Source organism: Mytilus galloprovincialis, chromosome 9 (assembly GCF_965363235.1).
Source record: "Mytilus galloprovincialis chromosome 9, xbMytGall1.hap1.1, whole genome shotgun sequence".
Classification (NCBI taxonomy): Eukaryota; Metazoa; Mollusca; class Bivalvia; order Mytilida; family Mytilidae; genus Mytilus; species Mytilus galloprovincialis.
The window spans coordinates 20,531,641-20,819,450 of NC_134846.1; the positions used below are offsets into that span (position 1 = coordinate 20,531,641).

The window sequence follows — 287,810 nt, forward strand, 5'->3', positions numbered from 1 at the left end:
TTCATGTGTTTCAACTACAAAAATTTTGTAGTATATAATGACTACTAACTTTATGTAAAAGAGGGGCGAATGATACCAGAGAGACAGTCAAACTCATAGATAAAAAATAAACTGACAACGCCATGGCTAGAAAATATATAGACAAACACAACATCGAAAACAAAAGACTAAATGAATAATTATTGATGGAAGGTAAATTCAATGAGACAACAACGGAATATATCTACCGAAAATAACCACAAGACATCAAAAAGTAACGGTTCAGTATTACCTGGAAGACACCTGTATCTTAAGGTTTATTCTAATTAAACCTACATATATGTACATAGCTAATAATAATGGTGCTGTATACGGTGCAGGAAATGTTTTCCCTTCCGGAGCACCTGATTTCACTCCCGGTTTTTAGTGGAGTTCGTGTTGTTTCTCATTTATTATGTATATCTGTTGATGTAAATGTCCTTTGGTTTTTTGAGTCTTTGTTTAAGGTGCATAGTATTTCTATCTGAGATTTCACAGGTTACATGTATAATTATGTTTTGTTTCATTTCAATTTTAGGTTGTTATTATATACAAACAGCTACCGTAAACAAAATTCATCGTGGACAATTTAATTTGTCTGAAAACTCAGTATTTTCATGTTCCCATAGGTGTCCTTCTCTTACTCAAGGAAGCTTCATATTTATGAACGTAAGTCTACGAAACTGCATTAAAGGTCAACCTGCATAAATAATTGTAAATATAAAGATGAATTTCTCAAACTATGCCAGGGCAATTATAAAATGTCTAATTTGTACTTAAAAAATATTAGTTTTTAATACAGTCATGGAACAAGAGTGAGGTCTCACTCAAAAAATGTCCTATCATTTCAACTAAAATCGATATTTTTAAAAAATATCGCCAAGTAACTTTACTGTATGAACGATTTTTGTAAAAAAGATACCAAAAGATGTAAAATGTATATTAATATGGATACGTCGATAAAGATCAGAGTATGTTTTTTTCATATTTTTTGTATATTTTACATTTTAAATTGGAATTCAGTTGGATCCAGAAATTAAATTGAACTTTCAGTATTCTATTTGTAGAATTAAAATTATGATTAAGCTTTTTAAAATTAAATACAGATTAGAAGTCCGACAATGACAATCCAATAAAAATGAAAATTCAGATAATAAAAAAACCCAAAAATAATAATTCGGAAATTATGTATTATAAATCTACTACCAGAAGTTGGGATATCAAAATTGTACCTGAAGATAACTTATTACATGTATTAAGAGACGAACAAATAGAACTATTTTGATTTCCTTCAAAATGAAATAAGCACAGTTTCAAAATTGGAAGGTTGTAACAACATTTTAGTGTATTCCGAAACAACAATTTCATCCCATAATAATGAATAAGTGGTTTGAAATTTGATCTTGATGACATTGTGTGAAATTATTCAAAACAATTAAGAAAACTTAAAACAAAACAAAATTGTCCATATATTTTATATATATATATACATATATATATATATATATATATATTCATTCACATAATTATGTTACATTCTTTTGCTAAAAATGTTATAACTTTGATATTGTCATCAACAGCAACATATAGGTTGTTGAAGTAAACGAGTCATTAGCAAACAAGCCCCATGTATTCAGGACGTTAACGTATAGGCAAATGATACGATAGTAGGCAGGTTCGTCCAACATACTCAAATAATGTGGCTGATATGGAGGGCTTATAATTACGACTGCTCTGGAAATTTGATAAACGACCACATAAACAAAAAATCAAAGGTTCTTAAACAAATTTAGTACATGAAAATACACTCATCAAAGATACCAGGATTAAATTTTGTAATAACGCATACAAAAGATTCACCAGTGACGCCCGAATCCAATAAAGTTAAAAGGGCAAAATAAAGTAAATACACGATTCACGATTTTCCTTTTTAACTTGACCTGACTTCTAAGTTAATTAATACTAAGCACAAAAAAAGTTACTTAGCACTTTAACGAGATTTGTTTTCTCAATATTTGGTGAATAGGCCAAAAAACACAGCAATTTTTATTTAACAGCAGCAATCGATTGATTACAGTTTGGCGAATTTCAAAACTTCCATCATCGATATATATATAGTTATCAAAAGTACCAGGATTATAATTTAGTACGCCAGACGCGCGTTTCGTCTACATAAGACTCATCAGTGACGCTCAAATCGAAATATTTATAAAGCCAAACTAGTACAAAGTATAATATACATTTACATGTTCATCCGAATTTCCAGTCGTGAACACTAACTTTTATGTAATTATTTAGAATGTAGATTGTCTGTGTGTGCCAAAAGGGAAATATACTACGATTAACAAAAGCTCGCGATTATCAGTCAAACTTTGCAAAAATGTGTGTCCTGGAAATAAAAAAGACTTCTGTGGAGGAAAACGATCAAGCAACGTTACTTTGTTCAGTGGATATATGATCCAAGTGGGTAAGTTAAAGATAACAAGAGAGTGAACCGTGGAAAGATAACGTTTAAATGTTTTTCAAACAGGTTGTCTGTAAAATATTTCCTACATTTGAGACGTTTGCAATCCCTGTTCTGTACATATAAACTGATGTGTCAAGGAGTGTTACTTGGATAATTTACAGGTTTATTTTCAATCTATGAGTTTGACTGTCCCTCATGTATCTTTCGCCCCTCTTTTACTGGTATATGTAACCAGTAAAACTGTACGAAAATAATAATTAATCACGAATTAAAATATGATACTTTATTATAGGAAGAATGACTTGACCATGAATTAACCACAAGAGATTTAGTTTCCTTACATTTTTCTCGGTGGGCATATTGCATTTGCATTAAACTGTATAATAAACTGTAGCGAACTTTCACCTAACTTGACATTTCTGAGATGTACAAAAGTCATGTTGTTGTTTAATATGACCATATTCAACAAGTTCTTCATCACAAGTGCGCATCAATTTAATTAGGTTTGGTAAGGAACTTAATGATATCAAGACTGGTCATTACGACATTTAAGTTTTGATATGGGAATGAATTAATAGGCGATCTTTTTAAAATCATTTCGATAGCGAATCACTTCTTACTGATTGTAATACTGATCCTCAAACAGTGGTTACATGTACGTCGTTTCTGTTGCGATTCGTTGACTTAGCAAAGGAACACCATCGCTGTTGCGGAGATTATCATAGATAGATATATTTTTTAGTGTTCATATACCAACATTACCTTCAAACTCTCATGCAAAGTATCAGTTTTTGCAATCATCCTAAAAGTTTAAAAATTTGTTTTGTTGTTAGATAAGACTGCTTCAGTACTAGTACCGTTAGTTTTTTTTTTATCTAGCTGACCAGTCAAGTGACCAGTTCAAAAATGACATTGGAAAGACTTGTGGTACAACTAGAAAAGGAAAACTCATTTATGATTTCTGCTTTAAAAGGAACAAGGCTGTATGCGCAGACATCAACACGATCAATGAAACAGGTGAGTCAATTTAATCATGATAAGAGTCGGGGTTACCTGTGAAATATGACAAAATCTGCATATATTATTATTAGAATGCATTTCAGCAAATTTTAACCTCTGTTGATAAAAAAAAACATTTCGGTCCTGAGTGGGTTTCTTTTTAAAGAAGTTTAGTTTTTGCCATCATTTTTAAATTTAAAAAAGAAACATTATCATCAGGTAACGTTTTTTTTTTTTGTTTTTTTTAAATAAAAGAATTATTCAATTAGAAATGTTATCATTTGACGGATATTCTACATAGGCGAGGGTCTGAATGGAAATTACAGAGTAAAGGGAATGATGGGCAAAATGTGTAAAATGAGTAAAGGGCTAAAGAATAAAGAATATAACAATTTGGACAGTAAAAATGTGAATAATGGGGGACTAAATTATAAAGAATCGAGCATTACAGGCAAGATTAATATTAGTACAGGAAAAAGCATACAATATTAAAAAAGAAAAAGAAATGAAGGACACCAATTCACACCCTCAAAGTTAGCTTGTTATCTCATCAGCTACTTATATCTCATTTATCTGACTGGTTGATTATTTTTCAAAAGAGAAGACATTATGTTTGTTATGAAATCGAAAGTTTGTTAAGCTCTAGACTCATCGTTTTAAAAATGAAGGAACCAATTTTAATTCAAATTTCAAATATTAACTGCACATAGTCTTTCAGTTATAAAAAAAAAAATTTTTGGGAAACAATAGTGATGCTATTTTCTATTTTTTACGCAACGTCCCATAACCAACGAGACACGAAGGGAGACTCAATACCGAGAAGAATTCTGTGCAAATGCAAGAAACTGCTAAAAAATGTTTCCACATGATAACACGAAATCATCTAAATGAAATTGATTTTTTAAGAAGCAAATTACGTTTTCTTGGTTACGATGCAATTTTTACCAGATGCTGACTATTTGTAAATCTCTGTTATTCAGTGTTCTATGTTGAACTAAGTTGGACAATGTAATTGATGAAATACAAACACAAAAACTGTTCGTTTTTTTATTGTTTGTTTTTTTGATAATTTGTTCTTTTCCGAAAAAAATTAAAACAACACTTTATAAATGTCATAGTATACGCCGTGTGGTTGGTTCTTGTTTTTGACTAATCAATATATAAGTTTTCAACTAACTAATATTTAAGAAGGGAACTTTATTCAGTTAATCATGTACGATTAGATGAGAAACTATGTATATAGTGAAGTTTTTTTATATTTGTGTTGTTTTATTTCTTTAATACAATATAATTTAAATTCTACCATTTAGACGAGTGAAAAAGATATTTCTCTACGCGAGACGTAAAGTTTTCAAAACAAAACCATGCAAGACTAGCCGAGTGTTCAAATATTAAATATTTTACTGTCGATAGTGAAGAGATATCGTATTTGACGATATTTGGTGGAAGAAATTGATCTGCTGATAGTCAGACGAAATCTAAACAAATGAGTCTTTCTTCATTGATCTGCCAAAGAATATGTTCTTTCTTCGTTATGTCATTAGATGTGGTCATCTTTTTGTGGCATCGGAATAGAAAGTCAAAAGAGGACAGGGACATATTAGTTTAATTTTTACCAATGTATAAATCAGTACAAATTAAACGAACCACAGGTTGATCTAATACCAAAAACCAACAGGTTAGGAAAAAAATTAGGATGAGAGAAATGTATATTACAGTGAAATTGGTTTATTCAAATTCAAGAACAGTATGAACACTTTTCAGTCTCTGTTAAAGACAAATATGTATGAGCGCCTAATAATAACAAAAAGACAACTTTGTAATACATTACATACAGAACGTAAGAAAAATATATCCTATTGCTATGCATAAACTTGTTAAGCTTCTAATTACTGACAGCTTAACTGACAAACATATGTTTTAAATTGTGCTTTACAGTAATTAATTAGTGGCGAATATAATCCATCGTAGAATATACATTTGTATATTGCACTGGTAAACATATCCTTTACAAAACAATTATATTATGTGGTAGCAGCACTTTATATTCGTATACTATACATCAAATTACAGAGTTCCAAAGTCTGCTTCCTCAATCTACCTCGGATATACAAAAGAACAGATATAAACCTGGACGTTTCCCTTTAACAAAAAACGTTTATCCAATGGATGTGAAATATACAGTTATGTTATGCTATTTTGTTTGTGGTTCTTTCTTAAATATCCGTTTGTTTTTATTGTGATTAAGATTATACCACAATGTTGACCGTTGTACCTTTATTTTTGACGTTTTAGCATTTTTTGTATGCTTGTTTTGTTCTCGCATCTTTGTCAATATAATGAAATTTGATGCGTCTGTCATGCAATTCAGAGGTTCATCTAGCTTTAAAACCACGTTCAGTCCACCATTTTCTACATACGAAAATGCCTGTATTATGTCAGGAATATGACAGTAGTTATCCATTCGTTTAATGCGTATGACCTTTTGATTTTGCTATTTGATCAGGTTCCTTTCCGTTTTTGAATTTTCCTCGGAGTTCTGTATTTTTAATGATTTCACATTTTATATACATATCCTTTTTTTCTCTTCATCGATTATGTTATTGCCAAATGCGACTAAGTCAGTAAAATCACGGATGAAACCAGACGCATAGGAACTACTTTCGCTTTATGAGCACTTGCTTCCGTTTCCACGTTTTGTTGGGGTTAGTGTTTCTCAGGTAACAGTTTTCGATGTAGTAATTTGTTTATGTTGTTTGTTGTTTTGACTTATTTTCTTTTAAACAATGGCGTTGTCTATTTTATTATCCAATGTTATCAATTTTAGAATCGTGTATTGGCTCTGAGTATTCTTGGTTCGATTCCCAGATGGCGTGTATAAATGAAGATAGAGTTCTTTCATCAACCATAGGAACACATACTTGTACGAACGATAGTGTTTGGAATGGGAAGCATTCCGCAGAGGTTATTACATGGGAAAATTGTGAGTATGAATAAATTTGAGACATGTGTCAACTAATTGACCGTCACCAATATGTTTAAACTTTGTTTTGATTTTATTTGCAATAAACTCATGTAAACCTAACATGTACTGCTCATTTAGTTTTTTTAAGAACAATTCTTGAGTTCTTACACAATTATATATTTTGTCTGCAACAAGACGTCACCAGATCTCATTCATTAGTGTGAAACTTTGCCATTGTGATGTCATTTATCAAAGATATTCGGCCCTGCGTACAATAATGACATTATTGAAATTGATGAAATCATTTCCCATCATTCATGTCATTATTTGCTTTTGAATTGAGTGGGTGTCGGAAAAGTTAAAAGACTGTTCGAATTTAGATTATTGAAAATTTATATGTGAACTCGTTTGTCTTTGTTACAAATTAATTATACATTTACTATCCTAACAGCTACCACTTTCAAATTGATAATCAAATATATATATATACATGTATATATATTGTGTCTAAGAATAGCAACAATCAACATTCAATCTATTTAGGCGTGGTTCTACTTGTGAAAATAAACTGATAGAGTTACAGAATTGAAATTATATAAATGTCTTTGAATATAACTTAAGGTAGATTCATGGTATACCGCCATCTTGGATTGTACTATCGCAGTACACAATAAGTCTAGTTATCTGCCAAAATCTGCAAATTTGCAGACCGAATCCAATTTTATTGGTTAAACTGTTTATTTACATGAAGAAAACTTGCTGATTTATATTATCCAAAATATTTAAACAAATACCAACATTTATGTTTTAGAATATTTTTTTCAACGAAGCTATTTAAGGGGAGATAACTCTTTAAGTAAAAAAAATAAACTGGATTGATAGGAAAATTTTTAATTTTTATTTGTAGCAAGATAACATTTTCGGTGACACCATTTTTTGCTTTTTATTTTCTAAAAACATATTATAAAACCGGTATTCTCACAATTTATTTCAAAATTCTATATCATAGATTTCTTGTTATGCACAAAAATGTGTTTTTGCATGACCATTCTAAGCAAATTTAGGCAATTTTCAACGACTCATAGCTTGAAAAATAGCACGGTGACCCATCCTTTTATTATATTTTTGGAAAGAGCATACCAACATCTTCATTTTAGCAAAGTATAAAAAAAAATCGATATCGGGAAAGTTATACTTATATTCCACCTTAAACAAGCTGATTGATTCATAAAAAAACGTTCTATTAGTTTCTAATTAGAAATACGCAATATTTCGCTTGACAAACTAGATTCATGAGGCGTGTGCATCTGTCAAGATGAAATCGGATGCATAACAACAACCGTTTTTGTAGCTTAAACTACACTAAGTTTGGGTAAGAGTTTAACATATCAATTGATGTTCTATACAAAACCAATTATATATTTTAATAGCTTTAACTACGCAAGATTGAAGGACAGTTTAACATATTTATTGATGTTCTATAAATTGTATGAATATCAAGATTACTGTTTTGATTTGTTTTTTTAAATCGTTTTTCGCTTCTCTCATTGAATCCATCAGATTCAAAGTTGGTAACTGGTGCATCCAAAATCTCATGACATACACTTAACCCTCTAGACATCCTTTTCACTAATGATAGGTGGATAATAAATCTATACTTTCATAAGTACCTATTAATGACAACAGTTTTAAATCAAAAATTCAACAGAGAGAAAACAATAGGTCCTACGACCATTAAGAAAGCGAAAGAAAAATACTCAACTCTTCTATGTTAAGAGTAAAAAGATAAAATTGATATAATACACGAGAAGTTTCACCATAAAAGGCCGACCAATACGCAGCAATCAAAATAAGGCATGTAAACCTAAGAAGATGTCAAATCACACCGTAATATTGCAATCAGAAAAAAAACCTTAATTCTAGACGAATTATAGAGCGTTAATCAGATATATATTAATATACTGCAAACACTTTTCAATGGTCAATACGATATTCAATAACATATTTACGCTACCAGATAAAAATTAAACCAATTTGTGTATTTTGAGTGATTCCCATGACTGATACATTACATTGTCCAAATACAAATTGTCAACAAAAAATTTAAAAAAATAAAAGGAAAAGAAAAATTAATCTCAAACTGTAAAGACATTCACACTTTCTTATTAAGTTTAACAGTGTAAATTAATCATCAGCACATGTACGTATTTTTGTATGTCTTCTACAAATTTGAAAGTCTGAATTTATCGGTGCTCAAAATATCAAGCTTTCTAACAATGTCTAATGTCACTGCAGTATAGAATAGATTACGACCACATATAATTGGTATGGTTTTGTTTGTAGGTTAGGTACTGGACTTCAGTAACTGATATCAAAATTAAAGATACTAGTATATATATTTAGCTTATTTTTCAGTTAACGAATTGTCCAATCCCGAACTTTGTTTAAGAGTAGAGGTATGGGGAACTACAAAGATACAATATAGATTAAAAGCTGGGGATTGTAGTGAAAATCTACAACCTATATGTGGTAAGATTATCTAGTTAAACTAAAGTCTTATGAGACAATGGAAATGCATACATTTAACAACTTTTTATTCGGGCTTCGGTTGTGTATCTTTTGTAGACTTCCACCGTACTCAAATTTATGTTAGATTGTTTTTCCTTGTAGCCTTGACGTGGTCAGTTTATTTTCGCTCAATGAGTTTGACTATCCATCTTGTATCTTTTGCCCCCCCCCTTTTTTTTTATATCTATGAAAAGGCTATACATACTTCGGCTGTTATCTTATCTTTAGGAGGGTTGTTGTCTCGCTGACACGATGCCCATTTCCATTCTCAATTTTATAATTGATTTGATTTTTTTCTAAAATAAAATGTGTCCACACCAAGCAAAAGAAAAATGTTTTTTTTTTATATTGATTAAGATAATAACACAACAATGACTGCTGTAACCTCTTTTTTTTTTACATTTTTACATATGGTATAAAAAAGAAGATGTGGTATAATTGCAAATGAGACAACTCTCCACAAGAGACCAAAACGGCAAACAAATTAACAACTATAGGTCACCGTACGGCTTCAATAATGAGCAAAGCCCATACCGCAATGTCAGCTATATAAGTCTTTTTATTTTGTTCATATATTGTTGTCAATATAATGAAATTATATACGACTGTCATGCAACCAGATTTAATCTACCATTTTTAACATACGAAAATCCATGTATCTAGTCAGGAACATGACAGTTATTGTCCATTCGTTTGAATGTGTTTGAGCTTTTGATTTTGCAATCTGATTAGGAACCGTTTTGAATTTCCTCGGAGTTCAGTATTTTTGCGATTTTACTTTTTACACACCGAAGTTGAGTGTAAAGAGTCAAATCATTTACTAACTCTTTACCATTTCAGTAAACCTCACAAACGCGTATGTTTCATCTCATTTTAACATTATTTATTTAGAAGTGGAAAAAATGGCCTTACTTTTACTGTGGCTATTCATTTAATTGGTTCACAAAATAACTGGATTTAGTATATTTGTGAACAAAGTATAAAATAGTAAAACAATTACCCCCCTCTCTGTCAAATAATGTGTTGTGTCGTATCGTTTTTAGTCCAAATAATTAGGAAATTGCCTCATATTACTATCTTTGTTAAATGTATATTCTCGACTTATATACTGAATTTGATAGACTGTGTTGTTTTTCGTTGATTGGATATGTTCGTTGTTGTTCTATGGTTTGCATGTTGTATCGACTAATATAGTGCTTGTTTGTGCGTTTCGCTGGTCTGAATGGTCTTGCGTATGTTTGTGCTGTATTCATGTCACGTTGTGTTAAAGCGATATTTTTTAAACATTGTTATAACATGTGCAACATGGGATGTTTTGCATGCCATTAAACCAAGTTCAACCAATGTTTTTTTTAAATGTCAAGTACCAAGTCACAAATGTGGCAGTTGTTATCCAATTGTTCGTTTTTATTTGTGTTAGTGTTTGTTTTTGTTGCATTTTGGTGTTCCTGTTGTTCCTTTATTTTTCTCTTTTTTGGTTGGTAGTCCGGATTTGTTTTCTGTCAAACGATTTTCGAATTTCGAACACCGATATACTACTGTTGCCTTTATTTGAGATGTCTCATTAGCAGTCATAACTAATTTTCTTATATATATATATGTATTATCGAGATTTTTGGCGAATGGACAAACATGATATTAATAATTGCAAATTTAGAAAAATCTAAAGTAAAAGCTGTACAAATCTATCTTATAAGACATCATGAAATCGAATCGAAAGATGATCATTTCATGTAGTTCAATAAAACACACGTCTCTATATGCAAAATATTATATGACAAGTTCTTGTCGGTCGGAACAGTATATTATCTATCCAACATATGGTACAAAAAAATGTACATGCATTTATTAAAGTCTTTCAGCACTGCTGTCTTTATGAAATTGTGATTTAGGACCTCCAGATCAAGTATTATTTCTAGTTAATCCTGCACAATGACGATCACTAAGACGCTTGATGCACGTTAAGAGTGTAGGGATGCAGACGATCCCCTCTATCTGGTAAATGACGTCATAAAAGCGCATAATTGACAAGTTTTTTCCGGTGACGGACAAACTCGAAAGTGGTCTGTTGTTTTACATTATCATTTCGGGGCCTTTAATAGCTGACTATGCGGTATTACATTCAAAGAGAAATTAAAAGACACTTTATTGACACTATAGTTTATATAGTGTACTACATATCATCATTATCCTTAAAAGCAATTATAATATTACATATTTGTAGTGCTAAAAGACGAAGCTAGCAATACACGCACATGTAAGTTTTGAATAAACACAGTTACTGTAATGACTGCTATTTTCCATCAACAAATAATTTAGATAGTGATTTAAGATATTGCAATCGATTTACGTCACAATGTATATACAAATAAAATATGTATATGGAAAAAATATTGAATCCATAAAATTTGTGTAAACCTCACTTATTATCTTATTTAATTTTTAATATACAATATGTTTTGTTTTGTTTTGAAACGCTTAAGACACATTTACATGCATAACAAGAGGTAAAATGTGTTATGGTTGCTAAAGAACAATGGTAACATGATCAATATAATTGAGAGTATAAATTCCACATTTTCACTAATTGCGTTATAAAAAGTTCCTAACTTTGATATTGTAAAATGAATGAAGCCCGTCCATTTTTTCGACACACGAATACCTGTGGTAATATTCTGATATATGCTTGTTTCATATATTTAACAAAAACATATTCGCACCCAAATAGAAATATTTTGTAGTGAAATGCATTTCCAACTAACTAGCAGCAGAAATGTCACCATCTTTCATTTCAAGGAGTCTCATACATACTTCATGTTTCTATTTGGATTTTAAGGTTGCAGCATCGCAGCTACGTAATATTTTACGACCTTATTTTAATAGACGACGTGAAAAAAAGTAAAAAGAGAAGCATTTGTTGTTATCCTATTCAATCGCTCATATTTATTTGCGCATTTTGAATTGTCATTCTAAAATGGACATAATGTTTCAATTGTGTATCATTAATAATAATTAATAACATTAATCTTTTGTGTATTCTAGATGATATTTTGTATGGGTCAATTGGTGGAATTGTAGGATTTTTAGCTGTATTAGCAATAGTCGTTATAGTAGTCATATTACGACAGTAAGTATCAATTTATAAATGTTTGGTTTAAATTTTATCACAATGTCATAATATATATCAATTTTATTCAAATCAAATCTAATGCCATTACACTACATATGTGTAAAGCATCTGACACAACATAAAAAAATAAAAACAATCAGTTTTACCAAGAGCATAAATCTTCATAATATACATCATAAAAGTAAATGTTTCAAGAATCCCCTGATCTCATTTATATAGACTGTTCGAGAAAGGATTCGTGGGTTTTTAACTGAACCTGAGATCTTGGGTTGAGTATATAATGTAATAGCATCATTTATTTCGATTAAATTTGTTAAGTGTATATTATCATTTATAAAAATTTCAAAAAAAAGACTTTCTTTTGATATTGTTACTATCACAATATAAGAAATTAAATTCTTCAATTGTCCTTATGCCATAACAACAATACCCTTCCCTATTCACGAATGTATTCTACCGAATAAGACTAATAACCGGATTTGAATAACATAGGCAACACGACGGATGCCTCATGTGGAGCAGGATCTGCTTACCCTTCCGGAGCACATGAGATCACTCCCAGTTTTTGATGGGGTTCGTGTTGCTTAGGCTTTGGTTTTCAATGTTGTGTCTTCTGTACTATTGTTTGTCTCTTTATTTTTAGCCATGGCGTTGTCAGTTTGTTTTCAATCTATGAGTTTGACTGTCCCTCTGGTACTGTTTGTCCCTCTTTTTTTGGTCTCTTCACGACAGTTGTCTTTTTGGCAATCATACCAAATCTTCTTTTTGATATTTCATGTTAGTGTTTTTAGGTTGAAAGTGTTAATTTGATGTCTGTTCTTGTATCTTCAGTGTAAATGTAATCTTCAATATTCTCCAAATTCGGACATTCGGACATCTAACCCTCGTCAATAAACTATTTTATCAAATTCTTTTCTAAGGCAAAGAATATATCCTTGAGCATTGTATACTGATATTTTATTCTTCCAATCTATTTATTTTGCACATTGCTAAATAAAAATACTCAATAAAGATTCACGAGATCATTTGATTTTGCTTATGACGTATGTATGGTAAATCGCTTGCATGTGTACTGATTTATAATTTAGTCTGGAGAACATCATTGGTTTAATATTTATTGTGATTGGCTATGGACTAGCTTTCAATAACTGCAAGTACTCTCTTGGGTCGTTTTGTTAGTTGCTTTGTGTCTGGTACCGATCCTTTTGGTTGAACCAATTGAAACTGCTTTTCACAGTTTCTTTTTATGTCGTCCTGTTACACTACTATCCCGAATTTGGAGAGGTTTGAGTGCTCACACATATGGCTTCAAGATTTAATTTCGCCACATTTTGTATATGACTGTCCCAATTTATTAACCTTTAGTTTAGTGGTTGTTATTTACTTTGTCTATCATTGTTATTTGCTAAATGTTTTTCAATATATAAGGCCGGTAGTTTTCTAATTTAAATAGTTCACATTTTCCTGTCGGGGTCTTTTATAGCTAACAATACGGTATGGTTTTTTTCTCATTGTTGAAGGCGGTACATTTGCCTGTAACATCTTATATCTACTTCATGCATTCCTTACTGGATAGTTGTTTAATTGGCTAGCATACCAAGTCTTTTTTTTGTATTGGTATATGTTTCACCAGACAAAGTTCAAAGAAAAGGGGGGAAGAAGAACCTAAGTATTTCTAGTAATTCAACATTTACATTATATAAGCAGAAACGACCTTGATAATCAAAAGTTTCGATTGCACACACTTTAAAACACTTTTGGAAGAACGTGTCCTGTTTTTAAATTGCTGAGCTATATACAGTTTTATATTATAAACAACAGGTAAATGTAAATTCAGTGGCATTCGGTTTACGATGTGAAATCTTATCTTATTCTTTTAATGATATAAAGAAAATAAGTCTTTCAATTTTATATCTTGATGATTCATTTCTTCTAATATTAAATGTACCTGATATCATCCCCAACCTCAATATTTTTCAGTCATTAGTTTTAGACAAATGTATCTAGTGCTATGTGAACTGATTTAGCATTTTCTAATTTCTGCCATGACATTGTTGTTTTATCTCGGTTTATGAGTTTTTAGAGAAGAGAAACCAAAGGAACATGTATTCAAACTCATAAGTAAAAAACAAACTGACAACGCCATGGCAAAAAGAACAACAAAAAAGACAAGGCAAACCACACTATACAAAACACAATCCAGAAAACTAAAGACTAAACAATTCAATACTTTTTTTAAAACAAATTAGCGATCGTATATTTTCTTTTGTTTTCAGCAAATCAAAGATATCAAAGACTTTACAGAAACGACCTGGGTACTATTCAGAACCAACTGTGCCGAATTTTCCTAAAGAGACACATTCATTGGTTAACGTCACCGAAGAGGGTGTTTATAACCACTTAGGTGATACGCACGAGAAGTTTACCACAAAAAGTTCAGGCCCTGTGTATGACGTTTTTGGTCATGTGGATGTTTTATATGACGTTAGCATAACAAATAACAGGAATCAGGAAAACATTGGGGATCTCTATGACTCCTCGCGTGCTGTCGAAGTGTATGATACGATACACGGCCGGGAAATCAAAACACGTTTAGAATCAGACACATATAATATAGTCAGCACACGGTGATTAAGATGAATAATTATTAAAGGAACTTTAAACAATTGTCTTTAGAATTTTATTTGCTAAATATCTTACCTCGAGAAAAGGCTTAAAGGAACTTAAAGAATGTTAAAGGGTTGTCATATCCGTTTTTGACGATTTAGATTGTATAATTAGTTATCAAAGGTACCCGGATTATCTAGTCATAAACACACAATCACATATTAATGATAATATAATTGGTTTGTTTCATGTGGTCAAACGGCGTATAAAACTTCTATGACAAAGTAAGACGTGATAATAACATGAATAAGTTAACTATCCCCCAAAGACCAAATGACGTACATTAAAGCAACCATAGGTCACAATACGGCCTTTTATAATTAGCAAACCCACTCGATCTTTGTTAAAAGCAAGAACCACAAGTCAAGTTATTACTTTTGAATGTTTCTTCCACCAGAGTTTAACAAACCCAGTTAGATATCTTGTACTCCAAAAAATATAATTATTACAATCATTTCCTGTAAATACTGTCATTAAGCCTTAGATAAACTCGATGTGAAAGCCCTAGAAAAGATGGCTTGAAATACGTGCGTCTGCAACTTAACGTTAAGTCTGGTACCTTAAATTATGGCAAATTCATTTACTTACCATCAATTTAAGTTATATCACACGTCGTACTTCTTACACTCCAAATACACAAACAAATAAGATAAGTGTATATAGTACACAATTAGTCACCGGGCTTCCTTTTTGAAAAAAATTTGGCAAAATATGACATTTTGACTGAGTGTGAACTTGCATGTCGGGGTGATGCTGCATGTCTGGTGAAGGGGATGTTCACCCTACTTAACATGTTCCGCAAATTCTTGTATGACCCTAGATTGGTATCAGCCTTATCGATTAGCAAGACTTGAAACCTCTAGAACTACTTTCGTCTTAAAGTATAGTAATGTTTGTGGTCATTAAAACCATAGCACACCATAAAATTCATAAAGTAACCCCCATAAAAGGAGCTAAAAACCGAAATGAAAACATCAAAGACTGATGTTATTCTGACACAAGAGAAATATCAACAGACTAGGGTAATACGTTGGAAACATTTATTTAATGGACGGAAAACTCGGGAAAACAATTGATTGATAATGATTTATGTAATGATAATACATGCATATGAGATACAGTGCTTATTTTAGCATTTCAACTTGTCGGTTAAACCTAAGATTGTGTTGATGAGGCGTATCAAGCGATAACAGAGAAAAAGGCTGTCCTAAGTCAAGTGCGCCTGGCTTTTCTTTTTCTAGTATTATTTTTAATTTTAGTTCATTTATATATTTAGAAGTTTAGTTTGACATTCATTTTTACTGAACTAGTACACAATTTTTTTTAGATGCCAGTTAATGACCACCTCCGGGTAAAGGATTCAACTAGGTCCAACTACTGACCTCAGCATGGGGCCTTTGCTCACACATAATTTCAAGATAAAACAGTCGTCTAAGAAAGACTAGATGACTTGTGTAAAAAGTAAAATCACAAAAATACTGACCTCCGAGGAAAATTCAAAACGGATAATCCCTAATCAAATGGCAAAACAAAAAGCACAAACATCAAACAAATCGATAACAACTGTTATAATCCTGACTTGGTACAGGCTTTTTTTTAATAATATGTAGAAAATGATGGATTGAACTGCAAAATTTGATCTGTAAAACTTGAACTGCAAAATTTGAACTGTAAGACTTGAACTGAAAACAATTGAAACAAAAGAGAAGCGCGAAACAGCAATGAACCACGTCACCTTACGACAACCACTCAACAATCGGCTTCTAATTTAGGACAGGTGCAGAAGTTCTAGTAACAGTCACTGTTAATATAAAATTTGAATTATGTGACTTTGCAAGATTATTTTAATTTTCTGTTTGGATTCTGCTTCGTATGAACACAAACAATAAATCGACTTATGGGGTGAATACTAACTATTGATTAGAATACCGACTGTCGGATGACATATCAATCAATCTAATTCACCAAATGCGTATTCAATCAAAAGGTCTAGGATTTTAATTAAATCAACTTCGATATTGTTGTTATAATCAGTGTAAATCTTTGCCAGCTTGTTTTTGCATTACCTATATTTCTGAAGGCTATCTTCCACGCTAGAAATATTTTTTCGCGCCCGCTATTAGGTTGTTTAGGTATCCCGTATAAGTACAAGAGATTTTAAATGTCCTATTCTTAAGTCATATACAAAGAAAGACGGAAGATACCGAAAATAATTTTAAATTTCAAGTCGAAGTTTAACTGACACCGCAAATGTATAACAGAAAATACATACAAAAAACAAGAAACAAAGCTAATGAAACGAACCCGACCAAAATCGCAGATTATCATAAGGCATCGAAAATGAGGCTAAATGCGGCGGATACTCATGATATGTTGTGACTTCTGTTTTCAAAACTACATAAACTATCGTTTTTCAAAGAGTTTATCTTCAGTTGAATACACTTGCCAAGAAGTATTACAAAAGATAAAAATCTGCAGTAATACTATTTACTGAGTATTTAAGTGCATGATCTCAACAATACAGTCATCTCTTTGTTGTTCAACGTAGGGCATAACATGTATCTGTAATGTATTATTGGACTTAACTAAAATATCTTGACGATCTATATATCTGTTTATTAACATGATTTAAATAAAGGGAGTGAACAGATTTTTTTTATATTGATAAGGTAACGGATCTTCAAATATCTCTACAAGAAGGATTTCAGTTTGAGTACGAAAACAGAATAAGTCAATCTATATTTGTAAAGATAAAAGAAAACTGTGTTGTACAAATAATGACTGAGGCAATTGTACGTATTTGCAGCCAAATTGTTTATTAACTGACAAAAAATCCCAATAACTAATCGGGATGATTCGGGTTCTCTAAAACGAGACTTAAAGAATTAAATTAAATTTTAGGAGACCCACACGTAGCCTCTGGCTGTTGGCAATCCTCTTTAAAAAATAAAGAGTTAAATCAAAACTATATAATAGTAACACTTTCAATTCTAAGGTTAAGACACGATGTTAGGTCTTTTATTAACAATAAAAAAATGGACATTGTTCCGAAAACATACAGAAGATTGAGTGTATCATGAGGTAAATATACCTGTGAAGTTTTATCAAACAATCTCTCTCAGCCAATGAATATATTGTATGTATATATTCAGCCCCAAGGTTGGCGCCTACAAAAAATATCTAGCTCATAGGAAACCTTTCAGACGATCTTACAGATACAACTAAATAAACCTTTTTCATTATGTAGTATGATTTTGTAATTTTGAAAACTATCCGTTAAAACATAGATGTATTAACTTATGGTTAAATCCCTGTCATCCTTTTGTTTAGAGAATCAAGCTGTCAATATGGATTATTACGGAAAAGTTATGATTTTTGTTATGGTTTTGTTTTTTGTGTTAACGCATATGTGTTGAGCAAATTCATATGATGAATATTAAAATGACCCTTTCAATCTTACTGCGATTAAGACATGAAGTCCTAAAATAATTTGCCAGTAGGAATTGAAATATTATATTTATTATTTTATTGATTTATAAATCTATGAATTGATATTTTAGAAAAGTAAGTAAGAAATTTCGTACGAACCTTAAACAATATACTTAGGTATAATGTATTACATACTTTAACATTTCCTGAGTGATGTTGTACAACAAATAACTTTTCCGCATAAGAAAGATGTTATTAAGTTTCAATGGACGCATATACATGCAACTTCCTCGTTTTATTTCTAAAATAAACGTGTCATCCTGAGATGTCCGCAAAGTTCTCAATGATTCGTGCGGCGACATTGGTTATTATTATTTCATACTCAGTTAGAGCAACATGTAAGTTATTTTTACACAACTAAAATCGACTCTTATATATATATATAATACGATCATAATCAGCATCTTGTTTACATATATGATGTGTTTGTGTAATACGAAATCAGAAATAACACTAGGTTTATCATTTACAATGCCAGTCACTTGTTTCGTACACAAAATACTTTACTGTGGCTTGAAGTTAATGGAAACAACAGCAAGGTTCTTGAACAGCCGGTTTGTAAATTTTTACACCGTAATACATACATGTAACGACGATATACTAGATTATTCTTCTTGGTTGATTTCCACAAAGCATAACAAAATGAAAACCTAATTTGGAATGTAGTCCCTCTAAACTCATGAAACTATACGAAAACAATTTCATGCCAAACATTTAGTACGTGCTCTAATCGTTTTTAACCTGTCCCGAAGGGACAAGTGAGCTTATGCCATCACTTGGCGTCCGTCGTCGTCCGTCGTCCGTCGTCTGTCGTCGTCTGTCGTCGTAAACTATTTCAAGAATCTTCTCCTCTGAAACTACTGGGCCAAATACTTTCAAACTTTAACTGAATGTTCCTTAGGATATCTAATTTATAAATTGTATCCAAAGTTTTGATCTATCAACAAACATGGTCGCCATTGCTAAAAATAGAACATAGGGGTCAAATATAGTTTTTGGCTTATAACTCAAAAACCAAAGCATTAAGAGCAAATCTGACAGGAGTAATATTGTTTATCAGGTCAAGATCTATCTGCCCTGAAATTTTCAGATGAATCAGACAACCCGTTGTTGGGTTGCTGCCCCTGAATTGGTAATTTTAAGGAAATTTTGCTGTTTTTGGTTATTATCTTGAATATTATTATAGATAGAGATAAACTGTAAACAGGAATAATGTTCAGCAAAGTAAGATTTACAAATAAGTCAACATGACGGAAATGGTCAGTTGACCCCTTTAGGAGTAATGGCCTTTATAGTCAATTTTTAACCATTTTTCGTAAATCTTAGTAATCTTTTACAAAAATCTTCTCCTTTGAAACTACTGGGCCAAATACTTCCAAACTTTAATTGAATGTTCCTTAGGGTATCTAGTTTGTAAATTGTATCCGAAGTTATGATCTATCATCAAACATGGTCGCCATTGCTAAAAATAGAACATAGGGGTCAAATGCAGTTTTTGGCTTATAACTCAAAAACCAAAGCATTTAGAGCAAATCTGACGTGGGTAATATTGTTTATTAGGTCAAGATCTATCTGCCCTGAAATTTTCAGATGAATCAGACAACCTGTTGTTGGGTTGCTGCCCCTGAATTGATAATTTTAAGGAAATTTTGCTGTTTTTGTTTATTATCTTGAATATAATTATAGATAGAAATAAACTGTAAACAGCAATAATGTTCAGCAAAGTAAGATCTTCAATTAAGTCAAATTGACCAAAATTGTCAATTGACCACTAAAGGAGTTATTGCTCTTTAAAGACTTTTTTCACAATTTGTTCATCATGTTGACTTACTTTAAAAAATCTTCTCCTTTGAAACTGCTGTATCAATTTCAGCCAAACTTAGGCTAAATGAGTTTCAGAGTATCTAGTATAAATTTTATATTTTATTTCCTTGTATGTCAAGAAACATAGCTCCTATGGCTAAAATAGAACATAGGAGAAAATGATTATTTTTTTTGGCTTTTGAAGAAAATAGGACGATCCAAAAAACATTTAAATAAATTGAAAAGCCAAAATAATCATTGATGAGAGATTTAACCAAAAGAATTAAGGTGAGCGATTCCGGCTCTTGAGAGCCTCTTGTTTTTATGTATGGTTAATTTCCATCATCAAATTATTGAAAATACGTATAAATATTCTAAAACACATAAAACATGTAAAAGGTGCTTAATCTTCTGCATGTATTAGCTCACTCATATAATTATTGCTTTCTTTGTAAGAAAAAAAGCTTCCGACCCAATTTCCTATATTCATTGAAATGTCGTCTTTGCATATTCAATTAAATAAAAACAATATTTTTAGAAGTATGATTTTGAACTGTATTGCCATATTTTCAGGATATTGTGCACAACATTTAATTTATAAATTGTAGCTTTTGCATTTTCAACGAACGTCGCTGAGTTTGAAAATGCTAAAACACTGTGTTCTTCAGACTACCAAGTTGCAGGTAAAGATTGTTTTAACAGCTGTCAACCAAAAAATTGTGGAAGAATAGACTTAAAGGGGCATACAATCAACCGCTCAATGGTTAATGACACAACGCAAATTGTATGGATTAACGCATACGTAGTCTGTTCACCAGTTATGGAATATAAAGGTAAATAGTATTACCAACAATGTAGTGACTTAATTACGAGACACGTAATTTATCTATTTCTTGTGATTTAAAAAAAATAGGAAATAGAGTTTAATCAACAAATGTACCTGTAACGTTTCATATTTCCGATACACTAAAGAAGAGTTATTTGAAATAAAGTTGTTAAACAAGCTCAATGTATACTTAGTCGCACGGCAAAACGTTAAACATAATAATCCCAATAAAAATAAGCAATAAAAATACCAAGCTTTTAATTTAAAGCTACCAAACAACGGCGGACGTATGTGCAACTGTATGTTTTAGATTAATAAAAACATAGAAATACACCCCATAAGATGTATAAATGCTATACCCTATGAAAGAACCATTTATCCCTTTTTATGATACATTACCTGGAATGGTCTAATGCAGTGAAATGGAATAAAAACGATCTGTATATTTGTTCCAATAACTTAGCTAGGTGTGGTCTTAGTTTTGCGTCAATAATCAATTTGCAAATTCCCGTAACTGACTCTGGGACATACTGTTTATTTGACAACGATTTTTTAGCAAGGTACCAGATACAAGAAATAAGAAAATCATTATATGTGTAACCTTTAGGATAATTAATTTTCTATTTAATGATGTACTCACTAGGTGAAAATTGAAATAGTAAAGAATTTAAAATTGATACTATAAGGCAGTAGACCATTAATTAAGGAAGAAAATCAGCTACAAATATTGATAGTTCACGGAGCTCCTCTTCGAGATATTTCATTTTTAAAATATGGCAGAAAAAAGATAACTCGGACTTTAACGTTATATTTGTATTGGAATTATTTTGGTTTCAAATCAAAGAAAAAAATGAAGAATCTGCTTAAATTTTGACAAACGACCTTTTATTAGCTATTTACTTATAAAAACTTAATGTTTGTACGTACACAGGCAAATTTCATTCACATCATTTTCACGTGAATTTAAATTCATGTGAATCTCACGTGAAATTCACATTAATTTCACCTCAAACGAGCTTATACGTGAAACTCACGTGAAAACAGTTTTTGTGAGTTTCACGTGAATCTCATGAAAAAACTGATGTGAAATTCACATGAAAATCACGTAAATTGTTTTTATATGAAATTCACATGATTTTTTAAAATAGAGTATTTCAAATAACATCTAAATTTTCAAATTGAATTAAAATCATGAAAAATATCATTTTTTGTTGTTGTAAATTTCACGTGCAATTCATGTGAAAAATTCACATCAGATTCGTGTGAATCTCAATTCACGTGAAATTCACATGAAAATTTTCACGTGAGTTTCATGTATAAACTCGTTTGCCTGTGTAATGGGGCAAAAATATTTTACATTGAATTGTATGGAAAAGAAGCCAAGAAGTCTGAACACCTGACAAAATTGCCAAAACTCAGCTAAGTACATCCTTAACATGTTTTATAACTTTTAATTTTTGAAAAGCATAAAAAAAACGTAGTAATTTTAGCAAAAAGGAGTAGGTCCGGTAAGGGCCGAATTTGGCCTCAAATTTCAGGTTCATCTAACGAAAGATTTTGCACACTTTTTAAACACTTAAGTGTCTATTTCAATTGATTCAATTAGTGTATGTGAAAGATTTTAACTGATTCAGTCATAAAAAAGCCCAGATTCAAGCTTAAATATGAAAAATCTATCAAATATGCCAAAAAAAAAAACAAACCGTCACTTTATAGATGGTTTTTGTCAAAAATGAAAGTGGCCGCATCTGTGTTCATCCTCAACCTTTATGTATGTTATGTATTATCATCAAATACAACTTGCATTTCAATATTATGAATGAACACGAATGCGGCCACTTTCATTTAAGACGGAAACCGTCTAAAATTTAAATAAAATGCTAAAATTGTGAAGATTTCAGTAATTTAGCATGACTTAATGATGCTAGTACCCGATATATGTGCATTGTATTGTCAAAAACAGCCCATATTTATGTAGCAGCAGCATTCTACTTTCCAGTAAATAGCTTAAAGATTACATTTTCACAATTTTGTAAAACTGCTATATTTTGGGGCAAAAAAAGGGTCTTACTGAACCTACTCCTTTGTCTGAATCGCTTTTTTTTTTTTATCGTTTTCAACATATCATGCTTTGCATGGCAGAAACCCATTTTGTCCAGTAAAGAATCCGTCTACAATTGACAAAAAAAAAGATTTTTGTAAAATGTGTTTACTAATAGGATCAAATCGTTAAAAGAAATTGAAGAGCAATAATAAACGATGACATGGCTTTGGATTACACATGTTTTTGTCGTTGTATCAATACAAAAAATGTAGCTTAGATTTATTTAACTTTTTATTCTGTAGTTATTATAACTAAATATAATATTGCCAAAAGTAAGGCTAGCTATTGATTACTTGAGAAGAGATGATTATATCAGATGTTAAATTAACTATCAAAACATTGAGTTGATTGGTTAATAAGTCATTATAGACATTATTCTTTCCTTTCAAAAAATAGTAAACAAATTCAATACCAGTCATATTTATATCTAGCTATGATGATGATAGTGCTTAATCCTTGTACTTGAATTATTTAAAAAATTTCTAGCAATAAATTGTTCTATTGATATTGATCATTAAAAAGTGAAGTTATTGTTTCCGCCCTAGTTTCTTATCAAGTTATATAAAAAAAAATTTAAATTGTTATCCAGTTTTTTTACTTATCGTCTATTTAAATATGATTATATATCTAAGGTTTAGATAGAAAATTTCTTCTGAGACTACAATTATAGCATTCGTATTAAAGATTGAGCCAACTACTTAATTTCTACAACAAAAACATGAAATAGCAGTTCAATTTCATCCAAAGTATAAAGGGACGTTTCCAATTCAATGGACATGTGAAGTAAGAAGCAAGTGTTTATGCAAAAGTTTTTCTAAACAACATTAAAAATCCAATTCATGTTTTTCTTGAACTTATTTGTAATATGTGTTTTTCATATCTTTAAGCAAACTAAACGGAGAATCACAAAAAATGAAACAGGGTCAAATGATTAAAAATTTGATAGATTCGGAAAAGTGTATATTGTATATTTCTAGTTTATTAAATCATAAATATATATTTGTACATTTAGATGTTGTTTTTGTTAAAGTCGATGATTGTTTAATGCTGATATTTAAAGACATCCAAATGTAAAAAAAATCATATTTCAAATATAAATATCATTTTCAGCTCAAAAACCGTTTTACTAAATGGAATCGTATTATGTTTCCCAAATTTCGATCCTGACCTGGACTCTGTTAAGTCATGTTTGATTACCATAAAATAAAAATAAAAACTTTATCCTATAGTGATACACCAGCTTAATAAGTTCGCGTTACAACAAGTAAACAAAATCGAATCCTTTATATAATGAGATGATCTAAGGTAGCTAAGAAAAATAAATGGTACTGATCAACAATAAAAAAAATAAATTGTATTTCAATATCCCTTTTAAAATAGACTTAAGGAAACACTCTTTACTATTGAAATCAAATCAAATCTGTTTATATTGCTTTTGATAAAAAAAAAACAAAAAAAAACAAAAAAAAAAACCCACACCTTCTTAACAACGAAAACAAATCGGAGGCCATTTTACATGCTGTTTTCTAATTTTGGTTTTAAAATATCATTGGTATGTTTTAGGTTGTTATAAAGTAAATGTATCAAATGAAACCATCCACAAGCTGAACCAACAGCAGAATGACAAAGATAATGATGTACTGAAATGTTCAAGGTTTTGTAAAAGTAAAGGTTATGCACAAAGAGGATATGTTGTTTTACTTCAGGTAAATATTTGTTTTCCTACATTTCAAAACCTAGGAATCGTATTGTAATAAAAGTCCTTCAACCATTCAAAAATATTTTTTTTTGTATATATCTTTTTTCTGATAATCGAAAAAATAGTAAATTCAGGAATCCCATGTACTTAATACGTAAAATTTTGGAAATGAGTCAGATGTTCGGACTTGGTTATTTTCCAACGATACAAGATAAATATTTGGCCCCATAATAACAATTTTTCTTTTCATAAAAAACTTTAATAGCTCATTAAAGGTCTTTTTCCGAAATTTTAGCAGATTCTTTATTTCTTTTCTTTCAATTTGAGACCCAAATAAAACCAATGCAAAATGTAAGGTAAAAATCCGAGTCAGCCTATTCTAAAAATTGAATACCCTAAAAGGAGCTCCATACCCTCTCAATATTTTAGCTTATTTTGTTCCTAAACAGAAGCTCTTTCAACTTATAGTTTTAAAATTAATTTCTTGATTTTTAAAATTTGATTTATGTACATCCGTAAGTAACTCGAGAAAAAATGTTTTTTTTTTGTGAATTTATTCATTCTCCTATTCTAAATATCAACATTTCTAAAAAAAACAAAACCCGATAGTTTATAAATGTATATCTGAATATTTATTTTCTTTGGCATTTCAATAGTTTTTCATACGATATCAAGACATATCAAGGTATCAACAGTCCGGAAAAAAGTTCTCCTAACACTTTTAGACAAAAGCAGTGCTACCCAAGAATAGTTTTGTAAATTCTTATCTTATACACATATGAACAGGTCTGATAAAGACTGTTTACCTTAAATTGATTTTGATATATGTAGCTCCATCTACATCATACCTTAATAATTTTAATTGTGTTTTAAAAGAAATTATTAAAACCGGATCTTTCAGGCAAAGATGATTTTCGCTATTTATAAAACTAACGGCCTCATTTATGTACAAAAAATGAACAAAAACACATATGTAACACATAAACAAACGACAACCACTGAATTACAGGCTCATGACATGGGACAGGTACATACATCCAAACTGTGGCGGGGTTTAACATGCTAGCGGGATACCAACCCTGCCCTAATCTGGAACAATTGTGTGACATAACAACATTAAAACGAACTATAAAAATCAGCTGAAAAGGGTTTAACTCATCAGATGGATACAAATACAAATACATGTACTACACAAAGTGAATGTGGCCGGGTACTTGTATATCCCAATAACAAAAGGACACTAAGTACCGATGTGAGAGTACTTTCAAAAACAATTTTTAAAGCCCTTATGTTTTTGATCTGTGTTAAACATTTTTTTTTATTTATTCACATAGTTATGTTATTTTGATCATTTATTCATTTCATATAGTTTAATTTGTTGCATTAGTCTGTCCGTCTGTCTGTCTGTCTGAGGTATGTCCTACTGCCTGCCTGTTTGTGTGCTTATCTCTCTGTATTCCTTTTTTTGTGTGTCTCTTTGTCCGCCTATCTGTATGTCTCTTTTTCATGTTATTTCGAAAAGACTGTGAAATTATTACTGTCATTCCTTTCAATTAAGTATACATTATTCCATTGTTAATTAATATTAAATTATGAAAAAACGTGGATGCTGTCATGGTAACATGACAAGATTATGTATATGAGCTGATAGCTAAAATTAGGGCATACATCTATATAATATTACTTAACCACATACGTATCATATTATAGGATTGTATTGCAGCAGATACATTTGTGTAAGTAAATAGTCCCGGGACAATAAAAGTGCCACTGTGCAACCTAAGTATTTTACCTGTGATATTGCTCTAGGATATGTAGAAGTATCTTCATGAAAAGATTCAATTACTAGCATTTGCAACAATAGTCATGGAAATATTAAAATAATTGGTTGCATGATGTATTGTTGTTAAATACAACTTTGAGTAGTCTTGGCTATATCGTGATAACAAGTTTGTAATAGTGGAGGCAGCCTTGTGCCTGGACAGAACCAGTTATATTCCACAAATACTGTCAATCTTAGTCAATTGAGATCCAAACCAACAATATCTTTTACTTGAGAGTCCACAACGCGCAATATTGTTTATTTCTGTTTTTAAGGGAGGTAGGTTTCATATAGAATATGTTTTTCTTTTACTTCGACGCCACATAAAAAGGATACAAAACACTTCGAATATTATATCAAGTTGGAGAATTATTCTAAATACAAAAACTCTGATGGAATAAAACTACTTTGGTTATAGAAAAGGTAAGATTTTGATAGGAAACTGAAATCATCACTTTTACATATCCTACGTTGAATGGAGTTTTCAACGGACCTGCATTGTCAATTCAAACATGGGAAATATTTAGTAAACAAGCCATGGATGCTAGTGATTAAGAATATTTATATTTATAGCAGAAAAAAATAAAGTTAAAAGCAATGAGTATGAAAGATTTCTTTTAATCTTCATTTTTAAGTCTGTAAGAGGTAAATATTTTCACACATTATGTATTCAATGGATTCAATAAGAAACGTCTACTATAAAAGATTTGCACTTTAGTTTTTTCAACATAAGTGCATTTTAAATCATATGATATCAACTTATAAAAAACTGTAATAATTGAAATCAAGAAGTGATGAAAAGTGTATTAGTTCTGAATGTAAAATCCCTGAACTTGCTTGACAAAAGTACAAATAAATAGAACAATAAATTCATTAAATGTTTTATAGGGTAATAAATGCTATTGTGCAAGGATATTATTAGCCGAATGGACAAGTAAAGGACAAGTGGATGAAGTGTCTACTAATGAATGTTCAAAAGATTGCCCTGGTGATGTAATCGATCGTTGTGGAGGTAAACATCTTCAGATTGTGACTGCATATGGATTCAAGGGGAATAAAAACGGAGGTAGAGTATATGGTTATAGTGACACCGTTTACTAAATGTTATTCATTAAAGTACTGTTTCCACTCTTCTAAGACAAGGAGAGATACGGATTTTTCATAATCAGTTAGAATTTAAGTTTGTCTGAATTCTGTTTTTGTTTTCTTTTGTAAAATCGAAATTATGTTTTGCTGATGAACATAACCTCAACAATAAATACAGTTGGCATTACTTATTCTTTTTCCTTCTTGCCTAGATAAAGTTAATCGTACTGTTGAAATAGGCGCGAAGTGTATCGTTCAACATGACAAATCGAAGTCGACCGTCTCGAAACTTTGATTGACCCATTGTATCTTCTATACTAGAATTTTTGTTAAATACACAAAAAAACTGTATATTAAATACTAGGTACTCGGTCGTAGATTTGATCTTGTTTTAGCATATTAAGTATATATTTCAAACACAATTCAAATTGAACTAGAAGTATTTTGCAGGAAAACAAATAATTCTTATACATTTAATGCGCTTAGGAAAATATGGCCATTCACAGAAAACAGGAAGGCGTCACTCTGGTTTGCTTCAGATTAATAGATAAGTCACATAGACAGGCATATGTCGTCATTGCTTAAAATGTACCGAAAAAGGTAAAAATTCGAAATACCGAGGAAAATTCTAAACGGAAAGTCCCTACTCAAATGGCAAAATCAAATGATAAAACACATCAAACAAATGGACAACAACTATCATATTCAGTATCTTTGTTTTCTGCATTCCACACAAAATAGTTTACCAGGAATTGATAACTGAAAGGAAAATTTGTCAACTAAAACTTATTAAATAAGTATTGATATTTGTGATTATAATGTGACATTTAAACAGTGTATATCATCAAATATGTTTGATTACTAATAAACGTAATCTGTTTAGCGATGAAAAATATGACGACTGTACGACCAAAATATTGATTAATAGTGTCTTACCTACTGCAATGCTAACAAACGTTAAGCCATGGTGACAAATCAAATTAAACAATCTTTAAATGACATTTATTGAACCATTTTAAATTGTATTTTAGCATTGTATAGACAAGCCTTAAATGATGTCTTCTATTCGCACAACGATGGATGTCTGCCTTTCACACTTCTTTATTGAAACGATACGCTGTTGAGTCTTTCATGGTCCTCTTTAAGGATCATATGACTCGTTTATGTTTTGTCATTAAATATCGTGATTGAGAAAAATAATTTGTTTTAGTCTTATTACTATGTTAATTGATTAACGTTTGGTAACCTTTTAGAGGCAGATACACATCTTGGAAATAAATGTTTTTACACAACCCCTAACAGAAGAGAGCCATCACAACTAATTTCTGGAAACTGTTTCCAGAAACTGAAGTTTAGGTGTCAGACGGTTGATATTTTAGGTATATTTAATCCTTAGATTAAAATCTCTAGATTAAATCAATAGTATGAGGAAATGAACATTGTGTACTGATCATGATGTATGTAAACGGTATGCTATCAAATATATTTGAGAAAATAAACAGACAACTTACAAAGTAAACAGCAAAAATATGTTTTTTTAACAAGCATTTATAGTTAAAAGTATAATTTCACACCGTAAGGTCTAAGATAAAGCCAAAAAATCATGTTGCACCATCTCACGATGCATGAATTCAATGGTATCAACAGCTGATTAATATGAACAACTTCAATTTATAAAAATCAACATTTGTAAAGTTTAATATCAAAACGAAAAATGTATGTCATATTACAGCAGAACATTACTATTAATCAATTTGTTAACGTTGTTTAAAGAGGCACTAGCTGTCAAATTCACGGTCACCGATTTGACTCAAATTATCATATTTGATTTATAACAATGTAAAACATTTATCCGAATTATCAAAAGTCTAAAATAAACAGTTTATAGAGCATGGCGTAGATAATATATAGGTTCGTTTCGTGTGTATTTTAGTCCAGACGCTATCTAATTAACTATCGATTTGACCTCAGATGACCATATAAGCGCTGTAAACATAAATAAAGATATGAATAGATTAAACCAACACTTGCAAGGTCGGTTTGATTTGATTTTATAGATTAAAAGTAGATGTTTTTCATTGTTTTTAACCGTATAAAAATGATTTTATGTGCATCGAATTAGTAATTAAATGATTTACCGTAGTTTCACTATCATTGTTGACATTCTTTTTCTTTAAATAACCAGTACACGTACATTGCATGCGTTATCAATCTCTAGCTAGGGGTTAAATTTAAATTCACATGAATACGGATTTAAAGAGGTCGACTCATTCACTTGCAAGTGAATAACTAATTATCAATGTTTCTTAGCGTAATTTTAAAAAAAATTGAACCTTTTTAGCTGCAAAAAGCGAATTGTTATTTCACTATTTCACTTTCATTATTGATTGAACAGAAAAAAATCAAACTTAAAATTTTTTATATATCTCGTAGCTAGTGCCCCTTTAACATTTATTCAATAGAGAAATGATTAAATAACTGCGAATGATTTCTCCAATTTATTTTTACAAATGAACAAATACATTTCACTAATTATATAAAATTATGAAATTATTTTTAGGTTCAGGTAGATCGAAAAATGTGTCAACCAAACGATGTTATCAAATACTTTTAAATTGGTACGATGCACAACAAGCCTGTCTAGAACGAAGAAGCTATCTACCAACTTACACACCATCAACAGACATATGTGTTACAGAAAAAGACGTTGATGAGGAGAACAATTGGCACAATGCTTTCGTAAAAGAAAAAATTGTTTGGGAGACGGGTAAGAAAGTCAAGGAATTAATAATTGATATTAAAAAGTGATGAAATGTACTCAATCTGAATAAATGTGAGCACAGTGTTTTAGGTATCTAATTCACTCACTTTTTATTTTAACAAACAAGATGTATGAATGTATTTTTCATTAAGGAAAACTTTCATTCAGTGGGTCTTGTCAATGATTTATATCAAATTTGGTAACCAGATGCGGTATAATGATTTTCTGGACTAAACATTGAAAAATATTAACTGATCTCTCTAATATTTGTTAAAAATTATAACATACTATAAGAAAAAAAATGGAAACATATTTATATTATAAACACATTGTTTTTATGTTTTTTTATTGATATGCTGCTGGTTTATAAATTTTTGCTGTACTTTTACCAAATAATATAGCACGTTGTGAAAACAAAATGTAAATGATTCTGTTATGACTATTTTATTTATTATCATGTATGTTTGTTCACGCATCGTTGTAAATATAACGGATTTTGTTGCGACTGACATACAAGTGAGAGGTTTAGCGCTATAAAACCATGTTTTTAATCAACCATTTTCTAAATTTGAAAATGCCTGTACCAAGTAAGGAATATGACAGTTGTTGTGTTTTGTCATTTAATTTTGCCGTTTGATTAGGGACTTTCCGATTGAAATCCTCGGAGTTCATTTTTATTAATGATTTTACTTTTTATGCTTATGTCGCTGTTCAATGGTAATTTTGTCATTAAGAACACTATTTTTTGTTGATGTTTACCGAAACTACGTATTAGTATTCGTTGACCCTTTATACACGTTATATAGTTATCATTATTTAAATATTCAACATCACAATTGTGTGACAGAACCCCTTTTTCTGTAAATTGACTTTGATTCTATAGTGTCTAAATAATTTTGTGAGGAGACGAACATGACATATCGGACATGCTTTGACTTTATTCCCTTACTACTTTTGTTTGGAATCATAATGAGTCTGATTTTTTTTTATTATGAGATAAACAATAAGTTTACATGGACCTGTTTAGGGAATAAAACGTCTGATTTGGAAACCTTTACTATAACCTCCAGATAGAACAGGCTATTGAATATAAAGTACTAACTTTAAATTTGGCAAATTTGGTAAAAATATAAGAGGTGGCAATTCTAACCTTTCATACCTTTAGTTTCATTGATAACAAATAGTATGACACTAAGTCGTCTAGTGTCCAGTTAGTGATCATTTAGGTTACTGTACTTATTCATGCATGTGTTTATTTAATCAATGCACACATGCATAAAAAAGTAAACGGTTTGAAGGTAAATCAAATCGGAAAGTCCATAATCACATGACAACATCAAATGACAAAACACATCAAAAACGAATCGACAACTGTCATATTCCTGACTTGGTACAGGCATTTTCAAATGAAGAAAATGGTGGATTAAACCTGGTTCTATAGCACTAAACCTCTCACTTTGTACGACAGTCTCATCAAATTCCGTTATATTTACAATGATGCGTGAATTAGACAGATATAATAAATAAAATAGTCAAAATATAAGTACAGCAGTCATCACCGTGTAACAATTCTAAAAGAAACAATTTCGCGTGTCTGACGTCAGAAAATGTTTACGTCACATATTTTTGTCGTTCAATGTTTATAGAAAAATAAATGACAGATGTTTCCAAGTAAATTTTTCCAAACGTTTTGCTATAATTTCAAAAATACATCGTTCTGGATTGGTATAGATTTCGGATCCTTCTGTAGTGTATTTAAGGCAAAACAATGTTTGTGCTTAAAGAGTCTACATAATGAATGACTGAACAAAAAATGTACCCTTTTACAATATCTATTGTTTCACAAATGATAACTGAATACAAAGTAAAATAATTTCTTAAAAAAAATGCAAAATAAAGTCATTCCGCTTCACAGTGGGTAAGGTTGTCCTGCGTGAAACGTTCTGTGCTAGTGATTTGTTCCTAACTAGTGCTGGTGATCAGTAAATATATGTAAACAAAGACGAAACTGATGATTTTTTTTACGTTTTCTCCCAAACAAAATGAAAGGATCAGTTGAGATGTTTTGATTTTTTTTCAAATGGGTTCATACATTATAATAGACAAACAGTGTAAAATGTGACCCTCTAATATGTCTAAACTGTTTCAGTAAGGACGTGTTCACATTGACCTAAACGCAGTGTTGTGTTAGTGTAACTCACACGTAAACTAAACACAAGTACGTTCCCATTGATAAAACTCAATGTTTACATGTAGTTTAAATCATGTTTTGTCTACACGCAGTCGATAGTCATTGTAGGCCTTGTGTAGGTTAAGTGTTCACAAAACTAGGCATTTAGAATATGAATTTTACCATGTATATTTAAGGAAGAAACGATTTCTAAATAAAATTGATATTGATAACAATTATTAATATAGATCTTTACAGAAATATTTGTCTAAACTTGATATATTTATTTGCTATAAAAAATACGTAGCTTTATTAACACCTTATCAAGACTCAAAGCATCACCAGTGTTGAACACATAATTCCTTTGGAAAGGTCTCCCCGAATCGACTGGACGTAAAATTAAATATTTGCCACTAGTATTTACTCTAACAACGATTAACTCATAAATCCATTACCAAAAAAAGTGGGAGGTAAATTGTATTGTTTGTCTAGTATCTCAAATCCATTAAAATACACTTAAAAAACAACAACATTACCCCTTCCCTTTGCCAAATACATGGAAAAGTAATACCATTTGAAATATACAGAAAAGATATAAATGTAGTGATTCTTAAACTTCAAAAAGGGGTGGGGTATGTTATGTTTCTTAGTCAGAATTGTTCGCGCGAACGGTTTTATTCAGTTTTTTTTCGATGCTAGCAATCAAATAATTTTTCTTCTATATTTAACATTATAATGTATGGTAAAACTCTGCATTTAGAACATTTTTTATTATCAAATTGGGAATCAGAATATTTTTCAAAGAAAAAAAAAACATTCCCCTCCTTTTTTGAAGTCAAATGGTTGTACCCTAACTGCAAGAAAAGTTGTCCGAAAAATTGCATTCTGTTCTATGTAATGAACATTTAAATGACATATAGTTTACAAATGTGAACAAATATTTTATACAGTCACGTAATTAAACAAGGTGTATAGATGTGAACACATTTAATGTGAAACCAGCGTACATTACAGTAAACTAATTGTAAACATGTTTACTGTACACGGCGTTTGGTGTGAATACGGCTTAAGCGTAACACAAAAGTTCTCATATTTAAAAATCTCGAACTAAAATAATATATATAATATGTTCCTGGAGTTCGGTTCCCAAATCCACACAACAAATACAATGTTAACTCATCAAAATTATTTTGGGAAAACCCTGCGGAATTTATTGAAATTATGCATTTTCTCAGTTAGACATGTCCTGATTCTGTGCTGGTGGGTCCTTATACGATGCTGGTGATTATTTGTAAAAATTTTGTCCTATTTAAAACAAACGTAACAGATTCAATTAAATTGGGCAGATTATTGTTTTCAATCGGATTTGAAAATCCTATTTGTTCTTTTGTCCTACCATTCGGCCGTTTAATAAGCGTTTTCAAATGATTGTTACTTCTATAACGTAAAAGACATAAAAATATATTCACAAAATATGCTAACTAACATTTAAAAGGTGCTTCAGGGTAAGCGACATTTATAACGACAAAAAACGTTTTACTGGTTTATTTCAATTAATTATACGAGGTAAGCTGATCAACTACTGGTGCCTCTATTTCTTCCTTAATATATACAATATCTCCAATACATTTCGACTAGATAAAAAAAAACCAAGATGTGACAATTGCAAATCAAAGAATGACCTTCAACAACCAGCAAAAAACATAATGAATGCTAGCTATCAAAATGTTAACGATTAAAAATAAAGAGGTTCAGCCTTATTTAAACATTACAAATTCAACTTTGAAAAAAACAAATATGACAGATTGCAATCATCACTTATTGCGCTCCGCATACCCTCCCCGCCTCAACACAACCATCCATTTCTGCTTTCCTTCTTTATTGGTACAGTTGTGTAATAACACAACACTAAAACATTGAGAATGGAAATGGGGAATATGTCAAGGAGACAACCAAAACAAAGCACACAAAATAATAACACAAAGACACAGATTATTGAACCACAAGTACTCGTAGCTACTGAAAGTTAGTTGGAAGCCGCATTTTTAACTAATAGTCAAACCATGTTCAATTACACTAAAATCCCAAGCGGAACTCATCACACAAATGTCGCAAAATTTTTTGGTTAAGTAGAATTTTAAAACTGAGCAGTGAATCTTGTGCTCACAAAAGAAATTGTCATAAATTGTATACATCAGACATAATAAAGGGCATGTGGAAGTAGTTTTTATTTTATTGTTACCGATGTATAGAACATTTTAAGTTAAATTACTATGATGAATGAAGAATCCACGGTCGGTCCATAATTCTATCATAATTTTGTGTGTCAAGTTGTTTAGAAAAACAAAACTGCAAAACCTTACAATACAAGAGAGTTGTTAATAATGAAATCATTATCGATCAATTTTAGATGTATGCATAGTATTTATCTCAGATTTGAAATTATTTTTATTTATTTGGTTTTTTTGGGGAAGGGGGGGGGGGGGGCTAAAAAAGGTAGAATAAACAGAAAAGTATGTACTGTATTGGGCAAATTTGTTAAAAAACAATTTCCATGATGCCTGGGCTACCCTGACTTTATTATCTGAACTCACATCTTTCAATCTGTTTAATTGAGTTGTCATGAAAATAACACGGACTAGACCTTCATTTATCCTGAATGTACTGCGTATTGCTGTTCGTTTGTTTATTCTACATTGACTAAAGGAGGGCTGAGATCTCACAAAACATGTTTGAATCCGACGCATTTTTGTGCCTGTCCAAAGTTAGGAACCTCTAGCCTTTGTTAGTCTTGTATGTTTTTTTAAATTTTTATTTTTATGTTAAGGATTTCAGTGTGACGTCCATTAAACTAGTACTTATGTTGTTGAGGGACCAACAGGAGGTCACCTTCGGGTGCGGGATCCCGCTGTCTTAAAGGCCCATTGGTGCCCGTCGGCTGATTTCTGCTATTTGGTCGAGTTGTTGTCGAATATCGAATAAGTTGGGAAATATATATCCCATATGTAGGTGAAGTTGGTATATTGCTACTAAGGTGGGGGAAATTTATAATTTCAAAATTCAAATCGTCTCGTTTGTTATAGATTCTGGTACTGAGATGACTGTGTAAGTCAACTTCGAGGTATAAGTCTAAAAATGAGACGGAGGAAGCCGTGTCTGTTGCTTTAATCTCTAGTTCTGTGGGATATATTAATGGAACCCAATCAGAAAAGTTCGGATTGTTTATGGAAAGAACATCATCAATATATCTGAAAGTGAAATTAAATAATCTGGCTTCTTTGATCCTCTTGTTTTTGACAAGTGTCTGGAGGAACTCTTATTCATATGAAAATAAGAAGAGGTCGGCAAGAAGAGGCGCACAGTTTGTTCCCATAGGAATGCCGACAATTTGTTGGAAAAGTCTACCTCCAAACTCAACAAATATGTTGTCGATAAGAAACTCCAGCATACTGATCACTTGTTCTTCTGTGTAGCATGTTTTATCGTTTTGTTTGTCACTATTAACGAAATATGCCTTATGAAATCCCAAAGTAATAAATTTATAGCGTATGCTACCATTTTTATGTTGAAAGGCATTGTGGATTATTTCTTTTAGGCGATTTTTCAATTTCACATGGGGAATGGTGGTATACAGGGTTGAAAAATCAACAGTTTTGATGGAACTAATTTCAGAAAAAGACCAAGATTTAAAATTGTCTAGAAGTTCTTTAGAATTTTTAAGAATCCACATATGGTTAATAAAAAAGTTATCAAAGGTACCAGGATTATAATTTTGTACGCCAGACGCGCGTTTCGTCTACATAAGACTCATCAGTGACGCTCATATCCAAATATTTATAAAGCCAAACAAGTACAAAGTTGAAGAGCATTGAGGATTCAAAATTCCAAAAAATGGTGCCAAATACGGCTAAGGTAATCTATGCCTGGGATAAGAAAATCCTTAGTTTTTCGTAAAATTCAAAGTTTTGTAAACAGGAAATTTATAAAAATGACCACATTATTGATATTCATGTCAACACCGAAATGTTGACTACTGGGCTGGTGATACTCTCGGGGACGAAACGTCCACCAGCAGTGGCATCGACCCAGTGGTGTAAAAAGTTATCAAAGGTACCAGGATTATAATGTTGTACGCCAGACGCGCGTTTCGTCTACATAAGACTCATCAGTGACGCTCATATCCAAATATTTATAAAGCCAAACAAGTACAAAGTTGAAGAGCATTGAGGATCCAAAATTCCAAAAAGTTGTGCCAAATACGGCTAAGGTAATCTATGCCTGGGATAAGAAAATCCTTAGTTTTTCGTAAAATTCAAAGTTTTGTAAACAGGAAATTTATAAAAATGACCACATTATTGATATTCATGTCAACACCGAAATGTTGACTACTGGGCTGGTGATACCCTCGGGGACGAAACGTCCACCAGCAGTGGCATCGACCCAGTGGTGTAAAAAGTTATCAAAGGTACCAGGATTATAATTTTGTACGCCAGACGCGCGTATTTAATACCACTAATACAAGAAGTCTGCATGTTGAGCTATATTTACGAATGATGTCCTTATACCGATGATAAAATTTAGTAAATGTTTTGACTAGTTTGTGATATCGAAAACCCTGGTGTAATAATTTTTCAGTAATACATACATTTCTCTCGTTAAAATCTAAAACATTGTTACATACACAAGCGAATCGTACAAGTTGAGATATATAAACACCGTAAGATGGTGACAAGGGAACGTCACCATCTAAAAATGGATAATTAACGATAGGAAATGAAAAATCATATAGAATATTATCAAAGTAATTGTTTGTAATTGAAAACGTGCATTATGTCTCACATGTTTGATAAGTCATAACATTCATTTATAACATATGAGCACCAAAAATCAGGGGTGAGTACTAAAAATTAGCTAAATATTAAAATTCTAAATGGTCCGGAATGAAAAAAATACTTGCGTGGTTTTAATCTGAAAGGATTTCAAGGATTTTAAATCCTTTCCTCTGACAACAAACGTAATTAATGTTTTACAATAGTCCTAGCAAAATTGATTACTATCAATGTCAATTATTTTATACTTTTTAGTAGGGATATATAAGTCACTACTTATATTTTGTATAGCAATATGTTCATAATCTTGAAAAAGAGATTCATTTGATATATAAAATGTCCATCCGTAAATACTTGACATTTGTGTTTATTGATATTATATTGAAGCTATTTTCAGAAAAAAGTTCACAAACAGGAATGTTTGATTATCATAAAATTTCAATTTTTTCTTCTTCTTCTTTTTTCTTTCTTTTATTAGTTCAACCATATAGCATCTAAGTATTTATACTATGATATGGTTTTTAAAAGTGTATTCATTGTGATGACCACCTATACTACACGTTTTGATTAATTCACATAATACACCCTGTTCATACGCATACAATCGGTTTGCTTTCACAAAAATTACGGATAAAAATGGCAATGAATCCGGAGACAAAACACTTGAGGTAGGTACATGTAGTTTGACATCCGTATTCAACTATTAGATAATATATGTGATGACGCAAATTCGTATTCTTATCCAGAGTATCAGTGAATATGCTTTCTATTTACTATTTCTTGCGCAAAAACACCACGTTCAGGCATAAATATTAATTTCACTCGCGAATAGAATTTTTTTCTTTTCTGATCTAAATTCTGGACGCGTTATTAAGAGCTTGACATGTAATTTTCAATCTCGATCATCATTGCTTACGGTATTCTGACCTCTAGCTCTTCCCTTTTGTTTTCTTTTTTGAGTAACTGTCCTTTTATAACATTTGACATTTTCGAAATGCCAAGGATTTGTTCATTCGAGCGTCACAGGTGATTCTTTGTAGACCTAACTCGCGTCTGGCGTACAACATGTTAATCCTAGTCTCTTTTCATATCTACATGTCTTTTTATATAAATTGGTTCTTTTGAGAGTATGTGTATGTATTCATTGATTATATGAAAGAAACTCCAATATAAAGATACATATAAAATAAATGCATCCAGATTATAAAGCAAACTGAGTGCTTAAATTCATATTGTAATTGGTTTATGCAATGTGCACCATACTTCAAGTTTGTACAAACTGGGATTTGCAATAGATTAACGAAAATATGATGTACAATCCAATGTAACAAATGAAATAGTCGATCTTTAAAATGTTTCTTAAAATAGCAGCTGTATATACATACATTTCTATTCACAACTATCCAACATAACTTTCAACTGACTTGTCCAATGGGTACACACTATTTCATATTTGAAATAAAGGTAGTTTAACTTCATAATTATCTTCTTTTATCCACAGTCAATTATTTCGATTCATAGTGCAATAAATATTCAGCAACAATCTTTCGGTAACCAGTCAGCGGTCTTAGGTTCACGTATTGCTTTTATTTTAGAGAAAGCAACTTGTTTTAACAGAATTATCACGTGTGTGTGTAACGGTTAAATATAACAAGGATTATATCTAAATAAATGAATAAAGGCAACAGTAGTATACCGCTGTGTTATATTTGAAGCATTACCGTAATGAATATCATTGACCACATATACAGTTTATTCTAAATGAAGTTTTTCAGTATTCAATGGTCCAATAATTTCCGAAAACCATGAAATTGATCAATGATTAATATAATCATCATATTCAACATATAATTAAACCATTAACAAAAAACAGACTTGTAATGTTATGGAAATTGGATTGCTTTCGTTGTAATCACGATTAAAATTTCATGAGAAGCATTATTGTTTTATATTCAATGTATAAAATTAAAAGTAATCTAAATAATAAAGTGTAGGTTATTAAAAATTTGACAAATATTTGACCTGAAGTGTAAACGCACTTTTACTAAGTGCATGTACAGGTAGATATATAAAATGTGAAGTAAACGCCCCTCAATTACTCAAAAACGTACATAAAGTAAACACGTGTTTACCCGGCTAGACATTAAAAATATTTTAACTGCATTTAAGATAATAAATAAACGCATGTCTACTAAGAAATGCAGATCTTTGAGTAAATAGATGAAAAATGTGTACGCGGCGTTAACGTGCATGTACGTTACATTATTTTATTCTGAGCCCAAGTGTACAAACACGTGTTATAGCATTTTAATAACTAAAGACTTCAAGTTTTAACCTCCGTGTTGCACCAGCGCTAGTTCTTTTAAATTTATATACTATCTGGTTGGCCTCGTTTTTACTGCAATGTACTGGTGTACTGAACATTTTCAATAATACTTTACTGCTAAATGTGTTATTCAAAGGCCTGAAAAAGTCTGAGCCTAAATCTATAATTTTAATACACAAAATAATGTAAAATACTGGTGGATTTCGACAAGGATTATGCCAGGTATCGGTTAGACGTGGAAACAAAAACTATTTTCAAATAGGTGAAAGGTGTGGTGTTGTGTTTTTACATTTCATTTTTTAACTATTTATTGAATATATGTTGTCCCCGAAGATAAAAACCCTCCGCATCACTAACGACTTCGTAATGCAATATACCTAGGGATGGCAAATCATTTGCCAAAATTAACTTGAAAGGTTACTGTGTTGCATTTGTGACTAGAAATCAGTAAATTAGACAATGAAAGCTAAATGGCACTAAACACACTGAGAAAACAATGTAATTCAATGAGTTTTTTTTTAATATATAATGACGATGTGATATGATTGTCATAAGGACAACTGACTAAAGTTCAAACGTAATGGTCTATAAGCACCTATAGAAAGTGTGGCCATCAAAAATGAAAAAAATACCTGGATGATTCTAGAAAAAAAAACGGCAAATAAGTATGATGTAACAACTCTGTCTAAACTGTGGTGAAGGTTGTGACTATTTATTATATTTTTAAAGTTTCACTTTTTATCCGTTAATTGTGTTTTTTCCCTTTAAACTTTTGTTACTGATTAAATATTATCACCATATTTTCTTACAATTGTCTTTACAGAAAAAAAACCTAGATTTAGCTATAAATGTTTAGCGGTAGAGTTGAGAAAGGATAAACATTATACATTGGTGGCTGTTAACTGCACAGACAAATATAAGGCATTATGTGAATTGAAATCAACAACAGGTATTTAAAAAAAAACAAAAACAAACAATACACGTGTTTCAGTTTAGTACAATGGTATTTACAACGGCAAATTAAATGATTTCAAAAATTTTCGTTTCATATGATGTTAGTCATAACACTTTAGCAATATACTCTTACCTATGCATATTTCATGTTCTAATATAGTTAAACATAATTCATAGTAAACTTGAACAGTATCCCTGTTCTTATCGACACCTTTTACATTTTATTTGTTGATGCATCGAGGTATGGTTCGATGATCAAACATCGTCGTTTTATAAAAAAAACAACATTATATTACAGAGCCTACAACTCATTTGAATGCACAACAAGAAACTACTAACCCAAATGATACTACTGGAATAACAACGGGTAGATATACACTAACTTCCATTATTTTAATTACAATATTTTTTTAATTATTTCAAAACCAGAGGGGTTTTGGTAATATGTTCTGACTAAGTTCACACCAGGCCGTCTTTAATTTTTAAATTGACAGGAATTAAAAACAACCCGACTTAAATATTTATAGTTCGGTGTCTTGGTGTGGTCACGTTTCTCCAACATCTTGTATTTTTATGTACAGGTAAGGAATTTCTTGTTGGAGAAACGTGATTTTTTTACACAAGGGATTAACTCATTTTACATGTAATTAAAGTTACAGTAAATCCCGCTAAAATGAACTTTTTAATGATATATTAATAATATTAAATGAAAAAGTCAAAATTAAAAAGGTATATAACGTTATTGTATCAAAGAGCATATATAACATAAATAATACAAACAACAGAAACATTTTTTTTTATAATCAATATTAGAACTTACAGACAAATACTTTAGAAAATCTTGAAACGCTGTATTTTAACCAACTAAACTATTTAATAAAAAATAATAATACCAAATGAAGGTCAAAATTAGAATATATATATTTATTGTATAGAAGAGCACTAATATCATAAGAACAGAATCATTTATAAACAATGTATATAATCACTACTACACAAATATTCAACCAGGTATGTACACTTAAATAAATCAGACACAAAAGCTATATTTTTCAATACAACAAGTCATGTAATTAAATCATAAATTTGAACAGGAAAATGCATTAAATTAGAGTTATATAAAATTTTGAAATTGAACACATCAAACAATTAATAAACGACATGATTGTTATAATGAATGTACTTTTCAAAATATATTGAGTATATTTACAAATTGTCCATTCTACATGTATACACTTAATACTACTGTCGAATTTCCATGTTGAGGAGGAAGGTTGCTTGGTCAGCGTAGTTCTGGACCTTGGATAAAGCGTTCCTTCAGTGTTGCTAGTCTATCGTTGATATTTCTGTATTTCAAAGATGTTGGTCGCTGAGTCCCGCCTGCTGCTACTTGGATCTGGTTGGCTTCTATGTTGGCTTCTATGTTGGCTTGTGTCTTCTTAAGGATTTCAATCAGGATGAAGATGTTTGGGTGTGCATGGTTGAAGTGCTTCTTGATTTTACTGTGCCATCCCTCTAAATAGTTGTTGGTGCCTGGTCCTTCGTTGCTAAGATGGTTCCAGTGTTGGTGGTTGTATCCTCCTACCCAGTACTCTGTGATATAGTCGGCGGAAGCGGTTGTGTTGATAGCGATCTCTCCGGCGTCTTCTAATGCTGTAAACTAAACATCCTCAACTAGCTGTGATTGGACAAGTGGTAATACTGCTGCAAGTCTTACTAGTAATCGTAGGTCTTCGTTGTCTTTGTAAGCGGTGGCGAGTCCAATATTCTGTGTCTTCCTTCATATGCATTGAGTAAAGTGGAAGAAACATCATCTTAGTGTGATGTTGTTGAATACTCGTTGGACGGAATTCCGTATAGCTATCTCAAAGTCAGTAAAGAATATATGTGGTGCTAGTTGGAGGTGGTGTTGTTGACATGCAGTCTTTAGCAAGTTGAATAATCGGTCATACGTCTGTTCACTTTTCTTCGGTAGAACACTAAAGAAGAGTGGATACATGACTTCGTCAACCTTTGCGTGCAGTGTGTACAGTTGTACACTGGGTGGGAGATGTGTAGAAGGTGCCATCTTCATAAATGACGTCTGCTGCTACAAGGTTGGTGAGATTCTGAGTGGTGGTAAAGATCAGGATATTTTCTGCCTTGCCATCGTCTGCGAATAGGAACTTTTCCCCCGCCGAGGTCCGTGTCCATTTTCATTCAAGGTTAACATCTATACGGGTGATTGGTAACAATTGTGTTTCTTTACTGCGGGCACTGTAAAGTGACATGCGTTTCTCGTAGTATGTAGGCAGTTCAGCGATGACATCATCATGATCTGGATTGACTTACAAATACTCTAAGCTTCGTAACTTTGCCCTTTCCTCCTCGTAAATATTTGGTATTGGTATAGTTTCTTTCACACAGCTTTCTTTCATTATATTCAACACTGCCTCAGCTTTTACCATGATAGTACTTGCTGGGTGAGAATAGTGGTTTGCATTCTTGGTGACTGTGTCGTAATGCGTGTTAATTGTAGCTGGACATAACGGTACGATGCATTTCCAATAACGCATGTCACCTCTTGTAGTCTTTACCATGTACTTGTAACCATTCTGCTCTAGTCGAACATAATTAATGGCAAGCATAGCGTTGGCCATACTGTAGTATTTTGTAAGTAAACGTGTTGTCGATTTGAAAAACTATGAATGAATGAAAGCTTACTGCAAACTGAGCACATATAAAGCCGAACTGAATTTTGTTCACATTGTTTGGTATAGCTTTGAACAAGTACTCTCACTTTATAAAGAGAAGTGTTCAGTTTGTTTGGCTTGGCTTTGCCACAATAATGGTACAAAATTAAATTAATTATTTTATAATTAAAGTATTTATATAGTATTAATTAAGTGTCATGTTTAATTATTATAAATCATTATTCATAAATATTTTTATGATCATAATTGACTTATTTCTACAACAAATTGATAAACAAAATATCATCTTTTAGTTTTCAAGATATAAATTCTTTTCAAATGGATAAATATATTAATAAAAGATAAAAATCGACAAAAAGAATACGATTTTTATTTTTTACTCAATTCCATTAATATATTTATTTTGCTGAATTTGCTTATTATTTTACATTTATTATCAAAAATAATATAAATTTAATTTATATATTATAAATCATCAGCTGGTTTCACTATTTTCACTACTACACCAAAACAACAATTTTAATTTTTATATAAACACCAAGCCCATCTATTGTTTGAAACTTGTTGGATAAACGTGAGTTGGATTTTTCAAATGTTGGAGAATCGTGACTAAACAGGTGTCGTATAAATATAATTAATTTCACCTTTTGGACGTTGTTACAGAATATACTGAAATAGATGTATGGATCGTGGAAAATAAATTTCAACGACCAGTCACTATATGGAAAACATGTTATAGTAATATTCTAAGGGAGTTTTGCTGCATTAAAAAAAAGTAACACAATAAGACCCCGAAACTGTATTCCAAAACAGTGTAATGAGTAAAAGCACTCCGAAGTCATTAAAGCTTAAGTTTAACTTTCACTCGATTTATTAAAACCGTAAGATTTATTCGTGAGAGGGCTGATAGCTACATACATGGACACATTTTTGGTTTTAAAATTGGAAAGTTCTATAAAATAAATCAAAACACGCTTTCATCTGCAACTATTATTGAAATTTATTGCTTGCTTTGACCGACATTTTTAACCGTTTTAAGGTGGTATGGGTGTCTTCCTCCATCTTGGATTGTAAAAAACAGAGAATCAAAGGTCCAGATTTTCCATCAAGTTAGCAAAATTTGATGCAGGAATGCAGATGTTAAATGTACATTTTCATTTAAAAGTACTAATTTATAAGAATATAACTTCTAAATATTGATATTTTTGCAAATGTTAATTATTTATGGTTGTTTTTATTTTTTTTTTAAATTGGCATTTTAAGGGGAGGTAACTCTAACAAAGTGCATTTTCTGAAGGATTCTGTATGGAATTTTCCTATTTTGTATTTTAGCCGGAAAAAATGTACGGTGACCCTATCTTTTCTTTTGATATTCTCAAAGCAGTGTCTGAAAGCTATCTTTTCCTGAAGTATTTAACAATTCTATCATTTTGTTTAGTTTCTAATCACAAAATGGTGTTTTTTTCCTGTATAATCCATACAAAATGTGTCATTTTGTCCCGTCCTGTAGCTTGAGAAAATGCGCGGTGACCTATCATTTTTATTATCTTTTTCAACATGTATCAATAGATACAACATTTTGGCAAAGTATGAACAAATTCTATCATTTTTATTTTAGACTCCCATACCACCTTAAATAATGTTCAGTGCAATTGTTTCATGCATTTTAAACATAATTTGCTTAACATTAATTGTTGCATCGCGGTTGAACTCAAATTTATCTTGAAACATTTAATTATAATAAATAAGAAAAAATGTTAAATTACCCAATTAAAAACATTCACTAACAAAGCAAATGCAAATGCTCAAAAGAATCTGTCCAAATTGGACAGTAAGAAAAGAACGCGATATTGATTGATTGATTAATTATTTGTGTTTTATTGCCACTTTTAAGCGTCACTTTTTCGTGGCGTTCATTTTTTATAGGTGGAGAAAACCTGAGTGCCCGGAGAAAACCAACGACCATTTATAAGAAAACTGACATTCCTAGTCAGTTAATATTGGAGTCAAGTTCACCCCGAGTTATTGAACATATGGGTCAAATCTATTTTGCGGTAAATGACGACATAAGTCGGCACCTGATTTCGGAAATGAGAATTAAGTATTTTAATATCTGTAAATACATTCAAAATTTTAAGCAGACCATGTTTAAGTTTATAAGTTTAAGTTCTTGTACCATTTTTTTTTTTAATTTTCAGGTGGAAATTCGATTTTGAAATAACAAAAATTCCTAAACAAAAAAAACCTCCAGTTTTTGCTTTTAATCCTACATGGTTGAAATGAAAAATAGCACTCTGTAAAAATTAGACCAATAATTATATATCACGGTACAGTGTTTCCAATAGTATTATATATGGAAAATGCATTGCCTTGTATCATTTCGTTTGTTGACTTGTATATCAAGCTTTTGTCAATATATAATAGCTCTTAGTACACGTGTAGTATAACAAATGGCATGCATGTAGCACACAGTTTTAATTAGTACAATTAAAGCACGTGGATTTAAATAAATGTTGATACTAATCCATGTTTTTTTCAATCGACATGAGAAGGTGAAAGGGCGATTTGCGTTTTTTTAAACTTATTTAATGCTGAACGAAATTTAAATTCTTGTTATTTGATCCAGAACAATAAAAAGAAAATTAGTTTTTTTAAGATATGTGTTTATATGCGTGGGTATCCCATCATAGTTATGACTATTTACCACTATCAATCCTCAGCATAACACTATCAATCCTCAGCCATTACCTAAAAAAAAACTATTTCATTGTTTGTTGTATTTTGTTGTATTAGGTTTTTTATTTGTTTTATTTGTTTTTATTTTGTGTTTGGTTTTTGGTTTTAAGGGGATATCCTTATTGGTACCAAAACTCGTTGATTGAATAGTATAGTTCTGTGTTTGTGTAATTAAGTTCCCCTATAACATCATGAAACTCTTCAAAGGCAAACATTCTATATCTTAAAACTGTATATTTCATTATCATTCTAATAAGGTAATTTTATTTTAAGTAACTACTTCCGCCTACATTGCATTGATTTTTTAAAATATTATTCCTATGTTTTTGGTGACAGTATCCAGCGTACTTAGATTTTCAAAACAGGAAGAAACAAAGACGACACCAAGTATCCCGGCAGGTATGTCATACGTAAAAAGCACCAAAACTCGTTGATTGAATAGTATAGTTCTGTGTTTGTGTAATTAAGTTCCCCTATAACATCATGAAACTCTTCAAAGGCAGACATTCTATATCTTAAAACTGTATATTGCATTATCATTCTAATAAGGTAATTTTATTTTAACTAACTACTTCCGCCTACATTGCATTGATTTTAAAAAATATTATTCCTATGTTTTTGGTGACAGTATCCAGCGTACTTAGATTTTCAAAACAGGAAGACACAAAGACGACACCAAGTATCCCGGCAGGTATGTCATACGTAAAAAGCATACAGTATGAACAGTTATCAAAGTGCTCTGATACAGAAAATGAACAGAGGTAAAACGGAGAGGGTAGTTAGCTGTCTTAAAATTTTACAATGAGTCCGTTGAGTGTTTTCACAGCGACAAAAACTATGAAGAGAAATCTAAATGACAACATATAGTCTTCAAAAGGCTACTGTCGCCATTTATATTGTCTTTTGATTGTTTTTGTGTAAAATGCCGTTTGGGGATCTGGCAATCATACGTACAATGTGCTTTGACGTAAAATATGGATGCAATCATTACGTAGAACGTTTTCTAATTTGCTAAAAGACTCAATGTTATTACATGCATACAATACACTTCGTAGCAAATATCTACATCAATTGTCAAACAAAATAAAATTGCGCTTTTGAAACTCATCTTTTTTCGCCAAAACCTTTTTCATGTAGAAGTTATCGCTCTTATATCAAACTGATAGAAGCTAAGCATATACCAGTTTTAAAATAAAACCACGTGTTTGTCAATCAGCACAAGAAAAGTTTATTTCTAACACCAGTTTTGTTTGAAAATAAACGTAATATGCCTTTTTGTTTTGAAGCTTAGGTTCATTAAATCTTAATCATCAATAAAACATTTAACTGTTTCTTCCCATTATTTACTCATGTGTAAATATTTTTTATATACTTTTGAAAGTCAACATTTGTTGAAACTAGTTTGAGGAAGGGCCGGCAAAAAAAACTATAAAGTTTTAAAGACAGTTTAATTTTAGCTGTTTCGAATTTTGTTAACAAAAGTTGTGATTGTGATTAAAAGGCTATGGGTGGACCCATTTAAGTGATTCACAGCAGTTTTAATACATTTTTTGTTTTGAAAGACATTGCTACGAAAAGTGTGGAACGAAAGAATGCCATATTCACTGTAAAATGCTTGTAATTTTAAGATGCTTGTAATTTCAATTTCATTAATGAAAAGCCAGCGAAGTTCTTATTGACACTAGATTGTTACATTAATATAAAGGACTGGTAAATGCATATTAACTGGCAGAATGATGAGAGTTGTTCATCAGTTTAATTACGTGTATAAATTTTCTGTTAATTTGTCTTACCATTTGTTAAACAGTTATTGCATCAATGATTTGCAATATCTTTTTGCTGTGACTGTTTTTTGTTTGTTTATAAATACAACATTTACTTTGTATTGTGCGATATTCATTTTTTTATTCCTGTCTTTCATATTTACTTTATATGTGCTTTTCTGTATAAAGTATATTGTGCAATGTTGTTTTTCTTTGTTGATATAGTTGTTTTATAGTGATTGAGATTTAATTACAATGATGAGTGTTGTACCCCCATTTTTGACATTATTACTATCATACCGCTTTGCTTTGCTCACATACTGTTGTCTATATATTGAATACTATTCAGCTGACACACAGGTGAGAATTTTAGCTAGCTTTAATCTATCATCCACTATTTTTACATAAGGTAATGCTGGTACCAAATCAAGAATATGACAGTTGTTTTCGATCATATTGATGAATAAGATCTACATTTTGAATAAGATAATTTTCGTTTCCTATTTTTCCTGGAGTACGTTTCTTTTGTTATTTTACTTTTTCTCACGTGTGTATGTAATAGATTCTTAAGATCTGCAAATCCCTTCAAAATATCCAAAAAGGACCACAAAAGCTACGGTTCCGTAGCCAGCGGACCCGATACATATTTTCAATATTATTCAAATTTCTATATTCTTCGTATGGTAAAACTCGTTTATACTACTGTTACCTTTATTTACGGCATACAAATGGGTAGTCGAGTTAATTCTGATGTCTTTTAAGTCTATATTTTTAATTGTTTGTTTTACGACAAACAACATGTTAGAAACATCCTTGCACAACGTCATTATTATTTTGACCAGGCGAGTAAATGAGCCAAACATAAACAGTGACTTATTTCGGATACTCTTATTATAAGTCAAATGTTTTAGAATAACTCATTATTTATTTACTTGCTTGATAATATATCTTGCTTTAAAAAAGGAGACTTTGAGTTTGGGCCTTTCTTGTCTTTTTTTAATTGGCGGTGGTGGTGGTGGTGGTTTGGGGGTGGGGAAGGTTTGTGAAGATGTTTTATGAAATTTTCTTTCAACTTAGTTTTCCTTGTTCTTATCTATATAAACTTAAAATGAGAACAAAATTTACAAACACACCAAGAGTATTTCCTGAGCTGACACATATACTATCAGAAAATAAGTTTCGATATGGGTTTTATTGGTTCAATTCTTTTTTAATGTAATATATAATATACTCATGGGTTTTATTAGTTCAATATTTTTTTAATGCAATTTGCAATATGTATATAGGTGTCATTCGGTTTTATGCTTTTTTGTAAAATTGTTTCTTTTAAGATTGTAACATAGTGATGACTGCTGTACCCATATTTTGACTATTTTATTTATTATGTCTTTTGTTCACGCATCGTTGTAAATATAACAGCATTTGATGAGACTGTCGTACAAGTGTGAGATTTAGCGCTATAAAACCAGGTTCAATCCACCATTTTCTACATTTAAAAATGAATGTACTAAGTCAGTAATATGACAATTGTTTGTCCATTCGTTTGATGTGTTTGTCATTTGATTTTTCCATGTGATTAGGAACTTCCCGATTGAATTTTTTTCGGAGTTCAGTATTTTTGTGATTTTACTTGTTATCGAGAGAAATGATCGTGAAAGAATATCTAGCGGTGGTCAAGTATTGCGAGACGATCGGGAAAGCTCTGGTACTGGATCGTGAAAGACATCTAATCAAGAAGAAATATAAAAGGTAATTAAAAACCAATTGTTCAGAGAACAATTGAAGGTCTTTCCACCAATAAGGATCTATTTTGATATGAAAATATTAAAATTCAGTTGAAAATGTCAGTTCCTATGGCTTAATGATGTATAAATATGAATTTTGAGCAAAGGTCAAAATCTAGAACGTCAAATTTACTAATGACCTTGACCTATATTTCAAGGTCATAAACCAGGGACCCCAAATAAAAAGTCCCTAGGTCTGTAATATGTATAGTTAATGAGTTATATCACTTTACGTTTAATTCTTAATATAGGAGGGGCAAAAACTCCCATTTTATGTCTACACACCCTTTTAACCAAAATATATAAGTTACGACATGTCGCAACTAACAATTTAGTAAAAATAATTTGTCGGTATCTTATAAGGTTAATGACAATTAGTGAAAATAGGCCAAAATCAAAATTTAGAATATGACCTTGACCTTTGACCTTTACCTAATTTTCATTTTTTTGGACCAATGATCTCAAAACAAAAGACCCTAGGTCTCTATTACTTATGGTTTTCCAGTTTAAAATACATTTCAAAATTTCAAATACAAAAGGGGAACTAACTCTCATATGGAGTCTCTATACGGCTTCGGTCAAAATAAAACAGAACATCCTGAGAATGTAACGAGCAATTTGGTAAAATAAATTTGTCGTAATCTTTTATGGTTGCGAAGGAGTAGTGGCCACAAGAAAAACAGTGTTTGGGGAGATAACTCTTACAACGTAAAGTATTTGGTTACGCAGTGGTCAGTTTTAAAAGTGCATACGCTTTACGATATCATATTCCAAATATCTAAGCGACATCTTTTGAAACATCAATACTATGCAAGAAAAGAATTAGGCGGAAGAATAAAAAAAATAATAATAATAATAATTAAAAACCAATTGTTCAGAGAACAATTGAAGGTCTTTCCATCAAAACAATGTATTTTAATATGAAAAGTTGTGAAACTAAGTTTAAAATGTCATTTCAATCGTCAAATGATAGCTCCTAGTAAGCTGATTCCAAAAATATATTGTTTCCATACATTTTTTTTAAATAAGGGAGATAATTTGTTACTTCCGGTTTGAAAAATGTTACTTCCGATTATATTTGAATATTTACTTGACACTGATTCCAAAAATATCTGGTTCTATATACTTTTATATTAATAAAGTACAAAAAAATAGCTATTTGCGGTTTACAAAAGGTCACTTCCGGTTGTTTTTTACAAGGTTAAATGGTTTGATACCTTTTTCTAAAAGTTGTATATCTTTATCATGTATACATATAGAATAAAAGCAAAGGTCAAAATCTAGAACGTCAAATTAAGCTATGACCTTGAGATCAATTTCAAGGTCATAAACCAAGGACCTCAAATCAAAAGACCAGAGGTCTTTATTATATTTAGTTAATGAGTTATATCACCAAACGCGTATTTTCAAATACAAGAGGGGAGAAAACTCCCTTTTACATTCAACGTACGCTTGCAATCAAAATTTACATCTTACGACATGTCGCAACTAACAATTTAGTAAAAATAATTTGTTGATATCTTATACATTCTTTGGATATAAGTGAAAATAAGCCAAATTCAAATATTAGAATATGACCTTGGCCTTTGACCTTGGCCTAATTTTCATTTTTGGGACCAAGGACCTCAAATCAAAAGATCCTAGGTCTCTATCACTTATGATTTATAAGATAGAAATTCATATCACTTATATCAGATGCATAAGGGGAAATAACTCTCATATGGAGCGGTCATATCGCTTCGGTCAAAATAGGACAAATCATGCGAAGGATATAACGAGCAATTTTGTAAAATAAATTTGTCATAATCTTTTACGGTTGCGAAGGAGATGCGCTAACAAGGAAAACAGTGTTAGGGGAGATAACTCCTACAAAGAAAAGTATTCGTTTACGCAGGGTAAATTTCAAAAGCGCATAAACTGTTCGATATCATATACCAAATATCTAAGCGACATATTGCGAAACAAATGTTTATCGCAAGAACAAAATTAGGCGGAAGAAAAAAAAAAAAAAAAATAATCAGAAGAAAAACAATAGGTCTTTCCACAGAAAAGTGGAAAGACCTAATAATCAGAAGAAATCCAATAGGTCTTTCCACGGAAAGGTGGAAAGACCTAATTAAATAATATAATTTGATTGATTACACAGACAAATTTACAACAAATTTATACTGCCTATCAAAATGGTTTAACAGTATGATCAGTTTGTGAGAAAATCAAGTTTTTAAAAGGCAGATTGCTCCTCGATATTTCAATGGCACGAAAATTGTAAACAAACATGTTTTCTTTACAAATTCGAATGAAATAAACTATTTTCTCCGCAAAAGGGTATTTTATTTGAATGACTTAAATGGTTTTCATAGTTTGTATTGAATAAACATAATCTGAAACTTGGTAAAATGAAATATTTACACAAAATACATATTTCGGATCGTCAAAGATCACATACCGTTTTATGAAGATCGTGAAAAGGATCGTGAAAGATATGATGCTACGAAGACGTTCAAATTATTCTTCAAATATATAATAAATGATATTGAAACTTTTGTTTAAATATGGACCTCGCAGAAGGGCCAAAATGAACTGTTACGCAACAGGACAATCCATATTATCGCTCACTCAAGATATAAGTGGGGTAACAGTAGATTTTATTTATTAAAGGACAAATAATGCAAACAAATAATTATTTGTGCATTTGTGAACATGTTATTTGTATCATAGTTGGCTGATTGCAGGATAAAGGTTTTTTTTTATTGTAATATGAACTACTTACTTTTCAGGAGTAAGAGGATAGCTATATTTTGTATATTGGTTCCTATAATCTACATGTCCGTCAAACAGGATTCACCTTACCTCCACTGTGCCTCATTTTATGGATGAAAGTAAAATTTTGTGGTCAAGTCCGTATCTCGGATTCGTTTAGCTGTAGGGTAACTTTGTGTTGTTATGATTGTAAGATGTACATTTTCGACTCCTGCAAGGTTTCAAATAACATTGACCTCATTGTCATGCATCACTTGGCATTGTTCGTTTTATGTTTTTTTTGCCTTTTGCGTATATACATCTATGATTTACGGTATTCACGGTATTTGGTGTATGGTGTACATGTTTGTCTGCATGTTTTATATATGAAGTCAATTGTATTTGATATATTGAATGTCTATGTCAGGCTGTCGGTAAGGGTTCATATACTTTCGACCTTATGTTCCGAATTAAGTGGCCAAACATAAGTTTTACATTTGTCAGTTTCTTAGGTACTGTAAGCATCGGAATAACTATTTTTGGTGTACAGGATATTTGTAGAGATCTGTTTGGCATGATTTATCTGACCTTGACCTCTTTTAATGAATCTTTGACAATGTTAAGCGTATTTAACCCTTCTAGTAAAACCCTTGATATTACAGACGTTCCACAAATATACTTTCATACGTAATCTATGCGAGACATTTCAAGATTTTGGCTCTGGTATTTTTTCGTCTGTTATATGTAGTTATCTCATTTGAAATCAATCCACATCTGCTACGTTGTATATAGAGAAACTTATAACTTAAGAAAGAACTGTTGCACAAAATGTTGGTTATAGTTCAATCTCAAATGCTTCATGAAAGATGCTGATTTTGCTATAAGTTTTTGGTTGATGGTTAACTTTTTGGTTTATACGTTGCATACCCACATTATTGGCTATATTTTAATTTAAAATATATCATGATAAATTGAAATGTGACCATTACAGCTACAAAATCGTTTTTTTTTTAATTAATTCCATAGACATGCATCATGTGCATTGCGCCTTTTGTGTTTTTTCATAAAAGACTGCATATTTTCTTTATCATATTGCATAGTTATGTTGAGGAAATTGAATCATTTTGACAGACATATTTTTTTTTCGGATTTGATCCGCGTTTCGAAAATTCCGTCATTTTATCACAGATTCTGCGGTAAAATTTGCATTTAATTACATTCACGATCCGGTACCAGAACTTTCACGATCGTTCGCAATACTTGACCACCGTTAGATATTCTTTCACGATCATTTCTCTCGATGAACCGAATGACACATTTATACTTCTTAAATTGTTATCTATTATAAATTAAATTACTTGACTAATAATTTTGGTTCATTATGAATAATTAGGGATGTCAAAAGATTTGAAATTTAATACTCGGATACTCGTTCATGATACTCGAGTACTCGCGAGTACTCGGGTGAATCTTAAACGTCTATTGAAAAATTTAGATTTTAGGTGGGATGCAGTGTTTTTCTTATTACTATCATACACATATTTACGAAAAACAAACGTATTAAAAACATAGCTTGATCCTCTGTTGGTTTTTTTATATAAATAAAGAGTAATTAAATTAATTTAAATGTACATCTCATACCAATCACGTTTACCTAGAAGTCTTGATTAACAAACAAAGGTAAGTTTTTACGGCTTGTGATGAGTTAATTATTAATCCATGAAAGTGTTGATCCGTCTACAAACACCGGTAAAAATGTCTCTTATCAGTAGCGTAGGGTTCACCACAGTCAGGTCACTTTGATTTTGTTCTTGTTAAGAAATATGATCTGGTCAACAATTTCAGACGAAAGACTAGTAATGTTTGGCTTTCTATTTTTTGATACAAGTAGTGACCATGAAAACATTGCCTCGAAAGGAAAGGACGTTGCTGGTATTACTATAACTGATAGTATCCTCAGAACAAACATATTTATGTTGTAAATTGATTTTATTTAGTATTACTAAGGGGACATTTCAACGGAACTAAAGTGAGTGGAAATATGAAGAGTAATATCTCAAGATGTATAACAGGCAAACGAGTATCCGAGTACTAAAACTGCACTCGAGTACTTGGCCTTAAGAGCGAGTACCCGAGTACTCGAGTACTCGTTGCCATCCCTTTGAATAATACAATATTGGTATGCAAATTATTTCGAGGTGTTATTACAGATGCTGTCATATTTGGATCAATTGGTGGATTTACAGGATTATTATTTGTTGTTGCAATCGTCATTGTGTTCATCAAGTAAGACATATTTCAATGAACTATATACAAGCATATTATCACACATTGAAAATTAAATAGCATGTACAAACACTGTGAAATATGTCATTGTCAGTAGAATAAATTAAAGGCGCGTCATTCAAGCAAGGTGTACAGCAATTGACTTGTAAAGTGCAAATAATATCAAATGAGTGTCTTATGTACTAAGTACTAACAATGAGTAAGATAAAAGTTTGGAAAAAGAGAAAAACGCGCGTCGGACGTAGCATAACTATCAACCTGGTTACTTAAATAAGTTTATAAAGCGTCAACTCTTTTACTACGATTTTATATTGATACTGTAAAAGCACAAATTTTCGTGGGGGATTTAATTTCGTTTATTTCGTGGATAAGAATTATCCACGAAATTAAAACCCCAACGAAAATTTAACTGTAGATTTACATTATTTTATGATCTGACTAAATCTTGTTGACATTATATAATTGATGAACATAAATGCAGACAATGAAATTAATAGGTTAATTGATTAGACATCGATATTCAAAGGTTTTCTTTAAGTCAGATGATAATCCTAATCCTTTGTTTGTACAGTAATTAATAATCACCAAGAACTGTCAATCAATGTCATTTAACAGTCTAATGCATCTGTAATGCCCTCAAGTTGTAATACATTTATTACACAATCATTGTCCTTGGATAAAACATCAAAGGTGTGTAACGGCCAATTAACGTGTGCAGGTTTCAACACTTGATTAGTGCTCACTGTTACTATGAAATGCAAATATTGATTTTTCCCAATGGCAAAAGTTCACATCAGTTTTATTGAGTATTGTCAATTATAAAGTGACATTTGTATAATTTTTTTCTAAACTTAAAAACCACGAAAATTAATCCCCACGAACTTACTTTTGTATACAAAACCACGAAATTTTAACCCCACGAAAATTAATGTTTATACAGTATTGTACAGTAATTAATAATCACCAAGAACTGTCAATCAATGTCATTTAACAGTCTAATGCATCTGTAATGCCCTCAAGTTGTAATACATTTATTACACAATCATTGTCCTTGGATAAAACATCAAAGGTGTGTAACGGCCAATTAACGTGTGCAGGTTTCAACACTTGATTAGTGCTCACTGTTACTATGAAATGCAAATATTGATTTTTCCCAATGGCAAAAGTTCACATCAGTTTTATTGAGTATTGTCAATTATAAAGTGACATTTGTATAATTTTTTTCTAAACTTAAAAACCACGAAAATTAATCCCCACGAACTTACTTTTGTATACAAAACCACGAAATTTTAACCCCACGAAAATTAATGTTTATACAGTATTTCAGTTTCTTTCTTTTTTAAATTATTTTGTAACATTGTTTTCAGGCGATCGTCGATTTTAAAGATGATCGAGGAAAGTACTCAACAAAGCAATTTGCCATTGTATGAAAATGATATTGGATTACAGCAACAAGTCTATCAGGATCTTAATCCATTCAGAGAAGACATTAATTCACCATATGATGTTATGCATACAAATAATTCGCCATTGCATGAACATGATATCGGATTGGAGAACCAAGTCTATCAGGATCTGACTCCAGACAGAGAAGACAACAATTCCCCGTATGATGAACTCCACATAAAAAATACGTTATAGGAATCAACACATGAAATCCTGAGGATATGCTGAAGAAATTAACGATACATTAGAACTTAAAAAATTGTTGTGACTTTATTCTATTATTGAACCCGTTCATTATTGAACTATAATTTACATGGAACGGGGACCGCCTTGGGACTTCTGGTTCATGTTAGGCATTTGTTTTGAAGTGTATAGATTACATTTAAATCAATCAACATTGTTACAGAAAATCCGCCTACCCTTTCAAATAAATCTACATTCAGTTACAGAACTAGTGTAATGATAACACTACACCATTTTATGTAAAAATTATACATTTATTTTAAGAACTACATTTCGTGGTTACTGGACTGGTTGCCGTAACTGGGATCCTATTTCTGTCTGACTATTTTGTTTCCAAGACTTAAAACTGCACTTTTAAAATAAAGATATACATCTCAGTAGTTATTGTGCAATGTTTCAATAAGTTTGATCGAACAGTTACGGAATTATTGATCCTTATCTATAACATCTCAAATATCATAAAATTGATCGGATAACATCATATTAAAATCATGGAGAAAATATGCTTTAAATCAGCAAAGCTTTTTTATTTCAAGAGATATTTACATTCTGTAAATTGCATAATGTAGATAAATTTAATCTTTGTATGGAAAATATGGTTTAAACGAAAAGTAAATTAATAACAAGTATTTTTTAATTAAAAACAAATATTTCCTTTTTTTTGTTTTTAAAGAATAACATATGCAAAAAGACATACCCCATAACGAGGGTATAAAATATGAGACAAAGTATTTAAAAGGTCTGCTAAGTTCAATTAAAATACAATGTAAGAGGCTAGATGCAAAGAAGTTCTCACTTGTAGCTTAAACCAGTTAAGCATGTTAAGACGGCACCTTCTATAGTTTAACAGATGTGGAGGGAAATCCTGACCGCTTAATGCTACGGGGCGTTGTTGTACGTTTGACTGCTCTAAATATCCCACTAGTTCATACTTGTGTTCGTGTGGACACTCAATCTGTTGGTGGCTTAGATCCATTTACTTTGGTCCTAATAAGTTCACCAACCTGAATATGGATAACAAAGACCAGTGAATAATGCAGAAACTATTAAAAATGAAACTTGGGGTAAAAGCATTAGTGAAAATAAAATTTAAACAGTGAATCTGTTAAAACAGCACCTAAATGTTTCCTAAACCAGAAGCTGTTCTTTACAAGTTGAAAAAAATACCTTTTTAAAATTTCATAAATTTAAATTTCATTTTAATTTAAAATGTTAAATATTCAAATTTTAGAAATAATTACACCATTGTTTTCCTTATTAAATTTTGAAGTCTCTAGCCAAATGTTATTCATGAAACTTGAATAAGTGCTCATTTGTAATTTTTAAGAATGTTATATTTGAAATTGCGGTGCACTCGATAAACCTTAAATGTTTTTTTTACTCTCATTCCTTATGAGAGATAAACCCCAGAGGGAATTAGGCAGTAATAGGAGAGGATAAAATGTCGTATAAAACTGGCAATTATTAGCTGCTGTAACTGTATCATCTTAGTTGTCCGCACTGAAATCGAATATATCTGTAAACATATTTGATTTGTATCCAAAGTATGAAACAACACAATCATTTATTACGATATCCCTTTGTTCTATTTGTACATTAAGAATACATTCATGGTCTTCATACATTTGATAACACAAAACGCATGTTACGGTATTCACGGAAAATATATAAAGTAATCATAGCGCACGTATGAAGTATGAAACATTTTCACAACGGGACCGTGTAAGTCAACACTAGGGGAGACATATTGATTATGGTAATTTGGTTAAGATCTATGATGACGATGATGATGTTGCTGATGATGATCGCTTTGGCATGTTTGACCTATAAAGGTTTATTCTTACACATTTTGACTTGGATGGAGTGCTGTCTCCAAGGCATGATTCATACAACATCTTCTTAGTTCTAAAAAAAAAACCCATTTGTAAGCATTCATTCCTCCCTCTTCCCCCTCCCAAAGTTGTTGATATTCCTTTTAGACATTACCCGGCCACGTATACTTGTATTTTTGTCCATCTGATGAGTTAAGCCTTTTTCAACTGATTTTTATAGTTCGTTCTTATGTTGTACTGTTATACCACTGTCCCAGGTTAAGGGGAGGGTTGGGATCCCGCTAACATGTTTAACCCCGCCACATTATTTATGTATGTGCCTGTCCCAAGTCAGGAGCCTGTAATTCAGTGGTTGTCGTTTGTTTATGTGTTACATATTTGTTTTGTTCATTTTTTTACATAAATAAGGCCGTTAGTTTTCTCGTTTGAATTGTTTTACATTGTCTTATCGGGGCCTATCATAGCTGACTATGCGGTATGGGCTTTGCTCATTGTTGAAGGTCGTACGGTGACCTATAGTTGTTAATGTCTGTGTCACTTTGGTCTTTTGTGGACAGTTGTCTCATTGGCAATCGTACCACATCTTTTTGTTTTATATCATGTATATTTGCATCCCTTTAATAACAGAATTGTTCTTGTATTTTCATGAATGATAGAATATTGCCAAACTCCATATGGATCAGTGCACATTCCATGTTATTGAATTGTTTATAACACTTATAATTACAGTTCTTTGATTATAATTCTATATGAACAAAACAATCATTGTATTGTTCTAGATTTCGATATTTCTGTCTAATAGAATAAGTTTTACATGTTTTATAGGAATAAACTCACCAGGATTACAATTTTATATTTACGCCAGACTCGCCTTTCGTCTACAAAAGACTCATCAGTGATGCTCGAATAAAAATATGTTTAAAAGGCTAAATACAGAAAACTCATTACGTTGGACGAGACAACGTTTCGTTCCTCATTGTTGATTTCCCTATCTTAGACAGTGATGTTCCTTTTTACCCTGCCTCCTGTGTGTAAATTTACCAACTGGTTCGCCTTGCCCTTGTATGTAGTGACGTCGTATGATTCAGTGAATGTAATTCATATGTAAGTGGTAAGATATTAAGTCAGAGATGTTGGTACCACCACTTACATCACACTTTTATTTTATTTGTTCAAAGATACAAATATTTGGTTTTGAACTTTGACTGAATCCTTAAAAATTTTTCTCCAAACGAGATACAACACTTTTTGTTACGATGGTGTTTCAAACATTTGAAATCCGAAGATGTATAAGTACCGAAACCGTTGAAGAGCTATACTTAAAAAATGCATAAAATAAACAGCCAAATTCATCTGAAGCCAACTTTGCCTGAGGGAGTTGAAACCTTAGTTTCTTAATAATTTCAAAATTTATAAACGAACTATTTTAGTAAAGTTTGTTAAATCATGTCAGTTCCGAAGTACTGACTACTGAGCTGATGATACCATCGGGGACTGACAGTCCACCAGCAGAGGTATCGACCCAGTAAAAAATTGAAAACAACACGTTTAGTAATTTCTTGCGTCAGGAGCGCTTTTCTGGATATGGCTTCATCAGGAGCCAAAAATTTGAAATCAGAAGATGTATAAGTAGATGTATAATTGATAACTTAAAGTCACGATGTTCTCAGTGTCGAGATTCACTAGGTTATTGAGAGTCGGAAAAATCAGTGTCGGACTAATGGAGTGGTAAGATTGCAGTTGGGAATTCCAAGTTTAATGTCGATAATTCAAAGATTAACGTTGACAATTCCAAGATTATTGTTAATAATTCCAAGAAAAAAGTTGGGAAATTCCAAAATTAAAGTTATAAATTCCAAGATTAAGTTGAAAATTTCAAAACTAAAGTAGATATTTCCAAAATTAATGTTTGATAAAACAAGATTAAAGTTGGAAATTACAAGATTAAAGTTGATATTTCCAAGTGTAATGATGATAATTCCACGATTAAAGTCGACAATTTAAAGAGAAAAAATAAACAAAAGCCCTAATACGCTTCCGTATTTTTAGATAGTATATAATGAAAGGCAACAGTAGTATACTGCTGTTCCATAGTCATACATAGAAAGTACTCTCTTTTACTGGCAGTTAGTTCAAAGACAAGAAAAGTTTATAAACAAATCATGCATCCCAAACTCAACTGAAGCAGTTAAAGAGCTTTATGACAAAAAAAAAAAAAAAAACCAACATCAACATAAGATACGTCTACGGTCAACTTTACCTGATGGAGTTGAAACCTTAACAAAGTTGCTTAAAATTAATAAATTCATAAACAGCCTATTTCAGATTTTTTTATATAAATCATGTAACTAATAAAATATACTGACTACTAAGCGGATAATACACTCAGGGACTGAAGTCCACAAGCAGCGGTATCGACTATGTGCTGTTAAAAATTAGAACAACACTTTATTTACTTCATACGGAAGAGTAAAACGCACTTAAAAAAATAATCTCAAACAATTCCATAATAGCAAGTGCACATATTCAACAAGTATAGATTCATTTATGAAGGCTTTTTGAGTATTGATTGAATTTAAAGGAGCAATAACAAAAACATAGAAAAATCCTCTCTCTGTGTTTCATTCATGCTAACGCTGATCATTGACTTCTAGTTATCGATATGATACAAAGCGGTTTAGAACTTCGTCTATATGACTAAATGTATTTGATCATTTACCTATCTAAACATGAATAAATGTCTGAAAACCAGAGACTTCAAATAGTTGTTGTGCGGAAAGTTAGATAACTTCCGCACTCGGAATATAACTTAAACGAAGGATGTAAATGATACTCATAAAATCTGTTAGGAAATTTACAAAAAACTTGATTTTGTATGACATCTGTAGGTTGCACTTTGTAAATACAGCTGTTTCTTAAACCACGCCTCTTTTTGTGAGATTTAGAATATTCATAGAAAATTGATTTTGTTTACATACTGGTTCCCAGTTATGCTCTCTGTGTTCCATCTCATAGATACATAACTTAGGAATGTTACCAGTAAATATACATGTGCATATTATTTACATTGAAATCTGCGGTAACCCTTCATTCGAGGTAGGGGTAGTTAAGAAAATTAGTGTTAGTTTAAACTCTGAAAAGTTCAGGGCATAAAAACGTTGAAAATATGCCGAACAGCCCTATATTTTGACCTTTGAAAAAAATTGTAGTGCATATGAACTTTCAATCCTAGGATAAGATTTTTTTCAAAACTTCATAGTAAAAGTGATACAGTTTTAGCCGTAGGAGGAGTTCCTATGGAAAATTGCATTGTAGTAACGATCGAAATGAAATTTTCTATAGTGAATAAAATTATGCAATTTGAAACAGAAATACTACTACATAAATCCGTGTTGGTGTCCGTGTAACTTAAAATGACTTGTGCACTAACGTTTTCAGTCGTTTTCCCTCGTAAATATGTAGGACAGATATTTCTGTCAAAATTGTTATTCTAAAAGGTTATCAATTCAAAAAAGATCATTAAATATTGTTTTTATTGGTATAATTTTGATTTTGTTATCAGTAAATTAAAAGCAAACTAAATATTACTAGTATGTTATATACATATACACATTCATGGATCTACAATCTGTCGATACCTGTAACTTGGCATTGCACAAGGTCTTGATTTTCTCTGGCTGTTTATGACGTCTTTACACTAAATCCATTGGATGTTGGATGTGTGCGGATTGATAGTTCAGTCTTAGAGGCATGATTTGTTTTAATAATTGTTAGTGGCTTTGAACTAGCAGTCAGATAACTACGAGTACTCTCAGATCTGTTCCTACTGTCTTTTTTTGTCGGGATGTACAAGTACCCGGCCACGTCCACTTGTATTTTTGTCCATCTGATGAGTTAAGCCTTTTTCAACTGATTTTTATAGTTCGTTCTTATGTTGTACTGTTATACCACTGTCCCAGGTTAGGGAAGGGTTGGGATCCCGGAAACATGTTTAACCCCGCCACATTATTTAAGCTTGTGCCTGTCCCAATTCAGGAGCCTGTAATTCAGTGGTTGTCGTTTGTTTATGTGTTACATATTTGTTTTTCGTTCATTTTTGAATATAAATAAGGCCGTTAGTTTTCTCGTTTGAATTGTTTTACATTGTTTTATCGGGGCCTTTTATAGCTGACTATGCGGTATGGGCTTTGTTCATTGTTCATTGTTGAAGGCCGTACGGTGTCCTATAGTTGTTAATGTCTGTGTCATTTTGGTCTCTTGTGGACAGTTGTCTCATTGGCAATCATACCACATCTTCTTTTTTATATTTAGAAATTCCGAAACATCTGATCATGCACGAACATAACGTATTAATTGGGATATATGTACGCAATTCGAAGGGAATAAAGGTTCTTTTTAATGCTGGAAATTGAAAGTTTACACCCGTCATTGTGTGAGGTAACCGTATCAGTCATTCTCTTTACAAATCTTATTCAAATATTTGTATTTAAAGTACGTAAAATAATGAAAATCGCACTTAATTAATTTGATGAGTCTAAATCAAAATATTTAAAAGCGAACGATGTATAACGTGTATAAGTACCGCAATTTATAAACTTGACATAAAAATAATAGAAAAACCCACTAGAAGGTCCATTTTTGCCGAAGTAGTTGCCACCTTACATGTAAGTTTGTTCCTTATAACGTAATATGAATTAATGAACGGAATTTAGAAAATATGTGTTATAAAGCACGTACGTTCACAAAAAATAATAATGATTATGCATGAATATACATTTGTGTTCAATTTGTATTTTAACAAGACACTTATTTATAAATATAATGTATGACATACTTTCTTATTTCCTGTCAGAGTGATGTTGCACAACTTATAATTGTTTCGCAGAAGTAGGATGTGATTTATAATAAGTGAGCGCATATTAACTTCCTCGTTTTATTTCTTATATGAAAATGTCCGCCTGAGATGGCCTCAATGATTCGTGCGGAGACATTTGTTATTGTTATTTTATACTCAGTTAAAATAAAATGTAAGTATAAATAAACTATTTAGTATTTCTTTCCCGACTGAAAACGTCGCTTTGTATATGTTACGATTATAATCAGCATCTTGTTTACATATATGATGTGTTTGTGTAATACAAAATCAGAAATTACACCAGGTTTATCATTTACAATGCCAGTCACTTGTTCCGTACGCAAAAGACTTTACTGTGGCTAGAAATTAATGAAAACAGCAGCAAGGTTCTTAAGCAGCCGGTAGGTAAATATTTACACATTAAAACATATGACGACGGCATACTAAAGTATTTTTCTTGGTCAATTTTTACAAAATGACAAGATTAAAGCACATAACAAACTAAAACCTAATTTGAAATGTAGTCCCTCTAAACTTTTCGAAAACAATTGCATGCCAAATAATTAGTACGTGCTTTAGTTTGTTTCTTTTTAAGGTTAATTTCCATTATCAAGTTATTGAAAATACGTATAAATAATCTAAAACACATAAAATGCAAGTAATACATTGTGTACTAGCTCTCTTTTTTAATCATTGTTTTCTTTGTAAGAAAAAAAATCTGTTGGCTTTTCCCCTAATATCCTATATTCATTAAAACGTTGTCTTTGCATATTCAATTAAACAAACAAATTAAAAGTCTATTTTGAACTTAATTGCCATTTCAGGATATTGTGCACAACATTCTTCATATTTTAATTCAAAAATTGTAGCTACCGGTATTGCATTTTCAACGGACGTCTTTGAGTTTGAGAAGGCTAAAACACTGTGTTCTTCCGACTACCAAGTTGCAGGTAAAGATTTCTTTAACAGCTGTCAACCTAAAAATTGTGGAAAAATAGACTTAAAGGGACATGAAATAAACTGCTCAATGGTAGATGACACAACGCAAATTGTATGGATTGGCGCATACGTGGTACGTTCACCAGTTATGGAATATAAAGGTAAATACGATTACTAACATTGTAGTGAATTAATTACGCGTTATTTATATTTTTCTTGCAATTTTAACAACAGGAAACAGAGTTTACCTGTAACGTTTCATAATTCCTATACACTAAGGAAGAGTTATTTGAAATAAACTTGTAAAACAAGCTGAACGTATATAATCGCACGTAAATGACTCAACTTAGCACCAATAAAAAACTCAATAAAGATACCAAGCTTTTAATTTAAAACTAACAAACACGCGTTTTGTCTACATAATACTCATATGCAAAAATATACTTTATTAAAAACAAAGAAATATACCCTTAAGATGTATAAATACTATACCCTCTGAAAGAACCAGTTATCCCTGTTAATATACATTAACTGGAATGGTCCAATGCAGTGAAATAGACAAAAAAAAAAAACCCGATCTTTATATTTGGTCTAATAACTTAGCTAAGTGTGGTCTTATTTTTGCGTCATTAGTCTATTTGCCAATTTCCGTAACTGACTCTGTAGGTATATATTTATTTTTAGTTGTCTCCTTTTAAAGGGACATACTTTTTATTTGACAACGAACTTTTACCAATGTACCAGATACATGAAATAATTCTGCATTATAGGTGTAACCTTTAAGTTAATTTATTTTCTATTTTACATGTTTAATAACTTTTAATTTTTTGATAAGCATAAAATATAAAGCCGTAGTAATTTCAGCAAAAAAATTGTCGCTCTCCACATATCATGATTTACATCAGTGTACTATTCTACCCAAACATCAGGCGATGTTCGATCCATGGCCTAACCCACCAACGTTGGGCGTTTCGCTGGTTCTTATATTGTTCACGGGCTCAAGTCAACTCTAACAGGACCAAAATTTTCTCTTGTTGTAGTCCGCCAAGGCGCCTATTCAGCAGGGCGAATCATAGTTGTCGTCTTGTTTAAATGGTAGACGGTACGATTTTCCAAACATTCATTCCCGTAGAATTTTGCTCTTCTAAATACAACGAAAACATGTTGCACGACGAACCTACCACTGTCGTACGACAGACAATCAATGTTGTGCGATCATCGTTCGAAATTTGTTATTCGTGAGACAATTGTGAGACTATATCACGAGTGTCTTGTGACAGTCGTGAGATTGTCGTTCGACAGCCATGCGACGATTGTTTGATTAAAATCTATTATATTGATACCCACGACAATGTGTTTATCGCACGACAGTCGCACGACGAATGTAAGACACCTTCACAACAGCTACCAGACAGTGTCCGATAAAAAAACGTAGAGCAAAAAAGGTGCATGTCCAATTTTCGTCCCAAGACACACGCCAGCGCCACGATGCTCAAAATATCGTGCGACTGTCGTGTGATTGTCTTACGACGACCACAGATGACTAACGATTTGACCAAATTTCATGTCGTGGCGCTGTATAGATGTGTCGTAGGTTCGTTGTGGCCAGGCCTTAAGTATCTATTTAAATATGACCCTATATCCAAGACGATTTCTTCTTGGACTACAATTATAACATTTGTATTAAAGATCGAGCCAACAATTTAATTAGGGCCCGCCTTTAGGCGGGTCGCCTTATAGTGATCAGTCTGTCCGTCCGTCCGTCCGTCCGTAACACTTTAACTTTGTGTCCGCTCCATATCTAGAGAACCATTATGATTTCATACTTTATACTTTACATGTTTATTAACCACCACCAGAGGGCGTGTCATGATGTATGTACAACTTCCTAGGTCAAAGGTCAAGGTAAAAAAACTTTAGATTCAGTTGACCACCCTGTGTACTGTGGTGAAGATCGTGTCCGCTCTATATCTTGAGAACCGTTATGATTTCAAAGTTTATACTTGACATTCATTTTAACCAACACCAGAGGGTGTGTCATGATGTATGTACAACTTCCTAGGTCAAAGGTCAAGGTCAAAAACTTTGGTTTCAGTTGACAACCCCGTGTCCTGTGGTGAAGATCGTGTCCGCTCCATATCTAGATAACCATTATGATTTTATACTTAATACTTAACATGTGTATTAACCAACACCAGAGGGTGTGTCATGATGTATGTAAAACTTCCTAGGTCAAAGGTCAAGGTCAAAAACTTTGGTTTCAGTTGACAACCCCGTGTCCTGTGGTGAAGATCGTGTCCGCTCCATATCTAGATAACCGTTATGATTTCAAAGTTTATACTTGACATCCATTTTAACCACCACCAGAGGGCGTGTCATGATGTATGTACAACTTCCTAGGTCAAAGGTCAAGGTAAAAAAAACTTTGGTTTCAGTTGACAACCCCGTGTCCTGTGGTGAAGATCGTGTCCGCTCTATATCTTGAGAACCGTTATGATTTCAAAGTTTATACTTGACATCCATTTTAACCAACACCAGAGGGTGTGTCATGATGTATGTACAACTTCCTAGGTCAAAGTCAAAAACTTTGGTTTCAGTTGACAACCCCGTGTCCTGTGGTGAAGATCGTGTCCGCTCCATATCTAGATAACCGTTATGATTTTATACTTAATACTTAACATGTTTATTAACCAACACCAGAGGGTGTGTCATAATGTATGTAAAACTTCCTAGGCCAAAAGTCAAGGTCAAAAACTTTGGTTTCAGTTGACAACCCCGTGTCCTGTGGTGAAGATCGTGTCCGCTCCATATCTAGATAACCGTTATGATTTCAAAGTTTATACTTGACATCCATTTTAACCACCACCAGAGGGCGTGTCATGATGTATGTACAACTTCCTAGGTCAAAGGTCAAGGTAAAAAAACTTTGATTTCAGTTGACAACCCCGTGTCCTGTGGTGAAGATCATGTCCGCTCTATATCTTGAGAACCGTTATGATTTCAAATATTATACTTGACATCCATTTTAACCAACACCAGAGGGTGTGTCATGATGTATGTACAACTTCCTAGGTCAAAGGTCTGTCTGTTTGATGTAATAACTTCAAATAATGCTTCATATCAGATTATCCATACAACTTATTTACCCCACGCTATTGACAGCGGGGCCCACAGAGATGGCTCCCATCTCAATGGTATCTAGTTTATACAACACATACATGAAAAAGCAAGAATCAGTTCAATTTCATCCAAAGTATAAAGGAACGTTTCCTATTCAATGGAAATGTGAGCTCAGAAACAAGTGTTTATGCAAACGTTTTTCTAAAGAAAAACCAATTGATGTGTTTCTTGCAGTTATTTGTAATATGTGTTTTTCATATCATGAAGCAAACTAAACGGAGAATCACGAAAAAATGAAACAGGATCAAATGATTAAAAATTTGATAGATTCGGAAAAGTGCTATTGTATATTTCTAGTTTATAAAATCCTAAATATTGTTTTTGTTTAAGTCGATGATTGTTTAATGCTGTTATTTAAAGACACATCCAAATGTAGAAAAAAATATATTTTAAATATAAATTTCATTTTCAGCTCAAAAACTGTTTTACTAAATGGAATCGTATTATGGTTCCAAAATTTCGATCTTGACCTGGACTCTGTTAAGTCATGTTTGGTTACCGTAAACTAAATATAACGCTACACCAGCTTAAAAAGTTCGGGTTACAACAAGTAAACAAAAGCGAATCCTTTATAATGAGATGATCTAGGTATCTTAGAAAAAATAAATGGTACTGATAAACAATTAAAAAAAAAACGAAATTGTATGTAAATATCACTAAATGGACTTAAGGAATTCGAAACATTCTTTACTATTGAAATCAAATCAAATCTGTTTATTATGCTTTTGAACAAAAACACACCTTTCATTCAACGAAAACGAATCGGAGGCCATTTTACATGTTGTTATTTTGAATTTTGGTTTAAAAATACCATTGGAATGTTTTAGGTTGTTATAAAGTAAAAGTACCAACTAAAACCATCCACAAGCTGAACCAACAGCAGAATGATACATATAATGATGTACTGAAATGTTCAAGGTTTTGTAAAAGTAAAGGTTGTGTACAAAGAGGATATGATATTTTACTTCAGGTAAATATTTTGTTCCTACATTTCAAAACCTACGAATCATATTGTAATGAAAGTCTTCCGATAATTAGTATATATTTCCGAATTGATATTCCCGGGCTTGTTTTTCTAGCATGATTTCATTGATAGAGGATTGCTACAAGGATCGAAGCTATAAAAAAAATATTTCCAAATTGTAAAGTTGAAATCATCTTTTCGTAAATTTTACGGACGCCATCACGAGTTGTTCCTTATTTCGTAACTACAATACCCTTCCCTTTTCACGAGTGTGACCTACGGAATTAGACCCGATTTGTAATAACATAAGCAACACGACGGAGCACACTACAAACTGCTCAGGGTCTGAATTGACCAGTTTTTGTGCTCGACCTGTGAAACTGAGCACACATTGTCTCGACTGTACTTAATTGTACTTAAGTGTACTCGACTAGGTCTCGACTTTACGTAATAAGTCTGATTCAATACTTAATTATCTTTGTGTAATCTGAAATGGTCTTGACAAGGCTGTCTCGACCTGTCTTGACTAGTATCGACCTGTCTCGATTAGTCTTGACCTTTAAATTAGTTTTGACTGGTGTAAATCAGCCCATCTAACTAACTTAAATATTGATCTTACAAAATTCAAGCTTATTAGGTAGTTTGATTTATTGCTGTGAAATGAATGAATTTAATTTTACAATAGGTAAAAATAAAAATTATTATAAAAATTCAGATAGGCATCTTTATTTTGTTTATAACTTTTCCAAATCAACTTGGATTTTCATCACACTATGCAGTTATCTTAGATATATATTAAGCTTACTGAATCCCATGTCATTCAGTTTTTTTGTTGTATTGCTGCAAAATTTAAGAATTAAAGTAATCTTGGTAAAAAAGCTAGGATTTGCAATTCGGACAAAATAGAGATTGTACACTTTAATCTTTTAAACATCTTTTTCAAATCAACTTGGATTTTCATCAAATTGTGCAGCTATCTTAGATATAAATTAAGCTTACTGAATCGCAGGTCATTTTGATTTTTGTTGTATTGCTGTCAAATTCAGAGAATTAAATTAATCTAGGTAAAAAAAGCGAGAATTTGTAGTTCGAACAAAATAGAGATAGTACACTTTAAATTTTTAATAACTTTTTCAAATCAACTTGGATTTTCATCAAACTATACAGCTACCTTGGTGATGTATTAATTTTACTGAATCTCAGGTTGTTATGAAGTTTGGTGTATTGCTGTTATATTTAAGAAATAATTTAATCTAGGTAAAAAAAGCTAGGATTTGCAGTTTTGCCAAAATAGAGATAATACACTTTTTTTTTTCAAATCCTTTTCAATTCAACTTAGATTTTTATCAAACTCTACCTATCTTTTAAATATATTGATCTTACTGAATCATAGGTAGTTATTTAGTTTGGTGTATTTCTGTCAAATTTAAGAATTTAATTAATCTAGGTTAAAAAAGCTACGATATTAGAAATATATCTTTTCTCATTATTTGGGAAAAAGTATATATAAAATAGTTATATAATTCCTTCAAAAATTAATGTTTTATTCCTTTTGATATATATTATATAAATATATCAAAAAGGGATGAAACACTAAAGAAATTATCAAAATAGTTCTTCAGATTTGTGGTGATTTATAAAGCAATACCTTCTGCTTGGGGCAAACTTATTAAAAGATCACATCTACCAGAGAGTTTTAAATTATAAATAACATTTATTCAAAGTTACAACAAACTCTTAAATCTAAATCGCAAGGCTTTTTTAATTCACTAGATAAGTAATACACGAGTTTAAGAAAAGTAGGGTTTCTTTCTACCTGTAAAACTCATGTGTACTGATCATGCTGATGTAATTAAACCATTTATAGTGCCATGTCATTAAATTTGACAAAAAAACCCACTTTTCTTTTTTTTTAAAGGTTATCAAGGATTGTTATGAAAGTTCATGAAATTAAATTTTTGTTTTCACAAAAAAGGTGTATATTTTTTTAAAGCTGAGTTGAAAAAGTTATGAAATTTTGAAAAAAGACACCGTTTTTTTTTTGTTAATACAAAAAATTAATATCATTTGATATTTGAGGAAAGATATATTTCTAATATCGTAGCTTTTTGACCTGGATAAATTAAATTCTTAAATGTGACAGAAATACACCAAACTAAATAGCAACATATGATTCAGTAAGATCCATATATTGCAAAGATAGTGGTAGAGTTTGAAGAAAATTTAAGATGATTTTAAAAAGATATGAAAACATTAAAGCGTACTATCTCTATTTTGTCAAAACTGCAAAACCTAGCTTTTTTTTACCTAGATTAAATTAATTCTTAAATTTGACAGAAATACACCAAACTTCATAACAACCTGGGATTCAGTAAGAGTAATACATCTCCAAGGTCGCTGTATAGTTGAAGAAAATCCAAGTTGATTTGAAAAAGTTTTTAAAAAATTATAGTGTACTATCTCTATTTTGTTCGAACTGCAAATTCTAGCTTTTTTTTACCTAGATTAATTTAATTCTTAAATATGACAGATATATAACAAAAAATAAAACAACCTGGGATTTAGTTAGCTTTATGTATATCTAAGATAGCTTTATAGTTTGATGACAATCCAAGTTGATTTGAAAAAGTTCTTAAAAAAAGCAAAGTGTACTATCTCTATTTTGTCCGAATTGCAAATCCTAGCTTTTTTTTACCACGATTTCTTCAATTCTTAAATTTGACAGCAATACAACAATACACAAAATGACCTAGGATTCAGTCAGCTTAATATTTATACTTAAAGGGAAATCACACTATTGTTTATACGCATCCCTCTCGGCGCCGCCATAGTGTCGTAACTGTATTATGACGTCGCCGTTTTCGATTCCGCCGTAAAGGTTGCTAATTTATTAAAAAGCGAACGCTCGAAGGGATGTTCCACTAAAGCAGGAGAAATGATAATGGACATATCATATTTTTTACAACTGATATGTTGTACTAGCGAGTTTCTAGATTGTATTGGGGTATACTGCAGAATAAAAGGCCAAAAAAAAATAGAATGATGAGGTGTTTAAATATAAAGAATAAAAAATATTGGAAACACAAAATAAACATTAACAAATGAATGACCCACTATCCAGACCATTATGATAAAAAGGATCTACCAATACAAAACACATAATCATCATGCATAATCAACACTAAGAACGTTAGAATTTCATCCTCTCCGACCATTTTCTCGATAACGAAGTCGGTGACATATAATTTTTTTTTAATTTTCTGATGTATATGTTTAATATCTAATTGAATTCTAAATTTCCAAAAATATTATGGACTCATCTTGACCTTAAGTGCAAAAATGAAAATGCTACGCGAAATGGACAAAATGTATGGCAAAAAAATAGCCGAAAGTGGTCATGAAATGGCACAACTTTAGCAGCGTATCGCCGCGATGCGGTATGTAGGGTTCAGCGTATATTTTTTTTTGGGGGGGGGGTACATATAGACCAAGAGTACCAGCATGTTAGCGTATAGCTATCGGAATCCGTAGTTTTCTGTTCAAAAGAGGGTTGTAAATAAGAACAATGAGTTTCAACTTACAGTTTTCTCATATCACATGCATGCAACGTCATAACTATTATAGTCTTCTATTCTACATGTATAAATAATTCATCAAACATCTCATTTCATATAAGTATTTATCCGGCTCAGCCTGTCGGGTTTTTACAAAGCAGAGTCAAATTCATATGTTCAAGTTCTGAATATGCATTAAACTTGCCACTGGACGTAAATGTGTGAAGTCCTATTTTAATTCGTTATTTATTTCACATGTGACGACAGAAATGATCTAAGTGTCGTCCATCTTTCCCAAATAGTCCTTTGATATCTAACGCCTCTGAACCCTGAACAGTTGGGGCAAAATTTCTGACATAATATAGGTTTCTGACACAAAATAAAAGTAGTCAAAGGTATTAAAAATCTATTGTGCAATACTGTGCAATTGGAGATTTCTTTTTGAGATATTTCGAAAAATTTGCAAACGCCACCTCTTGGAGTAATTACCACCAAACTCAATCCCAGCCTTCCCTGTGTGGTATGGAACCTTGTAGTACAATTTTAGATAGATCCATAACACAAGTTATTGTAAAATAGTAATTTTAGTAAAATGCTTGTTTGTGGCCCCTAATTCCTGAACGTTTTGAGCAATTATATGTACCCCTTTAATCAATTTCAGCCTTTCATTTGTGATATGGAACCTTGTGGTACAATTTCAGAAAGATTCATTACATCTCAATGTCATATTAAAAATTTATGAAAATCAAAAAGGTATTGACATCAATAGATATAAACAATTTATCAAAGTTATATGAAAATTGATGAAAGCGATATTGAGTTATAATTGTCCGAAAACTGGAAAATCCCCCTTTTTTAATGGAAAACTCGCAAACGTAAAATCAAAATTTATAAAAAAAAAAAGAAAGAAGAGGAGCTCAGGTCAATAGATATAATCAATTTCTTTAAAGTTTTTTGCCAATTGGTTAAAGCGTTTTTTAGTTAATGTCCGATATGTTGACGACGGACGGACGGACAGATGTATACCATAATACGTCCCATAACCGGGCGTATAATAATTCAACACGTACTATACATTTGGCTTTACCAGTCTCCAACAAGAGAAATATTTCACACACACACACACACACACACACACACACACACACACACACACACACACACACACACACACACACACACACACACACACACACACACACACACACACACACACACACATGTATTTATGTAGAGATATACACATGTCTCACAGAGTACTGCTAAACTGTAACAAACACATTAATGGTCCGTCTGGTGAAAGTATATTCCACTCATATAGACAAATGTTTAGTGCTGATGTTCATGTAATATTATCCACTGAAAGTTTTGCAAAAGTCAAGAAAACAATCATTATGGTAATAAAAGTTCAGATGTAGGTTCGAGTTTAGATCACTCAATGTGATCACTGTCGACAGTGATAAAGGGATATTGTCGGAGACCGTGACTGAAAAGGACATCCAGTTTTTTGACTTTATTCTTTGGTTCTTTAATCAAAAATAGCCAACATAATATATTAGAGAGTGCTTAAATATTGGCACACAAATTCATTTAATTATTTTCAAATTAACTATCATTAATGAGGGGTTGGGGGTTTGGGGGGGGGGGGGGGTCAGAGGGGTCCTGATCCCGAAATCCCGGGTTTAAATACATGAAATCCCGAGGTCCAGAATTAAAAAAAAATCATGAAATCCCGAACATCGAAAAAAGAAATCCCGGATCCCGAAATGGTCAATCCCGAAATCCCGAGCTTAAAAACACTTGATCCCGACGTCCCGAAAAAGGTCCTGCCCCCCTCATTAATCAGTATTGGCAAAAATAGGTGCATTTACCACAATGAATATACATTCAAACAAAAAGAGGTGCACCAACAGAAAATAGAAACCACATTCTTACTCTTAATTTCATCGGATCTCAAAATCTAAACTCTTACCAGAATTTTTACTCTATCTAACAGTATAACTCAAGAAGTTTCTAAGTGTAACTCTAACTAAAACTAGAAATCTTACTGGAAAATATATTCGAAATCAAAATAAAACTGGAACTCAAACTTAATTTGTGTCGATTATGGAGCGTTGTGTAATAACAGATTTGTTAGCCAATTTAAAATTTCTTCCGAAAACGGTGTCATTGAGGGCTTTTTTTTTTAAGTGCCGAGTTTGTGGCTTTTTAAACACGGCATTTTGGGTTTTATCTTCCCGGTGCAATGGACAAGTTAGTGAATTTATTCTGTTTGTAGTCTAAATGGAACGTGTTACTTTTCAGCCCAGATACCCTCAATCTTCCGAAGTGGAAGATTCCAAATCTGCAAGCCGTAAATTAATTCTTTAATACGGCATGAGGCACACAATAGTTTTTCCTATACAACTAATGCAATTAAAAAATTTAGGTGACTCTAACTTTGACAATTACTTTTTAATAAACTGTTACTGTATGTTCAATAATGAATAATCAGGGAAAAAATCCTTAAAAAAATATTATTATATAAAAAAAAAAGAATATAATTTTAACCCAATAGTTCCAAGCATTACAAGAAATGCTGCTATGCTAGCAACGTCGTTCAGATAACGTTAAAAAAAGTTACAATTCCCGCCAAAAATTGATAGTAAGATTATTTCCACTGTAGCGGATTTAAAACATCGGTGACCCCCTTTTTTATTAATGCTTTTAAAATCTCCCCTGAAGCTGCAACTAATGCAGAAGTTTGAAGGAAAAAACATTAGCAGATTTTTTTTATTTCAAGAAAAATCTATAATAAACGGCAATTAAAAATGGCGGGAAATGTAACAAGGCCTTAAAAAATAAGGAAACTGAGAAAAATAAATGTGTTTAAGATAATAGTTACAATTGACTGTTTTAGTTAAACCAGTTAAACATCGTTTTTCAATAATTTTGCCTTCTTTTAGCATTTTTGAGCGCTATTTCTATATTACGGTATAACGCAATTCTTTACTTTTTGATGACGTCATATCTCGAAAATAACATCGGTGATCCCAATTTTTTTTTCGCCTAAAATATTGAAATAAGTATGATCTGTCTAAATGCAAAATTTCAATGAATTATTATTAGTAGTTTAAATAGTGTGATTTCCCTTTAAGATGCTGCATAGTTTGATAAAATCAAAGTTGATTTGAAAAAGTTATTTGAAAAATTAAGGATGCCTATCTGAATTTATATAATAATTTTTATTTTTACCTATTGTAAAATTAAATTCTTTCATTTCACACCAACAAATCAAACTTCCTAATAAGCTTGAATTTTGTAAGACCAATATTAAATTTAGTTATATCGGCTGATTTACACCAGTGAAAACTAGATTTGAGGTCAAGACTAGTTGCGACAGGTCGAGACTGGTTGAAACTGAGTCGAGACTAGTCAAGACAGGTCGAGACAGGTCGAGCCTTGGTCAAGACCATTTCAGACTACACAAAGATCATCAGGTCCTGAATCAGACTAATTAAGTAAAGTCAAGACCTAGTCGAGTACACTTAAGTACAGTTAAGTACAGTCGCGATAATGTCGAGAATAGTCGAGTAAAATATGTGCTCGGTTTTACTGGTCGAGCACAATAACTGGTCAATTCAGACTCTGAGCAGTTTGTAGTGGCACCTGATATCACGCCTAGGATTTGGTGGGGTTCGTGTTGCTGAGACTTTTGTTTTTTATGTTGTGTCTTTTGTACTATTATTTGTATGTTTGTCTTTTAATTTTTAGCAATGGCGTTGTTAGTATATGTTCAATCAATGAGTTTGACTGTTCCTCTGTTATCTTGTGTCCCTTCTTTTAAAAAGTAGTTGTTTTTGTATATATGTTTTTGCTGATAACAATCGAAAAAAAGGTTAACAAAGGATGTACTTTATATATGAATTTTTGCGAAATGTGTCAGGTGTTCGGACTTGTTTTTTCCCAAAGATACAAGATAATTATTGGGTCCCATAACAATAATTATTTGGTCTCATAACAATAATTTTACCTTTCATAAAAGACTCTGATAACTCATTCAAGGTCTTTTCTTTTCTTTCGATTTGAGACCCAAAATAAAACCAATACAAATGTAAGGTAAGAGTCCGAGTCAGACCTAATATAAAGCTTAACTTATTATTAGTCGATTTTTAAATATTTCACTTTCAATGTCATCAACATTTTTATGGTTAATATTATAATGCTTTGTATGAGATGTCGCTTATCATGTCATATGTATGATCAAGAAAAAAGTTTAAAAAGAAATAGTTAAATGGAATAAATAAATAGGAAAAATACCACGTGTGTTTAATATAATTAGATTCGGTGAAGTTAAATAGCATAACACCATTCATTTTTCACTTTCTGTCAGCCAAGAAAACCACTAACCCCAGAACAATTTACCAGATGAGTTATGTCGCTTTCTACGACAAACACCATAGTTACTTGCGCCAGTAGATACGAGGGCAAATCTACTGATATAGTTTTATCATTATTGTAGACCATTGCGATCGATGCATTAAAAGTGTCTCATTGTACCTTGATTATAAAAACTTTTGTGACTTGAATACTAATGTTCTGTTGAATGCATTTCTAAAAAGTTATTATAATTAGACGTCATTTTGAATATTAAAAAGAGATATACAAAATAGAATTAACTTTTAATTTTGTGATTTGTAAAGAATGTAATGCGTTTCGCGTAAATCAGGTAAAGAATGTATCCGGTCCTAATGGAGAAAATGTTGTCACCCATGTGATGAACGTATAAAGCCAATACACGACACATATCGCTTCAATGAATACAAATCTATTGACATACGTTATACTTAAAATCATAAGAATTCAAAATGTAACCTTTTAGATAAGTGTGTATAAACATATCTACGTATATGAGCTATTGATGTAATAAAAATAATAAATCAACATAGTGTAAAAGAAACAATATCATCAAGTCGCTTATGTCGCATCTAATGTTTGGAGTGTATTTGGTATTAATTTGTTTCCCAGCATATACCAGTGGTAAGATCCGTATTTTTATATTCATACTTAATTATGTTATCTATTTATGATATTTAGTTCATTATCAACTTTTGACATTTAGTTTCCATATCAAACTCATCATTTCCTGTTTCAATACACCTAATCGCTATTTATTCCATTCCGGATAAGTTCTAAAATTACACAACTTTTTCATCCAGTTGAAGCTATCTGGGACCCTGTTTAAACATTCACCATGCATGATACTTTTGAATGAGACCTGTTTAAACTACCGTAAATTCTTCAAACAAAATATTTTTTTACTTTAATTTTAATTTCGAAAAAAGTGGATCATACTTTATCAAAGTTTCTTGATGATCACTTTCTAAAGTTTTTTCTCCCTCAGCTCACTACTGATGACCTCCATTGTTCGGTCGGTGACCCAAACAGGAAGTTGTATAAATGACTGTTTTTCCCGGAATGGACAAAATAGCGATCAGGTGTATTGTAATATAGACCCTAAGTTGGAATGGCGGATCCAGAAATGTTCATAAGTGGGGGCCCACTGACCGCCTTAGAGGGGGGCCCGCTCCTTTCATGCTTCAGTGATTATCAATATAATCAACACAATTTGTTCCAGAAAAGGGGGAAGGGCTCTCATATTATCTGAGGTTCTTTTTAAATGACTCAAGTATTCAAGAAAACCCACTCTTTGACAAAAAATGTTAAAAGTTTTAATCTAATTTCTATCAAATGCTCCTAGTAAATCATGGTTGTTCCAAAGGACTTCATACTGGAACGACAATGACCGACGGGACTGTCAGTTCATCCAGAGTGGTATCTATGTTTATGGAAGCCTTTTGACTCTAACAAATGACTAAGCCAAACCATCAGGATTTTATTATGTATACTTAGGGACGACATCAAAAGATCAATGTAAGATAAAAAACTTAATTCAAATAGTTTGGGGTGGGGGGTTGAACTGCTGCAAGATTTGGTTATCCGACATTGATTTTTACATATATCCATATGGGTCAATCAATTTTTCCCAAATTAAGTTAATAGGGGGGTAGGGGGGTCAGTGAAAAAACTATTTGAATTAAGTTTTTTATCCTTCATTGAACTTTTGATGTCGTCCCTTATCATTATTAACATCAATCTCCATTTTTTCCCAAGATTCCCATATCGACACGAGGAGTCATTCGAGGATTTGATGGAGCTTATTCGTTAGAAAATTGATATGCAATGACTCTTTATCGTTTATTTCAGGTGAAAAACAAGAAATTCCCACTAAAATGTCCGTTTAATTTCAAACTAACATTCTATTTAAATACAGAGTTTAGCCGCATATTATATTATTATATATGTCATGGTTGCTTCCGGGAATTTAGTTAAAGTATATGCATTAACGCTAAAAAGCAATCTAGAAGTTTCTTTTTTAAATAAATAGCTGTGGCATGTGGTGTAAAGACAGTTGGTGGCACGAATTTAGGAGGAGGGACATACACGAACTGGGATAACACTACAACTGGTAAATGAGATTCATTATTATATAGTTGTTTTGTGATGTTCTGCTTCATTTTCTGACTGTATATGAACTGTAATTTAAATATATCATATTGTCCATCTTGGTATGTAAAAATGTGGACAATAAAACAACTACTTTACAAACAAGCAACAGAATTGGTAAAGAAGTTATTCCATTTATGTTAAACATAAACATTAAAATTCCTTACCATTTCTTCCGGGTTTATAAAGAAGACGACGATTAAAAAACACAAAGTAATCAAATTATTTCCAGCACCAGCGTGATGAGGCACAAACTTGACCTCTAGATTTTTCTGTATAAATACACTTACATTCCAGCTCCTTGTTCTAACAGGGGTGATCTGAGCCGGATCATCCCTACCAGATCACCCCTGTTTGATTTTCTTTGTTATGTATGCTTTCCTTTGTTCTGTAACATTTTGACGGGAATGTCAAATCCCCTATAAAACATATAATTAATTATACGGAAAAGACTATCTATCAAAATTCACTTAGAAAAAATCCAGTGTATATGCTGGGATTTGAACTCAAGACTGTTAGCAAATTAAGCCACGACACGTACCACTACACCATGATGACTAGATACAAATTAATAGTAATTTGACATACTTAAAGGAAGCAAGATCTTTTTATAAGTGGGACGAGTTGTCAGACCTTTATTCAGTGGGGTCTAAAACTTTTTCATTAATAAGTGAGTTTTCAGACTGATTGTTCAATTTGATTTTACACTTTTTCAAAAGTGGGGCGAAACGGTAAACAAGAGTGGGGCGATTTTTTTATAAAGTGGCAATATAGTGTGGGCCGATTGGCAAGTGGGGCGAGTTGACATTGTTTGATATCTACTCATCGTGTTTGGGGGTCATAAAGGCTATACATCATATAGTAGTGTTGTGTTTCAGTTATGGGCGTTTATACTAATGGCTACAAACCTTGAACTATCTGTATATAGTCACTAAATCAGTCACTTAACTTCGTTGTCTTCGAAGTACCAAGATATTAGCACGTCTTGTTGGATTGAACTCTAGCATCGAACGGGGGTTTCCGGTCTTGCTCATTGTGACGTAGTTGTACCTCCGTGATCGGAGCACCTTGATATTGGACTTTACCACACTCCACTCCATTTTCTTTGGGAAAGTTTTATATTATTAATTGAAACCTGATCCTAAATTTTGATCCTAAATTTGTAGCAATAAAGTTGATAAATAATCTGATTTATGAAATGATTGTTTCAGTAGTTAATGCTAATGAAAATCCATCAGTGGTTAAAATACTATTTCAGCAAATACTTCAACTGTAACTCAACATTTATTCACTTTATACATCAACTTCACGCCAACTATATTCCGAGTCAAGGACTCAATATAAAATTCAGTAGTCGTCGACTCCTGTTCCAGATAAAATCCTTGACTATTGAAAACCAGAAAAAATCCCGGTGATTTTCATTAGAACAAGAAAATTAGATATAAAAATATACGAAAAATCACTCTTAGGACAGAGTAAATATAAAAAGTTTCTTCATCTAACGAAATAAACATATATATGTACACAAATAAAGTCAGTTCCTCATCTCTACTCCCTCTTTCCATATATTTTTTGTGTATTGGAAAATGTAGTTTCGAAGACTTGCTCCACTGGAATGTTTAATAATTTGGAGATTTCCTCTACTACAAAGTTGACTATATATGGATTTGGGATTTGATTTTCTTTATATTTAATATACGGAACATCTGATTCCAAAACTAGACGATCAATTTCATTTTCTTTAATAATTTCGCGAATATTTGGATAACGATTGCCAAAAATAAAGGGGGTGATGTCAAAAACTAAATTGATGAAATGTCCTGAATCTGTTAAATACATTTCTTAAGATAAAGTGAAGCAATGCCTGTGGATCTTCTGTTCTTTTGACCAGCAGTTTACAAGAGAGGTAAGTAAAGTAAGATGAAGGGCATCATTTCCACGGCAATGTATGACGACTGGTAGACTATTTTTTTACGGCGAGTTGTAGTTGCTTCTCAAGATACTCAATCTGTTTAGATAAATTAACGTTTCTATCTGAAGTCTCAAGTCCTCACTCTTCAATGGCCACAGTCCTGGAGGACTTGACAAGGTACTCTAAATTTGTCAGATGTCTATGTAGATTTGACGATGAGGATAAATTAACAGTGCGTGAGTGGATACCGAAACTGAAATGGACGAATGGTGTTTTGCGCAATTTTGTTCTTTGTGACGAAGTTTGCCAGGATGAAGGAAAACAGAATTAGCCATCATAAACATCATGCACGTTTTGTAGTAGTACCGAGTTCCAAAGTCGGACAGCTCATGGAAACCAGAACAACCGGTACGAACCAAGAGCGTGTCCAAATGGAAATGGGAGTCAGCAATTGAAATTGGTCCGGAAAGTTTGATTGCTAAAGGTCCTAATGAAATTCCTGCTTCAGATTTATATTCGTCAAAGGTTTTAATCCAAATTGAATGTTGTTGGTCGGACTGTAAGTTTGAGATGACAATAACCAAAACTTTCCAGTGGATTAAGGAATGAAGGCTGTAGACAGACTTCGATTTTAATTTCTTTCCTTGAAGAGCCGGATAATCTAGAGACAGTTCTTGTTCTGTGAAATTTTTATTTGTTTTCACCTCTGCCATTATTTCAATTACATGTTTCATTAATCCTTAAGGGTACTCAACGTTATTCACCACTGCCAATTCCCTAAATAATCCGTTCATAAGTTGAACCCAACTTTCCCCGTACTCATCTTCATCCAACAGAAATTTTTCCTCAGCTGTATGGTGTTCCTTGCCATGGTAATCTAGTCTTCGTTCTTGCTTGCTGCAGCTCCAGCATGCCGTCTGCGGACTAAAGTACCAAGGAAGGTGTTTATCCAATGCATGTCTGGCTGGGTGTCTGGCCTTCAATGGACACAGTATACATTACGGAGCCTTCGGATCTTTCATTTCATCCAGCACTTCCATCTCCTCCCCCATGATCACAACTGTCCTATTCCCTTCTAACTCAATCTCCTCCCTTACATCATATTCCAACTCACGTTCAATGGACGCAAATCTACTTATAAAGCTGCAAATAAACAATTACCACATTAAATAATATTTTTACACAGTTACAACCAACACAAAATATTTACACACACAATTTTCAATTAATCGTCAAACATCGTAACATAATTATCCAGATATCACGGACGATTCCTCATACAACCGACATACTCGCTTTCTTCTGAATCCTCTACTCCATAGAGAAAGGTTTCATCTAAATCTCTTTCACTAAATGAGTCGTTTAAATCTTATACAACCCTATAATGATGTTCACACTCCTTTTTACCAGCACTGCCGGTTACGCAAAAGGGGCGAGAACTAATAGCTTCAGCATCAACAACAGGGCTATGAATACTCCCTGGGGTATCTATAACCTGGTTATTCACATCAGCATCTTGGACAGGACTTACATTAGTGATCTGACCATAATTTCCAGAACTACCGGAGCATATCATGGTCAGATCATTGTCTGGAATTTCGTCTGGGAATAACACCGAGAGATCGTGGCCAATATCTGGATCTTTTATCATAATATCTAAATCCTCATTCTCCTAAGGAACACCTAGTGAATGTCTAGCATATTTAAGTCATTTTGGTAAAACTCTGTCCTCACAGGGTTTCAATTTATCATGGTGTACAACGAGAGCTTTCTTGCGCTTTTGGATTATGTACAAAACAGGAGATATGACTTTGATGACTAGATATGGCCCCTGTCAAGGTGATCTTAGCTTTTGACTCTCCCCTACTTTAGTATCGGAATCTATTCTATAAACAGCATATCCGACATCATAGTATATTCTCCCTGACAATTGAGTGTACCTCTTCCATAACTTGCTTTAGATCTTTAATATATTCCGATGGTTGCTTATTGTTACCACTAGCGTGTGAGGTGCCCATTAGCAAATCCACAGGATGCTGAACTTATCGTCCAAATATTAGCATGTTAGGGGAATACCCTGTATTTCTGTTTTCAGTTGATCTAATGGCTCCTGCTAACAACTGTAAGTTTTGATCCCAGTCTCTGTGCTTCCCTTTTAAAAAACAACGAATACATTGAATGATGGTTCTGTTGTATCTTTCTACCTGACATTTGCAGCAAGGACGATATGAGGTGGTTCTTGTTTTATGGAATTTCAAGAAGACTACAGAGTTCACGAAAAAGATTTCCATCTAGATTTTTACCCTGATCTGAATGTATCATGGACGGACACCCAACTCTTGATATAAAATTATCTGTTAATGCTGTAGCAACAGGTTGAGCATTCTGTTTAGGTAAAGCATAAAATTCGACTCATTTTGTGAACTGGTATATTACAACAAGTATACATTTGTTTCCTTTTGAACTTTCTCTAAGTAACTAAAAAGTCTATATGAATTCGTTCCATAGGGGAACCAGCATGGAACTGTCCAAGAGCTCCTTTTGCTTTTCTATTCGGCTTCTTATTGATGTTACATACCTCGCAAGGTCTAAGATGAATCAATGCATCTTGTGTCATACCATGCCACTTGTTGTAAGTTTTCTGCTGTCCAAAATGTCCAGCTATTTTTGTATCGTGACAATTTACCAAGACCTCTTGTTTCATTGATTAAGGCCATGACAAGTACTTTTTTAGTTGGTCTTCTCCATAAATACGGTTTCCTCTTTTTCAAACTTCTTCTCTAAGAATTCCATCAGATCTTTCATTTCCCGTCTTTCTATTTGTAACAAATCCATATGTTCCTTTTGCTCTTCAAGTTTTTCCAGTTTATCTTGCTCAACATTGATCAGTAATTTTTCCTTCTCCTGTTGACTGAACTCCTGCAGGGCTAATGACTCCAATGCGTACTTCTGTTTTGTTTCTTCTATCAAATTAGCATACTCATTCTTTTCTTCTGTTTCCTCCTGCCAATGTATCTTGCAATTCTTTTATTTTATGTTTAATTCATGTTGTATGGTTGTCTTTTTTTTTGTTCCAATTAACAACCGTGTGTCAAAATTTTTTTTGAACTTTTTTCATTTACTGTTCAGCATCTTCATTTTGATTGACAGGTCTTGTTTTCAACTTCTCAATTAGTTTTTTCTGGTCGGCACTTTCATCAACTTCTTTTGTTTTTTCAAAAATAATTCGACCTGCTGCTACAAGAGGGTCTCACATGGTATTCGGAAGACCTTGAATTAACTTCAAATCCTCAAGTGTTAATTTTCCCTTAACTGTCCTTGCATCAATAATAAGTTTAGCTCTTGCCTCCCCAATATCCTTAATTGTAATTAGTTCCTCTTCACTTGCCGTGTTTATATTCACTTCTTTTGACATGATTGCTCTATCTGTATGATGTCAATATCCGGCTTAGTTTACTCGCGATATATGGATGCAAATTGTTTAAGGTGTGTATCGATAATCTAGAACTACAAATGTAATATTGACCAGATCTCCCGGTATAAAATATTACACCTGTGCAGCAATAATAAATTAAAGGACAAAGGTAATATTGACCAGATCTCCCGGTATAAAATATTACACCTGTGCAGCAATAATATAGGACAAATGTAATATTGACCAGATCTCCCAGTATAAAATATTACACCTGTGCAGCAATAATAAAGGACAAATGTAATATAGACCAGATCTCCCGGTTTAACATATTACACCTGTGCAGCAATAATATAGGACAAATGTAAATATTAACCAGATCTACCGGTATAAAATATTACACCTGTACAGCAATAATATAGGACAAATGTAATATTGACCAGATCTCCCGGTATAAAATATTACACCTGTGCAGCAATAATAAAGGACAAAGGTAATATTGACCAGATCTCCCGGTTTAACATATTACACCTGTGAAGCAATAATATAGGACAAATGTAAATATAATAATCAGATCTACCGATATAAAATATTACACCTGTGTCACAACAATATTCAAAAATGGCTCTGTGGGCGTTTTTTTATTTTTTATCATTTATGTTACTGTTTAATGCACTTGTAATTTCAATCCAGATCACCCGGAAAATGAAAAAGTACCAAATTAAATGCAGTTAACAAAAATGTATTTTTGTACACACAAGTATAATTCAATCCACACCAACCGGAAAATTGATTTATATTAATGTACTGCCAGTTAAACTTACTGTATGCTATAAAAACACATATTAACTTGAAAAAATTTAAGTGTGACTGAGCAAAATTGAAATGAACGCTTTATTTCAATATTATTATTTTTTACAAGTTACAACTTCTTCTCCCTGTAATTACAAAACACACAAGTACAACACATGTAATAAACAGTAAGTATATGTTCATTCAGCGTTCACATCTGACACCAATGTTGTGTTTCGGTTATGGGCGTTTAAATTATGGTAGGCACTTAAAGTTAACCATCGAGGGACGTTAACTACCGAGGGTAGTAATGAATATTCATCTTTACCGGATGATTGACAGCGATGTAAATAAAAACATGAGAGTGATTACCGTGTGTCAACGTCATATCAAATTAATTCAATTTAATTGTTAGAAATACTGTTTTCTGCTGAAAATTAAAAAATAAATAAAATTGAATTGAATGGAATGGAATTTAGCTATGTACAATACAGTAAATATTAGCAATTAAAATTCGACGGTAGACAAGCATATTTTGCCTATTGATTCTTTTTTGCATGCCTATTTGGTTATATTATAATGCACTAATTGTTTTTGATACTGTTTTTAAATGTTTAAATAAGACCTATATGTGAACCATTTATGCACTTTTAATATAAAGATCAGATTCACACAGGATCATACAGTTCGACCTAACTATTTTATGTACGAGAGCTATTACTAATGTAACGGTGATGCTGAGATAATCTCCCTTTGCTAGAATATGAGATGACGCAAACTGAACTATATATCACTGTGCAAGAACGGAATAGCAAAGTGAATATATATATCAAACTGTATTGGGATGATTTGGTAAACGTTTATCCAACTTACTGGATATTTTATGGAAGATTTTGCCATTTGTATAGAGGAATTATACCTTTTCAAATGAACATGGGAGAATAATACACTAATTATAGAATTTTTGGCTAGGTTAACAAACTGATTTTGTGATATATACATCAAAATCATAGTCTTTGAATGTAAATTTATTGCGTGCAAATGTTAAATATTTAATGCGATGAGTGTCATTATAGCCTGAAATGAGATTTTCATTACAACGATTAAGAAAAAATCTGATTAATTCAAACGCAATATTTCAACATGCGAGTCTTAATTATTGTCGCAATAATAAAAACCTCGCATTAATTTCTGAATTTTCAGACATCTGTACCGTGAGCGTACCGTGATCTGTTAAAGGTTTTTTATGGTTAATTCCGGTGTCACTTTGTCTCTTTTAGAGAGTTGTCTCATTGGCAATCTTGCCATATCTTCTTTTTTTATATAATAAAACAAAAACCACTTTACTTCATAAATTAAAATGCATCCTAGTCGTGATGGAGACAGAGTCAAATGAACAAATGGACTAGATGAAACTGAACGAAAAAAGAAAGAAAACACCAATTTGATCTGATACGAGAAAAGATTATATTTGCTTCGGATTTTTCCATTTGCGCCAATCTGCACTTAATTAGCGCCTATTTTTTTTATTTCTTTGCGCCAAATTTATTTTCTTCATTTCACAAATTAACAGGTAAACACAAGTCATGAGGCATATAAGATGTATAAAATTTATTTATAATAATAACAAAAATATTCCTTCTGGCCTTTTGCCACCTGCCACTTGCTCACACGTGACGGGGAGGAGGAGGGGGATTGAAAGCAGGATAAGTTTATTGCAAAAGTTTTAAAACTGCGTACATCACACTTGAAGTAGCACTTTATAAAATAAGATTGTAACAGTTTGACATAAAAAGCACATTTGCATATGCAAAAATCTTTTTTAACTGAGTATTGTCATGCAACACTTCTGTTGAACTGCAACCTTGTAATATCTTCCCTACAATAAAGCATCCCCTTTTTTATTAAATTTTTTTTTCATGTTATGGTACATTTGCTGCCACGTTGAGAGATCTGATTATCATTTTTACAAGTTAATGCCTGTTTTTTTTCTTTATGGCATCGGTTCCATATATGAAAGTAAATTTTCGGGTACCAGAAGTGTGATTAAATGATGATACCCATGAGCTCAACATGTGTCTATATACACATTTACTTATATTGTAGCGTGTGTTCATTGAACTGCTGCGTTTGGTTAAAAAAAGTTTAATTTTATCATCTAAATTTATCAGACCTAACCTTTCGAATCAATTTGGCGCAAATTAAAAAATGTCAATGTGCGCAAATGAAAAAAAATATGCTTTTTCAAAATTGGCGTAATTGTCATACGTACATTCACCAATCACATATTACTGGTTAGATTAAAAAATAATATATGATTTAGATTAAGAAGTACTTTAAGAAATTGATTGATTGTTGTTTGCCATCAGTACAGCCGCAAATATTTCAGACAAGTTCAGGGAGAAAACTAAATAATGAATACAATAGGGAATGTTACTGGTCAAATAAATGTCATCGGTCATTCAGAGTGAAGTATAGATACGAAATTTTGGACTGTCGATTGAAAATAGTTTGTTTTGATAACAACCGCCGGTAGGTATAGACAAAAACGGTTGATAGACGGTATATAGGAGCACTAAATTCTATGTTAACCACCGACAGTAGGTATAAAGAAATACTATTGAAAGACGGTATATAAAGGAGCACTATATTTGACGTTAACCACCGACGGTAGGTATAAAGAAATACTGTTAATAGACGGAGCACTATATTGTATGTTAACCACCGACGGTAGGTAAATTCAGATACTTCTGACAGACGGTATATATGAGCACTATATACGGACCATATAATACGTTATATTGACCATCGACGGTAGGTATAAATGAAAACTGTTGATAGACGGTTTATAGGAGCACTTTATTGTATGTTAACAACCGACAGTATGTATAGACACATAATGTTAATAGACAGCACTATATTCTACGTTAACCACCGACGGTAGGTATAGACAAATACTTTTGATATACTGTATATAGGAGTACTGTATTGTTTGTTAAAACCGATGGTAGGTATAAACAGGTACTGTTGATATACGGTATATAGGAGTACTATATGTCATGTTAACCACCGACGGTAGGTATAGACTAAATACTGTTGATAGACAGTATATAGGAGGACTATATTGCATGTTAACCACCGACGATAGGTATAGACAAATACTGTTGATATACGGTATATAGGTGCACTGTATTGCATGTTAACCACCGACGGTGGGTATAGAAACAGGTTAGAAACATAGTGTTGATAGACGGTATATAGGAGCACTATATTGCATATTAACCACCGATGGTAGGTTTAGAAAAATACTGATAATAGACGGTATATAGGTGCACCGTATTATAGGTTAACCACCGACGGTAGGTAGAGAAAAAAAGTATTGATAGACGGTATATAGGAGTACTGTAATGCTTGTTAACCACCGATGGTAGGTATAGACAGGTACTGTTGATATACGGTATATAGGAGTACTGTATGGCATGTTAACCACCGACGGTAGGTACAGACAAATACTGTTGATAGACGATATATAGGAGTACTGTATGGCATGTTAACTACTAACGGTAGGTATAGACAAATACTGTTGATAGACGGTATATAGGAACACTATATTGTATGTTAACTACCGACATTAGGTATAGACAAATACTGGTGATAGACGGTATATAGGAGCACTACATTGTACGTTAACTACCAACAGTAGGTATAGACTAAAACTCTTGTTAAACGGTATATAGGAGCACTATATTGTATGTTAACCACCGACGGAAGGTATAAACAAATACTGTTGATAGACGGTATATAGGAGCACTATATTGTATGTTAACTACCAACAGTAGGTATAGACTAAAACTCTTGATAGACGGTATAAATAATAGCACTATATCGTATGTTAATCATCGACGGTAGGTATAGACAAATACTGTTGATAGACGGTATATGGGACAATATCCCTAATGCGCCTTGAAATGAGGAACTCAAAAGTCAAATACAAATACTGGTGATAGACGGTATATAGGAGCACTATATTGTATGTTAATCACCGACGGTAGGTATAGACAACTGTCAATAGACTGTGTAATGGAGCACTGTATTGTATGTTAACCACCGACGGTAGGTACAGACAAATACTGTTGATATACGGTGTATAGGAGCACTATTCTGTATGTTTACTACCGACAGTAGGTATAGACAAATACTGTTGATATACGGTAAATAGGAGTACTGTATTGCATGTTAACCACCGACGGTAGGTATAGAAACAGGTTTATAGGAGCAACTACCGACAGTAGGTATAGACAGATACTGTTGATAGACGGTATATGGGAGCACTATATTGTATGTTAACCACCGACGGTAGGTATAGACAAATACTGTTGATAGACGGTTTATGGGAGCACTATATTGTATGTTGACCACCGACAGTAGGTATAGTCAAATACTGTTGATAAACGGTATATAGGAGCACTATATTGTATGTTAACTACCGACAGTAGGTATAGACAAATACTGTTGATAGCCGGTATATAGGAGCACTGTATTGTATGTTAACCACCGAAGGTAGGTATAGACAAATACTGTTGATAGACGGTATATGGGAGCACTGTATTGTATGTTAACCACCGAAGGTAGGTATAGACAAATACTGTTGATAGACGGTATATGGGAGCACTATATTGTATGTTAACTACCGACAGTAGGTATAGACAAATACTGTTGATAGCCGGTATATAGGAGCACTGTATTGTATGTTAACCACCGAAGGTAGGTATAGACAAATACTGTTGATAGACGGTATATGGGAGCACTATATTGTATGTTAACTACCGACAGTAGGTATAGACAAATACTGTTGATAGCCGGTATATAGGAGCACTGTATTGTATGTTAACCACCGAAGGTAGGTATAGACAAATACTGTTGATAAACGGTATATAGGAGCACTATATTGTATGTTAACTACCGACAGTAGGTATAGACAAATACTGTTGATAGCCGGTATATAGGAGCACTGTATTGTATGTTAACCACGGAAGGTAGGTATAGACAAATACTGTTGATAGACGGTATATGGGAGCACTATATTGTATGTTAACTACCGACAGTAGGTATAGACAAATACTGTTGATAGCCGGTATATAGGAGCACTGTATTGTTATTGGTTGCTGTCTTTGATATTGATTTTACGTTTATCGTTTCAGCATTAATCGGGCTATTAGTTTTCGTTTTTCGTCACATCTAGTCAGGAATGGGTTTTAATAGCATTTTACATGAATAAATATGTGTAACTCATGGCTGATTCACATTCGTTTGTCTTTGGTGGATAAGTTTCCCATTGGCAATATTACCACATATCTTTTGAATTTTCATTGCATTATCTAAACATGTAAAATTCGTATATAGAAAATATATACGTATAGATAATATATATATAATATAAAAAAGTAGATGTTGTATGATTGCCAATGAGACAACAGTAGTGTTTGTGGGACAGAATGACCCCAATTAAGGTGGACGTCGGACGCTGACGCCATATTTGAAAGTTGGCGCAGACGCCGACGCCATATTTGGGCCTTAAAGCGGACGCCATAGTCGACCCTGAAATCAAGACGCAAACTTCGGGTTGGACCATGTTACTCGGACATCGAGACGCCGACGCCATATTTGGGCTTAAATCCTGGACGCTATATCTTAATGTTTGACCATGCTACCCTCCAGGGTGAATACTTTTAGTGACCCTAGAAAGAGTTTTTCAAGACTTGAGACCTGCTATACATCCATGTAGGTGTTTTAAGATTTATTTTTTTTTCTCCTGTTTTTTTTTCTTTCTTTTTTCATTATTTTTTTTTTGTATCATTATTTTTCATTTAACCAAATAGAGCTACGAGTTTACTGTCATTCTGAATCGTCTCAGTGGATGAAAAGTTGTTGATAATGTCCTTCATCTCCAGTCCCGACATCTCAATTTGACGTAATAAATGCAATACAGGCCACATGTATCTGAATCATCGGGTTGGATTTGATTGCAAACCACACAGTATTTCGGTCCATTGACGATGAGTACATTTCTGAAATAGCGTTGGTACTTTTCCGGTAATCGTCCTAAGGAGTCGAAAAATTCTGATGGACCCGATGCGGGGAAATGAAATGCAACCCAATGACTCCCCTTTTGATCACAGTTGTCCGTATTGACCACAAACCTTCTAAGCCTGTCGCTCATATATCTAGGCAAGTCTTCTGCACAGCAAACGGTCACGGGCAATCCACTCAAAGCATCCTCTACATCTTTCCCGGTCATCCTTAAGGGCAATGCCGTTTTTATTCCCACAACCTTGCTGACGTTGGGCTTCTAATCCACGTAGGTGAGCAAACACTAAGTACTCCGCAATCCTGACAGGCGATGAGATCTTTCCGTGTTTCAGCATCCTCTGACGAACTATGTGTTGTCTCGTCGGCAATATCTTCGTCTGATGAGACCGAACTATCGTCTTCAAAAGTATTCGAGAGACGGTCGTCATCCCTTTGTCCGTCTGGTGTCTCTCCTTGACCGACCTGCAAGACCTCTGTGTGCAATCTGGAGGCTTCTGGGGTTCTAGCTTTTAGGTCAACAAGAAAGTACCCGAAAGGTGTCCTCTTTGCCTCTTCAAATTTCCGGAGAAAGAAGTCCCCTCGAGAAGGATACATCTGTCGGCCAAGAGTCACGATGGGCTGTCGATCAATGCGGTTATTAAAGAGAATGAGATAATGACAGTTTCGTCTCTGGGTGGGGTCTTTGCCAAAGTATAAATTCTGATTAAAAACGACGACCGATAAATTCCTATGGTGACACCCTTCCGTAAACAAATCATTTATTCTGGAGTCTTTGTCCGATGTCGACATGAGGTCATCTAATAGGATCATGTTTCGAATGTTGGGATCGAAAAAATCGTCCCTTTCGAGATCAAAAGGAATTCCACGAATGAATTCAACGCGTGGAAGCACTGTATGTTCGTTGTATTTCCTCGTAATGAGGTTGCCACCTTTTATACAACCAAACGATCCTGTCTGGACTAGGACTTCACAGTTTTTTTATGTGTTGAAACAAATAAAATAAAATAAGTTATATCGCAGGAGGTTGGACCGGACACAATCATGGTGAAAGGGTGTCTAAACACGAAAGCCTTCTGCTGCTGCTTTTGCTGCTGCTGCTTCTTTTTCTGCTGCTGCTGTTGCTGCTTTTGCTGCTGCTGGGTAACACCTGGGTGGTATAGTGGCTCATCGGAAGAATGCTTACTTCTTATATGTCTTTGAAGATCGTGCGGCCACACATACACTTTACAGCAAATATTGCAATTAAACATACTCGTAATTTCCTAAATGACAGTGAGTAGTTTCCTCTTATAGATTTACTTCACTTCCTTCGAAAATATAGCAAGAGAAATACATGGTCATCTTTTAGACGACATATTTGAAGATGATCGTATCTCAAAACAAATTCGATGTGATACAATTCATTCCTGGTTACCGTGAAATAGACTGGTTTCCCAAACGTCACGTTCGTGATATCTTCATTTAATCGTATCGACTGGAGAATATGGAGAGATTTTCCCTAACGTACGACTGGTGCACGAAATCGAAACAGAAGTACATACGTCTCGTTTAGGCTTCTAATTCCGGTATGAACGACACCTTCAATGCACATTCCCACGATCCATCCAACGTATAGCGTTTTGCAAGGCGCACTTTGAAATTGCCACGTACGTTATTTTCAAACGATGGATGAAAGCGAGTTTTCGCTATTAATAAATAAACAAAACTCGCCGATATCATTCTTTATTTATTTTTTCGTCCATTATTCTCTATTCTGTAAACCCAATCCAAACTCCTTGTATATAAATATTGATTGATTAAATATATTATCCGTGTATTTTTGAAGATAAAAACCAACTACGACCCTGGAATTTTCAAATATATAGTTAAGATTATGTTAAATGAGAAACAATTTTAAATGACCAGACGTGGTTTTAGTTAATCATTTGGGTTGAAATCCTAATCATATGATAGTAATTATATGTGGTTGAAATGAGTTGGAATGCAATACTACTCAATGTTTACGGTTCTCATGCTTATCTAAAAGATAAAGATAATTATTTAATGTCACAGACTATATTTTTATAATTGGTGTCCGTTAATTAGAACCAAATAAAAAAGTGTACACCTGTAAACATGTTATTGAAAGAAAGTGTATAAAGAACAGACTCTATTTTAAAAGAGTAAAATCCATTTTATTCCTTTTTATAATCTTTTTCAATGTTTACTATAAATGAATGCAGATTTCATAAAGAAACACACATTTTTACAATATTCCATGTTTTTATTCTCATAATTGATAAAACTTACATTAAATGTTTGGGAAATTCCCCAAAATATATGAAAGTTTTAAAATATTTGTGGTAAAAATGTATATATGACAACTATTTATTCGGGAAATGTCCCGAAATCATTTTCAACATTAAATTTTATGACATATATATTGGCAAAGTGTTTGAACAAACAGATCTGAAACACATTTCGGGAAATATCCCGACAAAAATAAACTTATTACAAAATGTATAACACAGCTGTCTTTAAATATTTTCGGGATTTATCCCGAAAAATCAAATGTATATGCTAGGTCTCATGACTAATAATTTCTTTCAACATTTCGGGAAAAATTCCGAAATCATTTTCAACATTAAATTTTATGACATATATGTTGGCAAAGCGTTTGAACAAACAGATCTGAAACACATTTCGGGAAATATCCTGACAAAAATAAACTAATTACAAAATGCATAACACAGATGTTTTCAAATATTTTCGGGATTTATCCCGAAAAATCCAATGTATATGCTAGGTCTCATGACTAATAATTTCTTTTCACATTTCGGGAAAAATCCCGAAATATAAATCTAATGTCAGGCACACACTTGGTGCATAGATTTTTTTTACCCATTTCGGGAAAAATCCCGAAAAAAATCTACAAGCAAAAATTACGCATTTTGATTTATTAAACATATTGAGAAAAATCCCGAAAAAAAAATCTTTGAGATTTTACAACACAGAATTTTTTTATGTAAACTTGTTTCTAACATTTATTGAAATATTCATAAAACATATGTCTCACTTAAAAATTTTTTTTGGGATATTATGTATAACCATACTTTTCATTACAGTTCAGAAAAAGCATTTTCTAAGAAATACAAAGGTTGCTCTATATTGCATCACATTTGCAACATGCTAAATTTGACAAAGTGCATATAACAGGTTAATCATACAAAATAAAATTCCATTAGTCTGATTAGAATAACTTGTTTTAAAAATTATTTCTGAATTAAAAAGACTAAGATTGCATATATATGCAATTACTATGCTCTAGTTAACTAATAAGCTCACATATAGAACAACAATCATGACAATGTTTACTAAATAGTGGTTGCATTTAAGGAGCTAAAAGGCACCAACAAGATTTACAGGATGTATACCTATACAAATAAAATGATATTGCAATATTACATTTATACCATGTATACCAAAAGAACAGTTTGAAAGATATCAGGAAGTCTGCAGTCCTTTAAACTATATTTGTCATTCTTTTTCTTTCATTTATCTTCAAATCTGTGTCTTTTAAGACTCGCACCAATTTGTCCTCCAAGATTTCTTTGTATCCTACAAAGAAAAGTCAATTCAAGTTCAATATTCTAAAGTCCTTCGGGGATATTAATATTCATGATTTTTTTCCCCCGACATATTTTGTTCTGTCTTATAATCATGATAATAGATGAATTTGTTATCACAGGTCCTTTCATAGCTTACTGTATGTCATTTGTTTTCTTCAATAAGTGAAGCCTTAATACTCTGATGATGTTTAAATTTTGTTCTTATAATTATTATGCTGGTGTTTTCATTTTTTGATATATATATGTGTGTGTGTTATTTTACCAATTTTTACCTACAAACAAATGGGGCATTAATCGGCTCTGACAACCAAAAAATTAAAAAATTGATGTTTAACAAAAAATTAAATAGGGAATGTATCAATGGATCACAGATGATGCCCACGCTTGCATATCATATAAAGTTATAAAAGGACATAACTGAAGAACAGTAAAAGTGACTCTACCGAAAACACTTGATCTGATTTAGTGGTAATAGGTATTGTGTATAAGTTTCATAAAATTTAGTTTATGCAAACTTAATTTAGAGAAAAGAAACACAAATCCAGCAATTTTTCCATTTTCAAAGGGACATAACTCTAAAAAATTTAATGACAACCTCAAAAGTCAAACTTGATCTGTATTTTGTGGTAATAAATATTGTGTACAATTATTCATACATGTCATAGCATTTGGTTGAGGCAAGCTAATTAAAGTAAGTGAATGGAAATGAAAATTTCAACAATCATTCAATTTGTGAAGGGGCATAATTCTAGAACGGTTAAAGTGACCCCCTTAAAATTCAAACTTGATCTGTATTTTGTGGTAACAAGCATTGTGTACAAGTTTAATTGCATTTAGTTGAGGCAAATCAAAGTTAGAGAACGGAAACTATAAATATAAGCATATTTTTCATTTGTAAAGGGGCATAACTACAGAACAGTTAAGTGACACCACCCCCTTAATACATACTTGATCTGTATTTTGTGGTAATAAGCATTGCTGTGTATTGATTTCATAGCATTTGGTTCAGAGGCAAACTTATAAAAGTTAGAAAATAGAAACAAAATTCAGCACTTTTGTTTGTTTGTAAAGGGGCATTACTCTAGAACAGTTAAAGTACATGGTGCCACAAAATCATCCCATTATTGCACAAATGTAGTTATTTGTGAACATGGATGCTAATAAACAATTGGCCAGCTAATGAGTGATTGCAATATGTATATAATATATATATATATAAATGCAACATTCAAATGTCATATAAAAAAGATGTGGTATAATTCATTACTGCCAATGAGACATTTACTCTCCACAAGAGCCCAAATGACACATAAATTAACAACTAAGCCTGCTTTACTTATGATTGAAAATTTTTCGCCTTTTTTTTTAATAATATCACATAAACTTGATCCATGAAAATGAAGGCATGGTCAGTTTAACCAGTCAGGCAAATACAGATTACAATCACTTCATATACCAATCAAGTGGCCTTATTGCTACATAAGTGTCTAAGAGACAGAGGATTTTATTTGTGAAACAGCACATTTTGTTAAAAAATAACATATTTTTGCACAATTACAAACTTTCAAACTTACCGTTCACATCTTCCCATTATAATTTAGACTAAAAAAGACCTTGAACTTCACAGAGAACTCAGAATCAAAGACCTTTCTCTTCCTATTTGTCTAGGCTAACTGCATGTCCTACAGATATGTCAATCTGAAATAAGAACAGAATGGCATAAATCTTCATGCTGAAAATGTTCAATGTGGATTTATTATTATTCATGGGATACCAATTTTCGTGGTTTTCATTGAAACAGCTGAGTCACGAATTTAAATGATAAACGAATTATAAATTTGCCATCGAGTTGTATACAGACTATGAAAAAACCAAACAAAACAAATACAAAATTTCTTTAATCCACGAAAATTGATACATGTGACCACAAAATTTAAATGAATCCACAGCATTATCCTTAGCATTTTTTTTTTACACATGAACTACTTAAAGGCACATTTATTTAATTTAAAATTGTGATATGCACTAATGGATAGATAGATATTAGATTAATTTCTATGAAATTCTGTCTATGAAATCAGGACAGAGTTAGGATTTTCACCTAAATAGGTGGATATTGGATCAATTTCTATGAATTTATGTCTAGAAAAAGAACAAAGTTGAAAATAGATAAAATATATCATTCATTACGAATAATCAATCGAATTCTTAAGCAGAAAACTTCAAACAATATTCAGGAAATACTGGAATCTTATCAAAAAAGATTCTACAATAGGTGACAAATTCAATAAAAACCTATCAATAGGATTCAAAAGAAATACCCAAGTCAAAGTGAACTGCAGTTCTTTAGCAGTTAATTAGCATTCACAGTTTCCACTAATGACAGCAGTTATTTGGCAGTTTATTAGCATTCACAGTTACCAAATATAAGGCAATGATTAATTTGCATAAAGGCATTCCAATAGCATTCCATAGCTGTTTCTTAGCAGTTTATTTAGCCTTCACAGTTCTTTGGCAGTTATTTTTAACGAAAAATTTAAATGAGATCTGAATATTCATGAGAACTGCTATAATAACAGCTATCAAATAATGAATATTCATGAGAACTGCTATAATAACAGCTGTCAATAATGAATATTCATGCCAACTGCTAAGTTTTACATCCTAATATGGTTTTATAAACTGCTAATAACTGCTGTGGAATGCTATCAGATCTGCCAAAAGTTGCAATAGTAATACAAAGGCGACACATGAATACTGGTAATCAATATACAGTGTACAAGATATGAAAGCAAATATTATTAAAATTCTAATATTTTACTGTAAGTCTTATGCGAAATTTCAAAAAGTTGTACTTAAACTTATATTTGTAATTAGAGTAGTAACTATCAAATCTAATAACAGACTTAATTTTAAGGGAATGTAAAAAAAAAAAAAGAGTAGCACTTACTTTAGCTGGTCTTAGACCCTTTATTAATTATATAAGTGGCCGTAATGATATAGGAACAATTAAAAATGCACTTTAATTATCAAACTTTTAAAAAAGCAACTTATTTAAGAGCTATTACTGCTAAGAGGCTTATCACTACCTTGACTAAGTGATTTTCAAATAAGAAGTTATTTCATTGTTATCATTATTTTATTACCAAACATGCCAAATGTACTGTTTTTATTCTATTAAATGTGGACCAAAAGACAACAGTTATATCCTCTTTCTCTTTTGGAATTTTAAACAAATAAATTCTTGATACATGTAATATATATATTATGTTTGTTTTTTCTGAAACAAACTAAAGTAAAATTATATATTATAAATTAATTTCATTAAATTGATTGTTTGGACAATTTTAACCAATCAGCTATTTGCAGTCTAGGTTTACCTATGAATTCCCTCCCCCTTTTTTCAACTCTCGAATATGATTAGATTTGTTTTTTTAACAAAATAATAGATTAAAATAATCATATCTATTTTTTTCAAATAACATCTTGAACTGTAAGTCATGTAAGTATATATATGCTAGTATTCTAATACAATCCTGTCAACATCAGATATTCTATTTAAGTAAACAAATATCCCCCCTTTTTGTGGGCTTTCTGTATGATTTCTGTTTCCCCCAACAAAGTTATGTCAGAATATACACAATCATTAACTGTAACTTTCAACTTACTGTACTGCAGGTGTGTAAAAGTATTCAATTCATCCAAAATTAAGCTTATAAATGACAAAAATACAGTTTTTCACTAGCAAGTATTTCCACACAACATGGAGCCAAAATGCACATTTGAAAATGATCAAATTATCTTCAAATAAATGTTTAACTTCAAGCTGAAAACATAGCCAGATCCAAGCATTTTTATAACAAAGATTAATAGGTCAACTGCTATCGAACTGCTGTCATAACTGTTGTCCTGACTGCTAAGAGAAATGCTAAGATGAATGCTAAGACGAATGCTAAGTCGAATGCTAAGATGAATGCTAAGACGAATGCTAAGCCGAATGCTAAGAAATGGTGAAATGTGGCAGTTTTTCAAACTGCTATTAGATTGAATGCTTAGAACAGCTAAAGGACTGCTAAAATTATGAAGAACTGGCAAATAACAGCTAACCAGGTGCTCCGCAGGGCGCAGCTTTATACGACCGCAGAGGTCGAACCCTGAACAGTTGGGGCAAGTATGGACAAAACATTCAAGCGTGATACAGCTCTGAATTTGGATTGTGATCAAATTTTTGACATTACATGGTTTTTTTTTACACAAAACAAATGTCAAGATTTTACAAATCAATTAAAGATTTCTTCTTCAAACTTTTTATATCTAAAATTAAATAGTTGACACAGCATAGGTTTCTGACACAGAATGAATGTGGTCTAATGAACTTAAAAGTTTTTTTTTGCCTTTGAGCAATTCACTATGCTGTTGAATATTAATCCTCTCAAAAAAATGTTTGAAGAAATTTTCTTTTTATTTATGAAATCTGAAATGAGAAAAATTTAAACCCCCCCCCCCCTTTTTTTTCACATCCCCGTTTCCCTTTTTCCAAAACTGATATCAATTCAAATTTCTAATGGAGTTTGCAACAATAACTACTCTTTTAAATACATCATAAAATATTAAAATGTAAAATAAAGTGCTTGTTATCACTGAATGGTAAAGATTGGTTGGTAGTAAAAGTGAATATACATTGTTTATTGTATAAAACAATAAAAAAAACTTCATCAGCAACATTTTATATTGGCAAATTTCCAATGAAGTTATTTACATAAAGTTATTGGCAAATAAAAATAGAAAATGACATCATAGTCATGTCTGGCAAATGTCCAACATACATTATCTAAAAACATTTTAGATAAGATAAGGAAATAAGATGTAAAAAAAACTGCTTGTTATCACTGAATGGTAAAGATTATTTTAATTTATCAGTTGGTAGTAAAAAGTGAATATACATTGTATATTGTATATAACAAAGATTTAAGTTGATTCTGGACAAAGAAAGATAACTCCAATTAAAAAAAAAATCTTGCTATTGCACAATATTTTGCAATTAGATATTTCTTGCTTACTATTCTGGACAAAGAAAGATAACTCTAATTAAAAAAAAATTTGCTATTTCACAATATTGTGCAATTAGATATTTCTTGCCATTGTGCAATACTGTGCAATTGAAAAGACTTGCTATTGCACAATACTTAATATAATAATTTTAGATCCTGATTTGGACCAACTTGAAAACTGGGCCCATAATAAAAAATCTAAGTACATTTTTGGATTCAGCATATCAAAGAACCCCAAGATTTCAATTTTTGTTAAAATCAGACTAAGTTTAATTTTGGACCCTTTGGACTTTAGTGTAGATCAATTTGAAAACAGGACCAAAAATGAAGAATCTACATACACAGTTAGATTTGGTATATCAAAGAACCCCATTTATTCAATTTTTGATGAAATCAAACAAAGTTTAATTTTGGACCCCGATTTGGACCAACTTGAAAACTGGGCCCATAATCAAGAATCTAAGTACATTTTTAGATTCAGCATATCAAAGAACCTAACTGATTCATTTTTTGTCAAAATCAAACTAAGTTTAATTTTGGACCCTTTGGACCTTAATGTAGACCAATTTGAAAACGGGACCAAAAGTTAAGAATCTACATACACAGTCATGACAGTTAGATTCGGCATATCAAAGAACCCCAATTATTCAATTTTGATGAAATCAAACAAAGTTTAATTTTGGACCCTTTGGCCCTATTATTCTGTTGGGACCAAAACTCCCAAAATCAATACCAACCTTCCTTTTATGGTCATAAACCTTGTGTTTAAATTTCATAGATTTCTATTTACTTATACTAAGGTTATGGTGCGAAAACCAAGAAAAATGCTTATTTGGGTCCCTTTTTGGCCCCTAATTCCTAAACTGTTGGGACCTAAACTCCCAAAATCAATACCAACCTTCCTTTTGTAGTCATTAACATTGTGTTTAAATTTCATTGATTTCTATTTACTTAAACTAAAGTTATTGTGCGAAAACCAAGAATAATGCTTATTTGGGCCCTTTTTTGGCCCCTAATTCCTAAACTGTTGAAACCAAAACTCCCAAAATCAATCCCAACCGTTTTTTTTGTGGTCATAAACCTTGTGTCAAAATTTCATAGATTTCTATTAACTTAAACTAAAGTTATAGTGCGAAAACCAAGAAAATGCTTATTTGGGCCCTTTTTGGCCCCTAATTCCTAAAATGTTGGGACCAAAACTCCCAAAATCAATACCAACCTTCCTTTTGTGGTCATAAACCTTGTGTTAAAATTTCATAGATTTCCATTCACTTTTACTAAAGTAATTTTTCAAATTTTGCGTTCGTATAAAAAACAACTAATAATAGCAGTTCAGTTTGACTTGGGTAGAAACATTGGTGAATTAGTTAAACAGCTATAAAAGAATTTATGTGAACTAAAGAGTTCCTTCTAACATTTAACTGTGCAAAACTAATTAATGACATTAATGTAAACAACACATGTAAACTTACTTAACTTTGTTACGTGTTGTTTTCTGCTGTTTTATAATAATTATTGTGTCATATATGTAAAATATGTTTTGATTGCCATAGCATGTATATATGCTTTTTGCAAATAAATAAATTCATTCATTCATTTCAACACATGTAAACTGTAATTCTGATGAAGACACTTCTTTACTATGAAAAACTTAAATTAGCAGGGGCCCAATCACCAATGGCCCCTATAATTGGTGTGGGCTACTTAAATTTCTGCTTTTCTATATTTGACCATTGGAAGAAAAATGAAATATAATACTTCCATAAAAAAAAAAATCAAAAATCAAAAAACCAAAGAAAAAATATTTGGTAATATATATTCTTTCAAGGGCAATAACAGCTTTGACGGATCAATTGGCAATTTAAAATAATACAAGTCCTATTCCCAGATCTTACTTTGCTGAACATATTTATCACTTAAAAAAAATTAAAATTCCTTCTTTCTATTATTATCTGCAAAAAACAAAAAAATCCTATAAAGGATCAATTAACTATTTTGGTCATGATGTAAGCTTATTTGAAGATCTTTAACTTAGCTGAACATAAATAAATGTCTCTACATCTATCATACTTCCTGTATGAAACTTGAAATTCTGCTAAAATTTCGTCTTTCAAGGGCAATAACTCATATAAGGATCCACACTACTATTTTGCTGTTTTAAATTTATCTTTATGATATCTATTATTGTTTTCAATATGACAATCATTGTTAACAAGAACATATATATAACATGTATAAATTGTGGGAACTTGCTATTGCAGGAGCAATAACTTCAAATAGCCAAGGGTTTTCAAGATTGGTCTTAATTTTAAAGGCAGATTAATCTTGAAATGCTACATTAAATATTAAAGTTATTGTTTTTTACCAAACTATGCAGTGTTTCTTAATTAAAGGACAAGATAACAAGAGACTCTCAAAGAGCCTGAATCGCTCATCTGTATTTCAGAGAAGATTTTTAAATTTTATATATATATAATTAGCAAACTTGATCAACAAATTGTGTAAAATTGACTTTAAAGGGCAATAACTCCTTAAGGGGCCAATTAACAAAACTGCATTTGACCATGCCCCAGTATGTTCTATTTTTAGCCATGGCGTCCATGTTTGTCAATGGATCAAAACTTCGGATACAATTTATAAACTAGATACCCTTAGGAACATTTAGTTAAAGTTTAAAGGTACATGTATTTGGCCCAGTAGTTTCAGAGGAGAAGATTTTTTAAATAGTTTACGACGACAGATGACATAGGACGCCAAGTGATGGCTTAAGCTCACATTGGGCCCTTCGGGCCTCACTGAGCTAAAAATTACAAAATATATACTAGATACCCTAAGGATCATTTAGCCAAAGTTTGGTTAACATTAATTAATTACAGTAGTTTCAGAAGAGAAGATCTATGAAAAACTGTACACCAGACATTAATGGATGATTCAACAATTAATGCCAAGGGATGGCAAAAACCATCATATGAAAAACTTAAATTAGCAGGGGCCCAATCACCAATGGCCCTATAATTGGTGTGGGCTACTTAAATTTCTGCTTTTCTATATTTGACCATTGGAAGAAAAATGAAATATAATACTTCCATTAAAAAAAAATCAAAAATCAAAAAACTGAAGAAAAAATATTTGGTAATATATATTCTTTCAAGGACAATAACAGCTTTGAAGGATCAATTGGCAATTAAAATAATACAAGTCCTATTCCCAGATCTTACTTTGCTGAACATATTTATCACTTAAAAAAAAATTAAAATTCCTTCTTTCTATTATTATCTGCAAAAAAACATAACTTTTGGTAAAATAATTTCTTACGGACAAAAAATCCTATAAAGGATCAATTAACTATTTTGGTCATGATGTAAGCTTATTCGAAGATCTTTAACTTAGCTGAACATAAATAAATGCCTCTACATCTATCATACTTCCTGCATGAAACTTGAAATTCTGCTAAAATTTCGTCTTGCAAGGGCAATAACTCATATAAGGACCCACACTACTATTTTGCTGTTTTAAATTTATCTTTATGATATCTATAATTGTTTACAATATGACAATCATTGTTAACAAGAACATATATATAACATGTATAAATTGTGGGAACTTGCTATTGCAGGAGCAATAACTTCAAATAGCCAAGGGTTTTCAAGATTGGTCTTAATTTTAAAGGCAGATTAATCTTGAAATGCTACGTTAAATATTAAAGTTATTGTTTTTTACCAAACTATGCAGTGTTTCTTAATTAAAGGACAAGATAACAAGAGATTCTCAAAGAGCCTGAATCGCTCATCTGTATTTCAGAGAAGATTTTTAAATGTTATATATAATTAGCAAACTTGATCAAAATTGTGTAAAATTGACTTTAAAGGGCAATAACTCCTTAAGGGGCCAATTAACAAAACTGCATTTGACTAGTATGTTCTATTTTTAGCCATGGCGTCCATGTTTGTCAATGGATCAAAACTTCGGATACAATTTATAAACTAGATACCCTTAGGAACATTTAGTTAAAGTTTGAAGGTACATGTTTTTGGCCCAGTAGTTTCAGAGGAGAAGATTTTTTTAAATAGTTTACAACGACAGACGACATAGGACGCCAAGTGATGCCGTAAGCTCACATCGGGCCCTTCGGGCCTCACTAAGCTAAAAATTACAAAATATATACTAGATACCCTAAGGATCATTTAGCCAAAGTTTGGTTAACATTAATTAATTACAGTAGTTTCAGAAGAGAAGATCTATGAAAAACTGTACACCAGACATTAATGGATGATTCAACAATTAATGCCAAGTGATGACAAAAGCTCACGTGGCCTCTTAGGTCAGGTGAGCTAAATAGAAAATAAAACTTTTGACAAACAAACAAAAAATCATAATTCAGGGGCATTATTTAAACAAGTAACATTTAAAACTGCCTATATAAGTTATGTTGAAAACCAGGCTATTTTCAATACTACTTATATATTAGGTAACTTTTCTAAATATTATTTTTATAGGTGTCCAAAAATGCAGATTTTACTAGCTTTAACAAATTTTCACAGTCATCTGGTTATTTTCCCCATGAAATATAAATTTCTTCTGAAACCCTTATTAACTTGCTGATGCACTTAATTATCACTTATCTTTCATATGGATACTTCTATTTAGATTGGTTTCTTCAGGGACTATTAAATTATCATTTTCCTCCAAAATCTTGAAGGTAGACTGGTACAAATAGAAAGTTAACATACTTGTGAATTAATTAAGATTTCAAGTTATTTATAACTGCTAACCCAAATCAACTACATGTGTTTCTTAAATAAGTGTTATTACTAAAAAAAATTAAAATGTATAAAATAACTTATTCAAGTAATGTTTTTGTCATTATAAACCTTTATCTCCATACTCCTCTCCAATCTAATAAATTCTTTATTTTATCATATAAAATTATATAAAAACTCATTCAAACTACATTTAATCTATGCTTCTATTCAAATTTAAAATAACTCTATTAACATGATTAAGTAATCTTATTATTTTCAAAAACAAAAATTACTTATATATATATATATAAATAAGTAACGTGAAAAAGTACTTGTTTAAGTAACGCCCCTGAATGTTTATAATTTTTCAATTTCAGGTTCTAAGTTTTGTATTTTATGTATGAATCATAGATATATATATGTCTTTCTCAGTTTTTCTCTTGATTATCAAAGTTTTTAATTTTGTAAATTATTTGGCCTTTCATTTTTTTTTATTGGAGATCGAGTTACTTATGAGTCTTTTGCAGACAAACTCCTGTCTGACCTAATCACACTTATCAGAGTATTTGTCATTTATGTGTTTATATGGCTTGATTTATTAAGGTCTAGATAGGGGTTCTGTATACATGTATCTTTATTCTTTAAGACATGTATATTAAATTGTTTTTCTTTAATCTCTATTTTTATATTTCATTTCAGCACCCTGTTAAATTTTCTAATATTTATTTAGTTTTAGTTTTCTTTCTTTTCCCTATTATTTTTTTTTTACCTTTATTCTGTACATTTTGCCTGTTATTCTCTAATTTGTAAACCCCATCTAAACACTCATCCATGTCAAATATACTTTCAAGTGGTACATACTTGTACAAAATTCTTGAATTTTAAATTGTAGGAAATTATCAACTGGTGAAATTCAGAATCTTATTCTTAATACTTTGCATTTAAATCAATAACAATAATGTGTCCATAGTGAACAGATTACCCACTAGCACTATCATTTTTATATGTTTAGAGGACCATGAAATTGGGGGCAAAACTCTAATTGGATAATAAAATAAGAAAGATCATATCATAGGAAACATGTACTAAGTTTCAAGTTTATTGGACTTCAACTTCATCAAAAACTTGAAGCCGGACAGACAGATGGAGGAACAGACTCATACTCATGACTCACTAGAAAGCATAATGCCCAAAGGTGGGACATAAAACATCTATAGGCAAATATCCTTAGGTGACACGATTATTAAATTTATCACTAATGCATATATATATATATATTTTTTTTAATTGATATATATTAGAATTTCTTAAAATTATAAAACATCCTTAATTTCTGTATGCCTGTGGCAAATCCAAAATTTTTTTAAAGGGACCCGTACAAATCATGCTTCAGTGATTTGATCCCTAAATAGATTAATCAAACAAAATTTTATCAAAAAGGGAATGCCCGGGCCCATTTGCCCCATCCCACTTAATCCTCCTCAAAATAAAACTTTAAGGAGACCATACATGTAAACAAAACAAAAAAAATATACAATTATCATAATTATAATTCGCATTAAGTATGAAATTATTACTTACAATAAAATTTTCAAAATTCTATTCCTGTATGTCATCATGGTCATTGTGAAATACAATACTAACATCCTTCTAATTATTTCACTTTTATTTACACTAATTATAAGACCTATTCCCATTATACTTAATTAAGTCCATTGGATCAATGACATTGAATGCGGTGAGAGTACATACATGATATATATGTATAACATTTACTGGTGTTTTTATATTTCAGTACAATACACACAACATGTACAAGTAAATGTGGCCTGTTTTTATCCAAAGATCTAGGAAGACATAAAATGAATTTCTCTTTTATTTCATTGGTTACTATATGGATTCATATTGATGTCATGACCTCATTACTTGGACATCATAAAATGTGTAGAGCAAAATAAAATGTAGTTTGAAATTCATCAAGAATACACATCTTATAACTATCTTCAATTTATTACAATATATTGTTTTTGTGGTGATTTTGTAAAGAACCATGCAGTGAAAGAAAACAGTTCAAAGAAGAAAATGGCAAGTTATTTTAAAAATTACACTTTTAAGTTTAGATACAGTAATATAATATAAAAAGATAATGTCAACAATTCTCTATCAAATATTTCTTTAAAAGTTCAACAACAGTGGGTTTGAAGTTTAACAGTAACACATCATTCCCTAATTAATGCATATTATGACTATATATATATATACAAATGTATGTAATGTCTTGAAATAACTGGCTCAGGATAGTTTGAAGTGAATATTTTGACATATATATGTACATGTACAAATCTAAATTAAAAACTACTTTCAAACCTATGATTACGTTGGATTAAAACAGCAATTTATACGTGTGCATGTAAAACAAATTTCGTTGAAGAAGGGTCTAAATACAGCACAAACAACGTTTTCCAAAAGACCAAAAAAGTGAAAAAGTATATTTTAACAAAACGCATTTGACTAATAGGTGGTATATATATATACATTCCATGTTCATGCCTTATATATCATGTACTGTATTACAACGTTAAATAAAAACTCAGGAGGAAAGGTAACAGGGAGACCCGGCCACCGAAAGCTTTATTTTTGAAAAGCCCAGGTGGTCAAGTGATGTAGCCCGTCCGATAAAGTGCAGGCGATTTGGTGTTACAATATCTCAGTAGCATGAGTTTGAATTTCTCTGAGAGCTAAAAAAAAAACAATTTGCGAAAGCAAATTAACAGATCTAACATTGTTGAGTTGATGTTTAGAAAAGTTTATATATATATGTACATGTGCTTGATTTATATATATATATATACATGTGCATGATTTAAATTATATTGTGTATGTTTTTTTAATACATCGTGTTCTTTACTAAAAAAAAATTGTATCGTACGTAACTACATGTATATTGCTGATCAATGAAGTCTGTTTAGTTTCTCTCTATCTTTATGATTTTATATAGCTCTTGCTTCAAGTTCACACACAAAAGAGTATTTTTCTGATCATTTTTGCATTTCAAAGTTTCTCTCTATCTATTATTATAGTTTTCAAGATAATAAGCAAAATTGGACGAAAAAAAATGACCTTTATTGTCCCTACTCCTTTGAATCTCTTTCATATATATTCCATGTACATGTATTTGGACCAGTAGTTTCAGATTACAAAAATTTACGAAAAATTCTTTAAATAAAATATAACTCCTTCAGGGGTCAATTGACCATTTTGGTCATGTTGCCCTACTTGTAGATCTTACTTTGCTGAACCTTATTGCCATTATTGCTGTTTATAATTTATCTCTATCCATAATAATATTCAAGGTATTATCAATGTTATTTTAGTAAATCAGCTGATTATGTGCTTACCAGCTGCACATGGTCAATCAATTAAAAGCAATAAATTTCTTCAGTTTAAGTGACCACAAATAATTGCTCCCAATCAAGCATTAAATTTCTCTGACCCTAAAATGTTGTGGAACAGTATCATTATATTAACAGCTTTATTCTGTTAAGCTCCTGTACATTTAGCATGTCAGTTAATACATCAGATTGAATTATGCTGGCTGAAATTGAAGTTTTCAGAATAAACATAATGTTGGAAGAAAATATTTTAGAATATTTAGGAACTTTTCTACAAAATCTCCACAGATCGATACATGACAAAAACTATAAAAAAAATCCCTTGAAAACACATAGAGAATTAAAATATAATAAAAATGTGTCAAAAACTAGTGCAAAGAATAAATAAGGTAGCTTTGTTACTTTAATAATAGTTGTTTCCAGATTATTAGGGTTGGTGATATGATGATATATTTCACTCCATTCATCTAATTTTCATAATATTAATTTTTATGTTTGTATATTCAATAACAGATTTTGATACATGTTTGTCAAAAATTAACCCCTAGGGTCGAAATACATATAGGGGCCAGTTAGTCCTAACTAGACTGTATTAGTATACTCATATATATATTGGTCTGACCGTACACATATGGTCCCACCACACGAATATAGGTGTAAGGTTCAAATACTCATATGGTCTGGAACATATACAAGAGGGTTTGGATGGGGTTAAATGATTAAAGAATAATGCCCTTAAAAAATTAAGATTAGAGAATAAAGGGCAAAAAAAATGAATATTAGAGAAAAAAGGGGTTAATTTTTTGAAGATTAGAGAAAAAAGGGGTGAAAATTAAATGTTTACAGAATAACAGACCCCCCCCATCCAGACCCTCATACAATATGAAGTTTTTGATATAGACTGAGGTTTTAGTAATAATAACATTATGCAACTACAACATGTACTAAGACTATAATATGAAAAAATCAGGATGAAATTTGAAAAAGGCCAGGACAGGAGTTTGGAGAATTAACAAAAATGATTAAAATAGGGGATGAGACACTTTGCCAAAAAAAAAAAGCAGGATGACTATTAAGATCTATTTATTTAAGAATTGAAAGCTTTTTTTTGTAAATTTATTGGGGTGTAAAAGCGTTGACCGAAGTACATTTTGTATGAAGCGCGGAAGCGCTTCATACTAAAAATGTGCGCACGGTCAACGCTTTTACAACCCTATAAAGTTACAAAAAAAAAGCATTCAATACTTATAATTACATTTTTACCTATATGATCATGAAAACACGCCTTTTATCAAGTTTTTATTTCATTTACCTGTGCACTTTATTGTGTGACTTCGTGTCATCATGAATGAAAAGTTTTATTGTGTGATACAACTGCTTAAGGAATAACACGTGATGTACAGTTAGCCAATCAGAATAACGTATTATAGTGAAACATACATTTAATGTAATTATATGTATGTAAAAAAGGGCAGGATAAACTAATGAACTAGACAGTTCACTTAGTACACTCTTCTGGTAGGGTTGCTGTCTTTTTTACACATTCCCCATTTCCATTCTCAATTTCATTATACAAAAAAGGCAGAGTGAAAAATACATAACAACTAATAGAATGCAGGACAACATTTTTCATCCTACCCCCCCTCCCCCCTCCCCCCTCCCTTAAAAACCAAATGGTAGGTCCGTTATCTATACCTATCACCTTGGAACCTGTGTTTTTATTTTACTTTCAACATGTTTTAACTTTTTAATTTGACGTTTAGCGGTGGCAAATCTAGAAATTTTCATAAGAGGGGGGCCCACTGTCTGCCTAAAAGGGGGGGGGGGGGCGATTCCGTCACGCTTCAGTGATTCCCTATATAACCAATCAAATATTTTCTGAAAAAGGGGGCACCCTGCCCCCCCCCCCCCCTAAATCCGCCTCTGTTCAGTCTTACAAGACTCAGGTGCCTCGTGCAATGTATTCTGCTAATTTAAATTGATGTGCATCGTGATTTTCAAATGCTTATTTTGCGTGCTCAGTATTTTTCAAATAAAATTCAAACACTTAAATTGGCAGGGATCGTCAAGAAATACTTTTTTAAAAGCTGTAAACCAATTATATCATAAATGTGTATACTAAATCGGGAATATCAAGTACACAATGTAAAACATAAAGTTAATATATACAAGAAGCAGGGGCGGATCCAGCCATTTTGAAAAGGGGGGGGGTCCCAACCCAGGACATAGGTGGGAGGATGTTCCAACTATATGTCCCCATTCAAATGCATTGATCGGCAAAAAAAATGGGGGTTCCAACCCCTGGAATAGGATCCGCCCATGAGAAGACTGTGACTCAGTCAGAAAAAGGTTCACAACAAAGTTTTTATTTTTTGTGCAACATTCATGAAATTATGTCTTATTTCACGTTTTTTACGTGCAAGCACCCCCCTTACCACCCACTGCACACTTAGTGACCTACCTTTTATCCTAGTCCAAATAATGACGTCTTGAAAGGCTAAATATTTTTTTTTCTTTGATGGCGTCAAAGAAAAAAATTATGATAGCCTTTCAGTAAGGCGTCAAAGAAAAAAATTATAATTTAGCCTTTCAAGACGTCATAATTATTTGGACTGTATCCTTATCTTATCCCATCCCCCCCCCCCCCCCCCCCAAAAAAAAAAAAAGGACAAAACGAAACACCCAGTCCTTCTTTAAACGTAAATAATGCTCTCACACTTGTTTTAACTAAATGTTTACCATATAGGACCATATATTGAAATCACTTCAACAACAGGCTGCTGTCGTACCGACAAGCAAAGCTCTGCATCTTCAAGTTCAAGGTCTTACCTGAACTGGTTCCCAGATTGCATAGCTACATTGGATAACAGACGTTCTTCTGTCTGGACTGTTGACTGTTGTAGAAGTTGAACTTTACCAGTTTGAAGGTGAGGATGTTTGTTCTATCCACAGACCTGTTACCCGTCACCTACTCTGTAAATTCCACCCTTTTCAGACGAGCCACTTCGGTTTAACTTTTGGGAATCCTCAGGTTACCTGACAGTGACACTGACAGGTATGGGGAAAATCTGGATTCATCATTCAGAATATTTTTTTGTCATTTGTTTGACCACAATAATGTCAACTGGTCAATGCTTATTAGATAGAGCAATTATTTATCTTACACAGTTAAAAAAAAAAACAATTTAAAATTCAGAAATAAAGTTATTCATTTATAAATCAATCTACCAAATACATGAAATATGTAGACCCATTCAAGTGCACCTTTGGCTTTGGGTCCAGGGTTTTCTTGACTTTTGATTGTATTCAAATTAAGTTGTGTAGGACTCTTTGTAAACAACAAATGATTATGCTGGCATGAACATATCATACTTGTATAATTAGTGACTTAATCACAATGAAAATCTGTAATAGATCAAACTAAAGTAAAAGTCTCTATTTTTTTTACATAAATCTAAGCTTTACTTGCATACAATCCCTATTTTCTATTCGTCCAGATCAGGCCATGCAAAAATGATTGTTGGTTTCCCCTATCCCTGCCTGGAATGAAGATGTAAAAAAAGGAAGAATTGTTATACATGTAGGACTAAATTTAAAGAAGACATTATCTGATTATTGTTTAATAAACTGAATGTGACTTTTTTCCTTTGTAATACTGCATGGTTATTTCAAGCATTTCTGTTAAGTTTTATCATAACCAGAGTTCAATAGTTTGAGAAAAATCTAGCATAATGAAAGACGACATCTACAGCGATTCAAGCAAAATTTCTTTGACAAATCCAAACCAAGCCGCATCAAGATAAAATATGGTGTGGGACCAATAAATGATCAAATATTTATCTTGTCTGCCTACAAACAGTTGAATATGATACTTAGGATGATTTCAATAAGTCCTTACGTCAAAATTAAATTTGCGCAGCATTCCAGAGAGGGACATAAAAGGCTTCTCTTTTAAAGAATAATTTGTCGTTACAGCATTAAAAATAATTTCATTAACTTATAAACATATATTTATTTAAGTATTTCCTAGGAAAATGTTCTATCATAGCAGAAAATAAGAAATAAGGAGAAAAAGCACCCCCGTCCAGCCCCCCCCCCCCCCCCCCCAAAAAAAAAACCAAACAAAAAACAAGTAAAATAATTCTCATAAAATGTGTTTTGGAGACTCAATCTAGATGTTTTGACATACTGGCAACGTATGCATGGAACTAAAGTCTTGATGATTCTCGTAAAATAATGTCCGATCTTGCAATGAAGTTAAAATTTATTTATACTGCTTATTTCACAAAATCTTATAGTAAAACTAAAAATTATGACAAAGGGTCATTGTCGTTTGTCATTTGTTTCATTTCAAATTGTCTAAAGGAGAAATGACGAACATTTCCCCTGATCTCACTGAAGATAATTACCTAATTTATGTATATCAACACTTTGGTTAGCTTGCTTTCTTTGTTTGTTTATTTTGTTTAATTATTTTTTGATAATGTCCAATTGAATTTAAATATCATATATATACAGGTTTACATACCTATATGAAGATGTCAATCTTAATTACAAAGCTTGAATAAACATTTAAACAAACAAAGCAAGGAGGCCAACCAAAGTTGTACCCTACATGCATTAGGAAATTAGCTGTAAGGCAAAACATAATAATAAAATTAATACTCAGCGAATGTGAAATAAAATCAAAATTGTCGGTGGTAAAAACTAAATATAGTTATAAATTTAACTTAAGACAAAAAGAATTTCTCCAAGAATAATATCCAACAATAAATCTCTCCCTTTCATTTAGCTTCAACTATGACCTGAAAGATTGAAAACAAATTTTGATTTTTAATACCAGCAACAACCTTTGTTTAAATTTCCAAAATGAGCAATTTAGATTTATAATATTTTATCCTGTTGGAGAAATCTTACTTTGTAGTTTTCAAAGGAAAATTATTTCTAAAATAATTTTTGAATTAAAAACTTTTTTGTATTTTATATTTACTGTCTCGTTTATTCAAAACACTTGAGATAGTAATAACAGGGATTATATTTTATGATAGATTTATAACATTTTAGAATAAAAAACTTTAATTCATATATTATTCTATAATTTTAATTTCCTTATATCTTAAACAGTCAGGGGACTAAATACTGAAATAAGTGATTTTTAAATCACTTATTTGAGTAGCAAATTTGAAGTTTTGTCATAAATTGTGATTTTGAAGTTTTACCAAAATTTTAAACTGTGACATAGGTTTAAATAATATCTTTTCATTAATAAACTTGGAAAAAATGAACTTTTTGCTTCTTTTATGTAGCAAGTTTTATGCCTTTGATGATAATCATTTATCTGCAAATTCTATTTTAGTTGAAAAAATGCTATAATAATGGCTTTAATTTACATAATGAACTGATACTTTCTTAACAGATTTTTCCCAGCAGTGGGAGTATTTTTCCTGTGAAGTTCATAGTTTCATCTTTCAGATTATGTAATAAAATTCTACTGTTCGTGATAAAAATTTCACTGTTAGGGGACAGTTGAAATTAGTGGGGGTTATTAAAATAATGATACTTAAATAAGTGATTTTTGGGAAGGAAATTGAGGTATGATACTTAAACAAGTGATCTTAATGTCATTATCCTAGATTCAGTACAAGGTCATCACCTGAAATGACCTGGTCATCCTAGACAAAACAGATGTTTGTTCTGATAATTTTAGAAACATAATTAGTCCCTGGATCATTAGTATTCTATATTTAAAACTATAATAAAATTAAATCACTTCTTTTAGTGATTAATTTGTACTACTTAAATAGGTGATTATTAAAGAAAGACAACTCTTACTTCCAATCTTTATTGAAACAATGTTACTTTAATCAGTGATTTAGAAAATCACTCATTTATAAAGTAAGTCCCCTGACTGTTAAATATTCAGAAATAATGAATCACAAACTTGATGCAACAATTAAGTTTGTCTGAGTCAGGAAAAATAATGGTATAAAGACGTTCGTTCATGATTTTGTGTGTCCGTCTGTCAACAGTAGCGACCATAAGTTCATTTATATGGCAGACTTCTAAAATTGACACGGAAAAAAAATCACACTTCTAGTCTGATATAGTCAAATACTCTGTAAGTTAGCCAGTGTCATCTTTCATTTTTAGCTCACCTGGCCTACAAGGCCAAGTGAGCTTTTCTCATCACTTGGCGTCCGTCGTCCGTCGTCGTCTTTAACTTTTACAAAAATCTTCTCCTCTGAAACTACTGGGCCAAATTAAACCAAACTTGGCCACAATCATCATTGGGGTATCAAGTTTAAAAAATGTGTCCGGTGGCCCTGCCAACCATCCAAGATGGCCGCCATGGCTAAAAATAGAACATAGGGGTAAAATGCAGTTTTTGGCTTATAACTCAAAAACCAAAGCATTTAGAGCAAATCTGACATGGGGTAAAATTGTTAAACAGGTGAAGATCTATCTGCCCTGAAATTTTCAGATGAATCGGATAACCCGTTGTTGGGTTGCTGCCCCTGAATTAGTAATTTTAAGGAAATTTTGCTGTTTTTGGTTATTATCTTGAATATTATTATAGATAGAGATAAACTGTAAACAGCAATAATGTTCAGCAAAGTAAGATCTACAAATAAGTCAACATGTTCGAAATGGTCAGTTGACCACTTTAGGAGTTATTGCCCTTTATAGTCAATTTTTAACCATTTTTCGTAAATCTTAGTAATCTTTTAGAAAAATCTTCTCCTCTGAAACTACTGTGCCATTAATTTAACCAAACTTGGCCATAATCATCATTGGGGTATCTAGTTAAAAAAAGTGTCCGGTGACCCGGCCAACCAACCAAGATGGCTGCCATGGCTAAAAATAGAACATAGGGTTAAAATGCAGTTTTTGGCTTATAACTCAAAACCAAAACATTAAGAGCAAATCTGACAGGAAGTAAAATTGTTGATCAGGTCACGATGTATCTGCCCTGGAATTTTCAGATGAATCGGACATTTCGTTGTTGGGTTGCTGTCCCTGAAATGGTAATTTTAAGAAAATTTTGCTGTTTTTGGTTATTATCTTGAATATTATTATAGATAGAGATAAACTGTAAACAGCAATAATGTTCAGCAAAGTAAGATCTACAAATAAGTCAACATGACCAAAATGGTCAGTTGACCACTTTAGGAGTTATTGCCCTTTATAGTCAATTTTTAACCATTTTTCATAAATCTTAGTAATCTTTTAGAAAAATCTTCTCCTCTGAAACTACTGGGCCAAATTTAACCAAACTTAGCCATAATCATCATTGGGGTATCTAGTTAAAAAAATGTGTCCGGTAACTCGGCCAACAAACCAAGATGGATGCCATGGCTAAAAATAGAACATGGGGGTAAAATGCAGTTTTTGGCTTATAACTCAAAAACCAAAGCATTAAGAGCAAATCTGACAGGAAGTAAAATTGTTGATCAGGTCACAATCTATCTGCCCTGGAATTTTCAGATGAATGGGATAATCGGTTGTTAGGTTGCTGCCCCTGAATTGGTAATTTAGAGGAAATTTTGCTGTTTTTTTGTTATTATCTTGAATATTATTATAGATAGAGATAAACTGTAAACAACAATAATGTACAGCAAAGTAAGAACTAAAAATAAGTCAGTATGACCAAAATAGTCAATTGACCCCCTAAGGAGTTATTGCCCTTCATAGTCAATTTTTAACAATTTTCTTAAAATTTGAAGATTTTCAATAACATTTTTCACAGAAAGTACTGTTATAGATAGAGATAATTGTAAGCAGCAAGAATGTTTAGTAAAGTAAGATCTATAAACACATCACCATCACCAAAACAGAATTTTGTCATGAATCCATCTGTGTCCATTGTTTAATATTCACATAGACCAAGGTGAGCGACACAGGCTCTTTAGAGCCTCTAGTTTGTATTTTCAATAATTATTCTAATGAGAGGACAAAAACAGATTTTCATAACAAAAGCAGCGTGAAAGGTTATTTCAAACAATTTTTCATTCCAACGGATGGTGTTTCTGAAGGTAAATATTATGCGGCAACAACATCATAAGATCTGATACTGATACATGCATTTAATCTCTTGTATTACCGGATGATAAAGTAGGTGAATATATTTGCTATTCTTGGAAATTTAAATGTGAGTTTCAAAAGTCCAATTTGCGATTTTTTTTCAAATAGTGGGCCAGCAAGAAAAGTTTGTACTATGACGTCAGATGCAATGTTCTAAAGAAAGACAACTCTTTTCTTCAAAACAAACGAGAAAAAAAAACATGAAAATTACTCGTAACTTTTTTGAAAGGTCGGTGACACACACTTTTTTTTGCTTTATTTTGAAGATTACATACACATGGCACTTTCCTTCGTGAAATTTTGTATGGATAAATCACTGGCAGAAATTTTTTAATACCGGAAACGTTTTTCATTTTTCATTTTTATTTTTGGGGGGGATGAAATAAATCATATTTTTAAAGATCAAAACAATACGAGTTTTAAATTTTTGAACCTGTTTTGATAGATACAAATCTCACTGTTTAACGTGAAACAAGAACTATGCTTGTAGGTTTGATATAAAGGATTTTTTTGAGAGTTTAGATAACAAGCAAATATTATGTTAATATTCAGGAAACGTGAAACTGAGGTTGCTATAGTGACAAAAATAAGTCGGTGACCCCCAATTTGTTTCATCACATTTTGTTCCTCAAATCATGAAATACCTTCACACAAAATTTTAAGGAAAAATCACTGGTAGAAATGAATAGGTTGTTTGGTCTTTAAGTAATAATACCTAATTTGTTTACTATCAACCACCTTGACACTTTTTTACAGAAAATGTAAATATTTTAATTTGTCAGATGCTGTGAAAAAGTGTCCTTCAATTGGACATTCTTTTATGATAAGTACTATTAAATTCTGTCCTACAAGGTTGACATTCAATAAGAGGACTTTTTCACAGTGAAAGCTAAGTGTCCTTTAAAGGGAGATAATAAAAATGTCACTGATCTTTAATTCTGCTAAGTTTTTTTTTACCTATTCTGCATCAAGCAAATGAAAGATCTAGTCGATGAATCATGACTTATTGGGAGCTGTCAACAAGCACCAAATCTAAAGAAACTTCTGACCCGAGCAAAATTCAGTACACAGAACGAAGGTGGCAGAAATACAAAAATGGGGGGATCCCAGATGTGGAACATGCTAAATGCTAGAAGTAAAACTCTGAAATCAGGCACCGCAATTACACCGAAAAATATTATTTATTGTGCAACCTGTCCCACTTGTAATCAAAACTACATACAGGTCAAACCATTTGATAGAGGAAGAGTTCACAAACAGCTGTCTGGACAAAGGTCCCTTCAATTAGAAACTCTCCATGTTCTGAACACTTTGACCAATGTAGAAAGGGAAAATTTAAACTATATCCCTTTCAGGTCAGGTGAGCTTTTCTTATCACTTGGCGTCTGTCGTCCATTGTTGTGCTACACCTGAATTGGAAATTTTAGCGAAATTTTGCCGTTTTTGGTTATTATCTTCAATATTATTATGGAAATAGATAAACTGTAAACAGCAATAATGTTCAGCAAAGTAGGATCTACAAAAAAGTCAACATGACCAAAATGGTCAGTTGACCCCTTATTGAGTTATTGCCCTTTATAGTCAATTTTTGTCAAGTTTTTTTTTACAAATATCTTCTCTGAAACTACTAAGACAAATTTAACCAAACTTGTCCTCAATTATCATTAGGGTATCTAGTTTAAAAAATGTGTTAAATGATGCCATCCGGCGAACCAAGATGGCCAACATGGCAAAAAATTGTAACAAGGGTAAAATGCAGTTTTTTGCTAAAATCTCAGAAACCAAAGCATTTTAAGCAAATCTGACGCAGTTAAATTTGTTTCGTTAGGTCTAGGTCTATCTGCCCTGAAATTTCCGTAACAAACATGCAAAATGTTGTTGGGTTGCTGCCCCTGAATTGGTAATTTTAAGGAAATGTTGCAGCTTTTGGTTATTATCTTGAATATTATTATAAATAGAGATAAACTTTAAACAGCAATAATGTAGAGCTAAGTTAGACCTACAAATAAGTCAACATGATGAAAATGGTCAATCGACCCCCTTAAGGAGTTATTGCCCTTTATAGTCAATTTTTAACAATTTTCATAAATTTTGTAAATCTTGTAAAATTTTACAATATAGTTTAATAGTTTAACTACTGGGATAGATTCATAGGTTCATTAGATAGAGATAATTGTAAGCACTAAGAATGTTCAGTAAAGTAAGATCTACAAACACATCACCAGCATCAAAACACAATTTTGTCATGAATCCATCACTCTGCTGTGTCCTTCGTTTATGATATGCACATAGACCAAGGTGAGCAACACAGGCTCTTTAGAGCCTCTAGTTTCAGATGTGGACCTAAGATAAAATTCCACTTGAAGCCAAGGAACGCTATTTTATTTAACTGTATAAGCTGACTTTTAATAGGAAGTGAAATTCGGTCTGTGAATAAGATTCCGTAATATATACAAACTACCACATGACGTTACTATTAGGTAACATCACAAGTTGTTACTAGTAACGATAATAATTCTGTCTGATGAACTGTAAGGGATGCAGTGAAAGCGCTAACAGAAACAGTGTTCGATTTATAATGTGATTTTTTTTGTGTTTTTTATTTTTATGTTCTTTGAAAATTTCTTCATACATTGTTGGTCATCAAAAATGTGTGTCATTAATATTTACATGTACTTGGGACCTTTTGAATGTTCAACACTGTTCTATTTGCTTAAAAGTAATCTGAAGCAATTTCTAGACAACCTTCGATCATCAGGGTAAAAAGCCTTGTGACCTAAATATTGATTAATCAGTTAAGCTAATTCTTTTTTTTTTCATTAATAAAAAAATTCTACAGATGATTAAGTAATTATATATACTTAGTAACTTATATTTATTTCAAGCAAACTATAAGAATGTTTATAAAATTTAAAAAAATCACAGAATCTTAATTAATAAAAAAAAAAATTGCATTATTTGTTAAACATGTTAAAGGGACAGTATGGACTCAGTTCATCATTATGATAGGAGCACATGTCCTGTGCATGCTGTGTATATAGTATAATAGATTTATTATGTCTTGTCTATCTTAAGTTTGGTTAAACTGCCTACTGGGAAAACATTATTACATGTTTACATTCCCAATTACTACTATAATTAAGTCAATTATGTGTGAAAAATTTCAATTTCATGGGTTTTAATCTCGGTTTTAATCCCCCAGGATGTGAAATATTAGAATTTGTGTATATAAATGAAGAGATATGAAAATTTTATCCTCAGTACTGACTAGGTCCCAGTTTCTTAATTAAAGACAATAGAAATATTAAATTAGGGTAATAAAATCCCCCTCCCCCCCCCCCCCCAAAAAAAAATGAACATTGAGAAGTTCTCACTCTGATACATATTTCAATGATCAATTTAATCATCTTTTATAAATTAGATGTGAGGACATGCATGGATAGTTTTAAAACTCTTTCTTAACTTGGAAAAAGCACCTGGTTCCCTTAAAAACACAACATTTCAGGGGGAGGATGCAGAGCCTCTACATATTTACTCTTCTCCTGGATACTGATTTGTGAACATGTAAAAATAAGGCAGATAAATCACTCATGTGACCTCAACAACGATAGCGACAAATGTATAATTTTATTTACTTTTTTCAATTTCTCATTGATGTGTTGTAAATTTTCTGTTAGAAACTCACACGACTCTCTATCTAAACTAGTGTGACAGTAACACAAGACTGTTTTATCTTAATTTTGCATATTTTTTTTCTAGGTGTACAACTGTGCAAGTATTGAACATCAGCTTGAAATGCAATGTGACCTAAACAACAGTATAATAATGGACAGATGTAAGTAATGATAAAATAGTCAATGATATGGGAAATGTATGAAATTGTAAGAAAAAGTTGACTGGCATATTGTTTTACACCTGTCCCTCCGTCGGTCAGTTAACTATATATAGGTCAAAGTACAGCCTTCAGCAATGATCATACTGCATAGTCATATATAAAAAAGGCCCTGAAATTACAATTGTAAAATAATTCCAAACTAATGACCTTAATATTAATATACAAGTAAAATAACTAAAAAAAAATATGCAACACAGCAACAAACAACAACCACTGATTGTCCAGGTTCCTGACTTGGGACAGGCACAGAAGATAGCAGGATTAAACATGTTAGTGGGATCCAAGCCCTAATAAAATCATATTTTAGTTATTCTCCTCAAGAAAATCTAATATAATGTAATTAACATCAACCATTGTCAACACTTTTAAATGTTGTACTTAACTTTATATATAAAGAAGATGTGGTATGATTGTCAATGCGACAACTTTCCACAAGAGACCAAATGACACAGAAATTAAAATCTAAAGGTCACTGTACCATCTTCAACAATGAGCAAAGCCCATACTGCATAGTCAGCTATAAAAGGCCCCAAAATGACAAATGTAAAACAAGAAAACTAACGACCTAATTTATGTACAAAAAATGAAGAAAAAAAAATATGTAACACTTCAACAATTGACAACCACTGCATTACAGGCTCCTGACTTGGAACAGGCACATACATTACATTGTACCTTAATATTTTAATTCGCATATTGGTATACAATCTGTAGTATGTTTTTTCTTTTTTTCTTAAAAGTTATATGCAAGTGGGGGCATAATCTGTGTCCCATGGACCCAATCATGACATTTATTTATTCAGAGAATTTTGAAAGGAATAAATAATGAATAATTTTTAATAATTTTTTTTCATCTTTTAGAAAAGTCGTCTCCTGAAACAACTGAAACGAATCTACCTAAATTTGGCCACACTCATCATTAGGGTATGTATACATAGTTTTAAATGTGTTTGATGACCCTGCCAACCTACATGGCAGACATGGCTAAAAATAGAAAATAGGAGGAAAATGCAGTGTTTACTTATATCTCTGAAACTAAAGCAAAAGTATAACAGTTGCATTATTTCATGCATCAATTGTAAATGAGAATATCAGGTGAGCGATAAAGGCCCATTGGAGTCTCAACTTTCTATAGCCATTATTGTTATAGCTGGTCAGTGGTCATAAATTTATGAAAATAAGTCAATTATTTAACCTCAGAGCACTACCAACAGATTCTTATCCAGTGTATTTGATCATGTTGATGAATAAATTTTATTACAACTCGTTAACAGGGCAAGATATGGAAATTTATTTTTCTTCTGGTTTTATAATATTAAGAAAAAACAAAGGAAAATGATATTTTGATAAACATTAAACATGTTGTTGTGGTTTTGTGCTCTCTTGAACCATCAGATTATTACTGTACTGCAATAAAAAAAAAAAAAACATTAAAAAATATCAGGGATTTACGGGAACTTGAAGTAATTGAAAACTTGTTCAAATCCCAAACTGCACAATAACTTTACTTTGTATCAACCATTAAAGTGTTGTGAAATGTTTACACAATGCTTGTTAACACCAAACACTGATCAAGTCACTTTCGTCATTCTCATATTATCATGAATATGTTACTTTTTTAATAAGAAAAAGGATATATATTAGAGATGTATTTACAAGCAGGGACATCTGTGTCCCATGGACACATTCTTGTTTTATTTATTACATATTTTAGTGTATTAAAGTAATTATACTGCTTCCACCTTTCAATATTCTAACAAAGCTCTATCTCATTTATGGATAAATAAATGATACTACTCATGACCTCAACAGATAATTTTTTTTCAGGTTCTCTGGTCGTAAGAACCTGTTGGCCACACACATGAAGATTTTCATTGATCCTGCTTTCAGCTAAATATCAGAAAAATTAAGAACAAAGGAAAATATGCTGAAACTGTACAGTCACCGGTCAGGATTATTTCAGAAGTGAAATTAATTTACTGGTTAATTCCTTTGATTTGTAATTTTAAACAACACACAGAGACTTTGCATTATTGTTTTACAAGAGAGACACCAAAAGATGCGGTCAACATTTATCATTTTTATCAAAATACGCCCAGGACAAACCATGGATACACTTAACTTGAAATATGGTGCTCTCATACCACAATTGCCTGGAAGTAAAAGAAATAAAGAACCATTCATGTCAGCAATCAGGGGATAAGATGAAAGAATGCAGAATAAGGTACTGTAATATTCAGTCTTGATAAGAGTCCTGCTTCTCTATATATACATATGCTTTTTGTTATGCCCCGTCGTAGCGGAGGGGGCATTAAGTTTTATCCTTGTATGTTTGTACATAATATTAGATATAAGAAGATGTGGTATGACTTCCAATGAGACAACTCTCCATCCAAGTCACAATTTGTAAAAGAAAAACAATCATAGGTCAAAGTACAGTCTTCAACACAGAGCCTTGGATCACACCAAACAGTAAGCTATTATTAATTTAAGGACCCAAAACATTACTATTGTGAAACCTGCTGTCAAACATGAAAACCAACGGTCTAATCTATATAAAAAAAAGAGAAAAGACAAACACTTATAGTGCATGATTTTCTCACTGTGTTGAAGACCCATTGGTGGACTTCGGTTGTTGTCTGCACTTTGGTCAGGTTGTTGACATATTTCCCCCAATTCCATTCTCAATTTTATGAAGAAGTTATTGAACTTTATTCTTGAAAAAGAGACGGAGGTATCATGTTCACATGGCACATCTGTTTATTTGTTTTAGTTCACTATAAACCTAAGTTTGCTTAACCAAATGTACTGAAATTTAAACACAATGCTTATTACCACAAAAATCAGATCAAGTACTCATTTGGGTACTGTGTGTCACTTTTAGCATTCTTGATTTATGACCCTTTAAAATGTTATATGCAAGCAGGGGCATAATCTGTGTCCCATGGACCAATTCATCATTTATTTATTCAGAAAACTCTAAAAGGAATAAAAAATCCATAATGTTCATACAGATAAAACATATTGTTTTAAGGATTTTAATCTGTTTATTAAGTCACATGCAAACTCAATATTGCTCCCCTTTTAAATCTCGATCAGAGTTTGTAAACAGAAAAAAGTAACATAAAAGAATGCAGGTTGCCAGGAACATTCAAATTGGAGAAAGGGAAAAGAACACAACTCTACGCTAAATAATTTTGAAAACTTATTGGCTATACTATCTTTATTTATAAAAATGTCAAAAACATTATGTACATTATGATCATGTTGATTGTGTGAAACGTCACACAAGGCAATCAAAATGGTCAGGGGGGAAAAGAAGTTTTATTATAAATGTCAAATGGTTATAGTCTCAACCTATCAACATAATCAAAATTGCTGATTTCACAGTTAATATTTACTTTTAGCATGTTCAGCAGAATAGAACGTTTTTGTTATATTTTATTAAATGTTAATTTACTTTGGTCTTATAGGCAGGAGTGAAAGGAAGAGAAAGCTAGGCATCAGTAAAGAAACAGATCAATTTATAATATGTAATAATTCCATCTGAATATAACAAACATTGCACATGCTATGAAGATTTATTCACATGTATACTATGATTTGTAGTTATATTTTATTGTATATGTATTTGTAATATTAAAAGTACATGTATTTTACTTTAGAACAGTATTTTAATTTTTATATTTTGCTGTGGAGAATATCAAAGAAATTTAGAAAAAACATAATTAAAGATATAGTTTCTTCCATGTTTACTGTGACAAAAAAAAATGTGCAAATTAGGAAAATTGAATGAGGCTACATCATTGAATATTTTTGAGTTTGAGTTTTTTTTTCATTCCTATTTTAAAATTTCATTGGCATTTGAAATAATGAGTTGAAACTAGTTTTTATCAATTATTTTGTTCTCAAGATGTACAACAGTAGAGAAGGTTAAGGTTTTGTGTACACTAGTTTACTATGATGTAATGGTCAAATAAACTTGAAACTTTGTACTTTCAAGTGTTCATTTAAGTCAGTGTTTTTTAAACAATTACAAATAAGTTACTGAACATGGAAATCTGATTGTGGAAGCAGCTAGAGTATAATGTGTTATGGACACATATATATATATCTCAATCCCATAGAGCATGGCCCTCCTCACCAGCCTCTCAGTAATGGCATATTGACTTTGAAAATTTCCTTTGTTTAGACTGAAATATTTGTGATAAGTCCAGTTTAAGGAGAACCACTAAAAGTAGGTCAGGGATAATTTATATGCAGTTGAATAACCTTTTGGACAATGCATGTGCTTAGGGATTTTAATAATCCTGAACGCTAAATCATGGTTTTATAACTGACAATCTTTTGCAGTTTTCTGTTTATATGTTAAAGTTTATGCTTAGGCCAGTTTAATATCGACCACTTTTAAATAGGATTTAGAGAATGCATAGGCCCCCCTTTTTGTGGGACAAATTTGGTTGATATTATATTTAGGGAATTACTGAAGCATGACAAAAGGGATGCAGTATAGAGTAACCTTATTATTTCTAAGAAATTACTTTTTTTTTAAAGAAATGAAAAGTATGGTTATAAACATATTTTTTATGAATTAAAATTTTAACAAATGTTGGAAACAAATTTATGTAAAAACTTTTATAATGTATCAAAATTATGTGTTGTAAAATCTGAATGATTTTTTTTTTCTGGATTTTCCTCAATATGTTTAAAAAACCAAAATGCATAATTTTTTCTTGTAGATTTTATTTCGGGATTTTTCCCGAAATGGGTAAAAAAAATCTATGTAACAAGTGTGTGTCTGATATTAGATTTATATTTTCGGGATTTTTCCCGAAATGTGAAAAGAAATTATTAGTCATGAGGTCTAGCATATACATTTGAATTTTCGGGATAAATCCCGAAATATTTGAAGACATCTGTGTCATACATGTTGTACTTAGTTTATTTTTGTCGGGATATTTCCCGAAATGCGTTTCAGATCTGTTTGTTAAAATGCTCTGCCAACATATATGTAATAAATAATAATGTTGAGAATGATTTCGGGACATTTCCCGAATAATTTGTTGTCACATACATATTTGCTACAAAAATTTTGAAACTTTCATATATTTTGGGAAATTTCCCGAACAATAAATGTAAATTTTATCAATTATAAGAATAAAAACATGGAATGTTGTAAAAAATGTGTGTTTCTTTATGAAATCTTCATTCAATTTATAGTAAACATTGAAAAAGATTATAAAAAGGAATAAAATGGATTTTACTCTTTTAAAATAGAGTCTGTTAAAGATACTTATTTTTAATCACCAGATGTGCTTTATCTCTTAATCTAATTATTTGAGATGTCATGTTAAACAGGACCATAGGATATTAATTAAGTGGTTCAAATAAGTCGGAAAGCTACGGACGCCCATATGACCTCCCACAAATATAATTTGAATTCGAAATCACGAATTTAAATCGTTATTACGAATTTTATAATTCGTTATAACAGGTTAAATTTGTGAGAACGAATTGTTGGAAATCGTTATATCAGATTTTGTAATTCGTTACGAATTATTACGAATTAAATTCGTTATCACAATTTTTTGTAATGTGTGATACCGAATTAAAATCGTTATAACGAATTGTATAAATGGTTATTACGGATTAAATTCGTGATAACGAATTTGTGGAATTTGTTATCACATTTTTTTTTTATGTAATTTGTGATTCCAGATTAAAAACATTTTCTCCTAAATTTGAACTACCTCACCTGGCACACAGGGTTAAGTGGGCTTTTTTTCTCTTTACTGAAACCTTTTGGTCAAAGTTAAACAAACTTGACCACGAGCAATTTAGTTTTAACGATTTCTATTTTAAAAATTAGCAAAATTGATTGGACACTTAATTTGGTTGTTTGTTGGTTTTGTTTTGTTTTTGTAAATTAGCGCTGAATGGGCACAAGTTCAGAACGGTAAAAGTGACGTCACCCAATTTCAAACTTGATCATCAGACTCAGTGTTTTGTGTTAATAAACATTGTGTATTAATTCAATAACATTTGGTTGAGGCAAACTAAATGTAGAGAGCGGAAATTACAGAATAAGCACTACGTCTTTGACCATTTGTAAAGGGGCATAACTCACGAACTATAAAAGAGACGCCCTTCAATTTCAAATTTTATCTGTGTGTTTTAGTAATTGGCATAGTGTATAAGTTGAATTTATAACATTTGGTTGAGGCAAACGGAAACCATTTCTGGGAACGTACCCGACAAACGGACTGGACTGACGGACAAGGGCTAGACTAAACTTCTCCCACGCCTAGCGGCGGGGGCATAAAAAATGTGTTTGATACCCATAATTCGTGACAGTAACATTTGTATTCCTTTTTCTTAATTTAAAGTCTTCTTAGACAGGCGATTTCCTTCGTGTGTATCGCCAATTAATATATTTTACACAGAAGCAAAAGAATTAGTTTCGGCAACATGGTTAATCGAAGTGTAAAATCTAAGATTTTCATCCCTAGGTTTACATTTCGATAAACCATGTTGGCGAAACTATTTCCGTTGCATCTGTGTAAAATGTATCCAGGTACACACACTAATGATATTCACCGCTTAAAAAAACTTTGGTAGAAAATAAAAAATAAAAATATTTCGGTCAAGAAATATGAGAATTAGACAAGTTTTCCCCCGGAGAGTTTCGGTGTGTAAACTGGGTCGCTGGCTAATAAACCCACCCGTTTACACGACAAAAATTTCTAGGTATAGTGTAAAATGCGTTAAAACTAAATTGATTGCGGTCAAGTTTGTTTCACTTTGTCAAAAAGGTTTTAATGATTTTTGTAAAAGTAATAAACAGCGATGGGTGCAGAGTGAGGAAGAAAGCTCTCTTAATTCTGTGTGCCATGTGAGCTAAAAATCTGTGATAATGAATTTTAATCTGAAATTACCAATTACAATAAAAACTGTGATAACGAATTCCACAAATTCGTTATCACAAATTTATTCAGTTTAAACAAATTCTACAATTCGTTATAACGATAAAATCGTTATAACGAATTTATCGTTATCACAAATTACAAAAAATTGTGATAAGGAATTTAATTCTTAATAACGAATTACAAGATCTGTTATAACGATTTTCACCAATTCATTATCACAAATTTAATCTGTTAAAACGAATTATAAAATTCGAGATAACAATTTAAATTCGTGATTTCGAATTCAAATAATTTTATACTTTTGGGAGGTCCTAAATGGGCTTCCGTAGAAAGCAATACTACTGAATGTTTCACGATTGTCATGTTAATAAGATAAGAAATCCAAAAATTAAAAAGATAAAGACAAATATTTTATGTATTGATATCAAACATTTTAATCCAATTCTTTTTACACGGGAATAGTTCCGCCTACTGCATTGAGTGACAGTTTTTCTGATTAATATAAATAGTATATCTTGGAGAATTCTTAGTTGTTATAAACATGTATAAGCAGTTAATTATTTAAGAGGTAGAAGATTCTTTTCAGAATTGTCACAGACTTATTACCTAGGGGTTGGGTAAGCGTTTATCAAAGACAAATTCTCGTCCATTTTCGAGAATATACCGTCCACTTTTAAGGGTATGACGTCACTTTAAAGGGTAGTCTGATGCAACATTAAGGTATAGCGTCCAAGTTTAAAGCCCAAATATGGCGTCGGTGTCTCGATGTCCGAATCATACGGTCCAACCTCAAATTCGCGTCCCGATTTCATAGTCGGCAATGGTGTCCGCGTTAAGGCCCAAATATGGCGTCGGCGTTCACACCCAGGTCCAAATATAGCGTTAGCGTCCGACGTCCACCTTTATGGGTTCATTCTGTCCCACAAACACTACTGACAACTCTCCACAAGAGACCAAAATGGCACAGAAATTAACAACTATAGGTCACCGTACGGCCTTCAACAATGAGCACAGCCCATACCGCATAGTCACCTATAACAAGTCCCGAAATGACAATGTGAAACAATTTAAACGAAAAAACTAACGACCTAATTTATATACAAAAAATGAACGAAAAACAAATATGTAACATATAAACAAACGACAACCACTGAATTACAGTCTCCTAACTTGGGACAGGCACAAACATAGAGAATGTGGCGAGGTTAAACATGTTAGCGGGATCCCAAACCTCCAATAATCTGGGACTATGGTGTAACAGTACAACATAAGAACGAACTATAAAAATCAGTTGAAAAAGGCTTACTCATCAGATGGAAAAAAATACAAATATATAAGATCAATACAATACATACAGACCATATATATATCGAAACCAATATATACTAAGCATTCAGCCAATCAAGCAAAATGCATCTTAGAACCAAAGATCATTTTCACACTGTATATGGGTTAGAGATCTTAAAACAGAGTTTTTTTGGACACTGTATATGGGTCAGAGATACAGTTTGTATACAGACTGTATCTAAAAATTAGACCCATAGATAAAGCATACAGAAAATGCATACAGACTGTATATAAGAGCCACAGGCAGTGAAACACTTTATCTTGCAGTAACAGGCAAAACATACAGACTTTTATTTCAACTTGGAACAACTTACAATGCATACATACTGTGTCTCTGATCCATAGACAGTGTTAACCGACTAAATCTAAGATATACCGACAATAGAAGTATCTTAGACTCATAGTCAAAGCATATAAACAATGTATAAAGACTAAGAACGACGTACAATACATAAACTTAATTTAATTTACAACAAAGAAAATGCATACAGACTGTATCTGGGAAGCACAGACAATGCATTGACTGTGTGTAATCAAAGAACCTTTGTGAGCACGCTCACATACTTCACAGCCCGACATTGTCACCAAGCAAACAAAATTTCAACATATTATTTAGTTCAAACACGCATGAAATTCTGTTGTGTAATTTCAGAAGATATGCAGAAGTATATTTAGGCCGAAATTCTAAGTTCAGAAGGCATAGTTCCTAATTCCTAACAAGAGTACACACGTTGAAATTTCTCTCCTTATTTATGTTGATAGACCTAAATATAAAGTTTTACTACAATTATCACATAAACTTATTAATAACATGACCAAAGAAAATGAGATCAAGGTCATATGACCAAAATGAGGAATACATTTACACCTTACAATCATTCAATACACATCAGGTCAAGGTCAGATGACACTTGGCACAAAAACTAAACACTGAACAATGAACCTCGAAAATGAGGTCAAGGTCAAATGAGACTTGCGAGGCTGACATCATAAGATATTTCCAGACACCAAATAAAGTTGACATATTGCATATAGTATGAGAAAAAACGAACAAAACTCAAAAGCTTAACTTTGACCATTGAACCAAGGAAATGAGGTCAAGATCAGATGACACCTTCCAGTTGGATATGTACACCTTACAATCCTTCCATACACCAAATATACAAGACATATTTCATAAAGTATCTGAGATATAGACTTGACCACCAAAACCTTAACCCTTTTCACTGATCCATGAAATGATGGCGAGGTCAAGTGAAAACTGTCTGATGGGCATGCTGACCAAGGTACGCAAATACTAAACATAGTTACCCATAATATGAGAGAAATTACCAAAACTCTTAACTTTTTTTCAAGTAGTCACTGAACCATGAAAATGAGTTCAAGGACAATGGACATGTGACAGACGGAAACTTCCAAACTTAAGGCATCTGTATTTAAAGTATGGAGCATCCAGGTCGTTCGCCGTCTAAAATATAAAGCTTTTAAGAAGTGAACTAACACTGTCGCCGCCGCCGCCGGATCACCATTCCTATGTCGAGCTTTCTGCGACAAAAGTCGCAGGCTCGACAAAAACAAGAATGTGTCCATCGTACACCGTTCCCCACTTTAATCATGATTTTCTGCCAATATGCACATTTACATAGAATGTCCTAACTATCTAAAAAATTCATGAAACTCTGTTGTGCTCTTTAGACAGATTTTATGACAAACTGTTGTAGGAGTATATAGAAAATCAATGAATTGATAATTTCATAATTTCCTCATTATCTACAAAGATTTATAAAACTCTGTTATGTGGTTTCAGAGGAGTTGCAATAACGAGAACAGGACTGATGGATCAAAAACATTGTACCATAAAGAACTTTGTTTGGTTTGGTATAATAAAGGGTCTGCTAAATAATGTAAGGCTGAGATAAATTAGTCATTTGGTCACACCAGTTTTTTGGCGAGGTTCGTTTTGTTCAGTCTGTGATGTTCTTTGTTGTGTTTTGCATTCTGTTGTTTGTTTTTTAATCTTTCTCTTTTTTTTCCGTGGTTTTGTCAGTTTATTATTGACTTATGTGTTTGAGTAAGCCTTTAGTATCTTTCGCCTCTCTCTTCAGTCAATTTGATTATGTGGGACATACAGATTTAGACCCAAACTTGTCTCTGATTGTTTCGTGATTATTGCAGATGTAAATCATACTATAAAATTGAGTATGAAAATGGGGAATGTGTCAAGGAGACAACAACACGACCATAGAGCAGACAACAGCCGAAGGCCACCGATAGATCTTCAATGTAGCGAGAAACTCCCGCACACGGAGGTGTCCGTCAGCTGGCCCCTAAACAAATATGTATACTAGTTCAGTGATAATAGACGTCATACTAAGCTCCGAATTATACACAAGAAACTAAAGTTATAAATCATACAAGACTAACAAAGGTCAGAGGCTCCTAACTTGGGACAGGCGCAAAATTGCGGCGGGATTAAACATGTTTTTTGAGATCTCAACCCTCCCCTATACCTGTAGCCAATGTAGAAAAAACAAACGCGAAACAATACGCACAGTAAAACTCAGTTTAAGAGAAGTCCGAGTCCGATCTCAGAATATGAAACAAAAGAAAATAAACAAAATGACAATAATACATAAATAACAATAGACTACTAGCAGTTATTGACATGCCAGAACCAGACCTTAATTAAACTGATTGAAAGATTATGTCTTCATCATATGAATATCAGGCACAATCCCTCCTGTTAGGGGTTTAGTATTATACCGTCATGAAATATACAACCCTCTTATTTACAATATCATTTGATCAACACCTATTTACAAGGGTCTATTTGATATGATTTTTCTCATTGTTGAAGGCTGTATGGTTGCATATAACTGCTTACATCCACTTTATTTGAACTTGAGTGGATACATGTAGGCGTCTCATTGGCAATCATACCACATCTCCGTATTTTTACAGTATTGTATCAGTACTGTTACCTAATAACAGGACAAAACAAGACAGCAATTTGACAAAACTAAAGACATACATACTTGATTTTCTTTCTCTAAAGATATAAACAAAATTTTCATAGTTCGTATCTGAACATGTACACAGCCATGGGAATTTTAAGGGACTATATTTCAGTGTGCATATATTTAGTAGCTAATCTAGCTACTTCCTGTTTATCAGACCGGTACCTTAGAAAAGAATTGTGACAATATATCCAATCTTTTCAAAAACCAAAGAGTAACGTCACTAGGAGCAGCAGTTAGTTGTCATAGATACTCTAGATAGAAAGATAATCTGCCACTTTTATAAAAGGGACTACACATAGTTTTTGAAAGGGTATAATCGGTTTGTGCCGAAATTACTTTCTTTAGTCCAGAAACTCATTTGTGCTAAATGGTAATCTCCACCCACATTTAGGACTGGCAGTTATTTGTAGTTTTTATCAACAGCTTGCACCTTTTCTAAATTATATTTGCTTCTTTTAAGACTGACCAAAACTGTTTTTTTACCATTGTGGTTTGATTAAGGTAGTGTATATCAAACAGCTGTTGGAAATATTTTGGACAACCCTCTTATTTACAATATCATTTGATCAACACCTAGTGGTCTTTGGTGGTATCTCGCATAACATTAATACGGTCTTTTTTAAAAGGCAACTTGAAATTATTGGTCCCATATTTATGTGCTATAGCAAATGTATGGGCTGCTGATCTGCATATATGATAGCAATATATTCTTATGTTTTCAATGACCCCTTATTTCTTCACTCCACTTTATAAGATAGAAATAAATGTTATTTCATATTTTATTGGTTTTTTTAAAGGTATCATAATTTAGACATAAAGACAAAACTAAGCACAGTGAAAAAAGTCTACTCTGTCCTGTAAAGTTTGAGATGTTTTTGTTGTTCAATCTTTGTCACTTGTATGGAAACACTAAATCTTGATAACCTACAACAGAAATATTATCACTTTTATTTCAATTCAATTGTTGCAGTTATCATGCATGTAATAGAGAAAATGATAAATTAGACCAGATCTCCACATTAATAATATCAAAACTAGAGGCTTCAATGAGCCTGTGTCACTCACATGATACTTTTATTTACAATTGATGCATGATACAGAAATTGTCCATACCAACCGTCAGTGTTTACCATACAATACAGTACTTCTATACACTGTCTGTATACAGTATTTGTTGGATTTTGTCCATACCTATCGTCGATGTTTGACATAAAATACAATACTCCTATATACCGTATATCAACAGTATTTGTCTATACCTACCGTCGGTGGTTAACATACAATACAGTCCTCCTATATACCGTCTATCAACAGTATTTGTCTATACCTACCGTCAGTGGTTAACATACGATATAGTACTCCTTTGCACCGTCCATCAACAGTATTTGTCTATACCTACCGTCGGTGGTTAACATGCAATAAAGTGCTCCTATATACCGTCTATCAACAGTATTTGTCTATACCTACCGTCGGTGGTTAACATACAATATAGTGCTCCCATAAACCGTCTATCAACAGTATTTGTCTATACCTACTGTCGGTAGTTAACATACAATATAGTGCTCCTATATACCATCTATCAACAGTATTTGTCTATACCTACCGTCGGTGGTTAACATACAATATAGTGCTCCTATATACCGTCTATCAAGAGTTTTAGTCGATACCTACTGTTGGTAGTTAACATACAATATAGTGCTCCTATATACCGTCTATCAACAGTATTTGTCTATACCTACTGTCGGTAGTTAACATTCAATATAGTGCTCCTATATACTGTCTATCAACAGTATTTGTCTATACCTACTGTCGGTAGTTAACATACAATATAGTGCTCCTATATACCGTCTATCAACAGTATTTGTCTATACCTACCGTCAGTGGTTAACATACAATATAGTGCTCCTATATACCGTCTATCAACAGTATATGTCTATACCTACCGTCGGTGGTTAACATACAATATAGTGCTCCCATAAACCGTCTATCAACAGTATTTGTCTATACCTACCGTCGGTGGTTAACATACAATATAGTGCTCCTATATACCGTCTATCAACAGTATTTGTCTATACCTACTGTCGGTAGTTAACATACAATATAGTGCTCCTATATACCGTCTATCAACAGTATTTGTCTGTGACCTACCGTCGGTAGTTAACATACAATATAGTGCTCCTATATACCGTCTATCAACAGTATTTGTCTATACCTACCGTCGGTGGTTAACACACAATAGAGTGCTCCTATATACCGTCTATCAACAGTATTTGTCTATACCTACCGTCGGTGGTTAACATACAATATAGTGCTCCCATAAACCGTCTATGAACAGTATTTGTCTATACCTACTGTCGGTAGTTAACATACAATATAGTGCTCCTATATACCATCTATCAACAGTATATGTATATACCTACCGTCGGTGGTTAACATACAATATAGTGCTCCCATATACCGTCTATCAACAGTATTTGTCTATATCTACCGTCGGTAGTAAACATACAATATAGTGCTCCTATATACCGTGTATCAACAGTATGTGTCTATACCTACTGTTGGTAGTTAACATACAATATAGTGCTCCTATATACTGTCTATCAACAGTATTTGTATATACCTACCGTCGGTAGTTAACATACAATATAGTGCTCCTATATACCATCTATCAACAGAATTTGTCTATTCATGCCGTCGGTGGTTAACATACAATATAGTGCTCCTATATACCGTTTATCAACAGTATTTGTCTATACCTACTGTCGGTAGTTAACATACAATATAGTGCTCCTATATACCGTTTATCAACAGTATTTGTCTATACCTACCGTCGGTGGTTAACATACAATATAGTGCTCTTTGATACCGTCTATCAACAGTATTTGTCTATACCTACTGTCGGTAGTTGTTCCTATATACCGTCTATCACCAGTATTTGTCTATACCTACCGTCGGTGGTTAACATAAGATATAGTGCTCCTATATACCGTCTATCAACAGTATTTGTCTATACCTACTGTCGGAAGTTAACATACAATATAGTGCTCCTATATACCGTTTATCAACAGTATTTGTCTATACCTACCGTCGGTGGTTAACATACAATATAGTGCTCCCATATACCGTCTATCAACAGTATCTGTCTATACCTACTGTCGGTAGTTGCTCCTATATACCGTCTATCACCAGTATTTGTCTATACCTACCGTCGGTGGTTAACATAAGATATAGTGCTCCTATATACCGTCTATCAACAGTATTTGGCTATACCTACCGTCAGTGGTTAACATACAATATAGTGCTCCCATATACCGTCTATCAACAGTATTTGTCTATACCTACCGTCGGTAGTTAACATGCAATATAGTGCTCCTATATACTGTCTATCAACAGTATTTGTCTATATCTACCGTCGGTAGTAAACATACAATATAGTGCTCCTATATACCGTCTATCAACAGTATTTGGCTATACCTACCGTCAGTGGTTAACATAGAATATAGTGCTCCTATATACTGTCTATCACCAGTATTTGTCTATACCTACCGTCGGTGGTTAACATGGAATATAGTGCTCCTATATACCGTCTATCAACAGTATTTGTTTATACCTACTGTCGGAGGTTAACATAGAATATAGTGCTCCTATATACCAAGAGGGATAACGGATCTGCATCTAGAATTTATCATGCTGCCCTTTTTTTGGATTTTTAAAATTCTTGTTATCCCTCAATTTTTACATTCATCCCAAATAATACAACAGTAGTCAATTAGGGGTAGAACACCAATTGTATTATGTTTTCTTGCAGTTATATAAAAAAAAATGTATTTAAGAAAGATGGTATATTCTGGATGATATATTAGCACAACCTTGGTCAATTTGATTTCTCCAGTTACTTAGTGGGCTGTCAATTTTGAAACTAATATTTTTTCACATGAAGAATTTTGTAATACTTTAATTTATTATCAAGTTTGGTTGAAAAGTCTGAATAGTTTCTGCTTTGTTCCAGTAATCAAACATTTTGTTTCATTTGCATCTATGAACATGTTATTCATTTTACACCACTCTTCAACCCTGTATAAATCTTCTTGAACATCATCATTTATATTTTCTAGATGTTTCCCCCTGATTTATGAATAGTGGTGTCATCAGCATATACAACGATATAGGTCTGTTTCACAATTTTTAATGCATAAGGGAAGGTCATTTATAAATAGCACAAACAATAGAGGACAAGGTATAGAACATTGGGGAACACCAAATTTTACATGTTGTTGTTCAGAGTTAACATTACAAATGTATACCTTTTGTTATTCAGGTACGACTTAAAAAAACTAACAGTAGTCACTAAATCCATACATGTCGAGCTTTAAACAAAGAAAGTCATATTCTACCAAATCAAAAACTTTTTTTTAAATCTTAATAAAATTGCTAGGTTTAAATTACCATCTTTCATTTCTTGCAACCATGTGTCAATGATATTAAATAAATGTCAAGCTCAATCCAGTGTATATTCCAAGTTATGGACAAATGATAATGCTATTAAAAATACCAAATCATAACCAGTGCTTTTCTCTTTTTCTATTTACAGTATATGACTAGGTAATAATGATTACTTTTTTCAACTATTTTCATACTTTTTTGTTTCCTCTGCTTTTGTATCAAGGGCATAATTGTTTATGGCAAACTAAGCATCTGCATAATCAAACTATTCCTAACTATACTCTACCTCAAATTCTGGAAACTGCAGAATTTTTGTCATAGCAGTCTTATGGTAGCTGAACTATTTCTATTTTTTGTAAATCTGGATTAATAAGTCTTTTGTCACATTCTGGGGCTATAGAAAAAAAACATTACAGAATTATCAAAATTATGTGTGTATAATGTTTGTGTACAGTCATTCAACTAAAAAAGGACAAAAATTATTTTTTTGTGTATAAATAAATAATTGTGATTTTAATGTCTTAATATTATAAAAAAACTTCAAAAGATTAAATTTAAATTATAATCTAAACATGAAAGAGCACATATAAATCAACCTTTTACTCAGATTTATATCTAAAACCAGTTATAACTAGCTATAATATCTTTGACTTCACAAATATCATCATCTAATTTTACAAATCAGTATTTATTTGGTGGCACTTCCTGCACACTAAGTATGTTATGCCTTAGGTTTAATTTTGATGCAATTACATTTCAGAAAGTACATGTCTTGAACTGTTTTAATGAATAAATTACAGTTTTAAACTCAGTTTAGGCTGACCTGAGGTCAATAGTCTTAAACAATGTCATCAAACTATCAGTTTTACTGTAATATATTGATATTGTGACATTTATGGGAAAGGGCAATGGAAAGTTTATAGCTGAGACTACTATAACACTATGTGTTATACTAGTAGTCTCAGTTTAGAACTATGTTAATGTTAATTATATACATGACATAATAATTAAATCATTTAAAAAACTATTCCAAAGATTTCTCTCAAATCATGTTTACATTTTTTTAGAGAAGAGTCTGTCTGAAATATATTCAGGGACTCTAGTCCAAATAATTATGACTTCTTAAAAAGCTATATTATGGGGAAAAAGGGGGGGGGGTCTATTATGTTTTTTTCATACAGGAGGAAGACGTCAAAGCAAAAAAAAAAAACCCAACAAAACAAAATAAAATAATAGCCTGTCAAGACGTCCTTATATCATAATAATTTGGTCTAATTTTGGGATAATACATTTAACTTCCTTTGATGTCGGGGAGGGGAACAGTTTTGACGATTAATTATTCTTGAAACTAACAATTATTATTTCTTATTGTTACTTTGTTAAGCGAGCGCGATGTGCGGTTCTCGAGTTATTTAAAAAAAAGGGGGGGGTTGTTACTATATCAAATTTACCCAGTTTGGAGACAATAAATATTTAAAATCTAACCATAAACTCCAATGTTCCTGCTTTTTTTAGCAGAACAAACACGATGGCATTCTCGTCTCTGTTATAATCAATAGTTAACTCATTTCTTCTTCCAGGTTATTTCTTAATCAATTATGATTATCAGCTGTCTATCTATTTACCATGTTTATGTTAAACTGGTCCGTAATTCCATCGTAGTGTATCGATAAGTGAACACAACAGGGATCCAGTTTATTAAACGTCTGTAAACCGAGGTATATAATATACAAGGTTCCTGAGTCAGTAACCGTAACTATCACCGTGCTTTGTGCGCATGCGCAAGAAACAACAAGGATAAAACAGGGTACATAGTTCCGTAATTTCGTATATTTTTCTTATCTTCATACTAAAGAGCTCCAAAAGTAGGCGTGCTTAGGTGCACTGGGCGGGTCTAAAAACCGACTCTCGGTGGTTAACGTCTCTCGATGGTTAACTTTAAGTGCCTACCTTAAATTATACCCATGGCTACATTTTGGACTTTACCACAGTAGTAAATAAAGTATATTGTAATGGTTGTGTTGCGTTCTAAACTAGATTTTATGACTTGCAAATGGTTTTTCGTCTAATCTAAAACAGCTGGGATGTAAAATAGTTATACTACTCGGACTTGGTGTGTCATTGTGGGATAACTATTAAAGCCACTTCCTATCGGAATGGGGTATTTAATCCCTTGCAGTTAGACTGTCACGATCTCTACACGTTAATTCTTAAACCCTTGCATTAATTCTCGAAGGGCTCTAGAGGTGATCTGGTGCAAAGCAAAATTTCTGTCCCTTTCTAACATTCTCTCATTTTCAGTGGCAGTCCAAATTTCCGACGGTTTCTGTGTTTTAAGAACCTTTCCATGATAAGTTAAAACTGTTTGTTTTCGTCCTGATTATACATGAACTACTAATGGGGTGTTTTGTTCTCTTAAATGGTAAGATTTTAGCCCTTGATTTTGATTATTTGTTTTAAAAACGTCAATGCGTAGTTTTACTCCATATACTGATTTGTCTTTCCGTGCATCAGCAACTACGAATTCTTAGTTTTTAGACACATAACTTCATCTGGGTTTGCAATACAGTGTGGCACAATTTCAGTGTCATCTATTTTCCACCTTGTGCGCCGGAAACTAATATATATTTAGAATTTTAGGCAGGTACTAGTATACAAAATATTCGTCATTTTCAATTGATAACATTTGGTGAAAGTTAACTTAAAGTGAAGGAGAGAGGATAACATCCGATTTTTAAAAAATAGAAACAGCCAACCACAATGACAAAAAAGAAGAAGAAGAAAACCCCAAGAAAACAAGATGTGTCAAAGCGACACGAATGGCCCGTCCCAAAAAGTTAAAAAATCTGCAATTTAAATAACACATGTGGACACAAACATGATGGTAGTATCGCATATCAAAAATCTGCAGAAAATCTGGAGGCGTATATATATCTTAATAATCATTGAATAAACAATGTCCTACTGATAATACAAATATATATCTATATATGCGTGAAAACATTTCAAATATACAAGCATCTAAATCCAGGGGGAGGGGTCTTTACCTAAATTAATTTAAGCTGCCTTACTGAACGGTATACGAGCTTCGAATGACAATATATCTTAAATTACTCAAACAAGACAACCTATTCGCGCTTTAAAAATCCCGTGCTATTTACATAAAAAATATCATACTCAATATATTTATGCAATGCGATAAATATTGACCAATCCGAAATATCATATATTTAAAACACAAACCTGTTTATCTAATATAAACACCAACAGATGACCACTATGCGGACACTCAATCACATATATATATATATTTAGTTATCTCAGTATAAATTGTTGCGATTATCTTTATAGGAGCTGGATATTTAGCAAAAGCCTACATTCTAGATTGCTGTGGGCTTTTGAGTGGATTCAACGTGGAAATAGCTGGACTGGGCACAATATACCTTCAAATATGGCGTCAGTTCGTGTCAACATATAAACTGGTTCACTCTTCACAATATACTTTCAGTACTGGTGAGAGAACAATAAATTATTAAAAAATATTTAAAAAAAAGATAAGAAGGGGTTTAGGTTTTCTATATGAAGTGACAGGCGACACATGTTTTGCATAAGAGAAAGTTTGAAATAATCGACAAAATTCAAGACGCAGATATGAAAGCTACTTTATTAAAAGCATTGTTTTCATTTTAAAGAAAACACTCTTTTTTGAAGATGTTGAATATGGAAATACAAGCAGTTCATTATATAATTCTTTATTAAAGCACAAATTACACCCATAAGAGGGCCAGTTATTGTACAGATTCCTGTTTTTTGTATGAATGAGTTAGTTGTTTGTTGTTTTTATCTCAAAGACGACAAAACACATAACAATAGCGTTCATAAAAAAATGAGGAGGAGAATATGTTTTATGTGCAAACAAAATGTTTGGTCAAGAAAAAAGTGTGAATGTTACAACGACTTTAAATACAAACCAGTGAATATTAGAGGCAATTATATAATAATTGAGTTTAAACAGTTTTAGCTAAAACACCTTAAAGGGGATAACATTTTGTTTTTAAATCCAAATACAAAAACATATGAAAATACGTGCACGAGGGATGGGAGTATAACCTTCTTGTATCTATTTCGATTCTTACTTGTTCTATCCTTGTCTTTAGTCATATTAAACTGTATATATCAATCAATCTTTTTTTTTTGATGGTAGAATCCTATGTGTGGTATATGTTCCTGTATACATTTACCTAATAATTATATAGATGAAATGAAAATATGTATATGGTAATTTTATTTTTTCAGCTGATGCACTCACAGTTCACTATCTACCAATAGATGGCTCAGATCAACCAACTATACTAGAGAACGACATGCTAGGATGGTAAGATTCACTATTAAAAAAATAATAAGCTTCACTTTATGATAGGATTTGAACCTTAACTCTACGATATGATGTTAAGCTTTCATATATGATAGGACAATAAGCTTTTCTATATTATAGGATGGTAAGTAAGCTTTACTAAATGATGGGACAGTAAACTTCACTATCTGATAGTATGTCAAGCGTCACTATCTGATAGAATGTTAAGCTTCACTATCTGATAGGATGTCAAGCGTCACTATCTGAAAGGATGGTAAGCGTAATTGTCTGATAGGATGTCAAGCTTCACTATCTGATAGGATGTCAAGCGTCACTATCTGATAGGATGTCAAGCGTCATTGTCTGATAGGATGTCAAGCGTCACTATCTGATAGGATGACAAACTTCACTATCTGATAGGATGTCAAGCGTCACTATCTGATAGAATGTCAAGCTTCACTATCTGATAGGATGTCAAGCGTCACTATCTGATAGAATGGTAAGCGTCATTGTCTAATAGGATGTCAAGCGTCACTATCTGATAGGATTGTAAGCGTCATTGTCTGATAGGATGTCAGGTGTCACTATCTGATAGGATTGTAAGCGTCATTGTCTAATAGAATGTCAAGCGTCACTATCTGATAGAATGTCAAGCGTCACTATCTGATAGGATGGCAAACTTCACTATCTGATAGAATGATAAACTTCACTATCTGATAGGATGTCAAGCGTCACTATATGATAGGCTGTCAAGCGTCACTTTTTGATAGGATGTCAAGCGTCACTATCTGATAGGATGTCAAGCGCCACTATCTGAATGGATGGTAAACTTCACTATCTGATAGGATGTAAACTTCACTATCTGATAGGATGTCAAGTGTCACTATCTGAAAGGATAACAAGCGTCATTTTCTGATAGGATGTAAGCGTTATTGTCTGATAGGATGGTAAGCGTCATTTTCTGGTAGGATGTCGAGCGTCACTATCTGATAAGATGGTAAGCGTCATTGTCTGATAGGATGCCAAGAGTCACTATCTGATAGGATGGTAAGCGTAATTGTCTGATAGGATGGTAAGCGTCATTATCTGATAGGATGGTATGTATTACTATCTGATAGGATGGTACGCTTCATTATCTGATAGGATGGTAAGCTTCACTATCTGATAGGATGGTATGTATTACTATCTGATAGGATGGTAAGCTTCACTATATGATAGGGTGTCAAGCGTCACTATCTGTCAGGATGATAAGCTTCACTATCTGATAGGATGGTATGCTTTACTATCTGATAGGATGGTAAGCTTTACTATCTGATAGGATGGTAAGCGTCACTATCTGACAGGATGATAAGCTTCACTATCTGATAGGATGGTAAGCTTCATTATCTGATAGGATTGTAAGCTTCATTATCTGATAGGATGGTAAGCCTCGCTAGATTATTGAATGGTGAATTTTTCTTCATGATAGGGAGGTAGGCCTAAACAATTCTGTGGTCTATGCTTGGAGCTAGAAATATTATTTGAATGTATTATTGTTGTTTCTGACTACCCAATATTGGTTTTGTTCATTGTTAAAGGCCTTACTGTGACATATATAGGCGGTTTTCAATAAAAGCGTAAATTTCAGACCTAAAAAAAATGGAAAATCAACTTGTCTAAATTTTAATTTCAAGAGTTATTTTGAATAACTCTATAATAGACCTGTTTGTAAACAAAAAGTGCAATCTTAAATATTCTTTAAAATGATATTATTTTCATAATTTGTGTACTGTTTCGTAGGGGACTTTTGTCCCCTACGAAACTTCTTCTAAACACACATATTTTTTGCAATTTCAAATGTTTCCTATAGACATTCCAGTTTGTTAACATTAAATACTAGAAAAATATCATTTTTTTTCTGAATTACAAAATCATTTTATCGATAAAGATCAGACAGTACTTCACATATGAAGGTTCAACTCATGTTACGTAGTGGACATTTTGATGCGTTTCGTAGTGGACAAAACCGTTTCGTAGTGGACAAAAAGTTTCGTAGTTGACATCAACCCTATTATATGTTAATAAAAACATAATAAAAATTACATGAAACTAACCCTTGTTATTTGTTTTGCACGAATATAATTGAAAAAAGATTTAAAAAAAGACTCCATGGTAGTGGTAGTGTCCACTACGAAACGTTTTTCTCCCATACTTGTTTCGTAGGGGACCGTTTCCTAAAGGACGTATTCGCATGCTTTATTTTTTCCACACAATCCCTATATTGCAATAGTAACAAGACTGATTGTATTCATCAAAGCATTTATCAAGCTGTACACTGATATTTTTTTCATAATTTTAAAACCAGATACTGAGATTTGATCCGTTTCATAGGGGACATTATCAAAAATACGGTATCACTCTGGTCCATTTGATGTGCTCAATTTTTCTTACCAACAATTTAATTGCCGTTATAAAAGCATCACTTCTTTTGTAAGACCCTAATGTTTATATCTCTTGCAAACAAAATTACATTGATTTTATAAAACTGTTTATTGGCAAATTTTAATGACTTCGTTTCGTAGTGGACAATTTGTGAGGAACACACCTTCTGAAATTAAAAAAAACCTATATTGAAAGCTGTTTATTAGAATATGTTGGCTCTGAACATACTTTTGAATTATTAAAGAAATTATGTAAAGTAAAAAAAACATTAATTTCTTCATTTTTTTACGATATTTTAGAGTATGAATGTTGAACAGGCGGTCTAGGGACATGCCATTTTGGTTGTTTTGGACCATTCAGGAGTCAATATCTTATCAATCCATCTAAAAAATAAACTGTTTCTTTGCTTAAAAATGTTAAATCTAATTCAATGTACTGACTACACAAAAAATTACTTGCAAAGATCAAACACATTTTTTTAAAGTGGCTAGGACAAGAAAATACGTTTTTATTGAAAAACGCCCATATTGGTTATAGGAAAGGCATCGGATGAATAGTTGTCTCACTGGCAATCATTTCACATCTTCATATTTTTATATTTTAGAAATATTTTGTAAAAACTAGTACAAGAAATATGTGGAAAAAATAATGATAAATATTTTCCAAGGAGAAACATCCAGCGAGAAAAAGTAACACATTTATGTATTGTGAAAGATCTTTGATCTGAGATCACGTCAGAAGTCAGAAAGGGGCTCCTTAAACCTTAAAAATTAAACAAGTAAACGTTATCATTTTAGCTATTAAGAATATTGCATGCTGATTTACATATTGGATGTTTCTATTATTAAAGGTATACTAGTGGAACGGACATGGTACCATACGACAATGGAGCAGGAGCCGTATATCAAAATTACCGAGTAGATGCCGGTTCAGCATCTGGTCCAACGCCCTTTAATTCTGGGTCTCTTTTAAGTGGAAGATCATATGCCATCAATTTTGTAACCGCTGTTAGTGAGTATATATATTTATTGTTTGTAATATCGACAATACCCCCAAGATCGTGTAGGACCCGCCAGTCTTTAATTTTCAGGCTTTTTGACAGGACAGTTTTCATCAAAGCTACCTGAAAATTTAATCATTTATGGTAAATAATACTAAAGAATGTACAGTCTTAAACAATAAACTGTTTGAAAACTATAAATGATAAAAAATGATCCACGTGTCGCACTTTGCTTTACTAGATATGACTTTCAATGAAAAAAAAAAGAATAAAAAATATATATACACCAGTACTTTAAATTATTTAATCCTTGTTGCTGGAATCCGACATTTTTGTGTACTTTCTGATGACATTATGAAATTATCTGAGCATACACGGGGCGCTTTACTTTCTGCAAATTCTGGGCTTCTATTACATGAAATACGCAGAGGACCATACAAGAGGCGCAAAGCTTCCATTTCATTTGATAAAACTGTAACGTGATCAATTTCCAATGTTAGTTCAAGGTCTTTGAAACCGGCCCGTTGAAACTATCAATCATTTTATTTATTTTACAAATTTTATATACCATGTGTCTAACTCATTAACATATTTAAACAAACTCATCCCTCGGATTCGTTTGTTTAACTATGTTAACTCTAAATAAATATGTTTAAACTAACCATGGTAGCCCCCCCCCCCCCACCCCAAATGGTATATATAGTACTTAAGGGGCAAAATTATCACGTAAAATAAGACGGGTACATGATTGTTATATTATAAAGACACCCTATTCTAACACCGAACCAAGCGGTATTTGACTTTAGTTATAAATGCCTGGTGAGAAGCAGCATATGCCAATTTTCAAGTCTGTTTATATATGACCCGGCGATGGAAGACACCCGAAGTCTCCTGGACATGTAGATCAATTAAACATGATCTGTTACCAATGTTTCTTCATCTCTTGATCTTTCAATCAATTTAATAACAAAAGGCAGAACGCAGAACGCAAAATAAAAAAGTTCAATTAGAAAATACTAGATAAAACTTTATTGACAATGATTGAAGAATGCTGTCATTGATACATGATAGGTTGAACGAATTACTTAAAATTGAGAAAGGAAATGGGTAATGTGTCAAAGCGACAACAACCCGACCATAGAGCAGACAACAGCCGAATGCCACCAATGGGTCTTCAATGTAGCGAGAATTCCCGCACCCGTAGGTGTCCTTCAGCTGGCCCCTAAAAAATATGTATACTAGTACAGTGATAATGGACGTCATACTAAACTCCGAATTATACACAAGAAACTAAAATTAAAAATCATACAAGACTAACAAAGACCAGAGGCTCCTGACTTGGGACAGGCGCAAAATTGCGGCGAGTTTATCATATTTATGAGCTCTCAACTCCCCCTATACCTCTAGCCAATGTAGAAAGTAAACGAATAACAATACGCACATTAAAATTCAGTTCAAGAGAAGTCCGAGTCCGATGTGTTAGCCTACATTGTACGTTTTGACAAGAATGTCTGTCATGGCAACATCGTTGTCATGTTCATATTACATATCCACAATATTTCTACATATCAATAGAAAAAGACATATTACTTTGTGTAAATATCAGCGAAATGAGACTGTTACATAATAATTATCCTCCCATATTTCAGATTCAGCACCGTATTTTACGAACGGGGGTACAAAGGTTTCATTTTTGGACACAAAAACTGTATCATTAGGAATAACATTATACCAGATGAGTGTTACAGACGACAACAAAGATGATACCGCTTTAACAGTTGAAATGACAAACGCGGCAGACACTACATTTATAAGTGACCTAAGACGTAAGTTGTGTAATCGATTTAATTCACATCTATTACTACAGAAGTGAAATGTATTTTACTCCATTGGTTACTTTTATATTTTACGAATGGACACACATGATATGGTCTGAAACTGTGGACACATTTATCAACATGAAATACAGTTAAAAAAAAGCTGGTCAACCTACAATACATTCTTAAACAATAGATATCTATGTCGGCATACAATACAGTCTTAAACAATAGACAGCTGGCTAACATACAATACAGTCTTAAACAATAGACAGCTGGCTAACATACAATACAGTCTAAAACAATAGACAGCTGGCTAACATACAATACAGTATTAAACAATAGACAGCTGGCTAACGTACAATACAGTCTTAAACAATATACAGCTGGCTAACATACAATACAGTCTTAAACAATAGACAGCTGGCTAACATACAATATTATACAGTCTTAAACAAAAGACAGCTGGCTAACATACAATACAGTATTAAACAATAGACAGCTGGCTAACATACAATACAGTCTTAAACAATAGACAGCTGGCTAACATACAATACAGTATTAAACAATAGACAGCTGGCCAACGTACAACACAGTCTTAAACAATAGACAGCTGGCTAACATACAATACAGTCTTAAACAATAGACAGCTGGCTAACATACAATACAGTCTTAAACAATAGACAGCTGGCTAATATACAATACAGTATTAAACAATAGACAGCTGGCTAACGTACAATACAGTCTTAAACAATAGACAGCTGGCTAACATACAATACAGTCTTAAACAATAGACAGCTGGCTAACATACAATACAGTCTTAAACAATAGACAGCTGGCTTATATAAAATACAGTCTTAAACAATAGAAAGCTGGCTAACATACAATACAGTCTTAAACAATAGACAGCTGGCTAACATACAATACAGTCTTAAACAATAGACAGCTGGCTAATATACAATACAGTCTTAAACAATAGACAGCTGGCTAACATACAATACAGTCTTAAACAATAGACAGCTGGCTAACATACAATACAGTCTTAAACAATATATATCTAGGTCAGCATACAATACAATCTTAAACAATAGACAATAGCCTGTTGTTTTCACGAAATAATTAGCATCTAAGTAACTCTGGACAACACAAGCTACATTTGAGAAAAATGACTGAAAAGATTTATGTCTGCGACCTATTTGGATCGTCGTAATTCAGGTTACAATTATCGGTTGAACACCAGGGAATATACGGGGAAAAGATTTGTATTTGATACTTGGTGCTTCATTAGTTTTCTCCAAATTTTCAATGTTTCTTATAAACTTTTTTTTTAAGATTTCAAGATATTTATTATAACTAAAACATGCCCTGGAATAAAAAAAGGAAAAAAAAAAGAAAGACTATGAATGATCATCTATGCTTAGATTAGTGAATTCTCAAATCGCATTACACTGACAATGTTACTTCAATGTCTTTGTTTAGATCGGATTAAGTCATCAGCAGCAGACTGGAAAGTTGGAGAGTATACACTAGAATACAGCGTGAAGGACCAGTGTTTGAATGAGGGTACTACATATGTAATAGTTGGTGTTAACAATACGGTTGGTAACTTAGCCATAGCAAATGGAAGATTTTATGGTATAATTAAAAGTTAATTGATTATTTACAAATAAGATATTATGGTTTAAAATAGTAGATCTCGGGAAAGGTTGATAAGTCTTTTAATAGTAATACATATGTAACAGTCACTTTCAGCAATGTATTTGAATAAGCCTTCAACAATGTTCAATTAATACAGAATTTGAAAATTCTGGGTTTAGCACAAGATAGGAAATGATGAAAGTTATTGACACCGTGAAACGTTGCATTGCTTTTGAAGTGTTGATTCTCGAATTTGGTCATATCTTTTAAATGTAACTACTAGACTACGAAGCTCAATACAATCGAATCCTCGTTTTGCAATGATACGATATTGAGCTTTCGATCTTGTGTTTTACGCTTAAAACTGTCAATGTCATTGTCATAGGCTAGGCGGGCCAAAAGGGGGTGGGCTGAGGTGTTCGGGCTTCCCCTTTCGTGGGATAATTTGGTTAATTATACATGAAGGGAAACATCGAAGCGTGACTGGAGCGACTCCCCCTTTAAGGCAAGTCAACGAGCCCCCTTACAAAAGTTATGAATCCTCCAATAATTGTAATGTTTTTGTTAAGAACGAATAAAGTCGGGTACAACCAACTCGAAATGTTCTGTACAGTCAAATGTGTGTTTGTATTTTTATTAAATTGCTAGATTTATAGAGACATTTATTTAGCCCTAAAAAATGTAGAAGAACAAGAAAAAATACGATGGCTGTTACAAAATAATGATAAATTGCATGTAGCATTTCTAAAATGAAATTATACTATTACAAAAGAAACGTCATAAGTATTTATTGAAACGTTTCAAGGCACCAGAGATAAGGAATACTGTGATATCTTATAACATAAAAGAAAATAACAATGACGAAACCCAAATTATGTCGCTAACGGTGACAGATAAACAGACCTACAGGTGTAACCTTGGAACAGTCAGTCCGAATGATGGGATATTTATCATCAAACAACCAACTGAAACTGATCGTGAGTTGTTTAAAATTTAAAAACAGAATGTTTATTAAGGTGGTAACTTACACTACAAGGAGATAAAGATCAAGAACAATTTTCTCAAAATCAGACTATAATTGTTAGCATGATAGTTGAAGAAAACAAAAATGAATTGTTTTAAAAAGGAATAACATGATTAGAAATACAGAGGATGGTGCTCAGAAAATGACTAAAGATTCACTTATTAAATAAAATATTGCTGGACCAATTCGTGATAGCGCCAGTTAGGATTAAAATATCTATCTAGGTACAGCATTTGAGATCTCGTCGTTGAATATCTATCTAGGTACAGCATTTGAGATCTCGTCATTGAATATCTATTTAGATACAGCATTTGAGATCTCGTCATTGAATATCTATCTAGGTACAGCATTTGAGATCTTGTCATTGAATATCCATCTAGGTACACCGTTTGAGATTTTGTCATTGAATATCTATCCAGGGACACCGTTTGAGATCTCGTTATTGAATGTCTAGCTAGGTAAAACATTTGAGATCTCGTCATTGAATATCTATCTAGGTACAGCATTTGAGATCTCGTCATTGAATATCTATCTAGGTACACCGTTTTAGATCTCGTCATTGAATTTCTATCTAGGAACACCGTTTGAGATCTCGCGATGGAATAACTATCTAGGGACACCGTGTGTGATCCGTTATTGAATGTTTATCTAGGTTAAACATTCGAGATCTCGTCATTGAATGTCTATCTAGGTACATCGTTTGAGATCTCGTCATTGAATATTTATCAAGGTACAACATTTGAGATCTCGTCATTGAATATCTATCTAGGTACAGCATTTGAGATCTCGTAATTGAGTATCTATCTAGGTACAGCATTTGATATCTAGTCATTGAATAACTATCTAGGTACACTGTTTGAGATCTCGTCGTTGAATATCTATCTAGGTACACTGTTTGAGATCTCGTTATTGAATGTCTAGCTAGGTAGAACATTAGAGATCTCGTCATTAAATATCTATCTAGGTACATCATTTGAGATCTCGTCATTGAATATCTATCTAGGTACACCGTTTGAGATCTCGTCATTGAATATCTATCTAGATACACCGTTTGAGTTCTCGACATTGAATATCTCTCTAGGGACAGCATTTGAGATCTCGTCATTGAATATCCATCTAGTTACAGCATTTGAGATCTCGTCATTCAATATCTATCTAGGTACATCGTTTGAGATCTCGTTATTGAATATCTATCTAGGGACACCGTTTGAGATCTCGTTATTGAATGTCTAGCTATGTACAACATTCGAGATCTCGTTATTGTATATCTATCTATATACATGTATGTACAGCATTTGACATTAAACACATCACAATAAACGGTAGTGACATTTTATGTTGAAAAGGTAATTTCATAATCTGTGACATAATTTTTGATATATAACGCCTTTCATATATTGCTTTTCATGCCACGTTAGAAACGTCAATAATACTTTTACTATGATTTCAGCTTTTAATCTTTATCTGAAGGGAGGTTCAATGAAAGATATTGACTATGATGCCAAACCTCAGTATACAGTTACTGCAGTGTGTACAGATGACTACGGACTAGCAACAGAAAAAATATTTTATGTCAATGTTGAGAAAAATATTGAACCCGTCATAGATGTTTTGCCAAGTAAGTATTGTTGAAGTTTTATTTTTTTTTTACTATTCACACGTATTACTATCGATGGTGTGAACATACCAAACCTTTACAGTGAAAGTTAATCAACATAGCAAATACACCTTATCGCTAATCCCGGCTGACCCGGCCGCTTGAACTTTTGACGTCAACAACAATCACTTTATCATTGTGGCGTCGGATATTTTGTTTTATGGCGTCAAAATTTTATGGGAACCTGTGTGATATCCAGTAATGGCGGACAAATAGTGATAAGGTGTATATTCAATCAATCGTATTTACATAACAAAGTTAATAAGCCAAAAGCAACAATTAATCAATGTAGGATTTGTTTTATCGATCGCATGAACACCAAAACTAACAAAGTATATATCACTAGTTAATCGATATAGGATATATTCTATCAATTGTGTGATCCATACCAATACCAAAACAAACAAAGTATTATATATCACTTGTAAATATGAAAAAATGTTAAATTACCAAATTAAAAACATTTATTTTCAAAGCAAATGCAAATGATTAAAAGAATCTGACCAAATTAGAAAGTTGGAAAAGAACGCGATATTGTTTGATTGATTGATTAATTGTTGGTGATTTAACGCCACTTTTAAGCGCATTTTTTTCGTGGAGATCAGTTTTTATAGGTGGAGGAAACCTCAATGCCGGGGAGAAAACCACCGAACTTTTATAGGAAAACTGTCAATCCTAGTCAACTAAGATTGGAGTCGAGTGCACCCCGAGTTATTGAACACACGAATCAATTTTTGTTGCAGTAAATGATGACAAAAGTCGGCACCTAATTTTGGAAATGAGAATTAAGTATATTAATATCTGCAGAGACATTCAAAGTTTTAAGCAGGCGTTTTAAAGTTTAAAGTTTAAGTTTTAATACAACTTTTTAAAAATGTTTGGGTGTAAATACCAATTAGAAATAACAAAAGTTCCAACCATAAATTCCAGTTTTTGCCTTTAATCCATGGTTAAAATAGCACTCTGTAAAAATTAGACCAATAATTATATACCTCGGTACAGTGTATCTAATAGTATTATATATTGGAAATGCAGTGCCTTGTACGTGTTGTATCGTTTCTTTTGTTGACTAGTTTATCAAGCTTCTGTCAATATATATAGCTCATAGTATAACTCATGGCATGAATGTAGCACTCAGTCAAATGTTTTAAATTAACTCGTTATTTATTTACTTGCTTGATTTTATATACTGAGTGCCAATGAAAACGCAACACTTTGTTTTTCAAAAATAAAATTTATATTAGAAATGATAATCTTTCAAAATAAATTGTTCTTGAAAATTAACAATTTTAACAATAGAATGATATCAAACAAAAATGTTTCCTTGTCATCTTTCAGGCGCAATAGGTAAACGAAACATCCAATTTCGAATCATCAACTCACAGTCATAATAAAAAATGTTCCAACCCCGTGGTGCAGCGCAATCTCGACAACGCCGTGGAATTGATCATCCCGGGCGTTTAATGTAATCCCGAGGAATGTTTCTCCACTTGTCCCGCAAAGAAAACTCAAGCTGACTTTATGATATTGGTGGTGGTTTTCATCGTCTAAACCATGTCAAATCTGATGCAAAATTTGCTCGATCGGACTAAAATCCGACGAAAAGCATGACTTTTGGCCAAGGCGGGTGCTAAATGTCTATGTAACCACCACTGACGGTTATTTGATACATAATGCATGATTTTTGGTCTACAGAACTCAATATTTACGCCAAACGGCCGTTCAGATAACACTAAGGAAAGACTGCGGTGCTCTTTAACAATTTCTGCGCAAATGGTGCTTTACTGAAACTGCTTCAAAGGTTCTACCGTGACCACCATTGAACTCTCGTGACCTTTGGACAGCCATCAGAGTCGATATCGGATATGTTAAAGACCAAACGTATCGGTCTTGCTGAGCGTTTCTTTGCGTTTTGTACCCCGGGATGTGACTTATCATTAAATTATCCATTTTGGTTGAATTTGTGGATGATTGGTGTTATTGTAGACGCTACAACTTCAGTCTTCTCGTAATTGTATGCTGTGAAAGGCTTCATTGGATCATGCCCAAAACTGTTGTCAGAAAGTCCTGGCATTTACTCAGATGTTTATTGCAGTTTCTTAACAATAAGGGCGGGAAAATTCATGACATTAGCCAAGCTTTAAATGACAAAATCGTGAAAATGGTGCGTATGTTGAAAAGCGGTGAACTCGGTTTATGTCCGTTCAAAATAACCCTTACTTCGCATTTGTTCCAAAAATCACTCAACCGTAAAATCGTCGACAATTGTCTTAAAAGTCATTTTCAACCAACTATATAAAGTTCTAATATAAATAAAATAAAAACTTTAAGATTTTTTTCAAAAACAAAAGTGTTGCGTTTTCATTGGCACTCAGTATATCTTGCATTTAAAAAGTGACTTTAAGTTTGGACCTCTCTTGGCAGTGGTGGTTTGGGGGTGGGGAGGGTTTGTGAAGGTGTTTCATTAAATTTTCTTTTAACTAAGTTTTCCATGTTCTTATCCATATAAACTTAAAATGAAAACAAGATTTACAAACACATCAAAAGTATTTCCTGAACTGACACATATACTATCAGAAAATAAGTTTCGATATGAGTTTAATTGGTTCAATTCTTTTTTTAATGCTAACGTAATATAATCATGGGTGTCATTCGGTTTTGTGCTTTTTTTTGTAAAATTGATTGTTAAAAGATTGTAACACAGTGATGACTGCTGTACCAATATTTTGACTATTTTATTTATTATGCCTTTTGTTCACGCATTGTTGTAAATATAACGGAAATTAATGAGACTGTTGTACAAGTGAGAAGTTTAGCGCTATAAAACCAGGTTCAATCCATCATTTTCTACATTTGAAAATGCCTGTACCAAGTCCGGAGTATGACAGCTGTTGTTCATTCGTTTAATGTGCTTGTCATTTGATTTTGTCATGTGTTTATGGAATTTCCGATTGAATATCCTCGAAGTTCAGTATTTGTGTGATTTTACTTTTTTTTCGAGAGAAATTATTGTGAAAGAATATCTAGCGGTGGTCAAGTATTTGCGAGACGATTGTGATTTTCAAAGCACTTGTACCTAATCGTGAAAGAAATCTAATCAAGAATATGAAAGGTCATTAAACAATATAGTTTAACTAATTACACAGACAAATTAATACTCCTATCAAAATGGTTTAACATTATGATCAGTTTGTGAAAAAATCCAGTTTTAAAATTACATATAATTTACAAAACTAACAAAAGGCTTCTCCACATTTCAATGGCATCAAAATTGTAAACAAACTTTTTTACAAATTCGAATCAAATAAACTATTTTCTCCGCAATTTTTTTTAATGAATTAAATGGTTCTCATAGTTTTATTGTATAAACATAATCTGAAACGTGGTGAAAATGAAATATTATCACAAAATACATATTTCGGATCGTCAAAGATCACATACCGTTTTATGAAGATCGTGAAAGATATGATGGTACGTAGACGTTTAAATTATTCCTCAAATATATGATAATTAATATTGAAACTTTTGTTTAAATATGGACCTCGAAGAAGAGACAAAATGAACTGTTACGCAAAAGGACAATCCATATTATCACTTACTCAAGATATAAGTGGGTTAACAGTAGATTTTATGTATACAAGGACAAATAATGACAATATTTGAGCGTATTTGACACTCTAGTAAAACCCTTGATATTACAGACGTTCAACAAAGGAGTAGGTTCAGTAAGACCCCTTTTTGGCCCCAAAATATAGCAGTTTTAGAAAATTGTGAAAATATAATCGTTAAGCTTTATTTTGGAAAGTAAAATGCTTCTGCTAAAAAAATATGAGCTGTTTTTGACAATACAATGCACAAATATCGCGTTCTAGCTTAAAATGTTTAGCATTTTGTTTAATTTTTAGACGGTTTCCGTCTAAATGAAAATGGCCGCATTCGTGTTCATTCATAATATTGAAATGTAAGTTGTATTTGATGATAATACAAAATATATATAAAGGTTGCGGATGAACACGGATGCGGAAACTTTCATTTTTGACAAAAACTATCTGAAAAGTGACGTTTTTTGGCATATTTGATAAATTTTTCATATTTAAGCTTGAATCAGAGCGTTTTAAATGATTAAATCGGTTAAAATCTTTCACAGAAACTAATCGAATCAATTGAATTAGACACTTAAGTGTTTAAAAAAAGTCCAAAACTTTCGTTAGATGAACCTGAAATTTGAGACCAAAATCGGCCCTTACCGGACCTACTCCTTTACTATCATAAGTAAACTAGACGTGATATTTCAACATTTGCGTTTTGGTATTCTTCCTTCTGTAATATGTAGTTATCTCATTAGAAATCAATCCACATCTGCTTCGTTGTATAGACATTTGTAGAGATACTTATAACTTAAGAAAGTAATGTTGCACAAAATGTTGGTGATCATTCAATCTCAAATTGTTTATGAAAGATGCTGTTTTTGCTATAAGTTTTTGGTTGATGGTAAACATTTTGGTTAACATATTGCATACCCATATTATTGAATGTCTGTCTGACTTGTACTAGACCAAATCTCAGAACTGATTTTTTTTACACTGATTTAAACTTTTCTTTTTTAGTTATCTTTTTAACCTTCGATGTGAAATGTTAAATTTAAGAAAAAATGATCGCTTCAATATTCGTTCTTTTCACAATAGTTACAGGTATATCAAGTGGTAAAAGAAATATTGATTTCTGATTATTAAGTCTGGTCACGCATCATCTTTAACGATTAAAATAATTGGTTGCCTGATCAAGTTTGATGAAAAATCCACAAGATTTCCATAAACAAATGAACGGTTTCAATGGGAAAACATACCTGGATTTTACTGTTCTATCGGACACACCAAAGATTTAATTCAAAATATATCATGAATAATTGAAATATGACCATTACAGCTTTTTTTTTTTTAAATTAATTCAATAGACATGCATCATGTGCATTGCGCCTTTTGTGTTTTTTCATAAAAGACTGCATATTTTCTTTATCATATTGCATAGTTATGTTGAGGCAATTGAATCATTTTGACAGACATATTTTTTTCGGATTTGATCCGCGTTTCGAAAATTCCGTCATTTTATCACAGATTCTGCGGTAAAATTTGCATTTAATTACATTCACGATCGTTCGCAATACTTGACCACCGTTAGATATTCTTTCACGATCATTTCTCTCGATGAACCGAATGACACATTTATACTTCTTTATTTGTTATCTATTATAAATTAAATTACTTGACTAATAATTTAGGTTCATTATGAATAATACAATATTGGTATGCACATTATTTCGAGGTATAATTACAGATGATGTCATATTTGGATCAGTTGGTGGAGTTATAGGATTATTATTTGTTGTTGCACTCGTCATTGTGTTCATCAAGTAAGACATATTTCAATAAACTATATACAAGCATTTTATCATACATTGAAAATTAAATAGCATGTACAAACATTGTAAAATATGCATAAACCATTGCCAGTAGATAAAATTAAAGGCGCGTCATTTTAGCAAGGTGTACAGCAATTATCTTGTAAAGTACAAATAATATCAAATGAGTGTCTTATGTACTAAGTACTAACAATGAGTAAGATAAAAGTTTGGAAAAAGAGAAAAACGCGCGTCGGACGTAGCATAACTATCAACCTGGTTACTTAAATAAGTTTATAAAGCGTCGGAAGACTCAACTCTTTTACTACGATTTTATATTGATATTTCAGTTTCTTTCTTTTTTAAATTATTTTGTAACATTGTTTTCAGGCGACCGTCGATTTTAAAGATAATCCTGGAAAGTACTCAACAAAGCAATTCGAAATTGTATGAAAATGATATTGGATTATAGCAACAAGTCTATCAGGATCTTAATCCATTCAGAGAAGACATTAATTCACCATATGATGTTATGCATACAAATAATTCGCCTTTGCATGAACATGATATCGGATTGGAGAACCAAGTCTATCAGGATCTGACTCCAGACAGAGAAGACAACAATACCCCGTATGATGAACTCCACATAAAAAATACGTTATAGGAATCAACACATGAAATCCCGAGGATATACTGAAGAAATTAACGATACAATAGAACTTAAAAAATTGTTGTGACTTTATTCTATTATTGAACCCGTTCATTATTTCAGTGATTGAACTATAATTTACATGGAACGGGGACCGCCTTGGGACTTCTGGTTCATGTTAGGCATTTGTTTTGAAGTGTCCAGATTACATTCAAATCAATCAACATTGTTACAGAAAATCCGCCTACCCTTTCAAATAAATCTACATTCAGTTGCAGGACTAGTGTAATGATAACACTACACAATTTTATGTAAAAATTATACATTTATTTTAAGAACTACATTCGTGGTTACTGGACTGGTTGCCGTAACTGGGATCCTATTTCTGTCAGACTATTTTGTTTCCAAGACTTAAAACTGCACTTTTAGAATAAAGATATACATCTCAGTAGTTATTGTGCAATGTTTCAATAAGTTTGATCGAATAGTTACGGAATTATTGATCCTTATCTATAACATCTCAAATATCATAAAATTGATCGGATAACATCAGAAAATCATGGAGAAAATATGCTTAAAATCAGCAAAGCTTTTTTTATTTCAAGAGATATTTACATTTTGTTAATTGCATAAGGTAGATAAATTTAATCTTTGTATGGAAAATATGGTTTAAACAAAAATTTGCCGAAAAGTAAATTAATAACAAGTATTTTTGAATTAAAAACAAATATGTCCTATTTTTTTGTTTTTAAAGAATAACATATGCAAAAAGACATACCCCATAACGAGGGTATAACATATGAGACAAAGTATTTAAAAAGTCTGCTAAGTTCAATTAAAAGACAATGTAAGAGGTTAGATGCAAAGAAGTTCTCACCTATAGCTTAAACCAGTTAAGACGGCACCTCCTATAGTTTAACAGATGTGGAGGGAAATCCTGGATCTTCCTGACCGCTTAATGCTACTGGGCGTTGTTGTACGTTTGACTGCTCTAAATATCCCACTAGTTCATACTTGTGTTCTTGTGGACACTCAAACTGTTGGTGGCTGAGATCCATTTACTTTGGTCCTAATAAGTTCACCAACCTGAATATGGGTAACAAAGACAAGTGAATAATGCAGAAACTATTAAAAATGAAACTTAGGGTGAAAGCATTAATGAAAATAAAATTTAAACAGTGAATCTGTTAATAACAGCACCTAAATGTTTCCTTAACCAGAAGCTATTCTTTACAAGTTGAAAAAAATACCTTTTTAAAATTTCATTTTAATTTAAAATGTTAAATATTCAAATTTTAGAAATAATTACACCATTGTTTTCCTAATTAAATTTTGAAGTCTGTAGCCAAATGTTATTCATGAAACTTTAATAATAAGCTTACAATGATTATTGCATATTGAAGTGTTCAAATCATGCTCTCGGACATTTTAGACATTTTGTGATTGTGTTATATAAATTTGAACATTAAACCCTTTCTTGAATTGAATTGATTGAATAAGGAGGAACTGATATCAGTGTGTTTATATATTAATTATATAACATCAAAATACGAATTACATTTGTTTCGTATCAATGTGTGTTACAATCAGTTATAGACTATTTACTTGAGTTTAGATCTGAGAGTTAAAATTGCTTGCACAAAAACAAAGATATGTACATCTACAATGCTTTTGATTTGAAAGAAAAAAAGATTACCTGACAAACTACAAGGGACATCAATAAAACAATACACGAAAGAAAAAGGTACACGAACCTTGCACATTAAAATATATGAAAAAAGATGATATTCAAGTTGTACCGTTCGGGTAGACAATAACCGCCTCTTGTAAGGCAGCCGCTGTGTTGATAAAAATTTTGGTGAACGAAGAAGGAAAGTCGGGGCCTGCGACATAGTGTCATACGTGAACATCTTTTATCTATTTAATTTAAATGTATAAAAGGTGAAATGATTTGATCGATTTATTGATCTCCGAACATTTCATATCGATGAATTTTGATATTATAGTATAAATATATTTTTATAGATAAAAACAATTTATAACTTTTGGATTAAATTCATTGAATTAATATAAGATGTCAAATTCCTGATGCACAACAAAAGAATTTGAATTGACTGCATGCTTGTTATCTCTCCATTAGTGCTCATTTGTAATTTTTGAGAGTGTTATATTTGAAATTAAAACGACTGCGGTGCACTCGATAAACCTAAAATGTTTTTTTTTTACTCTCATTACTTATGAGAGATAAACCCCAGAGGGAATTAGGCAGTAATAGGAGAGGATAAATAAATGTCGTATAAAACTGGCAATTATTAGCTGCTGTAACTGTATCATCTTAGTTGTCCGCACTGAAATCGGATATATCTGTAAACATATTTGATTTGTATCCAAAGTATGAAACAACACAATCATTTATTACGATATCCCTTTGTTCTATTTGTACATTAAGAATATACATTCATAGGCTTCATACATTTGATAACACAAAACGCATGTTACGGTATTCACGGAAAATATATAAAGTAATCATAGCGCACGTATGAAGTATGAAACATTTTCACAACGGGACCGTGTAAGTCAACACTAGGGGAGACATATTGATTATGGTAATTTGGTTAAGATCTATGATGACGATGATGATGTTGCTGATGATGATCGCTTTGGCATGTTTGACCTATAAAGGTTTATTCTTACACAGTTTGACTTGGATGGAGTGCTGTCTCCAAGGCATGATTCATATAACATCTTCTTAGTTTCTCCCTCTTCCCCCTCCCAAAGTTGTTGATATTCCTTTTAGGCATTCTTTGCATCCCTTTAATAACAGAATTGTTCTTGTATTTTCATGAATGATAGAATATTGCCAAACTTCATAAGCATCAGTGCACATTCCATGTTATTGAATTGTTTATAACACTTATAATTACAGTTCTTTGATTATAATTCTATATGAACAAAACAATCATTGTATTTTTCTAGATTTCGATATTTCTGTCTAACAGAATAAGTTTTACATGTTTTATAGGAATAAACTCACCATAGGTACCAGGATTACAATTTTATATTGACGCCAGACTCGCCTTTCGTCTACAAAAGACTCATCAGTGATGCTCGAATAAAAATATGTTTAAAAGGCTAAATAAAGAAAACTCTTTACGTTGGATGAGATAATGTTTCGTTCCTCATTGTTGACTTCCCTATCTTAGACAGTGATGTTCCTTTTCACCCTGCCTCCTGTGTGTAAATTTACCAACTGGTTCGCCTTGCCCTTGTATGTAGTGACGTCGTATGATTCAGTGAATGTAATTCATATGTAAGTGGTAAGATATTAAGTCAGAGATGTTTGTACCACCACTAACATCATACTTTTATTTTATTTGTTCAAAGATACAAATATTTGGTTTTGAACTTTGACTGAATCTTTAAAATTTTTACTCCAAACGAGATACATGTACAACACTTTTTGTTACGATGGTGTTTCAAACATTTGAAATCCGAAGATGTATAAGTACCGAAACCGTTGAAGAGCTATACTTAAAAAATGCCTAAAATAAACAGCCAAATTCATCTAAAGCCAACTTTGCCTGATGGAGTTGAAACCTTCGTTTCTTAATAAATTCAAAATTTATAAACGAACTATTTTCGTAAAGTTTGTTAAATCATGTCAGTACTGACTACTGAGCTGATGATACCATCGGGGACTGATAGTCCACCAGCAGAGGTATCGACCCCAGGAGCGCTTTTCTGGATATGGCTTCATCAAGAACCAAAAATTTGACATCAGAAGATTTATAAGTAGATGTATAATTGATAACTTAAAGTCACGATGTTCTCAGTGTCGAGATTCACTAGGTTAATGAGAGTCAGAAAAATCAGTGTCGGACTAATGGAGTGGAAAGATTGAAGTTGGAATTTTCAAGTTTAATGTCAATAATACGAAGATCAATATTGATGATTCCAAGATTATTGTTGATAATTCCGAGATAAAAGTTAGGAAATTCCCAGAGTAAAGTTATAGATTCCAAGATTAAGTTGGAAATTTCAATATGGAAGTAGATAATTTCAAAATTAATGTTTGATAATTCAAGATTGAAGTTGGAAATTACAAGATAAATGTTGATATTTCCAAGTGTAATGTTGATAATTCCAAGATTAAAGTTGGAAATTCCAATATTAAAGTCGACAATTTAAAGAGAAAATATAAACAAAGGATGGCCCTAATACGCGTCCGTTTTTTTAATTTTTTGTTTGTTTTGCAGAAATGATAAAAACAAAACGAATGAAAACATATTGTAAAGGTGTCCTTTGTTGACTTACAAACGTACTTGAGAATGTTGACGTTCATTATGTACCCTCTGCATATTTTTTGTATTACTTTTGCTTGTTATGGCTTTACAAAGATTCTCTATAATCATCCAAATCAGTTGGCGACAGACTTTTAAGATTTCATTAATATTTTGTAATGAAATAGACTGTTCAAAGAAAATGTTTAAATGTTCATTTTGTATATCAATATCCTTCTATACCAGTTTACCGTTGATACCAAATCATAATTTGCCAAATGATTTTCTTGTTTGCCTGAAATGAAACACAAACCTTTCAATTGATAATTATATTTCCAATAAATGATCAGTGACCTGAAAATTGATAACGGTCGTCATTCTAATGTATAAGAACGCAAACAATGTTTTTTTAGAGTCATTTCAAGTCAATACAATTAAGGTATTTTTTGTATTATATTATAAAAGGCAACAGTAGTATATCGCTGTTTCATAGTCATCTATAGTAAGTACTGGCATTTACTCAGCACGTTCAAAGACAATAACAGCTACTTAACAAATCATGCATCTCAAACTAAACTGAACAAGTTGAAGAGCTTTATGAAAAAAACTTATCAACATATGATACGTCTAAAGTCAACTTTACCTGATGGATTTATAAACTTATCGTAGTTGCTTCAAATTAATAAATTTATAAACACCCTATTTCCGATTTTTTTATAAATCATGTCACTAACAAAAAATACTGACTACTAAGCGGATGATACACTAAGGGACTGAGGTCCACGAGCAGCGGTATCGACTCTGTGCTGTTATAAATTCGAACAACACTTTATTATTTTCATGCGGAAAAGTAAAAAGAACTTAATTTTTTTTTTATCTCAAACAATTCCATAATAGCAAGTGCACATCTTCAACATGTATAGATTCATTTATAAAGGCTTTTAAATCTTGATTGAAATATAAAGGAGCAAATAACAAAAACATAGAACAATCCTTTCTCGGTTTCATTTATTCTAACGCTGATCATTGACTTCTAGTTATCGATATAATACAAAGCGGTTTAGAACTTCGTCTATACGACTACATGTTTTTCATCATTTACCTAGTATCTAAACATAAATAAATATCTGAAAACCAGAGGACTTTAAATAGTTGTTGCACGGGAAAGTTAGATAATTTTCGCACTCGGAATATAACTTAAACGAAGGATGTAAATGATAATCATAAAATCTGTAAGGAAATATACAAAAAACTTGATTTTGTATTAAATCTGTAAGGTCACTTCCAAAACACTTGTTATTGTAACGAACAAAATGAAATTTTCTATAGTGAATATAATTCTGCAATTTGAAACAGAAATACTGCTACATAAATCCGTGTTTGTGTTCGTGTAACTTAAAATGACTAGTGCAGTAACGTTTTCAGTCGTTTTTCCTCGTAAATATGTAGGACAGATATTTGTGTCAAAAGCGTTATTTAGAAATTCCGAAACCTCTGATCATGCACAAACATAACGTATTAATTGGGATATATGTACGCAATTCGAAGGGAATAGAGGTGCTTTTTAATGCTGAAAATGGGACGTTTACACCCGTCATTGTGTGAGGTAACCGTATCAGTCATTCTCTTTACAAATCTTATTCAAATATTTCTATTTAAAGTACTAAAAACAATGAAAATCGCACTTAATAAATTTTATGAGTCTTTATCAAAATATTTAAAAGTGAACGATGTTTAACATGTATAAGTACTGCAATTTATATATATGACATAAAAATGATAGAAAAACCCAATATAAGGTCCATTTTTGCCGAAGAAGTTGCAACATTGGTTCTTTATAATGTAATATGAATTTATGAACGGACATTTAGAAAAGATATGTTATAAAGCACGTACGTACACAAAAAATACTAATGATTATGCATGTATATACGTTTGTGTTCAATTTTTATTTTAACAAGACACTTATTTATAAATATAATGTATTACATGCTTTCTTACTTCCTGTCGGAGTGATGTTGCACAACTTATAATTGTTTCGCAGAAGTAGGATGTGATTTATTATAAGTGAGCGCATATGAACTTCCTCGTTTTATTTCTTATATTGAACATGTCCGCCTGAGATGGCCGCAATGATTCGTGCGGAGACATTAGTAATTGTTATTTTATACTCAGTTAAAATAAAATGTAAGTATAAATAAATAATCAGTATTTTTTTCCCGACTGAAATCGACGCTTTGTATATGTTACGATCATAATCATCATCTTTTCCACATATATAATGTATTTGTGTAATACGAAATAACAAAATACACTAGTTGTATCATTTACAACGCCAGTCACTTGTTTCGTACGAAAAAGTCTTCACTATGGTCTGAGGTTAATGAAAACAACAGCAAGTTTCTTGAACCGCCGATACGTAATTATTTAAGAGTCTTAAATAGTCGGTATATACATACACCATAAAACATGTAACAACGACATACTACAGTATTCGTCTTGGTCGATTTTGAAATAAATCATGACCAGGTGCTTTAAAAGCACATAACAAGCTAAAACCTAATTTGAAATGTAGTCTCTCTAAACTATACGAAAACAATTGCATTCCAAAAATTCAGTACGTGCTTTAGTTTGTGTCTTTGTTGGGGTAATTTCCATCATCAAGCTATTGAAAATATGTATAGATAATCTAAAACACATAAAATGAATGAACTACATTGTGTACTAGCTCACTTATTTAATCATTGTTTTCTTTGTAAGAAAAAATCTGTTAAAAATCAGGGCTTTCACTCCTATATCCTATATTCATTAAAATATCGTCTTTGCATATTCAATTAAAAAAAAATCAAAAGTATGATTTTGAACTTAAAAGCCATTTCAGGATTTTGTGCACAACATTCTTCATAATTAATTTATAAATTGTAGCTACCGGTATTGCATTTTCAACGGACGTCGCTGAGTTTGAGTATGCTAAAACACTGTGTTCTTCCGACTACCAAGTTGCAGGTAAAGATTTTTTTAACAGCTGTCAACCTAAAAATTGTGGAAAAATAGACCTAAAGGGACATGAAATTAACTTCTCAATGGTAGATGACACAGCGCAAATTGTATGGATTAGCGCATACGTGATACGTTCACCAGTAATAGAATATAAAGGTAAATACGATTATCAACATTGTAGTGAATTAATTACGGGACGCGTAATTTAAATTTTTCTTGCAATTTAAAAAACAGGATAAAGAGTTTACCAGTAACGTTTCATAATGCATATACCCTCAGCAAGAGTTATTTGAAATACATTTGTTAAACAAGCTGAACGTATTCAGTCGCACGGTTAAAAACTCAACTTTATAACACCAATAAGAAAAACTCAATAAAGATATTAAGCTTTTAATTTAAAACTACCAAACACTCGTTTTGTCTACATAATACTCATCTGCAACTGAGATGTATAAATACTATACCCTCCGAAAGAAACATTTATCCCTCTTTAATAGACATTAACTGGAATTGTCCAATGCAGTGAAATGAACAAAAAAATATCTTTATATTTGTTCCAATAACTTACTTAAGTGTGGTCTTATTTTTGCGTCAATAGTCTATTTGCCATTTCCCGTAGTTGACTCTGTAGGTAGATATTTATTTTCAGTTGTCTCCTTTTAAAGGGACTAACTTTTTATTTGACAACGAACTTTTAACAAAGTACCAGATACATGACATAATTCTGCATTATATGTGTAACCTTTAACCCAAAGGATGTACTTAGGTGAAATTCAAAAACAAAAAAAAAAGAATTTGAAATTGATACTTGAAGTCAGAAGACCATTAGTTAAGTAACAACATTAGCTAAAAAAATATTGATAGTTCATGGAGGTCCTTTTCGAGATATTTGATTTTTAAAATATGTCAGGAAAAAGCTAACGCAGACTTTGACGTTATATTTGAATAGGAATTATTTGGGTCTCAATTCAAAAGAAAAAAATGAAGAATCTGCTTAAATTTTGACAAATGACCTTTTATTAGCTATTAAGTCTTATATGAAAAGATAAATAGGTGTTGTGGGGCAAAATATTTTACATTGAATTGTATGGAAAAGAAGCCAAAAGTCTAAACATCTGACACAAATTTCAAAACCTCAACTAAGTACATGCTTAACATGTTTAATAATTTTGATAAGCATAAAAAGCGTAGTAATTTCAGAAAAAATGGTCTAAAACGTTTTTTTATCGCTTTCAACATAGCATGCTTTGCATGGCAGAAACACAATTTGTCCAGTATAGAATCAGTCTACAATTGACAAAAGAAGATTTTTGTAAAATGTGTTTACTAATAAGATCAAATCATTAAAAGAAATTGAAGAGCATTGATGAACCTAAACATGTAAAACATACATTTTCAATTTAAATATCAAAACAGCAAATGGTTTTTGTTCTATTGGTATTGATCACTTTAACAGTGACGTTATTGTTTCCGACATAGTTTCTTATCAAGTTATATAAAATAGTTTTTTTTCACTTATTATCTATTTAAAAATGACCCTATATCCTAGGTTTAGAAAGAAGATTTCTTCTGAGATTACAATTATAACATTCGCATTAAAGCCAACTATTTAATTTATACAACAAATACATGAAATAGCAAAGTCAGTTCAATTTCATCCAAAGTATAAAGAGACGTTTCCAATTCAATGAAAATGTGAGCTAAGTAGCAAGTGTTTATGCAAACGTTTTTCTAAAAAAAACATTGAAAATACAACTCATGTTTTTCTTGCAGTAATTTTTAATATGTGTTTTTCATATCTTGAAGCAAATTAAACGGACAATCACAAAAAATGAAACAGGGTCAAATGATTAAAAAATTGATAGATTCGGAAAAAAGTGTATATTGTATATTTCTAGTTTATAAAATCAAAAATATTTATTTGTACATTTGGATTTTATTTTTGTTTAAGTCGATGATTGTTTAATGCTGATATTTAAAGACATCCAAATGTAGAAAAAACTATATTTTAAATATAAATTTCATTTTCAGCTCAAAAACCGTTTTACTAAATGGAATCCTATTACATTTCCCAAATTTCGATCCTGACATGTTTGATTACAATAAAAATAAATATAACTATATCCTACTGTGCTACACCGGCTTAATAAGTTCGGGTCGAAACAAGTAAACAAACGCGAATCCTTTATATTATGAGATGATCTAAGGTATCTGTAAAATAAATGGTATTGATAATAAATTTAAAAAAAAACGAAAGTGTATGTTAATATCACTTAATAGACATAAGGAAACACTCTATACGATTGAAATCAAATCAATTCTGTTTATATGGCTTTTGATAAAAAAAACAAAAAAAAACACCATCCATTCAACGAAAACAAATCGGAGGCCATTTTACATGTTGTTTTCTTATTTTGATTTAAAAATATCATTGGCATGTTTAAGGTTGTTATAAAGTAAATAGACCAACTCAAACCATCCACAAGCTGGACCAACAGCAGAATGACAAAGATAATGATGTACTGAAATGTTCAAGGTTTTGTAAAAGTACAGGTTATGCACAAAAAGGATACGATATTTTACTACAGGTAAATATTTTTTCCCTACGTTTCAAAACTTAGGAATCATATTGTAATGAAAGTCCTTCAACAATAAGTATAAATTTCCAAATTGATACGATGTTCCCGGGCTTGTATTTTCTCTCATGATTTTCTTGATGGAGGATTGCGACAAGGATCGAAGCTATTAAACAAAGCGTTCAAAACTGTGAAGTTGAAATCATCCCTTCGTATATTTTACGGACGCCATCACGAGTTGTTCCTTATGTCGTGACTACCTACAATACCCTTCCCTTTTCACGAAAGTGACCTATCGAATTAGACTCTTAACCGGATTTATAATAACATAAGCAACACGACGGAGCACCTGATCTCACATCTAGTTTTTGGTGGGCTCGTGTTGCTTAGTCTTTAGTGTTCTATGTTGTGTCTTTTGTACTATTATTTGTATGTTTGTCTTTTTTGTTTTTAGCCATGCCGTTGTCAGTTTATTTTCAACCAATTGTCTGTCCCTCTGATATTTTTTGTCCTTCTCTTTTAAAAAGTAATTGTTTTTTTGTGTATATATAATTTTTCTGATAAAAATCGAATAAATAGTTAACAAAGGATGTACTTTATAGGTGAAGTTTTGCGAAATGTGTCAGTTGTTCGGATTTAGTTTTTTTCCAACGATACCATATAATTTTTGGGTCCCATAACAATAATTATTTGGTCCCATAACAAAAATGTTACTCTACATAAAAGACTCTAATGAATCATATAAAGTCTATTTCCAAAATTTAAGCAGATTCTCGATTTGAGACCCAAATAAAACCAATTCAAATGTAAGGTAAGAGTCCGAGTCAGACCTTTCCCGCTATATTTTAAAACTGAAATACTTCGAACAGGAGCTCAATATCCTGTCAATATTTTTAGCTTGTTTTGTTCCTTACCAGAAGCTCTTTCAACTTATAGTATTAAATTTAATTTCTTGAATTTTGAAATTTCATTTAACTACATCATGTACATTCTGAAGTAACTTTTAGAAAAAAGAAGTTTTTTGTGTAATTTTTCAATGTTTAATTCTAAATACATATAACTACGTTTCTGAAATAGACGCTAGATTATAAATGTTTATCTGAGCATTGCTTTTATTGGACATTTCAACAGTTGTTCACACGATATCAAGATTTATCAAGGTATCAACGGTCCGTGAAAAAAGTTCTCCTAACGCTTTTAGACATACGTGGTTTTACCCAAGAATAGTTTTAAACACATCTGAATAGTTCTTATAAAGACTGTTTTCCTTTAAACAGATTTCGATACATGTAGGTCTCCATCTACATCGTACCTTAATTGTTTTTTTAAAAGAAATTAAAAAATCTTATTGAAAAGGGATATTTCAGGCAAAGATGAATTTAGCTATTTGCTATAATATAAAAAAAGAAGATGTGGTAATATTGCTAATGAGACAAATCTCTATCTACTATCCGCAAGAGACTACATGACACAAAAATAACAACTATAGATCACCGATCGGCCTTTAGTAATGAGAAAAGCCCATACCGCATAGTAAGCAATTAAAAGGCCCCTAAATGACAATGTTAAATAATTCACATGAGAAAACTAACGGCCTAATTTATGTACAAAAAAATTAACGAAAACAAATATGTAACACATAAAAAGCGACAACCACTGATTTACAGGCTCCTGACTTGGGACAGGCACAAACATGCAGTCTGTGGCGGGGTTTATCGTGTTAGCGGGATCCCAACACTGCCCTTACCTTGGACAGTGGTGTAACAGTACAACATATGAACGAACTATACAAATAAGTTGAAAAGGGTTTACCACATCAGATGAATACAAATACAAATACTACACAAAGTGAACATGGCCGGGTACTTATATATCTAAACAACAAAAAGACATTAAGTTCAGATCTGAGAGTACTCGCAGTTTCTGACTGCTAGTTCAAATCCACTAAAAACTATTTTAAAAAACATGCATCTAACACTAAATCATCAATCAATACACATCCAATGAATTTAGTTTAAAGACGTCATAGAAAAACATGACCTTATTCAATGCGAAGTTATAGGAATCGACGGATTGTAGATACATGAATGTGTATGTACATATAAAATTAATACTTCGTTTGCTTTTAATTCTCTGATATCCAAATAATTGTTATACCAATAAAGACAATATAATTTCAATGATCTAATTATAGTGTTGAATGTGTAAGCTTTAGGAATAAGTTTATTTCAAGGATTGATAAGTTTACTAGGATCATTTCTAAATTTGCGTAAAAATGACGATGTGCTATCCCGTTTGAAATAAGTTTTTTACAAGTTCAACAAAACTTCAAAACCAAATCTTTATATCTATGGAAGAATTTAGTAAAGGTTTTAAGTAATTTGTGGTAACATAATCCCTGGCTTAATTATTTACGAGTTATACATAGATTACGTTCGTTAAAATCAAAATCGTCAATGCAGACACTGGCATAGAGAACAAGTTGTGAAATATAAACACCGTTAGATAGTGGCATAGGAACATCACTAACCAAGAAGGGAAAATCAACAATAGAAAAATCGTCCCTTGTGTCGTAAATTTTAATGTGGATTTTCCCGTGTAAAACCGAAATATCTAAAACCAGGAGAGGACAGCTTTTACTGTTTAATTTGATTAGTTTAAAGAAAGTTCCTTTGGGTAGATTTCAGCAGTATATGTAGACAATTCTTGATTATCTAACCAAAAATACAATCAATATTAAGGTAAGTGTTGTTGAATTTATCAATAAAATGCAATTAAGACGTGTCTGTACTGAGTTTGGTCATACACAATGATTCATAACGGTACAGAAACAAGTATTTTATATATGGAGCACAATAAGTGCCCATAGGAATATATACAACCTGTCGACAAACTTGGTTGACGAAACATACATAAATATTATCAAGAAAATTTACAGTTATTATCATCTCATCACAACTCCAGTAAGTATATCTAGCATATTTACCTTTCGCGTTAGAGAAGAATGATTTAAATGAGTTGTAGCAAATATATTCCATTCAGATTTACTAAACAACCATTTAATTAAATAGAAAAACTGGTCTTTGTTAAGATTGTGTGGAAGTGTAGTGTAAACAGTAAACATGTCAAAACAGTCGACAGAATCAAAAGTACCGTTAAAAGCACGTATTTTATCTAAATAATCCAAAGAACTTTTTTTCATTCCAAAAATAATTAATTTCACTATTTTCGTATATTTTATTACAATAGTTTATGATAAGCTCTTTGGTAGTAGTTAAGGAACTTGCTAATAGCACTGAAAGGTTAGTTGTAGAACACTTACTAACCGCCGAGATGAAACGATATTTAAATGTGTTTTGTGTAGTTCAGGTAACCGATACATACATTATCGTTTTTTACTACAGATAATGATACTGTACCTAAACATGTGAAACAACTCCACCATCTTTTTTTAGCTTACCAATATTCAAATATCGTAAATCGATTAAGAAGTGACATATCAAGGAACTAGTTACAGCATAAATGCATTTTAAATAATATGATACCGACTTATAAAAAACTATGATAATTGGAATCAAGCAGTGATGAAAAGTTTATTAGTTCTGAATGTAAAATCCCTGAACTTGCTTGACAAAAATAAAATTAAATGTTTAATAGGGTTATAAATGCTACTGTGCAAAGAAATCATTAGGCACATGGGTGAGTAAAGGAGAAGTGGATGAAGTGTCTACTAATGAATGTTCATTAGATTGTCATGGTGATGAAATCGATCGCTGTGGAGGTACTAATCTTCAGATTGTGGCTGCATATGAATTCAAGGGGGATAAAAACGAAGGTACAGTTAATGGTTATAAGTGACACCGTTTACAAAATGTTATTCATCAACGTACTGTTTACCCCTCTACTAACAGTAAAGATTAGGATTTTTCGTAATCAGTTTGAATTCAAGTTTTACATGTTTTATGAATTCTGTTTTTTTTTTTTGTAAAATCAAAATTATGTCTTGCTGATAAAAAACAAATCAAAAATAAATACAGTTTGCATTGATTCTGTTTCCTTCTCAAGATAAATGTAATCGTACGGTTGACATAAGCGTTAAGTGTATCGTTTACCATAATAAATCGAAGTCAACAATTTCGAAACTTTGTTTGACCGGTTGTATCTTCTATGAGGGGCGAAAAGGGGTATCTGCATGGAAGAACGCGAAATAAAACTGCCATTCCAAGATGAATGAACAATTAAAATTGCCTTGTACACACAACAGGGAGGAGTGACGCTGCTTTGCTTCGGAGAAAAAGTAAAGTCACATAGACAGTAATGTTTCTTTGTTCCTTAAAATGTACCGAAAGACATCGTTGTTGGCTCCATTCCACACTAAAAAAGTTTATCATCAATCTTTAATTGAAAAGAAGATTGGTCAGCTCAAACTTATGAATTAAATATCATCAAATTCAACCGTTATGTCATGGTGTCAAATAAAATTAGACAATCTTTGAATGATGCACTAGCAGAAACATTTATTGAAAAAAATCAAATTGTATTTTACATAAGCCTAAAATATTTTTTTTCTATTCGCAAAACAATGGATGTCTGCCTTAAAAACTTCCTTAGAAACGATCCGCTGTTAAGACTTGTATTGTGATACTATTTCAACTGATACTTTTCGTAAACTTTTAGATGAAGATAGACACCTTGGGAAAAAATGTTTTTACACAGCCCCAAACAGAAGAGCGCCATCAACACTAATTCCTGGCAACTGTCTCCAGATATTGAAGTTTAAGTGTCAGACGGTTGATATTTCCGGTATATTAAATCCTTTGATTAAAATCTCTAGATTAATTCAATAGTATAAGGAAATAAACATTTTGTACTGATTATGATGTATGTAAACTGTATGCTATCAAGTATATTTCAAAAAAACCAGACAACTTACAAACTAAACAGCAAAAATATGTTGTGTTTTATTAACAAGCATTAATTAAATATATAATTTCATTACGTAAAATCTAAGATAAAGCCAACAAATCATGTTGAAGCATCTCACGATGCATGAATTTAATTGTACCGACAGCTGATTAATATGAACAACTTGAACTAATAAAAATCAACATTTGTAAAGACTTTAATATCCAAACGAAAAAAGTATGCCATATCATAGCAGAACCTGCAGTGTACTTCTATTAATCAAATTGGAAACGTTGTTTAAAATTTTATTGAATAGCGAAAAGATAAAATAACTAAGAATGATTTCGCCAATTGTTTTTTTTTTTACAATGAACAAATTCATTTCACTAAAATTATCAAATTATTTTTTGGTTCAGGTGGATCGAAAAATGTGTTAACCAAACGATGTTATCAAATACTTTTAAATTGGTACGATGCACAACAGACGTGTCTACAAGAAAAAAGTTATCTACCAACTTACACACCATCAAGCCACATATGTCTTTCAGAAGAAGACGTTGATGAAGAGAACAATTGGCACAATGCTTTCGTAAAAGAAAGAATTGATTGGGAGACAGGTAAGAATGTCTAGGATTTAATAATTGATATTAAAAAGTGATCAAATGCACCCAATCTGAATAAAAGTGAGCACAAATAGATATCTAGTTCATTTGCTTTTTTTAACAAACAAGATGGATGAAGGCATTTTTGATTTAGAAAAAAACTTTCATTCAGTAGGTCTTGTCAACGATTTTTATCAAATTATGTATGCAGATGATGTATGATGATTTTTTGGGACTAAGAATTAAAAAATATTAACTTATCTCAATATTTATTGAACATTTACAACATGAATTAATAAAAAAAAAGGAATCATTTGTATCTCACAATCATCAAATTTCTGAAAGAAACACATAGCGTTTAGGTTTTTATTGATATGCTGATGGTTTATAACTTTTTGTCATACAATTACCAAATATAAAATGGCACGTTGTGAAAAAAAATGCGCAAACGGAATACAACGCGATTCTGTTAGGCTTATGTCGCTCTTTATTGGTAATTTTGTCATTCAAACAAGTTCTGATTTAATCAATACAGATGATATGATCATTTTTCATTTCCTATCGTTAATCATCCAATTTTAGATGGTGACGTTCCCTTGTCATCATCTTATGGTGTTTATTTATCTCAACTTAAAAGATTCGCTCGTGTATGTAACAACGTACACGATTTTAGCGAGATAATTTTGGGTATTACTGAAAAATTATTACACCAGGTTTTTCTATATCACAAACTAGTCAAAACAACTAAATTTTATCATTGGTACAAGGACATCATTCGTGAATATAATTTAACATGCAGACATCTCGTACGTTCAGGTATTTCACATCCAATTTTTTATTGTTATATTCTTTACAAAGCACAAAAATGTCGGCATTCACCTCAATAGCTAACAAACCCTTTAAACAGACTTACCAAGAAGGGATAGAGCTAGGATACTATTGTCAGGTCGTTTAATATTGCATATTTTGGCTTGAACATTGATTAACGTATAGGGTCTTTGCCTCTGAAATAAACACATTTATTATAATACCAGTTGTTGGCATGATACGGGATATTGTCTTATCGTATATTTTATGATGGTTTAATATTATACCCCTAAAAGGAAGGAGTGTACTTTATATTTATATAGTGAAGACATAATCTTTCAATCAGCTTAATTGATGTATTGATCAAGCACGTCAGTGCTAGTTGCCCTTTGTTAATTAATTTGTCATTGTCTTTTTTTTTAATTTTCTTGTCTACCTATTCATACGTCTTTTAAACTGAGTTTTACTGTGTGTATTGTTGTGTATTTGTTTTTCTCCATTGGTAAAAGGTTGAGATTTAAAAAAAAAACATGTTTAACCCCGCCGCATGTTTGAGCCTGTTTTTTTGTGTATATTTCGGAGTTAAGGTAGCACAATAAAAAGATTTTATACCTCCAATGCCCTACTTTTAAAATGCTGTAACTTTCTTTATAATGTTTGAAAATTTATGAAAATGGTAATTATGGATGGCTAATAGATTACTTTCAATGTTAGTATTATACAACACTTATGTATTAAATTATAATGTTAACAGTGTCTTCAAACTTTTACAAGAAAGTTCCACTTTCGATTGAAGTTTGCCTTTTCATTGATACCCCGAGAGGGTTGATTTTATTATATGTTGTTCCAAGAGCCACTATCTGCAAAAAAGTGTCTCAGATTTTGGATAAAATGTATAGATCAAATTTTACAACTAATCAAACATTATCTACGTTTATGTGGTAAGGGTGTTTACACTAATTAGAGATTTATGAGAGAATGGAATACGATAGGGATAATTTGAGACACCCTTTTGTAGCTCCTGTTGTTTGGATTAAGATTATGTTAAAGTTTCCTGTATAGCTATAGAGATGATCGAGCTAAATTCATTCAAGTGAACTGACCTAGATTTTGCCATTTATTGCATAATAATTAATTACATAAGGATTGCATAATAAAAATATTGCATTCATTTAAAAGATTAATCTTTTATCTATTCATATATACCTCCTTTATTAATTTATATGCAGTCTTAAGAAAGTAACAGCATTTTAAAGGTTGAGGATTAGAAATAAAAAAATCTTTGTATCGTGCTACCTTAAATAGGACTTCCATGATCACTGAACTAGTATCATTTTGTTTAGGGATCAGCTGAAGCTTGTGAAGGCGTATGGGTAACTACCGAATACCTTTACACTATGACTACCAGCTCAACTATGTTAACATAGTGTCAGAAAACCCCTGGTAGTTAAACACGGTTAAACCACCACCCACCGAAATATATAAGAGGGACAGTCAAAGTCATAGATCGAAAATAAACTGACAACGCGTAAAGAATATTAGACCAACGTGATTTCAACTTTTCTTTATCAACCTTATATGTCTAAGCAGTAACATACCCTCTGCTCCATATCCAGCTGATAGGGTGACGCTTAAATGCTTCCGTTCACGCTTGTTCATGCTATAAGAAATACAACAAAATGTTGTTGCCCTTTCATAAAAACTGCTCTTTAAAAAAAAAAAACTACTCCAGCGTGGATATGAAGAACGACTGAAATCGACACTATATCAGATTTGCGGCGTATAAGTTTACCGATACGGAGTGTCAGTCTTTTTATTTATTTTGTCACGGCCTTACATCTTAATATTTAACTAGTTAAATGTAATGAATATGTTCAACTCTCGGTTTTTCCGTGAAACGCAGGCATTGTTATTGTCATTGCCTTTACACATGCTTATGTGCTATTATTTGTCCGTTTGTCTTTTTCTTTTTTAGCAATGGCGTTGTCAGTTTATTTTCGATCTATGGGTTTGACTGTTCCTTAAGTATCTTTCGATCCTCCTTTATCTACCATTTATGAAACATATATCAATAATCTTTTGTCATAAATACAAAGCCATTTGGTCTTAATTACATAAGCACGACGCACTATTTACTTACCTAAGTTAAAATTACATTCTCTCTATAATCGAAAGAAGAATAGATCCTCTAGAAAACTTACATTTTTGTATCGTTGCTATTGACTTGGACAACATATTTCATTGTTCATCAATTCAGTCGATCATACCTCCATACAACTTCTCTCATACCTATGCCAAAACAATTGCAACTAATAGTTGGGTGCAGACCTAGTAAAACATCCAAAATGTAGAATCACAAAAAATACTGAACTCTGAGAAAAATTCAAAGCGGAAAGTCCCTAATCAAATGGCAAAATTAAAAGCTCAAAGACATCGAACGAATGGATAACAACTGTAAACGGCTTTTGTAGCCATGGCGTTGTTAAAATATTTTTGAATTGTGAATGTCTCTCTTGTATCGTTCTTCTCCTTTTAAAACGCTTGCTCCATTTCATCATAAATTGAAAAACCATGATAATGTCTGAAGGGAATAAGCAACCTATCACTATATTCTGATTATTCTTAATTAAGGTAAATGTTCGCTTACCTGATACCTCGTGTAAGCAGTAGAAAACCAAATTAAGACCCCTCGCCCTAAATTTCATAATATCTTTTTATAGACGAATCGATACATAGATTTCAACATTTGTCAAGTTGTAAATAGGTGGTTCATTTGATAATCAATGAGAAGGTTTATACTGTCAAGTTGAATGCTTGTGGTATAATCTATTGAATTGAATTGTACTTTTTCGTTGACTTATTTGTACTAAGACTTTAAATATAGAGTGCAGTTCCTAGTGATGGCAAATGAAATTGCAAAGTCAACTTGAAAGGTATTTTTTTACTCGATTGAAATTGTTAACAGAAATCAGACAATTACCCAATTAAAGCTGAGTTGTATTCCTACGAAGAAACCAATAAAATATATGTTGTCGAGTCAATTTCATGACATGTTTAGAACTGTTGATTCTAGAAAAAGAAACCAAGGAAAATTAGTATGCTGACATCAAATGATTCGATTAACTGCATAGATCGACACAACGGTTCATATGTTTTTGGTTAATTTATTGTGTTAGGTCCTTCTTACTGCAAACCGCACACATTTCTTTATTCATATGTAATTCTGATTGGTCATTAAAAAAACAATTATTCATGATATTGTTTTTACTGATAAAAACTTTGGTTATAGATAAAACATTGATTGCACATTGTTTCTCGATTTGTTTTTACAGAGAATAAACCCAGATTTAACCATAAATGTTTGGCAATAGAGTTGAGAAAGGACGGGAACTTTACATTTTTGGCTCTTAACTGCACAGACAAATATAAGGCCTTTTGTGTCAGGAAAGCAATAACTGGTATGTAAACAAACCAATAAACGTGCTTCACTTTAGTACATGCACATTCACAAGGAGAAAACAATTTGATTCAAAATTTGCATCTAATGATTGGATTGATTTGATAAGTAACAGTGTTTGACAACATGTAATAAACCTATTTTCATTTTATGTTGTAAAGGGAATAATACTTAACCAGAGAATAATAAAAAAAGAAAAAAAAAAAGAATGGAATTGGGGAATATGTAAGAGACAACTAACAACCCGTCCAAAGGGGATCAAGTAACAGCTGAAAGCCACCGATATGTCTTCAACGCACAGTACAACTCAGTTTAAAAAGAAGACCGGGTCCGATGTCAGTATAGGAAACAAAAGAAACTAGTAAGCTTAATTACAATGATACATACATTAAGTTCCAGACCTAAATTAAACTGATTGAAAGATTATATCTTTGACTTGAACCGATCCTATTTTCTATACCAAACTTCTAACAATTTATTATCCCTGCATGATCGTGTGTTTTTGTTTGATACTGACCATTGTATTTATTAACATTATAAAGAAAAAATTATAATTCAGAAACAACAACTAACTCGAATGCACAGCCAGAAACTACTAACACAAAGTATGCTGCTAAAATAACAACTCATTCGAATGCACAGCAAGAAACTACTGACACAAAATATGCTGCTAAAATAACAACGGGTAAATATTATAATACATTTGTTATGGTTACAATTAGATCATTGACGTTTCAATAATGAATCCATGCATACGATTTCATTTTGAAAGGCAAATCTGTTGCATTATATAGAGCACTGTTTGTCTCGTACAGATACTTACAAGTCATTGATTTCAAAGTCAACACCAGGAGATATACAAAGTCCACCGCTGTAGATTTAAAATTAAGCGGAACTTAAAAGTTCAGCGTTAGAGGTGTAAATGAAATTTACAAACATTTTTAACCCCGTCACATTATTTATATACCTGTTCAAAGCTAGGAGCCTGACATTCAGTGGTTGTTGCTGATTCATGTCATTGTGATTTTTTTCGTAAATTGTATTGTTATAAATCAGACCATTAGTTTTCTCTTTCTTTTCGGACCTTTTATAACTGACTATTCGGTGTCGGAGATTTCATTGTTGAAGGTCGTGCGGTCACCTATAAGTAATAATATGTTCGTCTTTTAACTCTGCTTAATATTTCATTTATACCATTGTCTATTCATATCTTCTCCCACTAGTGTCTTAGAACCAATTTGTTTATTAGTAGTACACTAGTCCTGCAAGTAGCACACGCTTGATGGTGCCATGTAAGCACGCGATTTTACATCAATTATACTATTTATTTCCAGTTGCAATTGACTTGGAAATGCAGTTTGTTTCGCTTTTTTTCTTACCATGTTTATTGATGATTTTTTTTAATTCCTTGGATCGAGCATAAACAAGAAAAAGAAATGTTGATGCTTTTTGCATTTGCATGATTATGTGGAATCCTTTAATTTGATTTTGTAACTTTTGTGTAATATAACACTGGATGGGAAAAAGAAACGATTGTACTTTTTATAAAATAAAAGAGGAAAATAGCTTTGGATAAAATCATAAAATTAACAGTCACTAAACAGCATTCGAGGTCTGAATATATATATTTGCTTTCTATAACTTTAACCAAGAGGGCCTGCAATAAGTAGAAAACCAATTTTGGGTACTTAATAGAGGTCATGGGCTTTATATGACGGAAATGGATTTTTTCATACATCGTAAGGTGGGTGTGTATGTGTGTGTGTGTGTTGTTTGCGTTTTTCAAATTTGCATGTTTGAGAGTAAAGTTTGTCTGTAACACTATACTTGTAGATAATTGTCCTGTTAGTGTGACAGTTCAAATCTAATTTTACGGAAACTCTTCAATAGCAATATATTTATTTAGATTTTAATTTCCTGTTGTATCAAAAATTTAATAGTATCATTTTATACTATTTACGTCCACCTTAATCATCACATTGAAAATTGTCAAAGATTTTTTAAATATTTAATTCAGGTTTAGTGACAGTGTCCAGCAACAAACTACCAAGAGCAGTAGACATGCAGAATCCATCCAGTAACAATTCGAAAGGTACGTGTTCCTAATATAAACACACAATTTAAACAAATATTAACATGCACTAATGAATCTAGCAAACGAAACAAAAGTTTTTAAAGAGGCTGTGTCGCTCAACTTCGTCTATGTGCAAAGGACAATCTCAACATTGTTGATATAAATATACTTCATGACACAAATCTCTTTTTTGTTGATATTGGATTACTGATTTTTTAGTTTGTTTCTCTTTATCTTCTCTAGTTTTGCTAAAAAAACATTGCTATATACCCCATATCTTTAATTCACATAGTAACATGAACAGTATGAGTTTAAAGTTTCCTTGGTCATGCTACATCATAACTACTTTCAAAATCAAGATCTTACAACATTCGAATTTCATTTGTTTTGATTGGATGTAAATGATACCATGTACATTTGTACGTACGATCGGCAGCGAAAGTATTATAGGTTGTGTAGCAGTACAAGTACGTACACACAAATCTTAACCATACAGACAATTACAAGTGCAGACGGCTTCACTTCTATTATATGTACAATGTGAAAAAATGTATTGTGGTAGGAGCAATGTTTTAGTCGCTGAAATCTCAAATAGTTGTAATAAAATTCTTCGATCCTTTTTTTTTTTTTTAAATCTCATAGGGATATACTTTAGACGTTTTAGTGCGGGTATTTCATCTCTGAACTAAGTATCTTATACCTGTCAAAATAGACACGAGACATTATAGTCATTTACACAAGCATTACATGTATACTTGTATTTGTAAATCTAATCTTATACTACTGATCTTAACCTTTTTTGCCTTTTTGCATTTATTATCCATTTGAAAAATCATTAAGTATAAATTTGAGAATGGAAATGGGGAATATCTCAAAGACACAAAAACCCGACCAAAGAGCAAATAACAGCCGAAGGCCACCAATGGATCTTCAATGCAGCGAGCAAATCCCGCACCGGAGATGGGGGCCAGGTGGCCCCTTCCCGAAAATGTGTACTAGTACAGTGAAAAGGACGTTATACAAAGTGTTGGCATACTTTTGCTACATACTGTATAACTTGAATATTAAGTACGTGTTGCTGGCATTATAAGAGTGCTTGTTTATTTGTTTATTTGTTTATTTTTTAGTTGAACTGTACATTGCTGTTCCATTAACAGTAGCAGTTTTGATTGTATCTGTTATAGTCACAATGATCTGTATAAAAAGAAGGTGAGTTTTTACTGGTTTTTATTCATTGTCCGGGTTCGGCGAAATCATTATATGTGTAAAGTATAATAATGTTAGGCGAGCGGGCAATCGGCTTGGCGTTATGTCGGTCTGGTAAAAGTGGGTACCTTATTTGTGTTATCGAATCCACATGCATTTTTAATCTTCACGTATTTCATTGAAATTTTACTAGAAAACTGCACATCTGTTGAAATGCGGACTTGCTATTATGGAATATTTTGAGGAAATTTTTCACAAATTTCCAGAGGGTACAAGTTTTATGTTATCAACTGCTTCTACTTCTCATGAACTTACTCATTTATTGAAATTGTGAGCCAGTTTTTACGGAATTTTATGAGGAATTCATATATTTCATATCTTAAATATTTGAATGTAAAGTGTAGAGAATGGATTACTTTTAAGATCAATTTTTGCTACACGGCCATTTAAATCGTAGATCTACTTGTGTTTATTAAAGCCTTGAATGGCAATGCAGATCGAACTCACTGTCCCAGAAGGGAATGAATAGCGATAAGGTGTATGCAAACTAATGTGAACAATACATTAAGAAACCAAGATGATAATAACAACAATAAAATATTATGCATTCACATTAAGTGTAAAAAAAAACTATGTTAAGTTTTTTCTAGTATGCATCAGGTTATTAACTTCAGTTTGTTTTATAATAATTATTTGTCATTTTGCAGACGAAAGCGAAAAACAAATGAAAACGAAAACGAACAGAATATGTCTGCAGTATACTATTCGACAGTACCTGATGAAGTAACACTTAAAAAAGATTCCGATTTACCTCTCGCTGATGACAATGGAGCATGTCTAGTAAATGAAACAGATGTGTATAATCACTTGGGTGACACAGATCAGCAAAATCATTCGGATGTAACTGGTCCCGTCTATGACCATACCGGTTTACAAGATAACGACCAGTATGATATTTCTGTGATTTCCGAGAAGCGGACAAATAAAGATGGCGACGATTTTAATCATTACGATTTAATGCAAGTTAGCGCCGATATCAATTCTGTCTACGATGAAACTAGTTCAGCAAGGAAGACAAATGGAGATAAATCGATTGATTTTGTCGATATATATGATGATGCAAAACAGACGGACAATGACTATAACATTACAGATACTCAAAAACAACATGAACAACGTGAGCATGTTCATGAACCAACGTATGATCAATCCGGATCATGTGAAAATCTTCGTGAACCAACGTACGATCAGTCAGGACCGAGTGAACACCTTACCGACCCCATGTATGATCAATCTGGTCCTTTAGAAGCTGATATTTACGAAAAATGTGAAACAAAGCAAAGAAGCACGGACGAGCAATGAAATAACAAATATTCCTCGCGATATTATTATTATCGACTGACTCTTTAAAACAGACGCTGTAGGGTGCCAAGATTCAATTTGAACTATGAATTTGTAGAAAATGATGGGATATTTGTATGATTGATTGCTATTTGTTGATATAAAGTTGAGTGTGTCCTTGACTGTGAAAGTTATGAAGAATGACACTGCATGTGTTTTGTTAAACATACTAATTTGACAGCACGAGTTATCTGATTATAATGTTATGTTTTGGGCGCTTTAAGTTATAATTTTATATGTTTCTTTTGTGTATGTAATATGATGTCATAACTTGACAAATTTTGATTGAACTGAATCTAATTGCTAGTACATTTGTGTGACAATTCCTTATTAAGTAATGTATGATGATCATTGTCATTGTCTTTCGTTTTTTTTTTATTACCTATTCTAACATCGGACTCCGTTTGAAATGGATTTTGCTATGCGTATTAATCTGTATTTGTATTATCCATGTTGGCTAGGGTTATAGTGGGAGGACTGAGATCTCCCAAAACATGTTAAACCCGAATGCATGGTTTTGCCTGTCCGAAGTCGGAATTCCCTCTTGCCATTGACAGTCTTGAATGTGTAATTTTTAAATTTTGGTTCGTCTATATGTTTCTGGGTTAGGTGTGGTGTGCTTTCCTCTAAAAATGTATACTTTTTTATGGGCCAGCTAAAGTCCACCTTCGGGTAAGTTATTTTCTTGCTCTTTTGAAGACCCATTTATAACCTTTAGCTTTTTCTGTTCTTTGTTCGGGTTGCTGTGTCTTTGACACATTGTTTATTTACATTCTCAATTTTATTCTTTACATTTCAGATCCGTAGGTAAGGTTGAATACCCACAGTCAGTCAATCAGTATCTTTTAGTTCAAATTGTTTAGTGACAATACGAACAAATTAAACCAATTGAACAAACTTACTAATACAATTGATTCATTTATAGTATTCCGATCCCTCTTTGATGGGAAATCATTCTTATTCATGGGGTACACATTTTCGGGGATTTCGTTAGTACAGGTGAGCCACGATTTAAAAAAATAAACAAATTACAAATATTATAACAGGTTGAATGTTGGCTCTTGCAACACCAATACATTAAATATCCACGAAGAAGCAAGTTCTTTGGTAAACGTAAATGCAAAATGTTCACAAACCATGAAAATTGATGCCAACGAAAATAAATGAGTCCACAGTTAGTGATATGTTATTGACCCGTTTTGTAAAAGAATCAATAGTAAAAGATCTGAAGAAATCTACTTATTTTTGAAATGCTTAATACTAATTGATTGTTATTTTTGTCATTTATTAATACATGTATTTAGTAACATTTATTCAATACAAGAAATCGTAATATTCAGTCGTGAAAAAAAAATGATCAACCCGTTTGCTTGAAAAGAACAAAATAGTTATTATTGTACTGGTTCCTTGCTCGGTTGTTCGGCCGTTTTCATGTTATATGTTTTACTCATCAGAAACAATTTCCGGATTGTATGGGAATATTAGCTATCCTGCAGAACCTTAATGCATCTCCTGTCTTGAATTTAAAGGCAAAACCAAATAATTATGTAAACATATGTTAGATGAGAGGAGAATTCGTATCCGGAACTCATAACATGCAACAACTTAGTGAAAATCAATGTAACATCTGTTGTTAAGTTGGTAGCCATTTTGTAATATGTAATATCTTTATTCTTAAAATTCATACAATAAAAATTTATGATTACCTAAATAAATTTTGAAAAAATGTTTAAATTCTTCCATATGTTATGCATGTACGACATTAAAACCTTGGCCAGATGTATCACGCTCCTTGGTGATTTAAATAGCGATAAACTAACGAAATATTAAAAGATGCACACTCACTAGACCGGTTAGATATATGTTTAAATAATAAATTAGTAAAATAAGTATTGGTTTCATTTTCAAATGTTGTCTATTAAAGTATCAGTTAGCTTTTGTATTTACATAACAATACGTCGACAGTCTTGTCGGGAGTTTTCAACAAAAAATGGCCGTTTCGTTGTTTGGAAAGTTTATGATATTTGGGATTATTTGCAAAGGTAATGTTTGTTTTTTCTCCTTTTTTGCTCCGTTTTTGTTTTGGTAATTAGACATTTTATATAAAAATTAAGAGATGGGATATGATTGCCAAAGACACAACCAGGGTACAAACGTGACGTGGATTCGGGATTTATATGTCATTGTCCGGCATTCATTAACGAAGGGGAAAACATTCCATATAGCTATACAAGCCTTTGAAATGATGCAAATATGAATCAATTCAATATGTTAACTAACAACATAATGTATAGCAATACAATTTAAGATAAACAAGTATGAAACAACTGCAACCCCTGAATGACAGCTTGTAGGCGTGGGATAGCCACATAAAGAACGTGGCGGGCTCGAAAGAGAAACGAAAGATACCAAAGAGACTGTCAAACTCATAAATCGAAAACAAACTGACAACGCCATGGCCAAAAATGAAAAAGATAAACAGACAACCAATAGAACACATTGTGAAACGGTTATTTCATAACGGTCAACCAACTCGTGATGAAGTCCGTAAAATCATGCCTTTTGAGCACTCAATCCTCCCACAGCACAACATATAAGAACAAACAAACTGGAAAAAAATAGTTGCAAAGGTTCAACTCAACAGAGCAATATGAAGCACAAAAACAACTAACATTAAAAAAAAATAATGACGCAAAGAACTGATATACGAGATCATGCAATTACTAAAAGCTAGCAATTCTAATGTACAGTTACTGATATATGAGTAATGGACAATACGACTTTTTATCATTTATTCACCGCTATTGTTCGTCATTTGTTTTTTGCTGCCGGTGTTTGTGTTTGCTATTTATGAAATACTTATATTGCCAAGTTAATTTCGTTTAGTGTATTTGTTTTATATTCATCTGAGGTTAACAAAGGGACGATTAAAATCTGAAACAAAATTTAATGTCTTTTAATCCCAACATATGTTCAAAAACCTTGTCAGTGGAACTTTGTAATATCGTAACGCGGTAATTTGAGATTAATATTCCCATAGGCTCCACTAAGTTCATGATTGTATTAAGCTATAATATAGATTGATTGTAATACACTTTTTGCATTTGACTTTAACGACTGAGGTTTCTTGAAAAAGTAACGGTAAAAAAACGGACTCCGTCTAGTGAAGTAATAACTTATAGGATTTTAACGAAACTATGGTTTGATTTACAAAAAAGCAAAACAACAGAAAAACAATCCAAAATATACGAACTATTTATAACTTGGTATAAACATTTTGTATAATTATCAATGAGTATTTAGAAAGTAGGCAACGTTTATTTGATCTTACATTTGTTTTTTTATACTGATGGTTTGCTGTCTTACTTACATAAACATCTCTTTATTCAAAATAAATATACGTTTTATGTTTGTCACGATGTTCGACAATCATTTAATTTTATCCAATGAATGATTTCGAAATTTATTTTTATTTTCAACTTCCCCCTCTCTAACTATTTTAACTTTTCACATTGTGATTATGGATTGTAATATGAGTGTATCCTCTAATAAGGACTTCAGCTAATGTTCCATAGTTCAAACTTTGATATATTTCCGCTATTTCCGTATACTTATACTAAGAATACGGAAAATGTACGTGTTTACTTCCTCAATATGAGACCAATGAGTCCAAAGTTGTTTCTTCCTGATTTGTTTTGAAAATTTAAGGTCGATAGGCACGATAAAGTAAATATATTTGTTTGAAGCCAATTGATAATTTATATTAATCCCTTTCCACTTTGCGGGTGCGAGTGCTGCCTCGTAGCGGCAATAGCCTGCTTTTTTATGATTCTACAAGGGTGTCTTTTACATGCAAGAGATATGGCTCTCTCTTAACACGAGACATCCATTTATCGTCCCCTTCCGGCAGACTATCATCGTTTCTCAAGACCATACTCGCAAATGGTGCCAAGGGAGAGCAGAACATTCAGTCCCTGAAATTTCTTCCCCAAGTATGCAAGTGTAAATAACAAGATTATATCATGTATATGACTGTATAAGGAATAAAATTTTTCAAATTCTCAAATATCTCTGATTGGCAACCACTGTTCTATATGTATTACTTTTAAAGATGTTCTAACAAAATATGATTTTCAAAACAAAAGGGAGAAAACATTTAATAATGAACTGTTTGTAGGATTGAATGCATTACAAGTGAATATGAATTCTGACATCACGGCAGCTATCGGTGATACAGATGTTGAACTCACATGCCAGTTCACAACAGAAAACGACGATTTTGTCAATCTGATTTATTTAACAGCAAGAAATAAAACAACAGACAGCTTTTACCGAATAGTAACATTTTATCCACCACATCGAAACAAAGACGCATCTTTAAGCACTGGCGGAGAGTATCTCACTGGCCGTGTTTCACTTACGAACCCATCAGATTCTCTAAGCGTCGCCATCATGTCTTACAAGAATCCAGTACAATGTGAAGATGACACGGACTATAGATGTGATATACATTATGATAATAATGGACAATTAAATACCATGCAATCTGATCCCACAACGGTAACTATTACAAGTAGGTATATTTTAAACGTGTATATCTTAAGGTAGTATGTATACTTGGAGACCTCAATAACGCAACATAATTATATTATGCTTTATATGTAACCAGACATTTGGATATTTTTTGTTGTTGCGCTAACGTGCAGTCGCAAGTATTACAGGAAAATATCGGGTAAAAATTTTGAAGGATAACAACTATCCAAACCATCAAGAAATATATTGCATGTTAAGATTCCGTACTTGGCAGATGAGTAATTATTGAACTACTTTTTGAACTCATATTTTGTATATAATTGCTTGCATCTCTATTACATCCTTGTTCGTAAAAGAAAAATGCATCAATTGTATCACATACATATATTCTGTTGATCGTTAGACAGATCATTTTCCGTTTCAAAATAGAATTTAGAATTGAAAGGGTTGTTTATATGGCAAATAAAAATTGTATATGTCATCGTTAGATTTTTTCAAGATTTATTATTATAGGCAATCAGTATAGATGATGATATGTGCAAATTGCCCTTATAATGTATTTCTAAATTGCTTAAGTTACCAGTTTACTGTTTAAAAGGATGCGTATGTATTACGATAGATATACTTGATTTCGACAATCAGTGGTAACTTAGACTAGTTTGTTATTTTATTTTAAGTTTAACAAAAATGTAACTAGCTATTTGAAATACATTTAATTTTATAAGAATATGTATGTGCAACTGGTACACGTGTTTTAATGTGGAAAGATAAACAGAAAAACTACAGTTTATTAATCTTAAACAACAACCAAGTTGAACATAATAAAACGAAAACACGTAGCAAAGAAAATCTTCGTTATATCAAAACGATGCCGAAGAAATCATCCAAAACCACAGTCTGTCATTTCCCTGTATGAAGTAGACCCAACTATATCAGGAAAGATACAGAAAAAACATGATGGCCACATTTGTCAAAATAGAGATATACAATATGTGTACACCAATAATAAACAGACAAAATATTTGTCATACGGAAAAGGTATAATGGAAAAATCTATTTTCAAATACCAGATACTGATGCAGACTATTCTAAAATTTTGTGAACTCAACCACAACTTCAAGGATCGTTTTATAATGAAAATAATTCATTGCAATAAAGATTATTAGGAAAGAGTTCTTTTCCTTTTAATAATGATAAAGTGAACATATATAAATGGGGTGCAATTTCTGGGAGGTAATATATTAATTAGTAGAAATGTATAAATATGTTAATAGGTCAAACATGATCATCTTTTGATAAAATGTTTGTACAAACTGTGTATTGATCTTTTTTATCTCGTAATATTAAATACTGTTCTACATATGGTTTACAGCTCATTGAAAAAAAAGTTATGATATCTATTTTTAAACCCAAGCAGGACGTCTATACCCGAATGAGTTGGTTGAGGACCCCCCCCCCCCTTTTTTTACCCCTTTTACCCTTTTCGTGTTCATATACTCCTCATTTTTGTTCTGTTGGTTATATGTCGTTGCAAAATTATCCTATACATTAACAATATTGTATTGTACTCTTGCACAACTGTCTCAGGGTAGGGGCGGGGGGAGGGGGGAAGTTTGTTTTCCCGCTAACATGTTTTTCTGCTTCACATTCTGTATGTGTGTGCCTGTCCCAAGTCAGAAGCCTGTAGTTCAGTTATTGTTGTTTGTTGCTGTGTTGCATATTTGTTTTTTCGTTCCTTTTTTGTACATTATCAGGCCGTTAGTTTTTTTTCTTTCGGGTCCTTTTATAGCTGACTACATGGTATGGTCTTAGCACAGTGTTAACAGCAATACGGTGACCTTAAGAAGTCAATTTCTGTGCCATTTTGGTCTCTTGTGAAGAGTTGTCTTATTGGCAATCATACCATACCTTCTTGATTATATATTTTATAGTTTCAATCGACTTCTACACCCCTTTCTTCAAATGTAGGTCCACCATCAAGGCCAGACAGTGTGACAATGTATCCTTCCACTAGTATAGTCCACGATGACTATGTTTCGTTCATCTGTGAGGGTGATGTAGGTAACCCAGCCGGCAAATTCGTTTGGAGAAAACATCTTTGCTGGGAATGTGAACATAACCCCGTTGTTTACAGCGACACCGTGACTGTATCCACGAAGATACAAGACAGTTGCAGTTTCCATGGTACCAGTAACTTGACAATACAACTTACAGAGGATGATAACGGTGCAACAATAAGCTGTGCAGAACAGTCATACCAGGTAGAGATTATGATGAGGAACACTTCACCATTAAACATACATTGTAAGTATTAGATCACGTCAAAGCTTAAGGATTGTTCTGTAAGCATGTGTTTTCTCAACTTATTGTTCAAACGTTCCAGTTAGAGTCAAATATAAACTTAGGTAAATTAAATGTTTTGGATTTTTTGTCAAATGGTTGGATTCCTTGGTGTTTTTTTCTACGTTACAAGGTTACATATTTGACCCATATTACCCATTTTTCTTTTAAGCTCATAACAGGTCATTCACCAAAGTTAAAGTAGATTCTAGATTTCTTATCTTTCGATTTGAGACCCAAGTAATACCAATGCAAATATAAGGTAAAAATCCGATGAAAGAACACCAATTGGAAAAAAACTATTTCCATGATACGTTTGCTATTTCTAACAGAATTCCTTCAAACTTCTTCCGATTTTTCAACAATTTTAAACATGAAATTATGCATCTATCATTTTTTATATCTGTCTTAATTATTTGGGTAACCCGTTTGTCATGGCAAAACATGAATTGTGCCATCTCAATGGCAAACGCGTAATCGGATGACGTATCACACATTTTGTAAAATTAATCATGATAAAATGGTAAATTTGTTTGCAGTACCGGGCAGGGTTAAAAAGCACACAATACTTCATTGCATGCAACCTTTATAGCAGGTTCATGCATTTAGATATCATAAATCGTCTAAGACCGCTACCAACTTTAATATTTTAATAAGTGTTCAGCATCGAAAGCACTTTTTTTTTACAGTCTGTTTATAGTTAGTTATTGTTTCAAGCTTTCTTCTTGACTTAATTTACATATTTGATAAACAGTTGTAGTTTTCTGTAACAGTTGTTGAAATTGTGTACTATTTGTTCTGGGAAATACACGTCTCCCAGTCCTGTTTATGATGTTGCTGTATGAAAAGTACAAGAACATGGCAGAATAATGGATTCTTTACTTTTATATGTAATTCCAGATAAAGTAAGAAACGTTGTGATATCAAAAGACCCGGATGTTGAGACTCATATTAGAGACCCAATGAACCAAATCAACTTAACATGTGTCGCCGAGGGTAACCCTGCACCCTTTTATAACTGGTATAAAGAACCAGATTTGGAGACCGTTTTGTCATCTGGAGATACTTTCATCATCAAGGAAATGTTTACAAACAAAAGTGGTATTTATAGATGCAAGGCCTACCACTATATCAAAGGGGCTATGTATAGTGAGGAACAAATGGTCAACGTAACAATTGGTGAGTACAAATCCATTACATTAGCAAAACTATATCAATCTGTACATTATGTTTTATAACATTTATTGAGTTGCTGAATTTGTTTTAATCCTACTTGTGCAATGCTATCTATTATGCTAAAGCAATATCATTGGAGAGTTTTTGTTTTTTTTTGGTCGACTGCATTTCCGGTTTGATATACATGCACGTATCTATATATATTAATATGTTGAACACTAAGCAATTTTCGCGGATACTTCTATGATAACTCTTTCTGTTCGATTTCATCTTCATAAAATTCTAATGATTTTCAAAATTTATATTTTTATTCATATATTAAAGTCATATGAAACTTCAAATTAAAAAAATAAATAAATATGCATAAGTTTTTTATAGCTAGTTTATATTATAAAAATTATGTTTCATATACATTGTTCTAAAGAAATTTCTATAATTTGTCTAAATGTAGAAGAAATTGACCTTTTTTAATTGTTTGCTTTCAGTAAACAATTCGCCAATATGTTTTCCGTATGCAGTAAACTTAGTGGGACCTCTCTTGTAAAAATCCGGTTGATCGTAATACGCATTGATCTGTCGATGAAATAAACTATAATCTTATTGTACATGTTATACATTTTGTACACATCCTCAATTTCAATGATTTTTTGTTGATTGTTTACTAAGGTGACAACTTCGGTAAACTATTGCTTCAAAACACGACAATTAATTAGCTGCCTGTCATATTTCCACATCATTACAGACCGAGAGAATTTTTTGATTACGAGTTCACGATATGAATGCATGAAAAAATTATAAAATCGTGCACAGAGGACTAAGTTTGTGATATATACATGTACATGCATTGGTCCAAGAATTGGATAAACATTATTTTTCAACAGTCACTCGTTTCATGTCAGGAATATGACAGTTCTTGTCCATTTGTTTTTGATGCGTTTTGTTATTTGATTTTGCCATGTGATTTATGGACTTTCCGAATTGATTTTCCTATGAGTTCAGTATTTTTGTGATTTGACTTTTTTCATATGACTTGAAAATCCAAGTTTCAGATAAACATGGATTGTTCTATGTTATTCGTGTAAATTTCGCTACAATTGACGGTGTTAAGACACAGTAATCGTGACTTTGTATCACACATATTAATCTGTAACAATTAAAACTTTCTTTTCAGTTGAAGACCCGAATAAGATGCCATCATGGGGAGATCCTAACACTAAAAGTGGAAGTACAGGTAAAAACCTTGTCTAACTTGAAACTCATCTGATTAAAATACGCTGACTTCGGTGGCCGAGTGGACGAAGTAGTCTAACTACTGTACATGTATAACTAGCCTTTTAACGCTGAGTTTTTTTTTAGTTCGAATCCCGTATGGGACTCTAATCTTAATTGACAAGAATTATCTACCGAAGATATGTGGTTCTCTCTGGGAACGTTGGATTTTTCCGTCAATCAAAACTGACCACCACGAAAAAGCACAATAACAAAATAGTGCTGAGAGTGACGATAAACACTGATCAATCAAATACGTCATTAAAGAGGGTACATTTAAATGTACCCCCTTTTGAATTAAAAAATTTACCGATTTAAATATCATTCTTTGCATAATGGCTATAAACAAAGTGATATAATCAAGAAAGCAAGTCAATACCACTGCCAAGAGAAATGAATCTACAACACAATTTATTTTCGTCAAAATAAGATTAGAAAAAAGTATAAATCCTACCCGAAAGTTTTTTTATTTATTTTGATGTGCTTGGTAAAAAAATACAAACCGTTTTGATGCATTTGTACGAATATTTAATGCCACAATCGCTCTACGGAGAGACTAATTTCAGTGGACGAATGTGAATAAGGTTTATAAATATCAAATTTCTTTTTTTGGGGGATCAAAATGTGTGATTAATATGTCTATTATACATATCACGATACAGTATCATTTTTTCTTTACAATTTGATAAAGTCACGTGAACGATGATTTAAAGATTTGTAACTTAAGAAAGCAGTGAAGGTTTAGACGGAGGCATACGTTTTGGATTTCTATACATAGCTTTGCACTTGTCAGACCATTAATTTTTAAACATGAACTGAATTTTATTTACCTTTTCAACAAAATAACAGATATAGAGACTTCAAATACATGTATCTATACATCAAATGAGAAAACGGACAATGTCAAATACCTTTAGAAATACAAACGATATTTAATTACCGTAACGATTTATACTACACATTACAATTTGTCACATTTGCTTTCCAAGTATTGCCTCTACATGTAGATACAAGTATTGTAATAGAAAAATGCAGTTTATTCTATTTCATATAGTTTATTAGTTAATGTATGTAAGTTCTACTTTGTAAACTATTTTATATAAAATTATTGTTTATCTGTTCTATACATTTTCAAAGCGTAGGATATTTCAAATATGTCAAATAAGTATACTTTGATAAATTATTGAACGTATCTGTGCAATAAAACTTCGGCTGTTGCCAAATGGACCTTCGATTATATGTCTGGCAAAGTTTAATAAAACATCTTAAAAGTTCGGACAACGGTCAACCTACGTCAGCAACTTTATTTGTGTTAAGCTATAAAGCACAAACTAGTTCCATAGTTACTTTTAATTAAGATCTAAATTGATATTTATAATGTTATTTTATACTATGTGATATGTGTTTATCATGTTTACGATGTAAATGTTTTATATTATAGTTAGGGAAATGTTACTTTTTATTATAATTACAAGTACTGCACGACAAATAATATCTACATTCGTACTATATCGCAGTTAGTTTTGTTTATCATGAATGCCAACTCCCCCACCCCCTCCCCCCCCCCCCCCAACAAACACGCAATTTTTAATCAAGCTGAAAGCGCATTAATTAATCGATCAGATTCCTTGTATCTGTCAATTGGAAACCAATACAATACAAAAAAAAAAAAAACCATCGAGGGGACTTTTCATGATTGTGTATGCGTTAATTGAGCGTGTGTCATAATTGAAAATTATTGAAAAATGTGGACTGTGCACACGCTATATACATGACATGGATATTATTTGACAATATCCATCTGGTTTATTTTAAAGTTCGACGAATCTGTGTATGTCATGGTCTTTATTCACATCATATCCGTCTGTTATAAATTCTGAACAACTTGCCACTGAACAAATGTCTCAGACGTACTCTCGAGTTTCATTAATGTTGTGTAAATGCAATTAACAGAGATTATTCACCAACACTTCTTCCCCTCCTCCTAAAAACAAAACAAAAAACAAAAAAACAAAACAAAAACAATGTATGCCATCAGCTTGTGTCTGACCACTGTTGAGGTCCCTGATTTTGGACAATGTACAATGTAACCCTAACCCGAAATTATAATGACATTTTGGGGTTGACAAGTATGTTAAAAGGGTGTAAAACAGCATTCAATAGAAATAACTTATTGATAAGGTTCTTACACTAGGATACTAGTACTCAAGAAGATGTAAAATTAAAGTTAATACATAAAACATATCTCTCCCCATCCCCTCGCTAAGGAAATCAAGTAACACTATTGTTATTCAAAGTGGCGTACAAAATATTTGCCGTGTCCTTAGTCAGAAATCTGATGTTCAGTTGTTGTCGTCTGTTTATGTGGTTCATAAGTGTTTCTCGTTTTTCGTTTCTATATAGATTGAACCGTTGGTTTTCCCGTTTGAATGGTTTTGCACTAGTATTTTTTTAGGGCCCTTTTTAGCTTGCTATTCGGTTTGAGCCAATGCTCTGTTTTGAAGACCGTACCTTGACAAATAATGGTTTACTTTTATAAATTGTTATTTGGATGGAGAGTTGTCTCATTGCCACTCATACCACATCTTCCTATATCTATATACAATTGCATAAAATAAAGTCAACAGTTGTTATATTAGTTCCAATACTTCTGAACATAAGGGGTTGCCGTGGTTATATAACTATGGTTTACCCTAGACATCTCCTCTCCCGTCAGTTCAACCAGTGGTCATGTTTGTTGTCAGTTTATCTGTGGAGGACACACGTGATCAGGTGGTAAGATGATATTTAATCAGATGCATTGTGTGGGGAGATTGTCATACGCTTTGTAGTTTAAGATTTCTAAGTTTACCAGAAGAAAAAAAGTTTGAAATTTCTGATGGTGGCCTGGTATTTGCCACTGTCCAACATACACCCGTATTTTCTAATGGCATTCACTCACACCTCTCTTACTCTCCATTTTGTCGCATCTTGCACAACCATCTTACTGTTTAATTTGATTTTTTGTCTTTGATATACATGATATACCCGTCACTGGACAAGAAGCTATCTAATATTCGTTATTTATTGTTTTATATCTTCCAGTGATAATTGTGTTAATACTGTCTTTACTAGTAGTGATAGCCGTTGTCGTTCTCAGCTATATTTACTATCGCATTAAAAAGTAAGTACACACATGTCGTCCGTCATAAGAGGGTAAGCTATTTTTTTTTATTTTTTTTAGTTAACATGAGTTATTGACATGACTAAGAGATGATTACAAATTATGGACTTTTTTTTTTTTAATTATTCAATATTCTCTACTTTCACAAATTCACGAAAAGAATGACCAGAAACTTGAATATCAAGTTGTTATTGACTAAAAGGCATTTTTACATTATTAAGATAAAAACAATCAATGCATGCAATCTCGTTTTCATAAAGAGTGTTACCTAGTTGGATTATTTATAAAGTCATTTGTATATTTTGTAATGGAAGATAATAATTTAAGTTAATGAATACAAACTGAAGTTATCTGCTCTCTGGTCGGATTGTTGTCTCTTTGACATGCATGTATTTTACATTTCCATTCTCAATTTTATTCACGACTCGATTTTCACCCAAGGATGAGATAATATGTGACAAAGTTAGTCCCCGGCTCCCAAGATGTAAAACTAATCACAAGAAAGAAACCAAAAGATTGATTTATGGTACAAACAACAAAGGAAAACACACAAAAGATGACAAAAAGCAACAAACGACACATTAAAAAAATCTAACAAAAAACAACGACCTGATTTATGATAAAAACAATAAACAAAAACCAAATAGATATACATGTAGCACACAGAAACTAATGAATTTCGGGGTAAACGATGTCAGTAACGTTCACAATCATAATTTAACATACCAGGCATACATATAGTTTATTATGTCAAATGGGCGTTTCGTCTACTTAAGATTTATATGTCATAATGACCGTTAGTTTTTTGTTTGAATTATTTTATATTTGTCATTTCGGGGCCTTTAAAAGATGACTATGCGGTATGGGCTTTGATAATTGTTAAAGGGACTTGAACATTGACCATCAGTTGTTAATTTGTGTGCCATTTTGTCTCTTGTGGAGAGTTGTCTCGATGCATAGCACGTCTTCTTATTTCTATATCAACAATTTGCCTCGAATTGAAACATTTTGAGAGCAAATCAATTACAAAAGCAAAGAGCGTAGACCATCATTGATTTCAAAAGTTGTCCCAAATAATGCTTAGGGCATATAATGATATAGTTATATGTATATCTGGTTATAGAAAGCCAAAAGCAACATTAATATTGACATATCTTTTTAATACTTTTGTTTCAGCAAAGAATCGTCAGACTTAAAAGAAGTGTTGTCCAAACTCAAATGTCAGCAAGTATTTTCTAGAATAAAATGTCCTCAATCGTTCCCAAGAATCAAATGCCCACAGTCGTTCCCCAGAGTCACGTGTCCACAGTTCTTAAGAAGAAGAGGTAGTGATTCAAAGGTTGGTAGCGGTGAGAGTTGGGCTGAATCTGATCGAAGTTCTATCCACACTGATCACAACATAGACCTGTCTCCAGATTATTCTACAGTTATTGATGAAAACGAGACTATAGATACCAGACCTAAGGCACACCCTAGAAAGAATCATTACGATGACGTAGTATTGCAATTGGATGAGAAATCAAGTCAGCAGAGAAATGGAACAGTTCCGACTTCCGGTGAACACCTTGACGACGACATAGTGAAATCAGCTGATGATTCAAAACTGTACACAAATGCAAAACTGGTAGACCAAAACAAATTAACGTGAGTGACTGTCAGATTTATGATTTGCAACTTAATAACGTTGCATTGAAAATTATAAATTTCAGAATTTTTATACATTTTGTATATGTACATTCTATCTAGAATATATGATAAATTCCCAGAAATAATCCAACATGTACAAGATTTAAAAAATTAATTAAAACCACGAAAGTAATTTATCGTTTTTCATGCCGCACACATTAAAAGGAAACACAGTTTGATCAGTTTCGTTCGACATGTAGTAATGAATATGGCAATGAATTTCTTTTCGCAGGACTGTTCAGAACATTTGGACTTTTGTAGGGTCACAAAGTGACAGTCTGATTTGAAAGATTGGTTGAAATACATATATTTAAACGATGCAAAAATGACGTATAGCAAACATAATTATGTATGCAAACAAAATGTTATAGTAGATTTTGAAATCGCATGACTGGATAAGATTAGTTGCAATCTTGAGGTTTTTTAGTCTTAGAGTATTTTTCACCTAACTAACTTTGCACTGTTTATTAATTCACACGATTTTAGTATCTTGATCGGCTCTTTTATTTAAGGTGGTACCTAACACTACAGGGAGATAACTCTGTAAATTCAGCTTAACGTTTTAATTACGTTATGTTGTAAAAGGAATATTAAGCTTCTCAATGATCAAAATTGGTGTTTGTCAAACTGCTATATACATTTGTAACCAGTGTAATTTTTCTAACATAACGGTTGGTTCAAAATTTTTGAAATTTTTATATTTTTGTTAAAGAGTCAAAGTGAATACTTTAACAAAATTTTATGAAAATTAAACGAGCCAAATTAATTTTAGTGAAAGTGTTGGGTACCACCTTAAGTTCTCACGTGCACTTGTTTTTGGTTTAGCACTTTACCGTACTGTATGAAGTTCATTCAAAAACGCCTGCAGGGGCATATTCATTTTCTTTTAATGGGAACAGGGGTTCCAAACTAAGGATAAAGTGTGTTCCAACTATATATCCCCATTCAAATGCATTGCTCGTCTAACAATGGGGTTCCAACCTCCTGACAAACCACCTTAATCCGCCATTGGCCTATCGATTGCATCATTTACATTCTGTTCTTGGAGTTTGTAAAGATACATGCATAAATAACTAATTCAAAGTTGTTTTTCATATTTTGTTTTCTTTACAGAAAATCGACAGACCTGTCTAGAATATATGCCTCTGTCAATAAGAGACAAAGCGATATCAGTCCTCAACATGTACCGATTCCTGCAGCACGTTCCAAAAGTCAGCTTAACATAGATCATATAGAATTTGCTGATGCCGGAGTAAGGAGTAGACCGCATAGTTTCATTGGAGAAAATAAATTGTAAGCAATTATTCTCTTATAACTTGTGTATACATGTACATCACTTTGACCGTTCGATACATGTATACACACTTGGCGTGTTTGTCAAGAGTGCGGGACGTCTTTGTGTCGGTTGAATGACCAGTCTAACTAACATTTTTTTTCCACTGCCAAGCAAGCAGTATTTAGTAGATATATATTTTATATGAAGGATCATGGTTCGTATCCATATAGCAAAATGTTCTAGGTCTTACATGAATGTAATGTTTGTCGCTGGCGATAAATATCAAAGCCTGTCTGTTTATTTTTCAACTTTGCAAAGACTCGTTACTTTGAAAACAACGTTATAAATAAACTCATCATAGATACCAGGATTATTTACGCCTGACGCGCGTTTCGTCTTCAAAAGACTCACCAGTGACGCTCGAATAAAAAAAAAGTTTAAAAAGTCAAACGTTTCTGTATTCTTTAAGCTGTAAGGCGATTCAATTCAGAAAAAAAAAACTTAAGCGTGAATCATAACTGAATATTAATTTTCCTTTGTTTGTAATAAATTCTCTGCAATCCATACGCCTGAACAAAAATAGGCAACCTATCAAACATCGTTTTTAAAATTCTCAAAAGAAAGTGAAGGACGTAAAAATCAATTGTAAGTTTAAATAAGTACTATTAATACTTCATAAGTTATTGCTGATATATGTATATCATGATAGATAATTTAATTGTATTATAGAAATCTCTTCACGATCGATATTGATCAACCCGACACAAGAACAACTACTAGCAAGACCTTCGGAAAAGGCACAAAACAGGCGGAACAATATGGCGATGATGATAAACTGCCAGATCCGCCATTTATATCAGATACAGAAGACAATTTAATGGACAGTGACGAAACATTGACAGAAGAAAGAGCATTAAGAAACGATGCACTTCATTCTGAAGACAATTCAAAGAATGTTGAGAGAAAAAACATTCAGTCAAGTTACACAAATCTTTATGACAAAACCGAAAACCTGAACGAGACTGGAACTCAAACCGAGACCATACTGTCATCGCCAAAGAAATTCCCTTCTATCAAACCTCCAAACATGGATGGTTATCTAATCACGGATAAGCAGAAAGAAAAAGATTTTTCGAGCGTATAACTAGAAATATTGAAGAGTATATTATCCTAGTGATATTTAAGAGTGATGGAAGAGGCGTCTTTAGTTGAAATAACTCACGGTTCCACTATACTAAGTATGCATATGCATTGAACTTCTGTTTTGGAAGTCGTCCATACACAGATGCATTCATGCAATTAATACTACAATTTAAAAACAGACCTCAATGCATCTGTTTCGAAGGAAACTTACAAATTTTCCATTGTGTTTTGTTGTTTTATAATAATGTAGAATTTTCTTAAAACTCGAAAATCTTTTTAATCTGAATATAAATCATTTTACAAGATGGTAACATATAGACGAGAATATACTTGTTAGTCATGTCAATATCAGACGGGTTACTATACCTCCAAATATTTGGTGATGTGTTGTAATGTACACGTAGATAATGTTTTTACTTTCAAAAATCATCTAACAAATAAAAATCTTAATGATACATTGTTAAGCAACCAGATTACCATTCTGCTAAAAATACTGTCAATGAAAATGGACGTCAAAATATTTTCTTCCAAATTCCAAAGAATTTTTTGAAAGTACTTCTGTTAAAGTTATAATACAAACTTTGAGACTGTCTCTAAACTGTCTCTAAAATATAATCATGAACTATAGCGGAAATCAAATATCTAGAGCATAAACACGTTACTAAAAGAACGGAATATAGAAATATTCACAGCCTGATTTATTATTTAGACCGATTTTGTTTTGGTCAGTTGATATATTTGTACACGGAGAGGTTATACAATAATGTAATATATTTTTGCTATTCAAGAAACAGTATTATACACGAATCAGGGTATCAATCAAGTGTTTTCATTTTATTGTACAATGTATAATAGTTACTAGTATAATTATCATTTACATATTGATCAAAGACATTATACACAGTGGTTGCTATGATATATACAATTGTTGTAACTGTTATTGTTAAGAATGTGTGATGGATATGAAAATAAATGTTGTATGCATTTTGGATAATGAAGATACAAATGTACCAAGGAATAAAATGACTTAAACATCTTATGTTATCTTTTAACAATATAATATTAATTGCAGTTACGTTTGAAAATAGTTCTCCTTTCTAGATTTTAATTTGAGTCCAATGCTTCGAGCATATTTTACAGTTTTAGTTTGAGCCCAATGATTAGAGCATAGTACTGTTTTAATTTGTGTTAAATGCTTCGAGCATACGGTACAGTTTTGATTTGAGTCCAATGCTTCGAGCAATCGGTACAGTTTTGATGCTTAGAGCATACGGTACCGTTATAAGTTGAGTCATATGCTTAGAGAATACGGTATAGTTTTAAAAGTGGATTAACTCGGTAAAAAACGAATGAAAAAAACCCGAGTAAATATACATCACTGTACCAGTATGCATATTTTTAAGGGGCCAGCCGAGGGAGCCTACGGATGCGGCAGTTTCTCGTTACATTGAGGACCTATTGTTGGCCTTCGGCTGTTGTCTGCTCTATGGTCGGATTGTTGTCGCTTTGACAAATTCCCCATTTCCTTTCTCAATTTTATTGAACAAAAGTATTTGATACAATATAGATAAAAGAGATGTATCATTTTCAAGAAGACAACTTTTACCTAGGACAGAATGGCGTTGAAGAAGAACATGTTTTGTACACATGTACATTTAAATATTATAATAATTTTGTTGCAGAAGTACAAACAATTTTTTTTCAAAATAATTTGTTTTTCATAGTACAGCAGTGAACATTTATCGTCATACTAGAAATGTGCTGAATACCTATCAAAACTGGTATATATTAAAAATAGTAAGACCATATACATGTATAATGCAAAATACAACAAACGTTTTTTTTTTTCAGGCTAAAACATTCTAATTAATAAGAGCCGTGGTGTAGTGGTTAGAGCATCGGACTATTAACACAAAGGTTCCTGGTTCGATTCCCGTTCCGAGATGAAAATTTCAGGTTCTGAATTTTCGGCTCTTCCTTGACATCATTTGCCAGTAGGTCCGAGATCACAATTATTTCGTAGTGCATTTCTTTTTGAACATAAATGCAACTTAAAAAAATCCCACCTGCATTTTCTCAATGAAATTTTTACAGTGTGTTGTACTACTTTTGGGATAAATTATATCAAAATTATAGAAAACTGCATCGGCTCTTAGACTACCTCAAAATATGGACAATTTTATGTTTAGGGCGTCTTTAAATCTTTTGACAGCTTCCGAAGTGCTAATTTTTAACCTTTTTCAGCTGGACCAAATTACTACTTTCCTTTAAAATTCTGAATCCAATTTTTTTTTACAGTGTAATATCATCCCAGTACTTGCAATTTGAGGCATTAAACATGGAGAAATACATTAGGAAGGGGTTAAAAAATTAATGGCAAGTAACCCACTGTCAACACTATGAACTATATTTGTAAGCCGCTACGAGGTACGTATGTAGCACTCGCACCAGCAAAGTGGAAAGGGATTAATATAAGGTGCAAAACTTGTTTCCCAATCCACTATACATAAATATGTTTAAACTAACGCAACACAAGTAAACATTGCATAACGGAAATGCATTACAAGTTTTACTAACCTGTCAAATAAGCACGGACATACGATTTAAGATGCTCGTACATGTAGTAACTGTCACTGAAAGCTAGTTATTTATAACATATAATGTATTAGAGACTAAAATAAAGTGATTGTATCCAGTTGTGTAGTTTACATAATTTACTACAGAATAGTTGGACACTAATCAAATTCTAATTTGTTCTTGTTTATTGGTAATTGGTGCAGCCAAAATTACACAAGGATGTGAATTAGTAACATAATATTTTGGACAACTTAATATGGAATATTTTTTCAACAATATACTCATATATAGGAGCAGACCTATGCACATATCTGGTCAAGAGCAGACCTATCCACATGTCTGGTCTAGGGTAGACCTGTTCTCAGGACTGGTCAAAAGCAGAGCTGTCCACAGGTCTGGTCTGGAGCAGACCCGACAATAGGTCTGCAACAGTCCTAAAAAAGCAGAACGTAGATCTGGTCCGCCAACGACTAAGTTATAAAAAAGAAGATGTGGTATGATTTCCAATGAGACAACTATCCACAAAAGACCAAAATGACACAGACATTAACAACTATAGGTCACCGTACGGCCTTCAACAATGAGCAAAGCCCATACCGCATAGTGAGCTATAAAAGTCCCCGATAAGACAATGTAAAACAATTCAAACGAGAAAACTAACGGCCTTATTTATGTAAAAGAAAACAAAATGAACGAAAAACAAATATGTAACACATAAACAAACGACAACCACTGAATTGCAGGCTTGTATGCTTAAAAATTCTCAAGTTGAAATTAGAAAGCAGTCAACAAGTCTGCTCCAAGTTAACTTTTGTCAAGGTTAGGACCGCACCCACCTGCTACTTAAACCATTATTCTAACATAATTATACTAATCATAACCTTAACCCTAACCCTTAACTGTAAATTGTCTTTATATAGGACATATTTTTTTATTACAATGTGTTTTTTTAAGATTCTGTATATACATAAAAAATTACTGATATCGTATTGTTCTAATTCAGTATCATTATGATCTTTAATGAAAACTAATTGTATATTGATCAATATATGGCAAGCCGTTCTCGTCAAAACTATGTTTAAACCCTTTTTTTCGAAAAAAATACACACTGAGATTTCAAAACCAAAAATAACACACTGAGAAATCGAAATTACACACTGAGATTTTAAAAAGACACACTGAGATGAAATAAATTGAAAAACACACACTGAGAATTTCAAAAATACACACTGAGATTAATATGCAACTTTACTAATGAATATTCATGAGATGAATAATTCAACAGATTAATATCTTAATCTCAAGAACTCTTGTCATTATAATGAAATGCGATTTTTTCAACCAACATTCATAAATTGTTAAAGCTTGGGTGAGTGCTAGGGTTATGGCAAGGTTTAGAATTAGGGTTAGGTTAAAGATGAGAGTTAGGGTTAGAGTTAGGGTAAGAGTTAGGATTAGAGTAAGTGTTATAAATAGGGTAGGAGTAAGGGTTAGAGTTAAGGTTAGAGTTAGGGTTAGAGTTAGGGTAAGGTTAAAACTTAGAGGAAGAGTTAAAGTTAGCTTTATTGCAAGTGTTATTGTTAGGGTTAGAGGTAAGGTTAAAGTTGGGGTTGGAGTTACAGTTTAACTTTAAGGCTCAGTGTTAGTGTAAGAGCTAGATTTAGAGTAAATGTTTAAATTGTGTTGATAGCTATGGTTAGAATAAGGCTTAGCACAAGTGTTTACGCTAAGGTTGAGGTAAGGGTTAGAGCTAGGGTTAGGTTAAGAGTTTGGGTTAGTGATAGGGTTAGTAAGTGTTATAATTAGGTTGATAGCTATAGGCGGTTATAATATATTCAACACATCACTTCCGTCCTTGGTATTTCAATGTAGTTTACTGTTATAGTATTTAATATTAAATGCTTTAGGAAAGAACATGTTGTGTCTATTTTGTGTCTATTTTGTCTATTCTAAGTATATAAAATAAAATTGATTGTTTGATTTGTCAATGTCAGCACTGATGATCATAGCAGGAGAAAGCAGAGTGCACAATAAAAACCTTGGGCCAAACCGTTCTCAGTTTATTTTCGATTGACCAGTTTGACTGTCCTCTCTAGTAGTTAAGAGGTGACATTTTTTTGTAAAACCTTCTGTTTGATGCACACAAACACTTCTTCTATTAAGTGTGAACGTTTGTTCTAAAACTACGTTTTGTGTACTCTGAAATGGTTGAAGTTAAAATGTCATTACAGTTTACGCTATTTGAACATGTAGAATAAGGCAATGTAGTGTGATTCCCAAATAACAGCGCCATCAACCTAAAACTTAAATGAAATGGGTGTAAGCAAGTATAGAGTAGATTACCTTAGCCGTATTTGACACAACTTTTTGGAATTTTGGGTCCTCAATGCTCTTCAACTTTGTGTATGTTTGGCTTTTTAACTATTTTGATCTGCGCGTCACTGATGAGTCTTATGTAGACGAAACGCGCGTCGGGCGTATAAAATTATAATCCTGGTACTTTTGATAACTATAGATAACCATATCAACATAATCCAATCATTGTTCAAATCATTTACTTCACTCTAATTGTCAATTAATATAGTCATTTTACTTTCACGTGTATTTGACTTTTCTGTTGGTCATTGCATTCCCCAAGGCCAGTGTTTACTTTTAAGTTTCCGATGAAAGATTATACGTAAAGGTCGTGTGGCTACAAAGAAATCAACGATGTGGTATTTGCATTAACATAAATAAGTTGATGTCAAGTACGAACTACTCCAAAAAGACCAGGCTCTGACAATTAATCGATTGAAAAGTGATAAAATTATGAAATCAATTCTTTATTATTTGTCTTATTCATGTTATTTGTATCAATATATTTGGATTGGTTATCGACTATGTTCGTATATGATGAAGCTAATGATGTCGGTGATTTCTCCACCAGCAATGTCCGTGATGAATCTTTTGTTCAGGCTTGGTTGTTGTGGGTTCAGCAGTTGTTGTTGTTTCTACAATCATGACAATACGTAATTTATGATAGGCCTATTTACTAATGCCTGTTCAGCGTCGAGTGACAAATCATTAATATCTTTTCAAGAAAGGAATAACTAAATGATTAAGGTCAGAGGTAAGTGCTTCATTCAACATGAAGACCACACAAACATATATTGGAAGACTGATTATAATTATGTAGTGTGCAGAGTACGTAAACCTCCAACTTCAATAAGCATCTGTTTTACCCCTTTATTCCAATCGGACTAGACTACATCGGTTATAAACAAACAGCCGCCATGTTTTAGCAAGTGTTTTCCACTCCGTCATCCAAGTCGTTTCAATATTTCTTATTTCCCAAATCAGCCTTGTGTTGATGTGGTTCATAAGTGTTTCTCGTTTCTTACATAGATTGGATCGTTGGTTTTGCCGTTTAAATGCTTTTATACCAGTAATTTGTGAGGCCCTAATAAAACAAAGATGTCAAAAGAGACATCTTTTATATATAAAAGGTCAATGGACAAATATGGGAATGGTTACAATACCCTGAATGGCTTTTAGCAAAGAGCACAACCCTTATCAATTGGTAACTGAAACAAAAAATGAATAGTCTCTTAATACTAAATATTCACGAAAAATAATTTTTGCCCAATTTATTTTATTTATTACTTTTATATTTTGAAAATCAAAAGCCTCATACTTCACCCATAAGGGTACATTTAATAGTATTTTGCTTATGGTGGTATATTATCAAACATACGGAATTACCTGCTCTGAGATCACATTCTGCCTGTGTCGTATTACACGGTAAACAAAGTGGAGCTGCTGTCACTGATGGCACAGACGGAACTGTCAATTATAGAAACCAAAAACAGCATTTATTTATAAGGAAAACTGTATTGATAGCTCAATATCTTTAATATGACTTTATTTTTTAATATTCGTAGAACTTTCAGCTCCAATAGTTTTGAATTAATATACAAAAGGTTTCCAGTCAACTGTCACATATCAAGCTTCATTATCTGTAACACGGTATAATATGTACATTTTCTATATACTATGAATCATTTTTTTTGTCGGTATCAATTATCTTGGATTAAGGAACATTGTGTCTTCGTGGATATTTATGTCGGATTTTGACCGTATAAAAGAGGGACGAAAGATACCAAAGGGACAGTCAAACTCATAAATCTAAAACAAACTGACAACGCCATGGCTAAAAATGAAAAAGACAAACAGAAAAACAATAGTACACATGACACAACATAGAAAACTAAAGAATAAACAACACAAACCCTACCAAAAACTAGGGGTGATCTCAGGTGCTCCGGAAGGGTAAGCAGATCCTGCTCCACATGTGGCATCCGTCGTGTTGCTTATGTGATTACAAATCCGGTAAATAGTCTAATTCGGTAGGTCACATTCATGAAAGGGAAGGGGACTGTAGTTACGACGTGAGGAACATATCCGATATCATTTGTGAAACGGTTATTCCATAACGGTCAACCAACTCGTGATGACGTCCGTAAAATTTACGAAGGGATGATTTCAACTTCACCATTTGGAACTCTTGGTTTAATAGCAGTAACCCTCTATTAGGAAAATCATGATAGGAAATGCAAGCACGGGAATATCGTATCAATTGGGAGATATATACCCCGTATGCAGGTGCTGCTGGAATGTTTCTACTTAGAAATGGAAAGTTCACAATTGGAAAGCTGAAATCATCTCTTTTGTCGTATTGGCAAATTATTATTTCGATACACACTTAAATTCGTGGCTTCCTTTTACACCCGACATAAACGACAATTAGTATCCAAGTATTATAATGAATCGACATTGATCACGCATTCAGTTTATTAAAACTTACAGACTCATAGTACTACTGACAGGCGAAAAATAAACATGATAAAGGAAAATCAAGCAATTTTGCAACATGTATACATCTCATCTTAGTTTGTTGTAACGTTAACTTGTTCAATGTTAATTATATAAATGTTTATCTATATTTAAACAGAAGTTAAAACAAACTATAGAATGTGTACGGTACCGTTTTAGTGTCTATAATTTTGGCCAAATGAAGACCCGACTGCTCTTGCATGTACATCTTTAAAATAGTAAGGAACCGTGTCCATGCAGGATATATTTAAAAAGGAAACAGAATTGTTTAATGCTGAATTAAAACACCGAATAATTATAGTACCTGTTGATCTTCGAAGAAATGATGCTTCCGTATTTCCATCATTCCTGTCACTACAGATATCACACGGTGGACGAGAACGGGATGTATCTAGTGAGACGCTGCTCTTTATAGCTCTAACAACTGGAAATGTACTAGTGTTTTCTTCTGGAAACATTGAATTATAAAATTAATAAGTTTGTTAAAGACCTCTTTTTTCTATCTCATATACTTTAAATCTAGGAAGTTCGAATATTTCATGTAAAATTCATATATCGCTTATATCAAGATATCAGTCGTTCGCCTCATTTCTATATAAGTGTTTCTAAAAGTATGTGTGGAAATAAATGGCGACATGGTTTTTTTTTCAAAATTTCTTTCCACGAGCAATTTAAAAAAAACAACGAAATGTACCAGACTGATATTTTAAACGATTTTCTACTTGAAATTTTCGTTTAAACAACATCTACACCGTAGTTGTCAATGATGGTATATGTATATCTTCGTCTTAGCATCTTTGTTTACTTTGGTTCAAGATCTTGTATACAGGAACATACACACTATTAGTCAGGTCTGTAGGCACAAGAGAGCATAACCTAATCAATATTATAAAAGACAGTGTGTACGTGGTTTTCCTTGATGTATTTATATTCGTATCTATCTGATGAGTTAAGTCTTTTTCAACTGATTTTATAGTTTGTTATAATGTTGAACTGCTACACCACTGTACCGGGTTAGGAGATCACGCTTACATGTTTAATCCCGCCACATGTTCTATGCATGTACATGTACCTATACTAAGTTAGGATCTTGTAATTCTTTGGTCTCTGTCAAAGGCAGTTCTATATCATTAAAGACAGTGTGTACGTGGTTTTCTTTGATGTACATGTATTTATATTCGTATCTATCTGATGTACTTTTTCAACTGATTTTATAGTTTGTTATAATGTTGAACTGCTACACCACTGTACCGGGTTAGGAGATCACGCTTACATGTTTAACCCCGCCACATGTACTATGCATGTACATGTACATATACTAAGTTAGGATCCTGTAATTCTTTGGTCTCTGTCAAAGGCCGTTCAATATTATTAAAGACAGTGTGTACGTGGTTTTCCTTGATGTATTTATATTCGTATCTATCTGATGAGTTAAGTTTTTTTCAGCTGATTTTATAGTTTGTTATAATGTTCATGTTTAATCCCGCCACATGTTCTATGCATGTACATGTACCTATACTAAGTTAGGATCCTGTAATTCTTTGCTCTCTGTCAAAGGCCGTTCAATATTATTAAAGACAGTGTGTACGTGGTTTTCCTTGATGTATTTATATTCGTATCTATCTGATGAGTTAAGCCTTTTTCAACTGATTATATAGTTTGTTTTAATGTTGAACTGTTACACCACTGGTTAGGAGATCACGCTTACATGTTTAACTCCGCCACATATTCTATGCACTTTCCTGCACTAAGCCAGGAGTCTTTAATGCAGTGGTTGTGGTTTGCTGCTGTGTTACATACTTGTGTTTTGTTCAATTTTTTGTACATTAATTGGGCCGTTAGTTTTTCTCTTTTGAATGGTTTTACATTTGTCAGTTGGGCCTTTTATATCTGACTATGCGGTATGGGCTTGCTCTTGTCAAAGGCCGTTCAGTTACCAAAAGTTGTTAATGTCTGTGTCGTTCTCTTGTGAAGAGGTGTGTCATTGGCAATCATAACATATTTTCTTTTATATATAAATATTAATCTAAATATAAGCCAAACAATGTTAGATCTGTAAATTGGCGGAAGAAATTATTTTGTTCTTCCCTGGCCGGGATTCGAATTTTGCTACTGAGATATCGTAGTACCAAATCGCATTGCACAATCCTCACTTGTTAGACCACTCGACCATCTAAGCTCAACATATATGTATACATATATATTTTTTGCCTTTCTTTAAAGGAATGTGCTTACGGGAATCCAATTCTTTTTAAAACTGGATCTACAGGGAGGACATACTTTAAAAGCGACTATGTGCATTGGGACATAGAAGATATTATTCAAGACCATGTGAAAATTATCACACGACATACTATTACAAACCTATGTACAGAGACACACATGGTACTGTATATGACCAAAAGTATAGAGAATTGCAAGACAATACCTCGGACAAGTCCTTTTTTCTACTATTTTTTTTATTGATGTTGTACTGTTAAAGTTGTTAAGGGGACAGGGGTTAGTGTCCCAGGTTAGGGGGAGGTTTTGAATCCCGCAAATAGTTATCAAAAGTACCAGGATTATAATTTTATACGCCAGACGCGTGTTTCGTCTACATAAGACTCATCAGTGACGCTCAGATCAAAATAGTTAAAAAGTCAAAATGTTGAACCCCATCACATTCTGTATATATGTGTCTGTCAGGAACCTGTAATTCAGTGGTAGTCGCTTTTTGATGTGTTATATATTTGTTTTCGTTTATTTTTTGTATATAAATTATGCCTTAAATTTCTCGTTTGATTGGTTTTACATTTTTCATTTCGATGCAATGTAAAGCTGACTATATGGCATGGGTTATTCTCATTGCTGAAGGCTGTACGGTGACCTATAGTTGTTAATTTCTGTGTCATTTCATCTATCGGAAAAAAATCGTCTCATTGACATTCATACCACATCTTCTTTTTTATATTTAAGACTTTTTACAGCGATTTTACTGTTTGGTGTATAATTATTGACACCCTTTACTTGGAGAGCAGGGATTATCTTTAAGGCTTGTTTTGTTTCCGAGAAAACCATATATGGATATATGATTCGAGGTTTAAAAAAACCGCATAAAAGACCCCGTAAAATATGTACTTTGTTGAACATTTAATTCGTGAATAACTTGTACACACGGAATCAATGAAAATAAATGTTCCTCGATTCAATTGAATTGTTTTATATTTTTTTTTATGTCAAGGTATTTTATAGCCGCACCCTATGTATGTGTTTTGTTTTATTACTGAAGGTCGTACTGGTGCCTATAATTGCTTGCATTTACTTAACTTGAATTTTGATGTATAGTTGTCTGTTTAGCAATCATGCAACATATCCTCAATTTTATGTTATACTCTTTCATGACCTATAAGCTTTTCGTTAAACTTTATGATTAATTATCCATAATAATACAAGGTGAATTTTTATATTGGTGTAGTGGAAGGGAGAGAGAGGTCCAGGTCATATCGTATACTTACAATACCTAACATATCTATATCTCAAGAAGCATTTTGTTTATAAGGTACTCGTTTGAAAATTATACAGAGCTGCTGTATTCTTCCAATGTACGCAATGTACGCAATGTACGCAAAACGCGTTACAGATTATGCTTCGCCGATTTTTAATATTGATTGTATTCTTAGTTGCCTTTTATGTTTTTGTTCAAACTTGTCTCTACCAATTCATAAGTTTTTTTTCACATCCACCAATTTGTCCTTTACACCTATTTTAAAAGCTATCATATGTTAATTTAGTTCGTTTTAGTGGAGATAATAAATGCCCTATTCGTATTAATGTTATCAGTTTTGTGAATTATAAGTTAACAATAAGCTGACCGTACCTCCTAATAAGTAATAATAATATGAATTTTCAGTAACTTTCGTTATCCTCATACACAGATAATAGTACTCAGTACTGCCGAAAGGTGATGAAAGGCTGTTATCACTTCTAGAAAAAAATGAAAAAAACATTTTTATTTTAGAAAATATTTTATTATACGATAATTTGTGTTTAAACGAATATTTATGTATAAAAACTGTCTTTTACTAGTTTTTTTTTGTGTTATAAATAGAGTAAAACAACATTTCTTTACCTTAGTTCCACAATAGTTTGTCTATTCATATCAAAAGAACAGCTTAGAAAACTATCTGAGAAAAAGGAAAATATGAAAAATATCGATTTTCAAGTAAAATTCAAAACCGAAAGTCACTTATGAAAATAAAAAAATAAAAACTCAAACTCAACAAACGAATGGAAAACAACTGTCATATTTTTACTTAGTACACGCATTTACATTTGTAGACAATGTTGGATTAAATTTTGTTTATGTCTATACTACGAAATCTAAAGATCTATATAAGCGTATATATATATACTTGATAAAGTATATTGAAAATTTTACCCTTTACATCGATTACTGTTTCAAACAATAAACAATTAGACAAATTAATAAGTTCCAGAACTATCCGATGCGATTTACTTTTAGTGATGTCATTATACGTAACATGTTACCTATTACCTTATTTGTACGTTCCGCATCTGTCAGGCTCACCACCAAACGGTGTATTTGGGATTTGCTATATACACGGGTCATAATTACAGGGTTGGCACTACTAAATTCATCATTGTTTCCTATTTTAGTATTTTAATCAGCATGACTTTATAAAATTACAATACGAATACTAAAAATTCAGACTTAAAATAAGGCGAAGGTATAGTTTCCAATTTGTTAGCCGGCATGACGTAAAAACAGGGAATCAAAGAATTAAACCTTATTTATTATGTTTATAACTAATATAGGACAATGCTAATCATTAAAAATTGCTCGATTCCAGGCCCTTTTGTTTTCCAGGTCGACGGGTTCAAACAGAAAGATTTTGAAAGCAGAGAAAACTGTGCATCTTATAATCAGCATGACTTAAATGTATCAGATGACAATACAAATACTAAAAATCCAGGCTAAAATGAGGCTTTTACATAATGAGATTAATTAATTGTGTTCTCCAATGAAAAGCTCAGTTTCTAAACTAGTTGTTTAAACAGTTGCCGTATGCCCTTACTAAACAAATCAAAACTGAATTGATGATCAGATAATTTTTAATCTTATGTACAATGTCTAACAAAGGAAGTTGCACATTTAATAATTCTAATATTCATATAAAATCTGCAGGTTATAGAATTTTGCAAGATTGAATTCGATAACTGAACAGTGAGCGTTTTAAAGTTTTCTGGCTGTCAAATTCGTGTTCACCTATTTGACTAAAATTTTCATATTTTACTCATCTATCGCATTTATCTTTGTTATAAAAAGACTTAAATAGATAAAAAAAAAAAAACAAAAAAAACAGGGCATGACCTCGAAAATCTGAAGCTTTATTTCGTATTTTTTTTTAAGTCTAGACGCCATCTAATTAACTATTTAGTTGACCTCCGGAGACCTCCGATACGTGATATAAACATAATTATAGATTTGAATAGATACGAGCTCGTGCATTTGGATTTTTCAAGGTCTGTTTAATTTTCATATTATACCTTAAAATATATATTATCAATCTTTTTTACCTGTATAAGAATTATGTTTATTTTTAATCACATAAGTCAATCAAATGGTTACCTTTTTTTCACTTTCAACGTTTACATTCTTTCCCTTTGAATAACTAATAATGCATGTGGTATCCATCAAGAGATAGGGGATTGATTTGAAGTGCACTTGATACGGATTTCAGTCGAATATTTACTTGCGAGAGAATAGTTTATTATCCATGTTTCATATCCATCTTAATATCTTTTGTGACAAAATTGAACCATACTGGCCGCTAAAAGCAATCCAGTATTTCACTTTTGCACTTTTATGAATAATTAAAGAAAAAAAAATCTTATTTTAGATTTTTTACATATTTCATAGCAAGTGCTCCTTTAAAGGGGTCAACATTTTTAATAAAAAGCTTATTTGATCTTGACGAAAGTTGGCAGGACCTCAATATTAGTCTAAAAAGGCATGTTTCAAAACCAGAGGAAATAAACAAAGCAGGATATCATCTAAATAAAACAACGATGCGAGAGAGCGTGCAATAAAAAGCTTAATGCATATTTCGCGGAAAAAAGTGTAGAAAAAAATGGTTCTTAGCCCCTTTTCTTTATAAATCAAATGTTTGTATACGTATGTAAGTGTGTACTCATTGGATGACATTTCATTTATATTCAGCAACCAGTTTATACTTTATTGAATTAAGGATATGCTTAAATGGATTTATCATATGCTGAGGAAAAGAGGGGCGAAAGATACCAAAGGGACATTCAAACTCATAGATAGAAAATAAACTGTCAACGTCCTGACTAAAAATGAAAAAGACAAAGAGACTGATAATAGTACACAAGACAACATAAAAAACTAAAGACACCGCCAATAACTGGCGGCGATATCATGTGCACTTACTTGAAAGGTAAGAAAATAATGCTTCACATGTGGCAACCGTCGTGTTTTTCATGTCATTACAAACCCGGTAAATAGTGTAATTCGGTAGGTCACATTCATGAGTTTATCATATGTTGAACTGATTTTAATATATGCCTAAAAGATTCAAATATATGCTGTCATTTTAATGACATGGGTTTCGCACTTAAATTTCTGAATGAGCCTAATAATTCAGCATATGCTAAATTAAATTGAGAAGATCCTAAAATGATATAAGCATACCATAAAATCAATTTACCATATAGAATAATGTTTTAAGCAGATGCTAAATTCGATATTTATGACCATGATTCCGCGTCATACATACGAATTATCTCGGTTTTTTCTTAGACTTTGCAGCAAACTTTCTAATATTTCATATTGCAAAACCTTATGCATTCAAATAAGAAAATTGAATTTGTCAATGACTTCATACCATATTTAAGCATAGCAGATGCAATTTTTGTCAAATGTTAAACACATAAATATTGATAACGATTAAAGATGAATATCATGACCAATGAATCGGCGAGCCTGATAAAGACTTCCTGTAAAATAAATACTATATTACCCAAAGACATATACATTATCATCGCTACTAATACAAGTGAAAGCGTTGAAATTTGTCCCAGTGTCTTGGAAACTAAATCCCAATAAAGTGTTGGTTCCAAATGTTAATGTGTTCGATTCAGCATCATTAACCCACATACTGCTTTGTAGATCCACTGGAAGTCCTCCGGGACAATCAGCATCTAAAATGTAAATTGATTAATATTTACCAAGTTTTTCAGGAATTTAAATAATAAGTTTATCCAGGTAGCTGACGTAGTCAGGATTTTAATTATTCAGTATAATCTGGTACCAGACGTAGTCACGATATTAATTATTCAGTATAATCTGGTATCAGACATAATCAGGACTTTAAAATAATGCAATGCATTTAGTTTGATTTAAAAGAAGTTAATATTGATGCTTTGAAATTGAAGATTTGAAAGAGTCTACTGAGCTTTATCAAAATAATACTTATGGTGAAGTATATTAAAGATATAAGATTATAAATGAAATGTATACATTCAATTCAGGTTTCATTTCTTGTTATTAATGTATGAACATTTACATTTAGTATAATGTGTGTTAATTTCTTCAAGTTTTAGACGTAATTTTATATTTTAAATCCCTGCAGTGTACTAACGGAATATCCAGGTGATAACTAAGTATTGTTCATTATTGAGAAAGGACATGGACGCACCCTCACCTCTGTCAAGTTCAGTGGTACCCTCGTTGTAAAGAGTTTTCTCCGATATGAAATATAGATATAAACAGTATCAATACTGATCCTAAATCTAATAAAACATAAAGAGAGATAAAGATGGGGTATGATTTCCAATGAGACAACTATCCACAACAGACCAAATTGCAACTATAGGTTCCCGTACGGCTTTCGACAATGACTTAAGCCTATACCGCATAGTCAGCTATAAAAGGCCCCGAAATGACAATGTTAAACAGTTCAAACGAGAAAACTAACGACTTAAAAAATGCTAACAACAAATATGTAACACATAAAAAAAACGACTACCACTGAATGATAGGCTCCTGACTTTGGACAGACAAATACATAGAGAATGTGACGGGGTTATTTATGTTATCTGATAAAATTTCAAAGGACATTAACATGATTAACAAAATTTGGCCAAGGAAGTAGAGCTTTCCATCCATAAATTATGATTCTGAATGAAAACGCTTTCAAATATTACTAAGAGATTAGGATGATCAGTTATTTACAATACTGTCTATCACATAAGTATGGACATGACTAAACGATAATTAGTAGATTATATTTCAGTCTTTTAGACGATTGAGATAAAGATTTCCCTTTCTTTTTTAATTCTATTTACTAGTGATGTCAATATTTAAAGTACTAACATATGTATAGTTTTTTTTATAATTTAAACATTTTTCAAAGTCTCAAAACTGTAGGAAAAACAACATTTGCATTATGTGTTAGTATTTTACACACAATTGACCATATGAATATTAACAAGTATTAAACACAAATTCTTACCTGCATACATTGTAAAAAAGAAGAATGCCAAATAAATCATAATTTGCCTGCGATTGTTATCTGTTCTATTCGACATCTCTATCTCTCTTTCTCAATTTTCTCAATTGATTATTTATCTGATTATTTCAACTGATTCTAATGGTGAATTTGTTTCTCTTTTGTGCAGATGTGACCATTAGATCTTACTAGTAAACAAATGTTTATCAGTTTCGTTTAACTAAAAGTACATGTTAAAAATCGATACTCAACATTAGAAACATAATAAAAACTCTTTTAATTAAATGTTTGAAGGTCAACCACAATTGAAATAACTATTTCTATATATGATAAACATGAGATACAGCGCATGTGGAGCAGGATCTGCTTACCCTTCCGGAGCACCTGAGATCACCCCTAGTTTTTTGGTGGGGTTCGTGTTGTTTATTCTTTAGTTTTCTCTGTTGTGTCGTGTGTGCTGTTGTTTGTTTGTCTTTTTCATTTTTAGCCATGGCGTTGTCAGTTTGTTTTAGATTTTGATGAGTTTGACTGTCCCTTTGGTATCTTTCGTCCCTCTTTTATTTGTAAAAAAAGATGCTAGTTTAAGTGACTATCTATCAAAACACATGCCAGAAATGAATTACTTAATTTGTGCAATTCAAATCCCACTTCTAGAAAAAGGTAATGCTTGTAGATAAAATTCTAGTATATGTCATGCTAATCAGTCACTAATTATTTTTCAGAACGATGCGTTTCATAGGCAGCGACTTGTCTTTTGACACTTTTGCAGCAATGTATCTTCCATAAAGTTGGAACCTCAGTCTCCTAGTTTGAACATGTTGAAGATAAGCAAATATTTCACTGAAGGTTACCACAAGATCAAAATAAGGCTTAATTTGTGTATTTAAAAACACCAGTAGCATTTTGTTATTAGATCCGATTTTTTTTTATCAAAGAAAACACGAACAGTTCAAATACGAAACATATCTACGAACACATGTGTAACAAAACCCTAGACATACAGAAATGTAAAGAAAAGATTTTGACGGGAGCGTTGTATGACAAACCCTATACTCCAATGTTGTTGCGAACCCATATAACAGGACGTTGCTGTCCATTACTTTTGGTAACTTCACTCGCGTTTTCCTTAGTTCTTGGGTTGTTCCTTGTAAAATATATAATTTTTGAAGATTATCCATGATGACTGATGTGTGTATTTATATATTTAAACTATAAGAATCGCCACATTTGGACTATGACCGGAGATAAAGTCGTTACTTTGGATTCATTTATTTGCGTGGGTTCCAAATGTCGTAGGATTGAGAAAAACTTGCATATTTGTGGAAAGGTTTAAATTCATGGTTATTTGCAAAGTCTATATACATTCTTTATGAATATTTGTATGTATTTAAACCTTTTAATTCGTGGTTCCCCTGTACCCACAAAATCCACGGAAATTAGTACCTGACGAATATTAATGAATCCACAGTTTGAACTTTCATACCCGTAGATATCGATATTTTTATATGCTTTAGTACCCTAGCTTTGGACAATTCATGGTGTTAAAACATCAAAATCTACGGATATGAACGTAGCGAAACACGTTATATAGATTTATTGATGCCAAAGCACTGTTCTGGATATATCATAACCAGCAGCGTTCATAGTCAAATATTTGAAATTAAAGGATTGGTACGAACATTTGTTCATGTATATATAGCAAAACATATTATTAAATATTAAATGAATAGTTTGTAAAAATAATTTATAGGTACCAAGTAAATACATTGTAGGTTTTCAATAACAGTAGTACAAGTGTCATTAATCTTGGAACCATATGAAATTTGATAGTTTGATTGACAATGTTTTCAGAGAAAACGCTTTAGACATGTCGGTTAATTACCTTTACTATCTGCAAATGGATTAGAAATAGTCGCCTTGTTGTGGTTATCAGAATTAAATGTTATAATTATATTTTAATTGAAAACATCTGGTTCTTCAATCTTTTTGACGGTTGATTTCTATTTAGTCTAAGTAGTTCTTAAATCTCGATCTAAAGTAAAATAGCAACCTACAGAAAAACGGAAAGTAATTTATCAAATTGCTAAAAAAAAAAGCTAAACCACATCAAACTAATTGAACAGCTGTCATAATCCTGGCTTGGAAAAGATATATTCTCATGTAGAAAAAAGGTAGTCTTAACCCCCTGTGCTTACGTTCAGAGAGGTTTCAACAAAACGAAAGATATTAAAACGTTATATTTGTTCCCTATGAAAACCGTGGAATACGTGTCACCTAGACTTACAACTGATACAGTAAATAAAATCATCATAGATACCAGGATTCAATTTTGTGTTTACGCCAGACGCGTGTTTCGTTTACAAAAGACACATTAGTGAAGCTCGAATCCAAAATACCGGTATTTAAAAAGGCCGATCAAATTACGCGTTTGAAAAGCATTGGGACATAAATTCCATAATGGAATATGTACCTGACATAACTTTAAGTGAATGTGAAATTGGTAACGGAAAATAAATGTTCCATTCGAAATCAATTGAAGATTAAAGAACAAAAGATAACAATTATGATCAAAGCCAACCTTTGATCATTTGTTTTATCGTACATGTATATTAAAAAAAACTTACATTTTTAATTCATCGGCAATATCGATATTAATTGAGAAAAAAATTCTTATACAGTATCTAGATCTATAATGGTATTGTTGTTAAAAAATGACATTGTCTCGGGAAAGTAAAGATAACCTCTTTTGTATCGTTTATATTGATATATTGTTTTTGTCTTTCAGTTCTGGTCAAGAAGTCGTTAAAATTATGATTCACCGTTTAATAGATAAAGTTAATAATAATCTGTTTATGGTTTCTATTATTCGAAGGGCTAAATTTATTACACGGATACAAAACTTACGTGAATATATAATTTCGTTAATTTGGCAATATGTGAGCATAATTACATGTAGAAAATACATACTCCGTTGAACACACATTGAACATCTTATTTCATGTCTGATCTTTAACAACAAAATCCCTGAAAAGTGCTCAATCATGATTACATATGAACCCACAGTATTTTGAATTATTAAGATACATTTGAATATAATGAGTTTGTGGAGAGTGAAGGGAATTAACCGACATGTGGAAAGCTTTTTCTGTAAAAACATTGTCCATCATACTATTACTATTTAAGATGGTTCCGAGATTTATGGCACTCGTACATACTGTTATTGAACATCTACATGTATAATGAATTTACTATTCATTTGATATTTAATAATATATTTTTATATCTACATGTACATATATTATACTTCTGTACCGACATCATTTATAACAATCTTTTCCAAAAATGTCCGTTTATAAATTTTGAAAATATAAAGAAACTCCCTAAGACAAAGTTGGCCATAGATGGATTCGACTATTGTATTGAGTAATTTTGGTCATGGAGCTTTTTAATTGTTTCGGTTGGTATCAATCCTTGGTTTTAAAATATATTTGGCTATTAACGCTGCTGATGATAATAAATCCTGAAAAGTGCTTTGGAATCATTAAATGTATATAACGTGTTGTTTTCATGTTTGATATACGTTCATATCCGTAGATGATGATTTTTTTAACACCCTGAAGTAGCTGAAACTATGGTACTAAAGGGTATTAAAATATCGATATCTACAGATATGAACGTATATACTGTGGATTCATTCATATTCGTTTGATACTTATTTTTTGGATTTTGTAGGTACAGGTGAACCACGAATTCAAATGTTCAACAAATAACAAATGTTCAAAATTTTAAGGTATGTATGTAAACTTTGCCCAAACCACGAAATTAAATAATCCAAGAATATGCAAGTTTTCCTCAATCCACGAAAATTGGTACTCACAAAGATAAATGAATCCTTAGTAACGACTTTATCTCCGATCATAGTCCAAATATGGCGATTCTTATAGATTAAATATTTAAATACACACATCACGGATGATCTACAAAATTCTCTTTTTTACAAAAATAACAAAATACTACTAGTGTGTCGAAAAAAACAAACTGAGCCTAATCTTAATCTTATGGTAACCTTCAGTGATATTTACTTATCTTCAAACTATGAGACTAATGTACTAACTGTGTGGAAAATACAGTGCTGAAAGGTGTCAAAAGACAAGTCGCTGCTTATAAAACATGACGTTCTAATAAATTATCACTGACTGGTAAGCATAAAAGTTAACTATACTATGTTATATGTGTCCGGTATATGTTTTGATAGATTGTCACTTTAACTAGCATCTTGTTTTTACAAATAAGATATGATTTGTTACTCATATTTATTGTATTTTGAAATAATTATTTGCAGTTGTGGTTTACTTACTCAAATTTAGTCAAGAGTGTTGTATCATGTTTCTAATTTTGAGTATCGATTTTTGACAAGTGCTTTTAGTGAAACAAAACTGTTACAAAAAAAGATGTACGTGTATTGCATTCATGTACTTGTATGTATGCGTAGGAAGATATTATGGTCACATCTGCACAAAAGAGAAACAATTAAAAGAGCAAAAGATTAATAATCAATTGAGAGAATTTAGAAATAGAGATAGATATGTCGAACAGGACAGACAACAATAGCAGGCAAACTATGATTTTTTTTTTTGCATTCTTCTTTTTTACAATGTCAACAGGTAAGAATTTGCGTTTAATATTTGGTAATAATAATATGGTCAATTTGTATGTAAAACACTAACACATAATGAACACTTTACAAATTGACATCATAAGTAAATAGAGTTCAAACAAAAATGGACATCTTTATCTGTTTCGTCTAAAAGATTAAAATTTATCTGTTAATAGACCTTTTAGTCAACTACTACTTATGTAGTAGTCAGTGTTGTAAGCAACTGATCCTCCTAATCACTTCTTAGTTTTTGAAAGCATTTTAGTTCAGAATTATATCTTATGTAACGTATTTGTCGTTTGTTAATTTTTATACTTATATTAATATTCTAAAATCACTTTAGCATGTGCTTAATTTAATTTAGCATTTAATAAAATCTATTTTGCATATGCTGACATATTTGGCTTGTTTAGAAATGTAAGTGCAAAATCCAGGTCATTAAATTATTTCAGCAAATACTAAAATCTTTTAAGCTTATTCTACATTTTTAAGCTTATGCTAAAATCATTGAAGCATATGCTAAACTCATGAATGTGACCTACCGAATAAAACTATTTACCGTTCATGTAATGACATGGGAAATACAACAAGTGACACATGTGGAGCAGCATCTTCTTACCCTTCAAGAGCACCTGTGATCACCGCCAGTTTAGGACGAGGTTTGTGTTGCTAAGATTTTAGTTTTTTATGTTGTGTTTTGTGTACTATTGTTTTTCCTTTTCATTTTTAGACATGGCGTTGCCAGTTTATGTTCTATCTATTGAATGTCCCTCTGGTATCTTTCGCCCCTCTTTTCCCCAGCATATCGTAAATTATAAAGTATCAAATAAATTGCTGAATTCAAACAAAATGTCAGCCAATGAGTACACCCGTTACATACGCAAACAACTATTTGATTAAGAGAGAGAAGGGGCTAGGGACCTTTTTTACTATTTGTTTTCCCAAGAAATATGCGTTTTACTTTTTTCGCACGCTGTCTCGCTCCGTTGTTTTGCTAGGAGAATATCCTGCTTTTTTTTTATTTCTACTGGTTTTGAAACCTGCCACTTGTTTGACCAATATTGAGTTCATTCCCCCTTCTGTTAAGATAGAATACCCTCCTTAAATAAACACGTTGACTCTTTAAAGGGTCACAAGCTTTGAAATATATAAAAAATCTAAAAAAAATGATTTTGTTATTGTTTTATCATTTATAAAAGTGAAATAGTGAAATAATAAGTTGCTTTTAGGTGCCAGTATAGTTTAAATATGCCAAAAAAGATAACAAACATTGATGATGAATCATTCATTTGCAAGTAAATAATTTGATTGAATTGAATTTGCACTTCAATTTAACTCCTTATCCATAGATGGAGAACAAACGCATTGTGCGGGTTAAGTTATTTAAAGAAAATGAATGTCAACATTGAAAGTAAAACAAAGGTAATCATTTGATTGACTGATGCGATTTAAAAAACATCATTCTCATACTTAATGCTTTTCATTTTCATACTTTATTTGGCCTTTCAAACTTTTATTGATTCGAGCGTCACTGGTGAGACTTAAGTAGACGAACACGCATCTGGCGTAAATATAAAATTTCAATCCTGGTATCTATGATGAGTTTATTTACAACCACTTGGTCGATGCAAGTGTTCGTGGAGTTTTAATTCCCCGAGGGTGTCACTAGCCCAGAAGTGATCACTTTTGTGTTTACTTGAGTTATCATTGATATATTCATCATGTTCATAATTATAAATTAACTGTTGATTTTTTTGAAATCCTAAAATTAACGGCTTTTCAACCTCAGGAATATATTGCTATATTTAGAAAAACTTATAGAAATTTCTGGTCCTCAATTCTCTTCAACTTCTTACTTTATTTGGCCTTTTAAATATTTTTCGAGCGTCACTGATGAGTCTTTTGAAGACGAAACGTGCGTTTGGCGTAAAAATAAAATAAAAGTTCTGGTATCTATGATGAGTTAATTTATATACAGGTAAAAACGATTGTTAACATATATTTTTAACTCTGGAGTTAGATTTGAGGTTAGGGTTGAGCTTATAGTATATGTAAGGGTTAGGGGAAGGTTTATGGTAAGGTTGAGAGTTAGGGTTAGAGTTAGGGGTAGGGCTAATGTTTTGAATGTGTAGATATAAAAGGCGAGTAATGGCTGTAAACTCAAATTCGTGTTCAATGTTTCGTATGTTTTACTTGGAGTAAATGATATACATAGAGACGTCAGCAAATGACGACGTTGCGGGCCTATTGTTACGTTAGATGGCTCTTAAACGTTAACAAAAACAAAGAGTATAAAATAAACTAAACTTAAACTATAACCAACTCACAATATTTAGAGTAAGGGTTTGAGTTAGGATTAGAGCTAGGGTAAGGATTATAGTTAGGGTTAGAGTAAAGGTTCGAGCTAGTGTTTTGGTTAGGCTTAGAGTAAGGGTTTGAGCTAGTGTTTTGGTTAGGTTTAGAGTAAGGGTTGGAGCTATGGTAACGGTACGAATTGGAGTTTAGGTCAGAGTAAGGGTTAGAGCTATGGTTAGGGTACGAATTGAAGTTAAGGTTAGAGTAAGGGTTAGAACTAGGGTCATGTTAAAGGTTGAAGTAAGGGTTAGAGCTAGGGTTAAAGTTATGGTTAGAGTAAGGGTTAGAATATGGGTAAGAGCTAAAGTAAGAATTATTAGAGTAAAGGGTTATGGTAAGGGTTAAAGTAAGGTTTAGAGCTAGGATAAGGTTAAGGTTTAGAGTTTTGGTTACGATTAAAATTAGAGCAAGGGTTAGAGTTACGGTAAGTCTTAGGTTAGGGTGAGAGGGAGAGGTTGGGCTTTCTCTTATTTCGTTAAATGTCCGCTCAGTGAAGAACAAATCGACTTCAATCTGCGATTTTATGCAATCTAACAACGCCGACCTACTTGCACTTACGGAAACGTGGCTAGGAAGCGCAATAGACAAATCGGTCATATCAGAAATTACTCCTGATGGATACCAAATCTTTCATATACCACGGGAGAATAAGCTAGGCGGTGGCGTTGCTCTGATCCATAGGAGCAATATCGATGTAAAACGTTCTAAACCTGTACAAACTTACTCACATTTTGAAATGCTAGAATGCAATGTTGTCGTACTGAAGAATTGTTTTCGTCTTTGTGTAATATATCGTCCTCCTCCATCTAGAACAAATAAACTCAAAAACTCTACGTTCTTCGAGGAGTGGAGTGAGTTCCTCGACCGTCTAGTAGTCACACCGGAAGAGTTGGTTATCACAGGAGATCTTAATTTTCATCTCGATAATAAAAACAATTGTGATACCCGAAAATTTCAAGAGACACTTAGAGACCATGGTCTTGTACAACATGTACGAGGTCCAACACATAACCATGGTCATACACTTGACGTGGTAATTACAAGGGAAAACAGTTTAATACTTAAGACAGTACCATCCGTCCAAGATCCTTCCTTGTGCGATCGGAAAGGAAATCCATCCGGTGATCACTTAGCATTGTTTTCAGCGTTGGAAATATCGAAACCTCCAAGAGAACGCAAAGAAGTGACTTATCGAAAACTGCGTAATATCAGTACAGATGATATAATTCACGATTTGGTCAATTCGGAAATTTTTCAGAATCAAGAAAGACCTCTCGAAGACTTGGTGAACTTATATTCTACTGAGCTTAGTTCCATACTTGATAAACATGCACCATTAATATCTAAAAACTTAATACTACGACCTAATACCGAGTGGTATACAGACGACCTCCGTGTCGCTAAAAGAAACCGCCGCAAAGCAGAACGACGTATGCGGAAAACGAAACTGACTATTCGTCGTCAAATGTTCCGAGAGTCTTGCATTACAACAAACCAACTTCTTATAAAATGCAAGAAAGACTATTTCTCCAGTAAAGTTTCCGAAATTGGACACGATCAAAAACAACTGCGTCGCTTGACTAATGATTTGATGGGAAATAAAAGAGAAATATTTCTACCCGAGCATGAGGATGACAAGTTACTTGCCGACAAGTTTTGTGAATTCTTTGTTGGGAAGATAAGTATAATTCGTGACAGCCTGTCAACAACAAACACCTCCTCAAGTGACAGTAATCCTATGAGAGCTGACATTAAATTTGAAGGTAATCAACTAACATCACTGTCATCAGCATCCAATGAAGAAATACGGAAAATAATTCTAGCGTCTCCAACAAAGTCATATGAACTCGATCCATTTCCAACCCAACTTCTAAAACAATGCTTGGACTACTTGTTACCAGCTATTACAAATATAGTCAACAGATCGATATCGGAAATGTGTGTTCCAACGCCTTTTAAACAAGCGGTAGTGAGACCACTATTGAAAAAACCGAGTTTAGACAAAGAAGTGTTAAAAAACTATCGGCCGGTCTCAAATTTACCATTCATATCCAAGATAAATGAGAAAGTCGTTGCCACTCGTTTTGAGAATCACATCACGTCTTATTCTCTCTATGATCATGTTCAGTCAGCGTATCGTGCCTACCATTCTACGGAAACCGCTCTCTTGCGCGTCCATAATGATATTGTGTGCGCACTTGATAATAACTGTTGTGTCATCTTGCTTATGCTTGACTTATCTGCTGCATTTGACACTATCGACCATACAATACTTCTCAATCGTTTAGAGTTTTCATTTGGGATAACTGATGAGGCACTGTTGTGGTTGAAATCATATTTGACAGATAGAACTCAGCGTGTTTCTATCGGATCGGTACAATCGGATGATATCAGACTCGGCTTTGGTGTACCACAAGGCTCTGTGTTGGGACCAAAACTTTTCTGTATGTTTGCCAAACCAGTCGGAGAAACTTGCAGGCGACATGGGATGTCTTACCATTCATACGCTGACGACACGCAAGTGTATCAAGTCATTAAACCTCTTGGAGACTGGTCGGACCTCTCCAATCGTCTTGAGAACTGTTTGTCGGATATCAGTGCATGGATGAGTATCAACATGCTTAAATTAAACCAAGACAAAACCGAATTAATTGTGTTTGCACCAAAACAACAACTAAAGCAACTATCCAGTTTCCAACTAACATTCGATGGAACTATATTGACTGATGCTTCTTGTGTGAAAAATCTTGGATTTTATTTTGACAAAACACTCAGCATGGAACAACAAGCTAGTGCAACGACAAAAGCATGTTTTCATCAGATACGAAATATTGGTCGCATTAGATCCCTGATTACAGATGAGGCATGTAAGACTCTCGTGTGCTCACTCGTTACATCACGACTAGATTGTGGTAATGCGCTGTTATACGGAACAAATAGCTGTGTAATAACAAAACTACAGCGTGTGCAAAATACAGCAGCACGGCTAATAACGCGCAAGAGAAAATACGATTCAATAACACCTGTTCTCATTTCATTGCACTGGTTACCGGTTCATTTTCGTTGTCAGTACAAACTCCTGCTGCTGAATTAAAGCAATTCATGGCAAGGCACCATCATACCTACAGGAATTAGTTGAACATTACAAACCTGGTAGAGCCTTGCGATCGGAGAAAAGCATGCTGTTACGACTACCAAACGATGTTAGGACAAAACGCTATGGTGAACGACGGTTCGATATTGCCGCACCAACTCTTTAGAACAGCTTACCTTCATCCTTACGAAATGAACAATCTCTTGACGTTTTTAAAAAGGATCTTAAGACATATTTTTTCCGAAGTGCTTTCATTGATTTTTTGTAAATTTTTAAATTTATGAACAATTTGTTTTACCAGTTGATTGTATTGTGAACTTTTACTTAATATTTTTTAATACTTGAGTCACTGTGGTTTAATGATAATCATTATTTTAAATTTATACAGAGGAAATTTTAAATTTTTATTTTTTGAAACTTTTTTACTTTTCTTTCATTTCGATTAATTTTAAATTTTTGATATTTTTTGTGTGAGTTGTACATTCTTTTATATTATTCTATTTTTAAAACCGACAATCAATGTTTTCATTTTACACGCCACTGCTCAGAAATTGTATTTATGTGATTGTATATTTTGCTTTTACGTTATGTATCTTATTTTTTGTTTATTCATGTTAAGCGCTTAGGGTAATTTTTCAAATTATATAATGCGCTATATAAATATTGTATAATAATAATAATAAATAATTGGGCTATAGCTAGAGTTAGCGTTGCTGTTTTAGTCAAGGTTAGTGCTAAGGTTAGGGTAAAAGTTAGAGTTAGGATAAGAGCTAGGGTGAAAGTAAGATTTGGAGTAAGGGTTAGAGGTAGGGTTGTTGTCAGGGGTAAAGTTAGGGTTAGAGCTAAGGTTAGAATTAGGGTAAAAGTTATGGTTATAATAAGGTTAGAACAAAGGCTAGAGCTAAGGTTAAAATTCAAGTGAGATGTAGGGTTGACGTTATGGTTAGAGTAAGGGTTAAAGGTATCTTAGAGTTAACTGACGAGTTAAGATAAAAGCTAGGATTAGGGTTATATATTAGGTTTAAGAAAGGTTATGGTAAGGGTTATAATTTTGGTTATAGCTAGGGTAAGAGTAAGGGTTAAATTTGGAATTAGAGATAAGGTAAAACATAAGGGTAAGAGATACGATAAGAGCTAAGGTAATGGTTAGTGGTCGAATTAATGTAAAAACTAGTTACAGTTACGGTTATAATAAGGTGTTTGAGCTACATGTAAGTTTGGAATTCAGGTTATAGTAAGGGTTATAGCTACGGTTATGGTAAGAGTAAGAGTTAGGGTTATAGCTAGGGTTAGAGTTAAGGTTAGAGTTCGGGTACAATTTAGGTCGAGTAAGGCTCAGAGTTATGGTTAGATATAGGTTAGAGTCAGGGTTATAGCTAGGGTTATAGAAAAGGTTAGAGTTATGGTTAGATATAGGGTTAGGGTAAGGGTTAGAGTTAGAGTTAGAGTTAGGCTTTGGGTAAGGAATAGCATTAAGGTAAGAGCTATGGTTAAAAATCAACTGCAGGACAAGATACGTCAAGGTTTTATTATAAAAGAAATACCTGCACAAGAAAGCTTAACACTGTAGGTTAATGATATAAGGCCAATGTGGTACTTGGATATTAGACTCTAGCGAGTCCATTGAAAGGTTAACTTAGTCCACCAGAGATTAGACGTTTGTATGCTGGTTGTAAAAGTACTTAAAAAGATGTCTTTCCTAGGACCTTTTGTCAGGTGTTCGAATTTCTAATTTTAACATGCGTAATATTAATATCGGTATTTTGTTCCTCAAAGCCAGGTAAGGTAGCCAAAGATCAAGAAATATCTACTAGCCAACATTCCTTCCAATTACCATGAAATAAACTCATACTCATTAATTGACTGCTTATGTTTTATATGTAAACAACAACAATATCCAACCTTTAGGGGAAAACAATATGATTTATCATTCATCATTATACATACAACTAGTAAACATATTTATTTAGGGGTCAGCTGAAGGACGCCTCCGGGTTCCTCGCTGCATTTAAGACCCATAGGTGGCCTTCAGCTGTTGTCAGCTTTATGCTAGGGTTGTTGTCTCTTTGACACTTTCCCATTTTCAATTCCCAATGTTATCATGTTCATAATATAGGCTTTTAGAAGAATCCTTGTGTGTTTTTGAATTGATATCAAATTGTGTTGTGTTTTCAAACCAAACTGCTTAGAGTCGTTGTTTAACATATTCAGGTGGTCAATATACATAGGTTCTTTGAGTTAATAAGTATCCGCAATGAATTAATTTGCTGTTGAAAGGCCTCCACTAGGATCTTTCAATAAATATCGAAAATATAATGTACTCAACAAATTACTACCATCCTTAGTATTTCAGTGTGGTTCACTGTTATTGTATTAAACATTAAATGATCCGTGACTGAACATGTTGTATCTTTTTTGTTTACTTAGTGTATTTATTAAGCCTTGCATTTGAAGTATAGTAAATAAAATGTATTGATTGATTGGTCATTTTCAGCACTGATGATCATAGCAGAAGAAATCAGAGTGCACAACAAAAACCTAGAACTAAAACATACATCCTAGATAAATACACACTAGAGTCGAATTCGAAGTCGAATGTTTGGCTCGCTAGTGAAACATTGTTTAAACGATTAAGACCACTCGGTCACCTATATCTTTACACAAAACAAAGACTACTGGTTCAGCATCAGATAAAGCAATAAACCAATGAATCCAGGCTGCCAATATGACACAACATAAACGAAATACCATTATGTACAGTTGCAAACCTATTTCTCAATTTGGCATTAAGATGGCTTAGGACAAACAAGGATATCTGTATTATTTGAAAGAACGTGCAACGACCAAAACATGAGGGATCTAACCAAGCATAATATTTAGAGTGCAATGTTTCTGATAAAGTCTTAGTTAATGCATCAATTACGACCGGCTTCACAATTGTAAATTAAACTTTCACTTTCATGTTACATATCTGGTTCTTTTTGATTTATTACGAACATTATGGGTACATATTCACATTTGTAGAATTACGGTGCGGGGAATGAACTCCTTATCGTAAGTTTTATGGACCCTATCACGAGTCGGTTTACTGTTATGAAATATACGTATCACAGATGATAACGGATTTGTTGCGAGTGTTGTAACCTGTAATTCTGTCCACTTTTCAAGAATGTGACCAGCCAAATTAGATTAGTAACAGTGTTTGTACATTAGCCAAACGACCGGTGCCACATGTGACGCACATTCTACTTACACCTCCGGAGCACCTGAGATGACCCCAAAGTTTTGATGAGGATCGTGTTGCCTTATCTGTGGTTTTCTAAATTGTGTCTTATTTCATGTTAGCCAAAGCGTTATCAGTTTATTTTTGATTGACTAGTTTGAGTGTCCCGCAAGTATGTTTCGCTCCTTTTTAATTGTTAAGATGTGAAATTTTGTGTAATACTTTCTGTTGTGATGCACACAAACACTGCCTGTGTTAAGAGTGAACATTTGATCTAACACTACGTTTTATGTACACTGCAATGGTACAAGTTAAAAATGGTAGTACTGTTAACGCTAATTGAACAAACGAATTATGTAGAAATTAGGCAATGAAGTGTCAACACAATCCAATTATTGTTCAAATCATTAACTTCACCTTAATTGTTAATTGATATACTAGGCATTTTACTTATACGTTTATCTGACGTTTCTGTTGGTCCTTGCATTCTGCAAGGCATGCGGTACTTTAAGTTTCCGATGGAAGATAACACATAAAGGCCGTTTTGTAACACACAAATTAACGATGTGGTATTTGCATTAATACAAATAAGTTTGTTTCAAGTACGAACTATTTAAAAAAGACCAGGCTCTGACAATAACTCGATTGAAAAGTAATAAAACTATGAAATCAAATTTTTATTATTTGACTTATTTGTATCCACATATTTGGATTAGTTATCGACTATCTAAGGATGTCCGTGATGTCTCTTCCTGCAATGACCGTGATGACCACGAGTTGTTGTCTTTGGTGCAGGCGTTGTAATTTCAGCAGGTGTTGTTGCTTCTAAAATACGATATATAGTTGAAATGACACAAAATAAATAAATATAATATAACCATATCATAACATCCTCCATTCTACTTTACCAAGAGCATAATAAATGAAGAACACCATAATTTGTGATGGACATATTTTCTTATTTCTGTTATTAATAGTTATCAAAAGTACCAGGATTATAATTTTATACGCCAGACGCGCGTTTCGTCTACATAAGACTCATCAGTGACGCTCAGATCAAAATAGTTAAAAAGCCAGATAAATACAAAGTTGAAGAGCATTGAGGATCCAAAATTCCAAAAAGTTGTGCCAAATACGGCTAAGGTAATCTACTCCTGGGGTAAGAACATCCTTAGTTTTTCGAAAAATTTAAAGTTTGTTTAGCTTCGAGTGACAAATAATTTATGTCTTTTCAGGGAAGGAATAATTAAATGAGTAATGTCATTGTTAAGTGCTTCATTCAACATACAGACCAAACAAACAAATATTGGAAGACTGCTTAATATTGTAGAGTGCAGAGTACGTAAAACTTCAATTTCAATAAACGTCTGTTTTTATCCTTTTATTCAAATCAAACTAGACTAAATTAGTTACAACAAACAGACGCAAAGCTTGCGCAAATGTTTCCTACTCCGTCATCCAAGTCATTTTAGTTCTTCTTATTACTAAATCAGCATTGTGTTGATGTGGTTCCTCGTTTTGTACATATATTAGATCGTTGTTTTTTTCTGTTTAAATGATTTTATACTAGTAAATTTGAGAATGGAAATGGGGAATGTGCCAAAGAGACAACAACCCGACCATAGAAAAAAAACCAACAGCAGAAGGTCACCAACAGGTCTTCAATGTAGCGAGAAATTCCCGCACCCGGAGGCGTCCTTCAACTGGCCCCTAGTAATTTTTGGGGCCCTTAAAAATAAAACAATTACAGAAGAGACAATTATTAAACATAAAAGGTCAATGAACAAATATGGGAATGATTACAATACCCCGCACTGCCTTCAGCAATGAGCAAAACCCTCATCATTTGATAAGTCAAACAAAAAAAAGAATAGTCTCTCGATACTAAATGTTCACGAAAAATTATTTTTGCCGAATTTATTTGTTTTATTACTTTTATAGTTTGAATATCCAAAGCCTCATACTTCACCCATAAAAGTACATTTAATAGTATTTTGCTTATGGTGATATGTTATCAAACATTCGGTATTACCTGCTCTGAGATCACACTCTGCCTGTGTCGTATTACACGGTAAACAAATTGGATCTGCTGTCACTGATGGCACAGACGGAACTGTAATTATAGAAATCAAATCATCATTTATTTACAAGGAAAACATTGTGAATAGCTCAATATTTTAAATATCACTTTATTTTTGAATGTTCGTAGAACTTTCAGCTCCAATAGCTTTGAATCAATATACTAAAAACTTCAACTCACTGTCACGTATTAAACTTTGATATGTACATTTTCAATATACTAATGACTCATTTATTTGTGTCGGTATCAATTATTTTGGATTAAAAAACATGTTGTCTTAGTAGATATTTATGTCGGATTTTGTCCGTATAACCTGTCAGACAATTCGTATTTAGATAAACATTTAAATTCGTGGCTTACTTTTACATACGACATGAACGACAATTGGTATCCAAAGAATTATAATAAATCGAAATTACGCAGAAAACATTTTAAAATTAACCGACTCATATAGTAGACAGGCGAAAGATGAAGGAAAATCAAGAAATGTTGCAAAATATGTATACCCGTTTCGGCCTGATTTGTTGTAAATGTAACTTGTTTAATTATGAATCTGTATCTATGTTAAAACAGAAGTTAAATCAAATTAAAGATTATGTAAGGTAACTTTTTAGTCTATTCTAACATTTTTGCCAACCGAGGCACAACTGCTCGTGCATGTACATCTTTAGAATAGTAAGGAACCTTGCCCATGCAGCATATATTTAAAAAGGAAACAGAATCGTATAATGTTGAACTAAAAAATCGAATAATTATAGTACCTGTCGATCTTCGCAGAAAAAATGCTTCCGTATTTCCGTCATTATTGTCACTACAAATATCACATGTTGGAAGCAAACGGGATTCAGAATGTGTGACGCTACTCTTTGTAGCTCTTACCACTGGAGTTGTACCAGTACTTTCTTCTGGAAACATTGAATTATAAAATGTCTAAGTTTGGTAAAGACATCGTTTTTTTATCTCTTATTCTTAATATCTAGAAAGTATGTATATTTCTTGTAAAATACATATATCGCTAATATTAAGATATCAGTCGTTCGTCTTATTTCTATATAAGTTTTTTTAAAAGTATTTATGGAGATAAACGGCTACATGACTTTGTTTCAAATTGATAAATTTCTTTTCAGGATCAATTTTGACGAAAACTATGAAAATATACAAGACTGATATCTTAAACGATTTTCTACAAGTCATGAAACTTTCGTTTTAACAAATTCTACATTGTAATTGTAACTGATGGCATACTAGTATATATATAGTCGCCTTTACATCTTTGAATACTTTGGTTCAAGACCTGGTATACAGGAACATACACATTACTAGTAGGTATGTAAGTACAAGATGAAAGAACCTAAACAGTGTTATCGAAGACAGCGTATGTAGTTTTGTCAGATGTATTTCTATTTGTATCTATCTGATGAGTTACCCCTTTGTTCAACTGATTTCATAGTTTGATTTAATGTTAAACTGTTACACAACTTTACTTGGTTAGGATCAGGGTTTGGATCACGCTTACATGTTTAACCCTGCCCTATATTCTATGCACGGAACTATATCAAGTCAGGAGCCTGTTATTCAGTGGTGGTGGTTTGCTGATGTGTTACATATTTGTGTTTTGTTCATTTTTTGTACGTTTATTGGGCCGTTAGTCTTCTCGTTTGAATAGTTTTCCATTCATCAGTTCGGGCCTTTGTATCTGAATATTCGGTATGGCTTTGTTCTTTGTCGAAGGCCCTTCAGTTACCTAAAGTTGTTAATGTCTGTGTCATTTGGTCTTTTGTGACGAGTTGTGTCATTGGCAATCATATCATAATTTCTTTTATATATATATTCGTCTAAATATCTACGATGCCTTTTGTGTTCTTGTTAAAAATTTGTATTTACTTGGTAATTAATGAGCTTCTTGTCCTGGGCATATTCATATATATAAAACACTTGTCTCCACCAATTCATAAGTGTTTTTTTTTCAAATCAACCAATTTATTTTTTCAGGTCAATTAAAAAGCTATCATATATTATGTTAGTAAGTTTTAGTCGAGATAATAAATGCCCTATTGGTATTTATGTTATCAGTTTTGTAAATTATAAGTTAACAAATAAATTGATCCTACCTCCTAATAAGTAATAATAATATGAATTTTCTGTTACTTTCGTTATCCTCATACACAGATAATAGTAATGAGGGTCACTAAATGGTGTCGAAACGCTATTATCACTTCTAGAGAAAATAAAACAAACATTTTATGCGATAATTTCTTTTTAAACGATTATTTTTGTACAAACATTGTCTTGTACTATTTATTTTGTTATAAATAGAGTAAGGCAACATTAATATACCTCAGTGCCACAAATGTTTATCTATGCATATCAAGAGAGAAGCTTTGAAAACTACATGAGAATAAAAAATCATAAATATCGATATTAAAGTAAAATTGAAAATTGTAGTGTAGTTCAGTTTTAACAGTATATTTAATTTAAACAAATTGAATTGGATTGGGCAACAGACACAGCCTATGTAATCCTTCTCCACCGAAAGTCTCTTATCACAAGAAAAAAAAACCTAAAACACAACAAACGAATGAAAAACAACTGTCATATTTTCTACTATGTACATGCATTTACATAATTATGTAGACAATGACAATCTTGTTTATATAATTAACTAAATCTTTTACTTGCATGAAAATTCATTTTATCGACAACAATGTGTAAGGAAAAACAAAAACAAAAAGATAATCAAAAACATAAAAATGTCATAAATTTGAGTATAGCATTCATCCTCATGTTATAATCGTAATCACTATAAAACAAATACCTATGTCAACAAAGAAAAACAAAATGGCATACAGACACTCTATAGACTAGGCGCATAAGCAAAACTGAATGAGTAGTTTACACAAAATGACCATAGTACACTATTACAGTGGCGGAATGTACAAAAAGAGAAAACTAAAGACTAAGCAACACGAACCCAACCAAAAATTGGGAGTGATATCAGATGCTCCGGAAGGGTAAGCAGATCCTGCTCCACATATGGCACCGTCGTGTTGCTAATTTAATAACAACACGTAACCTATATAATTCAAATGATCAGTACGTAGAAGCTATTCTAGTTGCCAAAATTTGCTTAGATTGCCGATGATAATAGTTTTTTTTAAAGAACAGACAGAAATCTGTCAGATAGAATTTTGAAAATCAAATTTGAAGTATGAAAAGAAAGGTATTAAAAGATGTTGTACGAAAACAAAGGGAGAGATATGTCTATGACCTTGGTTTCTTGGTACAAGTATTAACTAAATAAAAGTCTTTTGGTAACTCTGTACGAGCTTGCTAACACATATAATTTTGAAAATTTTATTTTTAAAATACATCCCAACTCTGGTGTGCTAAACAGGAAAGATCTGAGTCAGATCACTCCTACCATTTTACCATACCTTGAGTAACTTTGTTCTGCATGATTGTCTTTGTTCTGTATTTTTTTTGTGGGAATGTTGAACACGCAATATAAATGCAGAATAAAGACGAACACACTAATTGCCTGTGTCTATGCGGGAAATTGACCCAAATACCTTAAGCATTTCAGTCCACCTTTCATAACATTACACCAGGATGACTGGATACTGTACATACTCATCCTTTATTTAACATTGTACCGGAGCTCATGACATGTATATACAATACAGTCATGTAAAAAGTACATTATGATTATTGTATGGCATTCTGAATAAGCTGTTAAAAAACGTACATGTTTTTCATATAGTCTAGAAGTGCTTCGATTTAAAATAGTTATCCCTCTTGGAATTGGTGTGTCAATATTAAAATGACGATGTGGATTGATTGCCAATGATACACAATGACAAAAAAAATTGACAACTATGGGTCACGGCCATCAAACAATGAGGAAAGAATGCACTCATTGGATGACATTTTCTTTAAAATCAGCAATACAGTTTATACTTTATAAAATTTAAATTATGCGTAAATGAATGAAGCATATACTGAAGAAAAGAGGGACGAACGATACCAGAGGGACATTCAAACTCACAGATAGAAAATAAGCTGACAACGCCATGGCTAAAAATGAAAAAGGCAAACATACAAATAATAACAAAAGACTAAGCAACACAAACCCTGTAAAAAACCTGGGGTGGTCTCAGGTACTCTGGCAGATTAAGCGGATCCTACTCAACATGTGACACCTGCCGTGTTGCTCATTTTACAAACCCGGTAAATAATCTAATTCGGTAGGTCACATTCATGAATTTAGCATATGATTAACAGAGTTTAATTTATGCTGAAATAATTTCATGACCTGGATTATGCACTATCATTTCGGAATAAGCCTTATAATTAGGCGTATGCTGAGTAGATTTTATCATATGCTAGATTAATAAAAGCACATAAAAGCACAATGAATTCATACCATACTTAAGCATGATAGATGTAATGCGTGTCCAATGTTTAAAACATTAATTTTGATAACGATTGAAGATGAATGGCATTACTAATGAATCAGCGAGCTTGATAAAAACTCCATGTAAAATAAATAATACATTACCCAAAGACATATACATTATCTGTGTTACTAATACAAGTAAATGCATCAAATATTGTTCCCATGTCTGTGAAAATAAATCCAGAGAAAGTTGTGGTTCCAAATGTTAATGTGTTTGATCCATCAATCCACATGCTGTTTTGTAGATCTGCTGGAAGTCCTCCCGGACAATTAGCATCTGAAATTTAAACTAATTGCGTAGTCTTGTGATAATTTATTTAGGAATTCCAATATTCAGTGTACCCAGGTACCAGACGTAGTCACGATTTTTATTATTCAGTATAATGTAGTTTGGTTTAATAGTCGAGTTAGAAAAGAGGGATGAAAGATACCAGAGGGACAGTCAAACACATAAATCGAAAATAAACTGAAAACGCCATGGCTTTAAATGAAAAAGACAAACAGATAAACAATAGTACACATGACACAACATATAAAACTAAAGAATAAGCAACACGAACCCAACAAAAAACTGGGGGTGATTTGATGCTTTGAAATAGAAGATTCGAATGAAAGAAAATTGCAGCTTTTTGTCGTCTGCTGCTAATGCTATTCAATAACTGTATACAAAGAATTTTGTTATATGATATCTTAATATCCTTTCAATATAGAACAAGATAATTTCAAATATTTTCGGCCCTGACCAACTTTGGCATTTTGAATCTTATGCATAGAATTATTCACAGAATTGTTTTCTCACAAACACTTCAAATACTTGTTTTCCTATTCTTTCAATTAGTTAACCATTTTGCAAAGCTATACCCCAATATCCTGTCCCAAGTGTTTTGCAGAAATGTACAAGTATGGTTTTAGTCAATGTAAGGCTTTAAATTATTACGACATGTAAATTAACTATAGATTGAAAATTATGCAACATGTCAGAAAATATGTCTTACAAAAACGACAAAATCCGTTTGTGAATCTAATAGTGGATAGAATTACGCAAATGATCGCCATTACCTCTGTCTGATATGAACTCCTGTGGTCACTTACAACACAGTCATTTTCCCCAAAGATGTCAGCTTTAAATTTATTGTTTTTAGTTGTATAAATATCATGCATAAAAAACACGGAGATCATTGTTTCTAGGTACTGTCGCCAAGTGCATGTTTTATCATTAATTGGCCACATTGGTTGAAACATACTCTACTTTATAGGTGATAACTGAGTATTGTTCATAATTTTAAATGGGAATGGACGCACCGTTACTTCTATCAAATTCAGTGGCGCCTTCGTTGTGGAGAGGTATCTTCGATATTAAATAGAGATATGATAACATTTACGGTATCAGTGTTCATGAACTAAACGCGCATTCTCATAATAATGTCCGCCGTCTCCTCAGTGATGGTCAGGGCCAAAAATATTTGAAATTCATAAATCTGATAAAACATTGATAGACTGATTTAATAAAGGACATTAACATGATTAAGATATATCAACATCTAGTCAAGGAAGTGAAGCTCTGCAACATCAGATATAATTCTGGATGAAAATGCTTACAAAAATTGAAACCGCAACTTCTACTCAAACAATCACCTGTGCATGCCAGTACAAAATAGATATAAAGATCGAGTTATATTTATTGAAAGCTCGAAAATTTCGGAGAGATTAGTTGGACCAGTGGTTCAAAACACTGACTATAAAATAAATATGGAAATGCCTAAATGGTCTATTAATATAATTTTAATCTTTACGACGATTCAAATGAAGATTTCTTTTTGTTTAAACTCTATTTGCTAGTGATGTCAATATGCAAAGTAGCATCATATTTATAGTTTTTGTCATTTACACACTTTACCAAGACTCAAAACTGAAGGAAAACTATACATGTGTTGGTATTTTACATACAAGTTGACCATATCTATTTTATTATTACTAAATATCAAATAAAAAATCTTACCTGCAGACATTGTAAAAAAGACGAATACCAAATAAATCATATTTTGCCAGCGATTGTTATCTTTTCTATACGACATCTCTACTTCTCTCTCTCAATTCTTTCAATTGACTATTAATCTGCTTACTATATCAACTGATTTTAATGTTAATTGTTTCTCTTTTGTGCAGATGTGACGATTAGAACTTCCTACGCATACATACAACTATGCAATACACGTTAACACATTTTTATCTATTTTGTTTCAATAAAATTACTCGTCAAAAATCGATACACATCATTAGAAATATAAAACAACACTTTTGACTGAATTTTTGTAAGTCAACCACAATTACAAATACTAGTAACTATTTCAAAATATAAAAAAGCCATAAGATACAACACATATCTAATTTGTAAAAACAAGATGCTAGTTTAATTGACTATCGATAAAAAAAAACACAAAAAAGGGAGAAGGTTTGGTACCATTAAAACGTTTAATCCCGCTGCAAATGTTTGCACCTGTCCTAAGTCAGGAATCTGATGTACAGTAGTTGTCGTTTGTTTGTGTAATTTACACGTGTTTCTCGTTTCTCGTTTTTCATATAGATTAGACCGTTGGTTTTTTTCCGTTTGAAAGGTTTTACACTAGTAATTTTGGAGCCCGTTATAGCTTTTTGTTTGTTGTTAGCCAAAGTTCCGTGTTGAAGGCCGTACATTGACCTATAATGGTTTACTGTTATAAATTGTTATTTGGGTGGAGAGTTGTATCATTGGCACTTACACCACATCTTCCTATATTTATATATAACAGAAACATAATGCATAATTTTTGCAATTGAAACACCACTTCTTAAATACCCGTAATGCTTGTAGATCAAATTCTAGTATTATCAATTTCAATGCTTACCAGTTATTGATTATTTATCAGAACAAAGAGTTTTATAAGAAGCGACTTTTGCCACTTTTGCGGCAATATATCTTCCACACATTTATACATAGTACTTTAGTCTCCTTGTTTGATGATATGTAAATATTTCACTGAAGGTAACCATAAGATTAAAACTATGCTCAGTTTGTGTCATAAGAGACACCAATTGTAACATGAACAATTCAAATACGAAACGGATCTACGAACACTTGTTTAACAATGCCCTAGACATACAGAAATGTAAAGAAAATATTTCGACGTATTCCGATGTTGTTGCTGACCCATATAACCGGACGTTGCTATCCATTTCTTTTGGTAACTTCAGACGCGTTTTCCTGAGTTCCATGGTTGCTTTTTGTGAAAAATCGAAGTTTGCAGATTATCCATGATGTATGTTTTTAAATATTTAGTCTATGAGAATTGACAGATTTAAAATATGACAGGAGATAAAGTCATTATTGTGGATTCATTTATTTTCGTTAGCTCCAATTTTTGTAGATTGAGGAAACTTTCATATTTGTGGATAGCTAAATTTTGGGATTTGTGGCAAAGTCTACATACATTCCTTTAAAAATTTATCATTCGTTAACCATTTAAATTCGTGGTTCCCCTGTACCAACGAAATCCCCGAAAATTAGTATCTAACGAACAGGAATGAATCCACAGTATATACGTTTATATCCGTATATATCGATATTTCAATACCCTTCAGTACCCTACCTTTTGATATTTCATGGTGCTTAAATATCAAAATCTACTGATATGAACGTAGACAACTTATAGTATAAAACATAAAAACAACACGTGATATACGTTTTATGATTTCAAAGCGCTTTTCTGGATTAACTAGCATCAGCAACGTTTATAGCAAAATATTTGAAAGCTAAGATTTTTACTAACGGAAACAATTAAAGAGCTACATGACCAAAGAAAACTAATACAACAGCCGAATCCATTTAATGCCAACTTTGCCTTATTGAGTTTTACCTTAGTTTTTTTTATAATTTCAAAAATAAACGGACAATTTTAGAAACGATTGTTATAAATCATGTCGGTACTAAAGTATAAGATGTGCACATGTGTATAGCAAAACATATTTAATAAATATCAAATGAATAGCTTGTAAAAATGATTTATAGGCGCTTATTTTGGTACCAAGTAAATTTATTGTAGTTGTTCAATAACAGTAGTGCGAGTGGTATAAATTTTGGAACCATCTAAAATATAAACAGTGTGCTGAACAGTGTTTTTACAGAAAATACCATTTGCAAATGAATTCAAAATAATCCTCATTAAATTCAAATGTATCTTAATGATTCAAACTACTTTGAGTTCATATGTAATCATGGGTAAGCAATTTTCAGGGATTTTGTTGTTAAAAAAATCAGACATGAACATGGTGAATTAAGATATTAACGTGTGTTCAACGGAGTATATATTTTCTACATGTAGTTATGCAAACTTTGACAAATTAACGAAAATATATATTTGGGTAATTTTGTATCCGTGTAATTAATTTAAACCTTTGAATAAGAGAATCCATAAACAGATTATTTTTAACTTTATCTATAAAATGTGAATTATAATTTCAACGACTACTTGTCCAAAATTGGAAGACAAAAATAAAATCAATATAACCGAATTAATATCATTGGTTATGAGATGCTCCTCCCAAATGTTCTTTTAACTTCGTCCTTTTCAATCTTTACGTTACCGAGTACTCATTCCTGTGCATAAAAAATATTAATGTATATACTACTGATAATTATAGAGGTATAACACTAAGTAGTTGTTTCTGCAAACTTTGTACTACTATTATTAATGAAAGGCTCACATTGTAAATGGCATTTTAACTGATGCTCAGTTTGGGTTCCGACCCGGTCGTGGCACAGCTGATGCTGTTTTTGCCTTGCAATCAATTATTTGAAATTGAAGAAAAACATTTGTTGTTGCTTTATAGATTATAAAGGAATATTTTTTTTTTATATTATAAAATTGCAAAATGTGGTATTAGTGGTAAGCTTTTTTCAGTTATTAAATCTTAATATGATAATTATATGAGCTGCTTAAAATTTAAAGGTGAATTTTCTGTCATGTTTTCTGTAGAAAAAGGAGTATTACAAGGGAAACCATTATCAACCATACTATTTTCAATAAAAGTAGTTTATTAATAGCTTTTGTCTGCCAGTAGACATAACAATACTTTCATTGATGTATGCAGATGACACTGTTATATTTTCTAAGACTATTAATTGGTTACAAAATATGTTGAATTCACTACATAATTATTGTAAAAAGTGGAAACTTATTGTAAACGCAAGCAAAACTAAGGTGGTATAATGGCGAAATTATTGAAGTTTCTGATCTTTATTTGTATCTGGGTGTTATGTTGCATTACAATGCAAAGTTTAATCAAACTCAGTTGAATATTGCTGCCAAATGATAAAAATGTTGATCACTGCTGTATGAAAAATAAGATATATGTGGTTTACTCTGTTGGGAAGATATCCTTTGTTGATATCTAGTAAAGTAAGAATATTAAAATATAGGATTCGTCCATTACGGACGAGAAAATGTATGCTTAGTGCTATATATAATGATATGTATGATGAGTGTGAATCAGGAATTAAGTCATCATGTAAGTAAATGTATGTTACTTAGCTTAGGTTTTGGGCATATTTGGTATGCACAGCATGTTTTATGCGAAGTTTTGTTTTATTTTAATCAAACAAAGGCTAATTGACCATTTTCTTCAGGAAAGAAATATGTTTTCCGATTCATCATCAAAATGTACTATTTATAAACATCTTGTGGTGAATTTTCAATTGCAGTTTTTTTACCAAAAAATTCAGTCCACAATGTGTGAGATTTTTAACAAAGTATAGACTGTGTTCATACAAATTGAATATTGAATATGGTAGATTTACTAAAAAAGCAAGAAATGAAAGATTTTGTATTTTATGTAACCAAGGTGATATCGAGGATGAGTTATATTTTATTTTAAAATGTCCTGAATATGACAATATAAGAAAATTGTGTATCAAAAGGTATTATTACACAAATGCCTTTGTTTTAAAATTTGTTCAATTATTGTCAACAAAGAATGTATCGGAATTGTTTAATTTAGGAAAATATTTGAAATACACCACTGATATAAAATTTTCATTACAATCCTCTGAATGATTTATAATATGAAGTCTTGCCTCCGATTGTATTTAAAATGTTCTGTTATGATATACATGTATATATTTATGATTTACATGTACCTATAAGCTGCATTGCTTCTGGTTTGAAATAAACTATTAAACCAACGAGACAATGTATTTGTTTTTATCAACATAACATTGATAGATACATGAGATACTGTATATGATTTTTTCTCACTTAATCAATAATGCCGATGAATTCGCTTGTATTTAATTTTGAGAACAAACAAATCTTAGTTTTTGAACATACGATAAAACAAATGATCACATGATGTTTGTTATCTTTTGTTCTTTAGTCGTTAATTGATTTTGAATGGATCATTAATCAATCTTCTGTTAACAATTTCACAGCTGTTTTCGGTCCATTTGATGTGGTTGAGCTTTTGATTTAGCAATTTAATAAATTACTTTCCGTTTTGCCTTTTCCTTTGAAATTTTCTGTATCTTGCTATTTTACTTGATATCGAGATACAAGAACTACTTCAACTAAATAGAAATTTACCGTAAAAACGATTGAAGAGGCAGATGTTTTTGATAGAAATATAATTATAATAATTTTTTTAAACACAAAGAGGCGACATGAGGAAAGTGATCTTGATTTTGTTATACAATTGTATGATTCTATAATGTTAATAATATAATTTTTTAATGTTAATAATAGAATTCTTTAATGTTAATAATAAACATTAGTGTTCTGATCCAGTGTACATTTCTCAAAATATTGATTATAAATAAGAAAAGAGATATTTATGTACACAGTGACTCAATATTACTACCAGATTGACATGACACGGCGGCATCACAAATTGAATTGGATTATTTTGTTAGAACAAAATAAAAATAAAGAAGCTACAAACAATTTTTTTTTGGCGAACAGGAGGGTCATATTATTGCGTCACTGATGATCTTATAAAATATGGATATAATAACAACTTTAGTATACCAATAATTATTCACCAGATGCGCATTTCGATAATTAATGTCTCTTCCATGATGCTCGATGTCAAAATATTTAAAAATTCCAAATTTAATGAAATATAAGATGACCTAATCTAACCAAAAATGACTTAACAACGTCTTACTTCTTAAGGTGGTACCCAACACTTTAACTAAAATTAATTTGGCTAGTTTAATTTTTTTTTTAAATTTTGACAAAGTATTTACTTTGACCCTTTGACAAATAAATAAAAATTTAGAAAAAATTGAACCAACCGTTTTAACAGAAAAATTACACTGGTTATATAGCTGTTTGACAAACACTAATTTTTATCATTGAGAAGCTTAATATTCCCTTAATAACACAACGTAATTAAAACGTTTAGCTGATTTTACAGAGTTATCTCCCTGTAGTGTTAGGTACCACCTTAAGTATAATGTGCCTATAGCTATGATTGGTAGAATTGAGGATGAAAAAGGAGAAAGCAGTCTGTATACGATATGTTTCTATAAAGTCAACATATTTTAATTATTAATTGTTGTTTATTGTTTGTCGTTTGTGTATATGTGCAGATTTACCAAGGAACAAAATGTGTTTAGATTCATATAAACGATTCATTATCATTGATTATAAATTACTCCTCTTCATTGTAATTTCTTAGACATCAGACAATACAGTGAATAGTTATCAAAGGTACCGGGATTATAATTTAGTACGCCAGACGCGCGTTTCGTCTACATAAGACTCATCAGTGACGCTCATATCAAAATTTATAAAGCCAAACAAGTACAAAGTTGAAGAGCACTGAGGATCCAAAATTCCAAAAAAATGTTCCGTATACGGCTAAGGTAAACGATTCATTATCATTGATTATAAATTACTCCTCTTCATTGTAATTTCTTAGACATCAGATTTTACAGTAAAGTTATTACATAATGTACTCTTACGTATCCTGTCAAATCCAACTGTGATGATGTAAATATCTTTATAAGAATTACCATAATATATAATGAAACATCAATATTATCGATTTTAGTATTAGTTAAAAGTTTTACGAAACATTTTAAACATGTTAAAGTTTAGAAACTATGAATAATACAATTATATAACAATAATCTAGATATACGAAAGGGGCATAATGAAACTATTACACCACTGCGTCGATGCCACTCATGGTGGACGTTTCGACCCCGAGGGGATTACCAGCCCAGTAGTCAGCACTTCGGTGTTGACAAGAATATCTATTAAATGGTCATTTTTATAAATTCCTGTTAGTAAAACTTTGAATTTTTCGAAAAAATTAAGGATTTTCTTATTCCAGGAATAGATTACCTTAGCCTTATTTGGCACAACTTTTTGGAAGTTTGGGTCCTCAATGCTCTTCGACTTTGGATTTGTTTGGCTTTATAACTATTTAGATCTGAGCGTCACTGATGAGTCTTATGTAGACGAAACGCGCGTCTGGCGTATTAAATCATAATCCCGGTTCCTTTGATAACTTTTTAAGTAGACAACAAACTGACAACGAGATAATCAGTAAATGTTGGATTAAATATAAGTTTTTTCAGTAGTTAGGTCAGCAAGGAAGGGGTATCCTATAACCCCTTTTTGTATATGTTACAGCCTGGCATGTGCAATAAGGGCAGAAAAAGAAAATGAAAAAGACAAAAGAAAAAGAAAAAGTGTATAATTTGGAGTTTAGTATGGCGTTCATTATCACTGAACTAGTATATATATTTGTTTAGGGGCCAGCTGAAGGACGCCTCCAGGTGCGGGAAATTCTCGCTGCATTGAAGACATATTGGTGACCTTCTGCTGTTGTCTGTTCTATGGTTGGGTTATTGTCTCTTTGACACATTCCACATTTCCATTCTCAATTTTATTCAAGGCATTATACTGCCTGGGGAAGAAAATGGGGAGCTACTGAATATTTTTGCAGACGACTCACAGTTATTCAATTAAAATTAAATGTCTGTTAGAAAATCTTTTAACGTATTAGACAAACATGAAAAGGCCTCCGGCTCTAAAATTAATAACGAAAGACTAAGGGAAGAAATGTTGGCGCAAATAAACGCAGACGGACTACTTTTTATAAGATATTAATCTGGACAACTGATAACATAAAAACACTAGGTATTCATTATGGTTATAACATTGATAACGACAAAATATAGAAATCATTATTAGAAAAAATTGTTAAGATTCATATCAACGAAGAAGTTGGAATTTATTATAAAATTTTAAAATGTTATTATATGTAAATCGATTTAAATTTTTATCACGTTATCTTACTGTTGATTTTTATTTGTAAATAATCAATTCGCTTTAGTCTAGAATTTTAGTTTATTGAATGGAAATGTGGAATGTGACCTTTTGTCTTATTTTAACAATATGCTTTAAATTGTAAAAATATTCGAATTAGCTCTCGCCGCGATATATCCTGTTTCTACTAATGTGGCATAAAGCAACCAACAATCAATCAATCAATCATATAAACGATTCATTATCATTGATTATAAATTACTCCTCTTCATTGTAATTTCTTACAAATCAGATTATACAGTAAAGCTATTACATTTGTACTCTTACGTATCCTGTCAAATCCAACTGTGATGATGTAAATATTTTTATAGGCATTACCATAATATATAATGAAACATCAATATTATCGATTTTAGTATTAGTTAAACATTTTATGAAACATTTTCAAGTTTAGATACTATGAATAATCAACCAACATTTATATAACGATAATCTAGATACACGAAAGGGGCATAATGAAACTATTACACCACTGCGTCGATGCCACTCATGGTGGACGTTTAGATCGACCCCGAGGGGATCACCAGCCCAGTAGTCAGCACTTCGGTGTTGACAAGAATATCTATTAAATAGTCATTTTTATAAATTCCTGTTAGTAAAACTTTGAATTTTTCGAAAAAATTAAGGATTTTCTTATTCCAGGAATAGACTACCTTAGCCGTATTTGGCACAACTTTTTGGATGTTCGGGTCCTCAATGCTCTTCAACTTTGTACTTGTTTGGATTTATAACTATTTAGATCTGAGCGTCACTGATGAGTCTTATGTAGATAAAACGCGCGTCTGGCGTATTAAATCATAATCCCGGTTCCTTTGATAACTTTTTAAGTAGACAACAAATGACAACGAGATAATCAGTAAATGTTGGACACGTTGGATTAAAAATAAGTTTTTGTCAGTAGTTAGGTCAGCAAGGAAGGGGTATCATATAACCCTTTGTTGTATATGTTACAGTCTGGCATGTGCAATAAGGGCAGAAAAAAAAAATGAAAAAGACAAAAGAAAAAGAAAAAGTGTATAATTTGGAGTTTAGTATGGCGGTCATTATCACTGAACTAGTATATATATTTGTTTAGGGGCCAGCTGAATGACGCCTCCAGGTGCGGGAAATTCTCGCTGCATTGAATACATATTGGTGACCTTCTGCTGTTGTCTGTTCTATGGTTGGGTTGTTGTCTCTTTGACACATTCCACATTTCCATTCTCAATTTTATTCAAGGCATTATACTGCCTGGGGAAGAAAATGGGGAGCTACTGAATATTTTTGCAGACGACTCACAGTTATTCAATTAAAATTAAATGTCTGTTAGAAAATCTTTTGACATATTAGACAAACATGAAAAGGCCTCCGGCTCTAAAATTAATAACGAAAGACTAAGGGAAGAAATGTTGGCGCAAATAAACGCAGACGGACTACTTTTTATAAGATATTAATCTGGACAACTGATAACATAAAAACACTGGGTATTCATTATGGTTATAACATTGATAACGACAAAATATAGAAATCATTATTAGAAAAAATTGTTAAGATTCATATCAACGAAGAAGTTGGAATTTATTATAAAATTTTAAAATGTTATTATATGTAAATCGATTTTAATTTTTATCCCGTTATCTTACTGTTGATTTTTATTTGTAAATAATCAATTTGCTTTAGTCTAGAATTTTAGTTTATTGAATGTAAATGTGGAATGTGACCCTTTGTCTTATTTTAACAATATGCTTTAAATTGTAAAAATATTTGAATTAGCTCTCGCCGCGATATATCCTGTTTCTACTAATGTGGCATAAAGCAACCAACAATCAATCAATCAATCATATAAACGATTCATTATCATTGATTATAAATTACTCCTCTTCATTGTAATTTCTTAGACATCAGATTAAACAGTAAAGCTATTACATTTGTACTCTTACGTATCCTGTCAAATCCAACTGTGATGATGTAAATATTTTTATAAGCATTACCATAATATATAATGAAACATCAATATTATCGATTTTAGTATTAGTTAAACATTTTATGAAACATTTTCAAGTTTAGATACTATGAATAATACAACCAACATTTATATAACGATAATCTAGATACACGAAAGGGGCATAATGAATATATTACACCACTGCGTCGATGCCACTCATGGTGGACGTTTCGACCCCGAGGGGATCACCAGCCCAGTAGTCAGCACTTCGGTGTTGACAAGAATATCTATTAAATAGTCATTTTTATAAATTCCTGTTAATTAGTAGTAAAACTTTGAATTTTTCGAAAAAAATAAGGATTTTCTTATTCCAGGAATAGACTACCTTAGCCGTATTTGGCACAACTTTTTGGATGTTTGGGTCCTCAATGCTCTTCAACTTTGTACTTGTTTGGCTTTATAACTATTTAGATCTGAGCGTCACTGATGAGTCTTATGTAGACGAAACGCGCGTCTGGCGTATTAAATCATAATCCCGGTTCCTTTGATAACTTTTTAAGTAGACAACAAATGACAACGAGATAATCAGTAAATGTTGGACACGTTGGATTAAAAATAAGTTTTTGTCAGTAGTTAGGTCAGCAAGGAAGGGGTATCATATATATACGTTGTATATGTTACAGTCTGGCATGTGCAATAAGGGCAGAAAAAGAAAATGAAAAAGACAAAAGAAAAAGAAAAAGTGTATAATTTGGAGTTTAGTATGGCGTTCATTATCACTGAACTAGTATATATATTTGTTTAGGGGCCAGCTGAATGACGCCTCCAGGTGCGGGAAATTCTCGCTGCATTGAAGACATATTGGTGACCTTCTGCTGTTGTCTGTTCTATGGTTGGGTTGTTGTCTCTTTGACACATTCCACATTTCCATTCTCAATTTTATTCAAGGCATTATACTGCCTGGGAAAGAAAATGGGGAGCTACTGAATATTTTTGCAGACTACTCACAGTAATTCAATTAAAATTAAATGTCTGTTAGAAAATCTTTTGACATATTAGACGAACATGAAAAGCCCTCCGGCTCTAAAATTAATAACGAAAGACTAAGGGAAGAAATGTTGGCGCAAATAAACGCAGACGGACTACTTTTTATAAGATATCAATCTGGACAACTGATAACATAAAAACACTAGGTATTCATTATGGTTATAACATTGATAACGACAAAATATAAAAATCATTATTAGAAAAAATTGTTAAGATTCATATCAACGAAGAAGTTGGAATTTATTATAAAATTTTAAAATGTTATTATATGTAAATCGATTTTAATTTTTATCCCGTTATCTTACTGTTGATTTTTATTTGTAAATAATCAATTTGCTTTAGTCTAGAATTTTAGTTTATTGAATGGAAATGTGGAATGTGACCTTTTGTCTTATTTTAACAGTATGCTTTAAATTGTAAAAATATTCGAATTAGCTCTCGCCGCGATATATCCTGTTTCTACTAATGTGGCATAAAGCAACCAACAATCAATCAATCAATCATATAAACGATTCATTATCATTGATTATAAATTACTCCTCTTCATTGTAATTTCTTAGACATCAGATTATACAGTAAAGCTATTACATTTGTACTCTTACGTATCCTGTCAAATCCAACTGTAATGATGTAAATATTTTTATAAGCATTACCATAATATATAATGAAACATCAATATTATCGATTTTAGTATTAGTTAAACATTTTATGAAACATTTTCAAGTTTAGATACTATGAATAATACAACCAACATTTATATAACGATAATCTAGATATACGAAAGGGGCATAATGAAACTTTTACACCACTGCGTCGATGCATCTCATGGTGGTCGTTTCGACCCCGAGGGGATCACCAGCACAGTAGTTGGCACTTCGGTGTTGACAAGAATATCTATTAAATGGTCATTTTTATAAATTTCCTGTTAACAAAACTTTGAAATTTTCGAAAAAATTAAGGATTTTCTTATTCCATGAATAGATTACCTTAGCCGTATTTGGCACAATTTTTTGGAATTTTTGGTCCTCAATGCTCTTCAACTTTGGACTTGTTTGGCTTTATAACTAATTAGTTCTGAGCGGCACTGATGAGTCTTATGTAGACGAAACTCTCGTCTGGCGTATTAAATTATAATCCTTGTACTTTTTAACTTTTTTAAGTAGACAACAAACTGACAACGAGACAATCAGTATATGTTGGATAAAATATAAATAATTTCAGTAGTTAGATCAGTCAGGCAGGGGTATCCTATAGCCCTTTATATATATGTTACAGTAAATAAATGAAATTAGGAATTACATGTAATTACTAAAATTTAGGAATGACATGTAATCCTTAATGCACTTAGTAAGTACAAGTAATTCCTGAAACGGCCCAGTTATTACCAGTAATTACACTAGTAACCCGAATTTAACTTAATCGGACAAAAACGCATTAACGCTGTTTAAATGAGATTAATCGTCATTTGATAAAGATTGACAAAAATTAAAAATCATATTTATTTATTTCAATGCATATCAAATCATTTTAATGCCAGTCAAATAGATTCGCTTGCAGTCGTTCAATTTAATTCAAGTTGGCGGTAAGTTACGTCAAACAAATAGGCCACGCCCCCGTTAAACTATTTCAAACTGGTATTAATTCGTTTTAAACCGTGTTGAGACCCGAGCTTTTAACAGGTAAATCACTCAAGCAAAACAACATCGATGTATCTTTCGTTTATTTGTTTCAAACTTTATCGACTTATATATATAATTATAAAATTCTTATTAAAGTCATATTACTTCACAATTTAAACAAATAAATGATCAATACACGTAACATATAAGGAATTTAAATAAAAACGATGCACGGTTTAAAAAATTCAAAACTTGTGAATCTGTTAAAAATAAAATAGTTAAATGTTTAACATATTTTTAATTTGCCCAAATGCAGTAGATCTTTATCTCACATATTCGTTTCAAAACTTGCTGAGTGCTATGAAAACTTGTGACATGTCAGTAATGTATGGTCCATTGCAATGACTTACGAAACTTTAGGTATTTCTGTATATTTCTGTTTCTCTTTTTCTGTCTTACTATAGTGTACTCGTAAATTAAATATAAACATGGAAATTAAAGTAACTTACAAAAATTATTTATTTTTCACATAGTTTAAATCGATGTATCTTATATTTTCGGTCAACAACAAATATTCCCTAGCTTTATATTGATATATGAATTAGCTTGTAATAAAAACAATGTTGTGTTAAATAATAAAATTAATGAAGATACTGCTGACATTTGTTGAATTTAATAAACAGTTAAGTCTTGCACAACATTGTAAATGAAGGAACAGCTCAATAAACTTTTAAAACTGTGTCAAATTGTAATATCGGTCACTGACGCGAAACGGGCGTTAATTGTGGAAAAGCAGCACAATACGAAAATTGTGAATTGTGGTTCCGAATTTGTACATGGATTAGTGTGTTGTCATGCACCGTGACGTACACAAAGTCTTGCTATGAACATATATTCTGTTTCTATGAGATAAATTTTAGTCTGCGATAACGATGGGTTGGTTGATTTAAGTTTTACGACCTTGACTTGCTCTAAGTCGACATTATCTTACGTCTAATGCATTTAAAAAAAAAACCCATATATTTACGTTTAGGGCATTTAATATAAGTCTACCTACCAAATTAAAATCAACATAAACATTATTAAAATAAACAAGAATGGAAATGAAACAATTATGCATTGTTGCTCTGATATAATTTTTATTAACTATATTTGAGCGGTAATGTCTTAATAAAAACTAATTGTCGTATACATAAAATATTTCATCTAGGTGCTTTCGTTGAAGTTCGCGTTACATAGTAAAATGAATTTCATTGGTCGGAATATTTGCAAACTTTCAATCCAGGTGTTCTCATCGAGGTCCGCGTTCGTGTTTCAATTCAATACACAATATGAAGTCCAATATGGTAAAAAAAAGAATTTTAAACTCTACGATGTCCGAGTAAATAAATAGAATTTAGAAAATAAAACTCTTTTACGATTCTTCCAACACAATAAAGATACTATCCTTTTCGCCGATGAATAATTATTACTATAATATAAGAACTAGGATTTGTATACTATTCAATTTGGGAACAGTATACCTAACAATATATATATGTTCCTGATTTGATTTATTCCTCTAGAAAATAAATTTGATTTATTCACTTAAATCGATAATTGATCAACTTGAACTTTGAAAAAGTTACATTAATATATCTTTTCGCATCCTTTAATTTAAGGACTAGTCCGCATATTTCGTCTGTTCTAGCTTCAAACCAAGCCATCACAAATACATCAAAGATTACTAAAATTAAAGCATTTATTTAAAAACAATCCCCATCTAACTTCAAAGTATGAGGTAAATCGATTAGTTTACGCTAGCCAAGCAACCAACAGACAAAATAAATCTTGTCTCCCCGATCGAGACACGGAATAAAAAATATGGAAATAATAGCATGTTAGCTATAGATTGGTTACAAACACATTTATGCAAACATGAAGCAGCTGTTTCTTTACTGAACTGGTCAGTGGTAATACAAAACCAGGGTTTCAAAAAGATGAAGAAAAAGAAAAAGACATTTAAAATTTATAAAAAAGAAATCAGAAATAGTGTTTAACTGAAATTGAACAAAAAAGAAATTACAAAAAATATAGTCTATAATATGTGAATATTTATTTAAGAAAGCTAACAATAAAATGAAAGAAAAATATGTGATGCTTAAGAACATTGACCTGGGCCGTAACAGCCTTATGTTGGAAATTTTAAAACAAAGTTGAAACAAAGGCTTGTCTTCATATCAAATTGTTTTCACGGCGAATGTCTTGCAAGAAGCTAACCCCCATTACTCCGGTGTCGCCCCTGCATGTTTTTGCGTATCCATGCATGTTTCTGATTTACTTGTCTTTTGTTCATTTACTGTCCTACTGTGTGGCTATAGTCTAAGTGTAAATTGTCATTTGAAATACTTGAAACTTGCTTATACTGGTTGGTTACACGTGAAACTTATGATAATGGTTCATGCATAAATCACCGGAATTTGGTACACGTTAAATGCACGTTATTTTTAAAAATAACATTATTAAAATAATATCTTTTTTCTAAAATTAATAAAAATCATGAAAAATACCTTCATATTTTTGCAAAGTTCACGTGAAAATAACATGAAAAATTTCACGTTTGATTCATTTGAATTACTGAGTTTTTTACTCCATCATTTAAGGCAATGGTGGTGTCGTTGCTTCATCCATGCAGAAATATAGTACTTTAAAAATATGATTCAGTAAACAGTTTTATAATTGCTCGGTTTTTGATGGTTGTTTTACGTTTAGTGGCAAATAGTTCATGCATGTTCGGGACAATACAATACAAGCTCAGTAAGTCGGACAAACAGTGCAAATTGTATGCAAAATTTCACAAAGTTCAACAGTGTCATTTGTGGAAAATTATTTACGAAACAAATCTTGAGATCATACATGCATTTTTTAAGTAAAACAAACTGCAAATGCGAAATATAAAAGGTTCAGCTTGAAATTCCACATGTAGGAGATGTAAGCCGGAGTCTGCGTGCCTTTTATATTTTATCAAAACGTCTAATCCAGCAACCTGTCATGAACAAAAAATAAAGGAAACCAAGACGAAATGCGCACCTTTAATATGAGTACATGTTTGGTAACACCAGGTACATAATTTAAACCTGAAGCAAAAAGACAGCACTCAGTCCTTAATAATAAGCCGTATAAACCCTATATGTATACACCAAGTGCGCGATTAACGGTAGAACGGACACGGGTGAAACAGTATGATCATACGTGCTCTATAAGGATATTGGTGACAAAACAAATTTTTGAATATGCAGTTCATATAATGGAATGGTAATTTTGAGATATAAAATGAAGTAGCAATGTAAGCAAGCTAACATTTCCGTCATTTTGTATTTGGTAGAAAGTTGATTAATTGGCAATTTTACCGCACCTCCTTATTTCATTATGGCTGGAATTTTCTCCAGAAGAACAAAAGTTTTAGGACTTAAACAAATATGTACTAGGAGACTGAAATGTTACTGTGATAATTATACTTATCAAAACTTTCCTATTTAGGGAACCGTCGTTTAGTAAACTGACTACAAATTAGAAATAAAAAGATACTCGTCCAATTAGCATTAGTCACAATTTGCTTGGTGTATTTGGTTTTGATGTAGTTAAATGTCCAACTGTAGCTATCTTATAAATTGCATATCCCATATCTCTATTAATCGTTCTAACAGCAAACTGGTGTACAAATAATATGTTACATATATATTTTTTTATTTTATTTGTACTTGTACTTTTTATAAATAAAGTCTCATGTTACCCCACTTCCATAATTATCAAGCGGTAACGTATATATTTCTTTTTGCCTAAATGTTCGTAAATTTTGTCGATTTCTTTGAAAAAATTATAGGCAATGATTTAAATTTTAACAACTAAAGTTTCAAGTAACGGGTGTAAATTGTAGGATTGATTGTTGGTTGCTTAACGTCCAGTGGCAAATATTTCATGCATGTTCAGGACGAGAACAAGTTAACACTAACTTGAATACAATACAAGGTAGGTTTTGTAATAGAGCCGATCCGGAAAAATGTTTGAGAAAAATTTGGACTGACACTGGACAATGAGGGTATATTATGAGCAATTTGCCCCTCATGGCCTAACAAGGCGACTATGTTAATTCTCTTTTAGTCGTTTTGTCTCCGAACTTATACATGTTCATCTTTTCCAACTCAAATCACACACAAAAAAAAACTACACTACCAGCGAGTACCCATGCAAGCGGAAATTAACACGAATAGAAAATCAAAATGATTTCAAGATCTAGCTATTTCAGTCTCTTTCTGCTATTTGAATAATAATAAGTCAGTCGTTTGCTTGTAAATTTCGAGAATTTTTTTTATAACGAAACCAGTCTTACTTAGTGACTAAAGCCAGTCCCAACTATTAGCTTGCGTTTATAGACGCAAGTGGATACTTGGGACTGGCTTTAATCAGACTTTGTTTTTTCCGAATCAAGTTTCTATGTATTTCTCAGCTTACGGTAACCTTCTCAGGCCTGATTCCGATGTTACTGTATGTCCTGTGTAAACTTGGTCTAGCTAGCACTTTATTTTTAAAATGTTTCCGAAACTATAACGGTTTTATGAGACTGTTTACATTTGGAACACATAGAATGTTATTCGGCAAAATAACGAAGTTAAACCACTTTTTTTTTACATTGCATTTCCATACTAACAAACTATTTTCTGTTTGAGTTTTAAAGTCTGCTTGTATTGTACTTTTTCGACTTATGATATCCGTATTCTCATCCAAATAAATTTCCTTTTTCCATTTTGTCCGAGCGGTGATTTTGACGACCATTTTAACACGAATTAATAGTTGTACGAATTCCCGTTTTTTTACACATCATCCTAAATTTCTATAGATACATGTAAGATTTTTATTTTCAAAACAAAATTTCATGAGGATACAGCGTGCATCATGAAAAGTATTTATTGCAAAATAAACTAAGAATGAAATAAAGTGATAAAACTCAGTCTATTTTTCATAAGAAACATACAGATAAATCGTGCAGATGCTTAAATATTAAAAAAAGGAGAATATAAATTAAAAGTATATAGTAATTCATTTTTAAAGGTTAAAAATGAGCAGAAGAATTGCTGGAACACGATAAAGCAACCTATGTCAAAACGTTTACCGTTACGTATTGCATACAAACTTTCGACACTCTGCATCTAGAAAAAGTTACCATAAAAATGTCAAATAGTTTCCAAAAATATTTTTTTTTTATTATTTAATCACTTTGTGATTGCAGAACCGGCTGCATTGACTTGTTTGTGTGAACGTTATTCGATAGAGATAGGAACGATAACTCGTGGCGTAACGTCATAAGTCGTGTCAACTTACTGTCAAGACAAACGCTTTTATAGAAAATAAAGGAATATGGAGTAAACGTACACGGGACAGTAATCGCACACAAAGTCAACGCTTAACAAAAATACAAATTATCAATGGTCAGCGTTTTTATTCCTGTTCATCTTTTATAGTCGCTAAAGGGTCTTCAACAATGAAAGATTCACTTGTGTACCAGAACAACAAAAAGACACTAGCAAGAAAAGATCTGAGAGTACTTAAGTTACTGACAGCTAGTTCACACTCTTACGCTTGAAGTTTTCCTGTCCATCATCCCGCAATCGTTATTTTTGAAGACCATAAGTGAATGAATAATTTGATTTTCTGTCTCAGGACCTGCGCATATATGAAACACTTACCACTGAACATTGAACCAAGTAAAATCCAGAGTTTTGCATTTACAAGGACGCGTACGGATGAGGATTAAATATAATCTTTATGATATATTCACTTGCACCTTACCCTTAGGCTGTCTTCGTGTACTGTAATTTATGGTTTAAAGGAATACGAATACTTTATTTCTCATAAAACAATTACTAGTTATCAAGAACATACATAAACATAACTATAAGGTAAAATTATTACATGCATGTGTAAACGATACAATTAAATTAACATGGAGAGCTGACTTTCACATTTATATTTTTTACATAGTTTTTCTTATATTACAATATTTGAAGAGTTAAAATGTTGATCAACTTTAAAGATATATTAGGGTTTGACTAACAGTAGTTCCGTAAACATTTCCTTCTTTCTATAGTTTAAATGTTCTACAATTCATAATGAAATGGTACTCGTCATCAATGTTGTTTGTGTCACAGAGACGACATATTCTGTCTTCTCTGTGTAAATCCTACCACCTTCTAGACTCACTGAGCGGCAAGTGGCGACTACCACATATTTAAAATGATTTTTTACACCTATTTAATAACTGTTAAAACAATGTCGTAATATGGTCAGCAAAAAAAATCTTAATTCGTGTAAAATTATCAGGGAAAATTTCGCTCAAATGTCCTGTCTGAAAACTCAGGTAAGGTTAATATCCCGGCGCTCAAATGTCCTATGAAGTCGGCGCTCAAATGACCCTATGTGCTTTTTTCTTTTTCGCTCAAATGTCCTATGCCCAGCTGATCAAAGTTATGGTGATACCAACTACAGAAGATCAGTGAGTACTCTTAAAAAGTGATTAGCCTAAAATGTACCTTTTTGTTATAGGAGCATTAGCTTTTTTTTTGTTCAATCATTAATGAAAATGATATAGTGAAAATATATTTTAAGCAGTCAATCTGGTACTGGTGCACTTGCAAGTGAATAATTGGACCTCAATGAATACGTATGCATGTGACCTTCAATTTAACCCCTAGCTGGAGATATGTTACCGATGTATATACTTTTGCTGTTAGTCGCAGGATCAACAAAAATGGAAAAAAAATATCAAAATTTTCCTCCAGATACTATCTTTTGACTAGTACTGTAAGAAGCTTCTGTCCAAAGTTGGTTAAAATCCAGGATGGTTTATGAAATCTAATAAATGTTTAAAAAAAACCAACTGCAGAGTGTATGTAAAATTAACTGAGAAAAAAACGAAGTCCATTTATAATTAAGGAATAAACGAAAAAGGATTGTTTTACAAACTCTACTTCTGGGTAATATCTTATGATCATAAACAAGCTTCTGTCCAAGTTTGGTAGAAATCCAAGATATTTTGAGAAAGTTATTAAAATTCTAAAATCTTTAACCACAATGTGAATGTAATGTTAACTGACATAAAAACTAAGTCCATTTATAAGTAAAATACGGAAAATTATTTTTATTTTTACAAAAATTACTTCTTGAAAATTATCTTATGATCATAAACAAGCTTCTGTTTAAGTTTGGTAGAAATCCAGGATAATATAAGAAAGTTATCAAAATGTAAAGAACTTTAACCACATAGTGAATATGTGTGGACGCTACTGACGGCAGAATGGTTTGCTATGTCTCGCTCTTGCGACAATAGTCGCAGTTTCGACAAAAAGAAACAGAATGACAACATTGTAAGTAAAACAAAAGGGATGGACCAATTATATATAAAAAAGAAGATGCGGTATGATTGCCAATGAGACTACTATCAACAAAAGACCAAAAAGACACAGACAGTAACAACTATAGGTCACCGTACGGCCTTCAACAATGAGCAAAGCCCATACCGCATAGTCAGCTATAATAGGCCCTGATTAGACAATGTAAAACAATTCAAACGAGAAAACTAACGGCCATATTTATGTAAAAAAATGAACGAAAAACAAATATGTAACACATAAACAAACGACAACCACTGGCTCCTGATTATTCAGTTGACTTATACGATCCACAAAAAGATGATTCTTATACAAGTAAAAACGATGATGAAATTTTGCTGCAGGTTTATAAGCTTAAGTTTGGAGGTCTTGAAAAACTCGTAAAAAAGAGAAACACAGAAATATGAAATGTGACTCTTAACACCATCAAAGTGTATAAATTTGTTTGTGAAGAATGTCAGCTTCATCGCAACAGTCTGACAAAAGAAGTCTTAAATAAACCCATTTTGTAAAAGGAATTTAACTTGTGGCATTGGGCAAGTATGCCAAATGGAGATTTTGATTTAAAGAAATTATGAGATTTTTTAAAAGCACTATTAAGATTGTTCAACCAAATTTGGCATTATCGAATGTCTATCAGCAAAAAGAGGTGACGAAGTTGCCTATTAACTTCTCACAATTTAATGCATTTCTCAATAGTGGATTGATATCATTGTCTTGCATGCGGAAAATGATTTTTAGAGAGTTCCAAAAACTGTTAAAACAACCATTTTTCAGTTTTAGTTACAAACACTAAATAGTATACACTTTTGATGTGCCTTATATTCCGTAATCCTTAATTAAGTAAGCCCTAAAATACCCTTTTATTTTTTTATTTGGTATCTTGATTTATATCTTTAATTTTATAACAAAAATATCATGTTAGTAAATAGCTGTAAAACTGACCAAAAAAATCAGTGAATACCAGTAATCACTGAAACAACTAGTAAATGTTTGTAAATACTAAATTGGCTAGTAATTACAGGTATTTACTGAACTGTTTAGTAATTACGTATAATTCCTAATTTCACCTATTTACTGTAATATATATATTACAGTCAGAGCTCCTGGCATGTGCAATAAGGGCAGAAAAGACATTCAAGGCATTATAATGACTGGGGAAGAAAGTGGGGAACTACTAGCAATCAAATTGAATATATTTGCAGACGACTCACAGTTATTCAATAAAGATTAAATGTCTGTTAGAAAATCTTTTGAAATATTACACAAATATTTAAAGGCCTCCGGTTCTAAAATTAATTACGAAAAGACTAAGGGAATAAATATTGGCGCAAAAAAAATGCAGACGGCCTACTTTTAAAAAGATATTAAGCTGGATAACAGATAACATAAAAACACTGTAGTAGGTATTCACCATTATTATAAAATTGATAACGAAAACATATGGAAATCAATATTAGAAAAGGTACAATTTTGTGTACACGTCTGGAAAAGTAGAAAAGTGACATACTCTTGAAAATGCTTTATTGTTAAAAATTTAATTATTTTAGTGTGTGGTTATGAGTAAGAAATAAGAGGTACACCTGAAAAGTAAAACATAGATTTCAATAAGATAATATGGAGTTTAAGATGGCATGGTAAAGTGAATCATATAGACCGTAAGGTTTGTTGTTTAGACGTTAAAAGGAGGCACGGAGATGGGAAATTTGGATAGTTGGACAGAAAGTTAATATATCATATCGTTATATTCTATTACTTTATTTCAAAAGCGCTTTACAATTGTTGTCAAAATTGACAAGGATCACACAGGGGATATCTATTGAAATGGAAGTAAAGAAACAGTTATTTTTTTGGGAAACTCAAATACTTCATTTCAGGGCAAATCTTTAATTTATTCTTCTTTTTTTTCAAAAGTTCAAATAAAAACTATTGGCAATATATGGGACGATAATACCAACGATTTTAAATCGTGCATGAAATATATCAACAACTTATAGATGACGGTAATTGTATTTCGGAATTTATACAATACATATCCGTGCAAATCTGTCCTCCTGGTTAGAGGAACTGTAATACTATCATAATAATATTTAAAGGGGCACTAACTGTCAACGGACGATGTATGATAAGTGATAAGGCCCCTTTGTACGCCAAAAAATTGAATAACAATATCTGGGGCAAAAATTACCATTAAAACTTATCGAAGTCTTGTATTGTGTTGAAATAAACTTGTTTTTAAATCGTTTATAAATGATACTATGAATAAACTATAAAAGGATGTCTATACGGAAAATCGGACTTTTCCTACTCTACTTTGACTGATTTAAATATGAGCTCAAGTGAGAACATGTAAGATATTTTACATGTCGTATGTATGATATATTATTGTATAGCAATATAATATTTCCCACAGAAAGTAACCAAAAGTTAGCGTGCAATAAATTCTAATATTGCACTAGTGCAATAAATATTCAAAATTCATGACGTCATCAACGACAAAATCTTAGTTTAAACCAATTTTTACTTTTAAATATTATATTGCTATACAATAAAAGGGTTATTGCATGAATATTGGGGAATATTGTCCCTCGTAGAACATATATTGCACTCGCAAGCTCGTGCAATATAAAATTCTACTCGGGACAATATTCCCCAATATTCATGCAATAACCCTATAGTATTGGCATTATATACAAATTTCATAGATGTTCTCAACTGCGCTCATAGCAAAATCTTTAAAATTTTGTAAATGACGAATAACAGGTTTAAAATAAGTATGATAAGTGTAAGGAAAATTAAAAAAAAAATATTAGGTACTGATTGTTAAAATATGGTGTAGAAAATTGATACTGTATTTGTTGTCAAATAACACATTGGGCAAATAACCTAAATGGAAGAAGCATAATTCATTAATATGATAATATTATAATTATTTGTGATTTAGATATTGATATCTAAATCACAATAACTCTTAATTATACATGACTTATTAGTGACTCTCTCTTTAAAAAAATTCAAATATAAAATAATAGTTATTTTTTTTATTTCAAAGCGTCAAATGATTGCCTCATTATAATTTTTAGTTTTGATAGAATATGATTCGATACAAATTACCAAAAAATAATACTTTACCAAACATATATTCAACAGTCAAACTAAAACCACAGTTTCCTACTAAAACAGTCAGTGGAACTGAGTGCTGGAGTCTTACTATTTTTTTTATCTTTCATATTTTCTGTAGCCTTCAATGTTTGAATTAAAGGAGTATTTTTAATTCAAAAAATGTTGACATTGATCATAACTGAAAAGGAATTTCTTTTATTGGTGCTGGGTTTTTTTAACATTATTGAACTAAAAGCAGTAGCGCGGAACCGTTTGTAAACCATATATATGTGTTTATGACGTCATGCCCTTAACTAGAACTAAATATGATTAAGAGTTAATGGATACACACCTACAAACATTAAAAAGATTCATAAACCAGGTTTTCAACATCAAGCATTGCATTGTTGTAAGCACATGTTGGTGTTTTCTGTACTTTTGTTTTGAAAGAACATTAGTAATAAGCCTCATGCTGACTTATCATATGCATGTTTGTCTGAATGATAATGTTGTTATCTTTGAATAATGGATCCCCTGGTAAGTAAAGGCATTAACATTTTAAATCATAAATTCAGACGACCATACAATCTTTAACTAAACTAACGCTACACATTTTGTATTCACCAATTGTTTTGACAGTTTTTAAGAAATGTGTATTGTTTTACCGCGCTGAAGTACGTCCATTATTCATAGTTCATTATTCATTATTCAATAATGAATAATGAAATAGTTCACTATTCACTATTCAATATTGAAAAATGAATAATGAATAATGAAATGGTTTATGTTTCATTATTCAAATTGAAGCGGTGAATAGTGAAAACAATATAAAAAAATTTGACTGTGACACTATAGCTATATTTTGATTCGAAATGACCATAAGACGGTTTACGGAGGACCTAAATGCCACAATATGCATAAAAATGAGGAAATATAAAAAAGAAGATGTGGTATGATTGCCAATGAGACAAATATCCAGAAAGACCACAATGACATTAACAACTATAGCTAACCGTACAGCCTTCAACAATAAGCAAAGCTCATACCTCATAGTTAGCTATTAAAGGTTCCGCAACGAATATTAGAAGACCTAAATGCCACAATACGCGTGAAAAAAAAGAAATAGCCAATTTTGAATAATAAAATGGATATTTTCAATAATGGAATGGAGTGCGGCGACCCTTTAGCCTCTAATTATAGATAAATCTTATCCCTCATTCGAAAGCTGATTACAAGAGGAACAAAATGTATATAGTCAATATGTTCCGCAACGAATATTAGAAGACCTAAATGCCAAAATACGCGTGAAAATTAAGAAATAGCCAATTTTGAATAATGAAATGGATATTTTGAATAATGGAATGGACTGCGGCGACCCTTCAGCCCCTAATCATAGATAAACCTTATACCTCATTCGAAAGCTGATTACAAGAGGAACAAAATGTATATAGTCAATATGTTCCGCAACGAATATTAGAAGACCTAAATGCCAAAATACGCGTGAAAAAAAGAAATAGCCAATTTTGAATAATGAAATGGATATTTTGAATAATGGAATGGAGTTCGGCGACCCTTTATCCCCTAATTGTAGATAAACCTTATACCTCATTCGAAAGCTAATTACAAGAGGAACAAAATTATATAGTCAATATGTTCCGCAACGAACATTAGAAGACCTGATTGCCAAAAAACGCGTGAAAATTAAGAAAAAGTAAATTTTGAATAATGAAATGGATATTTTGAATAATGGAATGGACTGCGGCGACCCTTTAGCCCCTATGATAGATAAACCTTATACCTCATTCGAAAGTTGATTACAAGAGAAACAAAATGTACATAGTCAATATGTTCCGCAACGAATATTAGAAGACCTAAATGCCAAAATACGCGTGAAAATTAAGAAATAGCCAATTTTGAATAATGAAATGGATATTTTAAATGATGGAATGGAGTGCGGCGACCCTTTAGCCTCTAATTATAGATAAATCGTATACCTCATTCGAAAGCTGATTACAAGAGGAACAAAATGTATATAGTCAATATGTTCCACAACGAATATAAGAAGACCCAAATGCCAAAATACGCGTGAAAATTAAGAAATAGCCAATTTTGAATAATGAAATGGATATTTTGAATAATGGAATGGATATTTTGAATAATGGAATGGACTACGGCGACCCTTTAGCCCTTAATTATAGATAAATCTTCAACCTCATTCGAAAGCTGATTACAAGAGGAACAAAATGTATATAGTCAATATGTTCCGCAACGAATATTAGAAGACCTAATTGCCAAAATACGCTTGAAAGTTAAGAAAAAGTCAATTTTGAATAATGAAATGGATATTTTGAATAATGGGATGGACTGAGGCGACACTTTAGCCCCTATTATAGATAAACCTTATACCTCATTCGAAAGCTGATTACAAGACGAACAAAATTTATATAGTCAATATGTTCCGCATAGAATATTAGAAGACCTAATTGCCAAAATACGCGTGAAAATTAGGAAATGTCAATTTGAATAATAAAATGGATATTTTGAATAATGGAATGGACATCAGCGACCCTTTAGCCCCTAATTATAGATAAATGTTATACCTCATTCGAAAGCTGATTACAAGAGGAACAAAATGTATATAGTCAATATGTTCCGCAACGAATATTAGAAGACCTAAATGCCAAAATACGCGTGAAAATTAAGAAATAGCCAATTTTGAATAATGAAATGGATATTTTGAATAATGGAATGGACTGCGGCGACCCTTTAGCCCCTAATTATAGATAAATCTTCTACCTCATTCGAAAGGTGATTACAAGAGGAACAAAATGTATATAGTCAATATGTTCCGCAACGAATATTAGAAGACCTAAATGCCAAAATACGCGTGAAAATTAAGAAATAGCCAATTTTGAATCATGAAATGGATATTTTGAATAATGGAATGGACTGCGGCGACCCATTAGCCCCTATTATAGATAAACCTTATATCTCATTCGGAAGCTGAATACAAGAGGAACAAAATGTATATAGTCTATATGTTCAGCAACGAATATTAGAAGACCTAAATGCCAAAATACGCGTGAAAATTAAGAAATAGCCAATTTTGAATAATGAAATGGATATTTTGAATAATGGAATGGAGTGCGGCGACCCTTTAGCCCCTAATTGTAAGTAAACCTTATACCTCATTCGAAAGCTGATTACAAGAGGAACAAAATGTATATAGTCAATATGTTCCGCAAGAAATATTAGAAGACCTAAATGCAAAAACACGCGTGAAAATTAAGAAATAGTTAATTTTGAATAATGAAATGGATATTTTGAATAATGGAATGGAGTGCGGCGACTCTTTAGCCCTAATTATAGATAAACCTTATACCTCAATCGAAACTGATTACAAAAAGAACATCATGCTGATAGTCAATATGTTCTGCAACGAATATTAGAAGACCTAAATGCCAAAATACGCGTGAAAATTAAGGAATAACCAATTTTGAATAATGAAATGGATATTTTGAATAATGGAATGGAGTGCGGCGACACTTTAGCCCCTAATTATAGATAAACTTTATACCTCATTCGAAAGCTGATTACAAGAGGAACAAAATGTATTTAGTCAATATGTTCCGCAATGATTATTAGAAGACCTAAATGCCAAAATACGCGTGAAAATTAAGAAATAGCCAATTTTGAATAATGAAATGGATATTTTGAAAAATGAAATGGACTGCGGCGATCCTTTAGCCCCTAATTATAGATAAATCTTATACCTCATTCGCAAGCTGATTACAAGAGGAACAAAATGTATATAGTCAGTTTGTTCTGCAACGAATATTAGAAGACCTAATTGCCAAAATACGCGTGAAAATTAAGAAATAGCCAATTTTGAATAATGAAAATGATATTTTGAATAATGGAATGGAGTTCGACGACCCTTTATCCCCTCATTGTAGATAAACCTTATACCTCATTCGAAAGCTGATTACATTAGGAACAAAATGTATTTAGTCAATATGTTCCGCAACGAATATTAGAAGACCTAAATGCCAAAATACGCGTGAAAATTAAAAAATAGCCAATTTTGAATAATGCAATGGATATTTTGAAGAATGGAATGGACTGCGGCGACCCTTTAGCCCTTAATTATAGATAAATCTTATACCTCATTCGAAACCTGATTACAAGAGGAACAAAATGTATATAGTCAATATGTTCTGCAACGAATATTAGAAGACCTAATTGCCAAAATACGCATGAAAATTAAGAAAAAGTCAATTTTGAATAATGGAATGAAGTGTGGCGACCCTTCAGCCCCTAATCATAGACAAAACTTATACCTCATTCGAAAGCTGATTACAAGAGGAACAAAATGTATATAGTCAATATGTTCCGCAACGAATATTAGAAGACCTAAATGCCAAAATACGCGTGCAAATTAAGAATTAGCCAATTTTGAATAATGAAATGGATATTTTGAATAATGGAATGGAGTGCGGCGACCCTTTAGCCCTTAATTATAGATAAACCTTCTACCTCATTCGAAAGCTGATCATAAGAGGAACGTCATGCTTATAATCAATATGTTCCGCAACGAATATTAGAAGACCTAAATGCCAAAATACGCGTGAAAATTAAGAAATAGCCAATTTTGAATAATGAATCGATATTTTGAAAAATGGAATTGACTGCGGCGACCCTTTAGCCCCTAATTATAGATAAATATTATACCTCATTCGAAACCTGATTACAAGAGGAACAAAATGTATATAGTCAATATGTTCTGCAACGAATATTAGAAGACCTAATTGCCAAAATACGCGTGAAAATTAAGAAATAGCCAATTTTGAATAATGAAATGGATATTTTGAATAATGGAATGGAGTGCGGCGACCCTTTAGTCCCTAATTATAGATAAACCTTATACCTCATTCGAAAGCTGATTACAAGAGGAACAACATGATTATTATCAATATGTTCTGCAACGAATATTAGAAGACCTAAATGCCAAAATACGCTTGAAAATTAAGAAATAGCCAATTTTGAATAATGAAATGAATATTTTGAATAATGGAATGGACTGCGGCGACCCTTTAGCCCCTAATTACAGATAAATCTTATACCTCATTCGAAAGCTGATTACAAGACGAACAAAATGTATATAGTCAATATGTTCCGCAACGAATATTAGAAGACCTGATTGCCAAAATACGCGTGAAAATATAGAAAAAGTTAATTTTGAATAATGAAATGGATATTTTGAATAATGGAATGGACTGCGGCGACCCTTTAGCCCCTATTATAGATAAACCTTATATCTCATTCGAAAGCTGATTACAAGAGGAACAAAATGTATATAGTCAATATGTTCCGCAACGAATATTAGAAGACCTAATTGCCAAAATACGCGTGAAAATTAAGAAAAAGTCAATTTTGAATAATGAAATGGATATTTTGAAATGGAATCGACTGCGGCGACCCTTTAGCCCTATTATAGATAAACCTTATACCTCATTCGAAAGCTGATTACAAGACGAACAAAATGTATATAGTCAATATGTTCCACAACGAAAATTAGAAGAGCTAAATGCAAAAATACGCGTGAAAATTAAGAAATAGCCAATTTTGAATAATGAAATGGATATTTTTAATATTGGAATGGACTGGCAGGACCCTTCAGCCCCTAATTACAGATATATATTATACCTCAATCAAAAGCTTATTAAGAGAGGAACAAAAGCTATATAGTCAATTTGTTCCACAACGCATATTAGAGGAGTAACGAAGGACTTAAAGATCGAATTACGCATGAACATTAAGAAATAGCCAATTTTGAATAATGAAATGGATATTTTGAATAATGGAATGGACTGGCAGGACCCTTCAGCCCCTAATTACAGATATATATTATACCTCAATCGAAAGCTTATTCAGAAAGGAACAAAAGGTATATAGTCAATATGTTCCGCAACGCATATTAGAAGAGTAACGACGGACTTAAATATCGAAATACACCTGAACATTGAGAAATAGCCAATTTTGAATAATGAAATGGGTATTTTGAATAATGGAATGGACTGGCAGGACCCTTCAACCCCTAATTACAGATATATATTATACCTCAATCGAAAGCTTATTAAAAGAGGAACAAAAGGTATATAGTCAATTTGTTCCGCAACGCATATTAGAGGAGTAACGAAGGACTTAAAGATCGAATTACGCGTGAACATTGAGAAATAGCCAATTTTGAATAATGAAATGGATATTTTGAAGAATGGAATGGACTGCTGCAACCCGTCACCTCTTATTCAGGAATTTTTTTTACACCAAGTTAAAGCTTATTATTAGAAGAATAAACTGAGAATAAACATTATGTGCCGCAATGACCATTACAGGGATTACAGAGGACCTAAATGCCAAATTACGCTTGAAAATTAAGAAATAGCAAATTTTGAATAATGATTAGGTATTTTGAATAATGGAATGGAATGCTGCGACCATTTATCCCCTAATTATAGATATACTTTATACCTCATTCGAAAGCTTATTACGAGAGGAACAAAAGGTTTATAGTCAATATGTTTGGAAACGCATGTTAGAGGAGTACCGACGGACTTAAATGTCGAAATAATAGATGAATAAATTGAGAAAAAAAAAACAATATGTACCGCAATGACCATTTGAGGGGTTACGGGGGACTTAAATGCCAAAATTCGTGTGAAAAATAAGAAACAGTCAATTTTGAATAATGAAATGAATATTTTGAATAATGGAATGAAATACTTTATTACAGATCTACCTTATACCTCATTCGGAAGCTTATAAAGAGAGGAACAAATGGTATATAGTCAATTTATTTTGCGGAGTAACGAAGGACTTAAATATCGAAATATGCGTAAACATTTTGAGGGGAATTTCTGCTGGGACCGGACCGAAAAATTCGAAAATCTAGCACACTCGTTGACGAGGTTAAGAGGGAAAAAAGTGGGGGTTGGGGTCGTGAGAAAATGTATCTTTGTGGAAGAAAGAAAACACACCAAGAAAAATTCACAGATAATAAACACAATGGATTGTTAGATACAAAAATGTCTGATTAGAGAAAGAATATGGCGCAAGAGGTAGAAATTTTGGAAAATACTGCTGAGGAAACTCTCAAATGGCGAGAAGTTAGTCAGTACTCACCCTGGATTGTCAAAGACATTAAAGATGTTGACACGAAGTTGACACGAAATGTGGGTTCGCAAAAATCATAACCGTTAAAAATATCCGCACTTGGGGATGTGAAAGACTAAACAAACAGCTGACCACCGTCGGGGCAAAGAGAGAGACCGATGGAGCAGTGCAAATCGTGAGCTATGGGATGAAAAAAAACAGGCGCACCGGCTATGATTACCACGGCTTTTATATTTTTGATAAGGACGGTATGATTGGAAGTGTTAGGATATGTTGTTTAAGCCTGAAAATCGGGTCTAAAACCATTGAATTGAGTTTTTGAGGCAGGTGACGACTTTCCCAAACTCGGCATCATAGATCTGTTCATCATTAGCTAAATCAGAGCTGATACATTGCTCAACCAAGGACTTTTTGGACTGGGGCAATCGCAAGGTATCGTGGTTTTTCTTTTTTTTTTTTGGTTACATGCCTAGAAATTAGTGTGAGATCCATTACGGTGGTAGCATTCAAGCAAGCTAGAAACCCCAGAGGAAGGGTGGCTAAAAGACCTGTACCGGTCAAAGCTGAACCCAGGGTACTGCTGGTTAACACCAAACTAACCACAGAACAAGCACCCAGTGCTACAGATACAGCTTTGTCCAGACGTTTATAGGCATTCAAGGTAGTTTGATACCTTCAAATTTCTGCATCGAGTTGATTCGACACACATTGTCGGTACTAAGAATCTAAATCGTTCATTTATTTTATAGGAGCATACCGAAGAGAGGAATGTTTTTGAAGGGACTGTAAGCATCTAAATATAAGATCAGAACGGCCCCGTCCATACCCATAGGTAATCTGGGCGTTTGGGGATTTAAGGTAGAGACAGTTGCCACTGGGATTCACTGTGTAAACGCAAGAAGATGAAAACGGATAGTGAGATGTTCACCTCTGAGATCGATGAGCCTACCGTCTTGATCGTTGAGATATGTTTGCATGCGATTGCTGGTTCGCAAGATCACTAGCAAGTATACAACCAAAAGGTGCTTGGGGGTTTGAATGATTTTCATACCAGGACCGTCTGCGGGGGAAAAAAGGTGTAGATTGAAGACTGTTGTGTACCATTTACATAACTTCATGGTTGATATCAACATTCACCAGAATGCTGTTGATTCTGATGATATTTACAATGTGCTCCCCTTCTGTATAACCGTTTGTGATCATACCGAAAGTGTAAATCTGCCACTTGGATCCCAAGACGGTGTTGATGTTATTGACAACTTTGAAGTCTACTTGATAGAGTTTGGCGAGGGTCAGCGTTGCTTTAGGGTCGCCCGGTTGGCATCGATGATGATCTTCGTTTTGTGTTTGTTGAGCCGTAGCTGTCGCTGGATTTCATTGTTGATGTCTTCGATGTCATAGGAACCTGTGCTCAGTGCGATGGAAAACCAGTTGGCACCATCATCGGGAGAGTAGCGGACGGAATGGTTACCTGTAAACATATGAATGTTAGGGGTGAAATTATTGGTTTTCAGATTTACCAATGCCATCTCGTAGGTCTTTGATTCCTTGAGTTGCAGTGGAGGTTGAACCGGGTAAGAATTTGGCTATCGTTTCCAGAAACGATGAAGGAAAACCCATGCTTGGGGTTGGTGATTTTAGCAAATGCTGAAACCATGTGCTATCTATTTATTTTTGGTACACCATTGTCACATATTTTTGCTTCCACTCTTCGATACCGTCATACTTCTCAGTTGTTGATCACAACGATCGCATAGACTTCGGCAGGGCGGCTGGCAAAGAGGAGTTACTTGTAGGTGAATTTTATCCATTTTTTTACTTTTTGTACACGACGTTCATCTTCTGACTATCGGATTCAAATGGACTGGTGACTCACAGCAATGACAAACAGTAGATACAGATCGTTGAAATCGGAGGGGTTAATGTTGCAGTTGCTGATAAAACAGTCCATGTTGAAGTAGTTAGAACTCTGCGACATTCTTGTACTCTCTGGCGATCTTGGTTTGTGTGAAACTGGCATTGAAGTCTACCGCCAGGTAGCGTTCTGCGTTGAGGGTGACGTAGATAGTTCGCAACCGGCAGTGGTCGAACACGGCTTCATTTTAAGTCCGGTCGTACTTTTACCGGTCTGAAAGGCTACGATGATATATCTCGGTTTCTCCCGACCGCTCTTGGCAGACAAACGCCAGTGGAACTGTAAGGTTTCGGTAGCACTTGTAGAATCACACTGTCGTATTCGGAAACCACAATCGATCTTACTCTTGCTTTGAATGGTCTTTTACAACCTTTCTTGATTTGCAACATTTATTATAGGATACTATGATGAAGCGCCATATATTCTTCGATGCTGATATATCTACTCTTTTTCATAGCATGGATAATCGACACAATTTCGTTGCGCACACCATTATTTCCTGCTCGGTATGCTGCAGCACACAGTTCCAAGCGATCGAGAAGCTGCTTGAAGTTGGAAAAAAACACGGTTTGCAGCTCACTACCAAACTTATACTTCTGGTAGATGTGGGACACGATTCCCTTCCACTTGTAATACTTATTCGCCTTCGGGGTTCTTGAAAAGATGGAATTGCCTTTATACATATCACCGGAACTTTTCAGGATCTCTGCATAGTCGTCAAGGGTCGTGTTCGAACGATTCTGGTTTCTTTTTCACCATAACTTCCCAGAGGCCAAGGGTTCCTTTATACTTTACACTATCCATGAACAAATTATCGCCGTCATAAGTAACTGGTCAGCTTCTGATGAAGATACCATCGTTTTCAGATCGCAATCAAAAGGTGTGGTCGGCGGAAGTAGTCATACTGAGCTGCAAATGCTGCTGTGCTCGAGCTCCAAGGACGGTTTCTGTAGGTGGTGCAATTAGTAGTGGGTCGGCAAACTTGGGCGGTGGAGGAGGGAGTACTGGCACTGTTGCAGGAAGGTCTGCGATCTTTTTGGTGATCTGTGAAGCTGCTTCTCGTTAAGCCTCAAGCACAGGCTTAAACACCTCGTAAAGGTCCCGGCTAAGTTCAATCTTGTAGAGGCGATGCTGCATATTACTGGCTTGAATCTTCCGTTTGGTGTCTTGCAACTCCCTGACAAGTGCCACACGCTGCTTAGGGTCGATAATCTTGATAAATGTCATTTATCTAATAGGATCGAATGCTGTTGAACGCCCCTAAGCGTTGGTGTGAACGCCCCTAATCAATGAGTTGCGCATGAAGGTATTACACAGCTGACACGGATCCCTTTTCTTTGAAAGATTCAAGTGTCATGGGTATGTGCACTGGTGGCCTCAAAGCGTCTTGGCAGGGCATTGGGGTTGAGAAAATCGCTACACCTTACCATAATGGTGGAGTTCAATGCATTAAAATCACCTCCACCGCTTTAGATCGGTCGAAGGATCACGCAACTGCATTTTCAACATGGAACCCACTCAAAATTGCATTTGCAGGGCCATTCGAACTTGCAGGGCGGGGGTTCCTCTGTGTCCAGATATTATCTATTTATATTATCTTATACCTATACGAATATTAGAAGACATAATTGCCAAAATACGCTTGAAAGTTAAGAAAAAGTCAATTTTGAATAATGAAATGGATATTTTGAATAATGGGATGGACTGAGGCGACACTTTAGCCCCTATTATAGATAAACCTTATACCTCATTCGAAAGCTGATTACAAGACGAACAAAATTTATATAGTCAATATGTTCCGCATAGAATATTAGAAGACCTAATTGCCAAAATACGCGTGAAAATTAGGAAAAGGTCAATTTGAATAATAAAATGGATATTTTGAATAATGGAATGGACATCAGCGACCCTTTAGCCCCTAATTATAGATAAATGTTATACCTCATTCGAAAGCTGATTACAAGAGGAACAAAATGTATATAGTCAATATGTTCCGCAACGAATATTAGAAGACCTAAATGCCAAAATACGCGTGAAAATTAAGAAATAGCCAATTTTGAATAATGAAATGGATATTTTGAATAATGGAATGGACTGCGGCGACCCTTTAGCCCCTAATTATAGATAAATCTTCTACCTCATTCGAAAGGTGATTACAAGAGGAACAAAATGTATATAGTCAATATGTTCCGCAACGAATATTAGAAGACCTAAATGCCAAAATACGCGTGAAAATTAAGAAATAGCCAATTTTGAATCATGAAATGGATATTTTGAATAATGGAATGGACTGCGGCGACCCATTAGCCCCTATTATAGATAAACCTTATATCTCATTCGGAAGCTGAATACAAGAGGAACAAAATGTATATAGTCTATATGTTCAGCAACGAATATTAGAAGACCTAAATGCCAAAATACGCGTGAAAATTAAGAAATAGCCAATTCTGAATAATGAAATTGATATTTTGAATAATGGAATGGAGTGCGGCGACCCTTTAGCCCCTAATTGTAAGTAAACCTTATACCTCATTCGAAAGCTGATTACAAGAGGAACAAAATGTATATAGTCAATATGTTCCGCAAGAAATATTAGAAGACCTAAATGCAAGAACACGCGTGAAAATTAAGAAATAGTTAATTTTGAATAATGAAATGGATATTTTGAATAATGGAATGGAGTGCGGCGACTCTTTAGCCCTAATTATAGATAAACCTTATACCTCAATCGAAACTGATTACAAGAAGAACATCATGCTGATAGTCAATATGTTCTGCAACGAATATTAGAAGACCTAAATGCCAAAATACGCGTGAAAATTAAGGAATAACCAATTTTGAATAATGAAATGGATAATTTGAATAATGGAATGGAGTGCGGCGACACTTTAGCCCCTAATTATAGATAAACTTTATACCTCATTCGAAAGCTGATTACAAGAGGAACAAAATGTATTTAGTCAATATGTTCCGCAATGATTATTAGAAGACCTAAATGCCAAAATACGCGTGAAAATTAAGAAATAGCCAATTTTGAATAATGAAATGGATATTTTGAAAAATGAAATGGACTGCGGCGATCCTTTAGCCCCTAATTATAGATAAATCTTATACCTCATTCGCAAGCTGATTACAAGAGGAACAAAATGTATATAGTCAGTTTGTTCTGCAACGAATATTAGAAGACCTAAATGCCAAAATACGCGTGAAAATCAAAAAATAGCCAATTTTGAATAATGCAATGGATATTTTGAAGAATGGAATGGAGTTCGACGACCCTTTATCCCCTCATTGTAGATAAACCTTATACCTCATTCGAAAGCTGATTACATTAGGAACAAAATGTATTTAGTCAATATGTTCCGCAACGAATATTAGAAGACCTAAATGCCAAAATACGCGTGAAAATTAAAAAATAGCCAATTTTGAATAATGCAATGGATATTTTGAAGAATGGAATGGACTGCGGCGACCCTTTAGCCCCTAATTATAGAGAAATCTTATACCTCATTCAAAACCTGATTACAAGAGGAACAAAATGTATATAGTCAATATGTTCTGCAACGAATATTAGAAGACCTAATTGCCAAAATACGCATGAAAATTAAGAAAAAGTCAATTTTGAATAATGGAATGAAGTGTGGCGACCCTTCAGCCCCTAATCATAGACAAAACTTATACCTCATTCGAAAGCTGATTACAAGAGGAACAAAATGTATATAGTCAATATGTTCCGCAACGAATATTAGAAGACCTAAATGCCAAAATACGCGTGAAAATTAAGAATTAGCCAATTTTGAATAATGAAATGGATATTTTGAATAATGGAATGGAGTGCGGCGACCCTTTAGCCCTTAATTATAGATAAACCTTCTACCTCATTCGAAAGCTGATCACAAGAGGAACGTCATGCTTATAATCAATATGTTCCGCAACAAATATTAGAAGACCTAAATGCCAAAATACGCGTGAAAATTAAGAAATAGCCAATTTTGAATAATGAATCGATATTTTGAAAAATGGAATTGACTGCGGCGACCCTTTAGCTCCTAATTATAGATAAATATTATACCTCATTCGAAACCTGATTACAAGAGGAACAAAATGTATATAGTCAATATGTTCTGCAACGAATATTAGAAGACCTAATTGCCAAAATACGCGTGAAAATTAAGAAATAGCCAATTTTGAATAATGAAATGGATATTTTGAATAATGGAATGGAGTGCGGCGACCCTTTAGTCCCTAATTATAGATAAACCTTATACCTCATTCGAAAGCTGATTACAAGAGGAACAACATGATTATTATCAATATGTTCTGCAACGAATATTAGAAGACCTAAATGCCAAAATACGCTTGAAAATTAAGAAATAGCCAATTTTGAATAATGAAATGAATATTTTGAATAATGGAATGGACTGCGGCGACCCTTTAGCCCCTAATTACAGATAAATCTTATACCTCATTCGAAAGCTGATTACAAGACGAACAAAATGTATATAGTCAATATGTTCCGCAACGAATATTAGAAGACCTGATTGCCAAAATACGCGTGAAAATATAGAAAAAGTTAATTTTGAATAATGAAATGGATATTTTGAATAATGGAATGGACTGCGGCGACCCTTTAGCCCCTATTATAGATAAACCTTATATCTCATTCGAAAGCTGATTACAAGAGGAACAAAATGTATATAGTCAATATGTTCCGCAACGAATATTAGAAGACCTAATTGCCAAAATACGCGTGAAAATTAAGAAAAAGTCAATTTTGAATAATGAAATGGATATTTTGAAATGGAATCGACTGCGGCGACCCTTTAGCCCTATTATAGATAAACCTTATACCTCATTCGAAAGCTGATTACAAGACGAACAAAATGTATATAGTCAATATGTTCCACAACGAAAATTAGAAGAGCTAAATGCAAAAATACGCGTGAAAATTAAGAAATAGCCAATTTTGAATAATGAAATGGATATTTTTAATATTGGAATGGACTGGCAGGACCCTTCAGCCCCTAATTACAGATATATATTATACCTCAATCAAAAGCTTATTAAGAGAGGAACAAAAGCTATATAGTCAATTTGTTCCACAACGCATATTAGAGGAGTAACGAAGGACTTAAAGATCGAATTACGCATGAACATTAAGAAATAGCCAATTTTGAATAATGAAATGGATATTTTGAATAATGGAATGGACTGGCAGGACCCTTCAGCCCCTAATTACAGATATATATTATACCTCAATCGAAAGCTTATTCAGAAAGGAACAAAAGGTATATAGTCAATATGTTCCGCAACGCATATTAGAAGAGTAACGACGGACTTAAATATCGAAATACACCTGAACATTGAGAAATAGCCAATTTTGAATAATGAAATGGGTATTTTGAATAATGGAATGGACTGGCAGGACCCTTCAACCCCTAATTACAGATATATATTATACCTCAATCGAAAGCTTATTAAAAGAGGAACAAAAGGTATATAGTCAATTTGTTCCGCAACGCATATTAGAGGAGTAACGAAGGACTTAAAGATCGAATTACGCGTGAACATTGAGAAATAGCCAATTTTGAATAATGAAATGGATATTTTGAAGAATGGAATGGACTGCTGCAACCCGTCACCTCTTATTCAGGAATTTTTTTTACACCAAGTTAAAGCTTATCATTAGAAGAATAAACTGAGAATAAACATTATGTGCCGCAATGACCATTACAGGGATTACAGAGGACCTAAATGCCAAATTACGCTTGAAAATTAAGAAATAGCAAATTTTGAATAATGATTAGGTATTTTGAATAATGGAATGGAATGCTGCGACCATTTATCCCCTAATTATAGATATACTTTATACCTCATTCGAAAGCTTATTACGAGAGGAACAAAAGGTTTATAATCAATATGTTTGGAAACGCATGTTAGAGGAGTACCGACGGACTTAAATGTCGAAATAATAGATGAATAAATTGAGAAAAAAAAACAATATGTACCGCAATGACCATTTGAGGGGTTACGGGGGACTTAAATGCCAAAATTCGTGTGAAAAATAAGAAACAGTCAATTTTGAATAATGAAATGAATATTTTGAATAATGGAATGAAATACTTTATTACAGATCTACCTTATACCTCATTCGGAAGCTTATAAAGAGAGGAACAAATGGTATATAGTCAATTTATTTTGCGGAGTAACGAAGGACTTAAATATCGAAATATGCGTAAACATTTTGAGGGGAATTTCTGCTGGGACCGGACCGAAAAATTCGAAAATCTAGCACACTCGTTGACGAGGTTAAGAGGGAAAAAAGTGGGGGTTGGGGTCGTGAGAAAATGTATCTTTGTGGAAGAAAGAAAACACACCAAGAAAAATTCACAGATAATAAACACAATGGATTGTTAGATTACAAAAATGTCTGATTAGAGAAAGAATATGGCGCAAGAGGTAGAAATTTTGGAAAATACTGCCGAGGAAACTCTCAAATGGCGAGAAGTTAGTCAGTACTCACCCTGGATTGTCAAAGACATTAAAGATGTTGACACGAAGTTGACACGAAATGTGGGTTCGCAAAAATCATAACCGTTAAAAATATCCGCACTTGGGGATGTGAAAGACTAAACAAACAGCTGACCACCGTCGGGGCAAAGAGAGAGACCGATGGAGCAGTGCAAATCGTGAGCTATGGGATGAAAAAAAACAGGCGCACCGGCTATGATTACCACGGCTTTTATATTTTTGATAAGGACGGTATGATTGGAAGTGTTAGGATATGTTGTTTAAGCCTGAAAATCGGGTCTAAAACCATTGAATTGAGTTTTTGAGGCAGGTGACGACTTTCCCAAACTCGGCATCATAGATCTGTTCATCATTAGCTAAATCAGAGCTGATACATTGCTCAACCAAGGACTTTTTGGACTGGGGCAATCGCAAGGTATCGTGGTTTTTCTTTTTTTTTTTTTGGTTACATGCCTAGAAATTAGTGTGAGATCCATTACGGTGGTAGCATTCAAGCAAGCTAGAAACCCCAGAGGAAGGGTGGCTAAAAGACCTGTACCGGTCAAAGCTGAACCCAGGGTACTGCTGGTTAACACCAAACTAACCACAGAACAAGCACCCAGTGCTACAGATACAGCTTTGTCCAGACGTTTATAGGCATTCAAGGTAGTTTGATACCTTCAAATTTCTGCATCGAGTTGATTCGACACACATTGTCGGTACTAAGAATCTAAATCGTTCATTTATTTTATAGGAGCATACCGAAGAGAGGAATGTTTTTGAAGGGACTGTAAGCATCTAAATATAAGATCAGAACGGCCCCGTCGTGGAATTGCTGACCACGCTCCAAGTAGAGTCCATACCCATAGGTAATCTGGGCGTTTGGGGATTTAAGGTAGAGACCGTTGCCACTGGGATTCACTGTGTAAACGCAAGAAGATGAAAACGGATAGTGAGATGTTCACCTCTGAGATCGATGAGCCTACCGTCTTGATCGTTGAGATATGTTTGCATGCGATTGCTGGTTCGCAAGATCACTAGCAAGTATACAACCAAAAGGTGCTTGGGGGTTTGAATGATTTTCATACCAGGACCGTCTGCGGGGGAAAAAAGGTGTAGATTGAAGACTGTTGTGTACCATTTACATAACTTCATGGTTGATATCACCATTCACCAGAATGCTGTTGATTCTGATGATATTTACAATGTGCTCCCCTTCTGTATAACCGTTTGTGATCATACCGAAAGTGTAAATCTGCCACTTGGATCCCAAGACGGTGTTGATGTTATTGACAACTTTGAAGTCTACTTGATAGAGTTTGGCGAGGGTCAGCGTTGCTTTAGGGTCGCCCGGTTGGCATCGATGATGATCTTCGTTTTGTGTTTGTTGAGCCGTAGCTGTCGCTGGATTTCATTGTTGATGTCTTCGATGTCATAGGAACCTGTGCTCAGTGCGATGGAAAACCAGTTGGCACCATCATCGGGAGAGTAGCGGACGGAATGGTTACCTGTAAACATATGAATGTTAGGGGTGAAATTATTGGTTTTCAGATTTACCAATGCCATCTCGTAGGTCTTTGATTCCTTGAGTTGCAGTGGAGGTTGAACCGGGTAAGAATTTGGCTATCGTTTCCAGAAACGATGAAGAAAAACCCATGCTTGGGGTTGGTGATTTTAGCAAATGCTGAAACCATGTGCTATCTATTTATTTTTGGTACACCATTGTCACATATTTTTGCTTCCACTCTTCGATACCGTCATACTTCTCAGTTGTTGATCACAACGATCGCATAGACTTCGGCAGGGCGGCTGGCAAAGAGGAGTTACTTGTAGGTGAATTTTATCCATTTTTTTACTTTTTGTACACGACGTTCATCTTCTGACTATCGGATTCAAATGGACTGGTGACTCACAGCAATGACAAACAGTAGATACAGATCGTTGAAATCGGAGGGGTTAATGTTGCAGTTGCTGATAAAACAGTCCATGTTGAAGTAGTTAGAACTCTGCGACATTCTTGTACTCTCTGGCGATCTTGGTTTGTGTGAAACTGGCATTGAAGTCTACCGCCAGGTAGCGTTCTGCGTTGAGGGTGACGTAGATAGTTCGCAACCGGCAGTGGTCGAACACGGCTTCATTTTAAGTCCGGTCGTACTTTTACCGGTCTGAAAGGCTACGATGATATATCTCGGTTTCTCCCGACCGCTCTTGGCAGACAAACGCCAGTGGAACTGTAAGGTTTCGGTAGCACTTGTAGAATCACACTGTCGTATTCGGAAACCACAATCGATCTTACTCTTGCTTTGAATGGTCTTTTACAACCTTTCTTGATTTGCAACATTTATTATAGGATACTATGATGAAGCGCCATATATTCTTCGATGCTGATATATCTACTCTTTTTCATAGCATGGATAATCGACACAATTTCGTTGCGCACACCATTATTTCCTGCTCGGTATGCTGCAGCACACAGTTCCAAGCGATCGAGAAGCTGCTTGAAGTTGGAAAAAAACACGGTTTGCAGCTCACTACCAAACTTATACTTCTGGTAGATGTGGGACACGATTCCCTTCCACTTGTAATTCTTATTCGCCTTCGGGGTTCTTGAAAAGATGGAATTGCCTTTATACATATCACCGGAACTTTTCAGGATCTCTGCATAGTCGTCAAGGGTCGTGTTCGAACGATTCTGGTTTCTTTTTCACCATAACTTCCCAGAGGCCAAGGGTTCCTTTGTACTTTACACTATCCATGAACAAATTATCGCCGTCATAAGTAACTGGTCAGCTTCTGATGAAGATACCATCGTTTTCAGATCGCAATCAAAAGGTGTGGTCGGCGGAAGTAGTCATACTGAGCTGCAAATGCTGCTGTGCTCGAGCTCCAAGGACGGTTTCTGTAGGTGGTGCAATTAGTAGTGGGTCGGCAAACTTGGGCGGTGGAGGAGGGAGTACTGGCACTGTTGCAGGAAGGTCTGCGATCTTTTTGGTGATCTGTGAAGCTGCTTCTCGTTAAGCCTCAAGCACAGGCTTAAACACCTCGTAAAGGTCCCGGCTAAGTTCAATCTTGTAGAGGCGATGCTGCATATTACTGGCTTGAATCTTCCGTTTGGTGTCTTGCAACTCCCTGACAAGTGCCACACGCTGCTTAGGGTCGATAATCTTGATAAATGTCATTTATCTAATAGGATCGAATGCTGTTGAACGCCCCTAAGCGTTGGTGTGAACGCCCCTAATCAATGAGTTGCGCATGAAGGTATTACACAGCTGACACGGATCCCTTTTCTTTGAAAGATTCAAGTGTCATGGGTATGTGCACTGGTGGCCTCAAAGCGTCTTGGCAGGGCATTGGGGTTGAGAAAATCGCTACACCTTACCATAATGGTGGAGTTCAATGCATTAAAATCACCTCCACCGCTTTAGATCGGTCGAAGGATCACGCAACTGCATTTTCAACATGGAACCCACTCAAAATTGCATTTGCAGGGCCATTCGAACTTGCAGGGCGGGGGTTCCTCTGTGTCCAGATATTATCTATTTATATTATCTTATACCTCAAAGAACTCATTTAATTTGCATATTTTCCATTTGCCTTGGTGCTTGTTAAATCGATGGTTACAAATCCATAGGGCTTGGACCAGCAATGCTTACACAGAGCGTCAAACTGTACTGTTCCTTGGTGAGATCGTTGCAGTGATCGCGTCGGATGTGGTCGATATTCTTAGCATTCTGCTGAAAGAGGCAGGGGAAGTTGGCATTCTCCCGGATCGACTGACGGGGCAGTGTGAAGTAGTTCTGGCACAGGTAGAAACAATCGACGTTGTCTTCACACGTGTTCTGTTTTCTCAGCATCAAGTCGTCGAACACCATGAGGTTCACCATGAGGTTCTTACGGCTGGGATCAAGTTCTCGGGGGTTTGGTACATCGCTCCCTTGATCGAAAAAAGTCTCGATACCACTCGGGTGTCGTGGTGGTGATAAGGTGTTGACCACATCGATCAACGAGTAGGGTGACTTGCCCTTGCACTGTAGGAGGTCTCGATATCTTCTTTAGGGAAGCTTTTTTCCAGCGCTTGCTCCAACAGCTGGTAGATAGGTTGGTGAAGCGATTATCCGTAGACGTACAATCGATTATAGTCGGAGCCATCCATCGCGCTGGAATAGGTTGTTCAGCAACGTCGTCTTACCACAGTCCGATTTCCCAATGATCAATCGCCTTATCGATCGCTAAAGTAGGAGGTAGTGATTACTGCTCGTGCGGGCGTTGGCACTGTAGGAAATGTCTTCAACGTTCATTTATTAAAATAACATAGAGATGATTTTCTGCGTGAAAGTCATAGAAAGACGGACACAGTTAACACAAGTGAGGTAATGACCAGCAACAGGCGACGGAGAAAGGTTGGCAACTGCAAGGTGTGCGATGCCAAGAAGTCTCAGTTCGTTGCTACAACCGGTACAGGGTTCATGAACAAACTAATCAACCGATTACACATGGAAATGCATGTACCCGGACATAACTTCACCGGGCGAGGGACTAGACTTAGAAAGCGACTACTTCCCAATGGCACCCGAAGGCTTGGTCAAAACCCATTATTCAAGTTGACCAAATATCACCACGATCTTTGTTATGCCCAGCACAAGGATGAAACCGCACGCAACACCATCTGTGACGAAGCTATGCTAGTCTCGCTTAACACCATTCCCAACTGTACCACACACGAACGCTTGGACTGCAGTATCGTCGGACCAATCATCGGTACCAAAGTTCGATTCGGTCTGGGTGTTAAAAAACTGTTCGCTGGACCGATGAGCTAGCTGAGGAGTTGCACTAACCAGTTCGACGTTAGTTTCATAAACGCTGTGTAGCGGTGGGTGGTGTGGATGAGACCTGGGCGGCCGACCTCGTTGATATGAGTGACTTCTCTAGGGACATCAAGGGAAATAAATTTATCCTGAGCATTATCGATGTCTTCTCGAAATATGACTGGCTGATACCACTCAAGATCAGGAAGGGGGTGATGGTGCGGGATGCCTTCCAAGCGGTGTGCCCAAGAAGCTATGTACAGACAAAGGCACTGAGTTTTACAACACATCTGTAAATCAGCTGCTTCAAAAGCATGGTATCGATTTCTACTCCACCGGGAACGAAGATAAGTCGAGTATTGTCAAACGTTGAAACCGCACCATGAAAGAGAAAATGTTTAAATACTTTTCAGCCAACTCCACACGCACCTGTATCGATGTCCTGGACGATCTTGATCGCCAGTGCAATACCACCAAGCACCGCTATCAAGATGGCCCCTGTTGCCGCAAGTCATAAGGAGCATGAAAACAAGTTGTATTGGAACCTTTACGGCAGCATACCTCCCATTAAACCACCGCGATTTTCCGAATCACCAAGAAGAAAGGTACATTCGAGAAGGGATACACCCCCACTGGACCGAGGAAGTATTCACCATTTCCCTAGTTTTGTCAGAGGTCCTCCGGGCAATCTTTTCTACGATCTTTTCATCTATCTCCTCAAGGGTTTCAACCAAGTCCGTGGCCGCGGTGAAAATCTAGTTTCCAGAGTGAAAGTATCTCTCGTTCTCATCATCCGCCTTACCTGTTGGATTAATATTTTCAAAGGTACAGTGCATGATTACATTGGTTTGCCCCTTACAATGCCCATATTCTATAAGTTCCCCACGTGACACACGAGAGACCTCAAGGGAGGTCTGCACATCCATGCCATGATGGGGTCATATTCCAGGTAGTAAATACATCTTTAAAGGCTTTCTTCGGCGAATGTACCTCAATGTTATCCCCAATGGTTTTTCTATCTTCCCAAATCTTTTCCTGCACCTTCTTTAGCAGTCGATCTATCGACAGCCTGCTAACCCCTTTCAACTCAAGTTGTTTTGTCTGGGTGATAATCTCCTTCCTCGTGTGGGGTTTGAGACGACGATGAAATTTAAGATTTGTCTTCGTTTCTATCACCTCTCAACCAACTGATCTTTCCTCAACCGGGAATACCCTCGAAGGTGGTTCATTTTGGCTATACCTCTCAGGGTTTTGACGTTTTCAACTACTAACTCCATGTTCACTATTGGATTCATGTCTTTATCCCAACAATAAAAAAGTCAATTAAGGTCACCCCAAAATCACCATCCCCAGTTCACTGGTTTTCAGACCCAGTTTTGGGGCCTACAAAACATATCCTAACACTCTCGATCCTACATCCTTTTGAAAAATAAGAAAGTCGTGAAACGTACCCGGTGTGTCTGGATTTTTTAATCCCATAGCTCAAAAATTGCACAGCTCCATCGGTCTCTCTCTTTGCCAAGACGGTAGAAAGCTGCTTGTTTAATCTCTCACATTCCCATATGCGAATAGTTTCCCCTTTCGAGCACAAGGTTATAATTTTGCAGACTTTTACTTCGTGTCAACATCTTTAATGTCTTTGACAATCCATGTTTAGTCCGGCCCTACTCCTTGCCATTTGATAATTTCCTCATTATTGCAGCGCTGTTCTCGATTGGCCTTAACAGCGTCCACTTTTTTCAGAATTTATACCTCTTGCGCAGTATTCTATCTCTGATCAGACATATTTGTAATCGTAAAATCTATTGTGTTTATTCTATTTGTGAATTTTTATTGTCGAGCCTGCAACTTTTGTTGCAGAAAGCTCGACATAGGGATAGTGATCCGGCGGCGGCGGCGGTGTTAGATTACTTTTTAAAAGCTTTATATTTTAGAAGGTAGAAGACCTGGATGCTTCAAACTTTATATATAGATGCCTCATGTTACGAACTTTCCGTAAGCCACATGTCCATTGTCATTGACCTCATTTTCATGGTTCAGTGACTACTTGAAAAAAGTTAAGATTTTTTGTAATGTTAAATTCTCTCTTATTATTAGTAATAAGATAACTATATTTGGTATGTGCATACCTTGCAAGGTCCTCATGTCCGTCAGACAGTTTTCAATTGACCTCGACCTTATTTCATGGATCAGTGAACAAGGTTAAGTTTTGGTGTTCAAGTCTATATCTCAGATACTATAAGCAATAGGTCTAGTATATTTCGTGTATGGAATGACTGTAAGGTGTACATGTCCAACTGGCAGGTGTCATCTGACCTTGACCTCATTTTCATGGATCAGTGGTTATAGTTAAGTTTTTTGTGTTTTGGTCTGTTTTTCTTATACTACATGCAATAGGTCTACTATATTTGATGTATGGAATGATTGTAAGGTGTGCATATCTAGCTGACAGGTGTCATCTGACCTTGACCTCATTTTCATGGTTCAGTGGTCAAAGTTAAGTTTTTGAATTTTGGTCTATTTTTCTCATACTATATGCAATATGTTTACTATATTAGGTGTATGGAATGATTATTAGGTGTACATGTCTAGCTGACAGGTGTCATCTGACCTTGACCTCATTTTCATGGTTCAGTGGTCAAAGTTAGTTTTTGAGTTTTGGTCTATTTTTCTAATACTATATGCAATAGGCCTAGGTCTACTATATTTAGTGTATGGAATGGTTGTTAGGTGTACATGTCTAACTGACAGGTGTCATCTGACCCTGACCTCATTTTCATGGTTCAGTGGTCAAAGTTAAGTTTTTGAGTTTTGGTCTATTTTTTAATACTATATGCATTAGGTCAACTATATTTGGTGTATGGAAATTATTTACATACTTATCTCTAATAAAATTATGTCAGTCGCGCAGGTTTAATTTAACCTTGACCTCATATTCACGGTTCATTGTTAGTGCTATGTGTTTGTGTTTTGGTCGGTTTTTCTTAATTTATAAGCAATAGGTCAACTATATTTGTTGTATTGAAGAATTGTTAGATGTACATGTCTGCCTGGCATGGTTCATCTGACCTTGACCTTATTTTCATGGTTAATTGATCAATGTTTCATTTTCTTGGTTTATGTTCAGTTTATGTGACAGTTGTAATAAAGCTTTATATTTAAGACTATCAAAATAATATCAATGATTAGTAAAGAAGGCGAGACATTTCAGCGTGTGCACTCTTGTTTTTTTTTGTGTGTGTGTTTCTTTCTTCCACAAAGAATGTCTTGATTAGGGACTGAATGTTTGCAGCAGTCCACTCCATTATTCAAAATAAGCTATTTCTTAATGTTCAAGCGTATTTTAATATTTAGGTCCTTCGTTACTCCTCTAATGTGTTGCGGAACATATTGACTATATACATTTTGTTCCTCTCGTAATAAGCTTTCTAATGAGGTGTGAGGTTTATCTATAATTAAGGGCTAAAGGGTCACAGCATTCCATTCCATTATTCAAAATATCTATTTCATTATTCAAAATTGGCTATTTCTTAATTTTCACACGTATTTTGGCATTTGATCCTCCGTAAACCCTCTAATGGTCATTGCGGCACATATCGTTTATACTCAGTTTATTCCTCTATCAATAAGCTTTAATTAAGTGTATAAATTTTGCTTTGATTAGGGACTGAAGGGTTGCAGAAGTCCATTCCATTATTCAAAATAAGTTATTTCTAAATGTTCACGCGTATTTCGAGATTTAAGTCCTTTGTAACTCTTGTAAAATCCGTTGCGGAACATATTGACTATATACCTTTTGTTCCTCTCTTGATAAGCTTTCGATTGAGGTATAATATATATCTGTAATTAGGGGCTGAAGGGTCATAGCAGTCCATTACATTATTCAAAATATCCATTTCATTATTCAAAATTGGCTATTTCTTAATTTTCACGCGTATTTTGGCATTTAGGTCTTCTAATATTCATTGCGGAACATATTGACTATATACATTTTGTTTCTCTTGTAATCAACTTTCGAATGAGGTATAAGATTTATCTATGATTATGGGCTAAAGGGTCGCCGCAGACCATTCCATTATTCAAAATATCCATTTCATTATTCAAAATTGGCTGTTTCTTAATTTTCACGCGTATTTCGGCATTTAGGTCTTCTAATATTCGTTGCGGAGCATATTGACTATATACATTTTGTTCGTTTTGTAGTCAGCTTTCGAATGACGTATAAGGTTTATCTATAATAGGGGCTAAAGGGTCGCCACAGTCCATTCCATTATTCAAAGTATCCATTTCATTATTCAAATTGACCTTTTCCTAATTTTCACGAGTATTTTGGCAATTAGGTCTTCTAATATTCGTTGCGAAACATATTGACTATAAGCATGATGTTCCTCTTGTAATCAGCTTTTGATTGAGGTATAAGGTTTATCTATAATTAGGGGCTAAAGGGTCGCCGCACTCCATTCCATTATTCAAAATATCCATTTCATTAATCAAAATTGGCTATTGCTTTATTTTCACGCGTATTTTGGCATTTAGGTCTTTTAATATTAGTTGCGGAACATATTGACTATATACATTTTGTTTCTCTTGTTATCAACTTTCGAATAAGGTGTAAGCTTTATCTATAATAGGGGCTAAAGGGTCACCGCAGTCCATTCCATTATTCAAAATATCCATTTCATTATTCAAAATTGACTTTTTCTTAATTTTCACGCGTATTTTGGCAATTAGGTCTTCTAATATTCGTTGCGGAACATATTGACTATATACATTTTGTTCCTCTTGTAATCAGCTTTCGAATGAGGTATAAGATTTATCTATAATTAGGGGCTAAAGGGTCGCCGCAGTCCATTCCATTATTCAAAATATCCATTTCATTATTCAAAATTGGATATTTCTTAATTTTGACGCGTATTTTGGCATTTACGTCTTCTAATATTCGTTGCGGAACATATTGATTATAAGCATGTTGTTCCTCTTGTAATCAGCTTTCGAATGAGGTATAAGGTTTATCTATAATAGGGCTAAAGGGTCGCCGCACTCCATTCCATTATTCAAATTATCCATTTCATTATTCAAAATTGGCTATTTCTTCATTTTCACGTGTATTTTGGCATTTAAGTCTTCTAATATTCGTTGCGCAACATATTGGCTATATACATTTTGTTCCTCTTGTAATCAGCTTTCGAATGAGGTATAAGGTTTATCTATGATTAGGGGCTGAAAGGTCGCCGCTGTCCATTCCATTATTCAAAATATCCATTTCATTATTCAAAATTGGCTATTTCTTAATTTTCACGCGTATTTTGGCATTTAGGTCTTCTAATATTCGTTGCGGAACATATTGACTATAAGCATGATGTTCCTCTTGTAATCAGCTTTCGATTGAGGTATAAGGTTTATCTATAATTAGGGGCTAAAGGGTCGCCGCACTCCATTCCATTATTCAAAATATCCATTTCATTATTCAAAATTAATTATTTCTTAATTTTCACGCGTATTTTGGCATTTAAGTCTTCTAATATTCATTGCAGAACATATTGACTATATACATTTTGTTCCTCATGTAATCAGCTTTCGAATGAGGTATAAGGTTTACTTTCAATTAGGGGCTAAAGGGTCGCCGCACTCCATTCCATTATTCAAAATATCCATTTCATTATTCAAAATTAACTATTTCTTAATTTTCACGCGTATTTTTGCATTTAGGTCTTCTAATATTCGTTGAGGAACATATTGACTATATACATTTTGTTCCTCTTGTAATCAGCTTTCGAATGAGGTATAAGATTTATCTATAATTAGGGGCTAAAGGGTCGCCGAACTCCATTCCATTATTCAAAATATCCATTTCATTTATCAAAATTGGCTATTTCTTAATTTTCACGCGTATTTTGGCATTTAGGTCTTCTAATATTCGTTGCGGAACATATTGACTACATACATTTTGTTTCTCTTCTAATCAACTTTCGAATGAGGTATAAGGTTTATCTATGATTAGGGGCTAAAGGGTCGCCGCAGTCCATTCCATTATTCAAAATATCCATTTCGTTATTCAAAATTGACTTTTTCTTAATTTTCACGTGTATTTTGGCAATCAGGTCTTCTAATATTCATTGCGCAACATATTGACTATATACATTTTATTCCTCTTGTAATCAGCTTTCGAATGAGGTATAAAATTTATCTATAATTAAGGGCTAAAGGGTCGCCGCAGTCCATTCCATTATTCAAAATATCAATTTCATTATTCAAAATTGGCTATTTCTTAATTTTCACGCGTATTTCGGCATTTAGGTCTTCTAATATTCGTTGCAGAACATATTGACTATATACATTTTGTTCGTCTTGTAATCAGCTTTCGAATGAGGTATAAGGTTTATCTATAATAGGGGCTAAAGGGTCGCCGCAGTCCATTCCATTATTCAAAGTATCCATTTCATTATTCAAATTGACCTTTTCCTAATTTTCACGCGTATTTTGGCAATTAGGTCTTCTAATATTCGTTGCGGAACATATTGACTATATACATTTTGTTCGTCTTGTAATCAGCTTTCGAATGAGGTATAAGGTTTATCTATAATAGGGGCTAAAGTGTCGCTGCAGTCCATTCCATTATTCAAAATATCCATTTCATTATTCAAAATTGACTTTTTCTTAATTTTCACGCGTATTTTGGCAATTAGGTCTTCAAATATTCGTTGCAGAACATATTGACTATATACATTTTGTTCCTCTTGTAATCAGCTTTCGAATGAGGTATACGGTTTATCTATAATAGGGCTAAAGTGTCGCTGCAGTCCATTCCATTATTTAAAATATCTATTTCATTATTCAAAATTGGCTATTTCTTAATTTTCACGCGTATTTTGGCATTTAGGTCTTCTAATATTCGTTGCGGAACATATTGACTATATACATTTTGTTCGTCTTGTGATGAGCTTTCGAATGAGGTATAAGGTTTATCTATAATAGGGGCTAAAGTGTCGCTGCAGTCCATTCCATTATTCAAAATATCCATTTCATTATTCAAAATTGACTTTTTCTTAATTTTCACGCGTATTTTGGCAATTAGGTCTTCAAATATTCGTTGCAGAACATATTGACTATATACATTTTGTTCCTCTTGTAATCAGCTTTCGAATGAGGTATACGATTTATCTATAATTAGGGGCTAAAGGGTCGCCGGAGTCCATTCCATTTTTCAAAATATCCATTTTATTATTCCAAATTGGCTATTTCTAAATTTTCACGCGTATTTTGGCATTTAGGTCTTCTAATATTCGTTGAGGAACATATTGACTATATACATTTTGTTCCTCTTGTAATCAGCTTTCGAATGAGGTATAAGATTTATCTATAATTAGAGGCTAAAGGGTCGCCGCAGTCCATTCCATTATTCAAAATATCCATTTCATTATAATAATTCAAAATTGGCTATTTCTTAATTTTCACGCGTATTTTGGCAATTAGGTCTTCTAATATTCATTGCGGAACATATTGACTATAAACATTTTGTTCCTCTTGTAATCAGCTTTCGAATGAGGTATAAGATTTATCTATAATTAGGGGCTAAAGGGTCGCTGCAGTCCATTCCATTATTCAAAATATCCATTTCATTATTCAAAATTGGCTATTTCTTTTTTTTCACGCGTATTTTGGCATTTAGGTCTTCTTTATTCGTTGCGGAACCTGTAATAGCTGACTATGAGGTATGGGCTTTGCTCATTGTTGAAGGCTGTACGGTTAGCTATAGTTGTTAATGTCATTGTGGTCTTTCTGGATATTTGTCTCATTGGCAATCATACCACATCTTCTTTTTTATATTTCCTCATTTTTATGCATATTGTGGCATTTAGGTCCTCCGTAAACCGTCTTATGGTCATTTCGAATCAAAATATAGCTATAGTGTCACAGTCAATTTTTTTTATATTTTTTTCACTATTCACCGCTTTAATTTGAATAATGAAACATAAACCATTTCATTATTCATTATTCATTTTTCAATATTGAATAGTGAATAGTGAACTATTTCATTATTCATTATTGAATAATGAATAATGAACTATGAATAATGGACGTACTTCAGCGTCAGATCCAGGGATATTCAGAATCAATTAATTTACCGGGCTGTATACGATGATTGCAATCAAATAACGTACCCGTCGTCTTTTAGGATTAGTTTTGGTCATCCAAACTTCTTTACATGCATCGATGCCATCTGCATGTGGAATATTAGTGCAGAGGGAGGTGATATTTGTAAAAGAAAGATGAATAATACCAGAGGAATATACAATCTTAAAAGTCGAAAATGAACTGACAAAGCCTTAGCTAAACAGTAAAAAGGCCAACAAACAGCAAACATTAGTACACAAAAAAATACAACATAGAAAACTAAATTAATCACTATAAGTAACACAAACCACACAAACACTAGGGTTTTATTTTTTTCTGGGGTGGGTGGGATGGTTTTGGGTGTTGAATGCATGTGCTCCAGAACGGCAACCAGATCCTGCTCCAAATGTGGCACCCGTCATATGTTTACAGCAGAACACTTTCAAGTTAAATTTATCTTTGTTTTACCTTTTGACATACTTGTACCTACGCTTTTACTTCACTTATTTTAACGGGTTGTTTTTTTTTTGGGGGGAGGGGGGGGGGGGGGGTAAATACATGTGCTCCAGAACGGCAACCAGATCCTGCTCCAAATGTGGCAACCGTCATATGTTTACAGCAGAACACTTTCAAGTTAAATTTATCTTTGTTTTACCGTTTGACATACTTGTACCTACGTTTTTACTTCACTTATTTTAACGGTTTTTACTAATAAGTAAGTAAGTAAATTGTTTATTATAGTGACATGTGTATATCTGTATCACACAGTTAACATACTTTCAAAAACTCTATAATTTCCCGCAATTTCGCGGTTGTGTTCTAGTCTAGGAAGATTAAAAAAGTATTGTAAAGCCGGTATGTTTGAAGTTCCCTTCTAAGTTCTATATAGTATGAAATTCACATTCAGTTAGGAACTGGATGATTGAAACAACGCAGGATGTATATAGTTTATCAAAAGTTTTATTCTACACTCTTTCATACAGTATATTTTTGATATGATGCCACCGAAAGCACGTCCATCTCCATGCGCTAAATTTTCAGCATTCGAATGAAATCTTTTTCTCTCATTAAATATATAACTCCCAAATACTTTACTGGTCCATAAAAGTGAGTACTTTTTAAACAACTTGAAACTTGAAAGAGGATGGTTTTCTTCGTCCTGAACAAAAAACGTACCATATTGGATTTGTCTGTATTAATCTTCATTTTTAACACCATGCGTGAAGCTTTGCCTTGTATAAAAAAATTGCATATCATTATTGTTATACGCAAGAAGCACGATGTCGTCTGCATACAGTATCAGCGTTTTTCTTCACACGAACGACATTCTCCAGAAGTACTCCTATTATCAGACACTTCAGCCCGCACCAGCAGGTTCCGCAGACTATTAGGTTGCCTAAAAGCTATCATTGGAGGCTCGGAAAAAATCTTGGAATTCTTTTCAACTGATTTCCAATGTTCACGAATGACACCAAAGCTGTTTTTGAGAGATGGGTGGTAAGTTAGAACACATGGAGTCCTTTTATTTTTATTTTTAACTTTGTATTCCAATAGTTTACTCCTAGGAATTGACTCCGCTTTCTGAAAGCTTTTTTTTTTATATTTCTGTGTTAGTAGCCCCTTTTCTTCAAGCGAGTTTCAAGTTGACGTAGTTGTCTTTTAGTTGTTTCTGTATTAGAACATATTCGCTTGACTCTAAGTGCCTAACTGCATGGGATGCTCCTGGTTAGATGAGCAGGATGGTAACTTTTAGGGGACAAATATTGATGAGTGTCAGTAGGTTTAGAATATAAATCTGTAGATATGATGCCCCTTATGAGCAAACTTGAAGTATCGAGGAAGGTGATTTTGGATTTAGACTTCTCATGAGTAAATTCGATACTTGGATGTATGTTGTTGGCATGAGTAATAAAAGTATCTAAATCCTCGTCGGTTTTATTCCATTTCATATCCACATCATCTATAAATCTAAACCAGGAAAGCGATTTTTCGATGGAAGTTTCAAGGAGTTGTTTCTCTAATTTGCCTATAAATATGTTAGCATATGACGGAGCCATTTTGGTGCCCATGGCAGTTCCATTTACTTGCAAATAATGATCTCCATCAAAAGTGAAGCCGCTTTTCTTCAGTACCAGCGTGAGCATTTTGACCAAGCATTCAGTAGGTGGATATTTCACTGGTCTGGAATTCCAAGCTTCTTTACATGCATCGATGCCATCTGCATGTGGAATATTAGCGCAGAGGGAGGTGACATCCATGGAAACAAGAGTCGTGTCGGAGGGGAGGGGATTTAAGGTCTGCATTTTTCTGAGATAATCGGTTGTATCTTTGATGTGAGATGGTAAGTCCTCAACATGTTGACGAAGATGGAAGTCAACAAATTCCGATATTTTTTTCCGTCGGATGACCGTTCACTGAAACTATAGGTCTTCATGGGTTAATGGCCTTATGAATTTTAGGTAAAAGATAAAATCTGCCCGGTTTTGGATTTTCTGGTTTCAAATATTCAAGAGTTTTGTCATCGATGAAACCATTGTCATGCATTTCTACCAAACTATCAGTAATTTCTCTGCTAAAAGATGTTGATGGATCTTGCATCGCCAAGTTGTCGTTCAGCTAACAATTTTCTAGTTCCAAGGTGCCGGGCATTGTCCTATTTTGTTTCTCCTCGCATTTCAGTGTCATTTCTTGTACGATCTAGGTCTATTACGTTTTTCTTTAGAATGCGCCCGCTTTCTGAAATAGTTTACGATCATAATGACTTTCCTGATGGTATTCAGTGGCGTCGCTAGGTCATTTTAATTTGTACGCCCGAACCTCGGCAAAGGGTGTGATCACGCACAGTGGGTCCAGGTCAAAGCACCTGCTGGTATTTGGGTCGAGGGGGACAAATCCCCTGGAAGCTAACGAGTTATCGAGAAAAAGATGCCATTCCTGTAAATAAACTTCTCAATAGCAACATACTTTGGAATCTAAATGTTTTAGTTTTGATGTTTAATTTATTCATTGTGTCAATTCGGAATCTAATTTAGAGTAAACGTCTAAACTGTGTGCAAATTTCGTTTATGAACACGAAATAATTGATTTTCAGAGATGTCCAGGTGCAATATTACAATTCGTAACAGGTTCTCCCGAACCCTGGTTCTCGCCTGC

General features: G+C 32.6%; 7 protein-coding genes and 3 long non-coding RNA genes across 12 annotated transcripts in view; 6 read left to right on the forward strand and 4 right to left on the reverse strand.

Moving 5' to 3' along the window:
* The window catches only part of LOC143044594 (uncharacterized), a 21,136-nt gene extending 6,322 nt beyond the window's left edge, over window positions 1-14,814 (forward strand). Inside the window, exons 3-10 of the mRNA XM_076216655.1 lie at window positions 557-687; window positions 2,317-2,485; window positions 3,365-3,502; window positions 6,312-6,467; window positions 8,865-8,978; window positions 11,242-11,274; window positions 12,060-12,144; window positions 14,424-14,814. Of these exons, the coding sequence (XP_076072770.1) occupies window positions 557-687; window positions 2,317-2,485; window positions 3,365-3,502; window positions 6,312-6,467; window positions 8,865-8,978; window positions 11,242-11,274; window positions 12,060-12,144; window positions 14,424-14,778 (1,181 nt within the window). The 3' untranslated portion in view covers window positions 14,779-14,814. The remainder of the gene's footprint in view (window positions 1-556; window positions 688-2,316; window positions 2,486-3,364; window positions 3,503-6,311; window positions 6,468-8,864; window positions 8,979-11,241; window positions 11,275-12,059; window positions 12,145-14,423) is intronic.
* A 3,674-nt stretch (window positions 14,815-18,488) lies between these two features.
* On the forward strand, window positions 18,489-56,423 carry LOC143044600 (uncharacterized). Its single transcript, XM_076216659.1, has 12 exons — window positions 18,489-18,641; window positions 20,715-20,939; window positions 24,600-24,742; window positions 27,446-27,623; window positions 28,897-29,022; window positions 30,204-30,410; window positions 40,553-40,678; window positions 40,982-41,050; window positions 46,449-46,511; window positions 46,741-46,803; window positions 54,597-54,684; window positions 56,052-56,423. The coding sequence occupies exons 1-12, from the start codon at window positions 18,569-18,571 to the stop codon at window positions 56,323-56,325; spliced, it is 1,635 nt and encodes a 544-aa protein (XP_076072774.1). The 5' UTR covers window positions 18,489-18,568; the 3' UTR covers window positions 56,326-56,423.
* A 6,660-nt stretch (window positions 56,424-63,083) lies between these two features.
* On the forward strand, window positions 63,084-155,361 carry LOC143044598 (uncharacterized). Its single transcript, XM_076216657.1, has 13 exons — window positions 63,084-63,232; window positions 63,930-64,160; window positions 68,007-68,149; window positions 78,125-78,205; window positions 138,307-138,468; window positions 139,252-139,330; window positions 142,581-142,741; window positions 144,380-144,556; window positions 146,027-146,145; window positions 146,991-147,162; window positions 148,660-148,827; window positions 154,201-154,276; window positions 154,655-155,361. Exons 6-13 carry the CDS (start codon window positions 139,320-139,322, stop codon window positions 154,734-154,736), a joined length of 966 nt encoding a protein of 321 aa, XP_076072772.1. The 5' UTR covers window positions 63,084-63,232; window positions 63,930-64,160; window positions 68,007-68,149; window positions 78,125-78,205; window positions 138,307-138,468; window positions 139,252-139,319; the 3' UTR covers window positions 154,737-155,361.
* Window positions 93,462-110,138, reverse strand: LOC143044596 (uncharacterized). Of its 3 annotated transcripts, none has more exons than XR_012968728.1 (3): window positions 110,072-110,138; window positions 95,632-95,755; window positions 93,462-94,046 (listed from the first exon to the last, which is right to left on the reverse strand). It is a non-coding gene; the product is annotated as an uncharacterized LOC143044596 (long non-coding RNA). The 3 variants fall into 3 exon arrangements; XR_012968727.1 differs by lacking the exon at window positions 110,072-110,138 and adding an exon at window positions 109,982-110,058 and having other exon boundaries at window positions 93,463-94,046; XR_012968726.1 differs by lacking the exon at window positions 110,072-110,138 and adding an exon at window positions 105,432-105,519 and having other exon boundaries at window positions 93,464-94,046.
* Window positions 110,050-124,402, forward strand: LOC143044595 (uncharacterized). The gene is made up of 5 exons (XR_012968725.1): window positions 110,050-110,169; window positions 119,084-119,159; window positions 120,081-120,143; window positions 121,047-121,443; window positions 122,693-124,402. It is a non-coding gene; the product is annotated as an uncharacterized LOC143044595 (long non-coding RNA).
* LOC143044597 (uncharacterized) lies at window positions 131,274-136,718 on the reverse strand. Its single transcript, XR_012968729.1, has 3 exons — window positions 136,441-136,718; window positions 135,242-135,349; window positions 131,274-131,436 (listed from the first exon to the last, which is right to left on the reverse strand). It is a non-coding gene; the product is annotated as an uncharacterized LOC143044597 (long non-coding RNA).
* Window positions 155,362-161,214: 5,853 nt separating the features above from the next.
* Window positions 161,215-179,575, forward strand: LOC143044599 (uncharacterized). The gene is made up of 11 exons (XM_076216658.1): window positions 161,215-161,380; window positions 162,119-162,349; window positions 164,639-164,781; window positions 168,427-168,604; window positions 169,447-169,572; window positions 170,091-170,291; window positions 174,416-174,541; window positions 175,100-175,225; window positions 176,558-176,632; window positions 177,742-177,823; window positions 178,528-179,575. Exons 1-11 carry the CDS (start codon window positions 161,317-161,319, stop codon window positions 179,180-179,182), a joined length of 2,007 nt encoding a protein of 668 aa, XP_076072773.1. The 5' UTR covers window positions 161,215-161,316; the 3' UTR covers window positions 179,183-179,575.
* A 1,598-nt stretch (window positions 179,576-181,173) lies between these two features.
* LOC143044601 (uncharacterized) lies at window positions 181,174-196,118 on the forward strand. The gene is made up of 9 exons (XM_076216660.1): window positions 181,174-181,263; window positions 183,399-183,794; window positions 185,723-186,058; window positions 186,995-187,273; window positions 188,442-188,501; window positions 191,624-191,702; window positions 192,879-193,346; window positions 194,502-194,681; window positions 195,394-196,118. The coding sequence occupies exons 1-9, from the start codon at window positions 181,212-181,214 to the stop codon at window positions 195,806-195,808; spliced, it is 2,265 nt and encodes a 754-aa protein (XP_076072775.1). The 5' UTR covers window positions 181,174-181,211; the 3' UTR covers window positions 195,809-196,118.
* Window positions 196,119-201,239: 5,121 nt separating this feature from the next.
* On the reverse strand, window positions 201,240-210,469 carry LOC143046689 (uncharacterized). Its single transcript, XM_076219792.1, has 5 exons — window positions 210,297-210,469; window positions 207,113-207,219; window positions 203,561-203,704; window positions 202,126-202,206; window positions 201,240-201,374 (listed from the first exon to the last, which is right to left on the reverse strand). The coding sequence occupies exons 1-5, from the start codon at window positions 210,431-210,433 to the stop codon at window positions 201,283-201,285; spliced, it is 561 nt and encodes a 186-aa protein (XP_076075907.1). The 5' UTR covers window positions 210,434-210,469; the 3' UTR covers window positions 201,240-201,282.
* Window positions 210,470-225,836: 15,367 nt separating this feature from the next.
* Window positions 225,837-233,801, reverse strand: LOC143046690 (uncharacterized). Its single transcript, XM_076219793.1, has 6 exons — window positions 233,652-233,801; window positions 231,755-231,929; window positions 229,308-229,414; window positions 227,958-228,101; window positions 227,149-227,229; window positions 225,837-225,941 (listed from the first exon to the last, which is right to left on the reverse strand). Exons 1-6 carry the CDS (start codon window positions 233,725-233,727, stop codon window positions 225,844-225,846), a joined length of 681 nt encoding a protein of 226 aa, XP_076075908.1. The 5' UTR covers window positions 233,728-233,801; the 3' UTR covers window positions 225,837-225,843.
* Between the last annotated feature and the right edge of the window lie 54,009 nt (window positions 233,802-287,810).

What these genes read in the sequence shown, in the direction of transcription:
- LOC143044600 (XM_076216659.1), top strand. Translation starts at nt 18,569, where the DNA reads ATGTCCGCAAAGTTCTCAATGATTCGTGCGGCGACATTGGTTATTATT. An exon ending in ACCAGTTATGGAATATAAAG is followed by an intron (nt 20,940 to 24,599) that starts GTAAATAGTATT and finishes GGTATGTTTTAG; the next exon opens with GTTGTTATAAAGTAAATGTA. An exon ending in TACTACTGGAATAACAACGG is followed by an intron (nt 41,051 to 46,448) that starts GTAGATATACAC and finishes TTTTGGTGACAG; the next exon opens with TATCCAGCGTACTTAGATTT.
- LOC143044598 (XM_076216657.1), top strand. An exon ending in TAGTTGGTGTTAACAATACG is followed by an intron (nt 146,146 to 146,990) that starts GTTGGTAACTTA and finishes AAACGTTTCAAG; the next exon opens with GCACCAGAGATAAGGAATAC. An exon ending in CGTCATAGATGTTTTGCCAA is followed by an intron (nt 148,828 to 154,200) that starts GTAAGTATTGTT and finishes GTATAATTACAG; the next exon opens with ATGATGTCATATTTGGATCA.
- LOC143044599 (XM_076216658.1), top strand. Translation starts at nt 161,317, where the DNA reads ATGGCCGCAATGATTCGTGCGGAGACATTAGTAATTGTTATTTTATAC. An exon ending in CAAGGGGGATAAAAACGAAG is followed by an intron (nt 168,605 to 169,446) that starts GTACAGTTAATG and finishes GTAAACTTTTAG; the next exon opens with ATGAAGATAGACACCTTGGG. An exon ending in TGTCAGGAAAGCAATAACTG is followed by an intron (nt 174,542 to 175,099) that starts GTATGTAAACAA and finishes ATTATAATTCAG; the next exon opens with AAACAACAACTAACTCGAAT.
- LOC143044601 (XM_076216660.1), top strand. Translation starts at nt 181,212, where the DNA reads ATGGCCGTTTCGTTGTTTGGAAAGTTTATGATATTTGGGATTATTTGC. An exon ending in ATTTGGGATTATTTGCAAAG is followed by an intron (nt 181,264 to 183,398) that starts GTAATGTTTGTT and finishes AACTGTTTGTAG; the next exon opens with GATTGAATGCATTACAAGTG. An exon ending in AATGGTCAACGTAACAATTG is followed by an intron (nt 187,274 to 188,441) that starts GTGAGTACAAAT and finishes CTTTCTTTTCAG; the next exon opens with TTGAAGACCCGAATAAGATG.
- LOC143046689 (XM_076219792.1), bottom strand. Translation starts at nt 210,433, where the DNA reads ATGTGGGTTAATGATGCTGAATCGAACACATTAACATTTGGAACCAAC. An exon ending in GATAATGTATATGTCTTTGG is followed by an intron (nt 207,220 to 210,296) that starts GTAATATAGTAT and finishes ATTTTTTTCTAG; the next exon opens with AAGTGATAACAGCCTTTCAT. An exon ending in ATTTCTTCGAAGATCAACAG is followed by an intron (nt 202,207 to 203,560) that starts GTACTATAATTA and finishes TATAATTGACAG; the next exon opens with TTCCGTCTGTGCCATCAGTG.
- LOC143046690 (XM_076219793.1), bottom strand. Translation starts at nt 233,727, where the DNA reads ATGTCGTATAGAAAAGATAACAATCGCTGGCAAAATATGATTTATTTG. An exon ending in TTTTCTGCGAAGATCGACAG is followed by an intron (nt 227,230 to 227,957) that starts GTACTATAATTA and finishes CTATAATTACAG; the next exon opens with TTCCGTCTGTGCCATCAGTG. An exon ending in AGAGTGTGATCTCAGAGCAG is followed by an intron (nt 225,942 to 227,148) that starts GTAATACCGAAT and finishes ATCGTATTTTAG; the next exon opens with AAGCAACAACACCTGCTGAA.